General features: G+C 38.1%; 5 protein-coding genes across 7 annotated transcripts; 1 reads left to right on the forward strand and 4 right to left on the reverse strand.

Moving 5' to 3' along the window:
- Positions 1 to 16,063: 16,063 nt before the first annotated feature.
- LOC306849372 (ras-related C3 botulinum toxin substrate 2) lies at positions 16,064 to 29,786 on the reverse strand. 2 transcript variants are annotated; one of them, XM_079384333.1, is made up of 7 exons: positions 29,590 to 29,786; positions 22,972 to 23,043; positions 22,760 to 22,877; positions 22,132 to 22,194; positions 17,720 to 17,879; positions 16,745 to 16,884; positions 16,064 to 16,477 (listed from the first exon to the last, which is right to left on the reverse strand). In XM_079384333.1, exons 1-6 carry the CDS (start codon positions 29,622 to 29,624, stop codon positions 16,754 to 16,756), a joined length of 579 nt encoding a protein of 192 aa, XP_079240459.1. In that variant the 5' UTR covers positions 29,625 to 29,786; the 3' UTR covers positions 16,064 to 16,477; positions 16,745 to 16,753. The 2 variants fall into 2 exon arrangements, with proteins under 2 accessions (XP_079240459.1, XP_079240460.1); XM_079384334.1 differs by having other exon boundaries at positions 16,734 to 16,884.
- A 201-nt stretch (positions 29,787 to 29,987) lies between these two features.
- On the forward strand, positions 29,988 to 38,699 carry cyth4a (cytohesin 4a). Its single transcript, XM_079400179.1, has 14 exons — positions 29,988 to 30,410; positions 30,845 to 30,905; positions 31,464 to 31,537; positions 31,696 to 31,760; positions 32,560 to 32,626; positions 33,086 to 33,204; positions 33,291 to 33,371; positions 33,479 to 33,591; positions 33,867 to 34,015; positions 35,700 to 35,811; positions 36,067 to 36,143; positions 36,313 to 36,384; positions 36,712 to 36,866; positions 37,987 to 38,699. Exons 1-14 carry the CDS (start codon positions 30,405 to 30,407, stop codon positions 38,069 to 38,071), a joined length of 1,236 nt encoding a protein of 411 aa, XP_079256305.1. The 5' UTR covers positions 29,988 to 30,404; the 3' UTR covers positions 38,072 to 38,699.
- Positions 38,700 to 44,686: 5,987 nt separating this feature from the next.
- LOC306859289 (protein FAM83F-like) lies at positions 44,687 to 57,141 on the reverse strand. 2 transcript variants are annotated; one of them, XM_079400255.1, is made up of 5 exons: positions 56,583 to 57,141; positions 53,047 to 53,214; positions 47,351 to 47,472; positions 46,398 to 47,254; positions 44,687 to 45,815 (listed from the first exon to the last, which is right to left on the reverse strand). In XM_079400255.1, exons 1-5 carry the CDS (start codon positions 57,036 to 57,038, stop codon positions 45,766 to 45,768), a joined length of 1,653 nt encoding a protein of 550 aa, XP_079256381.1. In that variant the 5' UTR covers positions 57,039 to 57,141; the 3' UTR covers positions 44,687 to 45,765. The 2 variants fall into 2 exon arrangements, with proteins under 2 accessions (XP_079256381.1, XP_079256380.1); XM_079400254.1 differs by lacking the exon at positions 44,687 to 45,815 and having other exon boundaries at positions 46,245 to 47,254; positions 56,583 to 57,117.
- A 229-nt stretch (positions 57,142 to 57,370) lies between these two features.
- LOC306859302 (GRB2-related adaptor protein 2-like) lies at positions 57,371 to 71,378 on the reverse strand. Its single transcript, XM_079400275.1, has 9 exons — positions 71,240 to 71,378; positions 65,347 to 65,415; positions 64,862 to 64,981; positions 63,958 to 64,049; positions 63,414 to 63,533; positions 62,472 to 62,655; positions 62,040 to 62,144; positions 61,238 to 61,336; positions 57,371 to 60,401 (listed from the first exon to the last, which is right to left on the reverse strand). The coding sequence occupies exons 3-9, from the start codon at positions 64,937 to 64,939 to the stop codon at positions 60,225 to 60,227; spliced, it is 855 nt and encodes a 284-aa protein (XP_079256401.1). The 5' UTR covers positions 64,940 to 64,981; positions 65,347 to 65,415; positions 71,240 to 71,378; the 3' UTR covers positions 57,371 to 60,224.
- Positions 71,379 to 105,550: 34,172 nt separating this feature from the next.
- On the reverse strand, positions 105,551 to 240,478 carry LOC306852105 (voltage-dependent T-type calcium channel subunit alpha-1I-like; the record flags this gene model as incomplete). Its single annotated transcript, XM_079388748.1, has 36 exons — positions 105,551 to 106,493; positions 107,483 to 107,718; positions 108,575 to 108,743; positions 111,494 to 111,631; positions 112,697 to 112,843; positions 122,567 to 122,938; positions 125,989 to 126,110; positions 126,331 to 126,409; positions 132,098 to 132,168; positions 133,489 to 133,622; positions 134,624 to 134,733; positions 136,984 to 137,135; positions 138,506 to 138,698; positions 140,290 to 140,379; positions 140,663 to 140,788; positions 142,779 to 142,905; positions 142,989 to 143,167; positions 146,181 to 146,249; positions 146,462 to 146,585; positions 148,114 to 148,214; positions 149,273 to 149,749; positions 151,277 to 151,437; positions 152,685 to 152,772; positions 153,564 to 153,719; positions 154,909 to 155,026; positions 157,344 to 157,529; positions 161,465 to 161,616; positions 165,214 to 165,617; positions 166,351 to 166,684; positions 173,384 to 173,476; positions 174,301 to 174,643; positions 180,858 to 181,017; positions 182,966 to 183,063; positions 196,447 to 196,580; positions 201,007 to 201,127; positions 240,249 to 240,478. The coding sequence occupies 36 exons, from the start codon at positions 240,476 to 240,478 to the stop codon at positions 105,894 to 105,896; spliced, it is 6,594 nt and encodes a 2,197-aa protein (XP_079244874.1). The 3' UTR covers positions 105,551 to 105,893.
- Positions 240,479 to 288,358: the final 47,880 nt, after the last annotated feature.

Here is a 288,358-nt window from a genome sequence, read left to right on the forward strand (position 1 = left end):
AAAAACAGAACTGCTGAGAAACATCTGATGAATATTACTCAAGCTCGCCTATGAATATTTTATAAACATCTGCTATGTGTTGTCACATTTGCGTCCCTATGCAATGCATTCTGTTTTAAATATTCTTCTCCATGTCCATAGTGTCCCCATCAGCTAATCAGGTCATTGACCCTTGCTGCTCATATCAGCAGTAAATCTGCTCTCTGGTGAGGTTTGCCAGATTCAATCACATTTAGTTTTACACATCCATCTCATACATATCACATGAAACATCTCAAGATGTTTGATCCCCAAAACTGTAATTACACCCATGATTAAGATGATGATTTTACTTAAAAATGCACACTGTTTCTTTCTCTGTGTTGAGGTTAATGCATTGGAAATTAGTATTTTCATTCAATTTTGTTTGCATTTCTTAATAAAATATTTGCTTACTTTAAAGAAACCGTTCTCATGTCATTCAGACTGCTGATGATGTGTTAAAATAATCAGTGTCACTGGGTATTGGCATTGTTGTACTTGCACTGACAGATGCAAGTAAATCTACAATGTGTGTGTCACTGCCAGCCACAGGCATGAATACATTCATATTAAAGTAGATCACATAAAACTTGCTGAAGGTTTGCCACACATTTACTGTTAAAGCCTATATTTGTGCTGATGAGCAGCAAGGAGCTTCCATCTGGGAGCAATCCCGACATCCTTTGCAACTCTAACCAAACAGAAGGGCTTTAATTGCTCATGAATTCATGATCCAGAATGTCCTTAAGGATAGTTTACCCAAAGATAAAAAATTCTGTCATCATTTAATCATCTTCATGTAATTCCAAACCTTGATTTCTTTCTGGGACTGTTGAAAAGCTTTGAAAATTTTAAAATGAAAGTATTATAAAAGTAGAGTACCATATTGTGAATTAAGTATTCTAAAACAATATGAAATGTTTGTGTGACCAAACAGTCCAAACTTAAGGCTGTTATTCACTGATATTTATATTTTTGAATATTTAAAAAAAAAATTATAATATTGTAAAATATACAAAATAATAATATAAATATTAAAGATATTATAAAATAATATTTTAAATATTAAAAAATTATGAGCAAAAAAAAAAATCACCTGTTGTGTTTCACAGCATTTAGGTTTGGAACAACATGATTACAGAATTTACTTTTTTGTGCTATGTTGATTATAAGTGAAAATGCACGCCTCTCACACATTGTGGACATACATTTCTTCAACTTTTCCAGTCATTCAAAATACTGTATCTAGATATGGTTTTAAAAAATAGTTATATAGCTATCAATACACAGAGCAGTTTTTAGCAAATAAAATATTTTAGAGAAGAGCATAAATATGATAAAAATGATATTAACTACACAGGCATACACAGTACATACTGTATATGTATGTATAGTTAATATCATTTTTATCATATTTATGCTTTTACATAGACAGACAGATGACGACAGCTGAAAAGCAGAACTAATGTTTTACAGTCATAACAACCGTGACCTCATCAACCGCAAAAACAAAATAACTACTTGGACATATTAAATCATCCATTTTTTTGTGTGAGGTTGGTTTTCTGTCTTTCCCTACAAGAGTATGTCCTTTATCATTTTATTAAAGACATATATACATTTGTACATCTGCAGTGAATATAACTGTCTGATTAAGTAAAATGTCAGATATGATATGGAGATTATGATAATCTTGTAATATACTTTAAGCAGAGACTCAAAGTATATTGATAGCAGACAGACGACCGACCGACAGACAGACAGACAGACCGACTGACCGACAGACAGGCCGACAGACAGACAGACAGACAGACAGACCGACTGACCGACAGACAGGCCGACAGACAGACAGGCCGACAGACAGACAGACCGACAGACAGGCCGACAGACAGGCCGACCGACAGACCGACAGATAGACAACAGGCTGACAGACGAATAGATAGACAGACAGACAGACAGACAGACAGATGTGGTGTATGTTGCCAACAGTCCAGGTTTGTGCTCAAAGAATCTTGCTTTTGAACTTGAATGTTTTGAGTTCAACATTGGTTGGTTTTTGAGAAGCACTGTTATAATTATTTTTTTAAATTACTACCCCAAAGCTGTGGTAACCGATTGTTGCCAGCCCTGATAGAGATTATGTCACTCCCCGCAGGCTGGTTCAGAATCAGCGCTTGTGAAATGGGTTAGGTCTTATGAGCCACACATTTGTTGTTCATGCCTGTCAGACTACTTCTAAACTGAGGGGCCTCTGATCTCTCAAAGACTTGCAATCTCCACTCAGAGCTTAGTAGCAACCAACAAACAACACACTTATCACCCCTGAAATGCTGCAGACTTAAAACACTAAAAACTGCAGAAGTCACACAGCAGGAGACCTTCTCAAACAAAAATCCCTCTATATCACCAGATCAAATTAACCTGCTTACTTTACCACCCTAAGCTGATCTGCTTAGTTCCTCCCTTGATAACATCAAATATCTCAGACCTGTCTGAAACAATCCCAGCCTACATTCAAGCTTTGCCTTGAAGACACAGAGAGACATTCAATCACCTGGGCACAGTTACGCTCTTTCAACGTCAAAAGCTGACGTCTTTGCCATTATTTCTACCTCTCTGAGAATAAGCAAATCTTTAAATAGCAGCCCTGCATTTAATCAGCCTCTCACGATTCAAAAGGAATGATGAACTTTGCCTTCTGTCAGAAAATAGGAGATTGAGGTTACATATGAGTGAGCTAGAGAAAGAAAAAGAGAAAGAAGGACAGACAAAAAGAAAGAAAATTCATTATATTTGACAGCAGCTAGGCCTATTTGATCTGTGCATCACTACTGCATTGATCTGAATGTTCATCAAATATATATATGATTCATCAAATTTAAGAAATGATTCAGTAATAGTAATAGATATATAAAGATAGATGGATAGATTGTGTTAAATATAACTAAATATAATAGATATAAATATAATTTAAATATAATTGATTGACAGATCTGGGTAGTAACTGATTACATGTAATTTGGTAGTAGGCCTATTTGTAATTATATTAGATTAGGGTAAACGTACCTATTAAGCTCACCAAAATCTACATTGAGACATTTTAGTGCACAAGATATTGGTTTTAGTACAAAAAGTTATGTTAAAATAAAATTAATCTCTCACACAAACATATTTTTATTTTAAATGACAAAAGCCTTTCAATTAAGATATACATAATTAAATTCAAAAAGTCTGGCTACATTTTTGTACCCTTTAAGCAAACCCCTGTTCCCATTAAGCTCACATCATGTTTAATTAAAAAATCTTGTTTATTTTAAGGGAAAAATTAAGAATAATTAAATAAAAATATACATATTTTTGAAGGAACAAAGTCAATCACAAAAAAAACAGAACACTAAAATTAAGCAACAAGGCATTCAAGTCGATCAGTTATATATTCATAATGAAGTATCATTAAAGCACATTGCAAAATCTAGACTAGTCCACTTTCAGCTAAGTAACATTCGAAAATCAGATAAAAAAACAAACAAAAAAAAACAATAAAACATTTTCTTCATGGGGATGAACATAGAAACATGATTTTTGCCCCGATTTTCCACAGATTTACAGTCTGGAGAAGTTGATGCTAGTTGCCAAAGATCAGAGCCAGTCTGCAGATTTGAGTTGACAGAATCCACAGAAAATCGATTAACTAAACTCAAAGTGACAACCATCAGTTAATATTTAAAGTCTGTTTATGAAGTATTTACATAAACGTTCAATGTGGAAGAGCTTAAAGAGAGCATACTGAGCTTAATTTTTAATACATTTCATGTAATATTTATTAAAATGACAGGATTTTTGCTAAATAAATAGTCTACGTCATGTATTAAGTTCATACATATTGTAATATGAACAACTATTACTAACAATATCTATGAAATTATACTTTTTCTTATTGATGTCACACTGAAGCTGTGTGATTTTCATAGTAGTGCACCCTTTAAACTCACCTTAAAATAATATGAAATTTATCAAAGTTTTTTTCCTTCATGAACCCAAGTTTGGGAAACCTTGACATAATGTAATGTTTCATGCATTTCATGTTGCTAATAATGAATGAAATATATTTTCTTTCTCTTTGTACTTTTGTATCAATATGGTAGAAGATTATCCTATTTACATCAATGTGATAAACAAGTTACGTCAAAAGTAATCAAAAAGTAATCCGAAAGCAGTCTGATTATATTACCTAAAATGTGTAATGTAATGGATTACATTATTAACTACAATTGTTAAATGTAATTTGGAATCAGTAATGGATTACAATTTGTAAGTAATTTACTCTATTGATTGAACTAAATCATCATGTTAAATTGAAAGCCCTACTCTTCATATTTTGGAAACAACTTCTTAAAAAAAATGTCTGCCAGCAGAAAAATGAGTGGTAGATGTTTAATGTGTTGTCCTAACTTTCTATATGATAGACGGTAAAGTGTGTGCTGCATGTGGGTGGAACAGTTGGAGCAGTGTTGGAATGGAGAGAGGCATGTGATGAGACAATGCAGCCCCACTGTTACTCGCACAGTCACACTCTCTTGGAGAAAAGTCGAAAGGCTACTGACAGAGGCGCTGACATGTTCTGTGGGTAAAAATAAAACATAATAAACGAACACACTCGATGCACCCAGACATGTTTGTGGGAGTCTTGCAAACACAGCAGGTGTGACGTGTCAGATCACAATATGAATTACATCGCATGATCAGACCACTTTCAACATACAACAGTGCAAGAATGTGAAAATGTCCTGGTATTAATATGAAATATTATGCTCCACAGACTTGTGTTATGAACAGGTATATTCTGAGACCATTTAGGTTTGATTTGAAGAGACAGGTTGTCAGGACTGTCAGCTAAGGGGGAACAGGACTAGCGAAGAGCTGTTAATTAGACAGTGGAGGGGGGCAGATATTTATCACTCCTGCCCTCCCACTCTCATTCTGTCTCTCTCTCTACCCCTTTATTCCGATTTCAATCAGTCTCTCTCTGTTTAATTCATGGTAGAAGATTAGTAGAAGACTATGGATATATACCTGCTAGAACGGTCAGGCTAAACCCCAACTTTTATCCAAACTACTTAACATAGAAAGACTATACAAATGACACATAAGCAGCAACAAATAATTGCAATGCTAAGGGTTGGAATTATCGGTCTGTGAAAGATACTGGACAAGATGTTGTTAAATGGCTCCATAGCAGAGCCAGTTCACCAGTTACATTATGTAGCCTGTCAAAACTGACACATCTCTCTTGAGAGTTGAACAGGCCGGGTCTTCTGGCTCACTGTTTGCCTGCTTCTTGGCAGGCTGCTTCTTCTCTGTGGACAGCACAGGCTTTTCTCAAAGTCATGAGTTCAATTTTCTCCAAGAGCATGGTGCGATCTCTGCTCACACTCAGTGGGTTTTTGAGTTAGGGCTTCTGTTACTGTATTAGTATTTGTTTTGCAGTTCAATGCAAGTCTATAACCTCAGGATTGGTGGAACCAAATTTAAGAAATGTTGTTTATTTTCTGCAGCATCAAGTAAGGAAAGTAAATGAAATTATATTTCATTTAGATTTTTAATAGCAAATACAAGTTTCAGCAACTAATGTTGGCCCTAAACCAATTTGCATGACTGTTATTCTTTTTTTTTGCATTATTATATTAGACTGCATGATATATGAGTTTCAAACTTATTTTGTGCAATATTCTTGGAAAAGGTACAAATACATGTGTTTCTACTAACAACTAAATTGTATATCCAATGTATAAATCTGAATACGCAAAACTGCATTGAGAATTACCATGTTGTTCACAACAATGATAAACCAGCAAGTATATTTAAAAACAGTAGCCTAAGTATATTTACATTATAACCACCAAGACAGTTGCTACAATATGGATTGAAGACTTTACTAGGACGTTACCAAGTAACAATTACGCTCTAATAACACTAAGTAATAAGTGTAAATAGCACCTGCGCCTCACCTGTCTTGCTAATATCCCATTTACATGAGAAGCAACGGTGTTTACTGCAGTCACGCATGACTGAAATAGCCTGGAATCTGTCATCACACACAGCACTTACATACATGAGCATTATCCTAATATTTATTATTAGATCATATTTCGAACAGTTTAAACAGAATGAATATCCACAACTCTTTATACACTGACGGAAGACTATTAATAAACTACAAGGTTAACAATCTGCTGCCGAGAGAGACCCCCAAAAATTACGCTTTGCAAAGTTTCCTACCTTAAACCAATATTTGTCGGCCAACTTGCTCCTCACAACTGGGAATATGACTGTCCGTGGTGATATTTGTAACTTAATTCAGATGTTAAAGCGTTTTTCCTGGACGAGCGGTTGCTCGCGCTCTCCGGAGATGCTGCAGGAACAGCGCGTGGTGCTTTGACTCGGCGAGCGCGAGAGAAACTCTCATATCTGAGGAGTCCTGAAGATTACATTACTCAGTGCTCCATCACTCCCCTGTAACCAGGTAACGGTTCTTCAGCAAGGACAAGCCAAGGGAAGGTAGGCGTAATATAAATCTCTCCGGTAGCGTCTGCCTGTGTGCGCGCACGCGTGTGTTTTAGAGGTTTGTTGTTGATTATAAACTGTAGACTACTGGGCAGGTCTCTGACTGTTAATGATCCCAAATGAGAAGCGTCGTATTTTTCACTCCAACACTCTACTTGAGTTGATATCATACAGCTGATATTTTGTTTGATAGACCATGGTGAAACCCTTAAGTAAACGTTACAGCTTTTGAATTTGAGATTATGACATGCACAACATTTTCTATGTTTTGAACTGAATTGATTATTTCATCCATACATTCCAGTATTAGCCATAATTGTCATATTTTGATCATGCAAGCATCATATAAACGCATTAAAAAGATTGCTATAACCAGATGAAGGAACAAATGCCTTATTTGAACAATTTCATTTGTGCATTTCTAAACAAACTTAATTTTGAGTGATAGTATATTACATTAACTTAAGCAGAATATGGATCTTAATTGGAAAATGATGTGCAAAATGTGGTCAATGAAAAACCTCAGGGAACAGATTTGTATTGGTTTACATTTAAATATTGACGCAACATAAGAGGTGCTTCAGATGCACACTTTGGAAAGTTAAACAACTGACCGGACTTCTGATATATGTCTGTTCTATTAGTATTTGCACAAAATGTTCTCACTTTTTTCTACTTGTCTAAGAGGTTTAAGGGTATTTTTATAGTAAAAAATAAATAATAATAATATTAATATAGATATTCAGTTATTCTTGCATAAAACCATCACTTTAAAATAACCATATAAAATCCCTTATAACTTTGAATTTCTTCTTGAATACACCAGGTGTAATGCAGCGGTAATGTCTGATATGGATCCTAAATCAGCTATCTGGGATCAAAAAGGTCAAAAAAGATGAATCCGTGATACCTAGATCAGTCAGTCACATGAGTATAAGAGAGCCATCAGACATGAATGATCCGCTCAAGAGGTTAAAGATAAAAGGATTTTCACTGAAGAGTCATACCATATAAAGCATGCACAAGAAAACACTCTCACTGAGTGCATAGATGGTTGGAGACTTTAAAAGCACGTTACCAGGTAAGAACGGAAAGGTTGCTAGAGTTAACAGCTCTTTAAATAATTCTATCAATTTCACCTTCAGAATTTTGTTTTCATTACAAGAACCAATGGTAAGGTTATGTTTTAAATATATATAAAAAAAAAATTAAGTGTTGTGCTGAAAATTCTTAATTTTGTGTTCCCGGTCAAAAAGAGACGGGCCTTAAAAATTATGCTCTCATTATGCTATATTATGACCAAATCTTGGATCCAATCTCTTTTTTTTTTTTTTTTTAGATCTGATTGAGCATAGGTTTTGTTGATCTAAACTTGTGGACTTCTGTTTTTAAGTGAAAAAGAATAAATTGTGGATAATTTTGGCAGTAGTCACTCAAAAAATTGAGTATAAGCTCAATTATACTATATAAGATCAGTGAGGCCTATGATCAATCAGTTTTGTAATAATATAGCATGAGAAATTTATTAGCATTTTTTTGGTATGCCGGTCATTTTTGTAATAATCTTTCCAGGTCAAAATGGCCAGAACACAACATGAGGGTTAAAAATTTAGATGTGTTGTAACTTGTTTAGCAACTCTAGTGAATGCATGAGAAGATTGCTTCTTTTCTTTTTTTCGTAAGCGAGCTAAAACTGGTCCGAATCTGATGTTGTGCCATCAAGATTATGTCACAAGATGTGGGAAATCAATAGCTCATTACTTGCACTTGACTTAGAGATCCCTGCCTTGTTTATTCGCTGTATCTATGGCATTTCAAAACTGTTGAAGCCTTAACAGCAAAACCCAGAGGTGTTCTCTGAAAATCCATCAAACCCTGGGCCACCATAAACAACCGCTCAGACCTTAAACCATCCATGTCAATTTAGCTATGCCCTCTCTGCCATAAAAAATTAGCTCCACTAGTGGCTTGTCCGAGTGCTAGTTCAGAGGTAGACTGACCATCTTGTGTAGCTGACCGGCCAGGTTTGTGGGTCCCACTCCCACTCCCACAGTGTGCTAAAGGTCATTGCTAAGGTGCACTGGCTGTTTCTGTTCCTGCATCACTAAGCCAGCATGAGGCTTGTAAATGTCAACAAGTATAAACCCCCAAGCGCTCTGCTATGCTTCAGAGCATCATCATTTGTTTCAAACCTCTCCTACTGTCTTCACTGAGTGGGTCTGCTGGCCTGCAAACACTGAAGATTGGCTGATTTCCAGCTGAACCAGGACAGAATATTCATTTGTGTAACTCATTCTGTATTAAATTGATTGATAGGTCAAGGCGATCAAAAAACAGAAATCGTCTTTAGGTAACTGCTTGTTAGTGTAACATATGCCTCCGTTATATCAGATCCGTCAGCCTGCCTTCAGGCTATGTGATGATTTCTGATATATTCTAGCAGATATGACTGTTGAATGCCTCCTGTCTATGTCAGTTCACACACTTAATGGCCAGACTAGCATTTCCCACAAATGATTGTCATTGGGGTCACAGTCTAAACCGCCCACAGCAACAGTCTGATGTATACTGTGCAGAAAACTGGAAAGTACTTATTGCTTTTGGAGAGAAATAATCACTTTCAGCTATTTTTAATGGTGTTATAGAGGCTTCCAGCCAGCTAGCTACATATTACTGTTGGGGTCATGCCCATTATTGAGACATTCCTTGTGGTTTCAGCATCTATAATTTATTAACCCTGATTTAGATTCATTACGTCTTGCTCAGAATTCAGAATAAATCTTTAGAAACAAGCATGCCTAGAAATGTGATAAGAAAAAGTCATAATCTCACGTGAAACGTACATTTCCTTTCATGTTATGAATGTCTTTGGTGGCAGGCAATTTCTTTTTTCACACACATTACACACACAGAGAAAAGGAAGTGGTTATGAAACTGTGAAGGAGAAAAGTTAGGTTGATAAAAAATAACCAGATTTCAAGGAGGATTTTTTCTTCTTCACTTTAGTAGGTTTGGTCAGCCTATATAATTCACTGAGAAACAGAGTCTGAGAAAATGCAGTTCAAAGAACTTCCAAATCATTGCGTACATTTCAACTAGCGGTGCAAAAACATGCATCATTAACATTTTATGTGAAATCTGTTTTATATTAAATTTATAGGGAATGGTGATTGTTTTTGGCAACATGTAATACATGCTGGTAATGTTTGACATTGATGTAAGTAATTAAAATAGAAAACAAAAAAACATTAACATGAATAATCATAAGAAATTAAGTAATTTAAATTGAATTTAAATTAAATACACTATTTCATTGACAGTATGCTGTAAAATGTAAGCAATTTTAGTACAGACAAAAAAAAACATGAAATTATTTGACAAATGCAGTTTTCTCTCCTGTTTTTCTCTCCTGTTTTCTCTCCTTTTTCATGCTGTGAAAGCGCAAATAAGCCTTAGCTATGAAAGTAAGGACTTCATATTTTCTGTATCGTGTGTGTGTGTTAAAGTAATATTAAAATACAGCAACAGTTCCAGTTTGCCTGCAAACAATTGTATATGACAAAATATTGCTCCCTAAACACAAACGATATATACAATGCCCCATATCAATCAGTCAATATCTCTGAATGTTCACAATCTCATATATAGTTCATATATAGCTATATACACAAAAGCAATGGATTGATCTCACCAGTGATGTTTATGTCCAGAGTGAAGGAAATCCAATTGTAGAAGTAACAAAAATTCCCGCATAGACTCCTTTGATAATCCAAACTCCACACATGAGGATACTGTTGGATGCTTCAGGCGGAATGCGTTGAAGACAAGCTCACTGAGTATATTAACCTTTTGTTTGCATTGTAGTTTGGTTGTAAACTGAAAATGGTCACATGGCAGGAAGCCCCCTTGTCATGTGACAGGAAGTACTAGGACATATATAAACATACAAAATACACTTTGTTTCATTGGCAGCTTGCTTGTTGATTGCAGGTGGATTGACTTTCTCATTTTAGAGAGCACTTGATTGTGTAGTCAGTGTAACATTAATCATCAATATCTATATATCTATATGGACATTTTCAATACTACCTGCTAAAAGGTCATTTAGAATCAACACAAACACTTGACAAATAGGCCAAAAAACTAAAAACTTTTATTTCATGGGGTCTTCGCTGTGTCACTTGCAAGGCTTATGTATGATATTATATGTATATACTAGGGGTGGCACGGTACACAGATGTCACGGTTCGGTACGTACCTCGGTTCGGGGGTCACGGTTCGATACAATTTCGGTACAACAGGGGAAAAAAAAGACATCTACTTTGCTCAGTTTCTTTTATTTTTATGTGAAAATGCTAAATATTATTACATGTTATATATATAAAATCTGTTTTGTTTTCATTGTGAGTGTACACAAATAAAAGCAGACCTTTAACTACAAGCAACAGCACAAATAAAAATACAATAGAGTAAAGATACAAATAAAATAATCAGTGATTTTCAGGGGGTTTTTTAGGTACAGAAATTGAAGTACGATTAAAGTAATCAAAGGTAAAACAGCATTGCATATTTGACTGTATAAATTAAAGATTACTCTTTATTAAAGTTACAAAAGCGATTCAATCAAGAGCAGTGAGTGATTTCTTTGTTGTTGCTGTTTATTTAATATTAACTGTCACTTTAAGAGAAAGCACTGATACTGTACGCCCAGCCGGCTATGTCTGCTATAGGATACTTACCAAGACGGGCATTTTGACAGAATTTTGTGTGAATTTATCCATTAAAACACAATACTTCAGAGAGAGCTTCATATTTGCGCGCGTTCTGAGGCGCAGGTTTGTGCGCTTCTGATGAGCGCACGCACAAATCTTCTCACTGCGCGCGCGAGCTCGCTTCCTCTGGCTCTTAAATATTTGAGCTGGCAAAGCTTACATGACTTTAGTCTAAACACCGATATCAACGTGTGCTGTTCAGGTCTCACCTGTGCGCGCGCTATCAGCACCCGGGTGATGACGGAATAAATGCTCATATTCCAGCATACGCACTCGCATTGAACAAGAGTGAATGATTTGTCCACTTTTTTTTTTTTTTTTTCCTCTTTCTCATCGCTGTTGTTATAATGTACTGGGAAGCCAGAATGCGCATCCATTAACAGAAACATACATTAGCCGAACCCTATTTGTTTTACGTGTTATTTATAACAAACCACATGCGTTGTCAGAATTCAGTTGAACCGCGGTCCTAGCGCGTGCCGAACCGTGTGTGGAGAACCGTGCGGTTCGGGTTTTTTTCCGCGAACCGTGCCACCCCTAGTATATACACAAAGTTTGATCAATGTTTAATAAATAGTCCTTTTTATACAGTTTGGAGTTGCTAAGATTCTCTAAATGTATTTGAGGCTGTATTTATTTGATCAAAAATACAGTAAAAACTGAAATATTGTGAAATGTTATTACAATTTAAAATAACTGTTTTCAGTATTTAAAAAAAATGACAATTAGGTAAATTGCACATGAGCTGATTAAGACTGTGAAAATACAAACTGTCTTTTTGTACGTTGTATTGCATAGAATGTGTTGGTGTGGACCATGTTGATTAAAAATAAAAAAGAGAGAGCGGTGAGCACACAGAAGCATGAGCCACAGTCACTGGCACTTGTTTAACCCAATCTGATCTCAGTAACTCAACAGCAGGTTCTCCACACTCCACACTCTCCAACACACACATAATTTAGATTTTCATGATCAGCAAATGACCATGAACGACCACCTTGAAAGACCACCTATATGAATACATTCTTTCAAAGTCTCCTTTTAAATTAAATAGTAAAAATTACATTCATTACTTCATTCAAGCACTGACATGCAATTTGATGCTGATGGATTACCATTGTATCAAAACCGATTCTTTCATTCACTGCGGTGACAAATAAGAGTGAGAGCAAGAAATGAGAGATGAGTCACACCTCATCAGACTCTGTCGATTTATGTAGCCTATGTATCCTTCTAACTTTCTGCCTAGAAGCTTTCTCATTTGTTCCTTTCTGTGGAAGACAATCACACAGATTGATATTCTGGTGGCATCTTCGTGGTATTGCTCTCTCGTCTCATCACATCGCGAATGACCGGGAGGTTTCTGAAGATCAGGCGATACCTCACGAGATCTCGGAGCGCAGCTCGGCCTCTGAAGCCTGTTTACGTTCACACACGTCGGCACATAATTTAGAAGCCCTTGGATGGTTGATGAGAAGCTGAACTCTCTTGACTCCACTTGATTATGTTTGTGTTTCTCTCTCCCCCAGTTTTTTTTCTGATTCCATTCCTTAGTCATTGGACTGACCCCTTTGCTGCCTCTTAGAGTGCTTTATTTGTAAGTAACTGTGATATGTGAGTCATACCGATTTCTTTGCGAGTCACTGAAATAAATACCTTGCCGCATGGGAAAAAAAATATCTAAGTAAAATTTTCCATTTCATGGTGTCCTGGTTTATTTCTCTAATTACAAATGAACCGCAACCTTCTGTCATGGTCATTCGGAGTCACTGCTTAACTATCAGCTGGTTTATCAGGAGGCCAGGGCCCGTATTCACAAAACATCTTAAGGCTAAAAGTAGCTCCAAACTCACTGATTTAGGAGAAAATATAAAAAATCGCGTAAAATCGTCTAATTTTAGGACTGCTAAATTTTTGCTCTAAGAGTAATTCACAAAGCGCTTAGCACTAAAACTAGGTCCTAAATCTGTGAAACGTTAGGAGTAGTGAAGAGGACTCCTAAGTCACAGCTATCCTAAAATGGCTGTTGCCGGCAATCTGCTTCAGAATATAAACATATAGAAACATTTGACAATAATGAGCCTTTCAAATGGTATCACCTTTAAGGTTTAGAGGTTATCCCAATTCCAAATTTTCCTTTGATTATATCCTTTTCATTAACCAGTTGGGCAAGAAGTAACAGATGTTCTTGCGTCCAGTTTGGTTTTCTTTTAAGTTTGCATGTCTTACTATTAGTCATGATTATTCTACTCTGTGTTAATTAAAAGGCGGTTTATATGCATCCGCTACAAGAAGCATACATGTAAGAGACCTACAATTAGCTGAACATATATTTGTTTAATTAGTGACGCTTAGCCTGCATGTTAAAATCTTTATTTGAATGTGGCAATTGACATTATTTTTTAAACCTTTATTTGGATATGGCAACATAATATCGTGCTCTACAATATTTCTATGAATAAATCTCTGACAGAGACCCCTCCCCTCTCCTATCAGCCAATCACTGTGTGCAGTTAGTAAGCATGCTGACATGATCTATAGCAACGAGGTCAACCTCACCCTTACTCTTAGCTTAAGACTTCTCTCTATTCCTTAGTAAAAGTTTGTCTCAGCAGCTTTGTGAATAGGTTTTAAGAGAAAACTCTTAGCTAAAAACTTTTACTGCTATTTAGGAGAACTCTTAGCGGTAAGATAAAATGTTTTGTGAATACGGGCCCTGGTCGTTAACACAATTTGAAAACAACATAAGGTCAGTTTCAGTTTCACACTGCATATTTTGTGTTCACATTGGTGGTGTTTCTGCTCAGAGCTGTGGCTCTGGGCAGAAAATACAGTTATTTCTGGATCGCTACATTGAGTATATCTTTTAATAAGCCATACATGGCTACCAGAAGTGGGCCAATTGTCACTAACTTGAGAACTGGGAACTCTAACAGGGGACCATATTTACATTTAAATAAGCATCTACATGGAACCCCAAAATGCAGCTATAGGCCCTGTCCACACGAACATGGGCATTTTTAAAACCACAGATTTTTCTATGGGGTTTGGCCGTTCGTCCACACGTAAACGCAGTATCAGGTCACTGAAAATGAACCTTTTTGAAAACTCCTGCCAGGATGAAGATTTTCAGAAACTCCAGTTGCAGTGTCGTCATGTAGCCTGTGAAGCCGGAGATTTTGGCTTGTGATTTTGGCTTGTGATTTTGGCTTTTAGTCTGTGTTTTTTTCAGGGTTCTGATGGGCCCACATGGCTTTTTGGTTGGGGTTATATCACCACCTGTTGGTTTGGCATGCTCTTGCCAGAGCTTGATAGCGTGTTTTTGCATTTTAATGTGGTCAAGATTTTTTTTAAATGAAGGAGGAAAAACTTGTGATAATTAAAAAAAGGCCTGAAGTTACACCGTGAGATAAACAAATTGGGTACAATATAGGCACAACTGCGGAAATGCTTTTATTGCCAGAAAAAAGGGCAATGACGTCATAGTCATAATTGTAGATTATAAAGTCACCGAATAAAAAATGTTGCGAAAGAAAGAAATAATTATGGGAAACAATGTTAGAAACAATCTTATTTTTATGTAAGAGGAAGAATGGGCAATTTTAACTTGTACAAAGATTCTGTTATTCTTGTTTGCTTGAAGTTGCAAACTAGTAATTGTTAACATATTATTTGAATTTATTTTTGCAATCATAAAAACACTGGTGGTTTATAGCGTGAATAGTTTGCCATTTACTACACTTTATTTTTCTATTTATATACCTTTAGTGACTAATGAACCAGAAGTCTTGGTAATAGCTTACTTCTGCATTGAAATATGGTGAATAAAGTCACAATTTGAGATATGCATGCATCTGCTTTTTACGCTGAAGCAGAAATAGGCTTTCATAAGAACTTGTATCAAGCTTGAAAGGTGTTCCTTTTTTTCAAACAGTAGATTTAACCATTCACTCTATTATTTTATGTTGCTTCATAAAAGCCTATAGCAAAATACCATGTTGGTAAATAGTTTTATTGTGCATGCTCCACATATTTTGAGCCAAGTTTAGCATGCCACACATATCAAAAATAGTCTCAGCACCTAAACTCTGCGGTCTGAAACAGACCTGCTAAACCTATGACATGAAGAGGGTGCCACATCAAAACTTGTCGTAAATGGCAACACTTTAATGTGAGCTCATGACAGTCCCATTGAAGTCAATGTTTGGCGTGTTGTTTCCTCACAAAGTCCACACAGCTAATAGTAGAGGAGGGGCAGGTAAGGTGAGAGAGTGCCATCATAATAACAGCTCACATTTCTGCTGTTACAATTTCAGCAATTCAGGAAGCAATGAGAAGCTATTCAAGTCATAGTTCTGCTCTCAATGGGGAAAACACGCTGATCTGTATCATATCAGGAAAAATAATTGGCACCTTAGAGGACTTGAATCAAAGGGTTTTGTCAAAGTGTTATACAATACATTCACTGGAAGTGATGTGTTCACAATATACGTGTTATGCGTGTTATAATTCTTTAGACAAGTGCAGTGTAAAAAAATTAATTTTTAAAGATTACTGGAGTATGTTTTACAAAAATATACTGTCAGTCTTTCTACTTTAAAGTGTTACCTTTAATTCCATGTGTTACTGTTCTTAACAGTGAGATTTACTAGCAATTTCTACAACATTTTTCAGTGTGGCACAAAAGACAAAAAAGCACAACTGGAAACAGAGTTGTAGAGTTTATTTTTTGCCATTGTTGCCTAAAAAAAACTACATAAGTATTATGTGGATGTGACTCACAGGTCAAAAAAAATCCTCAAAGTTCAACTCTGTGTAACAAGTACTTGTGCTTTTTTTGGTCTAGAAATGATCATCTCTATTGTTCTGTCTTGAGAACGACTGCGTACCCAACAAAAACACTCCAACACAACCAGTCACAATATATCACAATACATCAGTTAAAATAGGATTAAATATTTTCTAAACAACAATATTATTTCATTGTCATCATGTGACATATTCAAGAGTTATATTCTGCTAAAAAGAGAAGAAAGGCTTTAGTAATGTAAATGTGTCCCTTGTTGGTTTGTGGGAGAAAACCAGTGGATTTCTCTGGTACCTGTTTTACAGTGATGAATCTGGAGACAGAAAGAACAAAAGGTCAGTGGATGTTCTACTTTTTGCATCTCCTCACATCCTCTTTTTAAAAAATAGTCTTTGACATGAATCAGAATTACTGTCTTTAACTTCCACCTGGAAGCGTGCTTGTAAGTCACGACTACTGCAAAACAGCAATAGAACAAAGTTGTTCGCTATAATTGAGATGGCATCTGAAATTTTATGCATGCATTTCTCCCTCTCTGACTTCTGTCTCAACAGAAAAAAACCACACACATAAAATGTACCGTGCATCCTTAGAGCAGCACACAGCCCTTCTTCTTGACCTTGGTGGGTTGTGGGCAGAGTACAGCACGAATGGCCTCATCAAACACTGTCTTCAGACCTCTCTGAGTGAGAGCAGAGCACTCCAGGTATTTTACTGCATCTGTTCGCACACACAAACACAGATCAGGTTTGTTAACAACACCTCTTTTGTCTCTCTATATATATATTATAAGCATAGTTTGTATGCATACTGAAGCATCTCTGATCCACTCTGAGTGGGATATTTAGCACCAGATGTCTAGGTGCATTAGGTGTGCACAAATCTGTCATATCTGAGCGTGTAGGAGGACTAGCCCATGTGTTCTCCCAAATGCTAGATCAAATCACGCTGAGAACAAACTGCATTTAGCATCTAAATCTGTAGCCTGATATGTAGCACTTTGTAATTTTATGTATTTAGAGACTATGTGGTAATTATATGTTACAAAGAAACCAGATAATGAACAGTGTTTGCATTTGTCTTGTATCTTAAGCCTTATTTTCTCTCTCTTTTTTCTATGAACAGATTTTCAATAGAACTTGTGGTTCAAAAAGTGGAAAACAAATCAATTTGTTGTTGTTGATGCCTTATTATAACTCAAATAGAGAACTATTCAATAGTTAAAGGTTAGTAGGAATTGTTGAATGTTTTTCAAAGTCTCTTATGCTCACAAAGGCTGTATTTATTTGATCGAAAATACTGTTAAATATAATTCCAATTTTAAATAACTGTTATCTGTTTTAACATATTTGGTCACACTTTATTTTACTGTCAGTTCTCACTATTAACAAACCATTAACTACGACTTTTGCCTCAGTAAACTACCAATTACTGCTGATTAATATTTAGTAAGGTAGGTGTTAAGTTTAGGTATTGGGTAGGATTAGGGATGAATCTTGACACCAAACTGTCATCCAGTGATGTGAAAACTACAAATCCATAGCTGCTGGCTTACCTATTTCTTTGGCCAATGCAAGACCCTGTGGGTAAGTGATTGGTGCCAGTTTTTTCTCCTTCAGCTTCTCGATGGTCTCCTTCTCATCTCTCAAATCGAGCTTGGTGCCGACCAGAATAATTGGAGTGGAAGGGCAGTGGTGCCTCACTTCTGGGTACCACTAGAGGGAGCAGAGGAGCAGATCAAAACAGTTAATTCACATCTGTTTATCAGTCCATCTTTAGACTCTGTGGTATTTTTCTTTGCCTGTCTGTTGTCAAATACACAGGCTACAAAGCTGTTCAGAGCTGTTTTCTTCATGCAGTTGAACTGTTACTGCTGGCTCCTTTCCACAACCAATCTCTATGCAAGTCTGTCATTCATTTCAAATGCACACTAATGGACAGGTTCAGTTTGTTCAACTTTACACCTGTTATTTCTAAATGTGCCAAGGCCTTTTTATTGAAAAGCACTGACTGAATCATTGGTTAAAGCTCAGCACAAAAGCAATGTCAGTGGTACCAATGCTCAGACAACATACAGAATTACCAAATTTTGCTATAAGTCAAACATATTAAGGTTCTGCAATATATAAATGTATTGTGGAAACTTAAATTCCTGTAGAGCTGCTTTGCAATGATTTGTATCGTAAAAAGCGCTATACAAATAAACTTGAATTGAATTGAATTGAATATCTCAGAAAGTGTGCAGACTATGTGAAAAATGCAGCAAAAACGGTTTCTAACTTCTCAAGGCCCGGCCTCTGAATGCCTTTGAATCACAAACACCATTGTTTTCTTGCACAAAGCAACCCATGCTGTCACTTTGAGCAGACCTTGAGTAGACAGTGGGCACAAGAGCATTGCTATAGTAAGCCAACAGTGTCCTTGCCATCCCAACAGATTCACAAGTTTTATATCTGCAAACACTGTCTAAAACAAACACACAGACATCCATTTATAAGTTAAAACTATCAATGATGTTTTGATCTCTGAAGAGCAATTTAGCATTACACTTATACTGTAGCTTTACAGATCTGCACAGAACCTGATTTTACCAAGTGCGACATGTTCCTAGATCAACATTTTTGTTGACCCTGGAACAACATTGTGATTAACCAATCGGATTTGAAGAACCACCAGTTTATAGTTTTTGTGAAGTTTAGGCTTACAATCAGTGTTTAGTGCTTGTACATCAGTGTCATTCATCTATCATTTCCTCTGATTTTAGGGATTACTCCTGGTTAAGGTTAGGTTTAGGTGTAGGGATATGGTCAAGACTACATTTTTGTATTAAAATGTTGTTTCAGGGTAAACTAAATATCTTGACCTTGAAACACATCTAACTCAAGCAAAATCAGGACGTGCAAAGATCTGCAGACAAACAAAACACAGACACTGCACTGTGAGCTACAATATCACTTAAAAGAAAGCAGTAAACAAACATATCCTTGATACTTCTATGACTCAGGGTTTAAATCTGGCACTAGCCTACATCATTTCCCTTTCAGTCCTGCATTTGATCTACAGAGGCTCATCCGTTAAGGCTTTTGCATGCAACTTAAATGTGTCTTTGTTTTTTTCTCTTTAAGCTTATTAATAAGAGACTTCAAAAGGGTTTAGAAAGACAAAACAGTGGCCTTCGTTAGAAATCAGCGCATCTGCAGTGGCATTTATGATTGGTGGGCGGGTGGGTCAGTCGCTACTCAGCTTCCTAAGCCTCGCTTTCTAATCTAGTCAAAGCAAAGCATTATTACAGCACACCATTTTCAGGTGCTATCAGCCCAGTAATGAGAAATGATCTCTTCGCACTTAACATCTCCATGGCAGGTGATTGCTACCGAATAGATGCGTAAGCACACAGGCCATGTGACGTCTTACAACCCCCAGTGCATGTATGGTCTTTTCTCCCCACTTTAAATAGATTTGAATTTGTCTCCTCAACCTCACACAATCTATCAAGACTACATTTGCATATAGCTAGTGTTACCATGGTTACTTCTCAGGAATATACTGTAGAAATAATAAAAGGAACGACCGGAATGGTAGAAAAAGCAAAGAGTGGAAGAAGCTTCTGAAGGTCTTTGATTGGGAGTGAAAGCAAAAAGCATTAAGGAACCGGCGAGATGAGATTGCCATTGTTTGAACTTAATAAGAATTCAAAGGGATGTTTGCGTACTTGTTTATGCAAGCGCTGGTTTTAAGCAATGTAAATTGGACCGGATTAAGCCTCGAGTGGTTCTGGAATTATTGATATCACAAACAATTTGCTTTCCGTTCCATCTCAGGCACCTTAAACATACTGCGGAGGTCTTGATAAGGTCTGGCATAATAACAACAACAACAACAACTCAGCAGAAAATAATCTCTCGTTCTCTTTGCTCGTTCATTTCATCTTTATTAATGAAAAGAAATCTAGGACGGTACAGTTTTACAAAGCTATCTTTCTGTTTGTGTTGGATCATTATGATTCCTTTTATCAACGTGAAACTCTTTTTGTTTTTTGCCAATTCTCTTTGTACGTTCGCGGCTGCAGTTAGGTTCTTGCACTCTCACTAATGCAACTTATATTACCAAGCTCAATTCAGCCAATATTCACAATACAACATTTTGCTATCACTCTGTACCGGTAATCCCTTTGCAAACTGGTTGTTAAAACTGTTGTAAAGACCAGTTAGTTTATGCAAAAGCAATGAACAACACTATTACATGTAAGTTTCTATATACTAATACATTTTTTATATTTAAGTTGTATAAATTAATATTAGTTAATCCATTGTGTATTATAAACAAACATACTTTAACAATGCACAGTAATGTATTTATAAATTAACATTAATATAAATTAAAAAATGCGGCAAAATTGTTTATATAAGGCATTAACTAATGTTAAATTGAATCTTATTGTAAAGTTTTATATTTTTAATAAGTATGCATTTAAATAAGTATGTAAATCTTTACAACTTTTTTCCCTGCAAGACACAAAATGACTTTTTTGAAGGCCGTTGGGGTCCAAACAACACAGGACCCCACTGACTTTCATTTTAGTGAAAAAATAAAAATACTTTTTTTTTTTTTTCAAAATATTATTTTATGTTCCACAGAAGAAAGTCATACGTGTTTGGAACGTCATGCTGGTGTGAAAATCATGACAGAATTTTCAGCTATGCCTTTAAGTTTGAGATAATTGCTGATTTTCTCCAGTCAAACTGCACTTTGATGTAAACACAGATCCTGGAATCAATAACCTTCTCCGACAGAGAAAGATGTCTATGTTTATCTCAACAATAGCCTATTGATTTGAATCGAGAGAACAGGATATTCTGAAAAAAAAAAAAAAACTTTTAGCTTTCTAAAGAGAACATGTCCCTCACAAAGCATTTGAATTTTAATGTCACGGACATTTTCTTTTCAAAAGAAAAAAAAAAAAAAGTACTTCTTCCAAAGACATGCTTCTTAACTAGCTAAACCAGGACTGCTGGTCTAAGCTGTCTGTTTCAGCAGGATACACTAGATTCCTTTGTTAGAATCCTAATGGCTTAAGGGAGCAAAGAGTAAGTACCGTTATAATACAAGATATTATCCCAGAATCACAATCCAGAGTCAAAGGTGACCTTACCAGCCTTCCTGAACCTAACTACATCACCTGAACCCTTGAGGACTGTATACGGCACTCTTTTTGCCCCTAGGACGCTGGATTATTTTCACTACACATTCAGCAGAGAGCAGAGAACCGTCATTTTCCCTTTTGGGATCACTCTTGAAAATGCTCTCTGTCAGGGTGAAATAGAGGCCGTTTAAACATGCTAACTGTAACAGGACACTAAATGGTGTGTATCTGTCAGGCATCTACAGTTGCATTACTGGAGAACACAGGTCAGCCGAGCTGCTAGCACTGTTATTATACTCTCTTAGGGGGGTTTGTGAGTGTGAGGTAGATAAATAACTTACTAAATAGAGTCTCTACTGAATTAACCTTTTGGCTGGCCGGAAAACATACAGGTAAAGATGATGTGTGATAAATGCTTCCTGAGCACAAACCACTTTGCTTTTCAAAACAGCTGAATACCACTGATGGAACTCAGCCTTCATTTGTGAATGTCTGAATTGAATTCTTTTTAACAGAGGCTGATGTTGACATCATGCCCAATTCATCTCAAAATGAATATGAACGTTTGTACTTAAGGTCAGCAAATGCATCATGGATTAATGCACAGTGGCATCTAGTGTCCAGTCCAATGCAAAGCAAGGGTTTAAGGGCATGCATGAAGGTATGTGTACATGTGGGAATGTTGTAAGCATTCATAGAATGGCAGCGGGTTATTGTGCATGTGAATGTTGTTGATTGCTACTGGATTTTGTCTGTAGGCTTATGCTGGTGTGACTGTGCTTGTAGTCTATTAAGACCAGTACAAAACACCCATAAGGACTCACCTTGGCTCTGACGTTTTCAAACGATGCTGGGCTCACCAGAGAGAAACAGATGAGAAACACATCCTGCAAAATACCATCAGAGGACATTGTCACGAATAAACTTAATCAATTTTACTGTTCAAAAGTTTGTGGTCAGTAAGATAACATGTGACAGTAAGAAATGTATAATGCTACAAAAACATACAGTATATTTCAATAAAAATATTAAGCAGCAAACTTGAAAATGCACAACCAGAAATGTTTCTTGACCACCAAACAGGCATACTGAAATGATTCCAGAAGGATGATGTGACACTGAGGACTGGAGTAATTGGTGCTGAAAATTCAGCTTTGCCATCACAGGAATAAATTACTTTTTAAACTATTCATATTAATATGGAATATACTATTTATATTAAAATAGAAAACAGTTATTTTAGATTATATTAATACTTTACAATATTTCTAGCCTATTTCACTTTATTTTTGATTAAAAAATCCAGCCTTGATGATTATAAGAGACTTCTTTTAAAAAATATTTCTAAAATTTACCAACTGCAAAGTTTAAAATCGGTCAAAAACACTGATTGATCACTGTTTTAAATTTTTAAGGGGACGTGTCCCACTAAATGTTTATGGTGGATTGTACCGTCTGAGGGTAGGACAGTGGTCGCAGTCTGTCGTAGTCTTCCTGTCCAGCTGTATCCCATAGGCCCAGGTTGACTGGTTTGCTATCCACCATAACATTTGCTGAGTAGTTATCAAACCTGAGTGAAAACACCCAACCCACACAATCTCTCAATATTTTGAGTAAATTTCTCATGTAAAAATATAAACATTTCAAATTGCTGTGGTACTCACACTGTGGGAATGTACTCCCCAGGGAAAGCATTGGTAGTGTAGCTGATGAGAAGACAGGTCTTTCCCACAGCTCTGAAAAATACAAACAACAAAGAAGAAAACAGACATTTAGTTATCCGTCAGACTGATGGAAAACAAACAACATAACGTACTTTCAAGTAAAACACATGCTGCTAAAATTACTTCAAAGAATTCTAGGTATCTGTAACCATTCCAATCTGAAGAACAGGTGTACTGTACTTCCACAGCGAATTCACACATTTGTTCTCAAACACAAAGAACGTTGTATGTGGTCAAATTTCAAGAACATTTAAATCCTAACCCCATACAGCAATACCATACATGAAAGGAGGGATTCTGTATTCACTTCGTCTGTACTATTGCTTTTCATTGCTCAAACCTAAACTACCGCAGGACCGGTTCACACAGAACGAGTTTTTATATGCCACTGTACAGCTTTTTAATTGTACACAATTAGATGAATGCTAGATGAAGTTCTTTACATATGTGCGGCATTCGCTTATCATAAGCACAGCGTTGTTGAAGAATTTCAGCTTTTGACACCAGCTCTGCTGTCAGCAGTGTTGGGCAGTCACTAGTGACTAGTTACAGTAATAATATTGCTTTTTGCAGTAACTAGTAGTGTAACTAATTACTAATAAGATTTCAGTAATAATATTACATTTACCATCCATAAAACAGCTAGTTACTTAGTTACTTTCGATGCCTCGACCCCTACTGATTTAATGTCCAACAATCCAATAATTCCTAGATTTATTTTCATAATTTTCACAACTTGCACAGGCACATGAAGTCACCAGTGCAGCAGGCATATGGAATACGAAAAAGCCTACATTCAGCAGATGGAAATATTGCCATTACATGGATTTTGTCAGGAGAAAAGATGATCTGAACATTGATGTGTAAAGTTGTGGCATCACATGGCTTGACCACCCAAATCTTTTTAGAGAATGAAACATTTTCTTATGAACTTATATGGTTTCTTTTGATAAGCTGTATCATGGAATATAATCATACATAGGTAAAACAGAGAATTTATAGCTACAATTAGCTTCAAGCTACACGTGACAGTTCAGATTATACAGTACAACACTTTTACTTAAAAGTTACTATTAATCACCACTGAGTGTTTGTAATAACTTCTGACTATGATCCAATGTGGACTGTGGTCAAATGATGTGGCAGAAATATATTGTTACATTTTAAAAGAATTGTATGGGGAAGATATGCAGCTTATGTGGGGCATGAAAGAAAAGGAATGTAACTAGTAGTGTAAATAATTACTGTTGCCAGAAGGTAATAAGTAAAGTAATAATACTATTTTTGAAAGGAGTAACAAGTAATGAGTAATATATTAAATTTTTTGAATAACTAGTCCAACACTGGCAGTCAGTTTTAAAACACTGGGACAATCAGAAAAAGGCGAGGGCTGGGCAAGCATCGGATCGCCTCATTGATAATTCAAACATAAACATGTGTACGGTCATCGATGTCATTCCGATTTTGAGATTTTGTCGCAATGCCTATTAAAATCAGGCCAAAAATCGTGTAGTGCAGGGGTGCAAAATTCACTTCCTAGAGGGCCACGGCCAGGCAGATCAGTTCCAACCCTGGTCCAACACACATACCATGTAGTTTTCAAATAAACCTGATGGACTTTATGAGCTGGATCAGGATTGTTTAAATTAAGTTCCAAACATACAGTCGGTTCAGGATGAGCCTAATCATTCAGTCCTGTCAATCAGCATTACGAGCCTAAGTAACAGTCATCACGCTGTTGCAGTGACAATACTTCTGGCATCCCACCACCTCCCCATCTCCTCCTCTATTTCTGTTATTCTTCCTCTCAGTCTTCGTTTATCATTAACTATTAAGACTGGATGAGCAGGAGAACTCATGAATTAGGGTTGAAGCTAAACTCTGCAGGGCTGTGGCCCTCCAAGACAACAACAACGTACTAAAAAAGCAAAAGATTTTTCTTTTTTTTTTTTTAGACAGATGACAATGTTGTCTAAACAATCTGTACTCACATGGTACCGCAAAAAGACTTAAAATGCTATATTAAGCATGCCAGGCCAGTAGTTGGTGATGTTACAGTTTTCACAAATTCACATTTTCATAGTTTACATAGGTATATTAACAGTATCGTTTTGAAAACTTGTGCTTTGAAACCTGTTTTCAAAAGTTTTCATTTTTAGGCACATGCATTGAATACACAAAAAAAAAAATGCAGAAAAAGTTTTTTGTTTTAATCGAAAATGGTGTCGTGCAAATTCCCCCTGAGTTGTGAACCCCTTTTTCAGTGTCTGGGTGCCATAACTGGTTAAATATCTAAAGCTGCGGTACAAGTGTGAAATATGTTTTAACTGGAACTGACATCTGCGACGACAGTCGCGATTGTTGTGAAAAGAACAGCAATCTGAAGACTTTAAAAGTTGTGTAGCATATTGGTGGCATTAGCTGTTACCAGGATGATAATTATTTAATTTATGCAGTTTTATCTTTTAGTAGCCTTCATTTCTGCTGCTTGGCTATTTCTGTTATTTCCATTTTTACGGAGCATCCTTCTTTTTTTTTTTTTTTGTGCATCCCCTTTTACGCGTCTTACTGTATAACTAACAACAGAAGATTTCCCTCTGGGGGAAAAAAAAATGCATATACTCAGAAATCCTTTCATTTAACTAGAAGTAAAAAAAAAAAAAAAACTGCTGTCACACTCAGATTCAGTGATAGTGACGCCACATGCAATGCGGCGACAGCAGACTGGGGAGCAACACAAAATACCTCAAAACAATTGTGCGTGCTTACATGAACTCAAAAAGAGAAGATGACATTCAGTATGAAAACAGGTCACCTGAAGCAGCAAATACTTGGGCTGAAAGAAGAGCGTACAAGTGTACAAATTCCAGTGGAGCGCATGTTGGTGCATGCAGGCAGCGAGAGTGAGGAATGCTGGGATTCAGGAGCCTGTGGCTGCATCTCCCTCACATCAAGAAACACTGGAGCTACTCAAGGGCAAGGCCAAAGCCACAGACATCAGGCTACACACGTTCATTCACATCAGAACTATTTGCTATCTTTATTGCACTCACTGCTTGATTTCTCTCTCTTGCTTTTGCATTCACATTCAAACAACACATACAAACACACATATGGTAATAACCACATGTCGTTTGAGTTATCCAGACTTGTGTGCACTTGACTGTAGGGCTGGGCTCTGATGTATTGTGCACTATAAGCCATGATTCAACAGCAAAAACAGAAAAAGTCCACATAAAATTTCTGTAATCCATTTTGACAAGTTGCAACAAAATAAAGTAATATTAACAGAACTGTGTCTGTGAGTGCAGCCACTGTGGAGATCAAACATGCTTTCACCACTGAGCATAGTTGAATACATTTTAATCTACAAAAATTTCTGTACACACTGGAGGCAGTGTGCTGAAAACATAATTAGAAAACAGTGGGAGATAACTGTTAAGAGGTGCTTTCTGAAGCTCTTTGAAGTTGTGAATCAGATATAGATAGATACAGGGAGAGAGATAGATTCAGAGAGAAAAAGAGCAAGAGAAAGCTCAGTATGGGGTCTGGCATTGTCGTGACAGGATGACAGAAAGTTGGGCGGTGTCAGCCAGGAAGAGAGACAGCGAGCCTCTTTTTGAAGTGTGTCTTTGAAAATGTGCCCTTAGTTGCTTCAACATCTTAATGCTCTTTCTCTCTCTTTGATTAAACATAAGCATTTTCTGTAACTCCTACAAATGTAAAACAATGTGATAGCTATGCGTGTGTAAATGTCTTGTTCTTGTGGGTTACAGGTCTTGAGCTGATCGTATAAAACGGCAGGGCCTCGTGTTTTCGCAGAGCTGGCTTCCGCAGAAAGCAAGAGAGAATTGATACAGAAACTGATACTTAGATGATAGTCAGATGTGACAGAAACAGAAGAAAATGTCCACCTGGAAGGCATGACAATTCAGAGAACTCACCATGTTATAGCATCAGGGTTAAAAACAAAACAAAAAAGGAGGGGAAGAAGAATCAAAGCATTACAGGGTTTGTGTGGACAAGTGCAAGAGTTAAAGGATGTACCTTCAATATGAAAAAATCAGTGAATTAGAAAAGAAATTGTTATTATTGCCCTGACATAATTTGATTTGTTTATCTTTGTTCACTCAGCTATCTGAAATTGATGTTTAGTTGTAAAGTTCTAAACACACCCAAGTGCATGATGATCTTGTGATGCATTTATATATATAATATGGCATCCTTCTTAAAGACATGCATTCAACATAATATCAAATACAAAATGTAAAAAAAAAAACATCTACTCCACTTTACTGCAACACTACAAACCTGCAGGTTTTACATTTAGGTATGGTAATTCATCTAAGAGGTCAAACCGTGACACCTCCATCTTCTATTAGTCTCACATCTTCACGTGACTCCAATTCACAGATCAGCGTTCACCACAATTTGGAATGCAGCAGTTGCATTTCCAATTGCATGCATATGAATGGAAGTCAGTGGAATAAAAAGTATAAGTGTGACCATTCATGATATACATAACCATTTAGTAAGTTTGAGTTCTAGAGGTTTTAATATTTAAGAGTAGTTGAGCATGACTAGTAAAGAAGTAGAACACACAAAATAATTTAAGAATCGTCACATAAATCTTTTCCATACAATAACAGCTCACAGTGACCATGAGTTGCCAGACTGGAGTTGTTATCTCTGCTGCAGATCTCAAATCAAATAGAAAATATAATATAGACATCAATAACATTGTTTCATTAGCTCTCCAGTGTCATAGCCAAACATAATGAGAGCAAACCTAGCGCACAATTAATGTGAACTAATTTATTGTGGTTTTAAATTATGCTTTTTTTTTTAGCCGTGTTGCAGCTGGATAGGATGTGGTCATGTTAAACTTTTACTGTATAAAATATCTATATGAAGGTTTTTTTAATTAATTAATAAGTGCATATTAATTACATTTTCATTTTTGGGGCATTTTTTTCTCTGTCAATGTGTAAAAGGAGGAATATTCACCCTGTTAATCTTTGAGCAATATAAGGAACTTCAGAAGCTGGGTCACGGCATCAAATACAAGAGGAAGTTAGCAGCTTCAAAATGGAGAACTGTGCACAGGGTTTAAACAGGATATCCTCAAAGCGAAAGCACCTCTCCCCTGCTGCCATTCGCCATGTTAAATAATGCACTTAACTTGGCCAAAATCCATAAACAGTGCATTTTGTCGTGTCAATGAATTACAATGTCCACACTTTAAACCGTCAGCCTATGTCCCTAATAATCGCTGCATCAGCATCCCGCTCTGCTTCCAGATCTGTAGTTCATCAGCATCACTTTTATTCTCCAGTCCCGGCTCACTGCGTTATATAAAGCAGACGAGATAAAGTGATGTCGCAAATCACCTCATATATGTCCCTATGCAAATTCTTCCTCCCCCTTTCGAAAAGCAGATTCAGACTCACATGTTTCAGAGCCATCTCATCCTCCATCTTGAATCATCACTGTCTGCAGGTCAGCATATGCTCTAGAAACACCTAACAAATTTGTCTGTTTATGGTTATGAATCTTAACAGAAAGCAATACACAGGCTTGACATATTTGGGTCTAAAGGAATAAAGGAGAATCTGCTTCTCTGTCATTGTCAGTCATATTAAAGCAACATTTAGACTGCTTAACTTGACTTTGTATGGCTGCACTCTCACAATGAAAGATACTCGTTGTATTCCTTGCACGGCTATGTTGCATAATTCATGGAAAAAATGCTTGGTTCACTAGTAACAGCCCAAATGTTTACACCCTGATGAAGTGCCCAATTGCATATGCCAATGTTTCCAAAGTTTTTGACCTTTTTAATTATGTCTTAAACAGGCTTTAGGATTTCATAACATTCACATCATGATCTTGTCACTCAGAATAAAACCTTATTAAGAATGTGACCCATGTGCGACTGCTGTTTCCTTTTTTTGATGAAAATCAGTTGACATGTATTGTGAGACATAACTTCCTGCACACTCTCAGAGGAAAGGCAAAAGCCAGAAGGTGCTCATCCTTCAGTGTATTAACTTGCCCCTGGATGTCAAGCCCTTAAATATCTCTGTGACCCCCAATCTGTCAGCCCAGTACTGCACATCTCTCTTAGCCAAACACAACTGTAGTAGAAGTTAAATCACGGAGTCTGTAGATGGCTTATTTTATGCCCTTACAACCAAAAGAGAAATCTCAGATATATTAAGTGTATTCAGGCGTGACCGTAAAGATTTAGCTACCAACCTTACCCTGAGGCTATATAAACTAAAATACAAAGTATCTCACGTGACAAATGAGGAAATTAAAACTTTTTTTTTTTTTTTGGAAATTAAAACTAGAGAACAGACTTTTAAGCGCTTTTAAGATATTTGAGTGCCCATGAAAACAGTATACTTGCTACCAACTCAAATTTCAAATGAATAAATACTAAAAAATACAAGGAAATATAAACCATTATGATGTTTACAAACAACTTACAAATATAAACGATGAAAAACAGATATTAATAAATAAATCAGTTTAAAACTTAAACATTTCACTCACCCATCTCCGACCACCACACACTTTATTGCTTGCATTTTCCGATACTTTTGACAAACCTTTGCCGGCTGCCGCTGTAAAACAACTGTAAGGAACTAAGTTGCAACACAGGAAACAGATTTGCTACTTCAGTGTGTCAGTCTCTCTCTCTCTCTCTCTCTCTCTCTCTCTCTAATCTGCGCACTCGCTCATGTGGTTGTGACAGTTTTGGACATCGAACTTTATGAGGAAGTATTTAACTTTTAAGTGGAAGACATGAACGCGCTTTATATCAGTGCGTTATATGCATAATAGTCCACAAGAGGGCAATGTCGAATCATCATTGAAAGTGCACTAGTAATGTTTAAGTTTCCAGTCTATAATTCATATCGTTTTTCATTTCTGCAATGGCATTAGTAACCGAAATCTTTGCTTTTGTGTGATTCTGTGTTCATTGGATGACTACTAAACGATGGATAAAAAAAGAAAAAAAGAAAGAAAGAACCTTTAGAGCAGTTCATTTACAATTTAGAATTAGTTCAAATTGAATATTTATTAGTTAGGACTATTTTATTGACTATTTTTAACAGTGGGGAGGAGGATTCTTATTTGTCAGTGGATTATCTGAATTGAAATGTGATAAAAATCTAATTGACATTTGTGAAAGAAAGAAAAAAAAAATTGTGAAACGCTGAGGAAACCAGAGCTCAGCTGTCATTCAAGGCCGTGACGTCACCGTGCCTCGCGCAAGAACTCGGCGCTTCTTCATCAATTAAAGCGCAGTTCAAGTTCACTTTCGTACTGTACGACGCCGAGCACCTGCTCGCTGAGTTACACTTATGAAGGTATGCGTTTTCACCACTTTACCTGGCTTTTGAAAAGAAAAAACAACTTTGCCTTGCCTGCATTTGTATCGTTACTTTATCATTTGTTTCATTAGTGTAAGAAAGAAGTTTTACATCCTTGTACATCTATAACCTCTCACCAGTCGTAGGAATCGCTTTTAGGAGGTTTATTATGTTACTTATATCTTATTTTGCGTCTGGTAGGTTGTTGCTGGGATTATTTTTTATCATTTTAAATTTGGTTTAAGAATATTATCCTATAGGCTCTATCTGTATGCTGAAAAACTGGCATCATCAAGACAGTATCATAAGGTTTTAGTCATTTTAATATGATCTAATATAGCCTAGTACTTCCAGATTTAACATTTGTCTTGGTATGCACTAATGTGTGTCAGTTCATTGACTCTGAGTCTGATCTTCCTGTTTTACTGCAGTCTCCCTGCAGCACAGCCAGTATGGGAACCCAAAGAAAGGACAGCTTCCTCTGGGGGAAAGGTATGTTCCTCCTTAATCATTTTCTTAAGGTCTGAGACTGCTGTATAAATCTCTGAGCTGAACTGTGAATAATGGACTTTTTAAAGGCAAAATATTCCATTGCATCTGGGACACCTGTGATATCACCTTCATCCAAACTTCCACATTGGACTTTTTGTAAAGGCCTACAATATATGTGTGATATTAAAGAAACAGAAATTAGTTTTAAAAATATAGTATTTAAAATGTGGATAGCTTTTAAACTGTAAATGCAAACAGAGAATTAATGACACTTTAAGATAAAATCATATGCTGCAAAGCATAGTCACTGTGGTAAAGATTTATTATAAATATTTTGAGTGACTGCATCCACAGAAATTTCAGTGTTGTGTAAATGCAACCGCTAATATGCCAAAATACATCCTATGTGGGGCAGTTCTACAAAACTGAAATAGCAGAGATATATTTAGCTGAGAAATTTGAGCTGTGTTTGCACTTTAGGTTGTTCTCCTTCCCTTTTTTGCAATTAATTTTCTGCATGAGTGTCTAACTGTTGATATATATAACTGTCATCTCCAGCACCTTCAGCTTTCAATTCAAATGACAAGAGGCAGACTGATGTCCATAAGCATGTGATTCTAGATGATATTCAGGTATATGACTTTATAGTGTCATTCGGCATATTGCATCATACATAAATACCAGAAAAATGCCTTGCAAAACTTTGTGAAGCAAATGATGCAGCATTTGTAAACTATATGTCATCAAATGCAGACAAAGCTTTGGCTAATCAGTTTCTCCACTCTTGCAGAAACTCAGGCTGGAGATCGAAAGCATGATGACAGAAATTCAAACGATGGAGGCCGATGATGAGAAGTGAGTATTCACCGCTATCACTCGGCTCCGAGTTACCATAGCAACTACAAAAAGAATCGATAAACCCAGCATTTGGACATTTCCTACAACATTATATTTTCGCTGTGTGTAGTTTCTTTCTGTGTTGCACTGTTCTTTATGACAGGGTTTAATCATTGTGGTCATTTTCATATCCACTTTCATTATGTTCACATATGTCACTTGGGTTTATAGCATTTGTTGTTTAGATTAAGGTTAGAACGTCTAATAAAATAACTTCTTTACTTATAGTAATCTCTATCCATGTCTCCCAAAACTGAACACACAAAATGTGAATTCCTAGAGCCAAACATGTAACAGTAGTTAAGGGTCTCAAACTTAATGTGCATTCTATAGTCACTGGTCAGGAAAAGGTGCTTTGAGTATTGTAGTATTTTACATAACAATGCATGCCTATGTGTACATGCTTGCATGTGCATTAGAAACTGCAGCATCTTCCTTGAATTGAATTCTGCCATGAATGCACAGTTAACATTTGCAGGTTCAGGTTTTTTGCACATCATGAAACACCATCGTTGAGCGTGGGCTTGTATCTATTTCCTGTTTCTTGGTATCAATTTTACGAGAAGAGCTTTAGCTCTAGATGTGACGTTGCTAATTGTATGCATGGGCATGCTAGAAAATGTTGAGATTAGTTTATTTGCACCAGCCACTGCACATTCACTTTATGATCGATCTGAATCAACACTATATTGTCATAACATGCTGGAAGTGTTTTCATTTTTGTCACAATAATGTCATTTTTTTAATTCTCCTCTAGTAAAAATGTTATGAAGAACAAGAGAATCCAGTGTGGAAAAAAGAAGTTTAACATGGACCCAGAAAAGGTATGAACAATGCATGCAGCACAAAACAACGTAATGCAACAGCTTCACAACTACGAGGAGATTTAGCTGAACTAGGTTAAAGGAAGAGGGGGTGGAAAGAGACAGTGAAAGAGAGATATAACCACATCCTGTGTTTCTGTAGAACAAGTGAGCTGAGGCTGCACTGCATTTTCCGAGTAGCTTGGTATACATGGTCAGTAAAAAACACTGCTTTACCCGTCCAGTTTTGATCATTTTTCACAAAAACACCCCCCCAGATAATATGAAACCTGCATATAAAAGAGAATGCGAGTGCATTTCACTGCCAAAAAAATGCAGTTGTTGTATTTATTAGACCAATAGCAAATCATACATCATGATCTTTATCTTATATCCTGTTTGTTAATGGATGTTTGTTAACAGTAGTGCCAATGGTCTTTGGTGATTTCATTGGGGTTAATTGTGTGTGTTTATTTCCAGGGTATCCAGTACCTAGTGGACAATGAACTTTTGGAGTGGAAACCAGAGGCTGTGGCAGAGTTCCTCTATAAAGAAGAAGGCCTCAATAAAACAGCTATTGGCAACTTTTTAGGAGAACGGTATGATGATGATGAGGATTTTTTGTGGCCCATACTCCTTGTGGCTTTGATATAGAAAAAGAGTTGATTCCTTTCTGTATCCACAGGGAGGAGATCCACCTTCAGATCCTGCAGGCCTTTGTTGACCTTCATGAGTTCTCAAATCTTAATCTGGTTCAGGCTTTGAGGTGAGTGGAGATCCTCATCTCACCCGTTTCATATGTCATTCTAACATATTCAGATACTTTTTTTTTCAATTTTGGGTGAATCTGTGATTGTTTGATTGTGGACATAGGCAGTTCTTGTGGAGTTTCCGTCTACCTGGTGAGGCTCAGAAGATTGACCGCATGATGGAGGCCTTTGCTCTGCGGTACTGCACCTGTAACGCTGGGGTTTTTCAGTCCACAGGTAGATTACCTTTGCATTTGGAGGATAGGTTTTGTGTTTGACTGCCAAAAGAAAGAAAACATCCAAATTCAACAGACAATTAGAAACCAAAATGCTTGTTTTTCCTTATCCAGCCTGTGTCTTGTTAATAATTGTTGGGGTTAAAATGTTGTATCTCAGTGTCTGACTTTAAAGGCATTAATATTTAGGTCCTGAAGTAAAAGTAGTCGAGAACCACTGCTATAAACTACTTACATGTAGACATTTGAAAACGTGTGTATTTGTGTGTGTTGCAGACACCTGCTACATCCTTTCCTTCGCTATCATCATGCTCAACACAAGTTTGCACAACCCCAATGTGAAAGACAAGACCACACTAGAACGTTTCATTAGCATGAACAGAGGAATAAACCATGGAGAAGATCTTCCCGATGAACTACTTGAGGTGAGAGAGGTCATAGGGTCACATTTCTCAAGTTTACCAAACCAAATACTCACATCTAGAGTATATGTGATAATATGAAATGGTTTTTTTTTTCATTCTGTATTAAAATGCTGTTGTTTTGGGTGTTCTATCATGGTTTACATACAAATTATTAAGCAGCACATCTGTTTTTGACATTGAACATAATAAGAAATGTTTCTTAACCCATTTAATCCCACCGGTCACAATAGTGACCGTAAAAAAGTTTTTCAATTATAAAGCTCTACAAACCGTACCGACTGATGTTTTAGTGCACTTCCTGCAAATATGGAACAAATAAAGGGTCTCAATCAAATATGTGCAGTTTCACATGATTAGTGCAAATTGTCACATGACCAGAGCAGTTTATTTACTGTTTGCACCTTGAGCAGAGGATGGATGCATCAAAGCTCCAAAACAAAAGGCTAGTAAAGTATGTTAACTTAAAGATATGACAAAGATTTTTGGTACACATTATCTTTAGGGTGTCTAGCATTAATATATGCATTTGCATATATTCAGTTTTGTTGAGTAGGGTCATAGAATGAGTAAACGTGTTGAGGGTCACAATAGTGACCGGTGGGATAATGGTGAATTTTTACAATATAATCCAATGGCAGTTGCTAGTGAAAATTACAATAAAATGTTACAATGACAAAATATTGCACTAAATTAAAAATTCAAATGTTAGAAAAATTTTACAATAATGATTTTGTAATACTCATTGAAATAAAAATTTGATGTTATATTTTAGAAAATTAACAATTTTGAAATGCAAATTTTTTTGTTTTTTTATCTTAGTGCGCCTATCAATTTTGCATAATGTTTTTTAATGCATATTAGTAACCCTAGAATGTGATCAAAGAGTTTAAAATAGCTGAGCTAAGGTGTATAACAATTTTTATGACTACAGAAATATGTGATTTCAGTACTCTTCAAATCCCGTGGCAGAACATAAAATACAATTTTTCACACACTTTTCCAAAAATAAATAAATAAATAATTATTGATTATTTCAAATGGTTACTAATGACACATCATTTGGATATTTTCATGTCTGGGAAAAAGTTGGGATTAAATTGGTTAAAGGGATAGTTCAAAACCTGTATGAATGTCTTTGTTCTGCTGAACACAAAGGAAGATATTTTGAAGAAAGTTTGTAACCAGGCTGTTTTGGGGCACCATTGACTTCCATAGTAGAAAAAAAATACTATGGAAGTAAATGGTGCCCCAGAACTGCTCTGTTTCCCACATTCTTCAGAATCCCTTCCTTTGTGTTCAGCAGAACAAAGACATTCATGCAGGTTTGGAACTACTTGAGGGTGAGTAAATGATGACAGAATGTTCATTTTTGGGTGAACTATCCCTTTAAGCATCAAATCAGCATATTAGATTGATTTCTGAAGGATCATATGACACTGAAGACTGGAGTAATGGCTGCTGAAAATTCAGCTTCAGCTTTGCCATCACACACACATTTTCATGGAAGACATAATATATTATTATTTTTAGCTATTGTTTTATAGCTATTTTTTACATTTGATTATTTTTTTATTCATTGAACGTTTGAATATTTGAAGGTTTGATAATCCATTGCTGGAGTCATGATTTTGTCTCATACAATGATCATCTGTTAATCATTTCTCTTTATTGACACATCCTGCAGAAACTTTATGAGAGCATTAAGAACGAACCCTTTAAGATCCCAGAAGATGATGGCAATGATCTCACTCACACCTTCTTTAATCCTGACCAAGAGGGCTGGCTTCTAAAAGAAGGTTTGTTACTCTTGTGCACTGTTAATACTCACTAAGTGTTGTGCATACTAATGATAACATAGGAACCAGTACACAACATTTTTCTAGTGTTCCTATTAAGTTACAAAATGTTCTCTGAACATTCAAAAGGTCCTTTTTTAAAAGTTTTAAAACATGGTTATGTGATTGCTAAGGAAACTTTTTTTTTTTTTTTTTAATCTTTTCTGTTATCTTTTATTAATCTAAATGTTACTAACAATTCTGGTTAATCCATAGGTGGCAGAATAAAGACCTGGAAGCGGAGGTGGTTCATTTTGACTGACGGCTGTCTCTACTATTTCCAATATACCACTGTTAGTACCCTACCTTTACAAAAATAAAGTTCACATTAAAATGAAAAAAAAAAATATATATATATATATATATAAAACAAGTGAGATCGTTACAAGTAAAAATGACAAGTCTTTATTACAAGGAATATTGAAAGTGAAATCATTCAAAGTCAATCTTTCCTCTCTCTAGGACCAAGAACCAAAAGGAATCATTCCGCTAGAGAACTTGAGTGTTAGAGAAGTGGAGGATGCACACAAACAGGTACTTTTCCCATGTTTTTTCCATTCCACTTCATTTATAATCACTGATCCAAATAGATAGTGTGTTTCTCTAGACTCTATGACACCTGCTTCTTTCTGGTTCTTTTAGTCAGCGCTGAGTGATAACAGTACCTCTGTCAGCACAGTCTAGATTTACTTTGATGAAACTCTGCTCAGATCCTGATTTCTGTTTTTTCTTTCTGAGTCAGCATCTCGTAATACAGAATGACATTTAAATGTGTGATATAATGTGGTATTGTAACTGTGGAATGTAACCTTTTGTAAATGACAGCATATGCATTTTCTCTTTTAAAATGTGCACGTTCAGTTCTGTTTGGAGTTGTTCAGCCCTCATCGTAAAGGAGAGACAATAAAGGCATGTAAAACAGAGACAGACGGCAGAGTTGTGATGGGCAAACATCACTCCTACAGACTCAGTGCTGCTTCTGGAGAGGAGTGTGCTGACTGGATCCAGGCCATCAGGTACCAGACAGCACAGTATAATGGATTCGTTCAGTTGAGCAATTAAAAATAAAGCCTTGATTTTGATATCATTTGCAATTTCTGAATGGCACACAACCCTAGTTTGAACGCCAGAAAACAAAACGTGACATCCAGTCAGTGTTTACAAATGAAATCCAAGGTTTGAAATCCAGATATTTTTGGAATCCATGATTTGAAGTGATGATTTTTCTTTGTCTTTTGGGACTTCACTCATTTCATACAAAGAGCACTTTCTGAAATAGTGTCTCTTTTTTTCCTCATATAACATACTGTGACATTCACTATGTAGTGAATAAGTGAACAAGTCATCTGTTTTAGACCTCACTAAAAAGAGGAGAGGAAAATTTTCCAGTTTCCTGCGCTGTTTTTCCATTATGCTAATGCTTACATTATTACAATAGCAATCGTATTATTAAAAGTTTATTTATATAGAACAATTCATACATAGTGGTAAATTAAAGTGCTTTACACACAAATGATTTAAACCTTCCTCTGTGCTTTACCTAATTTTGGTGTGAAAAATGACCGGCTTTTTAAAAATTGCTTGTATATCTCTCATTATGCTATATTATCACTGAAACTTGAATCCAATCTTTCTGAAAACTTATTTTCTTTCAGTTAGCACAGGTTATTTATGTCTTTTAGGAAGTGATACAGTAGTTTGCATGCCTCACTGATCTGAAAAAGTCTCTAAAAAAAATATTTGGGAAGTTGTTATATCCTGTGTGAGCAAAGTCAGTAAGTTTTAATCTAATTTCAATTTTTTTGTCTAATTTAGTCAAATATATCTTGCATTTTTTTTAGGACCAAGAATCCTCATTGGGTCAAAATGACCAGAACACAACATGAGGATTAAAAAAGAGAAATAAATAAAATATAAAATAATATAAAAAATTAAAGATATCGATGATAACTTTTCATGAGTTCAGCAATGTGTTTTTGTAGGTTATGGGAAAGAGGAAGTCAAGTATGTTTAGAAATGTGTACACACTTAGTCATACATTAACAATCAAATTAAAATATATATGTTAGCATTAACAGAGGAACTGAGAGAAAAAACACTGTATCGAAGTCTAACAATTTCCTCTCTTGTTCTTAGAGCTTGCATCACAAAAGACCCTTTCTATGACCTGGTATCTGTACGCAAGAAGAAGATCATCGGCCACAATGAACAACACGACTGAAGCTGACTGATGAACTGGGGGGATCTGATCCTTATAAGCAGTTGCACACAGACTGAAGTAGCCAAAAGGACATTAATGGTTACAGTGGACTGAACGAGCTGGAAATGATGAATGAGGTTCTCAGGGTGCTAATTCTCTCTCTCTCTCAGCACTCAGAGGCCACTGCTGGTGTGGTGTTGTGGTCTGGCTTTCTGTGAAAAAGTATTTTCCTATTTATTTAACGCTTACGAGAAATGCCTTGGCAAGATTTTATTTGTAAAATATTATGAAATATCCATATCTAAAACATTAAACAGTTGTATAGTGTTCCTGGTAACTGTAGGAGTTTTCTGCTCCTGTGTACGTGAGTTTTGGTTTATTTTCAATGAAAAACATTTAAATTAAGCTACATTTCAAAGCATTTAATAAGGTATTTGTGTTTTGATGCACAATTTGGATTTTTTTTTCTTTGTATCATTCCATTTGACTAACAAACATTTATCATTTTATAACTATAGGATTTAAAAAAAAATCAACTAAATATGTATGTCTTGTAAATATTCTGTTGCCAGTCAGCATTAACTTTTATCAGGTTGAAATTGTCCATATTCTGTACATAATAAATTACTTATTTAATGAATGTACCATTATTTGTTTATAAGCTTTTGTCATTTCAAATAATTCCTAAAACCTTTGAATACATTAAGAGCATGTTATTAAAATATAATGATTGTGCACTAGGATTCTCTAATTAGAGGTCTTCACCAAACAAGCCTCGTTCCCTTCCAGGAACTTCGAGCTGCGTCGAAAACGCATATGGGAACGCCCTCAGCGTGACCAGGCTCCGAATATGATGTGTAATCAGTCAAACAAGGGCGAGGCGTCACGGGCGGGGCGACGCCACGACCAGGAAGCACACAAGCACGCGCGGCGGAGCCGGCCCCAGCTTTTTGTCATTCAGCGAAGCGCTCTGTGTGTGTCAGTCTTATTTACTGTTGTTTGTCCTAGTTTTAAGTGGAAAGCATTCAGTATCATGCCAAAGCCAAGGGCAAGCTCAGGGGTGAAGCTTTCAGACCATGTTTTGAGTCGTGTGTGCATCCTTGCCCTCGCTATATCATGAGCGAGGACACACACGATTTGCGCGTGGTCTGCCTGGGTGCGGAGCACGCAAAATCGGTCTCCGCACCCGGAGGGCTCTCTTCGAGAAGGGAGCCTTCGCGAGCTCCCCACGCGGTGCCGGTCCCGCTGCTGCCGAGGCAGAGCGGCGGCTGCACTCGTGGGGCTCGCAGGCTGATCTGGCTGGCGAGTGTGAGACGGGCATGTCCCTATCTCCTCCCGTATCAGCCAGATCTGGCGCCCCGTCTCTCGGTGTGGAAGCTGTCTCTTCCCCGAGACGAGGGCTCAATGCTTCGTCTCTTCCTCTGAGGAGGTTGATGTGACAAGCGTTCACGAGGTTTCGCCGCCTCTGTCACCCCAATATGATATAACTATGAAAGCTTTGTACGCTGCAGTGTTTGCACAAGCATAAAATGAATAAAGCCGGTCCCGCTTCTGCCTTTAAATCAGAAAAAAAAGGCAGAGCGGCGGCTGCGCTCGCGGGGCTTGCGGAGAGAAAAAAAAAAAAAAGAGAGAAAAAGGCTGATCTGGCTGGCGAGAGTCAGACGGGCATGTCCCTATCTCCTCCCGCGCCTGATCTGGCGCCCCGTCTCTCGGTTCGGAAGCGGTCTCTTCCCCCGAGACGAGGGCTTGACGCTGCGTCCTCCGAGGAGGTTGATGTGACGAGCGTTGACGAGGTTTCGCCGCCTCTCTCGCCCCAGAGAGCTACTTCTACACAGGAGCCTTCCGTTTTCCCCGATCTCCTCACCGAGGTGTCGAGATCGCGGGTGAAATTTTTTCGTCCCGGCCAGTCGTTCCCGCGGGAACTGAATGAGCGCGGGTATGCGGCGATGATGCCGCGGGTTGAACAGACGCTTGCGAGCTATCTGTCTCCCTCCACGGCATCGCCTTTGAAGGCTCCTGCTCTGCTTACAACATCTTTGGTGGGCAGAGGGTATGCACGCTCTCTAAACTCCGCATACCAGCTCCTCGCGCAAAAGGTCCTGACGGGCGAGCCCCAGGACCGCGGAGGGCGACCCCTACTGGGGTGGAGTGGCTTGCACCGCCGCACTCGGTGACCACTTCACCTCGGTGCCCTCCAGGGACTTGTCTGCTGACCCTGCCACTGTTCCAGGGCACGGCCGGTCCCAGCGAGTATATTTCTCAGGTTTGTCCGCCCGGCAGCGCGGAGCCGAGAAACTCGCCTCAGCCGCCAGATTACGCGTCTCATTCCGGTGCGCCGCATCGAGACAGCGGTCTGGCCGCTTCTCTGAACCCAGAGGTCAGTCTCGAGAGACTGATTCCCTTAGAAGATCATTGGGCAGCGAGCTGCCGAATGTGTCTCTTTGGGTCCTGCCTTGCAGGGTCTGGTTCGTTCAGAGGTCCTGACGGGTGAGCCCCAGGACTACGGAGGACGACCCCTACCGGGGTGGAGCGGCTTACACCGCGGCACACGTTGACCGTCTCCCCTCGGTGCCCTCCAGGGACTTGTCTGCTGACCCTGCCGCTGTTCCAGGGCACAGCCGGTCCCAGCGAGTATATTTCTCAGGTTTGTCCGCCCGGCAGCGCGGAGCCGAGAAACTCGCCTCAGCCGCCAGATTACGCGTCTCCTGCCGGTGCGCCGCTTCAAGACAGCGGTCTGGCTGCACCAGAGGTCAGTCTCGAGAGACTGATTCCCTTAGTAGAGCATTTGACAGCCTGGCAGCGGCTGCCGAATGTGTCTCCTTGGGTCCTGCAGACCGTAGCGAAAGGCTATCGTATTCAGTTCGGCGGGCCACCCCCGCCGTTCTGCGGGGTTGTTATGACTGCGGTCCGCCCCTGGCAGGCTCTGGTTGTGGAACAGGAAGTTGGTACTCTGCTGAGGAAGGAAGCCATCGAGTTGGTTCCTCCTCACGAGACCCAGTCCGGTTTCTACAGCCGGTACTTCATTGTTCCAAAGAAGGATGGAGGGCTGAGGCCCATACTGGATCTGCGTCTACTGAACCGCTCAGTCAGAAAGCTGAAGTTCAGGATGCTTACTATCAAGCAGGTCGTGACTCAAATCAGGTCCGAGGACTGGTTTGTCACGATAGATCTCAAAGACGCATATTTCCATGTTTCCATCCTTCCTTCTCACAGGAAGTTCCTGAGGTTCCTAGTGCGCCGGGACGAGGTCAGTCTACTGTTAGTAGCACCGTTCTGGCCGGGCCGAGTATGGTTCTCGGACCTGATATCTCTCCTCGACGGCACTCCGTGGGAAGTGCCCGTCAGGAGGGACCTCCTCTCACAGGCCGGGGGCACCGAGGTGCACCCTCGCCCGGAGTGATGGAAGCTGTTGGTGTGACGCCCTGAGGGGGCACAGCTCATAGCTTCCGGTCTGTCAACCGAGGTTGTCGAGACCATCCTCCAATCCAGAGCTCCCTCTACGAGGAAACTGTACGCCTTGAAGTGGAGGCTCTTCACTTCTTGGTGCGGGGACCGCCAGCTCGACCCAGTCAACTGCCCCGTTGGTGCAGTACTGGAGTTCCTGCAGGCCCGTTTCTCCGCAGGGGTAACCCATTACACTGTTAAGGTGTACGTGGCAGCTATTTCGTCATACCACGCCCTTACCGGTGGCCAGTCAGTGGGTAGACACCCCCTGGTTACACGTTTCCTCCGCGGTGCGCTGAGGCTGAGGCCTCCGGTACGATCTCGTCCCTACGTGGGATCTGGCTGTGGTTCTGGAGGCTCTGTGCAATGCACCTTTCGAGCCCATTCAGGAGATAACTGAGAGACTCCTCACTATCAAGACCGTTTTCTTATTGGTTATCACCTCTCTGAGGAGGGTGAGTGACCTTCAGGCCCTGACTACGGCCTCTATTCACTTTGCGCCCGGTTCGGCGAAAGTATTCCTCTACCCCCGCGTGGGGTATGTTCCGAAGGTCCCATCGGTCGTTCCACAGCCGGTCGTACTGCAGGCCTTCTGTCCTCCTCCCTTCGGGGAGCCAGACCAGGAGAAGCACAACCGTATGTGTCCAGTGCGAGCACTAGACGCATACATCCACAGGTCCTCCCTGTGGAGAAAGCGGACCAGCTGCCCGTGTGCTATGGTCCGCCTAAGAGGGGTCTTCCTGCTACGAAGCCCTCCTCTTAGTAGGTGGATTGTGGGTGCCATGGCTTTGGCATACGAGGCCTCTGAGCTCCCCCCGCCGGTGGGAGTCAGAGCGCACTCAACCCGAGGTGTGGCGGCCTCCGAGGCCTTCTGGGCAGGTGTTCCATGCAGGACATCTGCAACGCAGCTGGGTGGTCCACGCCCCTGACTTTCGTTAGGTTCTATGACCTCGACATCCGAGCCACTCCCGGCTCCTCTGTCCTTTCGTCCTGACACCAGGCAGGGACTTCTCAGTCTGGCGGCGTTGGTATCTCGTTCCCATATGCGTTTTCGACGCAGCTCGAAGTTCCTGGAAGGGAACGTCTCAGGTTACGTATGTAACCATGGTTCCCTGAAGGGAACGAGACGCTGCGTCGCGTTGCCACACTTCCGGCATCCCTGCCAGCACTTGCTTCATGACTTGAAGCTGGGGCCGGCTCCGCCGTGCGTGCTTGTGTGCTTCCTGGTCGTGGCGTCGCCCCGCCCGTGACGCCTCGCCCTTGTTTGACTGATTACACATCATATTCGGAGCCTGGTCACGCTGAGGGCGTTCCCATATGCGTTTTCGACGCAGCGTCTCGTTCCCTTCAGGGAACCATGGTTACATACATAACCTGAGACGTTTTCACCAATTAATGCACACATTTGTCCAGCAGAGGGCACCGTTGGTCAAGCTTCATATTACCTGCAGTGTATGTAGCTTGTACATGTATAAGAGTACATACACTGGTGGGATTATGAAGGTGGACTATAATATTAATTACATACACTCAAATTAAAGGTGCTTTACGGTGCCATAGAATAACCTTTTTTGTTTCACAAAAGGTACTTTGTGGTGAAAGAAGGTTCTTCAGATTATAAAAAGGTAATAAAGAGATGGTTCTTTGTGGAACCAAAAATGGTTCTTCTATGGCATCGCTTTGAAGAACCTTTTATGCACCTTTATTTTTAAGAGTGTAAAATAAAATTAGGATATTTGGAATATTTTTTCCCAGTCATTTCAATGGCAGAAAGTATACCTGAATTAAGCTATATTTAAATGAGCTTTTCGAGCCTGGAACATGAGAAACATTTGAAATGACGCTCTAGTCTATTGAAAAAAGTTGCACATTTGCTTCCTTTGCTACATCTATACTGCACTTGTGGTCTACAAAAGCACACTCCCCTCTTCCGGTGTATCATTTCCTTCATCTCTGCCAATTCGCTCGCCATCTCTTCAACCATTTCTGTCATTTCCCTTGCAAGACTAAAAATACATTGGCTCAAGGTCATGTAGGTCACTGGTTTAAAGTACATGCTTTAGCAACACACATCATATTACTCTTAACAAACAAGGGAAGGCAAATGTCACACCCATGTTAGTCTAACAGATCTGTTGATGTATCTCTGATGTCAGCATGGTCAGGTACTATGGATGCCACCTTAAGCACAGCTTAGTTTTATGTTGTCTTAGCTACAATTAAATAAAATATTGCATTAACCATCAACTCAATACTGAGAGGTGTTCAGATAATGCAGCTGGTGTTTTCAGTGGTGAACTAAATAGAAAAAACAGCAGGGTGGATTTAGGTAACCTGGGCCACTTAAGCTAGAATTTAGGTTACTTGATTTAGGTTGGGCAACACTTAAGATGACTGTCAAAAGGTGGCCTATAATTACCATACATTTTTTTAAAACTAACAGTTCATCATTTTTCAAAGGACTTAAACCCAAAACCAATCATAAGGGTCAATTTTTCAAAATTGAGATTTATACATCATCTGAATAAATAAGCTTTCATTGATGTATGGTTTGTTAGGATCGGACAATATTTGGCCGAGATACAACTATTTGAAAATCTGGAATCTGAGGATGCAAAAAAAAGTGAGAAAATATTGAGAAAATCGCCTTTAAAGTTGTCCAAATGAAGTCCTTATACTAAAACTACAAAAATGAAGTTTTGTTATATTTACAGTAGGAAATTTACAAAATATCTTGAATATGATCTTTACTTAATATTCTAATGATTTTTGGTATAAAAGAAAAATCAATAATGTTGACCCATACAATGTATTGTTGGCTATTGCTACAAATATACCCCAACGACTTAAGACTGGTTTTGTGGTCCAGGGTCACAAATGTTCAGTACATTATCAAGCCCTTTAGTTTTTCTATATATTATCTTTTCCAAGTTGCTGCATTAATCAAAGAATTTGTTATGATACTAGTTTTTCTATAGTTTTCATTTTCTAAGCGTACCAAAACCCATAACGACATTTGACCGCTCACATCTATAGTAATAATAAACCTGATAAATAGCCACTTCACAATTCAACCTAACATTTGGCAAATTAGACTTTTTGTCTTTTCGTCAAGACAGTTTCATGCAGTGCAAGATCACATCATCTGGAGTTGAATGAAAAAATAAATAAATAAGAAGCAACAATATATTTAAGGCCACAGCCCTTTATTTATTGACAGTCTTGTTCTAAAAATCAGTTGCATAACATCTATTATTTCCAAGCGCCATTAGTTCACACAGAACACATTGCCTTCCACTGTGCTGTACTGTAATTGTTTTTTTATGTAAACATGCAAAACAGATGTCTGCTTTTTATTAAACCCCCCCTCAAGACGTTCATATACATTATACTGTTTTGTTATGCATCTTTAAATCAAGTTTTGTGGGAATTCTTAAAGAAACAGTACAGAAATTTATATTTAGAAAGTAATAAAAGTGTACAAATCATTCCATAAAGCCATTCATTTTACATTGCTGGACTGCATTTTTTTTTTTTTTTTACAAAATTATTTAAAAGTCACTTTCAAACCAATGCAGCGATTTCATGTGACCAAATTAAATCTACGTGGGGACACTTTTCAGCCTCAAGCTAAATTCTCAATATTACAGTTGCCTATTGAAATGATTGGATTTCGCCTGCAAAATTTTGCTGAGCAATGGTAAATGTGACCGCACCTTCAATGGTAACTGATCAGGCATGTTTTCATCTGTCATCTGTCAGCTTTGCTGGAGCTTTTCCCTCCTTCCTTTATGACTCTGAGGGAGCCACAGGCTTGAGAACTGATTAGGCCTGGATAAATATGCAGGGCAAAGATCTTCTGAACAGGAAATATGTGAAACATGCTACATCTTCACTCTTACATTCAAAGCTCTCTGCAGTCCACCTATGAGCTCTGTAGCTGGCTCACATGATCACAGAAAGCGCACTACAGTTGTCATTTTTTTTCTGACACCAGCTCCACGCAGTGTCAGCAGCATTTTAGAGGTTGTTCAAACAACCTCACTACCCTTTAAAAACACAGCACCAATACTTAGTTTTACAGCTGACGGCTGAATCAATATTATTGTAAGGAGAATCACTATCCACATCTTGTCCAAACTGAACATAATAAAGAAAAAAGTCCTCTTTTTACAGAATAAATTGTTAATATTCTCTTTTAAATATGTCCTAATATCCAAAATCCTAATCTATAAGCACACATTCTTGTTGATTCCTTTTGCAGATATACCTCAGGACTGAATACAGGCCTTCTTCTGGTTACGCCTCCGCCCTCTCAGGCCTGAAAAGAAACAAAAGATGTCAAACAAGTCTTTTTAAAAAATTAAAATAGGGCTGCACAATTAGTCTAAATAAAACTGTATGGCTTTGTGCTATGAAAAGGCTGAAATTTAAATAAATAGCTGCAATGTTTCAGAGTGAAGCGCAGCACTTTGTTCTTATATGTCTCAATGTCACTACACTTGAGCACTTTAACACACGTTTGGGAACACAACATGTGCCAACCATCTTCTCATACTTGCTGTAATGAGAAGTGCTTAAAATTAAGCTTAAATGGCTCCCTGTTGTTTTCCAAAGTAAAGGTTATATTGTTAAACATTGGAAAATAAAGAAATTAAGACAGCTATAAATATTATTATTGTAATTTCATAGTTTATTTATAGTAATGTAAAATAAAATAGCAATGGTGAAATGTTGATAATTTGGCCCAAATTGTGTAGCCATACAAACAAGCAAACCTAGAATTTCTTTATATCACATTTTAAATGGCATCACAATTTTTCTTTGAAAATTAAATTTTTCCCCCAAACTGTGCATGAAAACATTGCACTACTAAAAAAAAAAAAATAGTCAGCATACGTACCATCCTCACCATCTGTGGCAATATTCTGAAGAGAAACACTCCTTGGACCCATTTTGCTCTTCTTGAGTTTAAACTTCACCTGTGGTGGACTCTCTATCATCTCAAATGTGTCTTCATCTTCACCAGTGCTGTTAGTCTCTGAGATCTTGCGAGGAGCAGGAGTAATATGTTTGGATGCGTCTTCTTGCTCATTAATATGATTAGCCAACCAAGATGCTTCCTTGGAGTTGCTGGTAATCTTAGTGTCTTTGTGAGTGATCTGTTTCACATCTGTGTTTTGATGGGTTGTTTTAGAGAGAGTGTCTGGACTCTGGTTGTTTGCTCTGCCTTTCAAGAAATGCCGGAAAGAAGAGCGCTGCTTTTTAGAACCAAACAGCGAAGGCTTTTTCCCATCGCCCTTACCATCCTCTGTCCCATCCGGGGATGTAGGGGACTGTGGGCATACACTGTCCCCATTGGTATAGATTAATTTTTCCATGTTATTCACAGAGGCATGGTCAAGACAGTCTCTCAACTTAGAAAGATCCTGCAGGGAGCCAGTCACACCTAGACTGTTGCCAGTGACTAAAGAGTACTTAGGATTATGGTATTTATGTGCAGGCACCTTTAGGTCTCTGTCCCCTACAGAGATCTGGAAGCGTGACGTGGATACAGGAACTGTGAGTTTGTAGGGTTCCACTGGCGTTTTCAGCACAGGAACTGGAAGAGCCGGCTTACTGATGTGAAACTCAAGATACAGGTCCACTTTGTCAGACACAGCATACAGCTCTCTGAAGTCATTGTCGAAGAAGTCAATAATTTGTCCTGACATCACAGTGATTGTGTTGCGGTTCATCCTAGAGGAACTCCACGTAAAACTATAAAGATGGAAAGTGTACAGTAAATGTAATGATTAAAGATTGAACAAACATACCACAAAACTGCAAGACGTACTGTTTGGTCTGTATACGAACCTGTATGATCCAAACATAACTTTCTCTCCATCTACCAACATGTACTTGGAGCACAGCGATCCTGGCAGATGACCAAAGGACAGCGGCATCCCGGAGCCTCTGACAGTTCGCACACGCAGGTTCTGAAAGAGCAGAAAGACAGAAAACAATGTTTAAATCTGTGTACACTGCACCATTTTTTTGCTGTCCAGTGTTAATTTCGTCAATGAAGACAACGACAAAAAATATTAGTTAACAAACCTTTTTTCTGTGACTAAGACGAGGTGTTGACGAGCTAAAACTAATATCTGATGATAAAAACTATGATGAAATTTATGCCGCGTCTTCGTTAACAAGACAAGACGGGACTAGAATGTTATTTGAGGACTACCAGACATTCAAAATACATATTATAAGCTAAGTTAACTGTCTTGTCTTTCAAAATGTGCGTCCCTGCCATTGGATTACAATCGGATGAGGGGCGTTATAAGTCTCAGGTTTTGTCCAAATACCCACACTTGCGGTCTTGGCCAATTGAGAGCGTGTGCGCACGACAGGAAGTAAGTGGGTAACTTTGTCCCATGTCTTCAAAATGCCAAAGTGCAGTGCCCTTAATGGCAATCTCGAATACCGCTCCGCTAAGTGTATCCCATCATGCATCATGTTCTGGAAATAAATCGTGAGATTTTTGCCGAGATCTCGCTATAATAATTAAATATTACAAATAATTTGGTAGAAAAACTGTTTTTATGTTTTATTGGTGCAAAGATGAGTAGTGGTGATTTTGTACAACATTTGCAACTGCTTTTTATCATTTAATTAGAAGCACCACATATTAAAATTATGTCATGTTATAGGGACTACTGAACAGATATTTAGAAGTTGATTTTAAAATGCAAAGTATTTAAATTTTAAATTAAAATAAAGCGTAAACACTTGCATTTTCACAACACTATAAGTGTGTCCCATCAGGTAATGAAAAGTTCGACACACACTTGTGGTCTTCATCCTCACTTGAACACTTGGGCCAAACACAGGAAATACGTCATATAAGTTGTCAAGTGGTCTAGTGCAAAGACCGCAAGTGTGGGTATTTGGACAAAGCCTCAGTATGGCAGCCGCAGTGGACGGATAGGCTACCAAAATGCGAACTACCGAGCTGAAACAATGGCCTCAGCACCCGAAGGGTTAGTAGGGTGACCAGACATCCCCGTTTTCCTGGGAGTCACAGTTCGTTGTTAATTAACTTAAAAGTTAGTGAAGGCGCGATAGGCGGAATCGTGCTGATATAAGTGAAGTGCTCTCTCTCGCACACGCTCCACTTCGTCAGGTCTCATACAGCGCGTTATCAGTTCTCAGTGCTTAGTGATCAAATACTCACACAGTAGCCCAAATGTGTAGAGTATCTCACGTAAATACAGTCGTTTATGGCTTAAGTGAACGTGAACAGATGGGTGAAAACTGAGTGTGTGTCAGTATGCATGCCTTCCGTCTTAAACGGACAGAATTCCCAATTAAATACATATCTGTCATTACTGTTAAGCACAAAAAGATGTTACATAAATGTATACTTGTTAAAGCTGCAGTCCGTAAGTTTTGCCTCTTTGTCGCCATCTCTGTTGAAAACCTGGTATTGCAGCCATGTGCAGAATTATCTTTATTATGTGGGCTGAACTCTGGCACGGCTTCAGCGTGGATGAATCAAATGTTTTGAGGTGAATGTGTAGCTGTCACCACACCGGTGTGAATCAAACACTTAGTAATCACAGATTCTAGCCTATGTCTTGGAATATATGACCCAAATCAGAATTTTCACCATATATTGCCATCTGAACAAGTAAGTAACAAGCCTTCCAAGTTTGTTCTGCCCAACTGAGGAAAAAAGCATTAATGTACAATAAATCCCGCTACCAATGGTGATTAAATCTAATGATCGGTTAGCTCATATCACATCGAACCGTGCAAATTATTATTATTGTTATATTTTATTCTCAAATTATTAATGTTAACAATATCAGCATTGCGTGACAATGAGTAGCTATAGTGTGTATTAACGTGTAGATTTCAGTTTCCGTACAGTCTAATCTAATTGTCATGCCATTCGAATTTCATTAAGAAATTATTTTAACCCAAAAAGCAATCTATACTCCCTTCGAAATGGTTTTCTTTAGAATACAAATCTTGTGTAATCCCAGGCTATCTGTAATCAGAAGTATGTTTAAAACTGGAATATAATTTAATTTCATTCACATGTGTTTCATAAATTTATAATCATTTCTGGATTACAATCCACGATCAAAATTATACATTTAATTATTCTAGCTGCTGTGAGAAAAGGCTATAAATGATCCGCCACCTGCAGGATCCTCACATTCGATAGCCTACTAGCCGGGACAACTTCTTTATGTTTACAGAGGTGACGTAATGGCACAGTGCCATGCTCGAATTTACCCGTACCACTCAAATTAGAAAACATTATAAGATGACCGTTGTGAATCGGGATAAAGTAAGGTGATAGTTTTGAACACTGGCTGGTTTTGTATTTGTTCAAACATTGATTTTGGATAATTTTTAACCAAAAGAATTTACGGACTGCAGCTTTAAGTAATCCTACTGTATCTGAAAAATTAGTTTAATTTGTATCTCTACCAAAAAATTTAAATTTATTTCAGTTTTTCCAAATTCAATCCTTGATTTAAATTTCTCATAAGCTTAATTGATTTGGTCTAAAGAGAGAAGAATTAATGACTATTTTTGTCTGAAGACTACATATAAAATAGCTACCAAAATAAATGTTGGTAACTGCAGTTTGACTAAACGTAAAGACTAAAAGTTGACAAAAATGCAATGACTTTTCATCGACTAAACTATGAAAGACTCAAATGACTCAAAAGACTAAATAAAAAACACCTGCCAAGATTAACACTGTGTCCAAGACACATTTTTGGGAGTGTAAACTAATGCACACCTTGTAAAATACTGGTTTAGTCATTCTGAAATGCCTGAGCTTGTCATCAAAATGATTTTGTATAATGTCGGCATTGCGTTACGGGCGTCCTGAGTTCGAATCCGGCTTGAGGACCTTTCCCGATCCCACCGCCCTTTCTCTCTCTCTCACTTCGCTTCCCGTCACTTCTTTTCTGTCCTATACTAATAAAAAGTAAAAAAGAAAAACACCAAAAATAAATCTTAAAAAAATGATTTTGTTTAACTACTAATGAACGGTCTAACACAATTTCGTTCAATAAAATCAGGCATCCGAATGCAAGATAGCATTTCATGGTGCAAGCAATTTATCATGTAGAAATAGATTTTTAATCTATTATGCTTTGTAACAGTTTCACAGGAACTGAAAATTGTGGGTCCATCTAGTAAAATAATTACAGTATGAGGAAACAAGAGGTCAGCAACTGTTGACATTGGGGCATGTGAGAGAAAAAAATCTTATCATTAGCATTGCATTTAAGTGATGAACAAAATTACTACAGGTCTGCTCTGAAGAATAAAAAAAGATCTCTTTATCCAGACACAACTGTCTCCAGACTCCACTCCAGACAAGATTTTGTTAATGGAAAAAAATTGCCAACATTAGCCCAAGGGCTTGCTTTCCGCGGTATCATTTCAATAATGCGTGTAAATGTAAGAGCAAGAGCTGATAAAATGTAAAAACTGTAACTTGAATGCAATGTAAGTCGCTTTGGATAAAAGCGTCTGCTAAATGCATAAATGTAAATGAGGATGTTGAAACAGACACGGTCTGGTTAAACTACCCAGTCATTCGTGACCAAAGTCTTCGCTAAGATCTATAGCATACTGTCTGACATACAATAAAAGATGCACAGTCTGCTATAACTTTTAACAAGATCTGGCTTGTACCACAAAAAAGGTAATTAAAGTGCAGTTAAGGCCCATTTACATTAAAGATGACAATATCTTTAACTAAAGGTTTTAATAATTGTTCTAGTTCTATGAAAATAGTGTCCATAAGTCAAGTGAAAATAGTTTCCATAAAACTATAAGCTGTAACAATAATAACACACCAAACCGATTTAATTGGTATATATTTCAGAATGACTTTTTCCCATTAATGAACAATAAAACATTGACAGACAGTCCAAATGCAGTGAGCACATTAAAAGCAGCAGACAACAAAACTGCCATGCTGATAATAAATGTAATATTATCGTCTGTTGGTCTGGATGATATAGCTACTGTTATCTTTATAGTTATTGTTCTTGGCATGAACAGTATAAAGTGAGAAATCTGGATTTTACAAAAGGCATGAGGTGTCAGAGCAACACACCTGACATGGGCAAATTTCCAAGGTGAAGTCGGTAGTGAGAGGTTAATGAAAAAACTCCTTGCACACAGAGGTGTGGCGATTTCATTTGCACACTGAGGACTCAAAAGAAAGGAATACTGTAACGACAAAAAAGGACTTTGAGCACAAGGCTGGCATGGATGAGGAAAAAGCAGAAGCGTGAGAAATGAGAGCACTCTTTTTTTCGTAGTTCTGTTGAAATCTGCAGATCCTCTTTCAGGAAATAACAATGCTGAATTATCCAACTCTATTGCTCAGTGTAAAGTGTCAGATGAAAAGCCCTAGTGTCCTATATAAAACAATCCACATAGATAAGGCTCATTGGCAGTGTATCTTAGGGAGATCGGCAGTATTTGGGGCAGTCTTGCAGAAAGCGCTGGGTTTCATTCTACAGCGTGGCTGTGTGTGCGCACAGAGGACCAGGAAGTCAGTTGAACCCTATGGAAACAGCTCCAGAATCAGCCAGACTTTCAAGTTCACACAGATCCCTTAAACGTCAGCTGACAGTCTGTTAACATGTGCATTTGTGAGTGATATGGTAAGTCACGTGTTATTTTTGACTTCTTTTCCAGCAAAGCCTGATAAGGCCCGTCTGACTATTTCTAACATACACACATTATGATGTTTTGAAAACGTGTCTTCACTTTAACTTGCATTGTGTGATCACACACAGAGTTAAGAATAAAAGGGTAACGTGTTGGTTTACTAATGGTTAGTGTTAAGGAATAAAATTCGAATAGGGTGAAGAACACACAATGATTTGTGCTTCCCCAACATGGAAGTTAAAAGTTTACAGTGTTGTTAAGATTACAGTTGTTTGTCTTTAAACTCCATGGACTCAACAGTCACGTTTACCAAATTTCCTTGTACTTTTATAAGAAATAATAATAAAATTAATTGAACTATGTTAAATAAATAAAATAATATATAATATATACATTTTATATATACAATTTATTTGGTTGTTTTGTAATTTGGTGTAAAATATGACCCTGACATTATTGTCAGATTCAGTGATATATTATCATTAATTTAAATTTCAATTAATCAAATTAAAAATGAAGTCTGTTATCAAAATATTTTGCAATGTGATATTATTTAAGGGCAAATATTGATTTGCATTGTCACAATGCATCCTTACTATTCCCATTATTTTCATTGATGATTCTTTTTGCTAAGAACTAGACATTTAAGTATTTTTTGGTATTAAAATCATAAAATACATTTTATTACGGTAATGAGATTTATTTTTTTATCATGGTAATGAGAATATATATTTTTTGCATTATTTTAATAATAATTTGAGAGAAATGTCCTAAATTGTCCTAAAATTGGCTTCATTTTAGTTTTATGCAAAGCACAATTTCTTGTGTATCAACCAACGCTTTTTACTCACCCTCAGGTGCTGCGCAGAAATATGCAGCCTGTTGCTCATGTCCAGGAAGTTCTGCAAGCCGTGCTCCTCCAGCAGCAAGTACACAGCAACCCCTCTCTTACTCGCAGCATCTAACAGATCCTGCAGGATCAGCAGGTCCGTCAACAGGTCCATGACCACCGCAACCAACTGAAACCAAGTGAAACCAAACCATGGTTAAAGCTTAGCAAACTCACTTATCTTATCATTACATCTGCTTTGAGGTGAGAATGAGCCACATTGGGCATTTCTGGTGGCTCTTTTTTTTTTGCACTGCAACAGTGTAGTTTGTCTCAGTTTGAGTGAACGTGGGAAATCACATACAGAACACAGAGCAGATACACTCCAGCAGACACATTAGCAATGAAAAAGTCCAAACTCAACATGTCACAAGCTATTTATGAAACAAAACCATCAATCTGGGTTAAAGTACATGTATGTCTTATATATAAACCACACACCACAGCATTTTAACCAATAAAATGCAAACTAGGTCAGCATAAAACTCATGACGTGGAAAAACAAGTTTAAATTTATTGGGTCAATTCAAAGCTTTAGGTTAAGGTTAGGCCTCAATCCCTTCTTCATCCTCACTGACTCTCACGTCAAAGCTATGTAAATAAGGAAGCAATTTGCATTAAAGAAAAGACACAGATAACAGCTGAACAGAGTGTCACAGGTTGAATCACTTTTGATAACACAGATTCTGTTCTTTTGCTAAAGCTGAAAATATTTGAAAATGACATGCTTTAATTTAATTTAAGAACAGTACAGTACAGGGGAATGCTATTTTTGACATTTTCAGACATGCATATTTCTATCAGTTCCTCAAGAGAAGACACCATCTGTTTCAGATGCACACATGATATTAAAGACATGTATGAGTGTCAGGATCGACCTGAATAATATCTAAACGTCCTGTTGACATAGTCTAATGCTAACATTGACACCTGATTTCCTGAAACTAAAACGAAACTCTAGTCAGCAGCAATCTGCTCGGAACTTTTTAAGGCACATCTAAATATCATCCAACTAAAGACTACGGGACAGTAACTCAATAACTGTACCTAGAATTGAAGAGTATAAAATAACATTGCCATAAATGTGCATATAATGTCTGGTCTTCTAATACACTATAGCAAGAATATAAAAAAATGTGATTGGAGATGAATTGTAAAATCACAAATTAGCACAGTATATTAAGAAAAAAACTGTATAAAAGTAAATCGACAGCAGTGCAAAACAAGGGCAGCACCTGCCAGAACATCATAAACTCAGTTTCACCACAACTCACCAACAAATAAGTCTTACGGGTGTACTTACGGTGCAAAGAGATGTGACGACAGTGTGACGACCAGAACACAGAAGTATATAACCGTGTATTTACAATAAAATTAACCAGCTATAAATGATGCTGTATTAATTTTGCTGTTACAAGCAGAGATGGCCCATTAAAATCAGGTCCAAAGATTGCAATTATCTGATGACTATAATTATCTCATTGTGTTTGGGATGTATGACAGATTTACTAGGCATTTGTGAGAGGAAACATAACTCAATTAGAACAAAGTTACAATGAAATGCTAGTTCTTGAGTTAACATTTTTCATGAATATTACAGCTTTTGTATTAATTGAGGGTTGTAGATTAAAGGCAGCTGAAAGGCTTTGTACCTAAAGTGTGGCATTATAACTTACTGTACCGCTGTTAAGGAAGTCACATTGTGTGTATAAACCCGGGAACAAAGCGGTATGACTTGAGGCCTCTGGCAGTGTGATTGACAAGGCACTTACAGACAAAACCCAAGGCTACACGAGGGTGATTTCCTGACTGATTAGCGCTCTTTTTACTGAAACTCATTCACAATGACACACATCATATTGTTAATTAAGTTAATTATCCTTCTGCAGTATCTATTTAGTCTTTTCATTTAAAGTTCAAATGAATGTTTCTGTTTCATATCATTTTGTATGACTAAAGATCAATGTTTAGTCAGGGTGATTTCCAATTAAGAGCTCAGAGCTATATCACAAATACAGCACTCCACCAAAATACCCATAGCCCCAGGGACTAGGCCTCAGCAGTTTCTGAAGAAATATCTTCTTCAGCAAACGAAATCTGCTGAACTTAATTCTCAATATTTCTACTTTAACTTTATGAAATCGTTCCTTCATCCAAATTCCCACAACTTTATGGTAGCTTTTAAAACAGTCAGGTCAGAGTTGAATGTTAGAGATGATCTTATGCTCAGTGGAAAGTACACAACCACATGACTGACAATTAACTTCAAAATATGTCATAACGACAGCCCCATATATACTTATACAATAAAACTTGTTTAGGCCACATGCTTCATCATCACGTGAATCATACAAATGAAACCAATAAATCTATAAAACATCTGAAATATGATTTAGCGTATGTCAGGACACATTACTTATTTCCTTAAAACACACTATATGTTTCTGTTACTACTTTATTTGTTGGTACTTATCCAGTACGCCAATAGAGACAAGTATGGGTCTATTTTTAACTATACATTTGATTTCAAGTTGGGGATCTATGGTTCAAATATCAACAATTCACTTCCATCTAGCAACCCATGTATTCCAATTGTTCCTATTCCAATTTTACGATTAAGGTTTTTGAAGTTTCTAGTAACTATTCCAAAAGATACTAGTATTTATTTCAATACACATAGATATTTACTAGACACAAGTACTTATTTATGAGACACTCTTAGTATTTACCCCAGCAGTAACATTTCATGCCTCACCACACTTGGTGAGATATGAAATCATGGTTCTTTGGTTCATGGTTCTTTGTTGGCATCAATGGTTCTATAGAGAACCTTGAACATCTATTCAAATTCAGAAAAGGTTCTTTATTGTCAAAAAAAGTTATCAATAAAATGTTCTTCAAAATGGTTATTTTAGGAACTCTTCACTGAAAGGTTCTTTTGGGAACCAAAAATGGTTCTTCTATGGCATCACTGAGAAAACACCCTTTTGGAACCTTTATTTTAAAGAGTGTAGTTACCTTACCACTTACATTTTTAGTAGAAACAATGTATTGAGGATTCAATTACTAATAGGAACTAGATATTGAAAATCTCTTGGAAATAGAGAGTACTAATACCTCAAGAACAGTTACCAGTAAAACTTGAATAGCTACCAGCAACAAATGAAAATACACACACAAGTTAGAAATAGCCTACACTGCCAATAAGTAGGCTAACCAGTAATAATGGGATAGTTAGCCTACTTGTCAGGATACTATTGATGCTATTACTAGCATATAATGCATAGTTACTCATGACTAATTGAACAGATATAGATCACTAAGTAGCCTGGCTAACGACTAATGAACAGTTAGGAATTTTCATTAGTCACTAGTTATTACTATTCGTTAGTTATTACCCTATTATTGGAATACTTTTTTTAAACTAGTAATTAAAAAAAAAAAAGTAGGTCCTACTATTTCGTTTGGAATAAATGGTAGACGGCCATGGTCGCTTACCTTTGTGGATTCTTGAATAAGTCTGCGGACCACCTCTTTAATATGCGGACTGTTGGTTTTGGGTGGGTGGGAGTAAACCGACACCCGAGTTACCCCTTTATAATGTCCGTTGCTGGGCCAACCGATGTCCAGCGGAGGGATCTCCGTATCAGACATGGTCGGCCAGTAGGTTGAGTGCACACCTGAGTCTTCACTCGTATCATGGGGCGAGCAGCAGGAGTCCGAGTCGCTGTCGTATTCCTGGAAGGTTTCCCGCATCCATTTGATTTCCCTTGCGGAGAGAAAGTCTTTAACATTATCTTCTTTGAGACGCATCTTGAACGCGCCGTCCCCGTTCTTCAAGAGCTGCTCGAGCGCGGCCCGCTGCTCCTCGCTGTAATAAAACTCTGGTTTGGACTCCGGTATTTTCACGTTAACATGTTCATCGTCCATGCATACTATCTGAGACTCAGCCATGGCAGCTGTGCTCCCGGAAACAACTGTTCACCTGTGTGGCTCCAGGCAGAACGCTCAGCACACCTTTACCTGTTTGAGTGGTCGGTTGAGGTGTTTCTGATCTAGAATAAAGATAATGGATGGGCGGAGCTTCGGCAGAGTGGTGGACGGGGCTTCAGAAGGTTCTTGTGAACTGACATGACGACACTTGTTTAACTTAAAATAAACACGGATGAAACCGTCCCGGTAGTTTCCTTGACTGACGCCAACTTTTTGTTTTTCCCAAAAAAGTAAATCCAAGAACACAACTACCACCAAGAAAAAGCTTTAAACCCAAAAATAACAACAACAGGCTAATAAAATAAAAAACTAGTTTTTTATTTATTTACCCTTACGAAAATTAACCAAGGCTGTACAACAAATAAACCCCCCCAAAAAACATGGTTACTATAGTAAACCATGGCAACCACAAATTAACCATGGTTTTGCTTCACAATAGTTTAACCATGGTATTCGCAGTAAAACTGTGGTTATACAAATGTTAATCAATGCGACAGAAAATCATGATTACTACACTTTTATTCAGGGCTGCCAACTTTTGAGTTCATCTTAGAGTGAGATTGTGGGGGCGGGGCTTGGTTATGGGGGAGGGGCTTATGGAGGGGCGTGGCTTGGTGTGGAAAAAATACAAACACAAAATCATTGCAGTAGCAGAAGTGTATTAGGTATATATTGATTGTCAAAGTATTTGGTATCTGTACAGAATTTCTTGGGAGATTTACATTACATTTAATTTTCACAAACATTTTACAGAAATAGGATTAACATGTGATTAACATGTTCACAGATTAACATGTGCTCTATTGTAAGACTAGGCATATCCAGATATTTGTCATGTTTTTTTTATGATAAAGTTATATAAAATAACTGCTCAGTGCTGCAAAACAAACAAATCTGCTAATGCTAACTTAATTCTATATAAACTATAACAGCATATTAGCTACTAGCCTAAACTGGATGGAGAAACGGGGCGCCCTGTAACTCACTGACCTGCCTGTGTTCACAATTCACACGGTGCAGAAGATGGGAGGGAGAACGGCTGACTACACAGTTTATGGGAATAAACTCACTACACTGTCTGTCTGGGGGCTGTTCCATAAACCAAGATTAGAGTATAAGCCAGGCTTATTTCGGTTAGTCAGGCTTATTTTTGGTAGATTCGGTTTCATAAATCAAACTTAAAAAAGTTCAAACTCAGTTACCCCGGCAACTTATGCTGGCAAACTAACCTGGTCCGGATCAGGCTAACTGTCAGGCTAAGCTGAGCTCCTCTAACACTGACCAATAGGAACGCATCCATATTACCACGGACTCTCTCACATACAGTCAGTTTAATTTATTATCGGTCCAAAAATAATATACAGAAAATACACCTTAAATAATCAAATAAATAAAAAATAGGCTACAACCAACTGTATTTAATGTATTGTGCCCAAAATGTAGGCATTTTGAGTGACATTTTAACATTGTTGCTACTTGTGCATGCAGTTGATCAGAAGTTTCTAGCCATGCAGCCTTTCTCTCTGAATTTATGACAGCTGTACATTTTATGGTTATTAGAACATTAAAACATTACAATCTAAAATGGCTCTTTAAAGCATTAAAGCATAAAAACACAATCAAAAGTTAAAATCACTGAATTAAAAATGTAAATTTATAATAGAAATCAGAGTACATTTTAACTGATAAGAGGAACAGACATTTAACTCATTTGAGCTAGTGATTAACAGTTGCTGCTATCATAAAAATACACTTATATGTAGGAATTAAAAATTCTATGCGTCACATTTAATGTCCAACAACAAATATTTTAGCAGAATGTATATTTTATTCAGAATTCTTGCGCTAGTATTCTATTCTGCTCCGTCTGTGTAGCGCGCATGCGCGCCGCAGCGCTCGTTCTCTCGCATAAGCTCCGCCCACTCCTGACAGCTAAATGGATATATTTGCATGGCTTTCTGACATTTACAGATGTAAAAAATATACCTGTGACGTATCAGTTATGCACTGAGGAAAACACAATGTTTCAAATGCGTTAAACAGCACAAATATTCGCTGTTTGCTATGGTGGATCGATTTGATCCATGATCGACATTAAGGGCTGCTTCAGAATAAGCGTGTACGTCACATTATCCTGACTCACTGAACCTGGATAGCATTAGTCAGATTGCGTGAACTTGAATTGTCGCTTATGGAACCGCTTTAGTCCCGATTGATTTGTTAGGTTATTTCAAGTCAGGTTTTGGACTTTAATCCCCGGTTTTCTTAGCGTCTTTTATGGAACAGCCCCCAGGTCTCTCTGCGCGTTGCTTTGCGAGATCATGCGGCGCGATTTTTTTTTTCTCACTGCTGCACGAGTCTGCGTGAGAAAAGGGGGGTGTGGCGTGAGAGCGTGAGAATTGGGTCAATTGCGTGAGTCTCACGCTGAATGCGTGAGAGTTGGCAGCCTTGTTTATTACAATAAAACAATGGTTCATTTTCGTAATATTCTGTTATCGTTTACCTGTAACTTTCCTCCGTGGAACACGGAAAATAGAAATAAAGTCCTACAGGTTTGAAACAACATGCTGGTGATTAAATGATGACAGAACTAGGTTGAACTATCCCTTTGAAAATATTTGAAAGCAGAAAGATTTATTCAAATCCGCTGTTCATATTTAAATCATATAAGTCATCATATTTGCCATCCGTATTTTCCATCTTGTACAACAAAACAATAATCATACCTGTTCTGCCTGTGCCTATTTTGACAAATCACATTTGTTAAAAAGTCTCTTCTTAATACAAAAATTGGTACAGTAACAAAACCTTTGCTTACTGTAACACCGTATCTTGTGTTAGTGTGTCCTACTGAAGATCTTAAAATATAAACATGAACTGTAAGGGCTATGCACTCTATAATTCAGTAAGGGAAATGTCTAGTCATGGTATAGTTCTTTCTTCGTACCATACAAATTATGTATAAAAAAAGATTATATGAAAAAGAGAAGCAACAAAGAGCTCTCCTAAACAGTTCTGCAGCCAGTTTTATAAAAGTAATTTGAAAATACTCGACCAGTCCATATATTATTGACAGGCTTTTGGTAAGCGACTGATGGATTTGACTCTTAGTATAGTGATTCCACACCTCTGAGCAATCAGAAGACATCAGATCTGTTCTGTGTAATTGGCAGGGAAAAGACCAGTCCTGCCACGCAATCGACCTTTCCACCATGATGCATCAGAACGGTCCAGTACTTCAATGATTTCACCGAAACTGAAGCCCAGCTCATCATCTTCCTCTGCTGTGAAGTCATACATTGCTCTCACCTGTATGGTTGATCTCTAAAACACACACACCCAATGAAGCATCAGTAGAATAAAACGTACTTATATCCTTTTGAACTTTGTTCCTTAATGTTCCTAAATCATTTTTTAATACTGAGGATATGAAAGTAAAATCTCCATTTTACCAATGTATATGGATTAAACTACCAATAAATATTGGTAAATAAATAACCGTGTATAGCCATTTAAAGGTGCAGTGTGTAATTTCTGTGCATTATGAAAGAGAATTGCAAAACAAAAAAGAATTGCAAACAAGTTTCTCAAACACCTCTTGCATTAAATTGACTGGACGAACAGATAATCCAGCCCCCAAACTCATGCCATTGGTTGGTTCATTCAAATCCTCTTTGGACACTCATATTTATGAGCTAGTAAGTCTTATGATGTCAGGTGCATTCAAGTCACTTTGGTCGGGGAAAGATTTTTTAAACTCTACAACTACAAAATAATGAAAGATTGTGCATTAGTGTGTTTTTGCTTTTTTTTTTTTTTTTTTTTCTCAATTTATGAAGTTGCTGTAAACTGTGTTGTTATATCTATAATTTTTGACTGCATCTATTGCATGTTTTCTCACTGACACGCCCCCAAAACAGAAAGTTTTTAAAAAATTCAGAGTTTCTCATTCGTAATTACGACTTTGTGATAGTGCTCATGTGTGATCAACTTATAAATATGTTCTTGAACGCACAATAAGATAGGATAGTAAAGTATTTTACCATCGTAAAATATAACACACATCACCTTTAAAAAAAAAAAAAGAAGTTCACACAAGACTTCAATAAATTCTAGTGTGAAGACACTCTTTACAGCCCATGAGAATTTCTGTGTCATACCGGAGTAGGCAAAGTTTCAGAGGTTCGCCGAGGGGCTGGGCTGCTCCTCCCTTGGTGTCCCACAGTGTTAGCTTTCTCCTCAAGACTTCCTCTCTTACTCTGAGAAAAGAGCACAGTTTTATTTATCAATAAGTTCCTTTTTCTTGTTAAACAATATATATATATATATATATATATATATATATATATATATATATATATATATATATATATATATATATATATATATATATATATATATATATATACACATATAATTAAATGCAATACATATTTTATGTTTAAAATAGGGGAAGTCGTGGCCTAATGGTTAGAGAGTCGGACTCGTAATCCAAAGGTTGTGGGTTCGAGTCTCGGGCCGGCAGGGATTGCAGGTGGGGGTAGTGAATGTCCAGTGCTCTCTCCACCCTCAATACCACGACTGAGGTGCCCTTGAGCAAGGCACCGAACCCCCAACTGCTCCCCGGGCGCCGCAGCATAAATGGCACCCCCACTGCTCCGGGTGTGTTCACGGTGTGTGTGTGTTCACTGCTGTGTGTGTGCACGTTGGATGGGTTAAATGCAGAGCACGAATTCTGAGTATGGGTCCCCATACTTGGCAGTATGAAAAAAATAATAATAATTAGTTTTCATAATCAGTTTTTGCAAGACTGTTGGCACAGTTGGTTGGTTGATTGGAACAGCACTTGTACTTGTATATGTACTTCAATATGAATGAAAGCTTTTCAATAATTCAGCAAGGTTTTTCAGTTTTAAATGTGTGCACAGATGGGTTTCAATTTGACTGCTGACATGCTCGTACCTTCTGGTTGTGAGTTTGATCTGTCGCGTTGCGGTGCTGTGATGAGGTTGGGGGACCGCCATAACCACCACCTGGGGAAGGCCGAACTTCTGGTTGACTCCTTAACTGAAAATGAGGATGATTTATTGACTTTATTAATATCATTTATCTCCTGTACACACACTCTCAGCTTCATCATGTTTGACAGAATCGGCTCATAGTGCATTGCTAAAATCTTAAATGTGAAATTAAAATCTCCATCACAGTGTCTAACTTTTTGATTTTCTAACATCAACCGTGTCTCTTGAAAAACAAGAAAAATCAGGAGATAAATGAGTTCAAAGACAGTAAAAGGAAAGTTTAAGTGTGCTTTCATGGAGATTAAGTATAAACAGTAACCTAGAAGATTAACAGCAAACTGTATTTATTGATTTAAATCAAGAGATTATTTACAGGTGGAGGTGCTCGTGGCTCATTCCCACTTCCGTCCCTAAGGAAGATGTCCCTATGCTTGGATATGGAGGTGGTCTTGTAGAACTCCACAAGCTTGTTTAGAGAGGAAAACTTCTCCGTCCACAGGTAGTACTGGCACGATTTATCCTTCATAACTTTAAAATGTTGTACATCATACTCGTGTCTGTGAGCCGACATAAGAGATATAAATAAATGAATGGGAGATAAATTAAACCTAACTGTTCAAACTTATTTCAGTGTCATGACAGACTGGTATATAAAAATAATCTCACTTATAAAAAGCTATGCAGTTATTTAGCAGAAGCTTCTAACTTATTCAAGTTTGATTACCAGCCCTCGGGATGTTTTTAATGTCCAGCAATTTTTAATAAACTGGCATTAACAAAAGCTGCACAACCCACTTTCTGCACTAGAGGGAACCCTCGCTCACTCTCTGTGCATTCAGTTTGGACCTACTGTACAGGTGATTTATGAGAGGATAGCTGAAACAAATGGACTGTCTGACCGCTGTAATAAGATGGATGTTATTGATGCATTATTGATGGAGTGTTTCCATAGGCCAGATTCAGTGTGTGTGGGCCGAGATGGCTCAGGTGTGAGGCTCTAGTCTGAGGATCTTTCAGTCTCATGGCTTAAAAAAGACTGACATGACAATTTGTGGGATTACAGATGCACAGCATTTTAACGGTGACCTTCATGCGCTATCTGAAATACTAATACTAGGCTAACAGGACTGTGACCTTATCTGATTTTTTTGTTTTTATATTTTTTTCTTCTGCAGAACACAAAATGGTGGTGTATAAATAATGACAGAATTTTCAATTTTGTGCAAACTATGCCTTTAAGCAAACACACAGGCAAAATCAAAATCTGCAATTCTAATAAAAATCCACTAATCTATTCTCTCCTTATTTTTGTTACCTGACTGAGATGGAGAAGTCTCCAGGGGAACTCTGGCTGCCACGGATCAGGAAAGAACCCACCTCTCGGGACATGAGCATCTCCTCAGCCTCGCCACGACCGGCGTTCTCTTTAAACCAGCTGTAGAATATTTGGAATCCAAATACAGTTTAGCGTTAATTTAGGCCTTGTACTCTCTCTCTCTCTCTCTCTCGCCCTCTCTTTATCTATTTTATTATAACTCAAGATATTAACTACCACATTCTTAAAAATAAAGATTCCAAAAGGGTGTATTTTCAGTGTTGCCATTTTTTTGTTTTTTGGTTCCCAAAATAACTTTTCAGTGAACACTTCCTCCTAAAAGAACCATTTTGAAGGACATTTTAAAAATCTAAAGAACATTTTTTGACTATAAAGAACTTTTTCTGCATTTGAAATGGATGTTTATGGTTCTTCATAGAACCACTGATGCTAATAAAGAACCTTTGTTTTTAAGAGTGTACATGCTCACAGGTTTTTTGCATGTGGTAAATAGCAAACATTAATATCACAGGTATAATCTCACCTCAGCGTCTGCCTGTCAACATAGTTTTTAGGTATGAAGCCCTCATGACCATGTAGCTCTGCCTTGAACCACTCGTCTTGAGATCCCAGGATCTGTTTAGAGTAATATTTGTTCAAGTGAATATAAGCCCATTTCTTAAACCCTCAAAAATGGTAAATCAACATTATGAGATTAAAAGGTCACAATTGTAACATAAAAAATAAAATTATGACATAAAAACAATTTTGACAAAATGTCTAAATTATGATTAAAAAAAACATGACATAGAAGTTTAAATTATAAATTAAAATGATTAGAAAGTCAGTTATGACTTAAAAACTGAAATTATGAGATAAAAAGGCATAATTCAGACTTTTTATGTTGTAATTTTTACTTTTTAACTGATACATAGGATTTAGGACTTATCTTATAAATCCAATATTTTATTGTATGCAAGCATGATTTTATTAAGTTTTTTATTATCATTGAAAAAGTTTCAACCGTTTTATTTGTTTATTTTTTTTAAATGACTATCCATAGTATATATAGTACAACTTTCACCTGACTGGTTTGATAGGTCCAACTTTGCACCTACATTTGTGTTTAAAAACCTCTCAAACTTTATGAAGACATCATGAATGAAGACCTCATTTTCTTATCAGTCATGGAGCATCCCAAGAATTGTATAAACCCATGTTTAGCAAGTAATGTTTTTTCTTTCTGCGATGTTTCCAAGAAATATAGCTGGACTTGCTTTTACTGTTTGCTCCGTACATTGTTCCGTTTTTCTGCTAGCATCTGTAACGCTTTTCATGTGGTGGTCAATGGAAATCGTGCACTGAGTGGTCTTTGAAACCCTTTAGTTGAGGGCTTCACAACTCTCCAATCAAAGTTAGTTTGTGCATTAGAGTACTCCATCACGTACCTTTAGAATGTCTCCTTTCCGGAAGCTGAGCTCATCTTCCGCTTGGCCATTGAAGTCATACTTTCCTTTGGCCTCCATGGTGAAATACTGAGAGGTTGAACGAAGAGGAGAGTCTACAAGCTGCCATAAATGGGAGGAGATACAGAAAAATTACAGGTTGTAGTAACCAGGGTGATAAAATTAAGACAATGTAGAGTAAACGTGTTAACCTCAGGCTTGTGAAAGACCAAAGTGGTCAAACTCCTGCTGATGTTCTAGCTAAGCAGAAGTGTGCAGCTGTGGTTAGCTGGCCACTGGCAATTGTGTGCAATGCAAACGTGCACCTTTATTAAAGTGGAACAAGATGGTTCAAAAAAGGCCACTCACTACTTTTCATGTTTCAAGTTTTGACCACTCACAAAAATAAAGGTTTTAATGGAGGAAAAAAGTAAAGAAATAAATTATTGTATTAACCTATAATTGTGAATGAAGAGGTCACAACTTACTATAATACAATGCCTGTGATCTGAGGATGTTGAGACACTAGTTTAACTGGTTTCAAGAGGCCATCACACCTAAAGAAAAGACAGAGACAGGTGAAAATTAACAAACTAAAATGAATGAAACACCATAGATGTAGCCTACATGAATGTGATCTATTGTATATTCCAGGTCTTCTAAAGTCAGACCATACCTTTTGAGTAGAAAACAGACACACAAGCCATTATTTACAGATTCTTTAGGCTTTTTAAGCCTTTCTTTCAGAGAACTAACCCTTTAAGCCTTTCCATCATAAACACAAAACTCCCCCCTGTTATCTTTGCAATGGGTGCATGGGAGTTATTCTTTAAGACAATGTTTTTAAGCAAGTTGGTTGATGTTCATTTAACCAGATTGGTTGAGAAGTTTAAATGTCCTCTCTGTTCTCCTCTGAACTGGGCTTTTCAGAGTGAAGAGGAAAGGAAGGGATGCTGGTAATCAGGATAATTTCCAGCACGATCAGGAGGAAGGAGAGCTGCACAAACAGCAGAGGAGGAAATGCAGATTAAATTATATTTAATTACTAGAGTATGATGCATGTCCTTGCCCAGCCTCCATTCGAGATGGTGACCGTACAAGAGAACATGGGTAAACAAGAAATGTGGCTTTGGCTCCCTATAAGAGGGACTCTTTAACCCTTTAAAACGTTTAACCCTTAGTTGAACACAGGTTAATCAAGTCCTCTTTATAGGTCATACACTTACTTTGTGGGGCCAAAATTAAAGCCATTATTCTCTAATAATCATCTAGTCTGCTGTAGCTCTCTCACAAGTAATATGGACTATTGTTCTGGTACTTTTATGGACTCGTTTTTGAAACTCGACAGCCCTGGTCAATATTCATTTTCACTGAACGAAGAACAGTGTGTGAATAGTCTGACTTTTCTTTTAAATGGTTTACTAAACTGCTATTTTTGGTGACCTATCCCATTAAGTTTCACGAAATATACTGAAAAACGCTTCTTATTTAACAAAGGGGTCCACTTGCTAAGACCAGAGAAACACAATTATAAGGTACCAAAATATTAAAAGGACAAATTACATGGAGTAATAAAAATTAGTCTTACATAGAACCCAACCATAAGCAAGACTGTAAGACACAGACAACTATATACACCTTAAATCTTCTTATGGATCACATTATGAAGTTCTTAACATTTTTAAAAATCCTATGGTCTGTCGGACTCAAAACACATCACTACAATACACATTATTCCTACATGGACCTCTGTGAACAGCAGGGGACATTTCATCCAAAATTTCAAGGGGACATGTTTTTTTTTTACCCTCTGAAGTCTTGCAAGCAAAAATAAAATATGACTTTTTTGTTTAGTACCTTTTTCTTTTTTAGTACATTACTACCTTCTCAGAGTGTAGTAGTTCATTGCATTTTATTTTAAGATATAATTTTCCACTCCCCTCTTTGAAACGTCAAATTAAACAGTCTATTTTCTCTTCTGTGCATTTAAGAAACACCCATTTCACACATGAAATCAACAGGCGTTATTGGACTGATACGTTCATCTCTTTCTTAAACTGAAATTTTTGCTAAATGTTTTCATTCAGTACATCAGGCTCAGGCTCTTTATCACAAAAGACCATGAACAATTTGATTCTTCATAATATGTTTTTTTCCTTATAGACCTGCTAATGATAATGATCTGCTGCTAGCATTGTGGGGTCTCTGCCTTTTTCTTTCCTGTAAATACAGGCATTGAGAACTTTATTCTCTCAATAGCTTTAAATGATTTCAAAGTGTGCTGCATCATTGTTTGCAATATTGTCTCATTGTTGACAAAGATGTTTTGCCAACAATAAACCAGCTGATGTATGCTTTCTTCATTAAATACTGTCCATTCTTTCAAAGAAATGCATGTGCATCTAATCATGCCTCTTGGATTAGATTATTATGATTTATTTAAAAAAAAACTACTAATTTGTACTGTTTTTGCATGTTTTTTCAAGATATTTTGTTTTTGCAAGGATGGGAACATTCTAGAGGTTTCTGTAACATTCTGTAATATTCTAATACAGAATATACTTTTGACAGACTCGCTTTTGGTAACTGTTTATGTTCAACCGTTGTTAGCTAAAATATTATGCATGTTCCATGTAAATTTTATGCATAACAGATTAGCTTGTATAAGTTGTCAACATATATATATATATATTAGTTTTCATGAGCACTGTTAATGATATACAAAAAGTAATATGCCTTTCAAATTCCATAAAGAAACAATTCAAAATAAAAGCGAAAAATGTCATCTATTTCAATGTGTCACCTCTAGACTCTGAGACATGGATTTGAAGTCGTCTGATCCCACCCTCTCCCCTCTGGCCTTGTGAAAAACCATTTCTCAGATGAGCAGCGATTAGATGTGAGAGCTGATCTGTCAGTCATGTTAATGTACTCTGTCAGTTCCACAGTGCTCAGTTATTTTTGCCTAAACTGAGCTCCTGTCGTAGAGCAGACGGGGACAGAGGAGACCCAATAATGCATGTTCAAAAAGCAACAACTTTACAAGAAATGAAGAGCAAATTGAGCCAAACGTGATAATTGGAAATATAATGTATTCCCTGACTGTAAGTGTTACAGAAACACTGTCTGCTCTCTTTTCAATGATGCACAATTAGTGAAGTTTGTGAAGGGGACAGCTGTTCTGTTTTGATGTTGTGGATTAAACCGACTTAGACTATGAAAGAGAAAGAGAAAGAGAAAGAGAAAGAGAAAGAGAAAGAGAAAGAATATAATGAAAGAGACACAGAATACATTAGACCAAATTAGATCCTATCTTTGCGTATAGATGCTTTAAAGTGAGTTAATATTTCTGAAAACTGAAGTTCTACATTCCCTTGTGTTGTGTGTGTGTGTGTGTATGTATATACAGTCAAACCAAAAATTATTCAGACACCAGATACAATTTTTGATATATTTTTACTAGTGGGTGCAGGACGCTAGTTAATTTATGTTAAGTGAGGATAGCAAAATAAAGAGAACTGTGATATATTATACCCAAAACATCTTCCTACAGTGGACTACCAGTAAAATGTTATCAAATATACAAGTGCAAACATAATTAATCCCATATAGGATGATTACATGGATTTATAGTGCACATATACGAGATCTCATTCAACATTTCTCATCGCTGTATCGTGCCGGCGCCTTTACGACTCACTAATTTTCTGGAGAAGACGTTTGTCTTCAGTGTATCCAAGGTAAGAATTTAAATTTTTAAAACTGAAAAAGTAATTATATTGTTTACCAATCATAATGTTAACCGAAACATAGTTTGGATTTTTGTCTCGTTATATTTTAGACATCATACTCAGATCGTGCCATATTTTTCCTTTTATTTCTGGCGCCAATGCCTAAACTATAATGCTGTATGTCTTGAAGTTTCTTACGCCCTCTAAAAGTAAAAGACACTAAAAAAGCTCATACTTAAACTGCAAAGTTTGGCACCGGGCTGTGTGCTCACAATAGAGGAAGATTACAATGATGAGGTCAAATGGCTAAAATAACAGAGAAGCTAGTGTAAATAAGGTATGTTAGCCTGGGACAGAGCTCGATTTGAAGAGTAAACAATAAGTCTGTTGTACGTTTAACAATAAAGTTTGATTGTATCAATATATGTGTATATTCTATATCCCGTGATCCAACAGAGGATAAGAGGTACGGAGAATGGATCAGATTTTATAGGGAAAGACTGCCTGTTTGTTCTTCATAAATCAGTGGAATCAAATGAGTTTGATTGTATGCAAATAATTGTCCATACTTGGACAAACAATACCCCAAATTATGATAATATGGACCATGTGTACTGCTTATTTTAGTGATAAGTAACTGTTAATTTGTGGTGTAGCGATCACAAAACTCAGTTTATAATAATAAAATTCGAACTTTATTAAAGACAAGTACACTCTTAAAAAATGCTGGGTTAAATACATCCCAGTGATTGGGTTGTTCAGACCCAGCGGTTGGGTTACTGCTCAGAAGGTTGGGTTAAACAACCCAGCATGTGTTCTGCCCAATATTTACCCAGCACTTGGTTGTATTTAACCCAGCATTTTTTAGGGTACACTAATACAAGTGAAGTGATACTAAAATAAAAATAAATGAAGACATCAAATGCAAAAGCCGTCTGAAATTTTCTTCTAAAAACATTTTTATCAGGCTCTTATGTTTATGTTCAGTTATTTCACTGTAATCACAATGAAAATGACCTATATTTGCCTGATAAAAAATTATAATTGTTTAAAAGAATTTCAGATTGACAGATTTTTACATTTGTGATTTAAATGAGGCATTTCATTTTTGTGAATTATGCCTTTAAATGTTGCCCTGTGCCCTTGTTTACACAGAAATAATTTGTTTATGATAGAATATTATATCCGATACAATTATTGTATTTCCTGAAAAAAAATTAACAATGGAGCTGACTGCTTATTTATTGCAAGGGCTTAAATATGGAATTTAATCTAACAATGCTCTTTGTGTTTTACAGGAAGCTTGAAAAAAATCTCTCACAAAGCAAATTACCAGAAAAGAGGCAGAAAAGTCAGTGTCAAAGTGTCTAATCGATGATGGGAGGAAACTGTTCTGCTAAGTCATGTAGTGGAGAGCAAGATGGGTAAGTCTTAATATTTTCTTGATTTTTAAATGGAAATATAATCTTTAAAAAGACAAGAAACATCTGTCTTAACTGAAAAAGTGGCACAGTTGTTGATTATTTGTTGTCTTTTCAAAGGGCCGTTGTGAGAGCGAGGACTGAGGAGCTGCACTGTTGGTTTGTTTGTTTGTGAAATGCATTTTACAGTTTTCAGATATGAATATACAAACGATAGTTATGCCAAATAATATTTGTCAGGAGCTTTACTTTAACTTTAAGATACTTATGTTTTGTAAAGTTGTAAATATACAAGTTTTAATGGTCATCTTCAAATGATTCCAACGAAACCTTGCTTAAAGCATTAATTCCGAATAAGTTAGTTTTTCAGGAAGCTTAAAAATTACTTTTTTTTTTTATATATAGATACTTGTGTTTAATAAAGTTGTAAATGTACAAGTTATGATAGTCATGTTTAAATTATTCGCAATAAACTTTGCTTAAAAGCAGTGTTTAGGGGTTTACTGTAAAATCAGGTAACCCAAGCAGACAAATATGTTAGCCCATGTGAATACCTGTTATGGCCCATAACAGATATCGGCCCAATTGCAACCCTTATGGGCCCCACATGGATGTGTTGGCTGGGAATAGACCTATATTTTGGTGTGACTGTGTGTGTGTGTGTGTGTGTGTGTGTGTGTGTGTGTGTATACCCACTTCTTTAATTCTTTAATACTACTGTTTTCCACATAACTGAAGATAATATTACTGATAGAATAATAGCAAAACTATAAAACAACATAGGCTACTTTATGTTGATTTCGTAACTACCAAACACTTGTAAATTTAGTATTTTACATCATAGCTATATTTGAGCTATTTTTAAAAGGTATTGGACTTTCCAATACTTCCAGTGTTGGACATTGTCTGCTCTTAACTCGCTATCCTGACCAGCATTAATATTTAATGTTAATTTCATAGAGTAGCCTACGCACGCACAATTGTCTACGAAACTAATTTTACACGTTTAAACAGGTCTCTAAATCAACAGACTTGCACATGTCTTTAAATCAACAATTTAGTATCACGAGAAACACAAACGCATAAAGGTTTCAAGACCAGAAGCGAAAAGTTGAAACGAGCATCAGTGTGTCAGCGCTGTCGCAGTGGATGCAACTGTTAAACTTCACTCATCTATTTTGATCGTTTATACTTTTAAATAAAACTAGAGGCAAACCAAAATACTTTACCGTAGTCTCGCTGTTTCACGCTCTGGCAACGAAGAAAATATAAAGCACCTGCAGCAGAAGTAACCGGCTCAAATCACCCAGTAGGCTACTCAAGAGCTAGTCCGCTCCCTGCATGCTCTGCTTGGCACACTATGCGCTCAGAACGAGAACGAGAACGAGAGGAACATTGTCTCCGCCCCTTGAAAAAGGCAGAGTGATAACTCTGTATCTATCACTGTGTGAAATATTCAGTTACTTTCAATGGGGTTGATTTTTTAATAAAAATTAAAATTATTGTCATTTGGTAGCCTACCACCTTATAAGGTGGTCGTAAGCTATACCTAAATGACTAAAAAACATTGTTTTTTTTTAAATATATTTTTGATGTCTAAATATATGAACATCTTGTAGAATATGTCAATTTTGTGTTTACCATAATGCTTCGAAAACATTTTTAAAACATATAACTGAATGTAAATGGAATACCCCCAAAGCTATTATTCTGATAACATTTTAAAACATCTATAGGTAGCCTGATATGCAAGTTCCTATGTCATTTTTTTCTAGTAAAGTGTTAACCCAGCCTACATGCTTGTGTTTGTTTGAGTAATGTCTGCACTTAGAGAGCACTTCTGCTAGAGTGGCAAAGCATGCGACAGGAAACCCTGAGATCAGCTTGCTGGAAGTGTGTGGTTTCTCTCGCTCTCTTTCTCTCTCTAAAACACCATATAAGAATGCTAGTCTCTATTTAAGCATTTAGCAACACCCAAACAAAGTTTTGCATATTCTATATTTTGAGCAATTTGATAAAGGTTCCTGCTCAAGTTCATGGATGTTAAGGCTTTGATAATATGGTCCAGTTCAGGACGTAATGTGCTCAGAGTCAGAGCATATGTGCTTATGGCAGTTGGGTGGAGTTCCCCCTGTGCAAACCTTTTATGCACCTGCAGGAATCAGGCCAACACCTCAAGCCACATAATCATTGACATGACTAAAAAAAAATATACCATGTGTTTTTTTTGAACGTTTTAAGCAAGTTTAGTTTTTAACAAAATGGTAAAATTACAGAGAAGAAAGAAATATGAAAATAAAAAGAAAAATGTGACCCCTCTGAAAATACTGTTGGTTAATATCAAAGTGGATCTGAGCTGTGGTAAATCTGGGTTAGCTCCTTTTCTAACTCCCTTTCTAACAAATATCCTTCCTTGTCTGTCAATAATTACTGTAAGTTACGCATCCTGACAGAACACAGAACGTGACCTCAGACAGGTCAGAATGCAGAAGTAAATGGAATTCCGCTGCTGTATCCTGACCGCCTGTTATATAATTATTCTCCAGTACTGTCTATAAATGCATGCCATTATGTCTTGGTCACTCAGCTGGTCATGCTTGGCTTAATGTACAGCAAAGCTCCTAAAAGCATCAATTTAGCTAGTATGCACCATAGAAACACCAATTTTGAGAGTCAGATCAGATAGAAATATCTCCTAAAATATTCTTGCTTTTTACAGTGTGCATGTGCTGGAGAATTAAATACTAAAGATGCATATTATAGTACACTGAAAACTGAGTTTATCACTTTTATCAGCAAAAGATGTGCTTCTTGACTCTAAGATTGCTCTGATAAAACTAGTCAGAACCTGATTTTTTTTCTGCACAGTATCCGTTCTCACAACAGACCCTGTTTTGTCAGAAAGGGGATATTTATGTATCCTGAAATGAATGTTTTACTTTACAGTCAGCGGTGTATGAGAAAAGACTGAGAGGTAGCTTTGATACCTGATTGAGATGTTATCTCATTAACACCTTTGACTAATATATCTGGCAGAGGACATCTACAACAGCATCCTACTTCGGAACCACAAGCTCGCACCTGAAAAAGAACACACATCTGTATCAGTAATATTGGTTTAGGGCTAAGATTTTGTGCAAGATAGGGATATATAATGATTGCATGATTTTGTGCCTTTGGCCACATCAGACGTCTCCACAGTGTGCTTATACATGAGAATAATATCAGTTTTGCTCAAACTGTCTTTCTTGTTGGTTGTTTGATGTCATTTCAGAAGCCAGATCCAGATCAAAACTTCACAACTTTACTTTTCATTAGCCTAGATGTATAGAATAGATGTTTTTTGACTCTATGTACCATACGTATATTTATAACTACGTAATATAATTTAAATCACTATTTTATCGTAAATGAATCCTAATGAATTACATAATGTAACCTAATCAGAGTACATGTAGTGCATTTGCAATGCTGTTTACAAACCGTCATGCTCTAAGACACACAGAGGCAAGTTATCTGATCTGAATGTGCATCTAAAGGGTTTCCAAGCAACTGAATTGGTAAGATATAAAAATTGATTGATTTAATAAAAACAAGAATGATTTATTGTCCACTAGCCTATATGAACACTCTACATATATACACAACAATTTAAATGTTTGGGATCATTGTTTTTTTTTTTTTAAGAAAGTAATACTTTTAATTAGCAAGAAATGCATTGCATTTCATCAAAAGTAAAGAAATAAAAATGAAATGAAAGTACTGATAAAATAAGAATTGTTACTTGAGATTATGGGACACTCAAGACTGGAATAAAGACTGCTGATAATTCAGCTTTGCCATCATACAAATAAATATTTTACATTTCAATAATATTTCACAATACTACTATTTTTACTGTATTTTTAATCAAATAAATGCAGCCTTGGTGAGCACAAGAGATTTCTTTAAATAACATTTAAAATCTTACTGACACAATATCTTGGTATTGTGTCGATAATGTTCTCATACAGAAGGTTTTAGGTCATTTCCTAGTTATATATGCAATAAAGTTCTTGGTGTGCAACATTTTGTGGCAAAGTGAGAACAAAGTGAGTCAGACATGTCTTTTTCTCTGTTTCAAATCATGTCTCCTTTCTCCTGTTGGCATTTTTTGTTCTTGAGTCTCTGTCTAATGACATTTCCTCTTTTCCCTCTCAGCAAGGAAGAGCATATTCTCTGGAGTCACACTCCACGAAACTGTGTTAAATCCAGCTGAGGCTTCTCTCTTCTCTGTGATACGATCATTCACCTTATCTGTATGTGTGCGAGTTGTTCTAAAATGACTTTATTGCTGACGATGGTGTTTTGTTTCCATGGCAACTGCTCGGACCCGTTGCCTTTGCCACTGAGGAGATAAGGTGAGTACCCCGCATGCAGCAGATGGTCAGGAAGAGGAAACTGCTAAAGAGGCCAGAATACTGGCCAGAGAGGAAGAATGAGAGAGAGAGAGTGAGAGAGAGTAATTATCAATGGATAAAAATTATGTGCTCAAAATGAAAGTGTAACTAAAACTAAAAGATCTGTTTAAAGGAAAGGAAGTGACATGTGGCCAAGTATGGTGACCCATACTCAGAATTTGTGCTCTGCATTTAACGGATCCAAGTGTACACACACAGCAGTGAGTAGTGAAAAAACACGCGCACACACACACACACACACACTGTGAACACACACCCGGAGCAGTGGGCAGCCAATGCTGTGGCGCCCAGGGAGCAGTTGGGAGTTTCGGTGAGCTCACCTCAGTTGTGGTATTGAGGGTGGAGAGAGCACTGGATGTTCACTCCCCCACCTACAATCCCTGCCAGACCTGAGACTCAAACCTGTGACCTTTGGGTTACAAGTCCAACTATCTATCCATTAGGCCACGACACAATGCATACCTGACAGACGGGGCCAAACAATCTTAGACCACTGAAGCAGATATCTATTTATACAGGCTATCCTCCCTCGTAGAATTTTGCCACCCCTTCATTGTTGTGCACTTTTTTTCTGCATTGTGCCTGATTTGTCGATTGTACACACAAAACAATTGTATTTTCTTATTTTTTCCATTTCCTATGGCAGTCATTTTTGACAGCAAACAACATAAGTGTGACTATTTTTTTTTTTACGACCATTTAGCTTTTTCAAACTATTGCCACGATTCCCAGTTACAGAGTTACAGAGTCACAGAGTTTTGTACCATTCCGATGAAATAGAGATTTTAAAAAATTTCAAACTTTTTTTTTCAGTCTAAAATGACTGAACAACACCGGAGGGTTAATTCATATGTTTTCCGTCACCATTTCACATTTTACCCCTTAAACGCTGAGCTGTTTATACAATGCGTGGATATGAGGCATGTGTCTGTTGCTAAGGATTTAGCATTTAGTAACAGTCTTACACCGAAATGTTTCACAGTGTTTCGGGGCAGGGTTTCGTAATCAGGGTTTCAAATGCAGTGCTTACCCCGGTTCTAAATTAGCCTACAGTTGTGAAATGTTCCTTTTCTTTGAGTTAAACTAGGAGTTAGAACAATGACAACTCTGAGTTGCCTTTTTGTATCTGAATATGTTACATCCTTGCTGAAAGGAAATGCAGTGGGTAAGTTACAAGGCACTATTACCTCATCTCTTTGTTTAGAAAGAGAGGGAGTGCAATAGAGAGAAGAGCAAGATGGAGAGAAAACGTAATGGTTATAGCTACACTGGCTGAAAGCCACTTTATATCGTGTGTAATCAGTTCTGTGTCTTTGTGGCGACCTCACCAGCCCACACTCAGGCTGGCACAGAGCATGCTCAGTCAGAACGCATCACTCCAGGTGTAATTAATAGTCACTAGCCACCAGGTCAATGTACAGACTGTGTTTAAGGAAGCTCCCTGGGGCTTTCCTGCTCTGTATGGCTGGCTCTGGTCCAGCTAGGCCAAACACACACACACACACACACACACACAGACAGTCAACTGCTCAACTAAAAGAGCAGAACAGATAAATAACAGGCCCAGGATTTTCTGCCCTTTATCATCGCTTAAGGATCCACTAAAGGAATGTGGGATGGAATACATGGAACATGTAATGAAATTCAATGTAACTGCTTCATTACGCTACATGCACTGTAAAAAAATTCACTGTTAAATTACAGTAAACTACTGGCAGCTAGATTTACCAGTATAATGCTGTAATTTTACAGTGCACCTACTGTAATCTGCAATAACAGTTTATTACTGTAAAAATATTACAGTATAAAATATAAGCTTTACAGTATAATACTGTCATTACACTGTTATTTTAGTATTCCAACTGTAATTTCATAAGCTCTTTATTACTTAAAATATATTAAAGTACTGTAGAATGTGAACTTATTTTTAATTTACATTCTAAAATTAAAAACAACTTAAAATTACTTGAATACAAAATGCTCGGATAAGAGATGGCTCTAAAACATTAGGCTTTTATTAAAGCTTTATTAATTCCACTGTTTCCACTTCACCAGTGAGACTGGACTGAACACAACAAAATGCTATGACTTGGTTGCAGAATATGTGACTTCACCTTACTAAATACTGTCCCACTCAAAGTTCATACAGTTTTAATTAATCCTGGCCTTTGTTTCCCTCTCATGGTTCACACCAATGAAGAGCCTAAAATGTAATAATAGAGAAATATGGGATGTTAGGCGTGGCAAGTAAATATTAATTGGGGTCTTACTGTGTTTCAGAGAAATAAAGAAAGAGAGTAGTGGGGTGGAAGGTAAAAAGAAAGAACAACAATTTCTGAACAAAGTTGGGAAGAGGGGCAAAATATTTGAACAATATTTACCTTTGAACAAACTCCAGTGTCTTTGTAGCTTTCTCTTGGTTTTGTAAGTTGAAGACAGTAGCTGGCTTCAATATACTGATCATCCAACCTCCAATTGTGACTTTGTCACCAGCAAATGATGCAGACAACAACAATAGTTAATATTCAGAAACATTACAAAATATTTGTATCAGCCTACACACGTTAACAACAAAATACAGACAATCTTTAAGGTTCTCTCTGACAGAATAATAAAATGATTATGGTATAACTATAACTGTTAGCATAACTTTAGTGCACATTTCAATAAACCGCACAACAAATGGTAAAATAAAGCCCAATCTATCACATAGAGTTTACAAAAAAAATTCAATGGACGATCGCATATACCACGGACATTTGATTAGCTTGCAAAATAACAAAAGTTCAACTCAAATGAACGAGCTTGCTAACTTAGTTAGCTGATTTGTTTACCAGATATGAAAAAAAAGAACTGTTATTGGTAACTTCATTCAATAAAAAGAAATAACAGTGTGTAAATAATTTCACAGGCTATTGCAATTACCTTAGTTGGCGAATAGAAAAGCAAGCCGGTGCGCCGTCCATTTCGATGCTGGCAGCTCACAAAAATCATCTTTAGTTCTGCTTCTTATTCTTCTTTCTCTCGTTAATAAAATATTGTAGATCAGTCATTTAAAACCTGCACGAGTGCACGCCTCTTAACTGTTGATGGGAGCTGATTCGTCGTGGGTTTGCTCAGATGAGTTATGAGCGGGCTCAAGCAACAAGGTCACACATCTGACTAGACTAAAAAATACTGTATTATACCGTTAAGATTGAACAGTAGCTTGCTGTTAATATTTTTATCATCATTTACAGTATTTAACTGTATTTACATAGAACGGTACATTGCTGTAGAAAATGCCCTGTATTTTTACAGCTATTTTTTACAGTGTGCTCTATTCTTCTGTTCTCCAAGCTAAAATTTATTATTCTGATTTGCTGCTTAATAAACATTTCGGTAATACTTCAGAATAATGGTCCGTTGTTAACAAGTAACTATGCAGGAAGTAATAGGTAGCACTACATTAACACTTAATTAATGCTATTAACTAATAGAGAAGCAAGATTAACTAAGCAGTAAGTAGTAACAATTTTAGGATAAAGGTATAGTTCCTTATTAGATATGTGATAATTATTCAATAAAAAAATATCCTCATTGATAACTACTTGTGAACTATGATACCAATTAATAAAAAATAACCAATTAATTACTAATCACAACAGTAACATCTTAAAGGTGAACAATTGTTTTTGTTTTTGTGGAAACTAATTTAGAATATGATATCCCCCAAATAAGTCGACTACAGTTTGAAATTGTGACTACTACTCTTAACAAAGGATGGATGTTCTCTGTTTATTTCAAACAAAAACAGAGAATAATAATAAAAATTCATTTAAAAATTTTAATAATTAGGAAGTGATTAAATTAGTTAACAATTATGAGCTCTAGTTTGTGTCAGTTCAGTATGCCTCCGACTCCAAAAGACCTACCTTTAGTGACAGTAGGCTGGGGAGGACTTTTCTTGAATATAATGATGACACGACAGTGATTGGCCTCATCAGAGACAACGATGAGACTGCCTACAGGGAGGAGGTACAGCACCTGGCTGCATGGTGCGCTGACAATAGCCTGCTCCTCAACACCAGCAAGACAAAAGAACTTATTGTGGACTTCAGGAAGAAGAAAGGTGGCACGCATGACCCCATCCACATTAACGGGATGGTTGTTGACCGTGTCTCCAGCTTCAAGTTCCTGGGAACCCACATTTCGGAGGACCTGACCTTGACCACCAACACCTCCAGCCTAGTCAAGAAGTCTCACCAACGCCTCTTCTTCCTTAGGACACTGAAGAAGAACCACTTGTCTCCAGCCATCCTGGTGAACTTCCTGGTGTGATCGAAAGCTTCCTGACCAACTGTATCACAGTCTGGTATGGGAACTGCTCAGTTGCTGACCGCAAGGCACTGCAGAGGGTGGTGAAAACCGCCCAACGCATAACAGGGACACCACTTCCTGCCATTGAGGACGTCCAGAGAAAACGCTGTTTATGTCTAGCTCGCAGCTTTCTTAAGGACTCCTCTCACCCTGACCATAGACTGTTTAACTTACTGCCCTCTGGGAGGCGCTTCAGGAGCCTCTGAACAAAGACCAGCAGGCTCAGGAACAGCTTTTTCCCTACAGCTGTCTCCCTACTGAACTCTGCCCGATGATACCCCCTCACACACCACTACAAACTCTCCAACCCTCCCCATCACTAAATCGGTTTAAAAAAAAGAAGAAAAAATTAATCTACACACGGAGTACTATGTACTGGAAATTTGTATTTTCTATATGTCCATTGCACTAGTGTTTATATATCTTAATGTATCGCTTATTCATATCCATTTGTAATTATGTTCATAGTTTTTGCTCATGTACTGCATAATCCATCTGTATAGTATGTTCATATGTAGGCACTGTATATCCTGTACCTCTGCTTATTGCACTTCTGGTTAGATGCTAACTGCATTTCATTGCCTTGTACCTTACATGTCCAATGACAATAAGGTTGAATCTAATCTAATCTAATCTAAATATAAATAATGATGTTCTCTTGACAAAAACAATTCACATCCTTAATGAAGGTATCGACTGCATTTATATTGTGTTAAGCACAAAATTGCATATTCCAGATTACAGTGTCTGGTAAAATATCACTAGTGCCACACACACGCAAGATTGAAATATGTTAAATAACTTATTCAATTACTTAGTAATTACTGAGTGGTTAAGGTGTTTTTCACTGTAAAATAATGGTCCAGATCACTAATAGTTCCTGCAGGCTGACAAGGTAACGTTTGAGTAATTAGTGAGGGGTTCATGTATTTTTCACTTCAAAGCTAAAGTGCTACTAAGGAACTGCTAGTGATCTGGACCATTATTTTAAAGTGAAAAACACCTTAACCACTCAGTAATTACTCACACATAAATTAATGAGTTATTTAATGTTTTATATCTGACACATGATGTTCAGACATACATTTGTGTAATGCACTAGTGATATTTTACCAGTGGGATACATATTGAAATGACATAAAACAGAGTTCATAATTGTGAACTAATTCAATCATGAGCTTTCAGCATCACTTCCTAATTATTACAATTTTTAAGTGAATTATCGTTTTTTATTATTATTCTCTGTTTTTGTTTGAAATAAACAGAGAACATCCATCCTTTGTTAAGAGTAGTAGTTACAATTTTAAAATGTAGCCGACTTATTTGGGGGATATCATATTCATAAATTAGTTTTCACAAAGAACCCAATTGTTCACCTTTAAGACGTTACTGTTGTGATATGTAATTAATTGGTTATTCTTTATTCATTTCTCATAGTTCACAAGTAGTTCTCAATGAGGATATTTTTATTGAATAATTATCACATATCTAATAAGGACCTTTATCCTAAAATTGTTACTACTTTCTGCTTAATTAATACTATTAACTAATAGAAAAGCAAGATTAAGTTAAGTGTTAATGTAGTGCTACCTATTACTTCCTGCATAGTTACTTGTTAACAACGGACCATTATTCTGAAGTGTTACCAATATTTCTTATTATCATTTTTGTTTTGTTGCCCAATATTTTTATAAAAACTGTGATACCCATAATACCTTTTTTTAGTATTCTTTGATGAATAGACGGTAAGAACAGAATTTATTTGAAACAGAAATCTTTTTTAAAGAATATAAATGTGCTTTGCTGTCACTGTTGATAAGTTTAATTCAATCTTAATAAAAGTATTAATTTCTTTAAAGAACAAAACATCTTTCTGACTCCAAACATTTAGACGTATATAATAAAATAATAAATAGGTAAAATAAACAACTAAATGTGCAAATAAATTAATAAACCAAACTAAATAAATAACAACAAATAAATAAACCATAAATTAACCATGTAATGAATGTACGGTATATATAATGAAGGTAGATTTTAGCAAAAACATTGAAATCTGTTCTCAAAAAAAGGATATTTTTGTAGCTTTTTATAACTATTTACTGATAACAGTTTTATTTAGCCAAGACAATAGTTTGCCATTTTGTACATTAACTGTACATGACTTTTTTCATTTTGTTTCATAATTGTGTAACTGCTGTTCAGAAGCCTATAATAGGTTGCTTAATGGCAGGTTACATTGTGAAATCATACCCCAATAATTTTCAGTGGATTAAAGGTGTGACAATTTACTCAAGTCTCCATTGAAACCACCGTCGCTTAGAATAAAAATGCCTGTAAAATGCATAAATGTATGTGAATGTACATCACCTGAATAAGAGGCTGTCATGCGTAGATGAAGCTCCTCTTTTGCATTGTGCCAAATATAAATCTGTTTCTATGCTTCAATGCAAGGTGTAGGTGGGGGCAGTTCAGACTGACCACAACTGTCATGTGACACTGAGAAGACTTCACTCCACTCGGCTCATCTCCATCCTCCTCTCTGACCCCATGAGCACACGTCTGTCTCCATGGGGAGGTGAGGGCTCCGGCTGGAATGTTCAATCTTGCTCTGAAAGAATTGATTAATAGATCGACACCCTGCAAAAATAGAAACTGTCTTTATGTTGCTAGTTTAGACTCAGTAGAACCTCACATCTGGGGTGACACCAACATTTGCAGAACTTGAGAGACATTTATAAATAGCTCGATGGCAGAAGGTGATATTTATATTTGTAGGGTCTGATAAACGCAAGACATTTCCTGCCCCCACCCCATGCTAACTTCTCCTTTTTGGGCTTGATGTATTAAATGATTAGCACTAAAAAGCAGTTACTACTCACCACTTCTGCTATACTGTATGTAAGTATGCTAGCTCCAATTCACACTATTTCAATCTCCATCTCTGTTTAGCTTAACTGCTGGAGCATAATACTAGCAACACACAAGTAAAATTTTATTTGTGTTGCATGCCTGTTGACAGCATGTAAACAACAACAACAACAACCTCCTAATCGTCAACAGGGGGCAGTGTTTAGCTTTTATCAAAATTACAAAAACTAAAAGGCAAAAAAAGACTTCTTTCACTGTCTTTGTTTCTAGGTGTGCACGTATGAACAAGATCTTAAACAGAAGAATAGAACAGCAAATGGCCAATACAATTATTATTACTATTATTTTTAATACAGACAAACTCACAAGGATACTGAGTGACGCAGTTTGAGAAATGAGGGAAGTTACCCTGTTAAATGTTCCAAGACATGATTTTATTTTGATTTTGAAATAACCACATTTAACTGCAACCAAAGCTCAATCCATCTCTATTTCTCTCTCTCGTTGAGCAGATGGCCCATCCGTAGGGGTGTGGCCCTCATGCTGACATCTCTGTGTCCCCTCTCTGACTCCCACCATAGTCACTCTTCTCATATTGTTCTGCATTTATTCATATTTGTTGTTACTCGCTCCAGTATCTGCTTCCATTTTAATTCCTTTAAGCATTACACTGCTTTGTGCTGTGCTTGCATTCTTGGTTCTTGCATCTCTCTCTCTCTCTCTCTCTCTGGAAGTGGATGGAGATATGGATGCAGTCCAGACAGTGAGTGCACACCGCTCTGCATTTCTGGTTAAATCACTGGTAATGTGATTCACAATCTATTTGACTTCAGCAGAGCGAAGGCAAGCAGGTGAGCTAAACCAGAGGAGACGTGAAATTACTCACTCCCCTCTCCATGGCAACGCTTCAAACCTGACCTCCTATAATCTGCATTATAATAACCACTGGATAAAAAATAAATAAATAAAAACAGTCAAAGCACCATTGCACTCACTCACAGACAAAATAGGTGATTTGAAATCCCCTGAAATACTCCAGGCCATGATGTATTGTGACGAGACACCATGTTTGATCGTAGTGTAGAATTCTATGCAATGCTAACATTTCATATGCCACATCTGTTTTAAAAGACTGTTCGATACCTATTCTTTGTCTGGAACCATCACTGAACAAAATCAGCACATCTAAAAAATGTATAGTGCCATAGCAAAAGCACAATAACTAACATAATAAATAGTAACACTCTAATACAGAAATAAACTCTTAAAAATAAAAGCCACCCCCCCCCCCATCTTTGAACAGAACCATTTTTTTATTAGTGTGAAGAACATTTTAATCATGCAAAGAATCTTGTTCCACTCTAAAAACCTTTTGTGGAATGAAAAGGTTCCTTGACTATTGAAGACTTTTCATGGACCCATTGATGGCAATACAAAACCTTTATTTTTAAGCTATGGAAAAATAGCTGTCCTTCAACGACAACAAATTTGTATTATTTACGATTTATTTATTAACTTCATATACAGACAGACAGACAGACAGACAGATATTTTATGAACCTTTTTGGAATCATACATTTTTTTTCCTGCAAATAATGTGATTCACACTCATTGCTAAAAACATTGTGGTGGGGCCCCCTGCTGGCTCAAGGGCCCTAAGCTGATACTTATACCAAAAGGTATCCCTGTCTGGTAGAAGTCTAATTTTACTGTAGCATTAACAATATACTGTAGAACATATAACTGAATGTGCTTCACAATGAAATTTACATATAAAATATAAACATAATTGTATAAGTTTACTTGTGGAATGTTAATGTATATCACTTAGTGTTTGCACATGTCTCATTTACACTATTTGTGTTGACAGCTGAAGCAATAAACAAACATATTGTTACCAGGACAGGTGAGACAGATAGTTACTTCCTCTGCACATAATATTGATCCTAATGGATTCACAGAGCTTCTGGGGTCCATGTGCGTTTTAACCATTTAATTTCATATTTAGAAAGGAATAGCTAGAAAGGAAAATAAGGCCTTTTTTTTTTTGCTTAGTTTAACAAATTGATTCTTTCCTACTATGTTTCTTATAAAAGGAGGTTCTAGTATTGTCAAACTGATACTGGCTAAGATCCCAAAGTTGCCAAAGCTATTCAAACCTCTAGATCTATTCTGTGATCAATACCTAAATATGTAATCAAAATGATAATGTGATAAAAATGTACTATTGCCGTTTTTGCCAACTACGAAACACCAGTGGAACAAAAAACACGTTTGCATGGCTTTATGGAGAACACTAACCTAAGGGGACACATAGGGCACAGAATTTCACATTCATTTATCATTGGGCCACAGAAACTGAACCTATTTCAAAATGATAATTGATGTTATTAAAAAAAAAGAAAAAAAGCAATACTCAAAACACCATCGCAGCATAGCCTATGGCTTGTGATCTTTCACGTTATACATTAGAGATTGCACTTTGCAAGTCACAGCAACACTAATTATGTGCCCAGCAACATATTTCTGCTTCACAGCATGTGCATTTAACAGTAAGTAGTGGTTTGCAACAATATTTTATTAAAGTGTGAACAGATTGGAAGTGCTTTTATCTGACCAATCAGATGAAAGTGGACATTTTTAAGCCATAAACCAATGTACACAATAAAGAAAAACAGAGCAATCGAGCCCAAATATCATTTTCTTTTTGTTAGTGGGGCTGTTGTTTCTCTTGCCAAAAGTGGTATCAAACATTCAGTACACTTTAAAATAAAGGGTCTTTATTGGCATCAGTGTCTTCTTTAAGAACATTTAACATTTCCATTTTTCATAAAGGTTCTTTACAGTGGAAAAGGGTTTGTTAGATTTGAGGACTGACCAGTAGCGGTTAACAGAGTCATATATCATGTAAATTATGCTGTGTATGTACTTAAACCTTATATTTATTTTATTTTCACTTTCAGGTAATGAAAATCCGATGGCTGGTCAAAAGTGCAATGCTGTGCAGTTTCGTCCGACCAGAGCTACTCAGGAATATGTGCTTAAATTGCCTGCAGCCAGGAGAAAACAGACGGTTTATCATCTGACTCACTGCACACGCTCAACACATGCATTACTGAACATGCTAATTATTTTGATCATCATAATGATGATTGCGGGCCGCTCATCACTTGAAACACACATGCATACATATAAATCCAAGTCAGATGTTGGAGAGGAGACAAAGCAGAGAAGCACTTTCAAAGAACGGCGAGGGGGAAAGAATAGCAACAGGAAATAGGAAGAGAGGTGTAAATGATAATGTAGAATATGACTGAGGGAGATTCATGGGATTTTTGCACAGGCTTCTGCATGGAGCGACAGATTTTTCCTGCACCCACACAGTGCTATGACTGATGACTTTTACAGTAACACAGTCTGCTGTGTCACCATGGCTAGCCTTTAACAAGACCCCCTGGGTGGAGAGGATAAGATCTTTCACTCTGTGTAGATGTGTCTGCATTTGTGTGTCCACGAACACACACACACACCTGCTTTACCAGCATTAACTTTGCTATCTGGATCTCTGTGGAAACCAGAGGAAAAAGCCTCAATAAACCATCCTACATGACAATAGTTAGATAGATAGCAATATCCTACTAGGGCTAAAAGGCACATTTTTAAAGCTTCTCTGCATATCTCTTTATGGCATTTCATTTTCATGAGGCTTCTTTAGAGGAGAAATACGCCACAGGCTCCAGTTGTACAATAAAACCCAAAGACCAGCATGTGATGTATAACACATTCTGGCATGTTATTGTTTCGTCTAACAATATCCGCAGAGGGGCTGGAAATGACTGCATGCCGAAAAACAGCATGGCGCTCTGGAGCAGAGAAGTTTAGATAGACCTAATGCTTATGGTAATGTAGTATTGTTTCCTGAACTGAAACATATTAAAGGCAATATGTTTTCTTTTTGTGTCCACACACCTGCTGAAGCCCTTTCTACAGTTACCAGAGTGCGACACGCCTGCAGGCGACAAGCTGAGAACAGCACAGTCTCCATCCACACTAGAGAGAGGTTTATGTTTATTACTGACACATCTAGGTTTATTTTTCATCTTTAGTTTTCCCATTAGTGAATGGAATGAAAGAGTATATAAAAGCAACATGTGCATCTCCTCCACTGCTCTGAAGCTCTGTTCAACAAAACAAGAAAACTATAAAGATAAATGGCAAGTTTTGTCTTGAAACTCTAGATGGCACAGAGTCCTTAATGCAAACTGATGATAATCACAAAGGTAAACTACTTGGCACAAGTTGATTGGTTCATGTTGCATACAGCCAATGAGCTTGCTGCTTTATATTAAAATAGTTGGTTAGCATTCACTAGAGCAGTTCGCAATGTGCTTTTGGAGTTCCTCTGAAACCCTCCACCTCCCCAGCTCCACCTGTATAGATCGGGTTATTATATGCTGCTTGTGCAGCGGCAGTATATCTTAAATACTCACAGCACTGTATCGGCGTATGTATTGGCAGTAGCTAGTTCCTGTACTTGCAGCAGCAGCAATAATCTACAATATCTACAATAAGCACAATCTATTCCACCAAGATCAAATACATTAACATTGTTATATCCATTACCATAATAAAATCTTCTGAGAGTTTCCATGATAGAACTGCTTTTACATTCATACCACACGATAATGATAGCAAACACTGCAGCTTTGTCATCTGCTGCTTTAAATGCTCAAGCTCTTTGAAAGCAGGATCGATTCTGATTGGATGTTAATGTCTTATTATTCATTTGAAAGTGATTCCAAATATGTCTTGACCATTACAGTTGTGGTGTGGACTCTATTCTTTTACATTTAGAATTATTGTTAAAAACTATATATTTCTCACTATCATGATAGTTATCGTCTTTGGTGTGATTGGGTCTTACTTCCTTGGAAGTAGTTGTCAAACCTTTTACTTAAGTGAAATTAACTGGGCAAATTCATGAATTTATTGAAAGTTAATTTTTTGTACATTCAGAAGTGCTGCATGTTTTCACACCATATGAGTTAAGATGATCTATAACATTTATTGACAATACCATTGCTATTGTGAAGACGGTTCCTGTTTTATTATATTTTATACTTTTTTTGTATGTTTAATTTGACTTATTTTACAGCTTTTATGATAATACAAATGTGCAGTTTTGAAAAAAACAGCACACTAAACTAAAGCTAAGAGAGACAAACAGAGCAGCATCGGTATCATAATGGAGAGGAAGATTGTTTTGGACAAAAAGAGCAGTGGAGGAGGCGAGGGATGAAATAACAGTGAGAGAGGTGTAACAGAAAGATGGTGAAGTGTGAGGTGAGGTCGCAGCCCTCTGTCGTGTGATGGTGTGTATGTGTGCTGATTACGCTTCAGGCTGCTGTCTCAGGCCTGCAAGGTCACGCACAATAGGTTACTGGCAGGCGCGTGGATGTGTACATGCACTTGTGAGAGATAAATGCAGCCTGTGCAGCTGTAATAATGTAAATAAGATGCTCATCAGAACTGTAGATTAGGCGCAGACGCTGACAGGGAGGAGGTGAGAGCGACGAGACTCTAATATTCAGAGACTGAATCAACATCTTAAACTCAGCCATTAATTCTAATACTGACAGACACAGCGACCGAGAGAGAGAGAGATATGGAAAGCAAAAAAAAAAAAAGAAATAAGAGCTGATTATTTTGAAAATGCCACATTCAGCCATTGACAAAGCACATTTACTCTGCAACAGAATTTGACAGTTTTGTAGGAGGTGTCACCAAATGGGGAAATATGATCAGTTATGGTAGTTTGCTGTGTGAAAGTGTCACTGTCCTTCTGTCTGCTTGGTATATGACTACGTCACGGACTCATGCTGATCGATAAAACCACCCGTAAGAGGGTTAAAGGTCAGTCTGCAAAGGTAGACTCTAAATACATCACCTCTTGCTGTCAGAGGCGGTGCTGCAATGTAAAGAGCAAAGATGTAGCATGAAATAAAGGTATTATAGGCAATTCCTGCTCAAAGACAGTGCTGACTGCTACAAGTGGTCTAACATGTTTCCATGCACCTCAAATGAAAATCTTAATAGTAAACCTTAAATTAGTTCAAAGAGAAATCTGAAAATAGATATGGCAAATTTGTCTTGCATTGTTTGGGGGCAAGCACAGAGAAAATATCTCTTGTATTGTTTCTGGAATAATTGTACATTTTTAAAACAATAAGTAGTGTAAGTAAAGCATAAGTAGTGTAGCATGTAACTTGTAGATTATCATTTTTATGTTTGAAAACCTTGAAAAAATATACTTGAAAGGGTGTCAGGAAGATGTGCTATTGAAAGCAAGATGTATGTCTATGCTGTAGAAAGGCTTTTTTTAATCAATTCTACATGTCTAGATAAATCAAAAACTGCGACGCACTATACACTTGTACACTATGTACTCATTCATGTAGTGTATGAATTTTAGAAGGGTATTTTGTCATTAATAATCAGAGTCTGATAGCCCCTCCCCCTTCACAACGTAATTAAACTTGCGACAGTTGAGTGCATTAAGTGTTTAACATTTAAGTGCATCATCCGGATATTTAAAATGCACTTTTTCTTTTTGGAATTTTCTGTGTGAACACACTATTTATACTACAAAACATCATAGAACAGTGCATAAGTACAAGATTTGGGACGCACCTAAAGAAATGTTTTTTTTTTTTTTATGAAAAGGTAGGGAAACTTAAACACCCATAACGCACTGCGCTTGATCTGACTGTCTGTTAGCAGGGATTTAAAAATGTGGAGGTATGCTCTAGATAATAAACAGGGATATCTGGATGCAGGTAACATGGTTGTTCATTTAAATATACTACATTGTAACAACACAAAGCTAGTTGAAAATCAGAAGTATCGGGTTGACACGCTATGACTTTTCACAATGTCATGAAAAATTATTAAGATAAAAATTCAGCTTGCTTCAACCTGTCACATAAATACATGACTTACGGTATGTTTTGGTCCTCAGAGACCTCAGATATAAAACAGAAATAAATTGTGCTGGGCAGTGATTAATCACAATTAATCGCATCCAAAATAAATGTTTTTGTGTACATAATTTATGTGTGTGCACTGTATATATTTATTATGTATTTATAAATACACACACATGCATGTATATATTTAAGAAAAATATTTTATGTTTATATATTAAATATATTTATATAAATTACATGAGTATAAATATATACATGTAAATACATATACAGCGAATACACAAATACAATATTTTCCAAATATATACTGTATTAGTGTGTCTTTATATATACACATAATAAATATATACACAGTACACACATATTATTTAAACAAAAACCTTTAATTTGGATGCGATTAATCACAATTAATCATTGCCCAGCACTAAAATAAATGCCATGAATTTTCATATGCTGATACTCTCAGACTGGTTTTTACAATGTGTTTTGCTTGAATAGAAAATAAGAGGTTAATTTCAGAAAGATTGCTATTATTTTCTTTGGGAACCCAAACATAAACATAGTAAAGTCAGTCTCAACAGAACATAAGAGTTAAATTGTTATGCAAGATGCTTCTAAAATATACACATTCAAATCAATACGTGAGCAGCCTCTCAATCAAACTCAATTCTAACATGAACCTTCATGAGAGGGAAACAAAAGGTTTGGAAAAAAGGAAACAGAAGGGGAAGGAAGGTAATGAATGAACGCAAGCGAGGTGTGGGTGTGCAGTCCATCACAAGTTTCTGAGATCTGACCTAGGGTCAGCGCATTAACTGTCATGAAGGCAGGAGTCATCATTGTGACCTTTGAGGAGATGTGATAATTGAGATGCCAGGAAGACTAATGGACCCTGCTGCTTCCATCAGGTTCTCCCCTATTCTCTGTTAAAACTCACTCAATTCTCTATATGGAATAGAATCTCTTGGATTTTCACATAATATCACTACAGAACGACATGAATTGATTGCAGAGACAGTCCCTTGGAAAAAGTCTAGGGTTAAGTGTTAAGATGGTGAAGATTCATGTCTCCCTCCTTATGAGGGTTGAACCAGCAATCTTCTGGTTACCACATACACCATACACTGATGCAGGTTTTAAAAGCCTGAGACCACACTGAAAACCTGGGATGTTTTTTTCTGTTTAAACCTGGAAATAAATAAGATGCACATTTTATTTTTATTATTATTCGTTTATTTGACTTATTTTGCACTGCTTGAGCAGTACAAGTTTACAGTTTTAGTTGAGAAAATGAAGCACACTTTTGAAATTGCAAAAGGGGGATGTACCAACTAATTCATGCAAATTATTATATTCAACATTTTACTCAAATGCATGCAGGCAATAAAGTTTGTAATTGTCATGAATCTTGCACCACACTAACTGTTGCACGCCACCTCAGACTACAATTCCCATCATCCATTGCACTGACGACACACTGATCACACACCCTACATAAACCATGGACTTCCTCTTCCTCTCTGCCAAGTATTGTTCTGCGTATAGCACTCCCCTAGTGTTAGCTGCCTTACCGAGCCATTATGTGTTTTTCTGTTTAGTTCCAGTATTGTTCTGCATTTATAACTCTCCTAGTTTTAGCTGCGATACGGAACCCACCTTGTTGTCATAGTCTTGCCGTGTGTGTTTTTCTAGTGCTTTGATTCTTGCCCTTGTTTCCTGGATTTACCCTTTGCCTTGCCATTTGGACTCTGTTTGCACCTCTCTTGGAATACTGCTCGTATACCTGGATTATCTCTCTGCCTTGCCCTGTTGGATATTGTTAGCAGATCGTCGACTCTCGGAAGCCCTAGGATTGCCCTGTGTCTTGCCCGTACCATACCTGTTTGCCGTTGTTTGACCCTGCCTGTTTATTGACTGTGTTTATAAATAAAAGCTTGCACTTGGATCTGCACGTCTCACGTCTTGTTCGCCCCGTTACAATAATTAAACAACTAATATTTTATTGCATTAAATCAGAGAGTAAAAAGAAGAGCAAAACATAATTATTTTTTACCATGGTGCAAGATTTTAGGACCCCACTGTTTCTTATCATATGTAAGTATTTTATATCATGTGTCTTTATCAGAGTTGGGTATAATGTGTTACAAAGTAACTGAATGCGTGTTCCTGTAACACAGTAATGTGATGCATTACAATTTAAATGTAATTTGATTACAGTTACTGATGTGAAGTACATTATGTTACTGGTGTTATAAATGTATTGCGAAGAAAATAATATTAAATAAAATGGATTTTAATATCACGTTTTGCATGACTGCATCAGTTAATGAGCTTTGAGCAAGTGCTTTAATAAATCACTGGAGAGAAGGCGCACTAAAATGGACACAGAAGAGTATGGTTGTTTCTTCAAATGGAAAAGCAGACATTATTTGGATTTCATTGGGCATAACAAGAAAAAATACTACTGTTAAATACAAACTGTGCAAAATTAAATTGACCATTTCAACACACACACAAAAATGAATCGCTACGGAGTATTTTCATGCACAATATGCAGTATGCAGTGGAGGAAATGCTGCCTTTGTTGACATACTTTAAAGACACACTTGCAAATACAATATTCTCTATATTTAATTGCTATGAATTTAATTTTCACAAGACTGTGTTTTAGATAATCGGACTTTGCTATGAAAGCATATGCAATGTATAATTCTAATCCCTGACATGCAGACTGGTTCTCTGGGCCTATCGCCAGGCACCAGAGCACTTACAGAGCTTCTTCTCTCATTTTCAAGTATCCAGTCTGTGATACTTCACATCTTTCCTGGTTTCTTGGCGAGATCTGGCTGAACATTGTGCTGGTGAGGAGTAAGCTAGAGAGAGATAAGCCAATACATACGGATTATGTCCTGTGGAGTAAAACAGGAGGAAGAAACATAGTTGGACATCTAAACACGTAGGATAGAGAATGTGCACTTGTGTATATGCCTGGCTCTAAGCATACAGCTGTAATGATGCTCATCTGCACTTGGCAGATGAGTGTCGTCTCACTACGCTACACCAATCACATTTCAATTTACTGGAGATCCTCCAATCAACACACATTATACCTTAGGGGACAGACAATCCTGAAAAGCCAGAGTCAAGCAGATGATAAGGGCTGGGGGAGAAAACACAAGTCAGAAAACTAATGGTGCACAGTCAAGCATACAAGTGCAGATCTCAGATTTAAATAAAAAAGAATGAAGTTCCAGCAGAAAGAGGGATCAGATGTTCCTGTTTGGGGCAAAATGGAGCACTGCTGCGCTGACTCAAAGACTTCACACTGATCAGGGCGCATGGATTTAACACTGTGTCATTGCAATCACACACCTGCAGCCCAGACAATACTGATATCATAGACATAGTGTGCTAGAACGTGTATGCTTGCCATAATGAAGAAAGTCATTTTGCCCAGAAGTAATTATGTTCATTCCCATTCATTCCCAAATAATTAACCTTTCTCATCACTTTAAGCAAAGAATATTTGAACAAACTAAAGCAGTGGTTCTCAGCATTACTAAAGGAATTAATAAAATGCAACTAACCATGCACCCATGTAGGACAGAAAACTAAATAAGATTAACTAGATTATGCATCCAAACAAAAAATGTATGCAATTCTGGTGTAAATTTGTTTTTGACATAGAAATACAGCTAATCCTAATACAATATTTGGCTTAATGCTTATTTAAAGTGTTAGGATGATTAATCATACATCTGTGGTTGTTGATACGTTTACATAAGCGTCAATTCTCCTATTAAACCTGTTATGTTAATAAACTTACATACTGGCCAAATATAGTACATTTAATTTCATATTAAAATGTTCAAAACAGTAAATTATTTAAACTACAATATAATTATATAGCAATATCAATATTAACATTTTTAGTATTTATAATAACAACAAATATAAAATATATTTTTGAATATTAATATTTAAACTCATCAATCAATGAATATTTTAAATGTCAACATTCGATTTTAAGTGGATTTTGTTGATATTTTGTACAGTATGAGTAATCTATTTGGTAGCCACTCGAAGCAGAGCCAGATGAGAACTGGCCAGCCACAACAAAGGGAACAAAAACTGAAGAGAAAATAAACTATAAATAACTTATTTCTTCCTGGTGAGAGACACACAAGAGAGCTCCAGCTCCAACAAATACATTACATGTAAGAGGCGTGTCAGGGAACAAATCAAAGGGAAAACAACTACAATAGAAAGAAAGAGGAATTAAAGGACCTGGAAAATGCCAGCTACACAAGCCGGAAGCCCTCTCCTCAAACTAAATGCCCAATGGCTTTTTAAAGTCTTGTATCACACCAGTGCATGCAGCTGAAAGTAATTGGCAGTATCAATTACAAAGGCGCTCATATTGGAGAATGAGTCAGGGTGTGCTTCAGACAACTGTACTGTTATCAGTTCCTTAATTACCTCCATGATACACTCACAAATCTCCAACTACAAAATCAGCAAGATGATGACCCAAAAATAGTCGTCTTTTGGATGCACAGAACCTGCATGCTCGGTTTATTGACAATCCTTTCTTATAGTCTTGACATGTTGTCCACCACCACATGTACTCTGAAAAATATTCAGTTATGAAATCTCACGTGGCATGTAAAATATCCTTGTTGTCATCCTGCCGTTCCTCCTTGTGGCTGTATGGTGTACATTTACATAAAGCTCCATGAAATCTTTGAAGTATTCGCCCTCGGGGGACAATCATTAGCTGTTAAAACGAGGCAGATACGAAACATGACGTTGGTAGAGTATGCAAGTTATCATTTGTGTTTATTTGCTCTTCTGCTTCATTCTGGATGCTAAAATGTGTATATTACACGATTACATGATAGAGATGGCATTTGAAGCCTTGGTTACATAATTTCAGCTCCTGTGGATAAAGCAGATTTCATTTACATTTATTTATTTAGCAGATTCATTTATCCAAAGTGACTTGAAGTGCATTCAGGGAATAAACTTTAGCAGTATTTGTGTCCCCTGGGAGTTGAACGTTGACTTTGGTGTTGCTAGTGCCGCTGGTCATTTCATTGTGTATACTGATGCCGACTGATGTATTGGTGCAAAGCAATTGACTTTTATTTACTGTTTGCCTGGAAAAGTCCTGTGCTGCATTAGAGCATTAATACTGTGCACGTGTTTCTGCCTCTATACATCTGTGAAATGCAAAAGTTCATGCAAGTAAACATGCGGTTTTGTACAAAAAATTAAACATACCATATGCACATACTATAAAAAGTAAATCAGCTTCCCAATACCGAGCCTTAAAATGTTGTTGGTTGATAAAATATATTTTTGCCTAAAACCAGCACATTGATCCCTGACGAAACATTTATAAACACAAGCTCATATTTCTGATTAACATCCAATTCTTTTGTGTTTCACAGCCATTAAGCTCAAAATCAGGTTTCAAGCACAAGCAAAAAGCAATATCATCCTTGTTAACATTTAATTAAAGACAAATCAGTGTTATTTAGAAAGCAGAGGACTCTCTGTTGCTTTGACCCTTGAAATTTGACATCAGTCTGTCAATAACAGTCCTTTAATCTGTGTTATTAAAAAACGGTGGGAAGTCGAGCGTGTCTGAGAGGTTATTTTACTCCAGAGACTAAGACTCAATAGCTTGATGGGTAAAAGGGGCGTTCAACAATTTAGCTTTGGGCAAATATTGTAGGAGTAGATCTGGCATGCACACAAATCAACATCTGTGACAGAAAATGGATTCAGAATGATGCCATCACATCCTAAACACCCCCTACCCACCACAAAAAGGAGGAAGAAATCACCAAACACACAAACTGCTGCCTCTATTTCGCCTGAAAAAGCAAAACAGGGTCAATGTGCATTAAAAAGACCTTGAGATTCTATTAGAAAAAGGAAATTAGCTAATACATGTCAACGAGAGACCTAAAACACCATTATGAACTGAGAAACACCAAATTCAAATAGTAATACATAACCCAATGTTTTTCATAAAGTCTCAATATCTTAAATTTTATTTCATACAATACATTTTACAATGAAATCTTAAGCAGGACCGGTGGTGAATGTACAAAGGTGAGAGAGGACACCTCAGTCTCCGTTCTCAGTCAAATCTTTTTGGAAGTCACACCTCTTTATTGCCACCAGGCTGAATATATACACTAAATTACAAGGTACATTTTTTCCTCGTTCATTATTGCACAACTTTTTGTTTGGTTTTTATATGAACAGAATCAACAAAATAAAGCAATCAATCCATTTTGACAATATAGTACAAAGAAAGCAAAAATAAAGTGTTATGTATACATATATTAATATATATTTATATATTCATAAAGTCTTTCATATAAACAGCCTCTCAACTTGATAAATCAGTCAAAATGCAGCAGAAAGCCAGAGAAGTAGCGGTGAGTAATGCCACATTCCAATGATTTTGAGTGACAGCTCTGCTGATTGGGCTTGCTCATAGGAAGTACCTCCCACTCGTGAAAGCTTAATCATTTGTGAAGTTTAAGCACCCTTAGATATTGTAACACCCTTGTCCTCAAATGATCCTGCACAAATGTATGTCTTCCATTATATTCTGTGCTCTCAATCTTTAAACAATATACGCTTTACAAACACAAGACACCTTCTAGATTTTCTATTCCACAGACCCATAAGACATGGGACACATCACACAGCCATAATAAGCTTAAAATGTTTCATTTCCCCATTCCACCTATTCTTTCCTCTGAAGAGCTCTCATCATCTGAGGCATCTGTTTCTGTGATGCTCAAACCCATCTACTGTAGTCCTATTCCTCACTGTCATCCAGCTCACACCATCTGAGATCCATTCGATTTGCCACTCCATCAGCTGCCGTGTAAACACACAGTGAAGAATCTAGTGGTCTATATGTGCTACCAAGTCCAGACAGAGTATGATGGCCCCTCTTTCTCAAATCCCCCAGTGGATCTCTAATGACTCAATCGCTGCATCAGACTGCTGGGATAAAGGGCTTTGTACGTTAACAAATGTGGAAACATGACATAAGGCTGTGCTTCTTACAGTTCAAACAACCAATGATAAGAGCATTCATCTCTCTCTGTTGCTGCTCGAATAAACTAAATGGTCAAAAAAAAAAAAAACACCCATATTTACTTGTAATTACTAAATTATGGGCATTAAAGAAATAATTTTAATAATCCTAACCTGTATGAACACAAAAAGGAAAATTTAGATTCTGGTCTTTTTTCCCCATGCAATTGCAATAAATTATGACTAGAGCTTTCAAGCTTCAAAGCAAAAGTACCATAAAAGGCACCATAAAAGTGGTCCATATAGCTCATGTGCAATGCAATATGACTGATTTGGGTGAGAAACAGACTGAAATTTAGGTTGCCAAACTCAAGAACCATTGCCACTGAATCAGTGAGTGAATACATCATTTAGACTAGTTTTGTGGACCAGATAAGGAATAATAAAGAATCCACTGAAAACATATGACTGAGTATTTAAATCCATTGTTATTTAGAAGTGGGGAGTCACATACTTTTGGCCATGTGTACATCCCAGATGTTTAGTAATAATCAGATTTTTCACGATCATCATGGTGGACCATTACAGAAAACTTGCAACAGACATGTCCAAAAGAGCTGTTTCCCACTTCCACTTTCTATGCCATGATTAATTTCATAGATGATGCAACATAAAACCCATGCAAAGACAAATGTGTAAATCCCAAATGATCCATCTTCCACTCTCTTCCTTCAGCGTTGGCTTTCATCCCGCTCTCTCATCCCGTGCCATCTCTTTCTCCTTCCCCCTTCTTTCTGTCCATCTTTCCAAACATCAAAGTGTGGGAGACATCAGAGGACTGATGTGAGGAGATGCTAATGCATCTATCCATTCATTCATGCACGGCTGGGGCCATTCGATTGTGAATGTGGAGCAGGGGCCCAGAGTCTACCCATCCGCCCAGCCTTCTGGGTCTAAAACAAGTCCCACATCTCTTCTTATATAACATTCAGCAATTTGTAGCTGATTTGTAGCTGTATAGAGATTTCACAGGCAGGCGCTCTGGTTTCTCTCTTCATGAATGACTAAGAGAATCATAGTAATGTGCACTATAGTAACATCCGGTGCTGGGGGTCCTGGCTTCAGACCGGTTTCCTGGAGCTATACAACATGTCACCCAGACAAACAAGGGCTATTTTCAACCTTGGTTTGTAGATGTATGTGGGCTGGTGAGTATGTGCCTGCTGAACCCTTATCACAGCTTTTCAGACCACATCCTCCTTATTTTTCTCTCGGCGAGCTGCTATTTTCTATGAAAGCAAAGTGGTACAGTGAAAGGGAGTGGCAGAGCCCTTGTTGGGGCCGTATAGTGCCAAGATGGTGGCTGTAATGGAGAGTTTGAGCATCTCTCGTGTAGACACAAAAGCCACAGCCATTGATAATCGGCTTTAATAACGAGCGGCGAGCAGACTGCATCAATGCGCAGGGGCACTTTCGTTTTTTAATGGCCCTTAGCGCACAAGTCTCCTAATTGCCCTGATAAATATGTAATACAGTCCCAAGGGTCGTTGCCTAGTGTGAACTTGCAGTCACGCGCCATGCACAAGTCAAATCTTCTAGAGGCATGCCGAAGCACGTGCAGCTCAACGTTTACAAGGATGGAAGAAAGAGAGAAAGACAGATATGGAGAGCAAAGGGTGAGAGAGAGCATTTTGTTGTGACAGATCAGGAGCTGTGCACGGGGTTGATGAAAAACGGCAAATGCTATCTTTGCATCTCCTTTATTCTTCACACAATAGGCCAGCATCATAATTGCTATAGAGAACATGACACATCAGGAATAAATTGCTAGTGATTTTTTGTCTCTCAGCGCCTATCTGCAACACTGCTGCCGCTGTATTAATGTCAACCCGGGCAAAACAGTCTTTGAGTAATCTGTTTCCAATATTAGCACTTCACATTCTAATAGAAAAACGGACACGTTTTTTTATCGAGTTAATATACTGCGTGAATGCAAACAAACGGCCACTTAAATGAAGCAGAACGAAGATGAAGAGGGACAGTAGAGGCTTTACCTGCTGTGCAAGAACTATGCTTCATGTTAAACCGTGACATAACATTCAACTAGACAAATGAACAGCCTTTTAGTCCATTGCACTGAACTGAAAATCAAATCGAATCATGAATGCAGCCGTGCGTAATGATATTGATGTGCTTGCGTCATGACATTAGGATGCAATTAGCAGTGAACGCTTCCGTTTTGGGACTGTAGGCCTATAACCACCAGGGTTGAGGAGAAGCATCACTAAAAGCAGCGATGCAACTAATTTAATCACATTTTTTATTTTAGTAGTGCACAAAACAGCTGTTTCAAATTAGTTTGCTTTCCTACTTAAACTATCAAATGCTACTTCACTGTTTTTAATGTCTGCAATGGGAAATAAAGAAATGTACTCACATCCTGTCCTTTCTCACATAACATTACGGAGTCTGATTCATTCGAATGAATCGATTCTTTCGGATGTAAATAAACACATAAATGCTGATACGCTCTGTACTATATTTTCGATTCGCTTATCTGGGTGTATTTTATAGCATACATTTACCTGTTCAAGACTGATAATGCCACCCTGAGATACTAATTAAAAACTCATCAATGCCAGCAACAATATGGCGCAGATTATATAGTGCAGCCACCTTTTTTGACTACTTTAGTTCAACTACTTCCAATGATTAGCTTGCAGCTTGGCAAGCTATGAATTTTCATGGTCCTTAACACTGATAATAACCAATGGCCAAACAGAATCTGTGCTTTCTAAGACCTTGGCTTTAAAATAAGATCTTGTAACATTAAGTGGAAAATATTTTACCTTGTTCCAAGCAGAAAGCAGAAGTTAAGAATTCATGCCTCAGCAAATTCACTGAGAGCCCTGTACAGTATATATAATGTGTTGTTCCCTATAATGCTAAAGCATATTTGGATTTCCACACAGCACTTGGTGCAGTCATTTACTAAGAATGATATGGAGTGCAGTCTTTGAAAAAAATCTGAGCAACATGCTCAATCCGTTCCTGCAAAGTGAAATGAGGTTCTGGAAATGGAGCCTTGAGCTTATAGTTAGAATTCAACATGTTTTGCTTGATAAAAACAAGATCATGTTTGTTAAGACAAATAACAACATCCACGGCTAATGACGACTTTGAATGTATGAATTACATTGTACCTGTAAATAATCAAGTGCATGAAAAGATATGAAAATTAGCCAAATGTTCCTGGAGGATATAGACACTGCTCGGTTAATGTCAATGCAGCATAAATAAATAAACAGACATAACATGCTGGAAATAAACATTGTTAGTTCTCTGACCGAGCTTATGCAAAACACTCAGCAGACATCTGTGAACTAACAAAAACCTTAGAACTTATAAATAAATACTCATGCTGTGAAATATACTGTTTACATTGATCCGTTCAGTCTGGAGAAAAAAAAAATTCTGTAAATATGTTTACATAAAGTATCAAGCAACTACTGTATATCTTTTAAAACTTTTTTCTAATCTTACAGCATCATTATATCATGGAAATAATTTTTTTTTGTGCAAATATTTATATGGCAGCCATACAGAAAATAAAAGCTGACTTTTAATCAGGTCAGAATTAAAGATCCTGTTGTTCTTTTTCTTTTTGGCACCAAAACAGCAACATAAGCAGCGACTAAAGTCTAGTGAAATCTTCAGCGCACTGTTTGAAGGATTTTTTGATTTCAATTGTTGAAATGATCACTGAAACAATAAACTGCCCATTTTAGTGGTCCCCTAATTTAGATGCCTACAATTGGGTCATAATTCAGTCACAAGCAAGGTGAGCCTTGGCAAACTTAATAACAACGATTTGACACTTCATAAGCCTGTCGTAGCGCTCGCAGACAAGCCTAGACAGTAGCAGGCCTGCCGCACCCAAACAAGAAATTATGACGCCGTCACTGCAAATAAGAATCATCATCAGTCTCAGGCCCCCCAAAAAGATCTCTCTTGTTTCCAAGTAAGGTTCTGGGGCAAGGATTTCAACCCAAACACCTGCTGTCTCGATTCAGGATATGAAATTTATTTTACAATTCCTAAAGTTTGGACCGTTCTTTTTCTAACAGTTTGTATTTTTAAATAGAGGATCAAAAGGGGATTCATAATCACTGAGACAACGAATGAATTATCATTGCCATCAGCTGTCTATTAAACATACATAAACTTACACATAATAGGCAAAGTCAACCAGTGAATTCAATGAACTGAAGCTGAACCTACATTAGCAAAGCTCTCAGAAACATGAACATTAATGGACATTACTACTAATTTTTTAACATAAATGTATGATTCAGAACTAGGAAAGGACATGCAAGCAAACAAATTAATGTTATATGCAAAATCCTGCATAGTAATATAACCTCTACTGGGAAACAGATTCAGCTTCAGTTTGAACACTTCCTGTGCCTGATGGGAATAAAACAAAATAAAAAGCTCCAAATTCATCTGTTACTAATATAAACTGACCCAAAGCATGTCTGCACACACAGTCTGTCTTCTCTCACTTAACTTCTTAACACATGGTTATACAGAACAGTCTAATATTAAAAACTCCTTTAAATCAAAACGTAGTTTTGTGACTGTTAGTCCTCTTCTATTAGCTTTGTGGTCAATCTGTATGCCAGTGTGGTCCTAAACACTGAAAAACAAGCTTCAGAGTAAATGGGGTTTAGAAGATTAGACTGCAGCAGTGCTTCTCAGCTGGTTTTGTTTCAGGATTCAGATTTTACCTTGGAAATGCGGGGACCAAACATCAAAGTACTAAAATATTGTTTATCGTACAAAAGTAAAAGCGTTGTTAAAAATCATACTGAAACTCATTAATATTAAACTTATTACCATGACTGGCATTACGCACAACATTTAACATGGTATTTAATGCTCAAGGCTACCAACATCAGCTACCTTCTACCAAGATGCTGCAGGCCACTAGTTGAGAGGCACTGCTGTAGAGCGTACTGTAGGTATCAGCATTGCTTCTAATGGGGCAGATTGACAGGCGCATCAGATAACTCTCAGCCTTTGTTCCTGTTGTCACAGGATGCTTATAGTGTTTTTGTCTTTTATCCATTTTGCTCCTCATTTTTTCCCTTATCGGCACTAAATGTGGCGGAGCTTAAGTAATCGAATCCGAGCAGAATATCAAGAGCGATTTGCTTTGTGTCACCTTGATGAAACTGTTGTTTGGGTGTATGTTGTAGTAGGCTACCATATTTCAGGTGTGAAGTGCTGTGCTCTGTGATGATGGAGTACTAGTGCCTTGATTTAGTGATTGCCAAACAAACCAAATGAGAGAGGGAAGAGAGAGAGCGAGAGAGAGAATCAAACACACCTACTCAGAGCTAAACTTGAGATTTCACAACAAGCTGCAATTTAGTCCAAAATTACAACACCTAGAAGTAACTTTAACCATTTCATTTTTCTTTCTTTTCATTTCAGAAACAGAAAGGTACAGAAGACGACACATTCAAGGCCAATACACCACAAGGGTATCCATCTCATTGTCCTCTTAGAGGTGCCTTGGTCATTACGGAAGATCATTTTTTCTCATTAAGTGGGAGGATCACCTTTATTTTACCCGTATGACTTCTGCAGCGATTAGCACTTGCTTTATCCCAGTCAGACGGAGGAAAGTAATTACTCAACCTCTAGATAAAACACTGATGTCAGAGGTTCTTCATACATCTAACCGACACTCTCCGAAGCTGTAATGATTAGATAAGAGTGCATATGAGTCAAATATAAAGCATACAACCTCCAGAACTTCCCAGGCACCAATGTAAAAGACAAAAACTGCAGCTACAGAAACGCTACCCTTTCAGAAGGCAATTTACTGCTCAGCCAAAGATCACCCCTTCATTTCACATGATAAATTTAAATATTTTGACTTGATTTGTACAGTGGTGTGACAGCCCGCATCCTAAGATTCCCGAGGCGGGCGACACCATGGCCTTACGAGCGTGCGGTCAGGACATGGGACAGCAGAGCAGCTGACATTTAAAGGACAGATAGCTGGAGGGGAGAGATGGTTTAGGTGTGGAGAAACAACACTTCTCCCATGAGTTTCCGCTTCAGAGCTTTTTGAGCGACCACACAAGCATGCCAAAGCACTAGTAGCGTGTCTCCTGTCAGAACCTCTCTCGTCTTTTTCCACCCATCTTCATTTTCCCAAGGGTCATGCTACATGGAGTTTATTGCTTCTTTTAGAGGGGCAAACCAATGAATTTTACTTATGAATGTCCAAATTAAGCAATATCACATAAGCATGCTGCACTGAATATCAGCACAAGAAATAAAAGGTACAGTTGGCCAAAAAATTAGAAGTCTGTTATCATTCACAACACAAGATCATTTAAAACCCAATAGAGTGCAAAAGTGTTTGCCCACTCTTTTAGCAGCTTTGGTTCTGAAAGTAGGGATTTTTAAAACATCTCCAGTAAAGAGTTAAAAGCCAAGAACTAAACCAGAAAATCGGACAAGGTGTAACGACTTTAGAGAGGAAAAGAACTACAATCCCATAAAGCATTGTAAATGCCATGACTGAATGAAAAACAACAGGTAAACATAAAACTATTGACTTCAATATTGATTGTATATAGAAACAACTTATTTTATGAATACTGCAAAATGTGCATGTACTGTGTTCGCAGTACTTAATGTCTAAAATTTTCTCAAATTATGCTGTTAAACAGGAATATTAAACAAATCATTCGAAATACCATTTCAACAAAACCGTTGATCAAACTCGCAGATCACAGTAGGCTTGTCTGTTTTTAAAGATTTATAATTTATCATTAAAAATCAACTTTCCCTATGGAGATAATCAATGGGATTCAACATGAAACCCCATTGAGTTTCACTGTATGGACAATGAAAGAAATATTTTTCAAAACATCTTTTGTGTTTCACAAAAGAAAGCAAATCATACAGATTTAAAATGAGAAGTAATTTATGACAGAATTTTTTTTTTTTGGCTGAACTATCCCTTTAAAAATCAAGGGTTTGTTTTTTTTATAATATTGTTTTACAGTATAAAATCCAAATTACAGCTTCCAAAAAAGCCCAGTCATCATGCATTGTGTTGCCAACCAACGTACATACAGCAGAAGAGAGGATTCGAGCAGAATGGAGTGACCGCAAAAAGCACTGCAATCAAGCCAATTTTTTTTTCCAGCTTTTTTTAATTTCCCGCTCCCTGCTCACACAAAACAAAACAATCCCACTTCCACTCCATACCGCTCACACACACACACACGGACAATCTGAGTCATTCCAACAGTAAAAATGTAGTCCTAAAGGCGATATATCAGCACTCATTGAGTGCTGCACAGCCAATCAGATTCGAGGACCAGAACTGTCCATCTAAGCTAGCGGACAGTTCAAACCCAAATTGCACATGACCACAGCTGTCTCATGGGAAATGTAGTCTCATCAATAAACCAAACGGAAATTACGTTTACATAAATAGAGTTTCAGGAAGACCTCAGGGTGAGGGAAAAAATGATAAAACCTAAGCCTCAACCACTCTAAAATGCATCTTTGTCATTGGTTGTAGCACACATGCAATTTGATATATAAAAGGATATGTACATATGTTCAACCCAGTGACAAGACACATCGAGTTTTGTATAAAATCTCACCCATCACTCCAGACCATTTAACACCACACGTACATATGCGTAATATATGCATCCGTCCTTAAATGCATGGTCAGATTTTTCTTTAAGCTACATACACTTTCAAACTATACAGTGATGGCTATGAATTAGCTTTCAGTTTACCTGTTGCTTTAATACTTTAACTGGCCTACACTCATATCCTGCTATAATAGCGATGCACTGACGCAAGCTTATTAGAGCATTAAACGCAAAGTCAAATCAAATGAACATTAACATTTAACATACAGTCCTCCTTTTCCAGCCATCTGTCTCCCTGAGGAAACAGAGCATTCGGTAGTGGTATTTTCCAAGGCCCTGAGTTCGAAATGACTTCATTTGTTCATCTGAACCATTGGCAGTCCATCTAGTCTCAATGCTCAAACGGTTATGTAATGTGATCAGCCCTCACGTCGTGCAGGTTTTGTTACTTAGTAAACAAGGGTAAATAATCTACTTGAAAAGGAAAAAAAAGGACATTGACATCATTATGTATATTTGGGGCACACAAAGCTACTCTTTATTGCTGTAGTGTCAGACTAATCTTTGAAGTCTTGCGCACTATTAGCAAAAATTGTCTGGTGGTGAGATCCAAGAACACCTTGGAAACCAAGTAAGCCCTTTGTTATTGTGTTTTGCTGATTCAACTTTAATACTTCGGTGTTCCTCATTTCAAAACGGTGGCTCCATGAATGAAACGACAATCCTGCACTTAGGTCCTGACTAAACCACAACACAACTGACGTAATGTACAGAGACCCAGACGTCATGGATGGACAGTCACTACCAATCAAATGACAATGAAGTTCATCAACAGGTCAAGCCTACATAAAAGAAAAAAAAAAAAAAACAGGGTGCTAAACACTACAGCAGACTAAACTAAGATATTTGGAGTGTCATAGAGTTGCTCCATTTGCACATGAATACAGTGACCAAGACTAAGCTAAATGAAATAAAGAGCAAACGAGTGCATTTTTTTTTCAAAGAGGAGGAATAATAAATCAGAGGTGTCCTACTGCAGTCCAGTAACCATGCTAAAGAAAATTCATGTATAAATAATTGATTCAGTTGCAAATCCAATCAACCTAGTTTTGTCAAAATCAAAGCTGAATATCACCGTCTTGTGTTTTCCTCATCTGACATGTCATCCGAGGACCAAAATAAAGCAGAGGCTCCTGGGTTCTTGAAGAAGCATTTAAATCCCATGGCCTGTTCATCATCCTTTGTGTCTGGCTGTATTCAACATCCATGAGTTCATGTAGTCATTCAGTCTAAAATCCTTAGGATGTTTTTTTTTTTTTTGTTTGCTTGGTTCTTTTTACCCGAGCATACAAAAAAAGTCTCCTCCACCTAATCAAAATTATAAAAATGGAAGCCACTTGCAGGGAATAAAGTCACAGAGAAATGTTCTTGGGCTGTGGGGAGGAGAACGGTGACCACAACAATGCGCGTCACCTATTCCTTGATCCAGAGCATATCAATAAAAAAATATCTGAGTAAAAACCTCACTGCTTTCTTCCAGCATTGACATCTTCAGTAGCTGTTACACTGAACTTCTTTGTTAAGAGACTCATCGTCATGCAGAGGACTGTTCTTTGTCCTTGTGTCCATATTTTTTTCATCTCCTAATGCAAAAGGTAGGAGATTACATATTTCTACATTTGCCCTTTAATTAAATATATAAACAATAATTTAAATAAACCTGAATAAATAAATATATAAATAAATCTGAATAATAAATAGATAGATGTCTGACTTCCTCTCATTAATTTTAGTCACTCTCTAAAACAAATGCTTTGCTTCAGATTGAATGAGGAACATTGTTCTCTCTCCTCAATGTAAAACACAAGTACAAACAAACAAAATGAACAAAAAAACTAAACGAACAAAAAACCTGTAAAAATATATGTATATGGAGTTAAAATCCTAGAATCTTCATTGCAATGTAACTGCGTCAAATCATTGAACACAACATGCCCTCTTTTAGAGAATCAATCTCTTTTACTGTATTTTTTTTAACTATATCTCCTTATCTTTTCAGTTCCTCTATATATAATAGTAGGTTTTTCCTTTTTTTTTTTAACTAACTTTTGAGAAAACTCCCAGCATTCCGGCATACGGAAAGCTTTGCCTGTACTGTATGTCGTCTCCTGACCTGATTGTTCAGGTAGCTGTTTGAACAGTCCCCTTTGGTCTAGTCATGCTCTAAGGGGCCAAACTGCACTCAGGTCTCTCTATCCAGTTTCTCTACAGTCCTGTTGGACGTTTACAACAAGCAAATACAAAATGGTAACAGGTTACAAATGAAAACAGGGAGATAGAGAGAGAAATACTTTGAGATGGAATGCCACATGTCAAACTGATCCCTGAAAAAAACAGAGATCGAGTGGTGGGCTTTAGAAATAACTAACACTAGGTAAAGTTTCATCTATTTCTCCTGGAGCCCACAATTGTTATTTGGCTTGTACTTTCCCCATCTTTTCCTTGTGCTGCCTCCAATTGACTCTCTCTTCTTGCTTCTCTACTTTTTTTCCAGGGGCTGGTGATTTTACCCTGTGGCTCTTTTATGAACACATTTTCTTGGGTTGTGAGTGTCCCGTGGTCTAAGCTGCCCGTGCTGTTGCATTTTTTCACAGACGGGGGCGCTAGAGAGCTCGGCAGAAACAGCGACGTCAGCGACAGGCTGCTCGGTGTCTCTAAGAGCTGCTGGCTGTCACACGTCTGGTTAGAACCGTACCGTACCATCCCTACATCCTTATCGGATCCTTGCCGAGTTCTTCCTGCACTGATGTCCGTTTCACAGCTGCTCTTGCTGCGCTGGTGTCCCTTAGTAGTTTGGAGGTTCTGGGTGGCCGGAGGACTGGGTCTCAGGGTCTCCGTGGAGAGGGTGGCGCGATCGTTGACGAGTGTGTCCAGCAGCGGCTGGGTGGTGGATACGATGAAACTGAGCCCTTCTTCCATGGTGGTTGGTAGGCTGCTCTCTGAGCTCCCCGTAGCCAGAGAGGAGTCACTGTGAGATGGATACTGGGGGCAGAGAGGTCGAGTTTTTAGCAATGAACTGACAATCAGTATGTTTACATGGACAACAATATTCCAATATTAAAATGATTAAGAATCTACCATGTAAACAGAGATTTTTGATTACCTTAATCTGGCTAAAGTCATACTCGAAGTTAACACAAATCGAATTAAGACATGTGGAGTATTCCTGTTTTTGTCGCATTATTGAAGTGCAGCCCTGTTGAAAAAACAACATATGCTGGTTAGGTATGTTTTGAAGCATGGCTGCTGGTTTAAGCTGGTTCTTAGCTGGTCATGTGCTCGTTCTAAACTGGTCCTAAGCAACTAGCTCCATGCTCAGGACCAGTTTAAACCAGCTCAAACCAGCAACCATGCTTCAAAACATACCTAACCAGCATATGCTGGATTTTTCAACAGGGAATATAGACAAGTACACACCTTAATCACACTATTACCATCATGTAGGACTTTTTGTCGTATTTTGTGACAGGATACACACACTGCAGTGGTCAACCGTTTGACGGCAAACAAAAAATTTAATTAAAACAACTCTCTCCCACCAGTCTTAAATTTGTACTCTCATCCAATACCTTGTTTGTCACGGGGGCATGAATGAAATGTTGTCGAATGAAAGGGCAGAGGAGGACTGTTGCTGGATAATTTGTATCCGCCGTCGTCTGTTTGCAAGTAGCACGACAAAATTCAGCTTTCGTAAAATTAAAAATGAAACACCCAAAACTGTATTTGGTACCATAACGAAGACGAACTGTATGTTTGTCAAATTCTGGAGGGAATGTCGGATGGCCTCACGCGGGGACGTAAAATGTGTGATTAATCGATCTATGTACTATAACATGTAAAAAAGGAACATGAAAGGAATATTCAAAAAGCAACTCATGTAAACACCTTAATCGTAATATTGTCTTTTTCAGAATAAGGTAAACGTATTGAGACACGCAATGCACAAGTTGTACATGTGTGTAAGATCAAACCTGTGTGGTGAGCAGCCTGGTGTTTGCTCCAGGAGAGCGTAGAGACGCCCATGAGGCTGGGGAAGTTAGCCGAAGCCCTCTTGGTTTGTGTCCCCGCCAGCCACTCGGGGGTGCGGGGAGGGCCGCAGCAGCTGGGTAGAAGAATTCAGCAGGGAGACGGATGGCAGTGGTAGAGTGGCTCGAAGCTCCAGAAACCCCTGGGTGCTCCTGATTACTGCTGCTACAGGGAACTCCACCTGCACACAAATTCAGTTACTGAATTTGAATTGAATTTAAACTGAGGTAGCAAACAGGACACAGATTTGAGTTTGAATGTAAGGAAGTAGAATAACACACTAACAATGTTGGTAACAAAAGTATTAATATAAATTTTATAAATTAATATTTAGTACATATATTTAAAATTTAATAGAATTTAAAATCTGGCTTAATTTATGCTGATGTCACTGTTGCCACTGTTAATCAGCTGTCACATGGTTCAGAGTTCATATTTTCACCGAATTTAATTTGTTGATGTTTGTGAGATGTGTCTGTAAAATGTTTGCCTCTAGTTTTAAGAGGCAAATAATGCCTTTCAAAAATGAAAATTCTGTCATTACTTACTCACCCTCATGTCATTCAAACCCATAAGACATTTGTTCATCTGCGGAACACAAATTAAGGTATTTCTGATGAAATCCGAGAGCTCTCTGAACCTGCATAGACAACAATGCAACTGACGTGTTCAAGGCCCAAGGTTAGTAAGGACAACATTAAAATAGTCCATGTGATATCAGTGGTTCTTCTCAACTTTAGTTTTATGAAGCTTTTTTTTATTTGTGTTCCGAGGATGAATGAAGGGTTTGAAATGACATGAGGGTGAGTAATTAATGAAAGAATTTTAATTTTTGGGTGAACTATCCCTTTAATTGATCAAATTTAATGTAATAGGTTGCCTTTTTTAAATTAGGCCAACTGTTTTTCTAGTGTTCAATTCAAATTCAAAATCTTATTTGGAAAGGGAGACAATTTTTCTAATGTGCACAATTTCTAACTAATGTGCACAATGCTTTTCTTGCTTATTCCTGTAGTACTGTGGATGTGCCGCATTACCTATGCTGTGACGAGCAGGTGTGTTGTGATGTGGACTTTGAGAACCGCCTCCATTCACTTCCGCCCCGTCCTCTGTCCCAGAACTGTGAACCCGAGAGGGTCGCCGTAACCTGCTGTTACCTCTCCCTCCAGGTTCTTCAGTGTTCAGGCATTCATCACAACCCCTTTCCTGAGCAGAAATATTAGCATGAACTTTCAGGATCCTGGGGAGACTTCCAAGTCTCTTAAACGCTAAAATCTTATTTTCTCGGTAAACTAAACACTTTTAGGCTCCCTGCATTCAGGACTTCCCTCTATAACAGTAAAAGAGATGAAGGAACGATTAAGCTCTGCTTGATAATCTGAGCCATCTGCCTCACATACTGTCCTTTATGGGGTTTCTCTAACAAATAGCTAGAGATGTTTAAGTCTGCTGAAGAATTACACTGGTTGAGCAGCGAAGCTACATGCCCCATGAGACTGCAGGATTTAGGCTAGCAGCTTATAGTTATTTGATTTCTTCAGTCTAATTAGTGTGAGTCTGTGGTCGTTCTCACTGATTATATATAATTAAAGGATCATTGTTTTGGATATAAGGGATTACAGCAGTTTATACATCAGATAGAGGTAAATCATTTCCAGGGGGGCAGAGATTTCATCTGTTACTGATCATAATCCACTATTAAGGGCATGAAAAAAAATTACATAAAAACTATCAATTTAAAATGCTGTCTCTTAAAAACACCCAGATAATTCAACATTTATAATGTTACGAAAGATTTCTGTTTCATATAAATTGCATCCTTTGAACTTCTAAGAATCCTAAAAGTATTCAATTCAAGTTTATTTGTATAGCGCTTCTCACAATGCAAATCGTTGCAAAGCAGCTTCACAGAAAACTGAAGTTTCTACATTATATTTAGTAATAGCTTATCAGTGGTGTATGGAATGATATTCCGGACATTATTCAAACGGAATTGCAAATTGTATTTGCAATTGCGTTTTCAATTTGTCGACGCATAAAATGTGACATAATCCAAACGCAAATGCAAATCGCGCATTACCGTTTGCATTTTTGTTTAAGCGAACGCACAGTGACTGCCAAATTTAAAATGGAAATTCAAAGTCCGTTTGCATCTGTGTTTCCCATATCTTACGAGTATTGACCCAGTCATATTTAAATAGCAATTTCAATTACCACGTCTGCTTTTTCACTTTCTCAGCGTCGCGTATGTAGCCAGCCAAAACTCAAATGGAATCGCAATTCCCTTTGTATTTCCATTTCCGATGCCTTACACGGAAACCTGTCAATCAGTGTCAAGGCTGGGATTATGCTATGGGGCGTGTTCGTGTTGGGACGTGACGTCACTCACAGTCAACAGCATTTGGCGGACCATGCGTTCAATGGGTTTACGTAAAATGTGTTGATCAGAAGATCGAGCAGTTTTTTATATCTCGTAATGGAGAAGTCAATCTCTCAGGTTGTTTTATATTAAAGGTTCAGGTTTTATTTGTAAAATGCTTAAATACCAGAATGGGTTGAATTTCTAGTTAATTACAGAATAAAAAACAAAAAAATTTAATTAGGTTTTAACTAATGTATTGACATAAATAAATATATTTTGTATTTTTTAAGCTTCAAGGGTGCGCGAGTCTGTGTTGTTCGTATCATCGCAGGGGAAGGAGCACTCGATGGAGACACGTCTGATGTTGATTGTTCCAGAGCTGCAGCCGCCTCTCGCAGCAGCTGAGAGATTGACTTCTCCATTACGAGATTAAATGAAAATTGTACATAAAAAAACTGCCCGATCTTCTGATCAACACATTTTACGTAAACCCATTGAACGCATGGTCCGCCAAATGCGGTCGACTGTGAGTGACGTCACGTCCCAACACGAACACGCCCCATAGCATAATCCCACCCTTGACACTGATTGACAGGTTTCCGTGTAAGGCATCGGAAATGGAAATACAAAGGGAATTGCGATTCCATTTGAGTTTTGGCTGGCTACATACGCGACGCTGAGAAAGTGAAAAAGCAGACGTGGTAATTGAAATTGCTATTTAAATATGACTGGGTCAATACTCGTAAGATATGGGAAACACAGATGCAAACGGACTTTGCATTTCCATTTTAAATTCGGCAGTCACTGTGCGTTCGCTTAAACGAAAATGCAAACGGTAATGCGCGATTTGCATTTGCGTTTGGATTATGTCACATTTTATGCGTCTACAAATTGAAAATGCAATTGCAAATACAATTTGCAATTCCGTTTGAATAATGTCCGGAATATCATTCCATAGTGGTGACTATCTCAAGTTGATGTCCAGCAAGCAGGTAGTTAATGTCATGTAATCAACCAGACGGTGAACACTATTAACAGCAATGATTATATGTTGCGATCAAACTTATAGCAAAATTTGGTAGCTTTTGGTAGTTTTGTATGTTGTCTGAGGGTTGGCATCATCTCTGCTCAGGTGTTCAATCATCTCAGGTCTCAAGTATCATGTTTCCACAAAAATATTAAGCTGCAGTGTTTTCAACGCTTATAATAATAAGAATTCAGCTTTGCCATCACAGTAATACATTACATTTAAAAATATATTAAAATAGAAAACAGTTATTTTAAATTGTAAAACTATTTCACAAAAGTACTGTATGTTGCATAAAATAAATATAGCTTTGCTGAGTGAATTCTTTCAAAAACATTAAAAAAATCTTTCTGACTCCAGATGATTAGAGTCTAATATTTTAATATTAGCTATTATTGAAAGTAATTATCCACAATCATCAATAATAAATACAGATATTAGCAAGAATACTGATGAGTGCATACCTTTTAACAGATTTTCAAACATTTCAAAGTGTAGATACTAAGATAACTGTGTGGGGGTGAAGCATTCAAAATGACAAAATCATTTTTCAGAGAGAAAACTCACCTTGCCCTCTTTGGCAGCCATCTGGTACATGCTCTGCTCGTCCAGGCTGAGGTCATCAGGCAGCGCTGGTGAGGATGACTTATCTGAGAGCTGCTCCGACCTCAGAGACGCCTGTTCCAGTTCAGCCATGTGGATCTGCTGTGGGCAAGGGTTGTTAATCATGAAAATCCTTTCCGACTATTTGAATTTCTCCAGACTTTTACTGTATGCCAGTCTAACAGCTTTGTTTAAATTTGCAGAGTGCTGAGCTGAGTTTGAGTGATAAAACTGTCAACAGAGACTTTGGAATGTTATGGACAGCATGGTTTATGTCTGACAACGTGATGATAACTTTCCAAAGAAGAAATCTGGGTAATTCAAGAAGAGAGACGTTTAGAGTCAAACAGAGTGAGTGGGAGAGAAGAGCTTGCAAATCATAGATGTATGGAGAGCAGGCACAGGGGTGTGGAAACAGACTGATGGACTGACATTGTTGGCAGAATGGCGGGATGACAGGTGTGGAGGTTACGACTTGAATTACTTCTTTCCTGAACTACCCCTGTCCTGTCCGTCACTGTGATGGGACACAAGCATTGAGAGATTTTGTGTGTGTACATTAAATAATGTGCTATAGTACAATAACATCAGTCAATTGATCTAACAATCTATCTATCTATCTATCTGATTTGAAAAAAAAAAACAGTAACCTTATCAAATTTTATTCATTATTTATTAATTAACGTAATTAATGTTAATTTGTCATTTATTCCTGTGATGCAAAGATTTTCAGCAGCCATTACTTTAGTCTTCAGTGTCACATGATCCTTCAGAAATCATTCTAATATGCTGATTTGGTGATCAATAATTGTTTTACCCTCAGGATTCTTTGATTTCCAAAATATTTAAAACAGCATTTATTTGAAATAATCGTAATCATAAAATTATCTAAAAATATCATTGATACTTAAGGCCTTTAAATGTTCAAACTTCAATGCTTTTTAAACTGCTTTCAAGACAGCATTTTATTATTATTATTATTTTTTTTACATTTCAATTAATTTTAATTTTACATCTTTAAATTCAAATGGCATCATGTTTGCTAATTTAAAACTGAATTTAAAGGCATTCTCTATTAAATTGTGAAGATTTGCATGTAGGTTCGTTTTTAAGATTAGACTTAAACTCAAGAGTGCATTAGCAAACACAGACACAGCTCCAGTGTACCTCTTGCGGATGAGTCCTGTAGTCCTTGCAGACGGGTGGGGAGGAGTAATGATGGAAGACGGAGCCAGAGAGGTTGTCAATCATCAGCATCTCCCCCTCAAACGAATCTTTGATAAGCAGAGATACACTGTCCAGCCACAAGTTCTCCTGGGATACAAACAAAAGACCAGAGTTAATAACACACAGTTATTAACAATAACTCACTAAAGTAAGTGCAGGGCCATCGACTGGGATTTGGGAACACTTTTCCAAAATCTATGATGAGGGAGCACACTAAGTCTGAGTAGTTGGGAACTGTAATTCTATAACATTTGGATGAATTGAAGTATATCTTATAGGGATGCAACATTATAATTCAATATTAACAACAACAATGTAAATAAAATGTAATCCTTATTTTTATATAAATAAATCCTGTAATTTTGGCCAATATAAGCATTCTGGTGTAATATACTGTGCATCCATGATAGCACACTTTAAAATGGTCCTTGCACTAGAAAACAGAACATCCTACCCACCTGTGCACACACACACACACACACACACACACACACACATTAATGAGAGGCTAGGGTCAGAGAAAGGGTCTTCTTCACTGTCACAGGACTGGTCTTAATGACGGCGTTTGAGAGGAGCCTTACAGCAGCAGAGCTTCAAAGACCAGCTGTGCAGAGGGCTAAACCTGCACACGCACACGCACATGCACATGCACACACACACACACACACACACACTGTATCTGCTCAGCAAAATCCTTTGTGGAAGAAATTCAAAGTGATAAAAGTTCAAAAACACGTCTGAGGCACCTCAAAAGTTTTTTTAAATTTGCCTCAACTTGAGGGCTCTGAACACGTAAACAAAAACCTTTCGCCCGCATCAATCAACGTCTATTTTAGCTTCCCTCATAAATGCCACAACACTCAATGTTAATATCAAGATGAAGTAAATGTGGTGCAAGTACGATTCCAGAACAAAATACGTTTCTATGAGAAGGAATAAAGATCTGACCATTCAATATTCAGTTACCCAACAGAGCAATTTAGGAAGCAGTCGAGTGAAGAATCAGTCTAACACAATCAAAATGTAGCGTCGTCTAATAACAGTCATTTATTTCTCCAGGTAATTGTGCTCTTTGCGTCACTGCCAAACGCTTTTGATTTCCTACACCAATAAACAATTAAGTTGAAATGACTAATTTGAGTTAAATGAAAATTGATCAGGCTGGCCTGCCTGCTAATACGAAGTGCACTTGGTTATTAGCAAGCAACCTCTCATGTACAATAAACAGGACTAACAAAAGAGCTCTTGCAAACACCAGCAAACCTCAGCAATTCTAATGAGAGTTTGACGGCAGGACTTCATTGACTTAATGCCTGACACCAACTCACAAGCTGCTATTACCCCCTGAAGATTAGCACCTAGCAGTGGCCAGTGTTACAGGATCACATACACCTCTGTAGTCCAGAGGTTTAAGTAACCAATTTATGGTTCCAGCCATGACCCACAGAGATAATGGCCCGCTTGGGTCTGGTTGCGGCCAATGCACAGGGCGATGCGGTCACGGCCTGTAGTGCGAGAACAATCATTTTCAATATGGCTCTGAGCACGAGTGCCACATTTATGGGTGTTAGAGTCTCACCTGCGCCGGCGTGGGTCATAATTCGTATCGGCCGGATGGAACGGGGAAATGCAGTATAATTGGCAGGGATGTAGCTTTAATGACATTTCAACATATGGGAGTATCAGTGACTCAGCATATGGCTACCTCAGCACTCCTCAAATCGCAGGTCTCCATAAAACGAAGCGCGAGAGCGTGTACACCTCAAAACCATCTAATTTAATGAGCTTTCTGGCGGCTTCCCGGTGGCAAATCACTCAACACATGGTGCGGACAGGTGTGAATTCAAGGAAAAGCAGCATCTGCCGGTTTTGCACTTTTCTGAAGGTTATGTTTTACAGGTAGATGAATCAACCGGAGACTGTCGTGAAATCGATACAAGGCACAGTCTGACTCTAGTCTGCTTGACGCTTTCTCCTCTGCTGACTCTAACTGTGGTTTTGCACAATGCTGATCATGAGGAAAATGATGTGTTACTGGGGCCCTAATCAGTACATGCTGTTTCCTCCCAGACTGACACATTAACGTAGACTGAGTCCCATTCACTAGCTGTGCGTAGAAACTGTGTAGCACATTCTATCCATCTTCTGTTTTTGAAAGAGGTCTCTTATGCTCACTAAGGCTGTATTTATCTAATACTTAAAAACATACAGTAATATTGTGAAATATTATAACAATTCAAGATACCTGCTTTCTCCCTGAATGCACTTTAAAATGTAATTTATTCCTGTGATGTTTTTTTACAGGAAAAACAGCATTGAAATGAATAACAGCATTTCTTTCAACTATTTTTTTTTGCGACAATGCAAGCCTTTTTTATTTATCTATCGCCTAAACCCCTTCAACCTTAAAGGCTTTTAAAACTTTTTTAAGTCGAGTCAACATTCGAAGTGATTAAGAAACTTTTGCTTTTCTTCAGTTTGCGTTTCTTTGAAGTCAATTAATTTTAATTCTGTCTTTACATTCAAATTATCCTGTTTCCTCAAAAATAATAAGGCATAATGACACGAAAATGATTGCTTCCATTGTCCTCATTTGTAAGTCTTTGGATAAAAGCGTCTGCTAAATGACTAAATATAAATGTAAATGAAAACAAAACCCTATACAGACAAGCACAAGCTCTGTTACCCATTTTTCAAGGATACTATAAAAATCAAATATGCATACTCAACAGCATCATCTGACTCAGAAAAATCACCTCACTTTTCTTGGCCATGGCATACCGTGTGACCAAAAAAGCTGAAGTGCTTTAAGGACGAGAAGAGCTGTTCAGCAGAAATGCTGCAGTCAGTGTGTCAGTGCGCAAGGCACAATTCAGAAGAGATGCCTGGAGTGGGAGGTTACTTCCCACTGCATTTAAAATATATGTTATGTTATAAATACACACTGAACTGTGCTTGAACTCCGGACGTAAACCTCTCTTTCACAATCTGCTGATCATTTTTTGCAAGCCTTACCGGTGTAACAAACTGCCAAATCAGTTGCCAGAGCAGCTTATCTTTGGATAAATACTGTAAGAACTGTAAGGAACAGTGCAAAATAAATACAAATATATACATAAATTATTATAAAGTGTAATAAGAGCTATATTAAATAAAATATGATTACAAGAAGTTCAAGTTTAGTGAACATATTATGGCTTTTGTAGGCAGGTTCATGGATATATGCGTGTATGTATATATCCATCCTAACACCCAATATAAAAACAGCAGAATTCATTTGTGAAATCTCCTGCTGACCATCTGTGAATACAAAACTTAAGCAAAAATTAGGCTCATTAATGATACATTTGCATTCCTCGTGTCTCTAAACTTCTTCCGTTCAGCTCTCTCTCTGAGGAGATGAAATGCTTTCAGTCTGCTGACATGGCTTCTGCTTGAAGTCAAACTAGTTTTTCCAATTCCTGTTCTGCTGACTGTCATGCATACCTATTTCCTGTCTCTGTGTCTTTGTCTCCTCCTCTCCATCTCTCAGCCCCAAACCTGCAGGTGGTGATAAGGACTGAGCTCACTGCTTGGAAAGCCGCTGCTGTCTAGTCTGTGGTGTTTGTGTGCTCCTTTGTGCCTTTGTGTTTGTCACTATCGAGCCGAGACCCAGAACAGGTATGGGACATCTGTCTTTTTGGATCTTCAAATAAACTAATACCAGCACTGGGGCTAGTTTCAGCACATGCCCACACTGCGACAGCTGAAGACATGAGACATTAGGGTATCGAAAAGTCTTTTGAGAGTTTTGGAGACTTATTTGACTCCATTCACTAGACTAAACTTCTAAGGAGAATATGTGGAAGAATTTGCTTGAAAGATTACCAAAAGCTTCAAAGCTATCAAAGCTAACAGCTATCTGGACTGATATGGTACACCCATATGGTGTCCAATACCGTTATTCATCAAGCATCAAGCACCCAAACCCTCCTTTCTCTGAGAATATGTTGGACATGACAGCTAGTTTTATCTATCCTCTCTTGCTATTCAATTCATTTTTATACTTTTTTAAATTAACTATATGCCAAAAACATATATATTTAGCCATTTTCCACATTTTAAATGTAATATAATATCTGCTCGTTACAAAAAAAGTTACATTTCTTAAAACTGTCTAGAAATAAAATGTCAGTAAAATAAATAAATGAATAAAGTAAAATGGTGGTAAGACAAGTAAACAATTTAATTCCATTTTCTACGTTTTTATCGATTTTAGCTCCATTTACCAGCTCATCCTTTTAAACTGCAAACCAAATTTATTTACTTTTTTATAAATTAAATTAAAATAAAATTTTACTTTAATAATAATATTTAGCTAGCTAGTCTCTATATGAAAAATAAATATTTTTATATATTTCTATACAAAGTGATATGTCTGTCTGTATATTTCTTAATTTAATTTAATTTAATTTATTCTATTACATTAAAATTACTAACATGGCAAACCTCATAAAATTATTAGAAAATAAAACAGTTCATATGTGACCCTGGCCCACAAAACCAGTTATAAGTAGCATGGGCATATTTGTAGCAAAAGCCAACAGTAAATTATCGATTATTCTTTTATGTCAAAAATCATTAGGATATTAAGTAAAGATCATGTTCAATGAAATTTTCTACAGGAAATATGTCAAAACTTAATTTTTGATTAGTAATATGCATTGCTATGAATTTCATTTGGACAACTTTAAAGGCAATTTTCTCAATATTTAGATTGTTTTGCACCCTCAGATTCCAGATTTTTAAATAGTTGTATCACAGCAAAATATTGTACAATCCTAACAAATCAAGTCATGGTACATCAATGGAAAGCTGATTTTTTCAGCTTTCAGATGATGTATAAACCTTAATTTAAAAAAATTGACCCTTTTGACTGGTTTTCTGGTCCAGGGTCACATATATTAAGGTTTTCTGAAGGTTAAGCATTTTCCTTTCACTGACCATTTGTTAATAAAAATGATCCCGCACACTATCAGTCCATGCTAAATATAGAAATGTATTACAAAAAACAGCGACGTTTCAGTCCACTGACCTTCATCAAGCTTATGTATACTATTACAGACAAGACATTTAAAAACAGTCACCACCAATGAATGTAATCGACACCACATGTGGACCAATCACCAGTTCATACATCATGACTAACAAGGACTCAAATATCCAATAAAAAGTCATTTTCAATATTACCAATAAACCATTTTCCCTTTTTCTTATAAACAAATCTCATTATGTTTGTAAAGTCACATTGTCAGACAATAAATATCTAAAAGTTGCAATATCATCTCTTCATAATCAAGCAGACACTCAAATACAATATAATATAATAAAAACACCCTACAACATTACATTAAATAATGCTTCATCATTTAACCCAAAGGGTGATAAGATTTGCAAAGTCACAATCCAAAACAATTCACGTCTTAATAAAAGAGTTTCAATATCACCGCCACATGGTGGAACCGACACCTTTTCGATCCCCAAAAAACTTAGGGAGGACACATCATGATTCATCATGGCGACTAATGGAGATCTTATGTTCACTGATCCTCTGTTTTAATTGTCGAGATGTGTTTCCCACATAACACAAACCACATGGACATCGAATAAGATACACAACTTGGGTTGAAGCACATGTAACCCATTAACCCATTTTGTGGGATACCCTCTGTTCAAAAATGTATTTTTCATAATCTACGACTTTTCAATAAAATCAGAATCTGAATGGCAAATCCTTCTTAATCTGTAGAACTGACTCTTGAGTAAACCCCTTTTCAAAGAGGATGGATGGGAACTCGTAGATAATAAAAGCATGCTACGATCAGTTTCTTTGGTATAGAAAGTGGTTATCAGCTTTCCTTCGTGCTTAAGCACCCACATATCCAAAAAATGAACTTTTAGGGGGCTCACTTCAAGGGAAAATTCCAATTCCTCTACAAAAGTATTTAAAACAGTCACAAACTCATGAGCCTCCTCCAAGTCTCCCAAAATAATGCAAAAAATATCATCGATATATCTATACCATTTCATTATGCGAGAATAAAATGGATTGCATCACAATTATAAACATAGCGGTGCTCAAAATAACCCATGAATAAGTTTGCATAATTCGGGGCAAAAATCGAACCCATCGCCAAATTATGCCATTCACTTGAAGGAAAAAGTCCTTGTCAAAATAATTGTATTTTAGAACATAAGAGGCCATCTCGACTAAAAAGTCAGAAGGTGGAACAGAAGTCTCATCATGTTCCGCAAGACGGTACACATTCAGTCCATTTTCATGAGCAATGTTAGTATACAAACTAGATATATCCAAAGTTAATAACAACACCGTTATTTAATGTAATGTTGTAGGGTGTTTTTATTATATTGTATTTGAGGGTCTGCTTGATTATGAAGAGATGATATTGCAACTTTGTTTAGATATTTATTGTCTGACAATGTGACTTTACAAACATAATGAGATTTGTTTATAAGAAAAAGGGAACATGGTTTATTGGTAATATTGAAAATGACTTTTTATTGGATATTTGAGTCCTTGTTAGTCATGATGTATGAACTGGTGATTGGTCCACATGTGGTGTCGATTACATTCATTGGTGGTGACTGTTTTTAATGTCTTGTCTGTAATAGTATACATGAGCTTGATGAAGGTCAGTGGACTGAAACGTCGCTGTTTTTTGTAATAAATTTCTATATTTAGCATGGACTGATAGTGTGCGGGATCATTTTTATTGAATGGATTCCACATCGTTGTTGGATTGTTTTTCCTACACACCTATCTATTTCTCAGGTGTGCTGAGTTTGTGTTGACTGACCATTTGTTAAAAAAAAGAAGAAAAGAAAAACAATTTGTATAAAATAAAAATAATGCAACAACAGCCTGAACTCTTTTCTTCAGAGTGTGAAATGTTGCTATGTTATGACATGTAAAGGCAGTATACACCTGAATGCATGAGCATGCACAAACGCTGACAATTAGGTACATAAACAAACCCAGGTTCACTACTGAAACCGTGCGCTTAACACTGCAATGAATTCAACCCTTCAATTAACATTCCGTTCCTTTCTCTCTCTGTCCTCCTCCTCTCTTTTCCTCTTCTCTCGGCAGTTACATAATCTGCTGCAGAAGCTAAAAATGGACAGGTAAAGACAATTATAGCTCCACAATAGCTGCCTGACAGTGAGTCATCACAGCGTGCATGCGTGTGTGTGTGTGTGTCTGTGCGAGTGCACCACAACATTTGTCAGTATTCTGTTTTTAGCAATTCAGTCATGCATGTGTGGAACTTTTCTTTCCTGGTGGATCCGGTTCAGCAGTTAATCATTTGATCCTTTACTTAATTACAAAAGGTGATAAATTGTAGTTTAGCGTGTTTACATGTCTAAGAGAGCATTGCAGACTGACACAATGTGTTGCCATGGCGACAGGACCCAAGCTGGGGCCAGTCCCGAGGATCTATAATGAAAACGTCTCATTCTGTGGATTCTCCTTCCCCCTTATTATGCCTCTTTTGCCCTTTTTAGCAGACCCAAATCGTACTCTAACTTCATGAGCAAAGGGCACTTACATTTTTCCATGCATGAAGAAAATGATATGTACAAAACACTACAGACACTACACACACACACACACACACACACACACACACACACGAGTACAACATTTTCAGAAATCATCCATCCATATAGGGTTGTGAATGTGTTCGTTATATTCAGTTTGTGCATGTCAAAGAGAATTTTCTACATGGCAGGTGAAATTAATATTTTTTAAAGCAAGTTTATCAAAATGTTAGTCTCTTGTGCTCACCAAGGCTGTGTTTACTTGGTCCGTATACAGTAAAATACATTCAAAATAGTAAAACTGTGAAATCAAATTAGGTTACAAATTAGGTCTTATTAGGGGTGGGTGATATGGCAAAAATATCATATCACGATTTTTTTTTTTAAATATCACAATTTTATCACGATTCTTTGTCATGTTGGTTTTACTATTTTGTCTGAGGAGTGCAGCCAAAATAATTTCCATATTATAAAGACAAAGCCTTTCAAAGTTACAAAATATGAAAAGGAATGGTGGATATTTAGGCCAAAGTGGGCGAAGATAAAAATATTTGTCATTATTTTATCTTTGTTTTTAAAAATAAGAACAAGGACACACATTACAAATACACATAATATACAAGTAAAACAAACAGTGCTTTATTTTCAGGTACAATAGGCCTAGCAGGAGCATTCAAGAAATTGAATGAACAAATATAAAAATAAAACACTATATAGATTGATTCCTATTAAAGCAACTGTTTTATTTTTTTTCAGTCAAGACTAAGAGTAGCGAGTTATTTTTTCTCTTTGTGTTTTGTTGTTTTAACATTAATGAATACAAATTCTGTCATCTGTCTGTCGATTCTGTCGTAGTGTTTTATATTTATACAATCATTTACTCACTCAAAATTAGTTTCTTTCTTCTGCTGAATATAAAGGCTATTTTGAAGAACATGGAATACCAAATAGTTGCTGGTCCACAGTGACTTCCATAGTATTTTTTTTTTCCCACTATCAAAGTCAATGTGGACCAGCAACTGTTTGGTTACCCACGTTCTTCAAAATATCTTCTTTTGTGTTCAGCACAATTAATACAGGTTTGGGACAACATGTGAGTGAGTAAATAATGACAGAAATTAAATTTTAGGGTGAACTATCCCTTTAATGACAGTCGACAGCATGTTTAGTGTCCTGTCCCTTTAAGACCTGCACGCATCTAACAGGCACGCATCCATTTTTCTCTCAACTGTTTACTTTCATTTTAGACATACCCAACTGAGTCTATATGTAAACCTTGTGTGTTTTGACTGTATTAGTGCAAAAGATAACTTAGTTGAGTAATCAGGCGCTATTAGACATGCTTTTTAGTGTGCGCGCGCTTCAGGTGTACGGGCTCAGAAAAAGCACACTTCAGACCAGCGTGTGAATGAAACGTTTAACCGGCAAGGCTTTAAAACAAATAATATACTTTTGTGATTGCGAATAAGTGCAGTGTCCCGTGAGAGTTACTCTACTCTTGATACGGCGGCGCCATAACTGCAGCTGATATAATGTGCACTGTAGCCCGATATTACGATATTTCTTCAAAAGCAGATCTTGGAGACATTTTTTGCATTAAAAGCACCCCTATTAAATGTATATAAATAAAAAGTAGACCCCATTCATATTTTGGGATTGAATTTACAGCATAAATATAACCAAATTGTGATAATGGATATACCATTAATGTGACTCCTTGCTACAGCCATTCACACATGAATACATGCAACCAAATCACATATTCACCAATTCATTCCTCCATTAACAATCAGTCAATCTATCTATCTATCTATCTATCTATCCCATTATCACTCCAATCATCAATCACATCTACAGTATCCATCATTAATGTGGCCATCCATTCAGTCAAACCTTTTCTCAATCACTAAATTCCTCCATCTACAATCTATCCATGCATATCTACAATGTATCCATCATCCATTAGTCATCCATTTATCAACACAGTGACAATCTATCCTTTCTTACTTTAAACCAAATCATAAATTCATTAATCCAATGCTCAATAACCCAATCTCTTAACTACCATCTAACCGAATCATAATATTCATGAATGCATTTCTCCACCAATAATCTGTTTATCAGTCCATCCATCCATCCATCCATCCATCCATCCATCCATCCATCCATCCATCCATCCATCCCCTGCCATCACTGTGTGTGTCATACCTGGGCTGGTGAGTAGAGTTTCCTGGCGCTGTTGGGCTCGTGGACCCCTAGGAGTGTGTTTGGGGAGTGAGGTGGAACAGTAGAGCTGGGTCCACCCCCCTGATGCCCAGCACTGCTCCTCTCCACTACAGACCCCCCTCCGATGCAGCAGAGCGTTCCCTGGGCCAGCTCCAGTTCAATCTCCGCATCCATCTCTGCCTCCTCCTGGGCTTCTTTGTTGGAGTCGTCCAGGTGTTTCATCAGCACTGCCACGACCACATTGATGAGAACAAACTGGGCCGTGAGCACAAAGCTCACAAAGTACATCGGAGAGATGAATTGTAGGCTGGGATTACAGGTGTATTCGCCTGGCGGGCATTCTCGAAGAGTGTCCTACATGAGTGAAGAAAGAGTTACGATAAAGATATTTGAACTTCTACCATAGTTAGTTATGTTCAATTCATTTGACTGGACACATCAGGTATATAGAATTACAATACTTGATCACACTTCATTTAGATCTGTTTTCATTGATGGAGTATAATAGGTGGACTGCAGTGATCAGCATTTCTGTAATCAGATTTTTTGTGTTATTTTCAAGTAAAAATAGCTAAACATCCTTAAAATGCTATTTTACGATGATTTTAACAGAAACAATTTATTACATTATATACTGGAAAGCAAGAAAAAATACTGATTAAATCATTTTTGCATCATGTCTGATAGGTCAATAATATATATATATATATTTTTGGAAATGTTATTTAACAGCAATTTGGTTGTGTGCTGAAAACTTGGTATCCAATTATGAGACATTACACTTGATAAACTACACTGTAATAAGCTGGTTTCTTAACCGGCCTCTTTGTTGTTGTTTTTTTTTTTTCCCCAGAAGAAAAAAAACAACAACTTTAAAATAAGACACATTTACTTATAGTTATTTTTTCTTCTTTTTAAAATCATAAGCCTAACAAGTGGTTTTTAACTTAAAATGTTTATGCTCGAATGGAGTAAGAAAAACTTATTCAATTCAATTCACATATTCTCTTAAAACAAATATAATATACAATATAATACAATACAATAATCTATGTAAGCTTGGTTCCACCATGGGATAAAAAAGGTAATTTCTTGCAATTGCAAATTGATAAATCTTACAATTCTCATTTTTATATATATATAGATATAAAAAAATTGTGACAGTCGCAAGTCGCAATTACCTTTTTTATTTTTTAATACCATTTTAATTACATAATTACATTCTTACAGTGTCTCTCAAGTGTCAAACTCAAGAATTTACTTGTTTAAAAAACAGTTTTTTAACAGCAATGTGGTTGTGCACTGAAGGCTTGACACCCATTTCTGAAAATAATATGAATTACATCAATCAAACACTAGCCATTAAATGATAAAACCATTTTCCATGGCCTCGACTTCCTAGAGATCATCTGCAGTTTGATTAGCATGAACTATAGGAACAAATCCCAGAATGCCAATTTCATTCTGATTTATTTTGATATAACATAAACGCTCTCTTTTTTCCCCCTCCAAAGCTGCTGTGAGTGAGAAGCAGATGGGTGCAGGCTCTGGCAGTAATTCTTGGCCACTCATGCGTGCGGTTGGGGTTCAGGGAGGCGGTGGCTTCTCTGCAGGTATATAAGAACTCAGGTTGTAATTTACAGCTCTGATTATGGTGCTTTAGCTGCCAGGAAACTACTGCAAGCCTCCGTCAACCATAAAACTCATTGTGTGTGTGTGTGTGTGTGCCTAATGGGGAGAACATGTCACCCTCCATCAAACACACCTTCTGGTGTGAGCGGGGCGTTACGCATCGATATCGCACCAATGTGTTCTCATTTATTCAGCTGCGTTTTACTACTGCACTGAATATGCTGAGCTGGTAGTTTCTCTATCATATATACCTCTCATATAAACGGCAGGTTGGAGGGAGAGGAGATGAAACGCGGCAGGTTGTCTTTACACAGGCTGATAAGAACTTATTCCTCAAGGACAAGTGTATTAGAGATGAGAATGACACAAGAGGATGAGAGAAACAATGATGAAAGAGGCTATGATGAAATACCATATAAAGCAAAAGGAGGGATCAAGAAAAGTTCAGAAAAATGGTGAGAAAAGACTGTAACGTTGTAGATTTATAAGCCGCTACCTCAAAGGACTCCTCATGGCAACCTATCCTGGTCTCTTTACTGCGGTGAAACATCAGAAATCATAAGCATTTTGCTTGTGAATATTTCTCAAGTGTCTAGTTGTCAACTTCCTCTGTTGAATATGTGCTTAAATGGGTACCAATCACTTACGATGGGCACCTTACGATGGGCAAAAGCTGCAACCCGCAGCTTTTGCCAGGGCTGATTTTGTTCGCATCACTTTATGAAATAGCAGTGTTATATCTAATACAGAAAAAAGCAAGTTTTCACTTGTGCTATAATGACTGCAGATACAGTACATCATTGGAATATGTTATTTTTAATATTTTGCTGAGCAGTCGCTTCTGTTCTCTTCAGTGCCAGAAAGCGACAACAGCAATGTTCTCTTGTCTTTTTTTACGGTGGAATAATAAACTAAAATGCAAAGAAATGTATTCTGTTGCTGGTGCAGTATAAGTCTAATGCAATTATGGCTCTGTTTATTATGGTCTTGAACTCCTCATATTTGAATCTAAATCATATTTGGTTTGGAATTGCTGATCCATGCATTTATCCACTAATCTACAAAATCCCAGGAACAACAGTGGCAGATGTAGGGATGAAGATATCAAATTAAATATGTCAGCTCATTTGAGCTCTTGAAACGGCCAGCAAGAATGACTGTTCAGCTTATAAACATAAGAATAAGCATAAGCATATGATGGTCAAAAATTAATAATTAATATTCATTAGATAAGTATTCTCCATTTCTGTTCATCATTAAAAAGTTATGGCTTCAGTAAGATTTTGTTATTTATTTATTTAATGTAAATGTATACTTTTATTAAGCAACGACACATTAAAATGATTAAAAGTGACAGTAAAAACATTTATAATGTAACTTTTTAAAATTTCAAACAAAGGCTGTTTTTTTATTTACAATTCTTCAAAGAATTCTGAAAAATGTACCATGGTTTACACAAAAATATTAAGCAGCACAACTGTTTTCAACATTGATAAGAAATCAGTACAATCAGTATATCAGAATGATTTCTGAAGGATCATGTGACTCTGAAGACTGGAGTAATGATGTTGAAAAATCAGCTTTGCCATCATAGGAATAAATTACACTTTAAAATATATTAAAATAGAAAACAGTCATTTTAAATTGTAATAATATTTCAAATATTGCTGTTATTTCTGTCAAATTTAAAAACCTTCAGGTTACTAACTGTCCCCATGTCTTTTTATAACAAAGTCACGCTTGTAGTACTATGGATTTCTATTCTGTTTTACCTTCATTATGCCGTTCCAGTTGTCACCAGTGGAGACCTGGAAGAGGGTGAGGAACGCCATGCCGAAGTTCTCAAAGGTGGCGTGCCGACTCATGCCCTCACATGGGTAGTCCTCGTTGCACACTGCAGGGAACAGACAGAGCTTGTATTGTTGAATACTATGTTTTGTGAATGTTTGTTATCACCTAAAAGTTTTGTCTCAATGGTACCTATGCAGCCATGCCAAATTCAGCTTTGAATTCAGAAGAATTGAACAGATAGAAACCAGTGGGGTAGAGAGAGAAAAGGGCTTGGAATGAAAATAAGCATCAAAAGGAGTAAAAGATGAGTAGTATGCGTTTACCCAGCTCTCCAAACAATTCCACCCCCAGTGCAGCATAAATGAAGAACAGCAGCATGAAGAGGAGGCCAAGGTTCCCCACCTGAAAGACACCAATCAAGACTGAGACCAGCACACATGCACTCATCCTTGACACAAAATACAGGCAAGCATGCCGTGCTACATTTACACTGAATCTTTTAGCAGACGGTTTTATCCATACAAATAACAATTAAAAGCCAATAGCTGTACCACAATCTGGATTGAGTTAAAGCTAGTGGGAAAAATGTTTTGGACTAAATCTCTCAAATCTTAAATCTTTATATGGGGATGCCCTGTATTCAGTTCAAAATTCATTTTCTTTTCTTTTCTATAGTTTAAAGAAGATGGATCACAATTCCAAGTAAAACACCTTTACCCTCACATTAACCCCACAGTTCCTTAATAAAAAATATATTACCCCTCGTTTTATGTTTAAACCTTACAAAATTTTCTAACTAAAACTATATTTATGCTTCCAACAAGAAGAAAAAAAATCTCAATTTTATGCAGTTTTACTTCTGGCATACATATTTCATGTTATAACAATGTTTTTACATTTTTCTCTAAAAAAGAAAGGGGTAAAATGATTAAGAAAAAATATTTTTGCAGTGTTTCTAAGCTAAAACATTACCCTGAGCTTGAATACAGATGGAAGAAATGACTGGAACAGACGTAACAATAACAAAAAGCAATGTAATGTACATTTTAATGTCTCTGCCCCTGCAATTTGAGTCTCTCAGTAGACCCAGTCTGTACCTGTTCCCCTGCAGCTAAATGAAGCAGAACAAATTTATGATTTAACAAAAAGCTCATAAATGATGGATGGAACCAGAATAACCCTCTTAATGGAGCAAATGAACTGTGTCCTCATATGGCCAGAGCTAACGCTAGCACACTAGCCTGTCAACAACATGTTTTTGGGAGCTCAGGGTGTGTCTACTACAGCACAGGCATCTCAAAACAAAACAATGAGATGAGATAAAACCGAAGGTGACAAAGAATATGGCACAGGCGCTAACAGCTAGTCTAAAGTGCTGGTAATTAAGAAAACAGTGTGAGGGAGCTATAAACGTGCAAAATGGTGAATAAAACAATCAGCTTAGATAGCATTAATGTAATTTGTATAGTTACACAGATGCGGTTGGTTGTGTCATTTTATGCAGCGTGCCAGCGGGTATGATAAAACAACAGCTGAGCTTTATTACCATTTAATGCTAAGTAATGGCCTATCAAACCTACAAACCAATGCTACAAAATGACAAAGACATTCTGGTTTCAAGATGTTATGACTTAACAGAACCAGGCTGTGTATAAAAGCTGCAAAACTGCTTCATTCTTTTTGTTCCTAAAGTAAGCATCTCTGGCAAATCTAGAATGAGCCTATGATGGTCAAAAATGTAGTATTGGAAGTGTTTCACAAGCATATGATGCACAAAAAAATAGTTAGGCAGCTTACAGAGTACTATAGTACAGTGATGGTCTCCAGGTTTAATTTGCTGTTAAACTCCACATATGAATGTCTGCATGACATGTATAATTCTGTTTAGACAGTTTGCAAGAATTTCAGCGTCCGTGGTTTAAAAATGATCGTTGCAAGATGCTGACTAAGTAAACGAGTCTCTTTAGCCTCATTGAGAAAGTAGTGAGTGAGGACGCGGGCACAGCCTCCGTGTTGCCAGATCCAGCTATTATAAGCATTTTTGGACTTGTCTTTTCCACTTAATTTGACGCTTTAGAAAGTTAATAAAGTAGGAAGTTATAGTTTAGAGTAAGCGATATCTTATCTTATTTTATTTGCAAAGGTTTGAAATAATTTCGGTTTATTTTTCGTTTTTAATAGAAATATCTGACAACACTGCATCGCCAGCACTCAAACTGACAGTAATCAAAAAAGCCCATGGAGGACATGTTATTGCTGACAGGATACCACATTCGGTAAGGGAAATGCAAAAATATTATGATATTATCTGTCAGAAACATTATCAACGCTGTCACAAACAGTATTTAACACTAGTACACAGATCAAGTAGGTTACATAATGAAATGAAATACGCAAACACTAGCCATGAAGAAGTCTATGCTATAATGTCATTCAGTATAGTAGTTAAAATTTTCAGAAGCCATGTTATAAACATTCATAAGAGCACCAGACAAAGTTATCAGCTATATAGCAATGGTTATTAATAAAAACTCTAACAGTAATATATTGTTGCAGCATGAATAATAAACAACTGATAAAATTATCCATCCCTAACTATAGTACAGTATTAACAAATTTTGATGCAATAAATAGGGTATGATTTAAAAATGATCATCCCAAAACAGAGAAAACATCTTTCACAAATATCTACATGTCTGTCTCTTTTAAAGTGTTTATAGTGTATATAATGAGCTGTATTTGTATTTATTTGTTATTATAGTATATAATTTTTTAACACATATACCCCCCCCCCCCCCCACACACCTCACTAATTTTCAAAGTATCACACTGTTGATATATTGTGGTACTGAATGATTACTATTTTCATGTACCATAGGTCCTTCAAGGTGTTCCAAAGAATACACGGTACTATGTCTAAAAACTCTGTTATTGTCATTATCAATACATTATCAATACTATCCAGCAAGGAAACATTGAACTGATCAAAAATGACTTTTGTCAAATACGTTCAAAAATACTGTTCTTTTTAACTTTCTGTTCAAAGATTCCTGAAAAAAAAGGATCACAGATCAACTGTTTTCAATACTGATACTAATAAATGTTTCTTGAGCATCAAATCAGCATATTAGAATGATTTCTGAAAGATCACGTGACGCTGAAGACTAGAGTGATGATGCTGAAAATACAGCTTTGCATCAAAGGAATAAATTACATTAAAAATATATATTGAATTAGAAGAGTGTTATTTTAAATTATAATAATATTACACAATTTTTGAATTAAAAAATATACAGCCTCGTTGCTTCTTTAAAAAAAAAAAAATCTTACAGAGCCCAGACTTTTGAACAGTAGTGTACAGGTACATCTCTGGCTTAAGGTATGTCTACTGCAAAACATAATCTATTATTTATTTGTCATTTTTGCACACCATGTCAGCAGCAAGGCTATCTTCATGGCAAAAATAGAGTAAAATTGACAAAAAACTGTTGTATACGTTATTTGTAAATCGCTTTGGATTAAAGTGTCTGCTAAATGAATAGGCTATATGTAAACGTAATTAATAAAAACATTTAAGATTATCACAATACATTCAGGTGATCTTTTTTAAATAAACCAATTAAACATACGGTGCTGCTTGAAAGTTTGTGAACCCCTTGTGGAATCTGTGAAAATTGGAATAATTTTAACAAAATAAGAGCGATCATACAAAATGCATGTTATTTTTCATTTAGTACTGTCCTGAGTAAGATATTTTGGTAGCACTTTATTTTACAGTACGTGTACTTCCCTAGTACATATATGGTAAATATCTTGTACCTACAGGCAAATGAGTGGTACTTACCTGTGGTGTATATACATGGTAACAAATAAGAAACACGGCTGTACTTAACAGTCGCACATGCATGGTAATTAATTTGCACATACAGACAAGTGTGGGTAAGAACGGTCACTAACACTAACACCTAGTGCCCGTACATCTACACCTACACTGTGCACCTAGTGATCCTTTACTGTACTTACCAATGCATATACATGGTAAATATGTAGTACTTACAGACAAGTGGGTACAAACAGGCACTTCCCTTACTTCCTGTAAGTGACCATTCTTACCCACACTTGTCTGTCTGTACAAACTAATTACCATGCATGTGTGTATTTGTTACCATGTACATACACCACAGGTAAGTACTTTGTGTTACCACTCATTTGCCTGTACAAAATATTTACCATGTATGTACCAGGGAAGTACATGTACTGTAAAATAAAGTGCTACCGATATTTTACATAAAAGATGCTTACATGTAGTCCACAAGACAAAAAAAAAAACTTTTTGAATTTGAAGATCAAGGTAAATTGTACTTAATTTGTCTTCCGGGAAACATGCAAATATCTTCTGTTGCTTCCAAAGGGCAGTACTAAATGGAAAAAAATATATATATTTCTACAAAATGAGAAAAATTTGGACATCATCATCCTGTTCAAAAGTTTTCACCCCCCGGCTCTTAATGCATCGTGTTTCCTTCTGGAGCATCAGTGAATGTTTGAACCTTTTTTAATAGTTGTGTTTGAGTCCCTCAATTCTCCTCAGTGTGAAAAGATGGATCTCAAAATCATACAGTTACTGCTGGAAAGGGTTCAAATATGCAAAAGATGCTGGAAAACTGAAGATTCCGCAGGACGTGGAGGATTTTTTCTGAAGAACAGTGCTCAGTTTAACTGTTCAGAACAAACAAGGGACTCATGAACAACCATCACAAAACAAAAAACAGTCATGAATTATCCAGGTAACCACACACAGTATTAAGAACCACTTAACCACAAAACTTTTGAATGGGGTTATTTTAATAATTTCAGCTATTTTTTGGATCTCAAAATCATACAGGCACTGCTGGAAAGGGTTCAAATATGCAAAAGATGCTGGAAAACCAAGGGTTCCCAAACTTTTGAATGGGGACTAAATGTATACATCTTTTAAGGTAAAATATCTTACTCAGGACAGTACTAAATATAAAATAACATGCATTTTGTATGATCTCTCTTATTTTGTTAAAATTACATTTTCACAGATTATGCAAGGGGTTCCCAAACTTTAGAGCAGCACTGTAGCTCTGAGTAAAAATATTGTCTATTTGTATTAAAAACTGCAGTCCTGCAAAATATGTTTAAGCAAAATTAAATCTATACGAGGACCATAAAAAAGGTTAAATGATAAAGACTATAAACTATAAAAGCCAATCTGAAGCCTTTGGGGAATGAGCAGCATCTCTAAGAGAGTTGTAAAGGAAATTCACAGTAATTTCTGGAAGGATGTACTAAATAAGAACTGCATGGTGGGACAGAGTGCCTGAGTGGCTCTTTAATCAGCTGCAGCGTTAATTACCTCACAGATGCCATGGGGATAAGACATTGGGCCCAGCAGTAATGAACAAGGGATCAATACCCACAGAGGAGTGACGCTTTACTCCACCCGGAGATGTCTAGCTAGCAGCTCTCTCCTGAAGCAGTCACCACTCTGTGACCAGTTAGACAGCAACAACACTCTGTGTTTGATAATGAAAGTGTTTGGATTGCTTTATGAATGTGTGTGTGTGTGTGTGAACCGCTTTCATTTTACCTTACCTGTCATCTTTCTTCAAACTATTCCTTCAAACTTATATGGGCGATCAAAATTATGGATCTCGCTACACTAGAGTTTCAACTTCTTCTTTAGGAGAGCTTTTATTTGACTCTGATTTATTTTTCATGTCTTTTTTATTTGATTTTATCTTGTGCTTTAAAGCTACCTTTAAAGGTGTGATATAAAAATAAAGTTTAATGTATCCCAGTTGAAAAAGCAATGAACAAGATGAATGTGTGTGTGGGTGTGTGTATGTAAAAGCAGGTATTTATTCTTGCTTTGGGGTTATTATGTGCCCTGAGCGAGTTTGTGGTTCCTATGAATCACCAAATTTCATGGGCCAATAAGCAGCCTGTTCTTGTTGTCGACACTGCTTGGATGACTTCCTCTTCCTGAGCCAAAATATGACTAAAAGGGGGTGGGGTGACAATGCAATGATTCATCAGGGAGGTTTGTAGTGGTATTATCACCTGTGGCAGGGCTTGAACTACCGTATCCAGCAGCGCTCTCATTCCCGTGGCCATCTTTAACAGCTTTAGCACTGTCAGAGAGAGCGAGAAAGAGAGAGAGTTATAGAGAGTTCAACAAGACAGCTCAGTGTGTGTGCATGTCTACAAAGCGTTGATCATTTCAGAAGAAGAAAAACAAAGAGGCCGATAACAGACAAGGACCCCCCTCCCCCCCCCCTCCCCACCTTGGTTTAATTCCAGCCTAACCGGCTAATGAGGGGAGAAGGAAAAGGTCAGGGCTAAAATTAAACCCTCACACTGCCGCCTTCTCCCCGTACAGATGTAGAGTAATGGCACACTGACTCAGTGATGGCTGTGGACAACAGCAGGATTAAATACCAGATTAAACTCTAGACAAACAGATCAATCCTCAATAATACAGCACCACTGACCTGTGCAAAATACCATTTTGGTATGATGGAGTCGATATTTCTAAGGCTCGTATTGGGTAATGAGGCGAACGTAAGACTCATTGGCTATTAGGGACTTATCAACACACGGGCCACTAATCAGGTGTTAGTGGCAAATGGGGAGGAGAAAATAATTTGGGGAGAAAAATAGAATTTGGTGCTGGAGATGAGTATTAAAGCAACTTTTCGTAACAATATTCTGTACATGAAGGGAGCTCATTTGTATTTCAGGCTGGTAGGTTGATTAAAAGATTAAACAGCGAGCTGAGACATGAAATAAAGCCATTTGATCTGATCGGGAGGACACTGCAGACAAAATAAATAGATTTCTTGCTTCAAGAGCAAGAGGTTCAACTTGCTCCACTGATATTCGAATAAACCAATCATGCTTCATGTATTATATATTGCTAAAAGTATATCAGTTTTCACTGACTATAGTAAAGGACTACATATTTTTGAATGTAATGTGTGTATATATATATATAATTATAGTATGTAATATAATGTGTAATAATATATATATACATATATATATATATATATATATATATATATATATATATATATATAAAATTAAAAATATATAATATCTAAAAATAATATCTAAATAAAACATATATATTAAAAATACAGAAAGATACCATTATTTTTTATTTCATATTGTTATTTTTGGCCATGTGCATTAATTACCATAATAATATAGTAAATTCAATTAATTAATTAATCATGACCCATTCTTGCTGATGAGACAGAGTAAAAAAAATACCCTTAGGCATTCTTACTGAAGTCTCTGTTTTCAGCAAGCATGAGGAAAGAGTATATAATTACATATTTTAAGGGGTCTGACAGTTTAATTATGTATTTAGGGTCACTGAAACGTCCAGCAGCAGCTATGATGAGTGCTGTTAGCCAGTGGTCAGTGTCTGTGTTTGTATAACTAACCACGTGCGATGCGCAGGACCCTCATGATGCGTATGATGGTGGGGTTGATGGGCAGAGCGGCACTGATCTCGATCTCCTCCAATGTGATGCCCATGACTGACAGCAGCACTATAGCCAAATCCAGCTGGTTCCACCTGCACACATTCACAAGGGACAGGTTTGCTCAGTTATGCAAAATAATTCACCTTTTATGCACTCTGAATCCAACCTTCCCCTCTAGTTTCATTACACTCTGGTCATTTATTCCTCCAGAGAGGTAACTTAAAAGAAATTAACATTTGAAGCTCGGTCTGATCAAACAGGCAGCTTGGGACCTGAATTGTTGCTGGGGACCACTTAATAACACCCAATTAGGGAGAATTAAGGACCCACTCCAGCATAGGTGACCTCATTCGCTAAGGCAGGACAAGGGATGGCTCGTTTTTACACTCTAGCACAAATCATAGTCGCCCACATCTGTGGTGCGGGAACCAGCCGCGGCACACCTGTCTGCGCACACACCTCTACAATCCAGCTCGTAATTGTGACCTAGTTAAGAGGCACGGAGATCTAAGACAATAAATAATGGCTTGTTGAAAGCTTTCTGGTGTCAGACCCGAATATGCGTGAATAAAAAAGACAAAGTGCACTGCGGTCTGAACCTGTTTTTTTTTTACTCTTTAAAATGGGTCAATACCATATATTCTAATAAAGCTACAAAATGCCAGGATGTTTACACTCTGTGCTTGCTTAGTGAACCTTGAAACATGTCAGTAGTAGTTTATGACAAACTAGAGGAACCGCTCTTGCAGGCAGCCTAATCATAAGTAGGAATTCTATTAGGGAAACAAACACAGGAGAGAGATTTCATTAAACCCTTGAGACAAATAACCACGTTCACTCTCGCTCTTCACTGTAGTCTGCCGCACTTTGTTGCATTAACATCACGCAGGGTTAATTTCATTTCTATCTGCACCACGAATGCAACAGCATATGCAACGTTTTGCAATAACACACCCTCCAGTGACTCTAGAGAACAAACTAAGAGGATTCGGTCAGGTGGAATCGACATGTAATGAAGTCATTAAATCAATTAGCGATCGGAAGAGAGGAAACATGAGGAGATGAAAGGTGAGAAGGGGAATGAACTGTATACCTGTCTTTGAAGAAACGGCGGAAGCCAAACGCGATGAGCTTCAGGACAGCCTCCAGCACAAAGGTGCTGGTGAAGAAATAATTACAGTACTTGAGTGCGATCTCCAGAGACTGGGGGGGAAGGAAACACACAGACGGAGAGGAAGCCAGAGAGACAGAGGAAGAGAACAAGAGAGGTGTGAATGATTAAAAGACTTTCGCCTCAGGTTCATAAAGTCAGCCAAACCAGTCATTTTTACATTAGCAATATAACAATATCAAGTATTCTATGAACGTTCAGGTAAAGCTTAATATATTGAGACAAGCTACATGCATTCATCAGACTGTAAGTGGTTTTAGAACAGAGTTTCTCAAATTCATGGACCCCCCAGGGTAAATTTGCCAGATGGACTGTGGGAAATTTCTGAAATGTGAACCAATGATCGCTGTAAGAATAAATATCAAGATTTTATTAGCAAAAACAGATGCAGTTTCATTGAGATTAATTGGAATGCACAATGAAAAAACATGATTTTTGAGAATTGTTAAAAACGGAGTTATCCGTTTTTGCAAATTAAGTCTTCATATATACATGGAGTCATGTGAAAAAGAAAGGACACCCTATTGAATTCCATTGTTTTCCTTCTCAGGACATAATAAAAAAAAATAAAAATCTGCTCCTTGGCAGGTCTTCAAACAACACATGAGATATAACACCATGCTATTATTTATTTAACAAAATCTAGGCCAAAATGGAAAAGCCATGGGTGACAAACTAAGGACTCCATTACTGTTAACATAGGACTTAAGAGGCTAAATAATGGTCAGACACTGCTATTTAAATACCTTTGATTAACTGATCATCAGCAAGTGTGAGCACCAGTTTTGGCAGTTTGCTGGTCTGGAGCCTTCAGGAATGTTAACACAAAAGAGGAAAGACATCAATGATCTTAGAGAAGCAATGGTTGCTGCCTTCAATCTGAGAAGAGCAATATGGCAATTTGCAAAAAGATATTCAAGACCAGTCTTCCCAGGAGTGGATGTCCCAGAAAATTCCCCCCATGCTCAGATCGTACAAATCTGACAAATTGCAGACAACCCAAGAGCTACACCTCAGACTCTAAAGGCCTCAGTTAACATGTAAAATGATAAAGTTTGTGACACTACAATTAGAAAATGGCAAGGATGTATGGCATGTTTGGGGTTGCCAGAAGAAAGCCTCTTCTATCTAAAAAGAACATTGCAGGATAGCTTATTTTGGAAAGTTGCATCTGAACAAACCATAAGACTTCTAGAATAATGTCCAAAGTGGATATGTTTGACCATAACGCACAGCGCCACATTTGGTGAAAGCCAAAAGAGCTTATTGGCACAAACACCTCATACCAAAAGTCAAGCATGCTGGTGGAGGCTGCATAAACTGTGCATAAACAAATGCCCACAAATAAACTGAATTAACGTTGTAAAGAGGCGTGGGCCAAAATTCTTCCAGAACGATGTGAGAGACTGATAAAGTCATACTGAAATTGATTACTTCAAGTTATTGCTGCTAAAAGTGGATCTACAGGCAATTGAATCATAGGGCGTCCTTAGTTTGTCACCCATGGCTGTTCCTTATTGGCTTTATTTTTGCTAAATAAATAATAACACCATATGATATGTCATGCGTTGTTGTTCATCTGAGATTTTATTTTACAAATTTTAAGACCTGCTAAGGACCAGATGATTTTTTATTATGTTCTCATAAAGAAATCCATGGAATTCAATAGGGCGTCCTTTCTTTTTCACATGATATATATATATATATATATATATATATATATATATATATATATATAGACACACACACACACACACACTACTGTACAAAAGGTTGGGGTCAGTAAGACTAATTTTTTTTAAAGAAATTTATACTTTAAATTAATAAGGATGAATTAAATTGATCAAAAGTGACTGTAAAGATGTAAAATTTTGGATTCAATTTCAAATAAATATTGTTCTTTTGAACTATTCATTAAAGTTCACACACTGCTCCGGGTGTGTGTTCACGGTGTGTGTGTGTTCACTGCTGTGTGTGTGCACGTTGGATGGGTTAAATGCAGAGCATGAATTCCGAGTATGGGTCACCATACTTGGCCGTATGTCACGTCACTGTCACTTTCACTTTCAAAGAATCCTAAAAAAGTGTAACAATTTCCACAAAACAAAAACAAAAACAAAATTAAGCAGCACGGCTGTTTTCAGCACTGATAATATGAAATGTTTTTTTGATCACCATGTTTCTTACCGAACTGACTTATTGTTGAGAGTTGGAACCTTAGTTCAAAAAAAAAAAAAATTGAGAAACCCTGTTTTAGAGAATGAAGTTGCATTTTATCTTACACGAGGCTGGCTGTAGTGCTCCAGTGACATAGTCACAACGTTTACACAGATGATGAAGGTGATGAAGATGTCCAGGTAGTGACTGGTGCACAGGGTGTGGATCATCAGTCGCACGTGACTGTAACTGGCATAGTAGGGCAACTTCTGGGCCTCTGAGAGAAACAAACAGATCAGTTCAGAATGAGCACCTTTTGACAACAAATATATAAAGCTGACGTGTGTAAAGTCAACAAATAGAACTCAAACAGGTTTCACTTAATACTACAAAAACGTGGTACAAATCCCATGCACTCACCCCAAACACAAACGCACCGCACGTCCAGTTACATATTTTTCACTCTCATAAGCAGTTTTTTTTATTATACACGTTTTTTTTTTGTGAACGGGATTGTTTTTTTTTTTTCTTTCCCATTTTGAACTGTTTTGAAAAATACTGAAGTGCGCTTAAACTTGCCAGTGACTCGTGTGGGACTGAGTTTTCTCTGGCAAAATTGGTGAATGGTGCATTGTTTTTTTGTTTGTTTTTGTTTGTGGTGTATTGTAAATGACAAGGATTAATGTTATGTGTTTGGTGTCTGGTGGATAAAATTCATTGTCGAAGGAATTAAATGTACACTTTTGAACATGAACTATGGGTTCTTGGTCTGATGTGCTTCATTGTCTCCCTGACTGCATCTTTTGTAATTGGTGGTTTTTAATTCTAAGCTATCTGGAGGAAAAAAAATTAAAGTTTTATCCTTGTCTGGCGCCCGAATTTAAAAACTTAAATAAAAATGAATCTGGTAGAAAGCCAGGGGGGGCATCACCGTTACAACTCAAACACATAGTCGCTCCCACAAACTCATTCCTCTGGTTCAGCCAATGTTGCTACGCTGTGAGGCTCAAAGAAAAAGAGATATGTTTTGATAGTGCTACAGAGCCACACTCATTACACTTCTTTGAAAATTAACCTACTATTGGATTACTTACAATTATCCCTGCACATTAGATTGGGACTAGAGAATATTTTACCATCAAAATGATCTACAGTTTTTTATATGTGACGAAAAGGCTACTTTCTGGTCCATAAACTAGTTTTTTTTTCTGTGCGGTCTTTCCATCTGGCTAATGTTATTATGAGATGTCTGGAGAATTAAACCGGTTGTTTAGCATATCATGCACAAATCAAATAATCTCTTTTCATTTACACTCTTTTTCATTTCACTGCGCTCCATCCATCCCTCTCTTTTCCTTATGGATTTCTCCTCTCCGTGGAACTGGTATGGCCAGTAAGCCATTTTTGTTTCATTTCATTCTTTTTATGCTTTAAATGTATTTTTTTTTGCCCTGTTGACTCTGTCATCATAAATTGTTGCAGGTAAAATAAATATCTAAATTAATACAGCCTAATAAGAGGGTCTTTCCCAAACTAAAGACCATGTTAAATTGAAAAAGAGGTGGTGTTCTCCATTGTTATTACTCTTTTATTGGCAAGACCCATTTCGACGGCACGTGCTTTCTGCCTCTCATCTCTTTTTCTTACTCCGTCTCTTTTTCTCCATGCGTCTCAGTCGCTTCTCCTCCCTCCTCTTGGCCTCCTCCACCTCCTGGTGTTGTCGGCACTTGTGGAAGTTCTCCACCACCACTCCAACAAACATGTTCAGCACGAAGAAACTGACAATCAGGAGAAAGGAGATGAAGTACAGCAGCATCCAGGGGTTGTTATTGGTTATGGGCTGAAAAATGAAAAGACAGAAAGAACGGAGAATGAAAGAGTTAGGCACAAAAGATATACACTTGATTTTCTGAAGAAAATGTAAATGGTGGCTGTGTAAATAGATTATGCGCCTTATAAGCCACTGAAACTGATATTAAATGACCGTCTTTTTTCAGTGTGGACTTTCCCGTTGGTGGGCGAAGTTAGTGTAAATAGCCTCTGCCAACAAGGCGGGCTATTTACACTTAGTGTAAATAGACAGATAATTAACTTCCCTAGCACAAACCAGGCAGAAAGGGTTATTCCTCAAAATTTGACTAGGAACAATGGAAATGATAATGATGCTTTTCTTCACAAGTAATACAAAAAAAAACGACACAAGAAACTGGTCAGAACAGGGAGCTGCCTAAAATTTAATTCAACAAGATAATCAACACAGCCTTGTGTAATGCAGACACTCGTAAGCTTGAGGGAAATTGGTCAAATTATGGTAAAGTGAACTTGGGAGCAGCTTTTACTTGGTTGCTTAGCAGCAGTGTTGAGCGAAACAAAGACGCCAAAGTCTAAATTAGCTCATTGTAAAACATGGGATGAGAAAGCACATGGTACTCTGCACATTTCCATCTGCTTCCACACATAGATTATATCCTGCAGTGGACTCTGGTGTGACAGAGATGATGCAGTGGGGAAATTACACATGCCATTTAATCCATGAGTTTTTTTTTTTTCCACCCTGTGTGTCTTCCAGTGTGAGAGGGTCTAGCTGCAGGCCTACACTTAATCATTATGTGCAGGTCCCTAACTGATGCAAGCTCACTGCTTTCTGAATCGAGGACTCTTGAAAGTCATTGTTTTTAGCTTCAGAGCCAAAAGCCTGTTAGTATTCATGAAGCTGATTGTGTGTATTCAGGATTAAATATTCACTGTTGACTGCTTATTCCTTAAAGCTCTTTATTTTAGTTAAAAAAGAAACAGACTTTTGTTTGGCTCCGAGACCTTTTAACACTTAATAAGTATGAAAATAACTAATTCAGAAAATAAATTTAATTTTAATCAAAGTTGTTAAAGCTTACTTAGTATCTTCGTTACAGGATATAATTTTTATTTAAAAGTGCACTGTGCACCAGGCCACTGCGAAAAACTGAACTGGCTTTTATTTCTATATTTTCATTTACATTTGTTCTTTTAGTAGACACTTTTATCCAAAGCAACTTATAAATAATAAGTAATTTTATGTGCGTTTATATATAATTTTCATTATATATATTTTTATATTTAGCTTTAATTTTTATTAGATTTTTAGTAAATTGTTATATTCTTTAAAGCATTTTTCTTTTAGATTTTCATCTAATAATCTTTAAACCATAGACTTATGTATTTTATAAGATATATGTGATTATATGTGTAGCTATTTGTACTTCAAGTCGTATGTATAAATGTGCCTGCTTTGGGCTAACACTGAGAGGACTATATGAGAGGACTGACTGTGATGGTTCACTGTGATACCAATATGCAAATGTATTACAGCATCCATGTGACATTGAAAGAGCACAATTTATATTCACCAGGTTAGTACTATCAGGATGAACATGTTACATGAAGAGCATTACCTGCTGGTCCACTGCCACTGCATCCAAACCATGATACATGATGTTGACCCAGCCGTCCTTCGATGCCAGCACAAACAGGGACATCAGAGCCTGTAAAACATAAACACACGTTCATATGAGCACATGCAAGGACATGCAGAAGAATGGAGATGGGTGGAAAGACAAGCAGGAAAAAAAGATCGATGGTGGTTGAACAAACAAATAAGGTGCAAGGACAGATAGACAACCAGGTGATGTAAAGAAGAGGTCATTCTGGTATAGATGCACACAAATAAAGGTACATCGAACAAAGCAACAAATTGAGTTGCTCAGTTTTTGGTATTTTGTGAATCTGTCGTGTAATTTGATAAGCCCAATCAGAGAACAAACTAACCTGACCCAAGTTGTCAAAGTTGTACTTGTGATGGACCCACTTATAATTGGCCAAGAGGCAGTCGGACTTGTTGGTGATGTTTCTGACATCCAGACCCAAGCAGTAGTAGAACTTGCCTTTGAAAAGCTGTTGAGGCAAAAGAAATGGCACACACTTCATGTCACTCAACGCCACACTACTCAAGCATCTCTTTAATAAAACTGTCAAAGCAGAGGATATTTGAAAGAAAAAGGGTGTTATGAAAGAAGGCCAGGACTGAATAAGAAAACATTTTCTATGAAGAAAAGAACAAGATGCGGCACTAAAAAGGAATAAGAACTAATAATAAACACAAAATAAAAAGAAACTGAAAGCAATGGTGATGAAGAGAGAAAGGGTATGATAGTGAGATTAAGATAATAAAAATCTGGAAAATTGAAAATTCAAACGCAGCATCAGAAAGCGACATTAACTTACATCGTGTCTACAACGGACGCGAGCGGCGTGACGCAACAAAATACAATAGAACTTATCATAATCAGTGATGCTGTCAACACTGGATGCTGCGTAGCGCGGCACGACAAATCCCTGACAGTAAACTGCTGACTCATTCTATTTATGACATACTGACACAAAGTTCAAATGAACTTTGTCGCTGGTGGTTAGAACAAAAATGGAAAAGAAATAACATGGAAAATATACTTTTTATCACGTCGCGTCACGTCTGGTTACAGTTTGATCCCCCAAAAAATTTAAGTAATCTTTTTATGACCCCCCCCCCCCCCCCCCCATATTTATCCATTGACTATAGCCATTCAGCATTACAGTATAATTGAGAGCTATCAATTTGAACATTTATTAGACTTTTAAAAAATAACTTCTTATTGAAGTGAACGTAAAACAATTTTCTCATAAACCCATTATAATAAATGTCATATTTACCTGTGCCCTTCAGCAGAAATATACAGACATTGAAAGTTATCAAACACTAAATACTAAATTAAATATAGATGAATCCCTAAAGCTATAAAAGTATTTTTTTTCCTCTTGTTTTTCTTTATCATTTGATTAATAGACATCACAGCAGCTGGTTATTAGGGTATTTTGGCTGTTATTTCTTTAAGAGCTGCTGCTGCTGAATGTAACGCAGATCTGACACGCATCATATTTTCTCTCAACTCTTTTTACCATTTCTGACACACTTCAGGTCTTAAAGTCTCTAATAACAAGTTGAATCGGGTGTGTTAGATGAGGGAACGGTGCGGGCTGCTCCAGGACAGTTTTGAAAACCATTTCATAGACATGTTCTTAAATGTTACTCGTATAAAATATATTACATGCAAGCACAGTTTTAAGGCAGCTTTAATCACCTTTTTGATAACATGGCTTAACTGACCACAACATTGCATACACGTAGTTTATTTCGCGCTTTGATATGAAATGATACAGGCTACAGCATGCGCCTGCACCTTTGTGTGTGCAATTGAGCACGCACTGCGAGCACAGCACCGTTTCCTCGCTCGTTTGACTCACGCCTGGCGCAGGGGTGAAGTGGAGCATGTGTCTGAAACGTCTCCAGTTTGATCTGTTCATAAAGACGTTCTGCGACTGAATAAATGCACTTCTTGTCAAGAGAAAAAGTGACAGAAACAGCAGTTGTGAGTGGGGTGGCCAACCCTAGCTCCGCCCCTGCGTTTATTGCGTTAAATATTTTTAATTAATCTCCTGCGTTAACACACTAATTTTGACACCACTAAAATATATATATATATATATATATATATATATATATATATATATATAAGACGAGTGTGTATGCATATATATATATATGCATACACACTTATACATTTATATAGCGCTTTTGTCACTTTAAAAATAGCCTTTTTTAAATCTAAATTTAGACATACAATTGGTGACTTTCTTCCACAGGTTTTAGTGTTTGTATACTTTGCCAATAATAATAATAATAATAATAATAATAATAACTCACCTCAATTTTCAAAGATACAAATATTTATCAAAGATACAAAGATTCCTTTAAAAAGTTGCATACAAAATCCTTTTCTGAAGCATCAGAGGTAGCACATTGTCTCCTCAGTATGCATGGACAAAATGTTTCAGAGAGCACCTTTACCTGGACTCCCAGGATGCCAAAGATGATGAAAAAGGCACAGCAGATGAGAACTATGTTTCCTATAGGCTTCAGAGAGGTGATCAAAGTCTCCACAACCAGCTTGAGGCCAGGAGCTCGACTGATAACCCTGTCAGAAGGGAAAAAAGCATTCAGCAGAGTTATAAACCAAGCATATGTTGGGCAATGCCACATGAACACTTTTAGCTGTACCTGAGGGGGCGCAGTGTGCGCAGAAGCCTGAGAACCCTGAGCACCCCTAGGATCTTAGCCCCGCCCGCCATCGACACGACAATGTCAATCAAAGATACAAACACCAGGAAACCATCCAAAATGTTCCAACTGCTGCGCAAGTATGCCTGCTCTCCAATATACAAACCCATAGACACCACCTACAATAAACAAAGAAACGACATCTCAAATGGACAGCATAATAATGCATGGATTTTGTTCGGTTTTATGTAACACTGGGTTCTGGTCCTCTAATCTGATTTTGAATTTCATTCCGGTCCCTTCTAGTGTGATTTTGCTTACATATCTTTGCTGGAATTGATCGAAACTGGTCCATATGATTTATTGAAGATGAGAAAAAGACAGCAAAGTCAGAGTTTGTGATCTCCATGCAAGCCAAGCCAATTCTTCTAATTATAGCCCTAAAATACTGCTTCCTGTAGAGCTGATTTTACAACTCAATTGAGCTCTGCATAATTTACATCTAAAATCTACCATTTTGTCAGCGGTGAGATGCAGATGTACTTGAAGGAGCTGCTGAAGGCTGAGAGATATGACTTGGAGATTTAAAAAACGTTGCAACTTGTGGAAAAACAGCAAAAAATATGAAACTAAAATGCAGTAAAAGTGACGAAAATCCATTGAAGCTCCAAGGTGACCTGAGCCTTAGCCTCCCAGGCAGGTTCTTGTGACACTAACAAGACGAGTGACAGGAAAGAAACGGTATGCGCACACACACGATCTGTCGTCAGCTAAGGTCTAAAGAGTGAGAAGAGCAAAGAGAGCAAGAAAACAGAGGGAGACAGAGAGAATTATGTACTTTTAAGAAATGAAATGCCGTACTGCGACACATATCTGCTCTTTCTTGGGATCAATTTGGGCTGTATTAGTCTGACATTTTCTTTACAATGCTGCCAAAGAAAGCCAATAATAAATCAGTGATGTACACTGCCCTCCAAAAGTTTGGAAACACCCCTGGCAAAGTGTGGTTTTGGACGATATCAGCATAAATCCTTATCATTTTTGGTGCAAATACATTAAAGTAACTTGACATTATCATTGAAGACCAGCAATAAAACATAATAATGGCAATATATGCATGTCAAAGTCAGACATGCCCCTTTGCCAGCTGTGATGCCTGGTTACTGGTTTAAACTTGGCCCAGGTTTTTAAAAGATTTTTGGGTCAGCACAACTTAATAGCCTCAACAATTGATTGCCAATTCAAAGTCAATGTTTGAATAAACTGACAGCTCAGATGCCCAGATTATGCAGAGCTGTAATAGCTGCTAATGGTGGATATTTTGATGAATCGAAAATTTAAGTTTTTTCTATTTATAAACTGTTTATGTAATAAATGTTTTTGTAGTTTGTGTTGTCCCTTATCAGTGCAAAATTACCACAAATTAAAAAGGATTCATGCCAATATTGTCCAAAACCCCACTTTTCTAGGGCGTTTCCAAACATTTGGAGGCCAGTATATACCAGGCCAGTACAGCAATGTGACACTCATGCTAGCAATTTAAGGAGGTGCTTTTTGAGTGAGAGCAGATCTGCTTGCAGAACTCCTATTAGTTGTGTGTAGGTGGGCTGGGGACAGTAAAATCAGCCACTGCCCCCCAGGCTATGTTATACTGGTAAGTATTTTTGCTGTAGCTTGCAGAATCTGCCCTCCCCAAGGATGAACTGTAATTGTTGACTTTCTGGTCCTCGAGAGAAAGGTGGAATCATTGTTTGACTTGTGTCTTCCACTGCACCAATGCTTTTAAAAATGTCCATAGTAAAGGATATGCTCTGCATAATCTTATATTAACTGTTTATAGGCGGTTGACATGACATTTCAAACGGCAACAAATATATGAAATGCTATCTAAAACATCTAAAACATATATGTTCATGTAAAATTATTATACAGAGACAAAACAAAACAAAACAAAAATATTATTATAAAATATATGAAATAATTAAATTTAAAAAAGGGATAATATCCATGGCCCTACACAGGACAAGCAGTTTGGAAAATGGATGGATGGAAAATACTAAAATATAAAATAAATAAAAATAAAATAAAATACAAACAATAAAATAAAAATAAAATGAAAATCATACAAATTCACTTACACACAACGGTCTGGTATAGACCTACTATGTAATGTAGCGTTGCTTTTGACAGGTCTATTTCATGTTTGTTCCATTTCTCAATAATAATTGATTAAGTTACATAACTGATGACCTACAAGTGTCATGCGTTTACAGCTGAATAGATGGGCCAGTCTGTGAGATTGACTGCATCTGGAAAGGGAAACTGGCTCTAATTAATATCATTGCTTAATTGCTTGCCACAAGAGATCCAGCCAGCAACGTAATACCCCACTCTCAAAAGGTCCAGAGAAGAAAGTGTGTGTGAAAACGAGAGCGAAAGAGCGAAAGGAAGATGATGAAATGAGAGATGGATTAGAGATACACACACACACACTTTGTTTCATCTACTGGAAAATATTTAGCTAATTACCCATTCAAACGATCAGAGTCTTTAACAATGTCCCCAACGATTCTGAATGCGTGTAATTTTGTTCAATATCTATCAAAGTATAATATAATGATGCATTATGTAATATTCTTTCATACATAAAACTGAAAGATTTGGGATTTAAAAAAAAAAACTGTAACATTTCACACAAATATGCAAATATGCGATCAAATATGCAAATTTGACTCTGTACAGGCAGTATGTTGCTGTAGTTTCCAGTGAAGCACAAGAAGTACTTTGGAATATCTCAAATTATGCTGGAGAACAGGAGAACAAAAAACCTTTTGTGCAGCCATTGCTAAAGCAAAAGACATTATGAAATGTATATAGATTTTAAATGAAACTTTTCATGCTGATAATATAATTTGTAATGGAAAAATTGCATTGAAATAGAAAGATGCAAAATAGAACCATTTTCACTGGTGTTTTTTGTGCATTAAAGCATGCAAGAAAAAAGAAAATAAAAGTAGTAGGTATATTCACAGTATCTGCAATTGCTGTGAAAACAATTACCAAATTGATAATTTTCTCTTGATTCACCAACACAGATCAGAGGCATGTCAGCACATACAGGAAGGAAAAAAAGCTATACATGGGAGTCCTGAAATCAGCACAATATATCATGCTGTGCATGTAAATATTTACCTTGAGTGTCATCTCCCCCACAAATATGGCTGTGAAAATGTAATTGGACACGGTGAGGAAAAGCCTCTCCTGCAGAAAGAGGAGGAGGAGGGAGATAAAAAAAAGAGCAAAATTATGGAAAGAGTAGAAAGGGAAAAGCTGGAATTTATTTTGGATCATTTTAAGCTGGATAATTTTGTCAGTGCAGTGAGAATATCTGCTTGTTGACAACATGGAAATCATCAATAACTAAAACAATAGGTTAAAAAACTGAATCAAAGGTCCATTGGCCTCAGTCTTACCAGGCTACCCTGAAGGATCTTGGGTCTCTCCAGAGCCACAGTGATGCAGTTTGAGAAGATGAAGGCCAGCACCACATAGTCAAACAGCTTATGGGCTATAATGGACTGGCACAACAACCTGAACCTGAAGAGGAAGGAGGAGGTCAGGAACAGAGATACTGTATAGAGACCAACTAAAGTCCATCATGGAATCTCACAAGTGAGCGATTTAGAACATTCTATAGTACATAGGCATCAAGGGTGTGATCTGCAAGTGAGACTAGACTTGCAACTGTTTTTTTGATGTTTGAATGTTGCTAAGTTAACAGCACAGTACTAAGCAATAAGCACAAATGTAAAACACACACATTTTGGGTAAAATATTAACATTGTAATTTCCCTGAATGGATTTATCAATACATCTCAATACTAAATGTAAGACAGACATTGGTATACAAAGTACTTTTCAAACGTTTGGGGGCAGTAACAATTTTTATATTTTGCAAAGAAGGAAAAAAACTGACTGACAGGCAGAGGGTGGGAATAATCGGCTCCTATCTCGCTGACACAGATCAATATCCTAATCAAGCCACCCTCTAAAGAGCTGGCAGCCCATCAGTGCTATTGATCAGGCAGAGATAGCAGAATAACTCCTAGCCGAGTTACCGTCAGGAGAGAAGAAGAGGTGTGCAGGCATCTTTCCCTCTGTGTTATTCAGAGATCAAATCAGTGGCACTATAGGAAACAACTTGTGACACAAGCTTGCCTTTATCTGCTTAATTTCAACCTGTTCTAGGGTGTGGAGAAACTACTAATCTGTTTTGTGCTATAATGAGGTCAGACTTCCAGCTGCACTCTCAAATTTTGCTTAAACTGACAACATTTACCTAACAAAACCCATGAGCAATTTTTAAAGTGGTAAGTAACACGAAGGTGCACGATTGCCAGCAGGTTTAGTTTACGATGAGGCCGTGTGGGACACAGCAGCGCAAGTGCAAAAGCATTACTGTAGACCAGGTTTTCACAAACGTTTTGTCAGCCAAAGCCGTATGACCTATGTAATAATATGTAATATGTAATTACTTTAAGTACCCACTGAGATTTTAAGTCATTTCAATAATTTAACAACAATTAGCATGTTAACAGTTCTATGAAAAAAAAGTGCTATCATTGAGATACTAGTTTAGTTTTCATTTAGCTATAGTAATAATAACCCTTAAACATTTTTTTTTTCAAACATTTTTAAATGTTCTACTTTTGATTGTTTTTGGAAAAAGTATTTATTTACTTTAATAATAAGAACCCATTTTGGAAAGCCTGCTATAGGTGATTATTGTAGATATTGTACTCCCTGTTTCACGTGAGTGATAGCTAATACAACAAACAAGGCAAACAAAATATAACGGCAATTTACAAAATGGCATTTGTTTATTATTAGTGACGAGTTTTGCTGCAAAGTCTCTTTGACCACATAAAAGTTAAATGCCATTTGATTGGCTGTGAACATAATCACCCAAAAGGTCGATTTCTCATTGAAAATGAAGTGGGAACTCACAGTTAGCATATACCATGTATAACAAGCTATCTATATAAATTGTGTGTAAACAATCGATGAAACAACTTCCATCAGCTCTTATAAAGTATGTTCATGATGAGCGAGTGAAGGGACTAACTTGTTTTGGGGAGAGAAGAGGAAGACGGACCAGTCTTCCCTGGTCTCACACCAGTCTGGTCTGTACACCTCTATCATCTTCTGGATCCGGAAACATAGACTCTATCGACAGAAAAAGATGTATTTATTTGGCAAAAATGAGGATCAAGATTAATTCTGCAGTACTCAGGGTGGGAGAAGTTTCTTGGAAACGCGTTTGATAGTTGAAGCAGTTATGAAACGGAACTTTCCAATGTTTTGGGTCCCCTTGGAGCTGCCATGTTACTCTTAATTGCTTACAAAACAAGAAAGTCTGGCTGTAAATTAAAAACTGAAAGCCTACTGCCATCTGTTAGCGTTCCTGCTCAACAGATAATAATTGGGTGATTTTCATTGTGTAGTTGATTGTATGTGCAACTGGCTCTGCTTCAAGAAGATTTATAATGTGTGCAAACGCTGTTTTACAGGGTTTAAGATAATCCACACAAACTACCATTTAAAAGACAATTCACATTTTCATCAAAACCAATTTGGTTCCAACATTTGAATCTCTTTCTTCCATGGAACCCCAATTTCTAAAGCTCCATAAATGACAGAAGTCTTCTGAAGCCATACTCTACTGTTTAAAAGTTGTTTTGTTAATGTTTTTGAAAGAAGTCTCTTATGCTCACCAATGATAAATTTATTTGGTCAAAAACACACTGAAACACATTTATTGCATCCTGGCTGAATTGAACTATGACTCAAATATAATATTTAATCATGGTGTGAGATGCATTGTGCCAGGTTCATTGGCAATCACACCAAATGTCAATGGTTGTCATGCAGCAATTTAAGTGCAGTTTAAACGTGTAAATGAGATTTAAGAGCTATTGCGGAAGGGATGATCAGTGAATACAGACTTACATTTTGGTCTGTTACTCACCGAAAGCTATAGTATGGATTCAGAAGACTTGGAATAAGACTTGAACCCATATGAACTGCTTTTATGGTGCTTTTTTGTAATTTTTGCCGCTGTGCAACCTCTGTCCCAATCACTTTCATCGTATGGATAAGAGCACCCAGGACATTCATCTATATATCTACTTTTGTTTTCCACAGAAGAAAGTCAGTCATGAGTTAGAAAAACAATTACAGAATGAGTGAACTATCCCTTGAAAACATTATTAATGGACACTTACATAGTCCAGCTCATCGTCCAGATCCTCCCTGTCCTTACGTGTATTGACCTGAGGGTAGACTTCATTGATGATTTGTGGTTGGACTGACGGTGTCTTCCCATTACAGTCCTGGTGCTCTCCAACGCTTCCCAGACCCCCAGAGAAGCTGTTTTTGTGTTGCCGGGGATGCAGAGGAGGCAAGGCTGGTCCAGGCACCTGCAGCAGCTCAGGAAGCTCCAGAGAGAGAGCCCGCCGTTCTCTGCGTGGGACGAAGTGTCTGGAGAGCAAAGGTGGGTGCAGAGGAGGGGGCGGAGGAGACAGCAGGGACTCCTGCTCAGCGGGGCGAGAGTGAGGGCTACGGACCCTTAAACTGCCTCCGCCCCCCATCCCCAGGCATCTAGAGGATCGACCCAAGCTGTTCCAGCTCGATCTGCGACTCCATATTCCTGACCGTGCAGGCCGTCCCCAGTTGTGGTACAGAGAGGCTCGTCCTGGACACTGAAATGCATAGAATGCAAGCTGATAGTCAATATATGAACATGAATTTAAGCACACACCCCTATGTTTTATCCCAAAAACACACTGTAAGACTGAAACAAATTATTTGCTTTCTAAAAAACATATTCAACTCGGAGTGTATGCTCATTACAGAAACTTCTACTGTGCATGGTTGTGAGACAGGCTGACACTAGTTGTGAGTGCTGCAACAACAGTAATCAAACCATTTTGGAATCCGGCTGACCTGTCAACAGGTGTGCAGACTGTTCTGAAAGGGTGAGAAAATGAGCAAAAGAGCGCACTTTCGGATGTGTCATCCATCAAGCCATCAGTTCTTCCATCATGCTATTTAGAGAATTGCTATGTACTAAGCTTTTGTGAAATTCATTTTAGAATAGTAACTCCAGTCAGTGAGGACGATGAGCTAGCCTGCATTTTACAGTGTACACATACACACACAAGAACAAACTAAGGAAATTTGTACTGTGTGCTTTAGAAGGTGAAAAATGTGTTGAAATAGACGCAAAAAAAGCATAATTAAAAAGCCACTGTAATATCTTTTTAGAAACTATCATTAAAAATGATTACATATCCAAAAGTATTCTAAATATAATATAATAATAACTAAATTACAAAAATTTGCCTAGCATTATTAACATTGTGCATTTACCTCCCATGGGATATAAGCGCAAGTAAACACAATTTTCAGTTGAACACATTCTGTGTGATGGGTTCAGGTGATTGGATATTATTATATATCAGACAACAGTCTAAATTAATTTTATTTGTAAAATTACCATACATTTACATATTAATCAACACTCAGCATTATTTGGTTGGCATAATTAATGTTGTGCTTCTACTGTCCACAGGAAGCTGATGGTAAACACATTTAGTGGAACGAATACTGTATTTCAAAGAGATGGGTTCAGGTCCAGGTGTTTAGATTACAGTGGTGGGATGATGCTGTAAAGTTTCTCTCACTGCGTTAATCTGCTGCGACCTCCACAACCTAAAACCCAAAACCATCCCACACGATGCACTAAAGTTTTGGGTGTTACATGATTTATATAATTCCTGGTGAATCTGACTAAAACAACAGACAGCGCATACAAATAAACCACACTTTCTACTCATTTCTAGCGAATTCCACCCTCAATGTCTAGAACCCTCATAAAAAGCCAACCTCCTCACAAGGGCTGTTATTATTTAAACCATTGTAAAAATAATTATGTAGTTTATAAGTTGCTCTCAGCTCTTCAAGTGCCTGCTCAACGACCCTCTGTGTGTATGCTAATATAGTGCAAGCTAGACGAGTAGAGACGGCTCTCTAAGTGCTGAGTAAGTGTCTTATTAATGGTTCGCAAAATGCTAATACATGCAGAGCTGATGGATAATTATTGTGTTCTTTGTGCTTTTTGAGAGTGTTTGGATTGCTGGAGCGGTATGATATAGCTTCGGTGCCCTCTCGGTGAGTTAGACCCTGTAATGAATGGCAGGTTGACTGCAGCTTGCACAATAGCTCACCAGCGCTGTCTGCTCCAGGCTAGCCCTGCCCAGAGAGCTCACGCTGCTCTTGCGGGAACCCAGGGCAAAGCTCAGCCTTTCAGACGGGTACAGGCCCCTGGCGTTGGGTGCAGGTGCCAAATCCAGATGCCCATTAGGGGTCAAAGTGGAAATCTTGGGATCTGCACAAATACACATGCCAAGACTGATTAGATCACAAACACATCAGAAGGACTCAAGCCATGAGAAACACTAGCTGGCTTTTCGCAAGGCACAATAAGTCAAAAACAATTTGTTTTGTGTTTGTGGTGCGGAATTAAAAAGTACATTCCACCAAGCCTATTAAAGTTTCAAGCTTGCGTGATTTCTGGTATTTCTAAAGCCTCCTCTCATGCCAGGCGACACTGGTGGGAGCGTGCAAGTTTGTCTTCTGTCTGTGGAGAGCGTCAGTGTGTACATGCATTATTCATAACATCATGTCCTCAGATCTCACAGCACCATGATTTTTTTCTGTTTTTGACCAGATATTAATGAGACATTTCAATGCATTGCTTTCTCTTACTCATTTTTGAAACAGTTTAGGATATTCCACGATTTTAGCATTTTGTCACAATAACTAGTCTATCTATGGGGTCAGTAAGATTTTGAAAATGGTTTTTTTAAAGACGTCTCTTATGCTCACCAAGGCAACATTTTTTAAATAAAAAATGATTACAATTTAAAATATCTGTTTTGTATTGTAAAATGTCATTTATTCCTGCCATGACAAAGCTGAATTTTCAGCAGCCATTACTTCAGTCTTCAGTGTCACATGATCCTTCAGAAACACTACTAACATGCTGATTTGGTGCTCAATTAACATTTCTTATTAGCAATTTTGAAAACAGTTGTGCTGCTTATAATTTTGAGGAAATTGTGATTTAAAAAAAAATATATATATATGATTGTTTAATGAAAAATAACTGTATTTACTGTCATTTTTGATCAATGTAAGACCTTGATAAAATACAGCATTTATTTCTTAAAAAAAAAAAAAATCTTAATGACCCCAAAACCCCAAACTTGACACCAAATGATAAATGACTAGCTTTAACTAATTCCAATTATTGGCATAACACATCATTTAAATCTGGACTTATCTTTATCTTATCTCAAAATTATTTAATTATTTAAGTCAAAACACAGAAAGGCTTACTTTATGAATGTTAACATGTGGCTGACCATAGCACAGTGTAATGTCATTGTAAAAGACTGTTATTACCCTTTTTTCTTTTCGATAATCTGAAAAGGAGCTCAGAACATGAACACAGAGTTTCTGCTTAGAATGAACAAAAAAAAAAAAAAAGAACAGAACAGAAGGTTCAGAAGCAAACGGAAAAACACAGCTGTGCTTTAAGAACACTTCCTTAGTTAGTCCACAGTTCAGTACCTGAAAGCTGGAGTGAGTCCTTTTTCTCAGTTTCTTCTAAGTTAAAAGAGGATCTGTCATCATCAGAGTCGGAACGATTAGCATCACCCTGTCGCAGACAAAAAAAAACAAAAAACAGGGACTCAAGGTCAAAACGATACAAGACAGCTTGAGTTACATTCACATGGCACAGAGATTTCACTCTCAGAGTCAGTTTGGTTATAGACTGATTTCTTTCACTCGTTTATGACCGTAGTGTGTGAACATAGCCATACTTAACCATGGGGTAGACAATGTTATTCTAGCGCTGTGTGAGCCAGACAAATAACAGACGAAAGTGAGGGACAGAATTTCTTTTGTTAAATAACTAAACAGTCCTGAGCATTTTTTAATAGATATGTCAATCTCGCTGCCCTCCCTCTGAAAGTCAGTCGCATTTGCTCTAGTTCCCCACTCACCCTCACACATTGCCTCAGATCTAGACCATAACCTGGAGACCCACTTCTACATGCTCCCTGGAGAGATAACCTACTCCTGCAGGCTGCATACCTGCCCGTGAAGCCCTATTTATACAAGCATGCACATCGAAAATATATTCACCGGCAAGAACAACAAAAGCCTGTGGAAAAATGCCCCAGGACAGTGGGAAATTATTAGAGTCACACCATGTTCTCACTGTCATTTTGTTGCTAAACACCAGCACAAATTTGACCCCGTTATGAAAAGCGTCACAGCCAACAGATGCTTTTCACAATAACGTATTCAAATTAACTCATTCAATTGCATGAAATATTAATATTCAGCGGCTAAACCAAGTTATTGGCCCTGTTACGTCGGAGATTGTTTTGTGCATCAAACAAAACACTCGATTTCTCAGATGCCTTGCAGTGTGTACCTTACCTCAGCCTGAAATCCTTCCACTAAGATGGCCACAAGCAAATTGAACAGAACGTAGTTCCCAAAAGTCATGAGCGCGACGAAATACAGGGCAGCCAGAGGTGAGGTAGAGGCCATGCCGTTATACAAAACCATGTTCCAGTCCTCTTGAGTTAGGATCTGCACACAAACACAAACACACACAGACAAATAAACAAATCTAACTTCATATAAAATTTTTATGGGAGCAAGTTAGTTTGATAAATAAACAAATAAGTAAATAATCATTCAATTGTAGAATTTTTAGTTTTTTTTTTATATATTATTTCATTATATGTATTTTATTTAATATTTTGTTTAATATAAGAAAAATATAAATAAGCATTTATATCTAATGCTTTCCCTTTTTATTTATTGTAATAAAATGGCCAATAAAATAAATAAATAAATACATGCATACATAAATATTGATATGATTATATTATATTAATTCTATATTTTGTTTCTCACACATACACTTTTGTGCCCAAGTGGTACACAATAGCCTATAACAGATATGCTTTACAAATTCCATATTTTGTTATTTATATATATTTTCTGTTTTCTAAAAAAAAATCTCATATGTATTTTTCTATCTTTTTATTTTATATAATGAAATAAAAAAAATCTAAATAAGCATTTATGTCTAATGCTTTCCCTGTTTTTTTATTTATTTATTGTAATAAAAAGGCAAATAAAATAAATAAATAAATACCTACATGCATACATAAATATTGATATCATCTCATATTATATTATTTCTATGTTTTCTTTCTATATTTATTGTATATTATTAGAGGCAGTCGTGGCCTAATGGATAGAGAGTCGGACTTGTAACCTGAAGGTCGTGGGTTCGAGTTTCGGGTCCGGCAGGTATTGTAGGTGGGGGAGTGAATAACCAGCACTCTCTCCACTCTCAATACCACAACTGAGGTGAGACCTTTGAGCAAGGCACCAAACCCCCACTGCTCCGGGTGTATGTACACTTGGATGGGTTAAATGCAGAGCACAAATTCCGAGTATGGGTCACCATACTTGGCCACACACCACTTCCCTCCCCCTCTATAGACCATGCCAATAAATATAAATATTACTATATTAACAATATTAACTATAGTACATACAAAAAATAACAAATAAATACGAAGACATTTTTAGCCTATTTTATATAACAATTCCATGTAGTATAAACCTTTCATCTCCAAAGAGAATACCCAGGTGTGTGTGTGTGATTAAAATGTGTTTTCACCCAGTTCCCAGTTGCCCTGTGCTTCCCGTCACCTGCAGCAGTGCTGTCATAAGTGAGATGAGTTTTGAGAGCGCTACACACCTGAAACACTGTGACAATGGCCCAAAGCAGGGAGTCAAAGTTTTTCCTGTCAGGTACTGTGTCCCCAGCCTCTGTCTTCAGGCTGAACTTGCAGCCAAATATGTGCATTCCCAGAATACTGCAGAAACATACAAACATGAATGTTACTCTCATGTTTAGATATTCTGATACCGTATGATTCCGATCGACCTCAACAGGATGTGAGATGAATGAGACTGTCAGAGATGAGGAGCCTATAAAAATGATATCAGTGCTGTGTGAAGAGACATACTGTATGTCCTGGTTGGACAGCAGCCAGAGATGAGACCAGTCACGTTGGAGCGACGGATCACAGAATACAGAATGCAAAACACTCCAAGAGATAAATGAGACAGCTGTGATTTTACATAATCAGATCATAAACATGTTGTTACATTTAAACCAAAATATGTGAGTTACAACGAAACAACGCTTACTTGTGGTGCAAAAGCTTTGTTGTATGTGAGTATAATGGGTATTGTAGTTCTAGACAGTGTGTATCATGCTTAGCAGTGACATACAAAGCATTACAATGATTTCTTACAGCCTACTGCCAGATTTACTACTTAAAAACTGCAAAACAATGCTTGAATCTGGGGACTGCATCAGAGCTGTGGTGTATTTGCTCTGTCCTGAAACTCGCAGATATGGTCAAAATAAACTTTGCTGATGTTTTGACAATGGTTGTGCACAGTATATAAAATATATAGTGCTTGTATAAAATATGCCTATATAACATCTATAGAAATGTTTACATCGGAAGCCTGATAGTCTTGTGACATGTTTATACTTTTCGAAAAAAAAAAAAAAAAAATCACTGGGAAGTACGGTGATCTCCACCAGGGATAATATATATATATTTTTTTTATTAAAATAATAAATTCATACATAAAGTAAAATGCAATGTTGTACTGCACTACTTTTAACAGCAACATCCCACAAAAATCCATACAAACCACCCAGTGACAAACGTGTTTCTTTCCTCATTTGTGTTCAGCAGTTCTCTCTGCAGCAGAGCAATGATGAAGCCGATTAATAATTGGCACAAATATAGCTTCCAGTCTGTAATGCTGATTCATTCTCTCCATTCGCCCCATCCATACGTTATCCCAGGCATCTGCTAACAGTTACGAAAGCCTGTTGACTGTACCCGCAGACTGGGGACGACTCTATCCATTTAAGAGACATAAATCAGGGCATTGTTTTCAGATGAGGGGTTATAAATTGAGTTGGTTGGTGAGGGGGGAAGGGGATACGCTGAAAGCTGAACGTGAGCGGGAAAGACGGATTGGTGGGATTGGTTTATGCACTCAATCCTGCAGAAGCCTCCATCGGTCTCGGTGCACTCTGCTGGAATTGCAGCGCTGCAGGGGGAAGGCGGGAAAGTCAGTGGGCACCAGGGGCCTGAGTGTTATTGTTCTGCCCTCCATCAATCTCACTCTGATCCTTACGGGCCTGTCACTCGCAGCTGAAGCTAAGGTGTACACTGTGCAGCTGAGACGCTCAGCCATGCAGAGCCCGGCGTGATCTAGCTGCTGTCAGGTGTGAGATTTTATAAACCCTCGCTGCTTTGTGTGATAAAGTGTGTGGTGTTTATTACAAACAAGTGTGCGTACGGGTGCGGACAGACACTATGAGTAAGCACACGGATGTGAGTGAGTTTCATTCAACTACAATTGCAAATGAGAACAATTTGAATGCAATAATGAAGAATAAATAGAATAAATGAATTAATGTAGAAATAAAATATAATAACAATAAATACATTTTAAAAAGTTATATATTTACACTCCTAATTTGCTAATAGTTAGTAAGGTAGTTGTTAAGTTTGGGTATTGGGTAGGATTAGGGAAGTAGAATATGGTCATGCAGAATATGGGCTTTATAAATAGGTACTGATAAACAGCCAATATATTAATAATAGGCATGCTAATAAGCAACTGGTTAATAGTAAGAATTGATCCCTATTCTAAATGGTTACCATATATTCTTTTTCAATTTTTCTAAGAAAACATATGAATGAATAAATTAATCAATACATTTTTTATTTTTGATAAACTTTTGATTTTGTATGATAAAACAGGCCAAGAGATCATCAGTAATCTACTTATATGTACACATGCACTTTTGTGCCCAAGTGGTACACAGCAGCATATATCAGAAGCTTTACTATAAATAAACAAACAAAATAAATAAATAATTAATTATACATTCAATATTTTATTTGTATATTTTTTCTTTTTTATTATCTAAAAATGTGTGTTTAATAACAAACTGTGTCTTTTATTACAAACAAGTGTGCGCTCAGATGCAGACAGAGACTATGAGTAGGCACACAGAAATGAAACACATTAATTTTCATTCACCAATAATTGCACAAGAGACCCACAGGAATGCAATAATGAAGCTCAACCCACCTGAATATGAAGATAAAGAGCATTAGTAACATGCAGAAAGTGGCCACATTGTCCATGGTCTTCATCAGGACCACCAGCTGTCTGCGCAGAGCTGGCATGAAACGCACCAGCTTTATGACCCTCAACAGTCTGAACGTCCTCAGGACGGACAGACCCCCGTCAGACTGCCCAATGATCTCACATACACTGTACACAAACACATAAAAAAGTGTTGATTATAATGTGGAAAAAAAAATATTTGTGTGTGAATATATATATATATATATATATATATATATATATATATATATATATATATACATACAGTGGGGGAAAAAATATTTGATCCCCTGTTAATTTTGTATGTTTGCCCACTGACAAATAAATTAACAGTCTATATTTTTAATGGTAGGTTTATTTGAACAGTGAGAGACAGAATAACAACAAAAAAATCCAGAAAAACACATTTCAAAAAAAGTCATAAATTGATTTGCATTTTAATGAGTCAAATAAGTATTTGATCCCCTATCAACCAGCAAGATTTCTGGCTCCCAGGTGTCTTTTATACAGGTAAGGAGCTGAGATTAGAAGCACTCTATTAAAGGGAGTGCTCCTAATCTCAGTTTGTTACCTGTATAAAAGACAACCTGTCCACAGAAGCAATCAATCAGATTCCAAACTCTCCACCATGGCCAAGACCAAAGAGCTGTCCGAGGATGTCAGGGATAAGATTGTAGACCTACACAAGGCTGGAATGGGATACAAGACCATTGCCAAGCACCTTGGTAAGAAGGTGACAACAGTTGGTGCGATTATTTGCAAATGGAAGAAACACAACATAACTGTCAATCTCCCTCGGTCAGGGACTCCATGCAAAATCTCACCTCTTGGAGTTTCAATGATCATGAGAACGGTGAGGAATCAGCCCAGAACTTCACAGGAGGATCTTGTCAATGATCTCAAGGCAGCTGGGACCATAGTCACCAAGAAAACAATTGGTAACACACTACGCTGTGAAGGACTGAAGTCCTGCAGCGCCCGCAAGGTCCCCCTGCTCAGGAAAGCACATGTACAGGCCCGTCTGAAGTTTGCCAATGATTCAGAGGAGAACTGGGTGAAAGTTCTGTGGTCAGATGAGACCAAAATGCAGCTCTTTGGCATCAACTCAACTCGCCGTGTTTGGAGGAGGAGGAATCCTGTCTATGACCCCAAGAACACCATCCCCACCGTCAAACATGGAGGTGGATACATTATGCTTTGGGGGTGTTTTTCCGCTAAGGGGACAGGACAACTGCACCGCATCAAAGGGAGGATGGACGGGGCCATGTACCGTCAGAGCCAGGGCACTGAAGCCAGGGCATTTAAAATGGGTCGTGGATGGGTATTCCAGCATGACAATGACCCAAAACACACGGCCAAGGCAACAAAGGAGTGGCTCAAGAAGAAGCAAATTAAGGTCCTGGAGTGGCCTAGCCAGTCTCCAGACCTTAATCCCATAGAAAATCTGTGGAGGGAGCTGAAGGTTTGAGTTGCCAAACGTCAGCCTTGAAAGCTTAATGACTTGGAGATCTGCAAAGAGGAGTGGGACAAAATCCCTCCTGAGATCTGTGCAAACCTGGTGGCCAACTACAAGAAACGTCTGACCTCTGTGATTGCCAACAAGGGGTTTGCCACTAAGTACTAAGTCTTGTTTTGCGAAGGGGTCAAATACTTATTTGACTCTTTAAAATACAAAACAATTTATAACTTTTTTGAAATGCGTTTTTCTGGATTTTTTTGTTGTTATTCTGTCTCTCACTGTTCAAATAAACCAACCATTAAAATTATAGACTGATAATTTCTTTGTCAGTGGGCAAACGTACAAAATCAGCAGGGGATCAAATACATTTTTCCCCCACTGTATATATAAATCATGTTTAAAAGTTTCATCATGTCTTAAACTTTTGTTTCCAAGGGTACACAATAGCCTATAATAGAATAACCTTTACTTGAATACGGCATTAAAACTGGCATTTTATCTTGCCTTCATCTTTAATGTTTGCTACTCCAATGCCTTTTACATATATTTTTAATGGCTTTAAGGTGTGGTCACATTAGTGACATTTCATAAAATTTTTATAGGCAAAAACCATACAGTTTAAAGGTCACATGTACTCTTGTCCCAGACCTAGAACTTCTGAGTCATAGTCAGAGAGGCTTTATCATTTCAGCTCTATACAGCTTGTACACAGCGAAACAAAACTGAGTTTCTCCAGGACCATGGTGCTACACAAGACAACATTGGAGTACACACTGTACTGTACAAAAAGACTATACATAATTAAATTATCTTAAATAATTTAACACAATAATAAAACTGGAAAGAAGACGAAAGTAAAAGTTGAACTTAAAACAAAGTACCAACTACATAAAGTGTGTGTGTGCATACCTGAATTATTATTATTTTTTTTTACATAGAACAGGTCACAGTATTAATAGACAAGGCACAATAGTGAGGTTGATTATGCAATTACGCGTTACTGCAATTAAATTACTTATTCACTGAAAAAGTAAAGTAAGGGATTACTGTTCATTTTTAGGTAATTTAATTACAGTTACTTATAAAGTACTTGCGTTACATACAGTAAATAATTTCAACAGTTCTAAAATCAATAGTGAATTTGAAATGTAAATTTACCGTCTAAAGATAAAATTGAATGCAGTGGCTTTAACCTTCCACACGCCAGCTCGATCACTTTCAGATTTTCCTGATTCACAGAGAAACCTTAAATACTCAGATACATAAGACTAAAATCAATTGAATCTAAAAAGGTTGAATTTTACTTTTAAATGAACGAATTCAAATCAAAAACTAATATTACTGATTATGTAATCCGTATGAAACTAAAGCGAGACCAGCCTTTCCCGTATCTGAAAGCTTGAAGTGTCTAGCCTACTTTTAAATGAACAAATTCAAATCGAAAACAAATATTCATGATTTTGTAATCCGTATGAACCTAAAGCGAGGTACAGTCTTTCCCGTATCTGAAAGCCTGAAGTGTCTACTTTTAAATGAACGAATTCAAATCGAAAACAAATATTATCTGATTATGTAGGCCTAATCCATATGAAACTGAGGTAGGCTACAGTCTTTCCCTGCGTGCACTTGGATACAAAAAAAATCAATAAATAAAATAAATTCTAGATTCATCTAATTTTCATCATTTTCAAAAGAAGACCTACTATGATGAATTTACCTCATAAGAACAGCGCAATCTGACATGGCTTTATTCAGCAGAGAAGATCATTTCTGTAATTTACTCTTACCTACATTAACATGTTATTTTTACATAAACCTGTATGGATTTTACTAGCTGGGTGTTTCCTTAACATCTTGCCAAACTGAAATGTATTGTTTAACTTTTAAGTGTATTTCTATTTGTTAACCAAAGAAGGTTACATTTTTATAAAAAAGTTTAAGTATTACAGTTGTTTTAAAGCTAAAAGGCTAAACTATTCTATGTTTAACTCAAATTGAAAGAATAAAGAGTTTAATTTCTATTAAGGTTTATAGGGATTTTATGATTTAGACTTAGTAATTAGCTATTTGAATAATTAAGTTACTTATTGAGTAACCAAGTTACTTTTCAGACAGAGTAATTAGTAAAGTAATTTAAATACAATATTGATGAAGTAATTAGTAACTGTAATTAATTACTTTTTGAAAGTAACTTACCCAACACTGATAGTGGGGTGTATATGTGTGAATGTAGTTGTCCAGACAGTTCACATGGAGTTGTGGAGTCTGATGACTTGGGGGTAAGAAACTTAAATCTTAAGCTACAATTATTTTTTTTTACAATTATTTTTTTTTTTCATAAATTGACTGTGTGTTGTGGTGTCACATTTGTAGTTTCTCTATACAAAAAAATGTTTCTCCTAAAAAAGGTTTTTGCTAAAGTGTACTTGGTTACAATGAGACAATGTGTAAAAAGCATTCTTGAGATGAGATGTGGAAAAAAAAAATACAAGGTAAACATCACTATTTTTGTTGAGTTATTTCCAGTCAAGCTCTTATTTTGTCAAAATATTATGCAAAATAATAATCCCCCCCCCCCCCCCCCCCCAGACATTCTACAAATTATGAAAGTGAATGCACTTACCTGATGATCACAATAATGCCATCAAAGATGTTGTAGGGGTTTCTCAGATATTCAAAGAAGCCAAAGGCAGTCAGCTTGAGGATCATCTCCAGGGTGAACATACTGGTGAACACTATGTTACAAATCTCCAGGACATTAGTCAGTTCATCAGGCTGTAGACAGAGAGAGAGAGAGACATTGAGGACAAGAGAAAGGTTGGGAAGAATAAAAGAAGAGGTAAATGTGGAGAGGTCATTTCAGATCACTGCATTGCTGTTCAAGAGCTTGTGTGCATTGTTGCTTGGACAAGATCAGCTTTTGACAGCAGGCATGAGTTCCTCAGTGAGGCTGTGACCTCCTCATATGATATAAAGGTCAGAGAAAACTGAGTTTAAACCTGAACAATTCCTTGTGGAACGTCAGTTAGAAAAAGATCAGGAGTGATGGGAGTACACTGATACTATATGTGAATTGTAAGTGCTGCATGTCTGCAGCTTATTCTGGCCAAGAACTGCCCACTTAGACAGGAAGAAACAAAGAAATAAAAAACAAAAAACAAAGTTGATACTGCTTGTGAATATCTTCAGTTATCTACAATAGTTAACTATGTAGTTATTTTACCTGAATCAAAATGCTGATGCCCACTGCACATTTACGTAATATGCAAATATGAAATGTAAAATATATATACACACTACAAATTAAAATGCTGGGGTCAGTTTGATTTTTTAATGTTTTTGAAATAAGTCTCTTATGCTTACCAAGGTTGCTTTTATTGGATCAAAAATACAGTAATAAACAGTAATATTGTGAACTATTATAACTATTGAAGAAAATTGTTTTCTATTTTAATATATATTTAAATGTAATTATGCTATGGTAAAGATGAACTTTCTGCAGCTTTTCTCCAAAATCAAATCATTCTAATATGTGACCCTGGACCACAAAACCAGTCTTAAGGGTAAATTTTTCGAAATTGACATTTCTTATTGTGCTGCTTAACATTTGTGAAAACCAAGATACTTTTTTTCTGGATTCTTAATATAAAGATCAAAATAACAGCATTTATTTGAAATATTTTGCAACGTTATTAAAGACAAAAAAGAGAAAATTCTAACTGACCTCAAACTTTTGATTGGTAGTGTAGTATTACTACTACAGTATAAATACAGTAGGTTATCTTAACCCAACCTGGTACCACAGCTTTGTTTTTCTAGGCAGACTAATAACAACCTATGTGGTCATGTACATTGTAGAAATCCAGCTATTTGGATTGTAGCTGGTGATTTAAGCCATTTTTGTGCGCACTAAGCATCAGACAGTCGGTGAACAGACAGTGGGTGGTCCATCGAAGGCTGAGACTAGTGTAAAATCTACTGCGCTTAGAAAGGGATCAACAGAGCACCCTGATCTGCTTCAGTCCACGCTGTGTAATCTGACATCACATAAATCCATTACACCTTATCTCATCCGATAACACTATGTACTGTATGTTCATGTGCACAAGTGAGAGGGGTGGCCGAATTCCAGGGGAGCAAAAGCAAAATCTGATTTGAGAACACTTCCTTCATTGTCCATTTTGTTCCCTCTTTCTCCATCCCTTTATTGATCGATATCTCTCCATTGACGAGTTAAAGCCAAGAAAACCCAACTGAAGGACGAATGAAAACCAAACCACAGGCAGCTCCTGGGAGATGCCATTTAGAAAAATTGAATATTGACACAGCAATCAGCAGTAATAATGGCAAAACAATACGGTAAGAAAACACCAATAGCTTCTCCTCCCTCTTTCCATTTTAATCACTCCTTTTTTTCTTTGTCCTCCCACAGGCTGTACTGTAAACTGCTCTTAAATCAATCCATCAGCAGATCATCTAATTATCAAACCTATTTGTACAATACTTCAACAATGCTGTAAGTGATTTTTGGTAAATAAATTGTCACTACAACCTGACAGGTCACTGAAATATGACTTGAAAAATCTCAGCATGACTCTCTTTTTCAGCCAATCTAAAGACTTTTAGGCATTTGCTGCCTGTCAGTCATTCTGAGTGTTCATCGACATGGAAGGCAGGATTTTGGAGACGGGGGCCAGTTTAATGTTTAACACTATCTCTGCATTCAAATTTGGCAACTTCCCTACTCCATAGTGTGCGAAAGTGGACCAACTGAGTGCTGAGCAACCGAAAACTCAACACTCCTGAAAAGGTAGGTGACAAATACTAGGCCCAAAATACCAGTCCTTGTAACCAAGTTAAAAATCAAGCATGTTTTAAAGTGATAGTTCACCCAATTTACTCGCCCTCATGTTGTTCCAACTTACTTTCTTCTGTGGAAAATAAAAGCAGATATTTTAAGAAATGTTCCAGTGATTTTTTTGCCCATACAATGAAGGTCAAAAGTTACCAACACTTTTCAAAATATCATCTTTTGTGTTCCACAGAAGAAAGAAAGTGATACATGGTACAGTAAGGAGGCCTACATGGTAACATGGCAATTTTCCCTGTACACAAATGACTGGAACACAGGAATAGCTTCTTCCCACAGGCCATCTCCCTCTTGAAGAGCTTATGCACCTAAAGGCCTTCCTTAGTGTAATACTCCACTTTCAGTGGCATACTTTACAAATTAACTCCTATTTATTAATATTAATCACACAAATGTGCATGTCTTTATACTTGTTCAATTATTATTGTCTTGTATTTATATGCGAGCAAAATCCATGTATGTGCAAGCACATTTGACAAAAAAGCTGATTCTGATTAATCCATTTTGTAACATTTTACAGACTAAATCTGCATTCTTCAGCATTCAGTTGCATAAGTATGAGTATTTTGCAACTTTTGCCGCATCCTCAGACAATCCCACAATCCCTGCATGATCCTGGCACATGATCCTGAATTAAAATGGTTGCTTTTCAGTGTTTTCAGTTGATACAATTCCTGGGAATTAAACCCATGACCCTGCCGCTGCTAGTGCCACGCTCTACTCTTAGAGCAACAGGAACCTTTAAATGCATTCGTGTGTGCAGACCGAGCGCATTGACACTTATTCGATCGACTGTTGTGTGCGAGCACAATCACACACACACACTGCCCACACACATGTATATTAATGTGTAAATAAATATATTGATCACATGTAAATATTGTGATCTTTACCAGGCTGGTTGAGAGTCGGGTTAAAACATACTGAGTCACATCAGATGATCCGTTTAACCATATAAGGCCGAATGGAACACAAACTCTCATGAGGAAAGTCCTGTTTATATGCGAGCACGTACACAGGGTCTCCTCTGTTTGCCTGCGTAGGCTGCATTTACATGATGTCTCACATGTTAAAAATGCTGCGTAATAGAAGCCAGCAGTGACTCTCTCTTTTTGTCTCTCTCTCTGCTTGTTGATATTTTTAGAGCCCAGAGAGATGAGAAAACAGGCCCCACTGCAGGCGAGGCAGTGAAGACATGAGGGGGCGGAGGGGGAGAGACATACAGAAAGAGAAAGATAGAGAGTGTGCATGAGTAGTAGTAGCTTTCTACATCTTCCAAAGATAATTAACTGCACTTTCATGGCAAGAAAAAATCCAACAAGACTCCAAAGGCCGTTCCACATGCTCTCAATGCTCTCATTACTTTGAATGCAGGCCCTGTGAAGACTCTATCAGCACCGCAGAAAGAGCTGGCTATTACAGTAATATGTGACATGATGAGGTTGAACACTTCTTCAGAGTGGGTTCATTATGTGAACCGACTGCACTGTGGATGAAATTACCTGGTTATGGTGCTCGATGCCCATGCTGATTGTATTGATAAGGATGGCGATCATAATCCCTCTGTTGAAGTACTTGCTTTCAACTATACCCCAAAGCTTCACTCTTATTTCATCCCAAACATCTTTACATTTCCCAAAGCAAGTGCGTTTCCTCTTCGGCGAGTCCCCTGAGTCATCGTCCCCCTTCTCGTCCAAGCGGTTCTCATCCCTGTCGGTCTCCTCCAGCGCACCCTCCTCTTCATCCCCATTGGCTGAGTGCCCCGTCGATCCCGCCCCCTCCTTGAGTGACAGGGCGGCAGCACACTGTGGACACTCCTCAGGGTTTGGTGTGACGGAGAGAGAGATTGCATTCTCCAGAGGTTGGGAGCTGTGTTCCAACTTGGTATCGTGAATGCAATGAGGCGCTGTGAGACAGATGAAAAATTCAACATTTGTTTGACATTTTCATACAATACAATAAAATTTTTGCTTGTCAGTTTCTTGGACAACTGCCACGCTGCTGCTTGGGATTGAAATGTCATTGGGCCATAAAAGCAAGCACATGGATGGATTTGTTCTTGTTCTTATTGCAACTTGCTCTTTGCTTTTATAACTTGCTATTTGCTTTAGAGTGGCGGGGAACCTACTTTGAAACTTGGCCAGGCTACAAGCTATTTTTTATGACACAAAAGAAGCTAAATACACTGAAGCAACTTAAAAGGGCAATACGGTTTAAAATAACTTTCTGATGATATAATTCCTAATTTTAGCACCATATCCTTTTGTGGTTTGAATGAATGAACAGTGACATCACCAGACTTTTACAAATAAATTGATACTAAATCAAAGGAAAAAAATAGAATAGAATATATCCTGAATAAAACTGAAAGTCGCTGAATATATCCTAAATAAAACTTATACGCTTATATCATTTACATTGTTAAATAAACTTCACTTTCACTTTATATATATATATATATGACAAGAAAGGGCAATTTAGTATGAGAGCTTGCTGCTATTTTGAACACAGCTGAGCTAATGTCAAGCTAAAATAAACTTTTCTTTGGTTAATTTTAGATATTTTCTCTCAACACTGTTAGACACAGCTTTTCTATGACCCAGTGCCATTCCTCTGTCTCTAACTCTCTCCTTACTCACTCTGATTAGAATGGCAGTGGTGTCTTTCGCTGCCATTGACATTAGCTCCTCCCCCTCCCCTGCCACGCCCCCTCCCTCCTCCAGGGGGAGGGGCTTTGCCACGGAGCATGTAGTAAAGGGCGGCTGAGCGGCGGCGGGCCTTGCGCAGGATGTGGCAGACCAGCTGGAAGAGCTCCTCGTAACAGTCTCCGGGCTCAGCGAGTGAAGCCAGCGTGCTGGAGGACAGGTAGCGAGCGCGTTGCTCTTGCATCAGCTGGTGCTCTCGCTGTTTGGTCTCCGAAAACTGAGTGGCAATGACCACCAGGCACAGATTAATCATGAAGAAAGACCCAATCTGGAACAGGAAAAAGAAAAGAAAGAGTTGAAAATCATAATTTACCCATCCTTATGTTGCTCTAAACTCCTATGACTGATTTCTTCTCTGGATACAAAATACTGGAGAAATATTGGAGTGTTTTCTGGAACTGCTTGTTTTTCTTTTTGAAGCCATTTCAGAGAAATAGACACAAATTTAAGTAATTGTACATTGACAACCTCCTCTTTAAATCTGATGCATTCATATTTATTGTTTGACCTAGATTTAACCAATTTGACAAAAATTAATTCCCACAGATTCATTTACGGACATCAGACATTAGTGCTTCTTTCATAAAAATTGGCTGCTGGGTTGAGCTGGTTGAAGCTGGTCATGTGCTGGTCCTGAGCAGGAGCTAGTTGCTTAGGACCAGCACATGACCAGCTGTACTGTACCAACTGAAACCAGCAGCCATGCTTCAAAACATACCTAACCAGCATATGCTGGATTTTTTTCAACAGGCTACACCTTCAAAAACATATATTTGAGTTCATTTATTTGAGCATTTTGCTGTCATTACTTTCTTATACACTAAAGATACATTTTTGGCTCAATTCTGTTCCCATAACTCTTGCACCATGTGTGAAGTCTCAGCTGCTTTAAATACCCAGATCTACATGACACCTAAACCCCTCTAAGCTCTCTAACGCAGCCTGTGCTGCAGTGTTTGGCATAAGCAGCGGCCATAGCCGTCTAGATGAGCTGCTATAAACGGACCCTATGTTTGAAAAAGTCAGCAGACGCCCAAACAAGAGACCGTTTTGTTGTGTGTGCGCCTGTATTGCTCTGGCTTTGATATGCTATAATTATCAGGCTCTTTCATAGGAGCAAAGCCTCTAAATATCTCCTAGTCCTCACAGAGAAGGGCTAGATCCCTCTGCCAATGTGAAAAGGATTAGAATCGTGAGCCAATCATTTTAAAGACCGAGAGTGAACCAGTTCCAGACTCAAAAGAACAGAAAGCCTGCTCTTATCATTCGCATTCATATCACTGGCAATTGTCAACACGCGAATGCACACAGAGCTCGCTCTTAGGTCTTAATGAAAGTACAGCCTGGTTCCTGCATATGTGAGGTAGGGATCAGAGAGGACGGAAGAGTCGTGAGAAGGACAGAGGAGGTGGAGAAATGCACAGAAGTGTGTGTGTGTGTGTATGTGGGGTAGCTGTGCAGGTGTGTCCTGCCTCCACATCTGCTGCCCTGATTTGGGAGTCTGATGTGTGACTGGACTGCTCCTAATCAACAGTCGGACCTCTGTTTTATGCAGATAGACAACTTCTCACCTTTCCTCTCATCAGTTCCTCTGCATGCTTTAACACACACACACAGACATCCAGACACACACACAGACACACACACACACACACACACACACACACTCAATATCCTTTATACTTATTTGATTTTTAAAGTGATAGTTCACCCAAAAATGACAATTCTGGTATCATTTACTCACACTCATGCCTATACAGTATGACTGACTTTTTTCTGTGGAACACAAATGTGAAGAAAATTCAGGGGATTCTTTAATATTATGAAAGAGGACCTCAAAATGAAAAAATAAGCATGAAAAATTTGAAGAATATTCTTTTTGTGAAGAATATATTATAATTTACATCATTATTCACTGAAAATCTAGACATTGACTCTAGTTCTCCTATAAAATAAAATAAAACTGTTGACACTGAGAGCCTTGTGGGCAGCACACCAACATATAGCACTGTTGTGCTTCGGGCATCCCAAGTCCCGGCTTATCTCCCACTTCACTGTCATCACACTACCCTATCACAAAGGCAAAACTGCCAAAATGAATCTTTAATAAATAAATAAATTAAATTAAACAAAACATTGGCACTTTGTGAGATATCACGATGTAAGTAACCATGTCTAATTTATCATTTTAAATAAAAAAAGTCAAATCTTTAAATTTTTTCATTTTCAGGAATAAGTCGGTCTAAATGATTCATTCACATATAAATTTAATCTGGTTATTAATGTGGTTAATCAATCTTGATTACTCAATGACTGATACTAAATAGCTCATAAAATGAGAAGATTAGCCATGAAGAACTTATTTCAATGCATGTACTACTTTAAATCCAAAATGGTGCCTCTACTACAGTTAAGACATGTCAGCACCATTTTGCTATATTATTTAAAAAAAAATCTTATTAAAACAGAAAGAAAGAAAGACATACAGATGGAACAAGGCAGGAGAAGAAAGGGAGAGGTCAAAGGGGTGCTGGTTAGTGAGTATACTTCAGTTCTGTTACAGCTGGATGAAAGATGACAGGTGATGATTTATACTCTCATTTAATACTGCTCTTACAATCGAAGGGTCTGGCTGCAGGCAGGGTGACCTTAAGACTGCCTGTCCAAAAAAAGAACAGCAGGCAGAACACACATTTCATTATTGTGCCATCAATGTGCAAACGCAGGGAGAACTTTGCCAACATAGTATAGATAGTAAAATAAAATAAAATTCTTCCCATGCCATCAGCTCAAAATTCATATCCATGAGTAAATCCCATAAGCAAGCCAAAAATATAACAAGATTTGTTAATATTTTGTTGCCTGTAATCAGAGACAATGTTTTTAATCTAATTATTTGAGATCTCTCTGTCCATTCGTACTGATCCATCAGAGAACAGCTGAAGAGGAAAAACTGGGCACAGAGAAGGCGAGCCTGAATTAATTGCTCCAATGTTCAATAGAAGTGAAAGGAAGTGAATAGAAGTGAATTGGCGGGGTGTGGGCTGTGTCGGCACACTATGGCCATCTCTCTACAGGTAGCGACGGCTGGCTGTGTGGTTGCCAGGTTACAGACAGAGCAGGGCGTCAAAGAAGTAAATAAAAGTGCAGAGGGACACACTCGCATAAACCTGGACACACACATACAGTGAAAAGACACATCTTACTCCCCTCAAACACTGCAGAACACGCAGGGATTTGAAATTTTGAGACAAAACTATTTCAAGTTTAAAGGTGCCATAGAATGAAAAACTGTCTTTACCCTGGCATATTTAAATAATAACAGTTCTGTACATGGAAATGACATACAGTGAGCCTCAAACACCATAGTTTCCTCCTTCATATGTAAATCTCGTGATTAAAAAAGACCACTGAAAAACAGGCGAATCAGAACATAACACCGACTGTGACGCAACAGTCGGGATCACTACGCCCCCAACATTTGCATAAACCCGCCCTTGTTCTAAGCCGGCCGAACCATCAGAAGCTCTGCAGGTATTGTAAATAAACAAGCGCGGACAACAGCGAAAATAACAAAATTAATTTTATGTTCCAGGCCGTGCAGGGGGTGTGAAGTGCAGGGATGGGTTGGTGTCTGTATTCAGAAAGGCACAGAAAGCAAATAACGCGAGCCACTAAAGGGACATGGTTAGCTCCTTGCTAGCGGTAGCCTGTTACGGTACATACGATTTCACTCTCAGTAAGGAGAGATGAGGATGATGGCGAATGACTTACAGATCCTGAGCACCACTGACAAGCATCTGATCTTGTGAAATGTGTGGTAAGTACTGTTGCTCCATAATGTAAACATAGTTTGTGTGATCGCGTCTCTTGAAAGTGAAACTATAACGCGATCGATGGATCGCTCAAAAGCAGTTTCAGTGCCTCGCATATTAATAACGGCTCCCTGATGCCCGCGTTTTATATACTGTATAATTACCCGACGATATAACTGTGAGAGAAAGTATTTAAATATATATTTTCCTCCCTGTGCTTCCTTCTTGCTGATGAGCCGTACTGTGAAACAGCCAATCAGAGCAGAGCTCATTATTATTCATGACCCTGCCAAATAAGCCAATAACAGACCGTTTCATTCTAGGGAGAAATCCTAGGGTTGTAAATGGACATGTAAAATCGTTTCTGGAGATTTTTTGCCCTTACCTAAGCCACATACCTTCTGTGTAGATATCAGAGAACAATTTAAAATACTGTATCAATGCATTCTATGGCACCTTTAAAGTTTAACCCTATGACACACTTCCTATTTTCTGCCTGCTGTTACATCTTCCACACAGTGATTCTGTTTTGTTTAGTTTTTTTCCTATTGGACTCACCAGTTAGTGCAAATATTTAATGACACACAGTGATGACAAGCACAGACAAAAATGGGGCTACATAAAGATGCAAACCTGCATATTTTGACTTAATTCTGACCTAATCAGAATCTCTTTATACTTCACTCAGTGCCACATTCCACCAGTCTGCGTTCTGCTGGTGCATGCTGGGAAGGATCACATGACAGCTTCGCAGGGTGCATGTGTCAGGGTAGCAGGGTCTCTGTCAGGAAGTGTGAGACTGCAGAGATGGCGGCAGGGGTCCGCTAGTCTGATGGGCTCTAATTAACTGCTAATGCTTTCACTCCGCTGACCTACACAGGATTAGGCCCTGTCATTAGCTACAGACACACACCCACATCTCCCTATACTTGCTATTTGTTGGGCTAAAATGGATTTCGGCGTCTCCAGCAGAGCCATCAGTTGTCTAACACACGTTTGAACGCAGGAAACAGGAAAGGTAAAGAAAAGCACAAATAGCTACAACAAATATCAGCAGGCCTCTCTACTATCTGACCTGCACATCTCATTCCTAAATCCATTCCCTTCCTCTTTTATTCCTTTAGTCTCCTGCTGTCTTTCAGTCTCAGATCCTTTTCCTCCTTATCCTCAGGGCATTTCTTTCCGCTCACTCTCTTCTTTAATCTTGGGAGGAGACATTATCTGAAGCACATCTCACTGCAGGGCTGTCTCATTCGCTGCCGTTCCTACCATTCAACGGAGAGGGCCGGTGCGGTGCGAGAACTGGCTCCATCACGGCATTGTTAAACATGCAGCTGAAGCAAAGATAAATTCATTTTATTGTGTCCGGCTATTGATTCTTCACTATGTTGTTCATTGCCTAATTGATCTTTGCGGCTCTGTCGACTACTAAATGTGCTGTTTAGGTAATATCTGCATCTTTGAAACCTTCAGGCCATCAACGGGAGTCCTGCAGATTCAGTTCAGTTCAGTCTGTCAATAAAAGCTGGATCCAGACACATCTCTAAGGAATAATAGTAGTGATTTTTTCAAGACTTTAAACTTCACTTGCAATGCACCATATGGCAGGACTAATCAAACTGATAAACTTCTATTAGATGTTACATGGCCTTGCATTAAAAATACTGTATTAAGTTTGAGCTTACAGATGGCACTCTAAACGCTAAATAAGACTCTCAATTTTTTACAAGATGATTGTTTTAGAAGAAACAGTAAACAATTAGAAGTAGCAATGCACATTATACCAGTACCACACTGGTTATCATTTGATATTAGTAGTGATTTTTTGTGATTTCTTTAACCTCGAAATGAATGTCAGTTTTTCATACTGTTCATTATAATGTTGTGATGCCTAATTTTACTCTAAATTTACATTTAAATGATTGATTTTATTTCTAAAATGTATTTGTAAAATTAGGACAAAATAGTACAGAATTTTAATATCAGCTGTTTATCAGCTAACAGCCATAACATGAAAATAATTATTGTCTTATCGGAATCGACCGGGATGTTCAAGGGGTCATGAACTGCCTTTATTTTTAATTTTGTACTGTTCTCTGAGGACCACTTATAAAGTTATCAAGATTTTTACATCAAAAAAACATTATAATTTAGAAGTAAGAGACTATTTTCTGTCCCGTTTTAACCCCCCGCATCAGAACGCTCAGTTTGAATAGGTGTGACAGATTGTAAACTCGGAAGTATGTGCCCACTGCTATGATTGGCTAACAGCTGTGTATGTTTGACAGGCTACAGCCTTTATAGATGGATGCAGTTGTGATTTTGATTGAAAGATTGCAGACTGAAAACACATAAATACTCAGTACATATTAAAAGATCTGTAATAACAGACAAAGCAATAGTAATCACCTAATAAAAACAGTTACTCAAACTTGTGTGTTGCAGCATTACTATCGGATTACTGTCCGACAAGCCATGGCACTCTCACACTACAGAACACGACAGAGCAGGTTACTTCTGGTATGAAACAAGGAATCTTTCAGATTTGGTAATTTTTTAAGAAATTCAAATAAGAAATACTGGTTTGTGTCTCTTTAATGTGTTGTGAGAGATCGCTGTAGCGCCTCAGTTCAAGCGGCATGTGAACCAATCTTATATTTATTTAAAGCACAAAATAAACATGAATGAACATCAGAATATATTTTGTTTCAACCACAGAAAGACACAAATAAACACAATTTTTTAAGTTTAAGCCCACTGAAGTCAATCGAATCTCCTGTCTGATTTGTTTGTCGGACAATTGTTATGATTAGTCAGATCGCCTGTCAAGCTCTTTGCGAAGGGTCATTTTTGATTTCTCAGTTCATGACCCCTTTAATATGAATGCATCCCTAATTAGAAGGCTTTGTGCTAAAAGTTTCATTGTTGTGATGGGTTAAGCTGTGTTTTTGTGTCCAGGGGAAAGACATGACCTTTTGGTTCTTACCAGTGAGACCAAACATCTAGTTCACCCTCTGGTCCTGTTAAAGGTCACCAAACTTCAGGTCCTCCCAGGTTATACATGCCATATAAAACCACAGACTACACGTTCTCAATAATTAGGACACATGCTTTATCTCTGAACACATGCATGGCAAGGTATAAAAACTTACAATGATGAGGAATATGAAGTAAATGAAGTTGTAGAAGGAATGAGCGTCCATGACGTAGTACATGATCTCCACCCAGCCCTCCAGCGTGATCACCTGCACAAACCAGATCAGACCACAATCAAGTTCTTTGTGCACCTGGAAAAGATCTGTCTCAGATGATCCATCACAAGTCGTCAGTTGAGACAAATGCTGTTTACGATGAAGTAACATGCGCCTGCTATTTGTAATCGGATTTCGAGGGGAGAGTATTTAATTCTGTGACTATATATAAAATGTATAATTTTATAAGATTTAGAAGCATTAAGAGAACAACAACATCACTCATTAAAACCTCATTGTTGATGAATTCTTCAGCAATTCTGATGAAATGTATACACACATACATATCTACACAAGCACAATAAAAGGAATATATATAAACTTCTCTATTGTTCTTTTTTGGATTTCACTTCTTCTGTAGCTTTTGTAGCTACTTATCTAGCTTATATTAAAACTGCAAACGATGTCAAGTTGCTTTGGGTAAACACTTTGCTAAATAAGTAAATGTAAATGCTTAAAACTATTTGCCAATGGGTAAAAAACAATCTAATTAATTCAAAGTGAAAACAAGCAGATTTTTTCTCACATCATTTGCAAATAATTTCTTTAAACCTTTGTTTTACCACAGTGGATGATTGACAGATGTGTAGGCAGCCCTTCACTGTTGTCCAGATGCATCAGGATGGATTAGCATTTGCAACACACTGCACATGCAATTCTGTCACATGCATTTTCAACTTTCCCTGAATGTGGTTTGAGTGATTGGATCACAAAATGCTTTGAATCGCTTTTACACCAATAGTAAGCGCTGTTGATTTATGATAGGATCAGAACCAGATGTGTAATTTCAACAAATGCCACTTGACTCAATCTCTCACCTGAAATATGACAATCCATGCATAACCTATGTTGTCAAAATTGATCGCTCCTTTATGTGGGTTGGAGTGTCCTGTGTGACAGCGGGTGTAGTACTGGTTCCAGTTCACACAGAGTCCCATGGCAGAGGCACTGCCGTTCACTAGTGGCTCCGCGCTCAGGCCCAGGGCCTGACGGTGCAGCGCATCCTCTTTATCTAGACAGCACTCCCGTCCGCCTTCTCTCCGAGCGGGCACGTCACTGCAGGACATGATGCCGTTATCCTGAGCCAGCGAGCAGATGAAGGGCCGCTCGTCATCCTCCTCAGGCTGATAATATGGGGCGGGGAGGGTGATGCCAGATGTGCTAAGGACAAGACGGAAGGAGAAGTCAAGGTTTTTGAAAATTCAGTGTTAAAATAGTAACTAAAATAATGTGCATTGAAACTACATTTATTTATCTATCTATCTATCTATCTACAGTTGTGGTTAAAATATTCTGCAAAATGTAAACTATTTTATCAAAATAAGAGGGATCATACAAAATGCATGTTATTGTTTATTTATTACTGACCTGAATATTTTACATAAAAGACATTTACATATAGTCCACAAGAGAAAATAATGTTTTGTTTTGTGATAGTTAAACTAGTCTTGAACAGTTAAACTGCCCGCTCTTCTTCAGAAAAATCATTTTCTGTTAGTTTGCCAGCATCTTTTGCATATTTGATGCCTTTCCAGCAGTGACTGTATGATTTTGAGACCCATCGTTTCACACTGAGGACAATTGAGAGACTCATACACAACTGCTACAAAAAGTTCAAAAGCTCACCGATGTTCCAGAAGGAAACACAATGCATTAAGAGAACAGAATGAAGATGTGTACAATTTTCTTATTTTGCCTAAACATCATATTTTCCCTCACACTCCCGAAGTAAAGTAGTTAATATGAAAAATTAAGATTTTTCATATTAACAAAATGTTGTGAGGCCTGTGCTTATAAGAAAAAACTATACAAAAATATAATTTAAAAAATAATAATTAAATCATTTTGCATCTATTAAAGTGTGTTCTTACAGTATAGCTGAAACATCTCTAGGGAGACCTGAAGAGATCTGAGCAGTAACCAGTGTGGATTCATTCTATAACAGACCAACTGAGCGCGTGTAGTGTGTGCGTACAAGTGTGTGAAGCCCATTTCTCTGGGAGTGACCCATTGAGGGCAGCCTGCCCCTTAATCACAGTGTTTCACTGCCCAGAAATAGCTGTTTCCATCAGCCACTCACCCTCTCATACACATAACAGGGTCACAATGACTATTTACACTCCCTTTCTCCCCTCTCTTGCTCCTTTTTTCTCTCTTTCCCCGTTTTTCTCCCACATCCATGTATACGTGAATAAGCACCAACATGCAATGCCATTTGTTCAGCTAGCACAAACAAGCATAGCACATGCAAGCCACACTGACCAATCAATGCCTCTATTGCTTTGTGGCCTAGACAGTTAATCTAAATTCGCACACGCACAAAGCTCCCATGACAGTCATGTTGGAGGTATTGGGCGCCAAGAAAGGATTGGTTCATCATCCCCAGGGTGTAATTCTCCCCATTTGGACATAGGACTCCTCCGCAGCTCAATAAAGGCCAAGAATGTTTCTGCTGTCGCGGACGACGTTTTTCCTTTGCCCTTCAACAACCCGGCAGCCAAAAGATCTGAACCATTCGATAACAGTAATGAGCATTGGTATATCAGGCTACACCAGAAAAAAGCAATTTGTCTAGGCAGACCACCGTGGTGACACTCGCGTGAGGATATGCGTGTGCACATTTCCAACGCACAAAACTAATCAATGCCAGTGATATGGCAAATTGAGCCAATGCATCAAACCTTCGCAGATTCCCCCGTGGGCTTTGTGCGGCACACACTGAGATCTCTCCTAAAAGTCAGTCTGCATTTTCAACACGAGTCAAGCTGGACCGCGTGGCACCGCTTTTCTTTAAGAGCTCAGCAGTATGGCGACAACTGGGGGGGTTGGGAGAGAAAGACAGAGCGGCAGAGAATCAGTAAGTCTGTCAGGGCTCTGCAAGGAGTGCTGGAGTGTGAATGATGTTTGTGCCAGTGCCAGGGTTCGGGCACAGCATGGCAGCACACTGAGAAGCACAGCCCAGCGTGGCACACCGCTAACACCCCACTGTGGCACAAAATGCCATTCCACTGCCAATAAGACTGCTCTCGCACATGGAGATAATTGACCAATGACTGACAAGCTGTTTGTGGGTCGTCGCAGGTGGGCGGATGCTAAGGAATGCAGCATAAATCCAGCCCCGATGAGAAGTGTGACTTTGAGGGTTGACTTTTTAAAGGAATTTCTTCCATTTGCTCAAGTCAAACCTCAGCAGATGCCATGAAAATTACTCAATCTAAGGGTGCTTTCTCACCTGCCTCATTTAGTTCGGCTGAATCGCACTAGAGTTCGTTTTCCCTCTTGGTGCGGTTCGTTTGGGCAGGTGAGAAAGCAGCAATTGCACTCAGGTGCGCACCAAAAGCGGACCAAACAAGCGTACCGAGACCTCCTTGAAGAGGTGGTCTCGGTACGCTTTCAAACGAACCCTGGAGCGGTTCGTTTGTGGTGAGAAAGCGATCCAACCTTAAACAGACCCAACCGCAAAAAGAATTGCGCATTTTTGGACTAAACCAGCTGCCGTAGTCAGCTGCGCTGTGCATTATAGGATGAGGAAGTGTTTGTTGACAGTTTGCAGTTTAGCATGGCAGGTCGCGGACAAACTTGGGGTTGTGAGGAGGTGCGGAGCCTCAAAATATCAGTGTGCTGTCTGCTGCATTTTACTCCTGTCTTTGTTTACTTCCGGGAGCACCGTTGGAATTTTCCTGCACGATCTTTCTGACCAATCGAAAATCAGTTTAGGGAATGCGTTCAAAGACACATCTAGCCAACAAGTGAAGCAGATGTTGTCACGTGACTGCATTTTGGTTCGTTTCAGCTGGTTCGGACCAGAGCAAACAGTTTGGTGTGAAAAGGAACCAAAACGGCTAAGAAATAGCTACAATGTATAATTTTTTGCCTTTGGTCCGGACCTAATGAACCGAACTACAGATGTGAAAGCACCCTAAATTGTCTTTTCAGTGCCTATAGCGTAGTTAACGTCAACAGTCTTACCTTTCACTTTTAAATAGTTTTTTGACCTTATATCATAAGATCTTCCAGTGAAATCAACACCTGCTTCTGGTGATGTATGCCAGATTTTTGCAATAATTTAGTTTGCTTATTCTCCACCCATCCAATCGACTGCAAACTCTAATTCATTTTTGAGTGCAACTTTCACATCCGAAAATTAACAACCAATGAAATAGAACCAAGTCCTGCATAAATCTTCTCTTCTTGATTAAAGGGATAGTTTTCCCAAAAATTTGTATTCTGTCATTACTCACCCTCATGGCGTTCGAAACCCGTAAGACCTTCGTTCATCTTAGGAACACAAATTAAGATATTTTTGATGAAATCCAAAAGCTTTCTGACCTTGCATTGACAGCAATGCAACTGATGAGTTCAAGGCCCAGAAACGTAGTAAGCATCTCCATTGTAGTAAAGTGAAATTCAGTAGTAAAGTGTTTCTATTGTAGTTTATATGTGTCTTTTTACTGAATGAATAACACATCCACCTCAAGCGAGCATATACATGTAGATTCACAAATTGGAGTTTCAATCAATGTAATATTCAATCAGAAACCGAACAGAAACTGAATCATTTAGCATGTTTGCGTTTTCTTAAAATGGCTAAAGTTAACAAAATGGCCAAAGTTAGCTAAATTGCTTATAGCAGCATTACAGATGTTTCTTTGATACACTTGTATGTAAAACCAATACATTTTGACAATATTAAAGTTTCGATGTTTGAAGAGTGTTTGAGCAGCTAACTGGTTACATTGTTTTGGTTACGTAACCTTTGAAGCCAATAAAAACACGCGTTCCGACTAACTTATGATCTAACATTCACAGTTGCTTATATGTCTGCAAAAGCTAAAGAAATTTCTCATATAAAGAGACCCCCTTCTACTCTAAACTAAACCAAAACTGTGTAGCATTTGTTCTTTCAAACCAAAACATTTTAAGTAATTCATCCCCACCAAAAGGGAAGGAGAGTGTACATTTTAACAAGACTGTAAGAGAATGTACAAAGCAGAGGAAAACCAGGTGCTCTCTCGGGAGACTCTGACAGACTTTCCTTTCAAAACACTTCATCATCCTTTGACTACAGTGCCAGCCTGTAAATATACTCGCTGCAAGACAATAAACGACAATCAGGCCTCGGCTGACGTTTAAACTCAGACACGCGCTTCTTTATCCCACACACACGCGTACAAACAAACGCACACTGCCATACACCGTGAGTCCTTTCAAATCCAATCACACAGCAGAGAGGCAGGCAGACCATGGTTGGCACGGTAACCTCAGGCAGACACCCACTCATGAATATGGACGGCAATCTGAGTTTTAATCAACTGGAGCCATTGACTGGGTGGAAGCACATTTGCATTTTTAGTGGCAGGTAGACAGTAAAAACAATAAGATGAGAAGAGAGATTAAACAGAAGGATACATGTGAGAAGATGAGTGAAAGTAACACCAGTTTACATCTTAAAAACTACAATTTTGACAATGTACGACAAGGATAACATTTTGCCGATATTCTTCACATAATTTTGCCGATAGCTGATGCCGATACCGATATATTTCCTTTTGATTTGAAACAATGCCAAATGTCTCCTGTGCAGAAATTATTAAAAATATATTTAATTTGTTATATACATATATATACATATATATGTATAAGATTAACTAATGACAAGGACCGGAACAACGGGCAAAACGGAACTAAACAGAAACCAACATGTGACATATACACTCACCTAAAGGATTATTAGGAACACCATACTAATACTGTGTTTGACCCCCTTTCGCCTTCAGAACTGCCTTAACTCTAAGGTGCTGAAAGCATTCTTTAGAAATGTTGGCCCATATTGATAGGATAGCATCTTGCAGTTGATGGAGATTTGTGGGATGCACATCCAGGGCACGAAGCTCCCGTTCCACCACATCCCAAAGATGCTCTATTGGGTTGAGATCTGGTGACTGTGGGGGCCATTTTAGTACAGTGAACTCAATGTCATGTTCAAGAAACCAATTTGAAATGATTCGAGCTTTGTGACATGGCGCATTATCCTGCTGGAAGTAGCCATCAGAGAATGGGTACATGGTGGTCATAAAGGGATGAACATGGTCAGAAACAATGCTCAGGTAGGCCGTGGCATTTAAACGATGCCCAATTGGCACTAAGGGGCCTAAAGTGTGCCAAGAAAACATCCCCCACACCATTACACCACCACCACCAGCCTGCACAGTGGTAACAAGGCATGATGGATCCATGTTCTCATTCTGTTTATGCCAAATTCTGACTCTAACATCTGAATGTCTCAACAGAAATCGAGACACATCAGACCAGGCAACATTTTTCCAGTCTTCAACCGTCCAATTTTGGTGAGCTCGTGCAAATTGTAGCCTCTTTTTCCTATTTGTAGTGGAGATGAGTGGTACCCGGTGGGGTCTTCTGCTGTTGTAGCCCATCCGCCTCAAGGTTGTGCTTCAAAAATGCTTTGCTGCATACCTCGGTTGTAACGAGTGGTTATTTCAGTCAAAGTTGCTCTTCTATCAGCTTGAATCAGTCGGCTCAATCTCCTCTGACCTCTAGCATCAACAAGGCATTTTCACCCACAGGACTGCCGCATACTGGATGTTTTTCCCTTTTCACACCATTCTTTGTAAACCCTAGAAATGGTTGTGCGTGAAAATCCCAGTAACTGAGCAGATTGTGAAATAATCAGACCGGCCCGTCTGGCACCAACAACCATGCCACGCTCAAAATTGCTTAAATCACCTTTCTTTCCCATTCTGACATTCAGTTTGGAGTTCAGGAGATTGTCTTGACCAGGACCACACCCCTAAATGCATTGAAGCAACTGCCATGTGATTGGTTGATTAGATAATTGCATTAATGAGAAATTGAACAGGTGTTCCTAATAATCCTTTAGGTGAGTGTATATATATATATATATATATATATATATATATATATATTGGCATGATCAGCTGATGCCGAGGTTTACATTTTAAAACTTCAGCTAATTCCGATAACGTTCTGATAACATTGTACATCCCTAAATGGAAGTGAATGACTGATTTGTTTATTGCTCCCCAAGATCCATTTGATCCCAAAATATCCATTGATCTCATCAAGTATCCCTTCTTCGAGAGAAGGGACATTTGAAATACAAGTCCAATCCAATGATGGACTGATCAGGTACTCCGAAATGCATCTTCCAGAAGATCCGGCCTCCTAAATTCAATCTCTTTATCCTTGGTAAACCTAAACTGTCATCCAAATAAACCCACAGTTTGGATCCAGAGCTTTTTTCCTCAATTAAATCACAGTTGAAACATTCAGTACATTCAGTCTTTTCTCTCTCTCACTCCCTTAAGCCCACCAGCCCTCCTCTTTTGGTACTCACAGGGTGAAGTTCTCCTCTGGGTAACAGCGATTTCTTAATAGTCCAGCCCACAGCTGCACGCCAATGATGCCAAAAATGAAGAAGACAAAGAAACAGAGCAGAAGCACATTTCCCAGCATGGGCAGAGTGTCCAGTAGCAGGTTCACCAGGATACGCATACCTACACAAACACAAGAACACAGAAAAATGATTATCATGCGAAAGAATAATGTGCACTGGGATATTCATTATAAAAAAAAAGGTATAATCAGAAAATGTGATAACTTTTTTCTACCTCTGACACAAATTACTACTATTATTAAGCAAATCTCAATGCATAAAATCAATGTAATTCTCACTGATTAGTCATAAATTGCCATGTTATGTAAGTTAGACATTGCCAATCTTAGGTTATTTTTTAAGTCATCCAGTCATTTATTTATTTCATTTATTTGTAGATAACAATTTGTGTCACTGTGACCGTCTAGCAACTCTTGAAAACTTGTCTTCATAAAACTTAATTTATGTGTTTACTTCCACACCAGTGGGATCTTTTGTGAGTGAGAGTGTGTTCATGTGTGTGTTAGTGAAGCACTGCTGGGATTGAATGAAGGGTGTGTGTCCGTTCTGATTGGAGAACAGCAGCATGTGATTACTGCAGTGTTTGTGGTTTGGGGAAACACAACGGGGAACTAACACAACACTGATGGAACACATTAACACATTGAGTCGTGTGTGGTAACACACAAATGTTACAAACGTCATGTGGACAGGTGAAGCGAGTGGTGCTATGCATATCTGGACCTTTGAAATGAAAGCAGAATTGTGTCTTAGGCCACTTACAGAGAAATGAAGGAAATCACAAAAAACAAAAACAAAATAAAATAAAGAGAGAAGAGGATGATTTAAAATGTGTGATGCAAAGGTCATATGAGAGCTTAGCTTCCAAGTGGGATGTTATTTTTTTTTTTTAGGTATCACAACATAATTTTCCATGTCTTTATAAAGACAGAAACCTCTCTTTCTTTCTCTCTCTGTTTGTTTTTTCTCAATGTTACAATGTTCCCCAAATGTGAAAATTCTGCCATAGTTAAAATAATAATTTGAAATAGGATCAAATCAGAAATAGAAAATTCTGAAATTTTCTTAACACTGAATTTTTACAATTCCTTAAAATTTCCAGGTTTTTGATAACCATGGGAACCACGCAAAATGTCCACACTGCTCTTTTCCAACAAAAGCAGATGGTGATTTTGCAAATGTTCAGCTAAATATCCCTTTACCTATTCCACAGAAGGAGAAAAAAGAGGTCTGGAATGGCATGAGAATTAGTAAATGATGACTGCATGTTTATTTTTAGTGAACTATCCCTTTAATAAAATCTTGCATAAAGCCTTGCTACAATTTGGCACGCTACATGCAGAGTTAAATGGATGTTAATTTAATTCTGTATGCCTGCATGCAGGAGGGAGAGTGTGTAACAGTGCGTATGCATTGGGTTTGTGTGAGTCTTAAAATCAGTTTTTCCCCCCATATGCACACGAGTTAACACACAAAGACCTACATTCTACAAACACTTCCTGAAACCCTCCCCTCGAAAACTCACCATCTCTTCATCAAGACTTTGAGCAGTGAAATCAAATGCGAGCTAATTCAGTTAGCATTCTTATTTCATGCGCTACACCACTGCTGCTGGGCACTGAAATACTGATAAATCCTGGGCTTCATAGAAGCTCAAAGAAAGGCCACAATGTTTGGGAGGGGTGTGAACGTGAGACAGAGGAATATGAATTATGGCATTTGTTCAAGGACAACTGTTTTTCTACCCAATTACAGGAGGGATTAATCTGGTTCTGCTAATGGTGGTGGCAGAAAAGTAATGGCTCTGAAATCCTCTTTGATTCATTCCAGCTTTGCTGTTCTGGAAGACCTGCATGCCAAAAACAAAGCTACACATGCACGCTACCGTGGGTTTGATAGGGCAGGGGTTGGAGCTGACACATGTGGGTGCTTTTGAGGCTTGGCATTAACAAAACCAGAAAAATCCGACACACAATGAATCAGAGCATGTGTAACAGAGGTTTGCAGAACACAGATTTTTGGGGGAAAGTGTGTGTGTGTTTACTCACTGGGTACTCTGTTGATGGCTTTGAGAGGTCTGAGTACACGCACTGTTCTGATGGCGGAGAAGTTGATGTTCTGGAGATCAAGGGAGTATTCAACTATCCTGAGAAGAAGAAACAAACTGAGAAAATTAGTGTCACAGTCGCTGGGTATAGACAAACTCTGAGTGTTGTTTCTGTAGTTCAGACCAGCTCATTAAAGTCTAGACAGAGACCAGAAGAGGGTCGAGTTCGAGTCAAGACAGAGTCCACATGTTCTCCATTCCATATGACCAACACCATTAAAATATAGTCTTTGACTCAGACTCGACTCAAAAGTGACCCTCTTCTCAACTTGGTCTTGACATCTGCCTTAAATGAGCACATTTCAACGACAACACTGGTTTCTTCCACTCATTTCATTACTTACAAGAGGTCATAGGCTATACTTCTGTAGTATTCTATTTTTGTGTTAGGCATTTGTTACACCAAAACATTTTAATCTTGACCATTTATAATCTCTCTTCAACTACCCTGTTTAAAAAAAAAGCTTAAATCAGTCAAAGGTGATTTGTCGGTCTCTTCCTTCCCACCATGTTTGTGCATTTAGGCCAGAGAAGAACTTGTCCCCCAACCGAGCCTGGTTTCTGAATCGAATTTGTTCTTAATTCATGAATTTAGCAAAATCGACACAGTTACTGAACTGAAAGATCACTGAACTGACTGGAGCTGAATAATGACACTATTGTCTTCTTATAGCAGCTTCATAGCAGAATTTGGATTTGCTTCATTTTTTTAAGTTTGAATCATTGATTGTTAATTTTCTTTTCATTACTGTGAAGCTTGTTTGAAACAATATCTATTGTATAAAGCACTATAAAAATAAAGCTGACTTGACAAATTTTTCTTCTCATATATTTTATTAATTAAAATTTAATCACATTTTTAAAATCCAAAACTGTTTATATAATTGTGTTTTGAAACAAATACTTTCATTCAGCAAGGATGCAATAAATACATTAAAAGTAACAGTGACATTTGTAACATTCATAATGTCATTTGTATTTCAAATAAATGCTGCTTTTTAACTAACTATTCAAAGAATATTGAAAAAATGTATCATTGTTGCCACAAAAGATATTAAGTACCCAACTGAACTTGTTTTTTTTTTTTACATTAATAAGAAATGTTTTTTTAAGAAATCATCATACCCTAATGATTTCTGAAGGATCGTGTGACACTTAAGACTGGAGTAATGATGCTGAAAATTCAACTTTGCCCTCAGAAATAAATTACATTGTAAAATATATTCAAACAGTTTTAACAGTAAACATCATAACAATAATATTGTAATAATACTTCACAATTAAATTTTTTCCTGCATTTAATTAAATAAATGCTACCTTGGTGAGCATAAGAGACTTGTTTAAAAAAGCACCGTGAAAAAAACTAATATATGTCATTGTCAACTCATCCCATCTGTTTTGTCTTGACTCATTAACAGTCTAAAGGAGTTTAATCTTGCTTCCATCCTCAGCACCAGGTAATATCCATTGTAGGTGAGCAGCAGTTTAAAACAGACTAGCCCTACACACCACAAACAGAGACCTTCATTCATCACTCTGACACACACAAAAGGAGAACAGGCCATTCTAATGCAACACAACCCAAAGCACAACGCTGTTCATCTTGATCTGACCATGTGTACTATGTCAGGAACTGAAGCAGTGGGGGTTCATCTCTCTCGTCTGTGTGAGAGCAGCTCTGTTTGGGATAGTTACCGACTGCTCTCTGCATCAAACGGCCCGGTGGGACCGTGTGTTTGAAAATAGAAAATTATCCCAGACAGAAGCAGACATTATCTGCTGTTGATCTCCCCTTTAATCTGCATGGTTCATCACAGGGAACAAATCTAGATGCTGTTGTACTACCAAAAGCAGACACACAAAGCCACGTTATCTTTCCCACCTGAGCGAGGGCCATCTTAAGACAGACACACACACCTCCCGTGATGTCACCAATCTCGTCAGCCTCCCTTTAACATCAGTCTCCATGAGATGTTTTTCAATGGGAGGCATCTGCAGTGAGAGCTGAGTCACAGAATGGGACAAATGAGTCACAACAGCCACTGAGAATATACTGACAGCATCTCATAGCAGCAGCAGCAGCACGGGGAGTCACACATTCAACATGTCTACATAACCGCACAGTGAGAAATACTCCACAGCTCTCCAGAGCCAGTCCACTGCCAAAACCCTGCCCACATACACGCAATTAAATCGTTTAGTAGCGTTTACTTTAACGAGAATGATCGGCGGGACCATATGGAATCTGTAAACGCTGTTTCTGCGCTAATTTTGCAATACAGATTTAAGCAGGTGGTTGTGTAATTGAACCATTCAAACTGTGATGTTTTTGTTTGATTGGACAGGTGAAATACTAATGTCATTAATTACTAAATTATTGCTATTTGTTAACAAAGAGTTTTTATTTCATCAAAAATAATAGAAATACTGCTGACAAAAAGAATAAAAATAACACGCCTGACATTAACAATGAAATAATGTTTTTGAAGAAAAAAATCTAGAAAGAATATGATTGTTTAAAATAAACTAATTATGTCACGAATTTGTGGATTGATTTTGTTGAGCTTCACAAGTTGAAGCTGAACATTGAATGAACACTGGTAAACTGAACCCCATTAATAGTGGGTTAATTAACTCACCCAAATCATATCAGATATATACAGAACATAAATATAATTTTACAACTTAAACCGGCACAAAATGATTCAAATGCACAAGTGATGCACTGGCCAGAATGCACACGTCACATTATGAGTATGCTACGGTGGCCCAGTAGTGCACGACACAATAAAACTGCCACAACACAATGCACAGGACTATTTTTATTGTGTTGCGACTTGTTTCCGTTGTTACGTCCTGTTGTGTTGCGATATATATATATATATATATATATATATATATAATTTATTTATATTTTTTTCAAATAAAGCCAAGATAACACTCATTTTACAGTGAAAATGATATGAGCATGACAGTGGGCAAATAAAGCAAAGCATAATTTAAAATCACAAGTTTAAAGTTTGTCCATAGCGCGTGTTCAGTGAAGCTGAACTCTCCTCCTGAAAGCATTCAATTCACATGGACCGACCGTCACGCACAGAACACGCGACATTGCAGGATACAAATGTACACTTCACAAGGGTTGTGAAATGAATCGTTCATTAATCATTCAAAGATTTGTTTAAATGATATAAATGCGTATTTGATGAATGCTGACGGCAAACGATAAAGTATTATAATGTTTGCCTTTCTATTACTAATAATATAAAAGCAATCGTTATAATAATTTTGTATACATTTTAATTCATTTGTTTAACTGTTCTATCTGATTATTTGACAGACTCCTATCCGTATTAGACAGAACTGTTAACGATGACAGTAAACATCACTGTCAAAATAAAAGTGGGTCGCGCCGTCAAAATAAAAGTCCCGCTTCGAACGCATCGGCCATACAGGAAAACTTATACGATGTATCGGCTGATACATCGGCCTTGGCGATATATCGGTCGACCACTAGTTGCGACTCGCTTCCGTTGTGTTGCGATCGTTTCTGTTGTGTTGATAATTTTGTTGTGTTGCGGCTTCTTTCTGATGTGTTGTGCACTACTGGGCCACCATAGTATGCTCTACGTGGAAAATAAATTACTATAGCATAAAGATTAACAGGACGCAATAACACTGTATGCAATATAATTGATAATAATCAATATAATTGATATACAATTGATGAATAATTTTAGGAGCTCAGGTTTATAGATGTTTTTTAAAAAAAAAATCCCGAAAATCTGGATATTTGTTTTACATTTACATTTTACATTTACATTTAGTCATTTGGCAGACGCTTTTATCCAAAGCGACTTACAATTGGGGAATACAAAAAGCGATTCATCTTGAAGAGGCAGTCAGACAGAGGAAGTGCTCGTAACACCAAGTCTCAGTCGTTGTTCAAATAAGTACAAACTAGTAGGTGGAGAGAAAGATAGAGGGAAAGTTTTTTTTTTTTTTTTTTTTTTTTTTTTTTAAGTTTAGGATGAAGTCAAGTACTGCCGAAAGAGATGAGTTTTCAGTTGTTGCTTGAAGGTTGCCAGAGATCCGGCGTTCCGGATAGGGGTGGGAAGATTATTCCACCAGCCAGGAATGGTGAACGAGAATGTTCTGGAGAGTGATTTTGAGCCTCTCTGTGATGGTACCACAAGGCGTCTCTCACTAGCAGATCTCAAACTTCTGGAGGGGATGTAGGTTCGTAATAGTGAGTGGAAGTAGGAGGGTGCAGAGCCTGTGGTAGATCTGTACGCAAGCATCAGTGACTTGAACTGGATGCGAGCTGCCACTGGTAGCCAGTGCAAGGAGATGAAGAGTGGTGTAACATGCGCTCTTTTGGGCTCGTTGAAGATCAGTCGTGCCGCTGCATTCTGAATCATTTGTAGAGGTTTGATTGCGTTTGATGGCAGACCAGCCAGAAGAGCATTGCAGTAGTCCAGTCTAGAAACAACCAGGGCCTGGACAAGAAGTTGCGCAGCATGCTCTGTCAGAAAGGGCCTGATCTTTCTGATGTTGTGTAGTGCAAACCTGCAGGAACGAGCAGTCTTTGCAATGTGCTCTTTGAAGGTCAGCTGGTCATCAAAGATTACACCAAGATTTCTGACCGAAGTTGATGGGGTAATCATTGATGAGCCGAACTGAATCGTGAAGTCATGCCGTAGAGTCGGAGTGGCAGGGAAGACCAGAAGTTCCGTCTTTGCCAGGTTGAGCTGTAGGTGATGTTCTTTCATCCATGCCGAGATGTCCGCCAGGCAGCCTGAGATCCGTGCAGCATACCGTTGGGTCATCTTTTAATTTTGTACTTTAACAATACATTTTTTTATGTGTTAAAATTAGACGTAATTTTAGTCCAAGTAAAGCAGCCTAAAATTACTCAAAATGACATAACAAAATATTGACTGTATTTAAAGGACTAAAACCAAAAACAATCGTAATAATTAACACTGCAGTGAAATTCAGACTTTTTTTTTTGTATCCAACCCACCAGCGAGTAGAAACAAAGAGCTAATTAAAATATTCAGTAGAGACTAAACATCTGGTTGCAAGCGCTGCATTTCGACAGGCAGGTGTGGACATGCTGTGCCTTGATTAGAAAAATAACCAATCATTATGACTGTACCAATGAGACTGCATGTTAATAAAAGTTGTACAAAGGGCTTATGGGATATTCGTCACCCCCAGCGGCATGAATTTATCTAAATAAACTTGGCTTAAGGGAAAAAAAGAGTAATTCTGAGCTGGAAATGGGCCAGAAACAAGAGAGCGAGTGCAAGGGGATGAGGACACGGACTGTGTTCCTTCGTAGTACTAACACAGAAGAACGATCGACTGCAGTGGTGTTGTAGAGCTTGACAATCCCATTATGTCAATTACTGTCTGACTGACAGCGGTGTCAGCACTCGAAAAGTAGTGGGACGCTGCCACACGCACCACTGCGGCTGCTTGTGTGGCTCACACGTGTGTGGCTCAGGCAGTGAAAGACACACTCCCTAACAATTCCAGGGCATAATGTTTCATAATACCCATGCAAATCCTCATAAAAACAGGCAGAAGTTTTCTCTTAACAAATATAACATATACACCATGTCATAGCAATGCACGATGTGACAAGATTCCAGTGACAAGCAATTTTTTTTTGTCCACAGAGAAACTAAAAATGCTTCGTGATGCAAGAAAATCACAACCAATCAGCATCAATTGGATTTTATGTGCATTCCCAATACAATACAGCTGTAGAATGCATACCTTGTATTTTCATGACTTCGATGATGCTTCAGCTGATGGGATGCTTTTTATGAATTTTCTTGTGGAACGTAGGAATTTATAATTTAATGTCTGATGTCTGAAAACTTCCACAATAATAAATAAAAAAAAAGTATGATGGAGGGCGATGTTATGAACATTGTACCAGTGTCCAAATTGCTGGAACGGTTTATGATTTCTGTCCAAACACTTTTTAATTTCACATTCAGTGATGTGGTAAAATTGTGTGACACATCTATAGCCTTGACCTGAAACATTGTTCTGTTTTTATCCACTACATGCAAAGAGTGTACAATACTTAAATTATTATCAGCTTACATTTTTATATGTAATGTCCAATAGTACAGTTACTATAGTATCAGCAAGCCTGGAAAAACTTGACTTTAAGTGCCTTGCTCTGGGCTACCCTGCAAATCGCCCCACAAACTTGAGATTTTAGGTTAGGTCATCAGTCCTTAACTACTATTCTGCCCATCACCAATCCCCTTCAGAAACATGTTAACAAGAAGAAACCCTCACAATAACAATCAACAAGTATGAACTGTTCAAAACTGAAGGCAAGTGCCTTACTGCCCAGTCAGACCATGACTAAACAGACAGAACTAGCATGAAGACCTTGTAAGACAGCATAACGTCACGTCTAAGGATCACCTGAAAAACAAATATGAGTGAGCTTTAGCGATAACCAAGTGAATATTTAAAGATTGCAATGGTCATTTCACCTTAAAACAGAATTCTGATTGGAAATTTACGCATTTATGAACTACTGCTTTTAACCATTATATCAGATGCTGTGCTGTCCTGTGCTGTTTTTCCCTTCTATAAACCACTGGACATCATGCACAGGATTCTGGGATATCATAGGCAGCAAAAAATAGATAAATGCTGCCTTCATCTCAGTAGATGTGGATGTTATGCAAACATTGGATTCAGAGGGGCCTTGATGCCTTCCTACCTCCATGTACCGCTTGAAATGCATTTTCGGACACAGCCTATGTCTATGTTAAGATACACACAGCTCACACTGCTTTTTCTTCCTCCATCCCGCTCTTTCTCTCTCACTAGATTTCTCTGCCTTCCTGCATGTGCATCATGAATTATTGAAAAGCTTCAGACCAGCATGGCTTCAAGAAAACTCCCAAGTTTGATGTGCACTCGTCACTTACTCGTTCTCCCTCTTTCCTTTTACTCAACCTCTTTCATTTTCTTTTTTCCCTCTAGTATCTCCCTTTCTCACAACGTATTCTCTCTCCATCACTGTCAAAAGTTTTAAGACACCTCCATAATATCTTACAGTATGATACCAGTTAAATCAGTGCTTCTCAGTTGATGGGTATAGATTTTATAGATTGGTTATTTACCGAAGATATTATTATATAACTTATTTTATTTTTTAATTTTAATTTTTTTATTTTAGTTCAATAATTTTATGTGATGTTGTCGTTTTTTTTATTAGTTAGTTTTACTATTTTTTCAATTATTTTATTCAATTATTTCAATTAGCTGCAAAGGAATCATTTCTAATTTACACTGAAGTTTAAGGTTTTCATTTAATGTTTTATTTTATTTCAATCACCAAGAATGAAAAGTTAATAGTTTTAGTTAGCAATAACAACAATGATCAAGACCCAAAAGATGTATCATATAGATTTAGAACACCTGGAATATAATGTATGGAATGCATGTATAGTATAATGTATGTATGGAATATAAGTCGTGTGGACAACTTTTATGATGTTTATGCCTTTTAGGCCTTTCAATATGTGAGAAAGTGTAGCCAGGATTGACACTGAATGGAATAAAAGTCATTAAATGTCACAGGTTTGCTTCCCAGAGAACACACAATTGATAAAATATGTATACTTTGAATGCACTATAAGTCCCTTTGGATAAAAGCATCTACCAAATGCATAAATGTAAATATATAAGTAGTTCTTCTTTGAGAAACGAGTCTCGAGATCCCTGTGTTCTGTTTCACTCTATTGCGCTTCATCTAGCATCCTGTGCAAGCAGCCTCTTGTTCTAAACTCAAATAATACATGGCGATGTTAAGCACGAGCCGTGAGCGCTGCTCCACAAACAAGTTCAGGTGGAGTACCTCAAGCTACGTGGGAATATCTACTACCGTACATGCCACATTAAACACAGCACCACCATTAAAAAATGTTTCAATGGCATTATTTTGAGTTATACTGCTGTAACAGCGATGTCCCTGACTGCATCAACTCATTCTGAACATCTCATTCAATTTCAATCTAGTAGAAAAATATTTCTTCTCCTCTTTCATTTTGAATTTCCACAATATTTTTACTTATTCACGCCCGGGCCTGCTGAGGGAGGCAGAGCCTGCAGCGCTCCATCCGTCACTCAATAAACACCTGCTAATCACATACAGCAGCTGGCCCTCTCATTAGCATACATACATTATTCATTCATGCAAAGAGAGCTGATTAGAATAGAGGATCAGAGAGGGGATTGGACAGCTAAGTGAAGAACACTACATGTTGAGTTATTTGGTTTCCGAGTGAAGCCAATGAGACTGGTGTATAATCGGACAAAATTGTAGCACTTTAAGTAGTGTTCCTCACAGTGTTCCTGATTACGAACAAAATAAACGCTCCATTTAGATGCATAAATGCAGGCTTTGGGTGAATACACACACATGCTCAGAGGGCACAAGTACACACTTGCACTCAAGGCAAACATTCTGGTAGACGTCAGACTGGCCAGGTTGGATGATCCAAAAATATCAGCTGAGCTGTTTTCCTTTTTTTTGTAGAATCAGTTGAAATGTCAGACTGGCGATTGAAATGTCATATAGAGTGAGAATACCTAAGAGAGCAGGATCTCTCCCCTCTACAAACACACTGACATTAACACAATTTACACAAACACGCTTTAATGGCAAAAGGGTCTGACCCTCAAAGGCATCATGATGCATACAGGATGTCTTTAACAGAGGAACACGAGAGGGCATGCAGAACTGAACTAGCCATATTTAGACAAATCGACCACCACAGACACACATGCAAATTCACACACATACATAAACCACAGAGAGATGAGCTCATCAATTTCCTTTCCACCTGGAAGGATTAAACCTGCAGGAGGTCTTTCTGCATCAAATATTCTTACAGAAGCAGTCCTTCCTGGACAGAGAGACACATACCTGAAGACAAATTTGCTCATCTTTTGTATAGGTTGCATTACATGAAACCCATAGCAGGGTATAAAACCAATAAATGCTAACTGAAAATTAGAGATGACACAGAGAGACAGAATGACAGAACAGACAAAACCGTAGATAGATAGTACGATACAGTACACAATAGGGGTGGACGATATGATAGATGGAGAGAGGATTCATTACTTTACTTTTGTAATGAATATAGTCATTACTATATCTCAGACCCCCCAGGTGAATCTAGTATAACTTCAACAGAATAATTGAATTACAAATCAACCAAGATATGCCAAGCTGCGAGGGAACATGCCAATGTGATAAAGGAAGGGAAATAGAAAAAGCCAAAAATAAAAGAGAAAAAGAAAAAAACACAGCATATGTGAGGTATTGTGGGGAGAGACATAAATAAACAGAGGCAAATCCTGAACAGAGGCTCAGATGGAAGATGTGAGAGAGAGAGAGAGAGAGAGAGAGAGAGATCTCATCAATCGGAGTGTGTCTGTGAGAGTAATTAGCTACCTGCCGACGGGCAGCCTCTCTCTAATTGTTCACTGCTTTGCTGCAGCCTCTTTCTCCAGCTCTTTCTTCATCTCCCTCACTTTCATGTACCGTCAGTCTTCTAGAGTGTTAATGTGTGGGGTGTGTATGTGTGCTGTTGTGTGCATCTTGTGAAATGAGACTACAAAAATGAAGACTCTTCTGTGGGTGTGGAGACGGAAGAGAGAAAAAGACACAGAGATAGCGACTAAAAAAGGCAGTGAGGCAATCTAAGCTTGTGAGAATAGAAACATTGAGGCTGGGTGTGGGTGTGTGGGGGGGCAGGAACATGGGGAGAAAGAGGCATGTAAGCTGGGTGTGTATTTAGTGATAGCCTCACTGACTTTACCCACAACACAACAGAAGGATTAGCCAACAGTCGTCTAGAAAACATCACACAAACATCCCACCACACAGAAAAAACGCACAAGAGATGACTTGACGTAACAGGGCTCCTAATCCAGTGTTCACCAACCAGGTGTGCGTGTACCCAAGGGGGTACTTAGAAACATTCCGATTTGACTTTGTTTAACATGTCTTCGTTGCCTGGAAGTCGCAGGTTCTCATTAAACTGTGCACTAATGGTGGTGTAGTCGCTCATGGGTGATATTTCATACTTGTTGAGCTCCGGCGGTTTTTAAATTCCACCATTCAAAGAGTGCAAATGACTTTACATTTGTTAAACATCCCATCTGGATTTAATTTTTAAATTATTTTGCCGTTAGGTCTTACTCTGAGAATATTTCTGTATGATTGCCCCCAGAAGTGTCACAACTGTGAAAGACAAACAAGCACAGGTGTCTTATTAAAGAGTGAGGAAGTAGCTTAGTCAGTCGGCTTTTCTTGACTGTTATAAGTTTAAAAATCATTAGTCGACTAATTTAATACTGTAAGTGATATTTGTACAAGTTAAAAAGCAATACAATTCTGGCTACATAACACAAAAAGTTTTTTTTTCTTTATTCTGTTAATGTTCCACAGCTGGAATATTCCCAAAAACCTAATGCACAACAGTCTTTTCCAGCTATTCTCTTGTGAAAATACTGAACTTGCTTTCCATTTATTACAATCGATTTCTAATGCAGTAATTTAATCCAATCAATAGCTCTCACTTATGTCCTTGATAACAGCACACTAGAGTAATGAATTACAAAATAAAAGTTTTTGTTTGAAATAAATTACTTTTATTCAGCAAGGATACATTAAATTGATCAGAAGTGGCAGTAAAGATGTTTACTCTGTTACAAAATATTTCAAATTAATGCTATTTTTTAACTTTGATTAACTAATCCTTGCAGTTTTCAGAACCAAATCAGCATATTAGAATGGTTTCTGAACGATTATGTGACAGACATCTCAGCTTTGCTACCACAGAAACAGTTACTGTTGTACTGTGTTTTTGATCAAATAAATGCAGCCTTGATGAACATAAAAGCATTTATTCTGATACAGAGAAACCAAAATATTAGTTTAATCAGGTTATGATTTTATCAGGTTGGCATGTTTACATGATGACTGCTTGATTAGAATATTAACAAACTGTGATATTCCTATGTTCAAGTAAACATGGTCAAGGGATATTCAACTTAAGTACAATGATTCCTTTATGTATCCTAGATTTCAAACATTTTTCTTACTGCTGCTGTCTCTAAATCTCTTCAATCTGTCTGTGGTACAGTGTGCTCCCCTCTCCTGACCTTCCTTCCTTATAGACTTGAGCTCTGTACGCTAGAAACTGAACACAGCACAACGTAGCAAAACTAAAATGCCCCAAGATGTGTCTGAGCAGATCAAGGGAACCGTTTACATCATCTGCAAGGTCTAAAGCACAGAAATAATTCTATTTTTAAATTCCATTTTACATCCACCTAAGACATAAGCCAATTTTCATATGCAACAGGTGGTCAAAACTGATCTGTGCCGTACTATAAGAAACAGTTCCGCTCTGTGCCAAAAGGTCACATGAATTTTCATCAGCACTGCACAGTTGAGTTTCATCCCTCTTTTGAAGTGTTTGGCTTCCTCGTAACTAAATAAAGTTTGGAACAACTTGAAGGGAAGTAAATGATAACAGAATTGTAATTTTTATGTGAACTATTCCTTTAGACGTTCCTCATGCAGACTACTTTACTGCATTAGTTATAAGCTGTACGAGAAGCCGAACACTCTGAAAGTGGGATGAAACGGCACTACTCAACTGAACCGCATAGTGTGACGCAACCTACTGGAGAGTTTGGAAAAGTTTTTTTTGACCATGTAGTGCAGACCGATTCACTGGGTCGTGGAAGTAACACACACTTTACACTTTCCAATGGGTCACATATGACATTTTTTTAGTTGCTGTTTGCTCTCAAATCATGACAAACACTTAAGAAAATGAGAATTGTTTGATAAATTAAACATGTCCATATTGTCAGCAGTTTTTTAATGGTTTTCTTGCACAGTAACATTTCATTTGTGAATTGTAATAAATTCAGTGTTTCTCTCAGTGCTTTCCTCCATCAATACCTGCCCTCGAGCGTGAGATGTACTTATTTATCTGAGTAAATACCAGCTAATTTAATCTAATTTGAAGCAATTTTGTAATTAGCTGTTTGCCTTCAGTTCAGAAGGTAAATAGTAGGAAGCAGGGAAAACTAGGTGTCCTGAACCACACTGAATTTTTTTTTTTTTTGACAGGTTAGCAAGTTAAAGGGATCCCTTTAAAGCTGGTCTTCCAGCTAAGGCTGGTGTTCAGCTGGTTTAACTGGTCAGCCATCTGGTCTGCCAACATGACCAACTAAAAACCCACAACATCCCTCTAAAACCCTCAGAATAGATTGGCAGATAACCTTAAACTGCTTTGACAAGATCCATAAGTCCAAACTGTCAAAAATAGTGGGAATTTATCACAGATCTGTGTGTGTGCATGACAAAAAAAGTGTTTTATGCCAGAAGGACCAGCATGGGAGAGACTAATGTCTGTCATTACACAAGGCCACCTTCAAGCCCATCATGTTATAATGAGTGTAATCTTTCACTCAGCAAATCCTGCCAGACCTGAGAAGAGCCTGGGACGGGGCTGCTCACTTTTACAAAACTTGAACTATCCTACAGTACTTGAACAGACATTTGTATGTCTAATTAAATTAGCATGCAAAAGTAGAAAGGAAAGACTAAAATGTTCTATGAAGAGAATTAAAAATTGTTACGGGACGCTTTGCTCATAGCCAATTAAGGTAGCATATAATAAAAAATTACATTATGGCTGTGTTCCAGTTTTCTCAGCCTCTTAACTTATGAGTGTTTGTTTTCTGTGATCTAGAGAGGAAAGTCTGACAGAGACAGAGACTATGTGTATGTATTACAAATGAAAACAAGTTTATCTCGCTCCAGCAGGTCTGTCCTGTTGATCCAATATTTCTCCTTTCTGTTCTGATGTCCTCCTCAAAGAACTGTCCAGAAAAGTTTGGTAAATTAATACTCTCATAGCAGTTCTAGCAGTTTTCACTTCTCTTCTTAGCACTGAAAACTGGGAGATGTTGAAAACAGCATCAAAACAACATGTGGGATGCTTGTACTCGACATAAGTGAGATCTGAAGGACTGTAGTTGAAATGTTTGGTCTGGACATACAACAGAATACATGAAAAGCCCATCAAGGGCATTCTGGAGCTAAACATGAAGCACACATCCTTCAGAGATCAGATCACATTGTAAACCTTTAGTCATATTCTACACAAGCCAGTTTCCCAGAACAACTGAAATGAAATGTCCATTAATACAGGTCACAGAATGCTGACGTCTCTACTGAGATAAAAGGTAAACCCACTCAGGGTTACTATAGCCCCCGATTCACCTGGAGCTAGAATGAATGGTGTGTCAAGAAAGGTTGAAAGAAAACAGAAGTGCCCTTACCCTGCCATGACGATGAAAAAGTCCAGTCTGTTCCAAGTATCGCCAAGATAACAGCGACGGCCAAAGATCCCCAGAGCCACCATCTTCACTACCATCTCCAGTGCAAAGAAAATATAGATAAATGCATCGAATGCCTAAAAGACAGAGAGAAGGAGAGATGACAAGTGTAGTTGTAGTTGTGTACACTTGTAGTCTTTATACAAAATAAGTCTTTATACAAAGACACTTGTATAACAGTGTGTTTTAACAGACCCTATAAAATCTGAATTTAGAGTGACATTAATTCCATATTTTGCTTTGAGACTATCACTATAATGTGCTCCCAAAAGCTTACAAAGAGCACAGATTTGTCCAATCTGATGTACTCAAGAATGAGAATGTCCCTCCCCATATATCACAGATTGTCAAGTTTAAATTGTTCCTGTGTAAATAAATTGTTAATAATAATGATAAAAAATATTAATTAATAATTTGAATAAAAATAAGAAATAAAAACATACTTTTTGGAAAACAGACCCAACATAAGATTAGATTAGGTCTTTCCCTTAAAGGCTGATTGCAAAGCGAACCAGAGCTAGTGGAAAGAAAATGGTAGCTACGCATTGGGCCATCATCAAAACTTTTAAAGCATGTTTTTTCCTTTAGCTGTTCGTTAGACAACAAGACACATATTGTTTCCGTCAATTGTTATTTCTATGTAAATCAGTGGGGGGCTGGTGCTTTTCAGGAAGAAGGATGCTCAAAAACTGTTTGACAGATCGAATGATAGATAGAGCGACAGAACAACAGACATATAGCTTGATACCTAGATAGATAATTAAAGAACAGACACGCCGTTATATTTTTAATTCATAAGAAATGATTAGCAGTCCGGACGGAATCAGTTCTCCAGATCTGGTTCACGATCCATTAATTGCTCTGCTCAACTGTATGCTCTGCAAATATAACCTCTGAGCATTCAAATTTGCTCTGGGAAGGACACAAAATACTTAGCAATGTGTTGCACGGCATCGTTTTTTTAATACACTGCCAATGAGAGCTAATGAGATCCTGAGAGAAGTCAAAAGCTGAATGAGCTTGAAACGAAAGGGCTTTTAAGAACCCTTGTATAAGTGAACGATTGATTATGAAGTCCAGTCAGCAGCCAGCCTGTTCACCCTTACTTCACGGCCCACCCTGGATCTCATTTCCCTGAGATGACTGACGATCAGAGCAGACGATCCAGTTGACAGAAAGCATTTCTTTCATAAACAATTGAGTCGTGCGAGTACATAGACTTTAAGAGGGCTGTTAATTAGCTCCTTACAAACACTCCGACGTGTGATTGTTGCTGTCAAAGCCCTGCTGCGCTCTCATTACGACGCCACAGATAGCTGGGATTTCGAGCGACTGATTACACAGACTAGTCAAGCCGCGAACGCCCTCATCAATGGCTTTGTTTCTGCTCTCATGTTGGTCACTCGTTCAGTTTTTAAGATCAATCCTGCAGGGATAATTATAACGATGTGAGAAGTGTAATTTTCTTGCACACGCGTGCAGAAAATAGAACGTCTGTTACATTGTGCCCCTTAGTCTTAGTCACATTGCATGTCCCCAATTGCCAAGTAGAACTGATACAGGTTTTGTGTTTATGTGTGATACAGGGAGGAGGCCATTGGGCAGCGATGCCAATTTGGATGGCTGCCCGCACGAGAAACGAAGAGTTTGAAGCCGGCTGGTGCGGGCGAGCGAAACAGCACTGGTTTAAGGTCCCCTGTGGGACCAGAGGACCCAAACATCCTGGCGCCAAGAGAACGCTTCCTCTAAAGCTACCTTCTTCCACATGCCATACCTGACATATGGCTCTCTATACGAGTCGGTACACACACAGCAAGCAGGAGAGAGACAGACTTTTGTTCCTGCCCACACAGTTTTCATTTCAACCCCATCTTTTTGTTTTGCAGTCAATCCAAAAAGCTAATGTGAGAAATATCGCATTGCAGACCTTAATTTGCATTTCTCCTTTCAAAACTCTTTTTACACAATGAAAGTACAGCTCTGAACAGCGAGATCTCACTGAGGGAATACTGTCAGCCATCTTGACTGGTAAAACATTGAGTCATGACTCTCGCTCCATTTCAGCTACACCTATGAGAAGGTAAAGCTGACGTCTGATGCCTCCGGCCTGCCGCAACGCAAGTCACTTTCACAGGTAAGCCTGAGATATGAGGTAAGTGTTATTTCTTAATTGGGCTATGCACTGTGGAAAGTGATTGGGAATTGCAATAAAATTCAATTCCATTTGGCAGAAAGCCTAGTCATTAGTGGAAGATCTCGATAACTTATCATCTCTTGGACTAAAAGCCTATAAGATGACTTACAGCGCTTCGTCTATGTTTCATCCTTGTAAAACTTAAAGGGATAATTCACCTAAAACTGTATGATTTACTTTCATCTGTAGATCATCTGTGTAAGTGTGTTTTACAATGGAAGTCAATGGGGTACAGTGTTGCTTGGACCCCATAGACTTTGATTGTATGTGCAAAAAAACAAGATGTTACATATATTCTACAGAAGAAAGAAAGTCATAAAGGCTTAAAAAGACATGAAAGTGTGTAAATGATGACAGAACTTTCATTTTTGGGTGAATTAGGCCATTAAGCAGCAAGTTTTTCCATCAGATTAAATTGATCTGCGCCTTGATTACTGTGAACACAGGGTTTTTGAATCTAGACGGTGTAGCAAAATAACTCATGGTGTTGCATATACTGAGGACATTCACAACTGCAGACAGAAGTCAAACTCACCAACCTACAACCATCCCTGATGACACTGTACAACAAGAGGAGTGTATAAATTCATCTCATATTGATGTGTTGTGGGGACGAGCGGGCCCGCAAGAGCCCTGATTTATTTATAAGATACAGTGAGTTTATATTACATCGATGAATGCTATGAAAAAAGTAGGGCAAAAATACTGCCACTATTTTATTATCGGAATATGAAAGTCAAGACATTTATTCAGTTTCATGTTGCTTCAAACACATATGAATGACTTTCTTCCACGGGACACAAAATAAATTCTTCAGAATTTTAGTTCTTGTTGGCCTTTCCCCTAAATTACAATGAATGGATTTAAAAAGCAGAAAAACATTTTAAGTGGTTCTTACAAGTCCCCTGAAGCCAGATCTGAATGACAAACACACCTAAATTAAAGCAGTCACTTATTGAAAATGTCTCCTGTAAGCTATTAACTGCTACTACTGAATCATTGAGAATATAAGAACCAAATCCGATCAAAGAGACATTTAGTTCAATTCATTGAACAAATCTGACTTGAATAAATCATGAATATTTTCACAAATCTGGCATTGCTCCCATGAACACACAAATGTAAGTTAAGGTGGATGTCAAGATCTTAGTGAATAACTTAAATTTAGATCTGTTCATCACTTAAACCTATAAGAAGACTTTAGCAGAAGACTAGGAAAAAAGTGTGTTGTTGTATTGACCCCCTTTTTTCAAACATTTATGGTGTTTTGTGTTCTTTTACAGCAAGAAAGGCTTAGTCTGTATTCATTGTAACTACATGGAAAAGAATGATCCTCACCAACTGCATCATTCAGAATATCTCATTTTGTTCTCCATAGAAGCAAGAAAGTCGCACAGGTGGAACACCATGAGTGAGTAAATGAGGACACAGTTTTTAGGTGAGCTAATCCCGTAATGGAGTGTGTTCATGTTTAAGCTGTACCATGAAAGCTGAACTGGAGCAGTGCCATAGGCGATGATTTTTCTAACACACAACGATCATGTACGTTTTTATGTGAGGTCTCTGAACAGACTCCCTGGACCCAGCCGTCACATCCAGGCAAGCTAATGAACACAGCAGGGCTCCTGGGACAGTGGATGCATGGAGAGTGTAGAGGACACATAAAAACGTCCCTAAAGCTCCCAAAAGATGACATAAGCAATTAAAGGCCATACTCTGTCAACACAAACCCCCCGAGTTCTGTCTGCTTCGTCAACCTCTCAGAGTGAGAGAGAGAGCCTCATTAACCACAGAGAGTCGAAAGGGATGATGATAATAAATGGGAGGAAAGAAAGGAGGAAGACTGTATCTTGATACAAGATGGGCTGGAAATAGGTGTGTGGTCCTTCTTTAACTGACATACTGTAAAAAATTGCATTAGTTTGACAAGACCCATTAACAACATTCAGGGCTGGTCTGTTGCATCAGGTTGATTTTATATGTTTGGAAAGAAAGTAATACAGATTCTGTGTTTCAAAACCTACGGAGCTTCCCATGAAGGCAGCATTTTAAGGCATCTTAGGTTTGTTTCTGCTGTCAAAGCTATTCAAAAAGGTAAATTAATTTAAATTATGCTTTAAATATTTCAGTTTTGTCAAAAAAAAACAAAAAGAACAATTTACCTATTGAGCCCTACAAGGTAACAAATAAAATAAATAAATAAAGATCAGCAGACCATTTGTTCCATGACATTTAGAATGCTGACTTAGTAGGTTGCTCACTATGTTTTGGAACAGAGCTAGTTAGTGTATATATGTGTCCACACTGACCTGTAGAACCTGACAGCGCTTTGAGGTGCAGTCGATGTTCTCGCAGGGCTGGTACATCCCCAGAGTGACGCAGTTCAACAGGATCACCATGATACTGATGCGCTCGAACCACGTGAGGAAGCTTATGTTAAGGCTAATATTTATCAGCAGACAAGTAAATACAATAATACACAAAATTAGACATTTACACATTTTGATTTAGGTGCTTACCTGTGGGAAAATTGCTATCATGTTGCTAGGACATACAGTACACTAGTTTGAGGTTTAGTAAGGTTCTTGTTTTGAAAGAAATTGCTCAGCTGTTTACTCCGCAGGAGCAAAAAAATTATTTGTTATTGCTACAAAATATTTCTATTTCAAAAGCAACACTGCTGAACTGTTTTCAACATTGATAGTTACAAGAAATGTTTCTTGAGCACCAAATCAGCATATTAGAATAATTTCTGAAGGATCATGTGACATTGAAGACTGGAGCAATGATGCTGAATTTAACATATAATTATATTTTATATAAAATAGAAAACATTCACAAGCTTTTACTGTTTATCTCATCAAATAAATGCAGCCTTAGTGAACATAAGAGACTTCTTTCAAAAACATTCAAAAAATCCCCAGACTTTTGAATGCTTGTCTAGTTAAGCAGTTTGCTACATAATTGCTAGCAGAATAAGTTCCATGCTGCCGTCTAATACTTAGGGTTTTGGGTTTATTTATGTCACTGGTGAGTATTTATTGCTTCCTAACCAAATTCAGAAACAAGATTTATTTTCTATTATTAGCTGTGTTTGGGGTTGATTTATGATACCACTAATAACGATAAATCTTAAAAACAAATCTTGCTCCTGCATTTGCTTCATTAAATATTAAATATTCAAAAAACATCATACCATATAACATCTTGTTTAGCGTGTATGTGTGTGTGTGTGTGTATACTTTACATCGAAGGTGTAATTTATTATTTCACACCAATGTAATCTCATCACATTAACAAACACCGTACTGTATGAATAGAACCAATCCAAAGAAAACTCCACCCAATGAATCGAGTTTCACAGTGAACCTTCACAGTGAAAGCACATCACAAAGAAACACAAAATACACTGAAAAGGCATTTGTCACTCCCTCCTCCCTCAGGCCTGTTAGCTGGAGTGAAATCTTCAGGCCTCTCTACTAAATCTCTACAAGCCTCATCTCTTCACCTTTATGGACCATTTCTTTTTCAATTTACTCTACTCTAGTCTTTTCCTCCGGCTTGGTCAACCTTTTAGCGAGCTATTTTTTCTGTTTGCACATACCATCTGCCCCTCCTCGTTTAACTCGTTCACTCCATGATTCTCTTTCTCTCTCCCTCCTGCCTCTCATCTCCAACACTTGTCTTTTATTTCCTGTTTTCATGAAACATTTTCTAGTGTTTGAACTGCATTAGCCACAGGGCAAAAGGGCTGCTGATTTCCCTTTTTGTGCTGGATCTAACAGCGCTATACATTCCTCAATTAATTAGGAACTACCAAAAACGCACTGCACCGGAAAGAGGCTTCTGGCAGTCAGTAAAATGTGAGGCAATTATGGGCAATTTTTCACTTTTTTTTCTTCAGCCTCATTCAACTTTCAATGAAGAAAAATGCACATTTCAATATGCATGTTCTATATTAGACTAAGGGATTTGCTACAGTGCTGGCCACACTCTGAACTTGCGTATGTAATATTGTAAAAAGCCTCGCAGGCTTGTGTTCCTGCTTTAATCATTAGAATGGAGACTGCAACCCCCATAGGGCTAAAGCAAGCACCTACATCATGCTGCAAAGTGTTCACTATGGTTACTGCAGGAAATTGCTCCTTTCGTTTTTATTTTATTGTTGATACCTCATCAGGTTCTAAGGCGAGCTTTTGGCAGAGGGAAAAAAGCGCCCACAGAAACACTTAAATGACATTAAAGGGACAGGAGCACTGAATCAATCTCACAGTACACATCACAGAGAGAGAGAGAGAGAGAGAGAGAGAGAGAGAGAGAGAGAGAGAGAGAGAGAGAGAGGGAGCGAGAGAGAGAAAGAGAGAGACAGAGAGAAAGGGGTGGGAGACAAAAAAGGAAGAGAGTGAGTCAAGGCCGATAGGTTGACAGAAACATTGCCTGTTTATTTAAAGAAAGATGGAAGGAAGGCTGAAGGAGTGTGAAATGAGACAATCACATGCACACAGGGAAAACATTTCACTCAAAGAAGTTATTGGGGAAAAAAGGTAGATGGTCACAGTAGGATCAGTGAGGATGAGGATTTGCAGCCGATTTTGCTTCAGGACCTGATCTCACTTTGGATATCAAGTGGCAACCAAACACAGTTCCAGCACTGTTTATCATATAAAAGTGAATAAAAATGTCCTTAAAAATCAAATGCTGAAATTTATTAAAGGGGTCATGAAATATTTACACATATGAGAGATTGCTCTACAATAAAAACATGCTGCGAGTTTCAAAACTCAAAACTAAGTCTGCAGTTTAAAATGTTTAAAAGTCTTTTCTACCTTTCTGAAATGCCCAGATTTGAAATTGTGACGATTTCTCCTCGGCACGCCCCTTACTTCAAGATCAGTCAATGATTTGATTTCACCAAAACTCCTATTCTAATCAATAACACGATTTGTACTGCTGAATGAGACTCTTATTTACATCATATTTTCACTGTGTTAGTTATGGTAGTTATGATAAGTATTTGTGAGATTGCAGAAATCGCATTGCAATAAGATGATCATGACATGGCTGTGTTCAGCTACAGTGAATGGCAGCAACTTTTTTATAATGCTATAATCAACACTTTTTGCAATTAATTAATCTTGGTGGCTGTTATTTTAAAAACACAGTGAAAGTTTCACATTTAATACTGATTTCATATGTAAAGATGTTAGCCAATCACATCAGTGAGCATTTACATTGAACTCTCACTGCAGACGCACCCCTTCAAATCAGAGAGCTAAATTCAGGGCAGAAAATTATCATTTAAATCCAAATGACTGTTTTGGATTAAAAAAAACATTATAGGTGCACCTCAGGACACATTATGAAATAATTTTAAAGAAATGCATTTAATTAGCCCTTTAATATTACCATGAACTGCATAGGCAGTTAATATAATAAATAAATAAATAAATATAAAAAAAATAATAAAGAAAAGAAACAAAAAAGAAAACAATCAACAGTACTAAAATGAAACAAAACAAAATACTCTAAATTTAAAACAATAACTTTGCTGATTTTCAAATATGCTTTGTATTGTTAAAATGTGGGAAGAATATGAAATTAACTGTGTGGACTCTCTCTCTCCATGTTACCTGAACACACATAAACACATTTATTTGTCTGTAAAAGTCACCCGAGTCATCATGTAAAACACATCATCTGGCTGTCAAATAAATGAGATATCTGGGTGCAGGTTTATTCCTCATGATTAAAAAAGGATATGACACTAGTAACATAGAAAGCATAAAAATGTATGTTGACATATCAACACTGTAACAATACAAAGCTGGTTATAAGTCAGTTAAGTTTAAGTTGCATATTTAAATAATAAATTAAATATGCAAAATATTAAACAAAGGTACAGTTTTATGTTATTCTTCTTTATGTAGAGAGGACATAAATATTTGTTTTATAAAAATTCAAAAATGTTTATAGAGAGCAGGTTCGAAATGATTAGTCGATATTAACGACAACGTATGCCAATAAATATTTTTGTTGTCAAATGGTTGATTGATCTCATATGACCTAATGTAAGAGCCTGCAATAATACAATTTGACCAGTGTGGTGCTGCAACACAAGACTAAAGGCTGGAATACGCTACATAACATTTAAAATATGAACAGATTTTAAAACACTCGGGCATCATACACTTACCGACTTTGTAAAAGTCACAGAGGAAAAACTGTCCATCATACACTACCAGACTTTAAATTCCTTCCAGCAGCCATATCACCCTGCAGCCCAAGACTAGTTGCCCACTGAAGCTAAGCAGGGTTGAGCCTGGTCAGTATCTGGATGGGAGACATTCTGGGAAAACTAGGGTGCTGCTGGAAGAGGTGTTAATGAGGCCAGCAGGGGGTGCTCGGTCTGTGTCGGTCCTAACACCCCAGTATAGTGATGGGGACACTATACTGTAAAAAGCACCGTCCTTTGGATGAGACGTTAAACCAAGGTCCTGACTCTGTGGTCATTAAAAATCCGAGGATGTCCTTCGAAAAAGAGTAGGGGTGTTACCCTGGCATCCTGGCCAAATTTGCCCATTGGCCTCTGACCGTCATGGCCTTCTAATCATCCCCATACACTGATTGGCTTCATCACTCTGTCTCCTCTCCACCAGTAAGCTGGTGTGTGGTGTGCACTATGGCTGCCGTCGCATCATCCAGGTGGATGCTGCAAACTGGCGGAGGATGAGGAGATTCCCCCTTGTATGTAAAGCGCTTTGAGTGCCTTGAAAAGTGCTATATAAAGGTAACAAATTAATTATTATTCCAATAACAACAAACTCACGCAGAAACGTGAGCATAATAGGAGACACGTGACAAATGAAAACAATGTCAGCTGAATGTATCAAAATGGGCTGAAAATATCAAACATGCTTGATCTCCCCCGACTGGATGGAATCAGAGTCTGAAGCTAAAAAATCTGTGCGTCTGTGACCATCATGCACTACGCAATTTTCTATAAAATCTGTCAACTCAAACCTGCAGACTGGCTCTGACTTTCAGCAACTAGCGTCAACTTCTCCAGACTGTAACTTGGGGGAAAAAATCATGTAGTGTATTCCAGCCTTAATCGTTCTAAAAAACTATAGATTATTTATTTATCAAAATAATAATTTGTTGAAGCCCTAACGGACAGTAAATATTCCCAATTCACTCACAATTGGCCATTATGACAATGGTTTCGCATACCTTTGACACGTATGCAAAATGGCTCAATGATAAGATCATGCATGATGTATGAGAAAGCACTTATCAGGGAAAGAGGAGGGTCAGAGTATCAACAGCCAATCACAGACACTTACAATCAGGCCTCCTGAGACCCATCAGATAAACGACACAGCACCAGTGCCAATACATATGCCATCAGAGCCACAGTGATTAAGCGTAGCACTGACAGAGAGAGAAAGATGAACGAGAGAGAGGAGGAGGAGGAGGAGCAGATGGATGATAAGCGTGATTAGTGACGAAACAAGTTCATTTTGAGAGCAGCTCCATCAGTCACAAGTGCTAGCTGATTAAGACAGCCACGGCTTATGTTTAAGCCAACATACTACTGCGACAACTGAGGAGGAGAAGGATAAAGATGGGACTGTAATTGGCACCCAGAAGTGAAAGAAACCAAAGCACAGTATTGTTGAATTTGCCAGTAAGATGGACAGGACACTTATAGATAGAGAGGTCAGACACAATGAAGCAGAATTAGAAGGGAGGTTATATATATATATATATATATATATATATATATATATATATATATATATATATATATATATATATATATATATACACACACACACACACACACACACACAGTGTATATAGTCTCATTTCTTCTCATTTTGGATGGGGGCTAAAGTCAACCCAAGAGTTGGAGATGTTGAGCGAAGGGAATGAGAAGCAGTTGATGAGGAGGAAGAGACCTATTTTAGGATATTCCACTACCCCGGAGACTTTAATAATGAGACCAGGACTCTAGATCCCACAGAGGACACAATATTTGTCTCACATTGCAGAACAAACTTTGATTTTAATGCACCACTGGTGCTGCGCAGAAGCATACTAAACAGATTTGACGGACAAGCTAGCATGGTGTGAGTCGACGGTTAAAGCACATGCTGTAAATGTTTCCTCACACACAGACAGGCTACAGGTGTGACATCTGGCCTCGTGCATGAGCTAATTCATCAACAATAACAGCGCTATCCATCCCACTTTCTCTGTTTCTCTAAAATTTCTGTTGCCCTACAGAAGCAGAATTTTAAGGCATTGTGCAGCTGATGTGAAGGCTGTTAAAAACATAGGTAATTTAATTACTATGCCTCCAAAGTTCTCATCAAAGTCTCAATTTAGACAAATTTAAAGACAGCATCACATGTAATCTTTGTGAAAGAAGGCAATTCCAAAATGCACTGCGACTGAAAAAAAAAAAAAAGTATCCATGATGGGAGGCAAAAATTATTGGTTTTAAATATGCTTTAATTGCATTCACTCCGAAAATAAATTCAGTAATTAAAAATGAATTATTTTACCAATATTTGCGTATGCTATTTCCATGCTTTTTAGTGTATTGCAGCATTAGCTTAGCAACATGCAAAGTACATCTCCTTGTGAAATGGTAATACCAAAATGCATTGCATTGTGACAGGCTTGAAATAAAAACCAGACAGAAATATTTTGAATTAACTTGTATTTCATTAATACCAAAATATATTACTAAAAATAGTTTAACATTAAAAAATGAACCATTTTACACAATATTTACACATGATATATAATTTGATGTTCAGAGTATTATGGCATTAGTATGCTAACAGCAAACACTATTAAAATCAACTGCCTACATAAAACAAACGGTTATTTATGAGGCTTGGTTAGGAGCCTGAAGAAGAAGAAGAAGAAAAAATCTTAAGCTGGTTTTTTGGTCTTTGTTGATTTATAGGCAGATCTAGCTGGTTTCCCATCCTGCAGCTGATTTAGTCAAGTTTGTCTCTCCAGCTTGAAATGTGTCCAAAACCTCTCTGAAACCAGCAAACAGTACAGAATGGGAAATGAGCAAAGACCAGCAAACCAGTTTAAGCTGGATCAAGTTTTCAGCAGACAGTTCACAGAGCTTCTTAAGCTTCTGCAGCCTTTAGGAGAAAAGCATCATATCTCTCAAAATTGAATCACTGATTCATTGAATCACTTTGAATCAGCAAATCAAAAGGAAAAAAAGGGGACTATATTACAGATTCTTTCTCAAATCATATGTATTCTTTCTGTCGTTCTCTCTCTGATGGAGACTTCTGAGGCGAGTTTGGTCGTCACCCAACAAACGCTCGCGCTATACAGAACCTCTATCGCCTCAGACGACCTACAGCCACGCAGAGCTTTGCAAATAACCAAAGCCATTCCTCAGCTGACTGCCTCTGTGCTCGTTTAGCCGTTCCGCTTTAACCACGCAACTCTCAGTGGAAAAGGGAACAAATTCGAGAAGCACTCCCACCACCCTCCGTGCATTAGCATTAAGCGTGCGTATGTAAAGAGCTTGCAGGCAGTGTGTGTTTTGAAGGGAGAGTGTGCGACACTTGCTCTGGTTATTGGTGTTAAGAGATGTTAAGAGGAGGATTAATAACAGCAGTTAACTAAATCCTTTCACCATTATCTCACTATAAAAGCGAGTATGCACATCGCTTGAGTACACCACAGCTCTGTGAAGAGAAACAGTGTGGATCTCCCTTGTGTACAATCGACAGAGCACCTCTGAACTCTACCTGCATTATTGTCCTTAATTGTGTTGGTTTGTATGGGCAGTTTGAACTTTGCCTGCTTTACTGGTATATTCTGTGTGTGTGAGAAAGTGATTGCGTGCTGCACTCTCGTTAGATGACCGTGTGGTGTGAAGTGTGAGTGTCCATGTGAAACTCGACGAAGGCCATGGTGACTCATGGCTGCCTGTGGGAGCAGACTCATCTTCCAGTAAATTCAAAACTCACTCCGTCTCTCAGATCCAAGATCACCTCTCCAAACCTAGCTAAATAATATTAACCACAATCGGCAAAACAGCAGAAATGGATAGCTAACCAGTGGAGTCTTGTTTTTAATGTTTACTTGTGGATTATTGAGATGTTTTTATCAGCTGTTTGGACTCTCATTCTGATGGCACCCATTTACTGCAGAGAATGTAAAGCTAACTTTTCCAAATTTGTTGAGATGAAGAAACAAACTCATCTAGATGTTGGATCCCTAGTGAAAAATAAATACACTAAATTAATTTGAATTATATTTATTTCATGCTACAAATACATTTACATATTTATGTACTTAATAAAAATACCCTGCAATTGTACTTTTGGTATGCTAAACTGGTAAACTTAAAATGTGCTGAATTGGAACAACTAGTTTTGCACTTAATCCACTTCAATTGCATGGAAGTAGTGCTGAAGTCCAACTAAAGATATAATGAAGTATATTTGATTGTGCTAAAGTGGAACTATTGCAAGTTTACTCCAGGCACACTTTAAATATCTTACATTTAAAGACTGATATTATTCAAAGATCATACAATCCTCATCAGTAGTGGCTTATTATTAAGAAATTAATTGTGCATTGTGCACAAGAAGTACTCCAAATAAAGTTTAATTATCATTTTTATATCAGCAAGTCTTGAGTGATATGTCAGTAAATATGTTAGTAGATTTGAACTACATGAAATAAATGTACTTTAAATATATTACTTTTTTACTTGGGATAGCCTGAGGGTGAGTACATTTTTAGCAAATTTTCATTTTATTGTGCTCCAGCTATACATTCACTCGAAAGTAAAAACTGTGAGTCCACTGAATTCAAATACAGTCTTCATTTTCACAGTCCATTTTATAATTTTTGTTAATTCCATCATTTCTCTCTCCTTATTTTTCCTCAGCTCTTTATCTGCTGAATTTGTTAGCTATCTGCAGCACACATACTGCTCAAGAGCACAGCGTGTTGAGCCACCAGATAAAGCAGGCAGACGCTGGCTGGATGTCACTACTCAGAGTGAGACAGGTGTACATAGAGTACACACTTCACTAAAAAACATTGACCTTCTCAACAACCTCATCGCATTAAGAAAGACTCTCGTCAAGAAACTCTTGTCATCATCCAGTGAATCTCAGCTGAACACACACACTTTCAGCAGCTGACACATGAACCCCAGGCGGAATGAGTACAAATCTTAGACACCTCCAAAACGTAAAAACTGAATCAGAGCGGATAAACCGATAAGAAACAGTAGGCTAACCCTCACTCAGAAAGCACATATTAACCCTAACCCTAATCCAAACAGTTGATGGCTATTAACTTAAATAGTTTTTTTCCATGCTATGGAAGTCAATGCCTACCATCAACAGTTGGGTTACCAGCATTCTTCAAAATATCGTTTTTTTTTTGCTCAACAGAAGAAAGAATCTCATACAGGTTTGAAGCGACTTGAAGAAGAGTAAATGATTTGGATCCCTTTAAGGACATACAACTCATTTCTATATCCGATCCTATCCTTGCATATCACAACTAACAGTTCGGTTACTGAAAATGAATGTACAGTACATCACAAAATATACTGTAGCCATTACACTTGGGTCATAAATTAACTACCAATGATTCAACAGTCCTAAGCTAACTTTTCTTCTAAAACATTTACCACATTCACACATTTTAAATAATAAACTGAACAAAAAGTTATCTTAAAATACACCAGAGCACTTTTAAATTTTACCACCCTTTCAGACACGCCTCCTTTCATTATGGTCACCTGGCCACCTTAATCTGATATCAAGTAACATCAAGTAGCCTATTCAACAGTGCCATGAATTAATGACAAAAAAAATTAATTTGCACTTTTAATATTTCAAAATTATAAATATGAACATAATCGTGTGAGACTTTCCTTCATTATGATACCTTTAACACAAACTAACACAACCTACAGGCCTACAGCACTGTTCTGCAAATCCATGAGCATCGCATTCAAGACCAAATGTGTTTGGCGGCAGTTGTTTTGTTCCATCTACATTTTAAATAAGAAACTTCATTGTAATTTTATGAGCAGCCTAGAGCAATAATAAACGGCTTCTTCTCAGGCAAACAAAGCAAAGTGTGTTTAAGCTGTATTCATTTAACACTTTAATGCTTGAAGTCTAGACAAAGAGGGGACATCGTGCAGCACAGTGCACTTACAGACTGCAGTGGAACTTCCAATCAACCAAAAACAATCATCTTTAAACATATAGCATAATGCATAATTTTATGTTTTATTCTTCAAAACACTACAATTTTAATAGTGGGGCAGTCGTGGCCTAATGGATAGAGAGTCGGACTTGTAACCTGAAGGTCGTGGGTTCGAGTCTCAGGTCCGGCAGGGATTGTAGGTGGGGGAGTGAATGTCCAGCGCTCTCAATACCATGACTGAGGTGAACCTTGAGAAAGGCACTGCTCCCCTCATTGGCTGCCCACTGCTCTGGGTGTGTGTTCACTTGGATGGGTTAAATGCAGAGCACGAATTCTGAGTATGGGTCACCATACTTGGCCACACGTCACTTCACTAAAATGATGGGTTACATTAGAATTTAGCTTGGAACAACAGACTGCTAAAATCATTTTCTAAATTCATATTTTTGTTGTTTTCGTAAAACCTAAACATCCTTAAAACAAGACTAATTCACTTGAGAAGCAAATTGCCTAAGATATTAAGACTTGTTTTCAGAAATAATATCTTAAGTTTATTTTCTTACCCCACTGGCAAATTATTATTATTTTTTTTTTTACCTCACTAAATAAGATTTGTTTAAATCAACAAAAACATGAGCCAAAGGGGTAAGAATTTTTTTTAATTCAAGATATATCCTCGGAAAAGAAACGCAAAATGCGTTCTTGCATTCAAAATCATTTAGACAGCGCAACAATCATTAATGTCACAGCAGTGACATAGTAACACAGATGATCACAAACACACAATTGTCTTAAGGGTGTAAGGGTGGGCGAGAATAAAGCGAGGGAGAGGAAGGGAGTGTGTCTGTCTCCCAGATGTTAAGCTGCACTGGACCCTGACAGTAGCCCGAGACAAGCCGGGCCCTGTTGCCACAGCAACAGGATCAGATGAGGTGCCTCCTCAGATACTGAGCTAAACACAGTGTCTCTCCTGTGAGGGGAAACAAAATGAGAGATGCAAAGAGCGCACGAGCGCTTTGATTATACGCCGCAGATCGGAGAGACGGACCAAGCTCGAATGAACCCCATTTCCATAGCAATGACATGACAAAGAGAATGATAATGAGGTGATGTCATAAATACCAGGATGTAATGCATTCTAAAAAAAGACATTCGGGATGCTCACTTTCTGCTTTCATCACACGTTAACACACACACCCTCTCACCAGCTGGGTGCTAATTGATCCTCCAGTGTCCCAGAAGGCTTTGATCTATTGATCATTGCAGTGTTTTATCTGTGTGTATCAGAACGCTTATCAGGGTTTGATCTTGGTCTGTTTTATGTTGGGAGAGTGTGCATTTATGTGTGCGACCTCAAACAGCTGCTTTTCTGTACTTAAGTGGGTCGTACAGGCCACCAAAAGTTTTCTAGCACCTCAAAAGACGTGATTTAGACACCAGCGGAAAAATTTACAGCGGAATTCTGCATCTGTCTCACCTCCCCCAAGTCCACTGAGTTTTAACAGACCCCTAAAGCGTGCGCTGGGTTTGGTGGGGGCTAATTGAGAATGAATGGGCAAAAGTCATGTGAGAGGAGGCAATGCCTCCATCATGATATGACTGGATATGACTGGTTATGTTCGCCGTGATTGGCTCATGCAATAAATGATCTATGCTAAGCTAAGCTAAAAGTGCTACCACCAGACTCGGAGATCGGCTGAATGGATTCAAAAACGGTAAAACTCAACTGTTTAACTCTATGGGAGTTGTAAAATGAGCCTATTTCCAAAAAAAGTGGAGTTCCTTTAACAGTTAACCAATTAATGGGTTTTTACTGCTGCAGTTTTAGTCTTTTACCATTAAAATCACTGTCATTTTTTTTTACAGGAAAGGTCAATTGGGGTACTTTTTGCCAACAGTATTCCCAAAATTAGCTCACCGGTGTGGAAGTTTTTTGGATTTCATTAAAATAAATAAAAATACTCCATTTTAAAATTTCATGATAGATATTATCAAAATTTTATGTTTTATTTAAAACATTTTTTGGCTATAATAATTGTGTAAACATTATCTTGACAGCTCTAATTTAGACCAAGGAGGTCTATAATGCCTGGTAAATGCTATTCCCATGTATTCCTGTCACTTGAGCTGTAAAAATGGTATCAAAAGATTTGATACAAAAAAACAAAACAAAACAGATACTAGATATAGACAGACAGATAGACAGACAGACAGAAAGACAGATAGACAGACAGACAGACAGATAGATCCTTTAGGGGTATACATTTTATATACTACATGAAATGTATACCCCTAAAGGGTCATTAATTCCTACATACATATCATCTGAATAATTTGATCTCTCCCATTCATATAATGTATGAGAGGACTGTCTATACGGTCTCTTGGACATCTACATGTATTTATCTGACAATGTTTCAATGCATGACACACATTGTAAAAATAAGTTGTTTGGCAGGGGATAGTCAGAAAGTATCAGAGATGATGAGTACAAAAGGGTGACCGATGAGGATGGAAAAGTGATTGAGAGCAAGTGACAGGTGGAAAGAGAGTAAAAACAACCATAGAAAGAGAGTAAAAGTGACAATGGAAACTGACTTCTGCATAATGACACGCAGAACTCCACGACGACACCAGCCTTCCTCCGGCCATCTGTCGCTCTCTCCCTCCTTCTCCGTTTCTCCGTGTCTTCAAATATTTCCCTATGTTTCCCTCATCACTTCACTTTTGACCTTTCCTTTCACAATGTTTGCTCCTGGCACTGAGAGCGGAAGAGAACAAAGCGATGAAGGGAAGCCATCCGAACACAAAGAAAGATCTTCCCTCAGCAAGCTTCCTGCTCACTGTATATTGGAATTAATAAAATAGAGTAATATTTTCCAGCAAGTTTATCACACTTTTGAGGTGGAATGTGGCACCAAATGGAACTGTAGCAATTACGGTTCCTCTTCAGGAACTCAAGCTGTGTCCTAAGACGCTTTGGGGAACGCCTTCAGCGTAACCAGCTCTGAATACAAGGGAAATCTGTCCAATGGATAGGCGAGACGTCACGGGCAAGGTGGCATAATGACCAGCTGGTACAAAAGCACGTGCAGTGAAACCGGCGTCAGCTTTCTGTCATTCAGCTAGCGCTCTGTGTCTCTGTGAGTCATATTTGGTGTTGTCTGTCTAATCATGTCTAAAAGCCAGTATAAGGCTAAGCACGAGGGCGAGAGCAAACAGTACAAGCAGTGTGTCCCTCCCTGGAAACATTTTATGTGTGCAGGTGATACACAGAGCTTGTGTGTGGTTTGTTTGGGAGCGAGTCATGCGGAGGCGGCTCTCGAGGGGGCTGACTGCCCGCACTGCGAGAGCCTCCCTCTGCATACGCTTGGCTCCCGAAAGTCCCTCTTCTCAGACGAGAGTGTTTTCGTCAGCTGGCCCTGCTTCCGCTGAGGCGGCGGCGGAGCTCATGGGGTTCGCAGCGCGATCTGATGGAGGGATCGGAGACGAGCGAGTCTCTATCTCTGTCCTCACTCGTCAGATCCGATGACCACTCCCCGAGATCGGAAGCCCTCAGTGCGGATTCTTCCCCTCGGGCAGCGGCCTCTGCGTTTCTCTTGTCTTCCTCCGAGGAGGTTTGGTGTAATGTAATGGGGACGAGCGAGTGCGGTTACAGAGCGATGCTGCGTGTGGAACAGCCGCTTGCGAGCAATCTGTCCCCCGATGTGGCATCGTCTCTGAAGGCTCCGACCATGCCCACCAAGCCACGGCGCTCTTCGTCGACGCTTGTGGGCAAGGGGTACGCGGCAGCAGGTCAGGCTGGCTCGTGTCTGCACACCATGGTGGTGTTGCAGGCGTACCAGTCTGACCTGCTCAAGGAGTTAAATGAGGGCGAGGGATTTATTGCGGAGGATATTACCGAACTCCGCAAAACCGCTGATTTGTCACTCCGCACCACCAAGGAGACACCACCTCTGACCCTGTCTGACATCAAGGACCGCGACGGGGTCTTCCTCCTGGACGCACCGCTGTCGCCTTCTGGCCTTTTCGGTGATGCTGTTGACTCCGTCGTCGACAGGCACCAGTGGTTTCTCCTTCGCCGCTCTTAGGCACCAGGAGGCCAGGAGGCAGGCGGCGGCGTTCCAGCGGTTTCTCCCTCGCCGCTCTCTATCTCAGGGGGCTGCTAAGCGAAAGCAGCCCCTGCCGCATACTGAATCCTCATATAGGGAGGCTCAGAAAGAGCGCGTCGCTGCCCGCAAATCCCCACGTAAGAATTGGGGCCGGGGCGGTAAGAAGGGCAAGGACCTCGCAGCCTAAGCCGGATCTGCAGACCGTTCTTCAGGCGAAGAGGTCTTCGGCGAAGAAGCCCTGAGGCTGGTGGCCCAGGGCTTATGAGGGTAGCCCCCGCTGGGGAAGAGCGGCGATCACCGCAGCACATGGTGCCCATCTTGCCCCAGTGCACTCAGAAGGTCGATCTACTAACCCTGCCACGTATGGTGTTCCAGGGCGCAGCGATCTCCAGCGAGCATACGTCTCAGTTTCTTCCGCCCAGAAGCGTAGCGGAGCTAAGATGCTCGTCACCCCTTCGGGGGTCTCTGGAGCAGCTAATTCGGCCGTTCCCTGCCGGTGTCCCGTTCCAGATTACACCAGAGGCCAGTCTCGAGAGACTGGTTCCCTTAGTAGACTATTTTGCAGCGTGGAAACTACTGCCGAATGTGTCACAGTGGGTCCTGCATACTGTAGAGAGAGGCTACAGAATCCAGTTCAGTTCTCTTCCACCTCGATTAAGCAGGGTGAATTCCACTCTGGTGGGCCCCGAGCAGGCTCTGGTAATGGAACAAGAAGTAGATACTCTCTTAGGGAAGGAGGCCATCGAGGTGGTTCCCCCTCATGAAAGAGGGTCCGGGTTCTACAGCCGGTACTTCATAGTTCGAAAGAAGGATGGAGGTTTGCGTCCCAGTACCAGGGGTACCATACCAGTATCGGGTTCTTCCCTTTGGCCTAGCACTCTCACCCCGCACTTTTACGAAGTGTGTGGATGCCGCGTTAGCTCCGTTGCGGCTACGAGGCATCCACATACTCAATTACATCGATGATTGGTTGATTCTCGCTCAATCAGAGTGGATGGCGGCTCAACATCGAGATGTTGTTCTTGCCTACATGAAAGTGTTGGGGTTAAGACCGAATGCCAAGAAGAGTGTGCTTTCTCCATCACAGAGAACCACTTATCTTGGTGTGGTGTGGGATTCGACCATGATGGATCGAGTCGATCCTCACGGAAGTCAGGAGAGTGAAAGAAGGCCAGTCACTCACTGTCAAGCAGTTTTAGAGACTGCTGGGTCTGATAACAGCTGCGTCCAACGTGATACCTCTTGGCCTGCTGTACATGGGACCCTTACATTGGTGGCTCAAATCCCGCTTTGCATGATCGAGGTCACGCGGAGGTGCCTACGTGCCCTAGACATGTGGAGACAAACTTGGTTCTTGTCTCAAGGCCCAGTGCTGGCAGCTCCTTGTAACGCTAGCGACGGATGCGTCCCTCACCGGTTGGGGAGCGGTCATGAGTGGCCACCCTGCCCATGGTCTGTGGAGTCGTCATCATCTCACTTGGCACATCAACCAGCTGGAGATGCTGGCTGTGTTTCAAGCTCTGAAACACTTTCTCCCAGACCTAAGAGATCACCATGTGTTGGTGCGCACCGACAACACAGCTGTGGTCTCTTATATCAACAACCAAGGAGGTCTGCGGTCGCGACCCCTGAACAGGCTGGCGCACCAGATCCTTGTGTGGTCCCAGGGCAAACTCCTCTCACTGAAAGCAGTCTACATCCCTGGGCATCTTAATGTGGGAGCAGACATTCTGTCGAAACAGGGGCCGTGGCCCGGGGAATGGATGCTTCACACCGAGGTGATGAAGTAGATTTGAAGAGTGTTTGGCCAGGCACAGGTGGACCTCTTCGCTACTTAGGAGACAGCGCAATGTCCCCTCTGGTACGCTCTAGTTCATCCAGCTCCATTGGGGCTGGATGCCATGGTGCAGACGTGGCCGAGGCTTCATCTGTATGCCTTTCCCCTGATTGCTCTGCTCCCCGGAGTTCTGGAGAGAGTGCACCAGGACGGAGTTCGGCTGCTGCTAGTAGCCCCGTTCTGACCGGGCCAGGTATGGTTCTCGGACCTGATTTCTTATCACAGAGCTGCCCTGTGGAGAAGGGCAGACCAACTGCTGATTTGCTATGGTCCCCCTAAGAGAGGTCTTCCTGCTTCCAAGCAGACCCTCAGTCGGTGGATTGTGGATGCCATCAACATTGCCTACGAGTCCTCTGACCTCCCCTCGCCGATGGGAGTCAGGGCTCATTCCACTAGGAGTGTGGCAGCCTCCAAGGTCTTCCTCACAGGTGTCCCAATACAGGACATCTGCAACGCTGCGGGATGGTCTACGCCCCTGACTTTTGTCAGGTTCTAAGGCTTGGACATGCGGGCCACTCCAGGCTCTTCCGTTCTCTCGCCCTAGATGTGCTCCGCAGGGATACACACTGGGCAGGGACTTGGAAGTCTGGCAGCGTGGATATCTCGTTCCCCAAAGCGTCTTCGGACACAGCGTCTCGTTCCCTCGAGGAACTGGGGTTACATACGGAAGCTAAGTTTTCAAACAGGATTTTCAAAGATTTAATAGCACTAATCTGACTGACATCACTGGTTGAGCCAGAAGGTGACATGCCAGACCATTTAAACAAACCAAACAATGCCTTATCTTACTATAATGTATATTATTGCACAACAGCTAATCCACAAGCTTAAGTATGGCTGCTACACTCACACACTCTAGACTAACTTATCAACACTGTAACATAATTTGGAAGTAATTCCTGTTTCTCCAACAATTTCTTTTTCAAAACTGCCTAATTTGAGAATGTGATATACTTTGGGGTAATTATAGCTCACTTTTCTGTCTCTGCTGGACAACAGCAGAGACTGAATTTACAGTGAAAAAACGAGAAATGGTGTGGATAATAGTTTTCATGCGAGGTGGTAGAGGACATGGCAGTTAAGTGATTCAGAGAGCCCTGGAGCTCAAGACCTTCATTCATATTTCACATGAATCTAATGCAGAGACATGATCCATTTTACATAGAGTGTCCAAAGGAGCCAGATCAGATGACCTGAGTGCAGCAAAGCATAACAAGCCTGGGACTGAAGACTGTCTCTCGCTTTCTCCTGCTCTCACTTGGCATGTCAGATCATTATCCGTCACTTTGATGGACTGAGATAAGCTTTCCATCATGATCTATTTATATCTAGTGTTGTTTTTCTTTTCCAAAATATTATATATATACACATACATCTTTACATTCACTTATGTAGTTTTACTTTTGATATACTTAATGTTAATATAAGTAAATTCAAAAATTCTATTCAAATTAATGATGCACCCATGTTAAAATTCAGTCCAATACCTAAAGCCTGATTATTTTCATATTAAGACTTATAACTGATAAATGGCTGAAATTAAAATTCTACACTATTTTGTCTAAATAAATTAAAATCAAAACAGTAACACTTTAGAATAGGCAACACATATTCACTATTAACTAAGAGTTTTCCCTTTAATCATTAATTTAATCTTTAATCACGGCAAATGTAATTAAAATGTAGAGCTTATAAATCACACTAAACAAAGTTTTTTTTTTCCATCTAAAAATGAAGTTAGGGTTAGGGGATAGAAAATACGGTGTGTACGGTGTAAAAACCATTACATCCCCATAAAATATGGAAAGCAGTTTGTGTGTTATGTGTGTGTGGGTGTGTGGGTATGTGATTTGAACATAAAAACACAAGGTTTGGTCTGGTCAATCATTTTTCAATCAATTCTTCAAATGACAGACAATTTTCTGTTAACAGAACTCTGCTCTTGCTCTCTCAGGATATGGAAAATAAATCTTGGTGATATCAGGTAAAGAAGACAAAGGACAGAAAAAGGGTGGAAGATGGAGACTGGACAACAAAGAGAAAGATTTATAAAGTGCAAAGAAGAGGAAGGACCATATGAGGAAAAGGCAAGAATAGAGAAGACGCTGTTCTCATCTTGACGTAGCTTGGCTCATTTGCTCATCATTATGTTTAATGAATGCCACTACAAGTAGGGTATAAATAACGCCTCTAACATGCCTATCCATCACTGATAATCAGACCCCGCGCCACTGCATTCATGAAATGAAACTCAATCAAAACTCAATTCAAGCTCCAAATTTATTGACTATTCTTCTGATTTTCAGCATCACCAAAAAATACCGGCTATTTTCAACATCCACAGCGGTATGTTCAGAGAGTTGCGAGTCAGTCCACATAAAGTGCAAGAGCGACTAGTGCAGGTGTCACAGGAGAAGAAACAAACATGCCGAAGGCCTCAAAGGCCACACAATAGAGAAATGGCAGGAGAAAGGGAGCTAATTGCATTATTAATAGGTAGAGTCTGGGGCATTTTGTGATGGTAATTTGCAGTGCGGAAGGCGGGGGACTGTCACTCTTTGGGTGAATACCGGCGGTGGATGTGAAGAGCTGAATAGCTGCCGCTAATGAGCTGGCTACGCAGAAGACGTAGCTCTGGCGTGACGGCCCATCAGTGGTGCCGTGATCTGTTGGTCTATATTTCATATGCCAGGATGAAAGAGCATGATTAACAGGCCACCGTCCCAATGAAACAATAATGAGATTAGTCTTAATGGCAATTTACACGCAATGCAATAGGTAGCGAATTTTACACTTGCATCTAGGACTTGGTATACATACAGATCAGAGATAGTCTTATTATTGGGGAAAACCAAGGTCCACGGCTCTACTAATGAAGAAAGCTTCATGTCTGCTTTGATAACCACTCACACCCTTGACGTCATTGACTGTCGCACAACTCTGACAGAAAATTCAAAGAAAGTTTGTGTATACCATAGAAGTGCCGGAAACCGAATTCTACCTGTCACAAAATTGCCTGTGACTTCTCTTATAAAACAGCATTTTTTGTGTGAATTCCACAAATGAATCAATACAATATGAATGTTTATTGGCATTAGTAGATGTTGAAGATTAGCCAATAGGATGTTGATTCATTAAATGATAATCTGTTTTCCCACAAAAGCAGTTTATCCAGCAAAGTGAGGCTTCTTTTCCATTGACAACCATTCAAAAAAAAGCCCTCCGGTCTTCTTCTCTGTGAACCGCAGCGTTGGCTCTTTTGGTTAACCTTGGAGGCTTGTCTTAAAGCGACTTTGATACAGATCTCACTGATGCAGGAAACCCAATAATGCATGCTGCAACATTTCATTAATGAAGATCTGTGTAGGTCAGTGCTTCTTAACCTTTTTGACTCCAAGGCCCCCATTATGCACAACAATATGACACTTTGATTTTCTATAAATTAAATTGCGTATTAATATCAAGTTTCAAGAGCTGAATGTTCTGAATGTACTTTTCCAGATGTTCATGTTTTACTTGATAAAGATCAAGTATAATGTGTTTTTATTCACAATTTCTACCAATAATAGACTTTAGACCTTGGCATAACTACAAAATGTATATTCCTTACGAAAATGCCCATGGAGTTTAAAGATTTAAATGTCTTCATTTAAATTTAAAATTCGGCTACCTCATACCTGTATCTAGGCTTTTAAAGACTGTGGATGAATAATGAAAAAAGTCATCAAGGGATGAATTAAAATAAGAGATATCTATTTATTTGTAGTTGTTTTAGCTGATTTTTTTTCTCTTTGAACTTGTTATTGGACAAAGAAAGAGGTAAGGCAGATGTAGATGACAAACACCTGGAACAGGAAGAGAGTAAGAGGGATTAGAAGTTGGGCTGGGAGTTGATTTGTGGTAGCTAAGGTATTTTCTTTTTGGGTAATGTTATACGATTGAGAGGGTATTTTGCATGGTTGCTGGGTGGTTTCTTACTGGTTCAAGCCAAAAGATCTCACCACTATGTCTCTGTGATATCCTTTTCTCTCGATATGGCCATCTAGTAGTCCTTTTTTCAATGGATTTCGCCAGTTTTATGGCTTACCAGGTCCAATTGCTCAGAAAAGAAATACAACACCTCTCCTCAAAAAGACACACAATTTGAGATATCATTCCATGTCTATAACAAATGATGCAGGGCAGATTACATGCTGAAGATCAGTATTCTTGGCACATTAAACTGGAAGTATTTTAACATTGAAAAAATACACACTTCACCTTTAGATTTCCCTTAAGATTAATTAGATTCTCGTTTGACATGTTCTACTAAGGATGTCACGCCCATGAGAGACAACACTACTGTATCCTGTTTTCCATGAGATTGATGTGAGCATGGCTCATCTGAGAGCGGCCTCTATAAACCAGATTAAAGGAATAAGATGGAGACAGCTCGTTGAGATTTGGCCCAACAATAAGTGTTTACTGAGGCAGCTGCATTATTCCAGTTTTATACAGAAAGAGAGGTCAGAATGCCAGAACATCAAAGCTCAGGAAAGTACGTAGAAACACTACTGTGCCACAGCTGAGAGAATGCTAATTGGTAATGCTAGTGTTTGGCTGCCTCAGTAAAGCTACAAAAGCCACTGGTGACCACATACTTAAATTTTAATATGTCCACCGCATAAAAGATGGAAGGAGGGCATAAACCCTTATTCGGATGGGATTAGTATGATAAATTATGTAATTCCAACCAGAGCTTCCCTGTAATTTAATGCTGTCCAAATCTGCCATGTCAGTGATTTTCCAGACCACACAATCTTCCCTCAGTGTTCCAAGTCCAGCTTAATGTCCCTTTAACTACCATTGTTTCTCAAGTTTTAAAGTTTTAAGGTGGACATCAGGAAATCACAAGACATGCTGTACTCATCAACTTATTCAGAGAGATAAGACTTGCTAATGGATTTTGGAACATAATTCTCTCTTTCTCAAAAAAAAAAACGAGACTAAAGAGCAAGACTAAAAACTTTGCCAAGTATTCATTTCATTCATTCTGTGATAGCAATGTATAAATGTCATCAGTTCAATGTTGTTTTTTTTACATTTTGTTTGCTTGCTGTGGTTCTTGCTTTGAATTTCATCCTTTAAATTCAGTCATTCTAGTAAATTTTACTTTTAAAATAAAGTAAAATTTACTAGAATGTAAATGTAAATACCATTTAACACAATGATAATACTATTTTAGATGATTCTGAAAAAAATAATAAAAACTAGTTTAACTGTAATAAACCTTCAGGAACTTCTTCCAATTTTTTCACAAAACTTTTGGTAAAAAAAAAAGAAAACAAAGTTCATATTTCAAAATGTATAAAACTGTATATACGCAAACTAACAAATCAGACATAAATCCTTTATTAACAAACACAATATTTGTTGTGAAAACCTGAGATGCCTAAAGCATAAGCAACTTTAAAAAATGAAATCTATCCTATACAGTCTATTTTGGAGTTCTGCTTCGCTGGCTCAAACACAAACTCAAAGTCAATCCAGAAACGTACATCTCGCTTTCTCTTGACCTTTCTCATCTTTCCTACACCAATCCATTGTTTTCCTCTCTCTAGGAATGAATCCATCCCTCCTATCCACTATCATCTCACATTTCCACCACATTACCCTCCTTACGATAAATATTTGTCACGTTCGTGTTCCTCCTGGAATGAGTTACTTTAATCCCCGTCTCCTATTTTGTCTCCATCTCTGTTGCTAATTTAGTGGCTGTAAGGAGAGCAGGGAGGCAGAGAGCTTACTTCACTAATGGCAGCATTCTACCAGTCACGTCAAGCCCAGCTGGAGATCCAATGTTCCTGTCTTTTTTAATTACCATCCAACTGACTTTCAACAGTGTGATCCCTCAGTCCTTCTCTCCCTCCCTCCCTTTCTTTTGTCTCTCACACACACAATGAACTCATCCGCTATGCATTCAACCTCCTGTGAACTTCTCTGAGGACAATCTACATATCTGTCATCTGCAAAATGGGAAGGAACACTTATAATTAAAAAACTTACTAGCATGCTCATTAATATTAATCATGTTCTGTCATGTCATTAATATTCAATAAGCCCTGTAGTCTTACCTGATTTGCTTGTTGTAAATGGGTGCTAGGTGCTTAAAGCAATAAGCCTAGAGAGGCCATGCGTTACAGTGATTTTACCATGCTTAGGGGGAATTCTTAGGCATGACACCAAGCGGAGTGATGAAATGTGATGAAAAGCATCACATGTCTCAGTCTCCTTCCATTATTTGGTATTACAGAAGGGTGTGGCAGGAGATAGGTGGTCCACCATTCTGTCATAAGAGGGTAAAATAATGTTACAGTGGGAGCAGTAAATAACCATGTGCAGTAAGACATAGTGCAGTGATAGAGAACTATTGACTCTTAACTGGATGTGTAGTCTCAGAATGTTGGTCTCACTCCTTTTAACATTACATGCCCATTCAGCTCTCAGCAATCACCCCTTTCATTACCATCATAAGAGCAGCCCAGCAGTTATAGTCTTAATTTAATGTGCTCGTTAATACCTCTAATGCATTTAATTCCTACACCAGCGTCAGTCACACAGTTAGAAAGAAGAAAATATTTTGTTTTAAAAGTGAAAAAAAATGGCAGTGCTTTTCTATAGAAAATGCTCTTCATGAAACCACTGAACATTTTTTGTACATTTTAATAATTTTGTCATTTCAATCATGTATTTTGTTTTTAGGGTGACTGTTACATTCTGTCCAGGGACTACAGATTAGGTACCGAGTAAATACTTTTTGGGCACCAACCGAATTGCCTTAATACCATTGTGTATCGAAAAATGTCTTGTCTTTGGTCCCAAATTTCGATGCCTAAGGAATAATCTCATCAACATCAGTATGCCAACAAGCATGCAGCATACTTGATGTGCCTAAATCAAGTGCTGGTTATTGGCTCTGGTGAGGCATCAAGGAAAAACACTAGTCTACGTTGTTATACCCAGAGATGTGGCTCACACGTGTCCAACCCCCATAGATGTAAAGCTGTGTTTACAACAGTGTGTTTTAGTTTTAAAAATGGTGTTTTAAAATGAAAACGATCCTCGTCCATACTTGCGTTTCAGGAAAGATCTCCGTCCACATTACATGACCAAAAACGCATGTTACGGGACTATTCATGCACACTGTAGTATCATGCTAAGTAAGACAATTTACAAGATTTATACTACGCTTTTACTCAAAACTCACTGTAAACCAGTGTTTCTAATAACTTCCGATTGTGATCTAATGTATGTTTTGGCCATCTAATGTTGCTGAAATATGTTATTTTGTAGCCTTTTATATCAAGCTAATCACTATACTTAGCAAAAATCAAGCTAATCACAATACTTAGCTTTTCTCATGTAAACACCCTGTATTGTTATGAAAATAAGCAGAATCTCAAATCATACACAAATCCTATACTGTCGGAATCGTGCGTTTATTAGCTTCACGTATCATCAGTAGAAATTTTTTTATGTAAAGAATTGAACACGGAAGTGTAATGGATGTTTGTCATCGGACATTTTAAATTGAAAATTTCAGCATTACGTAATCACGTTGGAAAAGTCACAAGTGGTTGGTTCTTCATCTCTTCGATTAAAAAAAGTAGGGTAGGGCAATAAACTCCAAAATTCTCATTTTCTCCTCCAACTTTAAAATCGTCCAACAACGGGCGTTTGTCTTTCTTTGCACGTTTGCTTTGTAAACACTGGGTCGGTACTTTGGCCTATGTCATGTGTGACTTTTCCAACGTGATTACGTAACGCGTGAAATCAAGCTAGTGCAACACGTGCATTTGTGGTTAGAGAGTATATACATGTTTATTTTATTTTTTTTTTAATGACTGATCGTTTAGCTAGATAAGACCCATTGATCCCCATTGAAGTCCACTATATGGAGAAAAGTCCAGGAATATTTTCCTCAAAAACCTTAATTTCTTTTCAATTCAAGAATGAAAGACATGAACATCTTGGATGACATGAGGGTGAGTAAATTATCAGGAATTTTTAATTCTGAAAGTTAACTACTCCTTTAACAACTTTATAACATAAAATGTATATTAAAAAATGTATGGCGATGACTTGTTCTTTCCCTCGGTTGCTGATTGGATGGAGGCAGATCTGAATGAAAGATTGCAGTCACTTATAAAAAAGGGAAGGGTTTAAGCAAACAGTATGATCAGATCAGAGAAGTCCAGCATACGTCACCAGAGAGAAGTGTCTGTCATATCACCAAAATATGTAAGTTATGATATTTTGATTTATAAAAAAAAATAAAATAAAACATATTTAAGGAGAAATCCTTTGCAAATAAGAGCAATAACATGCATTTAGAAAAAAAAGATTAATTTTCCTTTTCAAATCAATTATAGATCACATGTTGAAATGCTATGCTATGTATGAGTTGCTGCCTATGCAGAACTTTCCAAATCAGTCACTTATGAGAATCTAGGACAGTAAAGTTACTGTCTTAAAAGGCAGTTTGTAGGCGTTGATATAGCACACTAGGTCTTGGAACAGAGCTACTGTATGATGTTGAAACAGGTCTGTCATTATTGCTAATCGCTAATTGTTGCTTAGACTACATGCTCATCTAGACAAAAGCATTGAGTAAATGTTGACTTCATTACAATGAAGCCAGCAAACGCTTGACAAAGAGCTTGACAATAACAACTTCTTTACTCTGTCCCCTCCCTCCATCTGTTCTTGTGTACAATCTGAAATCTCAAACACGATTCTCTCTCTCCACCTCCCGCTGTTCCAGCCTCCTCTCTATTGGCTGAACTTGTTTGCAGGGCCGCAACATTGAGAGCAGATCCAGGTCCTGTGTCAGAATGGATGACAGCGGACAAGATGAAGTCTGAGCCTGGGGGACAGCAGCAGTCTGGAGGCAAAGGTGTGACATTTTGACAAGACGCTTTTGTCACACTAAGTCAGTTTGTGACTCAGACAAGGCCATCTCCTCAAGGACCCATCTCTTCACACAACGCTATCCGGGAAGAGTTCAGCCCCATCATCCCATTAGAGCACCTGCTGTCTGATTCACCAGAGGTTTGATCTATCTAAAAGTGTTGCTTTTGCATTCAATTTTTTGCTATCACTAGACACCCTGTTTTCTTTCGGGCCTTTTTTGTAGCTGTTTAAAACATCACTGTCACATGTGGTTACACAATCTGACAGCTCACCAGATAGTACAGCTCTGGAACAAGAAATCCTAAGCGAGAGAACAAACACACACAGTTGTTTGTCTATCACAGTAGAGACTTTCAGTTGACTTCTATTGTTTTCTATTGTATTGTTTTTGATATTATTATAATTTAAAATAATTGTTTTCGATGTTAATATATTTGAACTTTTTGTTAAAATATATTAAAATTAATTTGTGCATCTTTAAAATTAATTCCTGTGATGGTGATGTTGAATTTCTCCAGTCTACAGTATCACATGATCCTTCAGAAATCATTCTAATTACTCTGATTTGCTGCTCAAGAAACATTTCCGATTATTATCAATGTTAAAAACAGTTGTGCTGCCAAGGATTTTTCAGAAACTGTGATAAATTTTTTAAGGCTTCGTGAATTTATTTGAAATAGAAACCTCTCTTTAGATCAATTTAATGCATCCTTATGGAATAAAAGCATTAATTAAGAGAGAAGACAAATAAAAAAAAAACTTACTGACCCAAACTTCTGAACAATAATGAATATATACAAAAATATATTAGAAAAATATACATATTAAATATAAAAATAATAAAATATACAATAGCAATAAAAAATAAAAATAATATATATTAAATAGTGCTGTCAAATGATTAATCGCAGTTAATCGCATCCCAAATAAAAGTTTTTGTTTACATGTGTGTATGCTGTGGATATTTATTATGTATATATAAATACAAACACATGCATGTATATATTTAAGAAAAATATGTTGTTTATATATTAAATGTATTTATATATAATATAAATTATAATAATATGAATATATAAATGTATAAACATGTAAATATTTTCAAAATATATACTGTATGTGTGTGTATTTATATAAACATCATAAATATACACAGTACACATACATATACTATGTAAACAAAAACTTTTATTTTGGATGCGATTAGTCACAATTAATCTGGTCTGGTCTGGCCAGGTCTGCGTGTGAGTGGCCGTTCTAAGCCTACCTCCCAGGGGCTCACCTATGTTTCCCCTTCATCCTGGTTTGCACACATTAGCATGGCGCTGCTAAAGCTCGCTGGCGGCGCATTACTTCAGCTCTAGGCACCCAGTGGGCTGCCCACACTGACGCTGATGGGTATTGGCAGCCCCTGGCCACTGAGAGAGGTGCTGTAGTCCAACCGCCAACAGGGGGTGGTGTGTAGAACGCGCAATCAGATGTACAAACACACCTGGGTCTGCCAGATGCTCAGCTTAACCCTCTGCCATTATTCAATTTGCTACAGACCTCTATTGGCTGAGCTTTGAGGGCCGTAATGCCAGAGGGGAGAGAGACATGCTGAAATTAGCCTCTCTGAAAACATATAATCCATTCCCACTGAAAAAAGTAACACTTAGGTCAAGCTACAATAACAACATTTGTGATAAATAGCACAACAGCTTACAGCAGCCATTGGTTGGTTGGTTTGTGACGGGTCTCTTGAATTAAGACATTTGGAACAATCCCTACATCTGGTTCACATGCTAACCATTCTAAATAGTATGCCAGATTAAAATGAGCATGTCACAAATCACAGTACTCTGAAAATGCACCAGACAAAGTATTTTATTTGGGCTCCCTTGGCATGCTATTTTCAAAGCGTGCATCCAAGATAATCCAGCCATGGCTAATATTGCTCATAACCACTTCCACAATGGAAGAGGGGGAGATTGTGATGGTTCTCTTTTGGCTATTTGAGCAGTGTTGAGGAATGCAGGGCTTAAACTTCCACCAGTCTTGGGAAATGCATTAATTTACTTTGTGTCACTGTCAGCTGACTGAGACTGTCTCCTACAGAGTGAAAGCTCTTTGCCAGGCTTGTAGGCATTTTTTTTTTTAACAATGGAAGTGCTAGTTTTTTGGTTTGTTTGTTTGTTTTGCTGTGAAGAAGTGTTCCATCTGCACAAAGTATATGTGTTTAGTATATGTTACTATAGTAAGGAAACAATGGGTCTGTTTTAATAACTAGTCTTGTGGACACTGACAATGAGCCAACAGACATGACAGAGCAGGTTACTTTTGGTATCAAACAGTCTCAGCTTTCCAATTTTGTCATTTAATAAATTCAAACAATAAATACTGTTTTGTGGTTCTTTAATGTGTTGTGACAGATTGCTGTAGCACCTCCATTCAAGCAGCACATGAACCAATCGTCTCTTCCTCTTTATTAGTTATAGCACAAAATAAACATGAATGAACATAAGACAGCATCTTGTTTCAACTGCGGAAAGATGTCAATGCTCACCATTTTTAAAGTTTAAGTTCACCAACGTTAATCTACTCTCCTGCCTTGTTTGTTTCTCAGACAAATGGCAGATTCGGCTTTATGATTGGTCAGGTCGCCTGTCAATCAAACTCCCTGCAAAGGGTCAATTACATGTAGGTGGCGATATGTAGACTATAACTCAGCATTAAACAAAAAAGGAAAAAAGCTTTCACAGCCAGGTTATGTAGCTTTCACATCAAGAATTAACTGATCATGATATAAAATGGCAGAATGTTCAACCAACAGAAAACTAAATTTGATAACAAAATTGGCCAACAGACCAACACAAAATGGTTGCATCTGTGAGTTTCAGGCCAGAGCAAATCCTGATCATATTACACACTAACATATTACTAACATATCACACCAGATTGACTGACACACTACACATGAACTTAAAAGTAAAGTAATATATATATATATATATTTTTTTTATTAAGTATTCAAATACATCTGTATCAACCTGCTAACAGTATTGGTTGTAACAATGAAATCCATCCGCAACCAAAAGCAAAGGAAAATCTGCCACTGAGCCGCTGGAGCTGCACATCTGCAGTCTATCACTTAGACATGACAGACTCAAATAAGCCAGTCATGAGCGCACCACCCCCACATCTGTCCTCCACAGCCCCACAGATGGCTAAATTACAGCCTACAAAACAAACGTGGCCCAAAAAATTTGAAAAATCAATTATATTGGAGCATATAGGCTTCTAAGAAATAAGCAACCCACGAGGGCCCATCTATTTGTCTGATCTGTGAGACTATAAGACTTATTGGATAACTTCTGAGTAATAGCATTCAATTTTCTCCATTATGTTACCTAATAATCAGAAGGGTGTTAACATCATTTCCCTCAGTGCTTATGGCTACTGGCTGTTTAGGTAATATCTTTAAGAGTGCCTTATTGAAATTGGTTGAAATAGATCAGTTCCACACTAGCCATTAACAGAGACAGACATAGCCCACAGCAGCCCTGCTGAGAGTTAGACAGACTTAGACGCATTAACGGAACAAAAGGACATCATTTAGTCTGACCGCTAGCCCAGCACGAGATAATTGTACACTGCGAAAGAGAGGTCCTGGAGGGTCTGTTCTCAGAGGCTACTGATACATGTTTTGTACAATAAGCCAATACAGTGTTAAATTAGCCCAATCCTGCTACTTCCTCGCTTCTAATATCACCCAGAGGACTCTTCTGCCAAGTTCAGTGCCAATACTGCTGAACTCAGCCACCACGAGAGCAGATACTCCTGAAAGAAACCGATACCACAAATACAAACGTGCCAAATGATGTATGAGTTAATAAGCAAAATCTGCACTGAAACATATCTACTGCAACAAACTACAGAAAAGAAAACTAGGGAAATTTAATTGGTATTAATTATGATTACAATATAAAATTAAAAAGCATAAATAATAACTAATAAGTGGCTGGGAATGATTTCAGTGATAGGAAAGCAGGTGTGTGTGTGTGTGTGTATGGGTGTGGGTGTATTTATGGGCAGGGTTGTGGGGTTGTGATTCTGATGTCAGGTAAAGCTGAGTGTGAGGACAGCCAGCAATGAGTCACACTCACAGCAGGGTCAAAAACAGACAACCACGTGCATACGTGTAAATATGTACGCGCGTGTGTGTGGCAGAGAAAGTGGGATTTTTTTAATGCACCTGACTGAATATTGATAACTTAAATTCTGTCACAGGTTCATCAGGAAACAAATATAAATAAACCATTTCTGATGTTACTGCCACTGTGCTGCACATAGAAAACAAGTAAAAAAAAAAAAACCTAGAGAGAAAACTAATTCTGCACAATTTTATAAAAACAAAATAATCATACATTGTTATAGAAAATTAATTTATACACACCTTTAAATAAATAATAATTATATATTTTTAACAGACAGTTTATTGATGTGACTTGGATTTATAAATAAATAGAGTTAATGTAAATTCTAATGTAAATATTACAGTACTGGCTGCTTTTTGTTAGTGTATGATAATTGGTCTTTCATATCTAACCAAACTCATGTAAACATGAATTGAACTATAAAAAATCCCTTACATTTAGAGAGGGGACTTTGACTCCTCATTTCACAGGTCCAGCACACCCCACTAATCTATGTACCGAGGCAAATTGAATGAATGTCTGGTGTTTGTTTAAAAAAGGTGAAATGGTTTGAGGTCTGTGTGAGGCTGTTGTTGTGGGCCGTGAAAACATCGTCTAAACTGTGCTCGGATCTCTGTGGACTTCTATCTGCTTCCTTAATGTATCTGGGAAATTGGCCAAAAGGAATCATCCTGATGAACTGGAGCTCTGTGGCACTTCATGCTTTAAAAGTAAATTGAAGCGAATTGCACTGTCAATTCACATTTGGAGAAAAAGCAAGAACAGTATCTAGTCAAAAACAGGTTTATATTTGAGTATGGTCAATGCTTAGAGGAGTTTTATAATTATGTGAATCACGTACCTACAGTATTTTTGTTCCTATAGTCAAAGTAACGGCAAGGGAGTAACAACAGATGCCTGAGAATATCACTATGACATCTCAGCCATGTGTTCGAGCGTGTAAGTGTGAAGTGCCTGGATAGCGTGCATGTACTGTATGTACAACAACCACTGATGAATTTTCTGTTCAGAGGATTGAATCATCATCTATAACCCACTGCACAAGACATCTGAAATGACTGACCACGGTCAAATCTGAGGAGAAACATATCACCAGAAAATTACTTCCAGAAATCTATCTTCAAGGAATGGTTCACACAAATATGAACATTGTGTCATAATTTATTCAGCATTTACTTAAAAAGCTGTATAATTTTATTTGTTCTATGGAATAAAGAATTTTAGAGACATTATAAAGTATTTTCCATGTTCTTTTCCATACAATAAATGGAAAAGCTTCAAAAATGGTGAAAATGCATTATAAAATTTCTTGAAAGTTTATTTCTGGAATGTTCAAGAGATAATATTAGAAAGAGGAGCATAACTGTTGAATGAAATATAACAATGTTCACAATTGTTAGAACTATTCCTTCATATATTGCGCTTCAACTACCCTGGTTTTCCAAAAAGCTGAATCCAAAGATCAACTATAAATAACCTCACCTGACCGAATTCGGCAAAATATCTGCCCACTGTAATTTACATCATTATAATGAACACCATTATACTGTAATGAACTGACAGCTTGAATGAACCCTTTTGGAACTGTTTGGACAAGTGCGACATAATTGCAATAACAAATCTTCATTTACTTGTCATTCAGCAGACGCTTGTTATTTAAAGTACACTACAGGACATTGATTGCAGGTACAATCCCTTTGGAGGAACCTGAGGTTAAATGACCTGCTCAAGAGCTACAGTACATGGGGAAAAAGCAGGAGTAAACAGCCACTGTCCAAAGAACTGTACTTTCATTCAAACAACAACCCAGGTGGAAACAAATGAGATTATATTGAAACAAGACAAAGATCATGACCTGCATTAGCATGTTTATGTGCCTTGAGCAGAACATCAAACACATTTCTCTCTCTTCGCTTCAAGCTGACAGCTCTGAGACATTAATCTGGATACTGTATAAATGTCTGAGGATTTTCTCCCTCTGATTAATCCTCTGACACCCAGAGAACTGGATGTCACTGGGAACAGTAGGTGGACTGATCCAGGGTCAGTGGGAATGAATATCTTGACTACTGTTCTAAAACGACAGACGCAACTATGAAAAGCTGTGGATTAGGAGCCCATCATTTTTTTTCTCTGCTTGCTGCTTTCCAAGAAAAAGCCAGGACCCTTGATGTCCGTCTAACAAGCCCTGCATAACCTGCCTGCAATTTCGTGCAGACACTCACAGATGCCCTACTATATGCCAACACTGCACATATGTGAATCTCACAAAACCTGTCAAAAACACATCCAGAAAACGTGATACAGTACCTCCAAAATCAAGAGGAAAAAACTGTTTTGCAGAGAGAAAAAGAGATTTCTATTTCAAATAAAAGATTGATCTTTTGATCAAAGAATCCTAAAAAGGACCACATTATCCACAAAAATATTAAATAGCACAACTGTTTTCAACATTGATAATATGTGTTTCTTAGCAGCAAATCAGCATATTAGAATGAATCAAAAACTAAATTAGAAATTAAAAGTAAAAATCTAGATGCATTAAGTTAGAAAAATTGAGGAAGAAATATTTATGAATGTCACAATCATTTAAAAAAATAATATTAATAATAACAACACTTTTTGTACAATTTTGTAAATGACAGTGAGTGCATGCAGTTATTTATGCATGCACATATATCACATGCAGTGGTATGATGCATAACTGCATATGTATCTGCACATACTGTATATGCGCCTGTTGTGCCGTCTGCACCATTACTGTAGCGCAGGAGGAGGTCTGGCCTAGTGGCTTTGACAGTGACAAAGCACTGCCATTTCAGCCAACTCCCATGGTTCACTGATTGTTCTCTATCTTCTATCTGTGTGTGATGAGCAGATTGGTGGCTTGGCTCCACTAGAGGTGAAAGGTCAGTGAGTAGGGCAAACACAGACATTGTTCATCTCTCTTCATGCTTTTCCTCTGGGAGTAAATACTGTATTCTAACCCCTTCTCTTCACACAGCCTCTTCCCTTCCATTTGCCTTTGTCTGTTGTTCATTCTCGTTCCTCTATCTGTCACGGCTTCATGCTGTTCTGGGCACAGCCTATAACAGCCCCTGCCAACAGCACAGTTAGAGACTCAGCAGTCCACCTACCTACTTATTGACAGAGTCTTAACAGACAGCAGTCATAACCTCCTTTAGACACACACACACAAACACAGCAAAGCAGACTGCATGCACTCTCTTTTTTCCACACACATATTATCTGATTTAGAGGCAGGCCACAGTAAGTTTAATGGAAATGTTATTTGTTTTTGAGAAAAAACATGAATGAGGTCAAGCTAAATGCCAGCTGACCCGATACACTCCAATGTGAAACTAGAAAATAACATTAACCGCAAGAAACCCTATCTTTTCAGAGAACAGCACCATAATTCCTTTTAAAGCTTTACACAGTGTCCTAACCAGACACAACACAATGCCATGACACGAAAGGTATCTTTTCTGTCTTAATTAGAGTTTGTGTCCTAACTAGCCACAATGGCGTACACAAGGAGCAACAGGGGATTCAATTTTAGATACGGTTTCCATTTCTGCAATGTCACAGCTGGAACAAGAACATACAAACTATGGCAATGATAATCTTAGGTACTGATTATGTGCTTTATTTAATGTTAAAAGGGTTTAATGTGAGTTTGAATATTATTTTGTGAGACCTTGATAGCCATACTGAAAGCGACACTAAATAATTTATCTCAGACCTTGTCAATTAAAGTGAATAAGAACACTCAAACTCTTATGTGAACAAACCAGTATATTTCATGGCAAAGATTGCATCGGTCACTCAGTGTATTTTTAATTTTGTTAAAATGGCTTAGTGTCGAGTAAAACTGTCAAGTATTGTATAGTCAAGTATCCAAAAAGCATACTTGTTGACACTAATTACTATAATGCCTAACGAATTCAAAGCAATTTTCCATCGAAATACCAAACCAGCAAAATCAACTAATCATCAGTGCCATCTTATATTCACTTTTTGTACGTGCACGAGTTCAAGTTCAAGTATTCAAATCAGACATTTGCTTACCCTCACAAATTCTGTGCCAAGAAAAAATGTGGACAATCGGTTTCTGGAAAAAAAAAAAAAAAAAATTAAATTTTCATAAAAGCTAGCTAGAGTACCCTGCTTAAAAAATAGCTTAGACCTGCAGGAATTTCTGTGCTGGTTCAGGATGGTTCTATGGCTTTTACAAAGACAGATTGGCTAGTGCTGGTCAACCAAGGAAGTCTAGTTGATAACTGTTACCTGATGGAAACACCAGCAACAAATGCTGGTGAAAAGGCCATGCTAAAACTAAACTTGTTTATTTCTCTCAGTGTCCTAATGTAAAAACATTATGTTTTCAATAGAAATAAGCACTCATAGCCAAAGGTCTTTTAAAAGTCTAGCAAGACGATACATTGGTATCATATCTTTTTTAGCCAAAATTTGAGATTTTTTAATTGATTGACATTGGATATTTGTGCATACACATTTCCCCTTTTTAGATCACATTTTTTTAACATATTTCAAGATAAATTAATCTTTAAAAACTAATACTAGTTCCATAACACCGCTTTCAAATCTTTAGCAAAACTCAAAATGAATATCCATTTTCATACAGTACATATATTGTGGTGCCTAAATTCACTTGAGCATTAAAATCATATTGTAGTCAACATTTTTAATGGTGGCCATTCGTCAGTTGTTGTTATAACATGAAAAATCAGCTTATCAACCAGAATTGTAATATTGGTGGCCTACAGAAAACACAGACATGGTATGATAAGACATGCCTACTAAACGCGAGATATCCATTCACACTCAGGCCTGATGGGATCACTAATACCCACCCAACATGACAAATAAACGCACACCTCAGGCTGTGAATTCAATAATATCAGTTTTGCTACGAGCTGAGACAATGACACAGAGCCGTATCATGCCAGTATGGTCAAGAAAGAGGTGCTGTGAAACTTCTGATGCCAATAATCCACAAAAGCCATGAAGATACTCTGACATGACAGAAGTGCGAGTGTGTCTGAGAAAGTGTGCGCAGGCATTTAGAGGCGCTGTTTGAGGGAAAAACAATCTGTTCAAAAGGCTGCTCAACACAGTGCCCTGAGACCACAGACTCGAAAGCTTTTAAAGCAGTCACAGGAAACTAATCTACTACTATTGTGTGTGTGTCGATTTGTGTTGAAGACAAATCTGGGTCAATGTCAACAGCACAAAAGACATTTGTTAGCACAAACACCATTTATAATCTCCAATTTGAGCTCAGAGAAGGCTGAGAGTAGATTACACATCCCATCATCACAAGAAACAAGCGCCTAAACACTTTCTAGCTTCGCCAGCAAAAACGAACACATGGAAAACAGAATTTCACTTCAAACGGTCCGAGAAATGTCTGTGAAATTAAAAACATACACCTAAATCATAGCCTTTGTTGCTGTGTTTCATGTACATCACCCACACGGCTGTTACTCCAACATACCTCAGTTGTTTGACACCTTTACTGTATCAAATACAATTTTACAACACCATCTGTTTCTTAGACAGGAGACGAATGCGAGCAACAGCATTTTAGTGACATCGATGAAGATAAAGCACTCGTTTTTTGAACTCCAATCCAGAACTTGAGATGAGATTTAGCATATTTGCTTCAAAGCGGTATCATTTATATAAAAAATAAATAAAAAAAGCAGCTCACTTTAAAAGGTCAAAGCTCCTCTGTGTTAAATGGATATTTCACACAAAAATGAAGATTCTGTCATCATGTACTCACCTTCGTATCATTCCAAACCTGAATGACTTACTTTCTTCTGTGAAACACAAAAGAAGACATTTAAAAGAAGCTTCTTGCTTCACTTTTCCATGTAATTACAAAGAATGGGGTCTGAGGCATCATACAAATATCCTTACCGTGATCTTTAAAGTTCAGTCCATTCCATGCACAATACTATCAAATTACTTTGAGAGACTCACAAGATGTAAGGCCCTTTTTAAAGCTTGAAAGCTTTTCCCATTCATTGCAACTATACTAAAAATCTATCTTTTGGATTCACCAGAGGAAAGAAAGTCATACAAGTGTGGAACAACATTCATTTTTGGTTCAACAATTCCTCTGAGATAACAGGTTAATGGTTCTGTTGGATCTCTGCACTCAGGTCATACCACTCAAAGTTCTCCTGATCTGAAATTAGAGTGTGATACTCTCACTCAACATATACTGACTCTAATGCTCCATTATTGCAGAACTCTGGACTGATCTGCAGTCGGCCTGGATTTACTGCACAGTGTCATATTCACACACGCAAATGGCGTTGAAGCAGAGGAAGGGGAGGAGAGTGATAGACAGCGAGAGATGGTAGTCCTCAGTAATTACTTTAACATGCTGTGACATAAATCACACACCAGAGAGTTCTTATTGACTGCCTAGTGAGGAAAGAAACAGAGGTGATGGAGGGAAGGAAAAGGAGAGAAAGAAAGAGGCTGAATGGTCTTAAAGGGACAGTTCACCCAAAAATTAACATTCTGAAAATGATATATTCACATTCATATCATTCCAGAGCTGTAGAACTTTATTTATTATGCAGGACACAAAAGTAGATTTTTTTTTTAAATTTACACTTTTTGAAAGTTTGAGGTCAGTTAAATGTTTTATTTTTGACATTTATTTTCCTTAAACTTGCTATTCATTAAAGAATCCTGAATGAATATATATGTAAATCACAGTTTTTACAAAAATGCTAAGCAGCACAACTGTTTTCTACATTTATAGTAATTAGAAATGTTACCTGAGCATCAAATAAGCATATTACAACAATTTCTGAGGGATCATGTGACACTGAAGACTGGAGTAACGATGCTGAAATTCAGCTTTGCCATAACAGGAATAAATGATTAATTTTAAACAATATTAAATTAGAAAGCAGTTATTTTAAAATTCACAATAGTATGTGTTTTACTATGTTTTTGATCAAAAAAATGCATCTTTGTGAGCACAAGAGACTACTTTTAAAAACTTCTTATCCCAACCTCAAACTTTTTAACAGTAGCATATAAGTGAATAATGACCTCAATTATAATCTCTCACTCTCGAGAAATCTATGATATGATCTCAAAAAACTTGAAACATAGTGCACAAGTCATAATGAGCAATTTTAGTCTTATTTTTGGACACAGCCTATGGTCATGCTGAACAACTCTTGTATAGCAAAGATTTCTATTTCTGAACACGTTAGAAACATCAAAAGGCTAAATAAAGACAGAATGTTAATTATTGGCATGTGCTATCCCTTTAAGATCCTTCAGCCTTTGAAAAAGCCTATGGGGAGAGAGAAAGAGTTAAAAGAGGATTCAGAAACACGAGAGATGCAGGCAGAGGCAGGTTGAGAAGGTGAGCGAGCATCAGTCTTGCCTGTGTGATGAGCTGTCATAGCAACACAGACCGGTCAGGACTGGAGATTAGTATTAACCTCGTGTTCCCGAACCCTCTTCAGGACACACGGGAGCTGAATTAGACAGTCTGGCACAGACAAAGTGATGTGTGAGGAGGGATCGAGGTCTATTAGCTGCACCTTTATTACAGAGAGCGAGAGAAATCAAGGCTCTTGGCAATCCAGAGAGCGACATCCTGCAGCAATCAAGCCACTGTTCAAATACTACATATTGAAACTAAGAATGGCAATTATTTCATCACCCTATCATACCATCTACAGCCAAGAGCTTTTGTATAAAGAACAAAGATGAAAACATAGAGGCATTTGAATCAGAGATTTTATCGACAAAGTTCTCCAAATGAGGAAGATTGAAAGAAGGAACGAGGATATAGATTGAAAACCGATACTAAATGGGTTTGGAAGTGTTGACGGATTCTAATTTTCCTTCTCGTATTGGGAGTCAAAGGTTTGGGATATCATTATTCCATTAGGGCACTGTGATGACGGGCGTTGTCATACTTGGTGTGCTGCGATAGGGGACTGATGTCTAGGGGGCATTGCAATGAGCCAATTGAAGGTGACTGAATGTTTTGTTCCAGATTCATGGGTATCTCCAGACAGAATCGACAGAATTCTTAGTCTAAGACTGACAAATGTTATTTTGTAAATGCATACACAGACACACACTGGTGACCATTTGCAAAATGAACAGTTTCAAGCCAAGGGATGATACATTTTTGGATCTTTTCCACTGAAATTCTGCTGAATTATTTTATTATATCATTATTTTATTTTCTGTGAAAGACAAAAGGAGACATTTTTCCATGCAACTCTTTTTAAGCCGTTTAAAAAAAAATAAAATAAATAATACTGTTGTTCATAATGGATGCATTAAACTGATATACTTCAAATATTAAAATATAAAAGTTATTTTAAATTGTAAACTGCTATACAGTATTACTGTTTTTGCTGTATTCCTAATGCATTCTTAATGAGCATAAGAGACTTCTTTCAAAAACATTTCAAAATCTAACCAACCCCAAACTTTTGAACAGTAGCGAACCTCCCTCATAAATTCTCATTTTGTGTTCCACAGAAAAAAAACAGATTTAAAATGAAATCAGGGTAAGTAAAAGAAAGCAAGCAAAGAATGAAAAACATTTTGTTTTACAGTAAATTCTTTTAAATCCAAACCTTCATATTGCTAGTTCATAGTTAAAGTACTAGCAAATGAATCAGCATCAAAATGGACCAAAACTTCTAATGTTAAAGAGTTCAATCCTTCTATACATTTCACTAGGCACACCGAATGTAAAACAATACGTAGCTGACTGTAAGAAGCCCTGCAGTTACACTGTACCTCAAATGCAAACAAAGTGACAGCAAACACTCTGGGACTTCATATCTAAAACACTAAATCACCAATTAAAGTGTTTTGACAAGGGCAACAATGTGCAAAAACTATTAAAAAGATAATGATTCATTTTGCCAACATATTAAATATGCAGGAAAAGGAGGGGGAGATCATTTCCTCTCTTTCCTCCCTGATCTAATCTCTCTTATTACTAAATAATTAGCTAATTGCCCCTTGGGCTTGATAAAGAGTACTCCACTTTAATTTCAATATTTCTGAAATGTAAACCATACGATATCAATAAGCCCCTAGTTTCCCAAAAATGTGAAATGCGTTTCTGCCTCTACAACATTGCATATTCACGCCTCGAATGTCCTCTGTTCTTTAAAGCATGCAAAATTAATCTCAGCACACTTCTGACCATTAATAAAGTCATCAAAGGATCACTTCATCCCTCTCTCTCCCCCTCCCTCGCTACCTACATGTAATAAAATCATAACAAGTTACGGAGACATCCCATTAAGGCACTGAAATAAATTTGGCATGCTGTGTAGAGATGTGTGAGTGCTAATGTCTTCTCAGAAAGTGCCTCTGTTTGCAGATTTTACTAGCCGACTAGCAGCTGGAGACAACAGTGTCATTCAATTCATTCAAACAGTGCTCGAGTGCACCCGTCTTTGCAATAACAGTGAGCGGTGCTGATTAGCGCCCTGTGGCTGTTCAAGCAATGGGAGACCTCTGTGGGCCTCTGTGGGGCGAAGAAGACCTGTGCCCATCGTGTATAAAAGTCTTTCACTGAGCCCAGCCAAATGAGAGTGTCAGCCAAACCAACGCAGAGACGTGAAATTCGATTTAAGACACTTTCCAAAGGAGTCTGAGTCCCCAAGGCAGCCACGGCTAGCTGGTAGAAATGCACAAAAAGGGAAGAAAAATCAACTTGCGAACTTCAAACGACAAGTGCGCCAAGGAGGCATTATCGATGCACTTTAAACCCTTACCTATGTAATTCAAGTGGTTCATAAATATTTTAACGTGATAATTCATTATTTAACTGCACAAATTCATACTATGTGTCTCGACATTCCAGCTGCATTTTCACATGTTGACATTGTAATTCAATGTCACTATCACTGGCGACAACTCGCGAAAGTCTCGTCGTTGTCAACGACATGCGCAACGCCAAGCTGTCACTCGCAGTGTGTTTAGATCAGCCTGTCACAGCAATCTCACAGCATTTAATCACTGCCTTGCTGACTACACAGCAGTAAGAAGCTGGTTTAAGTCAACTGGCTATTGTGTCAATTAGATACCACCTTTCCTCCAAGTCAAGCCATAGTCATTGTTAGAAGTCACACTCTACTCACGACCCTTGAGCATAAGCTATTAAAGGATATGGGCTTGACACCATGCGAATGCACCAGTTGCGCGGGCAGGTGGTCTGCTTGAGGCAGAAGAAAACCACTGGCGCCAACTCAGGAAATGGCACGACTAAAGTGCTGAGGTCACTGCCCGCATCATCGCACGGCCCCACCTCCTCGATGATGTCATCCCCTTGAGAGGGGCCAAAGTCCTCGCACAGCCCCGCCCCCACCTGGCTCACGCCAAGTGGCACGGGACACTCCTCGGTCATCATGGCGACGGAGCGGCAGCCTGAGGAAAAAGAAGAAAAAGAGGCATTAGTATTCTAAAGTTTATACAGATATAAAAAAGACTCATTATTAGTAAATCATATTTTCATTAAACAATGGATATAAAAAATTAATAACAGCAGCTGATAGCTCTGAAATGCATCACAGCAACAGGTATTGTGAGAATTGTTTTTTTACATATTGAACAGCACTGCTGAAGTCACACAAGAATTGCTAGCATTATTAGCAATAAAAACAATAACCTTGTTGTGTTGTTGTGCAAGTAGTGACATTCAATATATATTTTTTCTTCATATTTTACTTCTGGAACAAAGTTAGTAATTCTTAAAGCAAGTAGACCTATTTAACTTTTTCAGCATATTTCTTGTGGGTAGGGCTGTGTGTTAAAACGGTATTGATCGGGGAAAAAAATAACTCCACAATATTGATAATACAGTAAATTCACAGTAAATAGTACACACTTTTTCATTATCCACAGCGCTGTTGCATCTGCAGAGGTCACAAATTCTGTGATATGAAAATGGCTTGGATTTCAAAAACTGAATACAGACCAGAGAATAATGTTTATTGTAGAATGTGTAGGCGACGTGTAAAGGAAGATGGGAAACAAAACAAACCTTTTCTAGCACTTGAGCAGATATCATCCTATTGTGTATACAGATAACCAAAGTCCAAGACTGCTAGATCTAGCATTCAAACTCATAAACAAGCCTCTAGTAGTCTGACAGGGAATCCCATTTAGCGCATATCTGACTTTTCAATGCCTTAAAAAGAGGCAAGGATGTAAGGAGCGCAACTTCATAATAGTTTTTTTTTTTTAATATAATAAAAACTACCGTATGGCAGTATTCCTGTGATCCCAATAGATGTAATGTGTTCCCTAGTAAAAAATAAATAAATAAATAAATAAATAAAAATAAATAACAAAAATCCTCCTATGCCATAATTTAAAAACATTTATTTAATTCTAAGTATACTTCAAATCTATTAACATATTTTTTGACATATCACAGATTATAATTATAATTAAACTTTGCTTGAAGCATTTCTTAATATTATGCCAAAAATTTGTCTTAATATCATTATTAATAAAGACTGTACAAAGTCTCAAGCGATATGTCGGTTAATAGATTAGAACTATACTTAGTATGAAATAAATGTATTTTAAATATATTACTTTTTTCTATGGAAGAGACTTGATTAAAAAATAAAACCATTCAGAAACAGATGAATTCTATTGTAATATATGTAGTATTAAAAACAGTATCATGTATCACGTAAACAAAAAAAAAAAACATTAAAACTTGAACTTCATATTAAAATGTAGCTTACCCTGTGGAGTTTACATGAAGGTCTGACAGACGTGGAAAACATTTGAAAATAGTATGAAATGAATACTGAGACAAATATTAATATTGAACAACATGAAACAAATTGGATAAATTCCAACATTAAGTTCCAAAAGTTACACTATTAAACACATTTTATTCTAAATGATGGTAAAAATGTTCCTGGCTTCTGCAGAAGCAAACTAGGCTATTGCTTAAATCTCAAAGCATATTAAATGTCTGTCTTGAAGGATTCATACATTATTGCTAAAAACCTGTCTTTCTATGGAGAAAATTGGGATTTTTTACTTCTGGAACCCTACTGATGTTCTCTATAAGCCTAGATATCCTGAAATACCAGTAACACGCAAACAGATAACTTTTGATTTGCTCATATTGTGCTGGTGCCATGTTCATGTGCCAGCGCTGAGCCGCTCTATCATCTGCTCCGCTTTCATGAGGACTGGAATAAAAACAACTCAAATCCGTAATGAATGCAGCAGCATATTGCGCTACATCGCCGTTCATTCACTCACTGCACACAGTGACTCATAAAGCAGGAGACAGAAGCGTGGATGACTTTCTGCAGCATCAGTCGCATCCCTCACCTGACTGCGATTCTCAGTGAAGTCCTGCAGTACTCCATGAGGTTCCATTAGCCCTGCTCACTTCAATTAAATCTAACAAGCCACTTTCCTTTTGTCCTGGAACACCACATCTACCTACTGTCATTGTTGCTGTGGTGATGAGCCGAATCTAATTCGCCCATTTTTCCCCTCTCCCTGAGTAGATGCCGAGGTGCCAACATTTAAAAAGTCTTTATTTGCAGCCATTATGACTGTAAATACAGCTAATCAGAAGAAATTCAACTGCAGCCAATCAGAGAAAGGAGAAGGGAGAAGGGATATGAGCAGATAACAACAGGACTGCAGTGTACTATTTTTGCTGTTTCAAAACTGTTCGTCTATCTCGCATTAATTCTTACTGTCAAATCTCACGCTGCTAATTTGCTTCATTTTGTGTGTCTCGTCATCTCCTCAAAAGTTTCATAGTGTCTTAATCTCTTTCCTCTCCTGCTCTTGCCTCCCTCTCGTCTCACTCTTGCAGGGAGAGCTCTGTGGTAAGCCTCTCTCTTGTGTGTTAACGCTAAAACACATTAGCACTCCTAATGGGAGAACAGACACACTTTCACATTCAACGTTAAGAGCTGCAGGAAGCCCCAGAGAGCTCATGCTGACGCTTCTGTTTAAATCAGCTGCACGCTAAAACACCTTTAACCTAAGCACACATTTACCTTCCAGTTAAACATTTACAAACGGTCAAGAGGGAATCAAATATTACTCAAAACAAAAATAGAATAGTTCTCCAAAATAGAGACTCTGACTCTCATACTAATAATTACAATAATTGTTTTCACGTTAAGGTCTATAAATATTATATCACTGTACCTGTACCTAATATCTGTTCTATTTTTTCTATTAAAGGGCACATACTGCGCAAAAAAAACTATTTTACACTATGTGTAAACATAAATGTGTGTTGGCAGTGTGTACACAACCACCTTTCAAATTCACCCGTTCCTTTTTTTTTATCCCTATAAATCATAAGCAGTGTCTCAGAACAAGCTGTGCGCAGAATCTGTACAATGTGACGTCACAATTTACAAGCCCCGCCCACGACTGTTGATGGACACTACCATATTAGCAGAGACCCCGTGCTAGAGCCACACACAATCCACCATGTATATTATCACGCTAGAGCATTTAAAAGCAGCATTTAAATCTATAGAAGTTACCATGCATGCCCATGCCATGACACCACCTCCACCATGCTTTACAGATGAGGCTGTATGCTTGGGGTAATTTGCAGTTCCCTTTTTTCTCTACATTTTTGCTTTCCCATCACTTAGATAAAGGTTCATCTTTGCCTCATCGGTCCATTAACACAGTTCCAAAACTCTTCTGGCTCACCTTTGTGCTTTTTGCAAACTCTAATCTTGCCTTTCTATTTTTGGTGCTGGTCAGAGGTTTGCATCTTGCTGTGTAGCATCTGTAATTCTGTGTCAGAGTCTCCTGAGGACAGCAGATTGTCAGAGCATCACCCCAGCTTTCTGGAAGTTGTTGGTGATTTTACAGACACGTCTTTTAGGGCTCATTTTCACAGCTTTTATGATTTGTCTGTCATCAACTACTGTTGTTTTCTCAGCCGATCAGGTAGTTGTTGGTTGCTGGTGGTTTCCAATCTCTTGATTTCTCCATGCCTTTTATTTTTGCTATAGCTCTAATTGACTTCCTCTTTTCTTTTGGCTTTTAAATTTTAAATTGCTTGCTTTTCTCTCAAAGTCAGCTCCCTCATCTTCATCCTGGTTTGTGTGTGTCATCATCGAATGCAAGATTCAAAATACAGAAGTAATGTATATAACTGATGCAACACATTCCCTGCTTTTAATATCTGAAGAATTAATGCAACAGGACACATCTGATCACTTAGAAAGACCTGTGAGGCAACTGTTCCAATACTTATGCTCACATCAGATAGAGGGATGAAACTCTAAAAGTGCTGAACTTCTTAGCTGGTAAAACATGGATGTGTTAAAACGGCTAATAATAAAATGTGACATTTTGTCTCATATTCATCTTTTAATCATATTTGTAATGTCTTGACTCCACAGCCAACAGAGCAATTTTGTCTTTACTGTTCCAATACTTATGGAGGGCACTGTATATGTATATTGTAATATGTGTGTGTGTGTGTGTGTGTGTGTGTGTGTATATATTATATATATATATATATATATATATATATATATATATATACACATACATACACATATATATACAGTATATGTGTGTGTGTGTGTGTGTGTGTGTGTATATATATATATATATATATATATATATATATATATATATATATATATATATATATATATATATATATATATATATATATATATTCACTGCATGTTTTATTACATTTTTGATTTTGTAAAATGAGCAATATCACACGACGTGACGTGATGTATAGACATGAGATACGTGAGATATAGTAGACGTGAGATATGGCTTTGTTCTTGACTGAATTGCCCAGCAGCTTTATCCTATGATTAATTTAATATTAACTTATAAACATTTTATACATTTATGTTTAATTATAAATTCAAGGTATGTATATATTAAAAATAGAATTTATACATTCTATACAGTTTATAATATTTTATCAGCTACTTGTAAATTGTATATAATCAAAGTATTCTAATCTTTCACTGACAAGTAGGCTACTGCTATGGCCTATATATTGCTTCTCTGCTGAACAGTGGTCTATGTCAGAAACTCTGTGCAATATATAGATATATATATAGATATATAGAATGTGCAATATATAGATGTGTTTGTATGCTGTACCAATTCACATCATAAAATGTTTGACCTTGTTCAGTGCCCCAAGTTAAGCAGGCAAGGGTGAGAAAGAAAGATTGCAAAAGAGAGAATGGGGTGAGAGAGGGTCTGAGCATGAGAGAAAAAGTAAAAGCTGTAGCTTGAGCGAAATGGCCAAACACATTAAAGCCTTTTGATATTTTCACCAGACGAACACACACATACTAAAAGCTCTTTAAATCCCTTCAGACCAGGGTGCATGTGCTTTTTTATCACTGTTCTCCCTGCATAGCACTTACATAGCAAAAGCTACAACAAGGCCGCAGCTTTCATTTCTTTATTTGCCTCTCATATCTGAATTTCTCTCCTCTATAACAGCGATTCATTCTATCAACAAATTAACTGTCCTTGAGTTCAAGAAATGATTTTGTAAAGCTATTAAACAATGTTTTGTTCTTTCAGATATTTCTACATATGCACAACAAGTAAGAGGCAGAAAAAAACCTGAAACACAGCTGAAAGCAGATTTAAATAATGTGCATACAGATTCACAACAGGTGTGTGGGATTCAGTTATTAGTGAGAGAGAAAGAAAGAGATTAGGAGTCTGTATGTCTCTCGACAGTGTTCGGCAGCAGCGTCTCTACTAATAGCGAAATGTAAAGTTTATCTGCTTTAATAACATCAACATTACCACCTCCATACTGAGCAATGCAATTTAAATTTTCAGTTGCAAACTATATTACCTTAAAAGTCAGTCATTGGGCAGAGATGACAACAAGATCCTATGCATGTCTGACAGTGTTGGCGGTGATATCGGTGTTAAGCCGCAACACTGGTTACGTCACTTGCCCCCCCACGGCACCGTCCCTCACCATCATTTAGATTTTTTTAATAGTAATAAAAATCATTTAGTTCAGTTAGAGAACAGACACTACAATTAGAACTGAACGCGGCTGCTCAATGAAGCACACCGAACGAACAACAGTCGTGCATCACAGATCAGATTTCATTTATCACGTGAGGAGAGTGAGTCGAGCTGACTGGAAAGAAGAGTGAGGTGAGACAGACAAGACAATGGCAGAAGAGTTCTAAAACGGCATGTAAAAGTGCCTGTTTTAAAAATATTTTGGATTTTGAAAAGCCTGTTGACTTGCCATTTATCTAAGGTGATATTGGAAGTTTTTTTTTTTTTTTTTAAACATTCGTTTCTCATTTATTTGGTTCCACAGTATTTTCTGATTTTTTTTTCTTTCTGATTTTTTATTTATTTTATTTTATTCTGATTTTTATTGATTTTAATTTATTTATTTATAATATATTTTTTCCCATTATTTTACATCAAGGTCTATGCAGTCCGTGCCTCCAAACTTTCTTAATCGCTAATAAACATTCTATGTTTTATAATTATTTGTTCCTCAGTCTTTACTGATTTTCAGTTTTGTATACCCGTTTAAAAGTTATTTAGTTTGTAAGTTATTTGTTATTTTATATTAGGCATATAGCATTTTGTATTTTTATTCATTTCGTTAATAAAAGATAGCTATATGTTCTATGTTGTATTTTGTTGTTGCTTGAATTGAATTCAAGCAATTGATGCCGAATTGCTGCTAATTTAAAAATTAAAGTAAAATGCGCACGGTGCAATGCGCAAGCTATTTAAGCAAAGAAACGTAAAGGAAAGTGGGAAAACTCAAACAAACTAAAAACAAACAACTGCTTGACACCGAATTGCCGCAAATTTAAAAGTGAAAGTAAAATGCACACAGTGCTTTTACAAGTTATTTAAAAGCGGAAGGAAAGAGGGAAAAGTCAAGCAAACTAAAAACAAACAACTACTTGAGGCCGAAATACCGCTAATTTGAAAGTGAAAGTAAAACGCGCACAGAGCTAACAAGCTATTTAAAACCGAAGGAAAACTCAAACAACCCGCCACAGTGATACCGGTATTACCGGTGTTGTCACACGTCGATTAACCGGTGGGAAACCAACCCTAGTCTGAATTAACAATATAATTGTGTTAATGGGAAGACTAATAAAAAAGTAAACAACTCACACTTATATATCAATTCAAAATCAAACTTCAAATGGCCTAAAAAAAACATGATCTGTTTCAGTGAGCAATTAGCTCGTTGAAATTAAAGGCACATCTCCGTGTCTGTGACCCATGATTACCGAGCTCTGATTACTGATGATTCAAAAATAATTTTTTTTTAATTATTTTTTTAAAAAGAACTGCTGAACATCAGTTCATAAATATAATATATACAGTAATTGCTAAAATAAAATATATTGTTTAAATTGTTACTGCCTTGAGTTATTATTTTGGAACAAATATAAAAAGCTTAAAAACACTAAACTGATTAGATTTATACTTGGTTTTAATAAATAGAACACTGTTAATGTAAAAATACAAATAGATTTTTATTCTGTAGTGTAAGTAATGCTTATTTAACCACAAAAATGTGACTGGGACATGAACTTGCATTAAATAAAAAAACACACTTAAAAAATGTGAGGATTTGCCACCTCATTTCAAAACACCACTGCAAGCCACTGATATACACAAACATACACACACACACACACTCTGTCTGTATTAACAGTATGTATAAATGCAGCTGTGAGTCCTGAGAATTTGTTTGAGAGTTCGGTTATAGAATGTGGATGTCAATCCCGTACATATCTGAAATGAACGCAATTGCATTAATGACTCAAATACAGAACTGACAACCCTATTCTGCTGCTGTGTGAACATAGCCTGTATTATAAATGACACAATATTCAGAAAAATATATCATTAAATATTATATATATATATTAAATATTTTCAGTCAGATCTATAATGTATCATGCAATTTGTATAATTTAATGTAACATCATTTATATAACATACATACAAATAAATAAAAACACACATACAAACAAATACATCAGAAATTCTGCATGAAAATGGTCTTACATATGGGTGTGCATGGTAATGAGACTCAATGTCAGCAATCATTAAAGCTAACTGTCTGATTGTTATTACGTGGATATCACACATAGGCCTGCTTTGCATTTCTGGTCATCCTGTCCTTAACAAAGGAACACAAGCACGTATGTGAAACTGTACAATTAATTACAATAAAACGGTAAAATAATATGTACTCTCTGGAAAGTAATGGCTGCTTTATTATGATTAAGAGTTTAGTCAGTCACCTGACTGTGCTGACAGCTATGTTTGGCCAGTCTTGGGTTTTCACATGCTCAAAACTGCCATTGTGAGGTTGTTGGCTGCCTTACAATTCAATTTGGAGCTTCAAAAGTTGCATCGCAATAAGACTTGCTCTGTCATTTTGTCTCTGGCCGTGTGCTAAGCAGATTAAATTGGCCGGCATCACATGTTAACTGTCATTTTCAGCATTTTTTAAGGATAACAGCTACTTTTATACACTGCAAAGCAGTTTTGCCACAATACTTGATAATGCCATTGAGAGACAGAGAGAATAAAATAAGATCAAATCTACATTGACATTGCTGGTTAATGTTACATTAGTTTTTGGACCCAAATAACTCAAAATGATGAATAAATAATAATGGTGAAATGGGAATGCAGTGCTGACTGCTGAAGCATGAACAAGTTTTGGCTCTGGTCGTCCTGTCATTGTGCTTTAGATTAACGCCACACTCTCTGCTAGTGTGTTTGAAAAAGTAACCAGCATCCTCTATAATTGAGCATTAAACATTGCACACTTTTGATTATCAATGCATGAATGCAGCAGTGATGCTTGTGCCTTCACAGGGTGCCAGAAAATTCCTAGTAGAATTACAGTGTGACATCAATTTATGTTTATATTCTCCATCTGCAGTTAGAGCCCAGTAGGGAGCCGAGCCCTGAGCTCAAACACAGGCTTGCTAAGCTTTCTTCAACCCTGATAATTACAACGTCAGTCATATTTCAACCAAACCCAATGCATGCGACAGCAGTCACAGGCCACCATCATCAGAAAATGTTGGCTTATTAGACCATATTTCACGAAACAAATATGCCAGGGGCATCTTTACAAATATCAAAGATGCCTGTGGTTCTCAAGAATCTTGAGTCTGCTCTCGAGTGTAATTGTTCTACACATCTAATCCTGTCCTTTCTCACACCATGCCCTGATCGCACTAGACCCCTCTCGAGTAGTCTCTGTCCTCTCCCTCCCTGTATCCTCAGAGATGGCCCCTGTAATGAGCTAAGTCACATCAGGGCTCCGGAGAGTGGATGCCAGTGGATTAGCGATTTGTTACCGCAATCTGTTTCCCAACATTAGCCATATCAGTTGCATTGCTATGCCAGGCTTGCAAAATATTGTTTAGGGGCATTAGCATCAGAGAGCTCGCCATTCAGAGATTCTGAGTTGAAACTAAGTCCAGGAGTGTTAATGTGAATTTATTATATAATACCGAAAGAGACAGGCTCATTTAAATGGGGCCCAGTGGAGGCACGGCTCATTCAATTCAGTGGGCTGCCATGAAATGACTGCAGCTTAAATAACAGGCCTCATTTAAACACACGTCAAAAAGAAACAAAACATCTCAGTAATGTTTTCAGCCTGATTTAAACCTTTGCTCAAAGCAGCTCTGCTGGCAGCCTGTTCACAAGCTTTAGAATAGTTAATAATACTGCTTATATATTTATATATTAAATTCACTAATGTAATAAAATAATACATACACAATGTTTTATGGCTTCGTATATGGTCTAAGGTGACATACTGTATATAATCAGATTTATATATCCACACATTTTCTGGAATAACTGATTCCAATCGATTCTGTGGTCAAATATATTTGTATAATGACCTTTAGGCAGCATTTTTGACTGTTGCAGCTAATTTTCTACATTGTTATAGTTAGTATTCTGCAGTCACTTTATGACATTAGAAAATATCTTTAAAGGTCCCATATTGTCAAAACTGAAATTTCCTGGCTTTTTTATGATAACAGAGATCTAGGGGCTATGTAACTACCATATAAGTTTCAAAACAGTCAGTCCACCGTAAAGTGCACACAGCCTGCATAAAGTTGCTGTGTTTTTTCAAGAGCCGCTGTGATTTCCGTAAAAATGTGACGTCCGAACAACTCCGTCACCGCCTTCAGTCACCATCCCGAGCACCGCCCACCGTCCTTTTGCCAAACCCCCAGACAGTAACGCATCCATGAGCAGCAACAACAACACAGAAACATGTCGAAAAGGTTCACTTTAACAGCCGAAACCAGATCGGCCGACCTGTAACGTTACGTTACACTCTCACTCAAAGGATGGATGATCTGACAGGATTGTTACTATGAGGTGGATCACATCTAACATGTATAGTAAAGACAAACTCACTGTGTCTATCTAGTCATGACAAAGATGTAAATACATTTAGATTTCAGCAGGCAACTATTTTTAGTGCTACAACATTATTCCAGCCACAATTAATCAGTGTATACAATTACAAATGATTATATATAAATCGTCAGTTTGCTGTTTCACACACATGCACACAGACATAACTTCATACACGACAGTCGTGAGATGCAAGAAATCTTCAGACGCGCCCATAACAAAAGACAATTCTTTATTGAACCTTTTCTGATAAGTGTGCGCTGCATACGCGAACATTTTTGACGATCGTTTCTGTCCAGTCCGCTCGTTTTATTGAGTTTAACCACAGCTGTCGTCGGTTTTTGTCTGGCAGTGGCAGCAGGTGTGCGATCAAATTTCTAATTTGAGGCTGTATTACATCGATTCTGGCACCCAACATCGCAACAAGATGATATTAGCTCCTTATGTAGCCGAATCTGCGTTGGTTTGAATGAGCCACCTCCAGGGCAATTTTTCCTTTGTTTTGTTTACAGTTTAGCACGGTGACATAATTGTGACGTTGGTCCTACGTGACCCTAGTTACCTATGGTTGGCCAAGCAGTGCGTCACTCAGAAAACAACAGGCCAATCAGAAGATAGGCTCATGAATATTAATTATACAGGCCAAATCGACCTGTTTTTATCAGAGCACATGAGAAAGGAGCTGTAAAAATATATTGAGATGGTTTTTGGTACTTATACCGCAAATATATATTCTTAAGGACATCAAAACCTAAAATTAAACTCCAGAAAGGTGAACAATATGGGACCTTTAAACTCAAATCAGTTATTAATTGCATGTCTAACCTTCAAACTTTCTGGGGAGGCTTTCTCAAACCAACATCAAAGTTTGTCTTGATGAACTTTTTAACGTATTTATTTTCTTATTTTGTAAGCAGCCATGGAATAAGCGGAATAACAATACCGTTCTATTTTAGTCAGTATTCTTAAGCCTATATTATTTGGCCATTATTGCAAAATAAGTCCCTTTCAGAATGGTATTTGTCCCCTTTTCTAGAAGTTAGGGTCCTGGTTACACTGTCAGGTTTATTTTAAGGTAATAAAAATCAAGATTATATTTTACTGAATCCATAACCCATGTGTAGGGCGAGAGACTTAATGTTGACAAAAACAGAAGTTTGGTTTGTGTATTTTTTTATCCAATGAACTTAACTTACTTTAATTCAAAGGCCAAAATACACTTTTTCTAGACTGAAACTAATGTATCAAAAGTGAGTAATGAAGACATTATGCCTCCAGAGTACAGTCACATCTTTACAAGTTACATCTATATTGGGCGCAGCTCAGAATCCTCTTCAAATGTCCTAATATGAGTCATTCATTGACACTAGATTTATTCAATAGAAGCTATTTTAAATTCCCAGCTCGGTTTGTTGCTTACAGGCCCTGCAGTGATATAAGAGAGAGTGGTATGTGTGAGTGTATTCAAATGCCTGTAATGCTGATTCTGGTACTATGAAGGTTACAATTGACACACCTGGCTGTCAGGATAACAGCTTTTTTATACCTGTCAGTATATGTACACTAATCCTGCCCCCAAGAGGCCTGTCGGCATGGCGCTTGGTGTGATTGACAAGGGGCTGGCACTGAGGCTGGCTCAGGCAGTATTAGCCAGCAGAGCGGTTTCAGAAGAAGAATCTATCCACCTCCGTAATGTACAGCAGATAATACTAAGATACCGAAAAGAGACAACATGGCAATCACTTCCATTTGATTCAAGACTCAAGATTCAAGAGTTTTATTTGTCACATACACAATTATACAGGGTATAACCAGCAGTGAAATGTAGGTCAGGTCCGCTCCAAGGACAGTGCAATTATATAGAATACAAATATTAAGAAGGAGAAGTACAAAACATAAAATAAAATAAAAGAATAAAATAAGATAAAAAATATAATATAAATGTGCAGGTCAGTATGTTGTTGACTTAAATAGTAACAAGAGGAATGTGCAAAAAGTTGTACAGGGTATTTGAATAGCAGCAATATGAGGTAGAGAAAAATTATGAATAGCTTATTGATATGGTGATATTTACATGGAGTCAAGTGATGTTATGACACAGAGTTAGAGTTTAGGAGCCTGATGGCCTGGGGGAAGAAGCTCCTCCTAAGTCTCTCAGTTTTTGCCATCAGGCTACGGAAGCGCTTACCAGATGGAAGCAAAGTGAATAGTCGGTTACCAGGGTGATTTGAGTCCTTGAAGATTTTAACAGCTCTACTTTTGCAGCGTTTGAGGTAGATGTCCTGCAGAGAGGGGAGAGCAGACCCTGAGATGCGCTCAGCTAAGCGCACAACTCTCTGTAGTGCTTTGCAGTCCTGATTGGAGCTGTTTCCATACCACACTGAGATGCACTGAGTCAGTAAACTTTCTATGGTCCCTGAATAGAAAGTTTTCAGGATTGCTGGTGAGACCCTGAATTTCCTCAGCTGTCGCAGATGGTACAGTCTTTGCCTGGCTTTCTTAACCTGTGATTGGATGTGTGTAGTCCAAGTCAGGTTCTCAGAGATGTTTACACCGAGGTACTTGAAGCTACTCACCCTCTCCACAGGGGTCCCACTGATCCTGAGAGGAGAGTAGGGCTGCTGCTGTCTCTTCCTAAAGTCCATGATCAGCTCTTTAGTTTTGCTCACATTCAGAGAGAATTTGCAGATTAAAATAAAACTACATGTGAGAAGCTTTTATTGCATGTCCTTACATTGCACTTTAACAATGAAAGTGTGTCATTTTCTAACATCCCAGAACAAAACTGCAAAAGTTATTTTTTTTTTTTTTTTTAAACATATCTACCACGAAACAGTTCTACCCTAAAACTCGCACGATTGAATGAGCCAGTTTTGCTATGTCAGGGTGGTTGGGGTGCAAAATTGTGATAGAGCCACAAAATTTACACATTTCAAAGAAATCAATATACACATGGCTTATTAATATTTGGTATTAACATTAACATCTGGTAGTCTATGGGAGAAAGTATTTTAAAGGGGACATCAGATGAAACTTTTTCAGATTTTTTGCATTTAGTTAGGTTTCTGGCGTGTCTCCAGCTCAGAAAACCTGAAAAGAAAACACGCAGCCCATTTGTTACGGGCTGTCTGAGTCCGAAACTGTGTCATTTAGCGAGCTGTTTCAGTTTGCAGCTGGTATCTATGTGGATAGCCAGCTATTTGAATAAGACCACCCCACGGAATAGAGGAGACATTTAAAGAGCCATGCACCGAAACAGGTTCCTGTGAACAGAACTGTTTTTGACAAGGTAAAAAGGGTGTTGTTTTACATGATCATTGAGGAATTTTAACCATAGTATGTTACAGACATGAAGACCCTAAACCATTATACCAACTTGTGGAAAATGCACATCTGATGTCCCATTTACATAAATTACACCTGTTGCCATTACAGCCACAATGTAATGAAAGCGACAGATTTTTTCCTCCATATTATGATATACATCCAAATGAAGGCAAAAAAGTAGGGCAGGACTTGGTTCAATTCATCAGTTGTTTGCCGATCTGAATGCAAACTTGTATTGGATTATAACAACGTCCACAGGAAAAAAAAATTAAATATATGTCAGTTTGCTTTGAATTAGAAAGCAGGTATAAAGAATTAACCAAAGAAACTTTCAGCAGCTGTTACGCAAAACTCAATGTGACATTCAAGACATCCGGAACAGTGTGACATTAAAGACAATAATGAGAGTGTTGAACATGAGCCTGGCATCTGTCATGACAAAGACTGCATGTGTGTCGGCAATCTGCTACAAAGAAAGCCTGATGCAAAATGCATAGACAATGCATGTTTAGTGTGTTATATGTCCAGACAGCCAGAGAGTACGCTTTTATGCCTCCATGCTAGCATATGTGCGTCAGTTCTTACAAGTGAAAAAAGAAGGAGAGAGAAGACAACGGTGCAAATGAGAAGGAAAGAATCAGAGGATGGGAAAATGAGCTTTCAATTGACTCATTTCAATGGACCGTCTAGGCTTTTGAGAGAGATAGAACGAGGAACATAAGGAAGGAAGGCAAAAGTGAGAGGGCGAACGATGATATAAAGGAGTTTTTGAAGCTCTTTTAACTGTGGAGAACACAATGTGCCAGAGTTCTCCCTCAGTACAAAAACCCAAACAGTCCACATCACAAAGCAGCTTAACGTCAGGAGTCAGGAACTGCCAAAGGAACTGGATGACAGACTCACACAATCTAAAATAGACGGGAATTCAGTGTGTACATTTGTGTTTAGTTTGTGAACTAATTTTTTCAAATGAGTATTTTAAGAGAGAACAAGTCGTTTTCACTGACTTACAATCATACTTAACTCTTTTGGATTCGGAATATCATGAACAAATCCCCCATCGCCACCTACTGGCTCTAAAATGGAACCAACTGTATGAATCAGTGTTTGAATCTGAATGAAACATTTAAGTGAACAAATTCAAAAGATTCATGTCACTAGAATGAATCAAAACCTGATTTAGAGCGTGATTAGTACAGTGGCGTTCACACTGCTCAAACTTCTTACACCAGTTAAAAAAAAGAGGAGGAAATGATTTCCTTCCCTCATCTTCCATCTGCCCCTACCCCAGAAGAACATGCTGCATCTTCTTAATGACCTGATTTACATAAACATGCATATAATTGGCAGCGAGAGAAGAGGATGTGTGTGTATTTAACAGAAAGGGGAGTGACTGAGGCAGAAACACTCGCACGTACTGCTCGGTTGCAGGAGAGAAGCTTCTGACTGCTTGTGAGATTCAGTTGTGGAACTTCACATTTTCCCTCCCTTCTTCCCACCTCTAACTGCTCTTTTCCTTTCCCCTTGCCTTTTCCTTTCTCAATTAACCATCCTGCCACATTTAGAGCAAAATCAATCCATTCTGGCTTCCCTGTCTGTTCTCCCCCAACCTGTTCAGCATCTTTCTACCACAGTAAGCGGTGCGGACAGAGGGGAGCTGCAATATTTTGCCTGGAGCAAAGAGTGTTTATTTTTTTAGTCTGTGTTTTCTCTCACTTTAATTGCTCCAATATGCTCTATCACGAGCATAGCACCTGCTAAATGCCCATAATGCAACTGCAAAACAAAAAGAAAGCTGAACACAATGTTGACAGAGATGAATAGTCTAACAAATGTACTGCGCAACATTTAGTTAGTCAAGTGTTACCAAAAGCTTTGTGAAAATTCATTGTGAAAAATCAACATCAAATGTGGTGTTGAGAAAAACATGCTATATTTCTCCATGTATTGAAATAGCAAAAAAACAAATTCACTTTAACGGACAGATCACTCAAAAATTATTCTAATCTTTGACTTTGTGAATAACATTTTTTCGGAGGAAAGTTTGGAACAACATGAAGGTGAGTAAATGATGAAAGGATTTACATGTTAGAATGAACTATTATGTAAAAATTATGTTAAAATATAAATTTGACATGAACCAGATTGGGGCTTTTTCACCTGTGAGCGTGGAGCAAGTGAGACGCAGGAAATGGAAACCCCGGATGAGATCTAGAGCGGAGTGATTGCTGATTTCTCTGTGCAAGGAGGGGAAATTGCTGTCGCTCCACTCACATACTCTGTTTCCCACCTCTAATATCTTATATTAATATTTACACCCACGTCATTATCTTCATCTCTTCAACCTGACTCTGCACAATCTCCCTAACCATACTTTCCTTTCCTTCCTTCTTTACTTCCTGTTGTCCCTCTATCGCTGTGCTGCGTCAGTGGTTTGCTCCTCTCCTCCAGTGCTGTGAAATTGGCTTTGAATAAGGATTTAGAATTGAAGCATTCTCTTGTGAAAAGGACAGAACTGAAAGATGAAGGATGGTGCCATGCAGAAGAGACAAGCACACATGCAGAGGGGGAGAGGAAAGGAAGGTCCAGAGAAGGAAAACAAGATTTCCTCTCTTCCCTCTCTGGTCGGTAAATGAAATGCTGACGACTGGCTGTGTTTATAGGTCGTTCTTCAACTAGTGGAACTTTTATGTCCCAGGGGTTTTAATATAAATTAACATATTTAAACTTTATGTTTCAAGGTTTCAAGGCAGGAGGAACTCTGAAGCTGCCAACACCGACATCTTTATTTGTGGCATTTACAAACAGAAAAAAAAAAAAAAATTGGTGAATGGAGGATGCTGTGATCGGAGCTGTTTTTGTTGCGTGTCGTGGGTTTCGTGATAACGGAGATGGAATGTAAATGCACAATTTGCATGATTGAAAGAGGGTGAAAAACTGACTAAATCTCAACTTGATTAAATGACAACTTACAGTGTTACATATCATCGAGGCTGAGAAAAGAACATACCAGACAACAGGTAACTAAATACCATTATCAATGTTTTTTTGTTTGTTGAATAACAACAAACGTTAGCTGAAGGCATGCGCTGATTTGTGACTGCGTGTTTTGAGTTTGAGCTCCATCAAGCTGATTCTTTATCATCTATTTTCTATCTTAAAAACAATTTTATACACTATCATTTTTGTTTCTATAACGTGTGAATACACTCACCTAAAGGATTATTAGGAACACCATACTAATACTGTGTTTGACCCCCTTTCGCCTTCAGAACTGCCTTAATTCTACGTGGCATTGATTCAACAAGGTGCTGAAAGCATTCTTTAGAAATGTTGGCCCATATTGATAGGATAGCATCTTGCAGTTGATGGAGATTTGTGGGATGCACATCCAGGTCACGAAGCTCCCGTTCCACCACATCCCAAAGATGCTCTATTGGGTTGAGATCTGGTGACTGTGGGGGCCATTTCAGTACAGTGAACTCATTGTCATGTTCAAGAAACCAATTTGAAATGATTCGAGCTTTGTGACATGGTGCATTATCCTGCTGGAAGTAGCCATCAGAGGATGGGTACATGGTGGTCATAAAGGGATGGACATGGTCAGAAACAATGCTCAGGTAGGCCGTGGCATTTAAACAATGCCCAATTGGCACTAAGGGGCCTAAAGTGTGCCAAGAAAAGATTACACCACCATTACACCACCACCAGCAGCCTGCACAGTGGTAACAAGGCATGATGGATCCATGTTCTCATTCTGTTTACGCCAAATTCTGTCTCTACCATCTGAATGTCTCAACAGAAATCGAGACTCATCAGACCAGGCAACATTTTTCCAGTCTTCAACCGTCCAATTTTGGTGAGCTTGTGCAAATTGTAGCCTCTTTTTCCTATTTGTAGTGGAGAAGAGTGGTACCCGGTGGGGTCTTCTGCTGTTGTAGCCCATCCGCCTCAAGGTTGTGCGTGTTGTGAATTCACAAATGCTTTGCTGCATACCTCGGTTGTAACGAGTGGTTATTTCAGTCAAAGTTGCTCTTCTATCAGCTTGAATCAGTCGGCCCATTCTCCTCTGACCTCTAGCATCAACAAGGCATTTTCGCCCACAGGACTGCCGCATACTGGATGTTTTTCCCTTTTCACACCATTCTTTGTAAACCCTAGAAATGGTTGTGCGTGAAAATCCCAGTAACTGAGCAGATTGTGAAATACTCAGACCGGCCCGTCCGGCACCAACAACCATGCCACGCTCAAAATTGCTTAAATCACATTTCTTTCCCATTCTGACATTCAGTTTGGAGTTCAGGAGATTGTCTTGACCAGGACCACACCCCTAAATGCATTGAAGCAACTGCCATGTGATTGGTTGATTAGATAATTGCATTAATGAGAAATTGAACAGGTGTTCCTAATAATCCTTTAGGTGAGTGTATATCCCCTATAGCATTCTAAAACTAAACCAATCAGAGCGCCTTGTTATCACTAGTTTTATTTTGTTTTCTCGAGTCTGCTACTGGCTTATAGCCCATTAGCATCGGCATCAGGTGTCTACCTTTGAGTGCAGGTGAGGACACATTCGAGCTGCATTCGGTGCAGCTGGAGCTGGAGGCCGTGGAGAAGCAGATCCGCAACCTGGTGGAGAAGCAGGCCCAGCTGAGAGAGCAGAGAGCCGCGCTTGAAACATCCCGGGCTGATGCTCACAAGTCCGGGGTAAGTATACAGCACGCTGCTAACACTCCCACCACCTCTACTCCGTGTGTTTATCTGCACAGACCCTGTGCAACCAGGACGCGATCTTCCCAGATGTCCTTCACTCCGGTGCCGGGACGCCACGGACCCTGGGTGCACCAGCAGCGGAAGACGTGAGCCAGGCCCCGGGCAACGACCTCTCCCCCTCCGGTCTTCGAGATCTCCACCCGGAACCGCTTCGCTCCCCTCCGCGAGACGGAACGCGACGCTGTGATCGTCGGAGACTCCATCGTCCGGCACGTCCATGCTACGTTAGCTGATGGTAAAGTGCACACTCACTGTTTCCCCGGTGCTCGTGTTCTTGATGTTTCTGCGCAGATACCCGCAATCCTGAAGGGCGACAAGAGCATCGGTGCTGTCGTGCTGCAAGCAGGGGTTAACAAAACCAAGCTGCGGCAGACGGAGACACTGAAGAGGGACTTCAGGATCCTGATCGAGACGGTACGCAGCACATCGCCCGCGACGACGATCATCGTGTCAGGACCGCTTCCCACATATCGACGAGGACATGAAAGGTTCAGTTGACTTTTTGCTTTAAATGAATGGTTATTGTCATGGTGTAAAGAACAGAAACTGCTCTTTGTTAATAATTGGAATCTTTTCTGGGAGCGTCCTAGGCTTTTCCGTGCTGATGGCCTGCACCCCAGCAGAGTCGGAGCGGAACTCCTGTCGGACAACATCTCCAGGACGCTAACGCTCTATATGACTAGTAAGCCAATTCTCAAATAACTACTATGATGACTTTTGTTCTACCCACTTAAAAGATAGAAGTACTTGCGTTGTCCAGTCTATACAGACTGTGTCTGTTCCCCGAATAGCGAGGTCAAAATATAAATTTAATGCAGGATCTAGAAAAAATCTGATCGTGATTAAACCAGAAAAACGCAAAATAAATGAATAAAAACTATTTTTAAAGCTTGGGCTCCTAAACATTAGATCACTCGCACCCAATGCAGTTATAGTAAATGAAATGATCACAGATAATAATTTTGATGTACTCTGCCTGACTGAAACCTGGCTTAAACCAAATTAATATTTTGGTCTAAATGAGTCTACTCCACCAAGCTACTGTTATAAACATGAGCCCCGTCAGACTGGTCGTGGCGGCGGTGTGGCAACAATATATAGTGATATTCTCAATGTTACTCAGAAAAAAGGATACAGGAGGTTTAACTCATTCGAAATACTTATGCTTAATGTTACACTGTTAGATATGCAAAAGAAATCTCTCCTGTTTCTTGCTCTGGCTACTGTGTATAGACCGCCAGGGCCATATACAGATTTCCTAAAAGAATTTGCAGATTTCCTCTCAGATCTATTGGTTAATGTTGATAAAGTGCTAATTGTCGGAGATTTTAACATTCACGTTGATAATACAAATGATGCGTTAGGACTTGCGTTTACTGACCTAATAAACTCTTTTGGAGTCAAGCAAAACATCACCGGGCCCACTCATCGTTTTAATCATACGCTAGATTTAATTATAATCGCATGGAATTGATCTTACCGATATAGATATCGTACCTCAAAGTGATGATGTTACTGATTATTTCCTTGTATCGTGCATGCTGCATATTACTGATATTAGTTATATGGCTCCACGTTATCGTCCGGGCAGAACTATTGTTCCAGCCACCAAAAACAGATTCACAAATAACCTGCCTGATTTATCTCAACTGCTCTGTGTACCCATAAATACACATGAACTAGACGAAATGACTAGCAACATGGGCACTATCTTCTCTAATACATTAGAAGCTGCTGCCCCCCTCAAATTGAAAAACGTACTGCGCCATGGTACAACAGTTATACCCATTCTCTCAAGAAAGAAACTCGTAATCTTGAGCGCAAATGGAGAAAAAGTAACTTAGAAGTTTTTAGAATTGCGTGGAAAAACAGTATGTCCAGCTATAGACAGGCTCTAAAAGCTGCCAGGGCAGAGCATATCCGCAAACTCATAGATAATAACCAAAACAACCCAAGGTATGAATTTCTTTACTGATAAAATAGATAACATCAGAAATACAATATCAAATGTAGATTCTACTGCGTCTAGTATTTCAGCTTCATTCATCGCACCCAAAGAAAAACTGCAGTGCTTTACAACTATAGGACAGGAAGAGCTAAATAAACTTATCAGTGCATCTAAACCAACAACGTGTTTATTAGATCCTGTACCCACTAAACTACTGAAAGAGTTGTTACCTGTAGCAGAAGAACCGCTTCTCAATATTATTAACTCATCGTTATCTTTAGGTCACATCCCAAAACCATTCAAGCTGGCGGTTATTAAGCCTCTTATTAAGAAACCACAACTAGATTCTAATGAACTGGCAAATTACAGACCCATTTCAAATCTTCCGTTTATGTCTAAAATTTTAGAAAATGTTGTGTCTGCTCAATTGTGTTCCTACTTGCAAAAAAATGATCTCTATGAAGAATTTCAGTCAGGTTTCAGGCCTCACCATAGCACAGAAACTGCACTTGTTAAAATTACAAATGACTTGCTTCTTGCTTTAGACCAAGGCTGCATCTCATTGCTAGTATTACTTAATCTTAGTGCTGCGTTCGACACTATAGACCATGACACACTCATAGATCGATTACAAAACTATACTGGTAAAGTCTTCTACCACGCTACAATCCAACCTGCTCCCTAAGGTCGCAAAACTCTGGACTTTTGGTAGTACCTAGGATAGCAAAGTCCACTAAAGGAGGTAGAGCTTTATCACATTTGGCTCCCAAACTCTGGAATAGCCTTCCTGATAACGTTCGGGGTTCATTGCCAAGACCAAAGAGTTGTCCAAGGTTGTCAGGGACAAGATTGTAGACCTACACAAGGCTGGAATGGGCTACAAGACCATTGCCAAGCACCTTGGTGAGAAGGTGACAACAGTTGGTGCGATTATTCGCAAATGGAAGAAACACAAAATAACTGTCAATCTCCCTCAGCCTGGGGCTTCATGCAAGATCTCACCTCGTGGAGTTTCAATGATAGGGCTGTGCGATAAGACGATATTTGATCGTGGACGATCAAAATTACTGCACGATCCACTTTTTCAGAAAAATCGTTGTATCGCCATATATAGTGCACAACACGTTATATCCTTAGCAGTTCGATAGATGGCGCCTGGTTAACAATCTCGTATATGTTGCTCGTAAATTCAGTGAGATTAAGTGACGGAGTCAGTGACAATGGAGGGAAACACGGAGGAGTTGGTTCCTAAAAAAAATGCAACTTCTGTAATATGGAAATGGTTCGGATTTTTGCTAACAGACACAGCGCAAACAACAGTTATTTGCAAATGTTGCAATGATAAGATTCGCACGACGGATAGCAACACAACGAACCTTTTTAACCACCTCAAGAGAAAGCACCCGAAAGAATATGCAGAGAGTCAAATTTTAAAAGGACCCCACGCGAGTACATCACCAGGTACAACCAAGCAGCCAGAAACGACAAGGCTTAAACAAACAACTCTAATGAAAGAAACGTATCAGAAAGGAACTCCGTATGAGAGAACGAGCAAGCGCTGGAAAGACGTAACTGATGCCGTGACATTTTACCTGACCAAAGACATGATTCCTATAAAGACTGTGGAAAATGAGGGCTTTAAAAGACTGTTCAAAGTCGTAGATCCACGTTACGAAATACCCAGTCGCAAATATTTTTCCTCCACTGCCATTCCACAGCTTTATTCAGAGTGCCGCAGCAAGATTCAAAATAAAATTCAAAACGTAAAGTTTTTTGCTACAACGGCTGATTTATGGTCTAGCCATACGTCAGAGCCGTATTTAAGTCTGACGATTCACTTTATTCATGAGTGGAAGTTGTGCAGTGCGTGTCTAGAAACAACATATTTTCCACAAGACCACACAGGCGAGCTCATAGCGCAAGGTCTTAGGGACGCGCTTGAATGTTGGGGACTGAAAGAAGCAAACATGACCTGTATGACGACAGATAGTGGGGCCAATATGGTGAAGGCATTGGAGCTCAACAGCTGGACTCGTCTGCAGTGTTTTGGGCACAGACTCCACCTAGCCATCGGTAAGTGCAACTAAAAATAATAATGGTCTCCGATATTCAGCTATTATATTCAGCTATTATAATAAATCATTGCAAATTACATTAGGAACTTTGAAAATCATGAGATTAGTTTGCTATAATAATTGCACTGGTATGAGTAAATGTTTCGTAAATGAAATGTTATATATACATTTAAACATTTTATATACATTTTTACATTGTGTTGTGCATTAGGTTAAATCTAATTGATACATTGTTCTTTTTTTTCTTTTTCTTTTTTTTTTAGAAAAAAGTGCCAAAGACCCTCGTGTTGAACGTGCAACATCTGTCTGCAAGAAAGTTGTCAGCACATTCTCCTTCAGCTGGAAGAAAAAGAGGGAACTAAGTGATGCTCAAGCTGAGCTAAAGCTACCTCAACAGAAGCTCATCACTGAGTCCCCAACACGATGGGGTTCGAGGCTCAGCATGATTGAGCGAGTGCTTGACCAGGAAAAGGCGATTTCTCAGGTCCTGAAGGCAGACAAGAAGACAAGGCATTTGGTCCCATCATGGCAAGATGTTGACGTGATGGAGTCTATGAAAAAGGCACTGAGTCCACTGAGAGACTTTACTGATGCACTCTCAGGTGAGGACTATGTGAGTGTATCTTATGTCAAGCCAGTGCTTCACATGTTGAAAGTCAACATTTTGAGCCTGAATGATGAAGACACTGAACTAACAAAAACAATGAAGACAACCATTCTCAATTACCTCACTGACAAATATCAGGACCCCACCACTGATGACCTGCTGGATATGGCTTCGCTTTTCGATCCCAGATTCAAAACACAATTCATTGCCAAAGACAAGGTAGAGGGAATACAAACCAGAGCTGTGGCTGAGCTGGAGTCTTTGATGACCATACACATACAGTATCCAAAATCAGATCAGCAGCCTACATCTAGTACCTCAGCCTCCACATCACAAATCCTTGATGAGGATCAGACACCACCCAAGAAAGCAAAGAAATCACTTTCCAGCTTTTTAAAAGCCTTAGGTGTTGCAAGTGCATCTGCAACCACATCAGTTTCCTCATCTGTGAAAGAGGCAATAGAAGGAGAATTGAAGGGATACTTGTCCACGCCAAATGCAGAAAGTGAGGTGGATCCGCTGGAATGGTGGAAAGTCCATGAGGCAAACTTTCCAAGAATTAGCCAGCTTGCTAGAAAGTATCTCTGCATTCCAGCCACAAGTGCTCCCTCGGAAAGGGCTTTCAGCACTGGTGGCAATATCGTCACCTGCCAAAGGGCATCTCTTAAGCCTGAGAAAGTGAATCAGCTGGTCTTCCTTTCTAAGAATTTGTGATTGTGATTTGTCATACTTTGTAATCTTTAGAAATGTATATGTTCCAAAGCTGCTAAGTTTACAAGACTCAGGAATGAGGTCAGGAAATATTTTTGTATCTTTATTTTATTTTTTTGGTTCTGAAACATGTTGCACAAAAATCTATGGTACTTAGAGTACAAAAGGTAGTTTACAGTTTGTATGTTTATTTTTCTTTTCTAAGCCAATGTTTATTTTGGGAGTTATGCTAAAGTCTGTGCACTTGCATTGACAGTTAATATTTTTATTTAAACTTTATTTAACTTTGTAAAAAAAATTAAAATAAGCCATTTACATTTTTGAAGGTGTTGCTGAGGATCTATGTCTAATAAGCTATCTGATTTGTTAGACTTGTTAAACTAAGATGTGTTAGATTTGTTAAACAAATGTTAATTTTGATGGTACAGTAATTGTAATGCAAGTCTTGTTGAATGTTCTTTCTTTGCAGAATAGCACTTGCATTAAATCTTCACTTGATTAAAATATTCTTAAACATACATGGTAAGAGTATATTTTTATATGGGGACATTAGTTTGGTTGTATTGTACCTTTGTAATTAGCAAAATAGTCTTAAAAAACCAACTTGAAAAAGAATCGGGATAAAAATCGTGAATCGTGATTTCCCCAGAAAAAATCGTGATATAATATTTTTTCCATATCGCCCACCCCTATTCAATGATCACGATAACAGTGAGGAATCAGCCCAGAACTTCACGGGAGGATCTTGTCAATGATCTCAAGGCAGCTGGGACCACAGTCCCAGCGCCCGCAAGGTCCCCTTGCTCAAGAAAACACATGTACAGGCCCATCTGAAGTTTGCCAATGATTCAGAGGAGAACTGGGTGAAAGTTCTGTGGTCAGATGAGACCAAAATCCAGCTCTTTGGCATCAACTCAATACGCCATGTTTGGAGGAGGAGGAATACTACCTATGACAGCAAGAACACCATCCCCACTGTCAAACATGGAGGTGGAAACATTATGATTTGGGGATGTTTTTCTGCTAAGGGGACAGGACAACTGCACCGCATCAAATGGAGGATGGACGGGGCATATACCATAAGGGCCAGGGCATTGAAAATGGGTTGTGGATGGGTATTCCAGCATGATAATGACCCAAAAAACACGGCCAAGGCAACAAAGGAGTGGCTCAAGAAGAAGTAAGGTCCTGGAGTGGCCTAGCTGGTCTCCAGACCTTAATCCCATAGAAAATCTGTGGAGGGAGCTGAAGGTTCGAGTTGCCAAACGTCAGCCTCGAAACCTTATTGGCTTGGAGAGGATCTGCAAAGAGGAGTGGGACAAAATCCCTCCTGAGATCTGTGCAAACCTGGTGGCCAACTACAAGAAACGTCTGACCTCTGTGATTGCCAACAAGGGGTTTGCCACTAAGTACTAAGTCTTGTTTTGTGAAGGGGTCAAACACTTATTTGACTCATTAAAATGCAAATCAATGTATAACTTTTTTGAAATCAGTTTTTCTGGGTTTTTTGTTGTTATTCTGTCTCTCACTGTTCAAATAAACCTATCATTAAAATTATAGACTGATCATTTCTTTGTCAGTGGGCAAATGTACAAAATCAGCAGGGAATCAAATAATTTTTTCTCCAGTGTATTATGTCACTGGTAGTTCCTAGAACAGATTTCATCATAAATAAAAAATAAAATCTAAGACAGAAATAAACCATTTCCAAGATGTAAAGATGATCTGAAATGTGAAAAGGATTTGAAATATAACTAAATAAAACAAAATAACATTTTTGACACTAATAAAGTTATCAAACATTAGTACACTTGGTTGCCAAGTACACAACAGTGTCAGTGAACAACATGCCTGACATGAAATGAGGCGTGACGAAGTACCTAATGAAAAAATTCACCACCTGAGAACAGAATACACCAACTGAGCCATTTTCAATCAAGCAATTTTTAATCTCAAATTCTGTGAAAATATTACCGAACTGTAAGCTTTGAAATCTGCTTTATCAAGACAAAGAAAAAAAAGCCTTTTTCTTCCAAGAAATGTTATGGTGATGCAAGATTTATTCACCACAGTTCAGGCCAGGCGGGGAAAAAACTTTGATAGAACTCCATTTGATAGCAAACAAATGAAATAAACTAGTTTGAAAAGTATGCTTTAAGGGAATTTCTAAAACTCCACCAGCCCAAAAGTGCCCTTAGTTGAAGAAACACTTCTAAAGAAAATAAAATGTCAAGTTTTGGTCATACACTCCTAAAATAAACATCTTGAGTGGATATGTACACCAAGTTCTGCTTAAACAGACGTATGCGGTGGCAGACTCTCAGGTGAAAAGCTAAATGAAATAATAAAAGAGTGAACAAGCTCAGCGCTTGTGACTCCTGACACCGCTGCTCGAGAGCACAATGGCCTCTGCAGAGGAAAAAAGAGAGGCTGCTAAAGACAGAAAGAGAAGGAAGGAGGGGGTGAAGGCGAGAGGGTGGGAAAGGGACACAAAGACCTTCTTTGTTCCCTGCTCATGCTCTCTTTTGTGGATGCAAAGAATGGCTGCATTCCACTGGGTGCTGTCAGTCCCTTAAGCTCTCCGGATAAAGAGAGAGAGAGACAGCAAGGAAGCCATTCCTTCACATATCACCTAATAAACACATCCAATGACACTTAAATATGAACACACACACAGCATTGCACTGATTGGTAAATCACTCCTGACTTTTAAAAAAGCTGATTCCTCAAAGGTAATAAAAAAGACAGAAGTACTGCAACAACAATCACACTGTGTCCAGTCCAGTCAGCCAATTAGGAGGGTGTTGCCATGGCAACCAGGTGTTGGTACGGCCCGTGGGAGGAAACCTTCTGGTGATTGGAGTGGACAAGATCGTAAGACCAGCAAACTCACAGCGGGAAATTACACAGTTATGTATTGTCAGGATTACAGGTTCGGCGGTTGGTTTAATATGGACAGTCAATATCGGCAGGACATGATTTAATGAAATGGCTCATAGCGAAAAAAGGGACATTGTTGGTGTGGTCTGAAATTTAGCTTGGATTTATTTTGGTCTGGTGGGTATATCGGTGTAGCCATTTCAGGAGGAAAGTGCAAGATTTGGTTAAGACGATTTTGCAGGAAATCATTCGATGAATAAAGGAAACAGAATTGCATTTTGTTTTGATGAATGTACTGAAATGTGTTTCGTGCAGACAAGAAGATGCATTGCATCAGTTTGGTGGGGAAGACAAAATCATAGCGGTACGCTGTAGCTCTAAGTAGCTCCAATTAGCTCCAATGTAAGAATGCAGGAAAAGGGGCAATAAACAGTTCCGCTGACAGGTACATTCCTGGATGTAGCGGTGAGCGAATAGACCACAGGCAGCACTTTCCAGTCACGCAATTGTATAACAAAATCACTCATAATGCGAGTGTTTCCTGGCTTGCACACAGTAAATCAGACTTTCTCACACATCTTATTTTATATACCGAAAGCATAGAGCTCTATGGCAAGAACAGACATAATGTGTTTCGGGAACCCTATAACCTTGATTTCTGTTCCTCTACGAATGACTGATTCAGTAGGTCAGACAGATCAAATTTATAAGCTCATTTTATTACAAAGTCATCCCAAAACCACTTCATATTAATTATATTTGAATTAGTATGACAGCGCTATGCATTCGTACGCCTTTCCTCATTCCTTAAAGGTGAAGTGTGTAATAAACCATTAGCGGCACTGAATGAAATTGCAAAAATAATGACGGTTTTCAAACTGCTTTTCCAAACACTTTTCCTGTCTGCCACTATTCAGTCAAAACAGCTCCAAACGTATGTATAGGATTCAAAATTAACTTTGTGCCACATTTATAACTGACAATAAACAGGCTACTTTATATCAGCCATTTACACTTGCTACTCATAGCTGGTGCTTGGTGTGTGCTCATTTTGGCCTCTGCTTACACTATACACTATAGACTTCTGACCACTCAAACATGATTTAACTGCTGGAGGTTGCTGAGTCTCTGTACTGTTGGTAAGAATGCACAACATATCGTCCTTATGTAGCTCCACCCCTTTTCAGTCTTCTGTTTGAATTTCCACAGCATGAAATTAGTTGTACAAATTAATGAATGAACCGATCGCTTTAAAATCTACTGACTTTTATGAAATCTGCTTCAAACATTACAATGCTCATGATACATTTCTTTAACTCTACAATAATGTGGAGCAGTCGTGGCCTAATGGCTAGAGAATCGGACTCGTAATCCAAAGGCTGTGAGTTCGAGTCTCAGGTACGGCAGGAATTGTAGGTGGGGGGAGTGAATGTCCGACTGAGCAAGGCACCAAACCCTCAACTGCTCCCCAGGCGCCGTAGCATAAAATGGCCTCCCACTGCTCCGGGTGTGTGTTCACGGTGTGTGTGTGTGTGTGTTCACTGCTGTGTGTGTGCACTTTGGATGGGTAAATGCAGAGTGGGTCACCATACTTGGTCGTATGTCACAGAGAAATCTCTTCATATAAACAAACTAAGGCTTTGCCTGTGCTCTTTCCATTAAAATTAGAGGCAACCACTGCATTTTAATAACAATTCAAAAAGAGATGCTGCGTACATGTATCTGACCAGTAAGAGGAACAAACATATTTTGATATTTGATTTTGCTTTCATTCATCATACATCTCTTAGCAACAAGGCACATGTTTAAAAAAAACTGGTAGTGTGTGTGATCCTCAGTTGTTTAGTGTATGACGCCCAGCATTTATAAAATCTGTTTGGATTTTAAAAGTCTTGTAGATTCAGTCCATTCTTCATTTGTCGCCATCTAATACTCACCTAAATGTTCAGCTTAACAACACACACACACACCCAAGTTTTATTTGATTTTTTTCAAAAAAATCTCAAAATCTATTTTCACACTTGATATTTTAATCTTGTAATTCCTAACTTCACTTGTAGCATTGAAAATTGATTTTTAATTTATCTAGACAAAAGAGTATACAGACTACCAACACTGACTATCTATCTGTTCTTGGCCATAACATTAATTAATTGAATCCATGCATCCCTAGCTCTGCTCAACTTTTTCGCCTGACTCTCACTGAAAATGAATGATATCCAGTCGCTTTGTCGCTGTAAATCGCTGTCAGTGTGAACACCCCATTACTTACAGCTGCCTCTGCAAATTAAGCTGGGAAAGGAGAAAGTATTTTAACACTGATAAAAATCACAGAGAATTAATAGTCTCTCTCTCGTCTCAGCAGTAAGCTAGAACCTCAGCATTGCAGCGCAGGCCCGGGATGAGGAGGAGAGTCATGTTTGGCGCTGCAGTAAGCCTTTCAGCTGTCCCAACAATTAGGCTACAAACAGCGAGCAAATTAATGAAGGAACATTGCAGGACAGCTTTGGCTGATAGCCGCCTCTCCCTGAAACTTGTCTGAGTCAGGGGCCTGGAGATGGGAGTCTAGCTGAGATGCCAGGCGAAAGCTGTATTTGTCAGCATTTACATCCCTGCCCGAGGATCTGACTAATCTCTCTTTCTTCTCTCCAGCCACTTCCTCTGTCTTACAGAAGCCAACAGCTAAACTGTTGCCTAAATGGGCATTATTCAGCAGTTCACACTGATCTATAGACCCCACAATAGTCTTTTGTTTAAATGTTCTACCTCGCTTGCTCTCAAATCTATTTTCTCTCGCTCAACGCTATCTTAACCAATCCTTTAGGAGTTTAAATGGCATAATACTTCTCATTTGAAGGTCATACGGAAGTGGGATGCCACTGTCTAGATCCCGGAAACGTTCTACATTTACATTTATTCATTTAGATTTTATCCAAAGCGACTTACAATTGCTATATCTGTCAGAGGTCGCACGCCTCTGGAGCAACTAGGGGTTAAGTGTCTTGCTCAGGGACACATTGGTGTCTCACAGTGGATTCGAACCCGGGTCTCTCACACCAAAGGCATGTGTCTTATCCACTGCGCCATCACCACCCAATCAAAATGTTCTGTCATCAAAGCCATGGGTTTCCGTCAAATGTTCTTCCAGTCTTCTCAGAAAGCTCTACGACAAATGCCCACACACACACACACACACACATTGATTCATGCAAGCACCCTATACCCACACTAAGAGAGAGAATGATGCTGGATCTAAAAAAACTGCTTGTGGCAAATACGCATCGACTCGCATTTAAGTATTTTACGATACAGCAAAACCTCGAAGTCCTTTGGGACTCTGCAAAGTGTGGTGGTTCAGATCCTCAATGACATTATCCAACATGTTTATCTGCCTTTGAGGCATTGTAGCGCGTGCGCACACACCACAACAGGTGATTCAGCAGGGAAATGAGGAGGTGTTTTAATCTGAAGGACTCGATCTGAACTAGCAAATCACATGCAGTCTGTGAGGTTGCTGTAGTTCAGCAGTCTGCTTGTGAACGGTGGCTGTTTATTCAGTGATACAGCAATATCTCACACCGCTCTTGGCAGGACTGTGCACTGGCCTTCTGCCTACTATGCAAATCTCAGATATTGATTTGTGTCAACCAGGAGTATTCCGATACAGGACATCATCTGTGAGTTTTATACGTGGATTAAATTCATGTACTGAAATTTGTCTGCACCATGCTACATAGCACAAAACACTCTGTGTAAGAAAATTAAAGGTTTAAGGAACAGCACTGTCAATAATCATCACGTTGTTTGAAAACTGTATGACTTTATTTCTATCCATGAAATACAAAAGGAGAAATTTAGAAGATTGACAGGTGCTCTTTTCCATACAGTGTAACAGAATGTGGACAAAAAAGTTGAAAAGTCACATATGAGAGTACTATCAGATATGTGAGGAACAGATTTTTTTTTTCTTCACACTACTGAAAAATTTAAGGTTTCTTAATAGCACCCTGTGTGTGTGTGTGTGTGTGTGTGTTTTTGTGACAAATGAGGACATAAATTTGTATAATGACACAGGCATGACATAGGTATTACAAGGTGAAGGTGACTTTTCTGTACATTGACCCATGTCCCCACTTTTCAAAATGCTTATAAATCATACAGAGTGAGGGTTTTTTTTTTTCGGGGGGGGGGGGGGGGGGGGGGGGGCTAAGACTGTGGACTTAGCCCTCCACAGTCTCCTGTGAGGGCTAAGTTCAGGTGTAGGGTAGGCGTAGGGCAATAGCACATACAGTTTGTACAGTATAAAAACCATTACGCCTATGGGATGTCCCCATTTTTCACAAAAACAAACGTGTGTGTGTTGATTCAAGAGAGTGACCATACATCTGAATTGGATATTCTTTGTTTATTCATTTATAACAATTTAATCATAATTTCATTACTCAGTTTAATCATATTTTACTTGTTTTCCTTGCTCTTGCAATGCTTGTTTAATCCTACGATTTTGAAGTTTCAAGGGATATTTGTCTTCACAAGTCAACGCTAGAGAATGTTTTCATTTCAAGGTTTTTAGCATTACAGGACAATGTTGTGAAACATTCGTTTTCATTGCTTTTGGTTTAGTATAATAACACTTTAATTTGTACTGATCAGATTATGTCTGAGCATAGAAACACAACTATGAATATTCAAACCCTGCTCATCTTTTTCTTTGTTTTTTAATAATCACTTTGTCTACTGCTTTCTGCTCAATCCTGGTTTCTTCTTTTAACCTCTTAAGTTGACAAAATATGTTTAGTTAATACAGTTTTGTTAACTGATTTTGTATATGAGACAAGACTGTTTTGGTTCTGGGTATCAGACAAAACTCTGCTGGCAGTTTTGGATACTGGACAAAACAGATCTGGTAAAGAGACTGGATTCAATATTATTGTCATGGAGATGCCGTAGAGAACACTTTTTAATATACAGTACATTCAAATATAGTGCATAAACGTGCAATCAACTAAATCAACTAAAGCACCTTTAAATGTCCTTTAAACAAGCACACACTTGCACACCAACACAAAGCTGAATTTACACCCATTCACAGAGACAAACACACAGACACAGACTACCAGTCATGTCATCGCGGGCTTTCACATGAGAACATGAGAAATGCCAGAGCCTAGGGGGTTTAGCAACACGTAATGACTAACATGAAACAAATGACTCCATGTCTGGGCATAAATCACAGGCTAAACAATAATGTGCATATTAAACTGAAAAACTGTCAGGGAAAATGGCATCATTAAAATTTAGCAGCAATATTGAACATGTTTGCCTCCAAGAATGAAATCTTTCCGCCTCATGATTACAGGGGGACTTCAATGCTTGAACATTTAAAGACACTATTCTATTGGCAGTGCTGCTTCACCATCACCTAAAATGCATTTGCCTCAACCTCTTCCACTTGCCTTTGTCCTGCCCTATGTTCTTTCCTCACTTGCAGTCTTTTCTCCACCCATATCTATTTCACTCCACTCATCGTCTTTCCCCGTTTCTCCATCCTCTTTGTCCTGGAATCCTCCCTGCTGTTTCTTCAAGAGACTTGTGCCCTTACAGGCACAATGAAATATCACAAAGCTCTCTCCCTCCCTTGTGCACATGCACCCAAGAGCGCTGCATCCGGAACAGATCCGCATAGACATGACCATGGGGTATGACCTGAGGTTCCAGCAATAGATCATCATTACAGGGCCTTTAGCTAAAGCCTAGAGTCACAGACAGCTCTCTGTCTACAGACAGAAAGATATAAGAGGCGTGAGCTGAATTAAAAGGAGCAGCTACATGTATCAAAGGCAGAAGCCCACCTGCTCATCTTCAAAGGCTTTCTCTTTTACCCCACCCCTCTCTCGCTCGGTTACATCCTAAACAGTTTCCATAGTTTCCTTATACACCTCATGTCTCCCTCATGTTCTCTCAACCTCTAACTGTTTTTTTTTTTCCCCTTTGTTTTCTGCCTGTCTGCTTCACCTGGGTGACATTTTAAAGTAGGGATGCCACAATACCATACGCCATATCAGTAGCTGATAGCAATACCAGCAAAACTTTCACAATTCTCTATAGCATTTCTGCTAAAAAAACAACAACAACTTATATATATATATATATATACATGTGTGTGTATGTGTGTGTACGTATGTATGTATATATATAGTAATTGTTAAATTGATTCAATTAAATACATGTAATAATATAAAATAAAAATATAAAATAATATTATAATTTATTATATGAACATTACATTTAAAAATGTAAAATTGTATTGAAACAAAAATATCAAATGTACAATATATAAAAAATAAACAACAAAAAAATGTAAAATATTAAATTAGATTAATATCCCAACTTTTTCCAAAGTAATTACGCAAGTAAACAATCAGTTTATTATCAATTTAGTGCATTCCCATGTAAATGCATAAAACTAATACAGCTATATATGCCTTCCAACGAAGAAAAGCATACAGAAACAAGTAACTCTGAGAGCTGAGACACCACCTCCCAGTCTCCTGACTATGACATGACTCATGCTCTTCTTTCTCGCTCCATAAAAATCTGATTTCCCATTTCTAGTAAGGAAAAGACTGCAGGCCTCACAAAACAACAATCAGATAAGAATTGGTGTAAAAATAGACTTGCTCATTGGAGTGCGTTCATTATTCTATAGTGCATGTACCCTTTAATTTTCTCATTCAGCGCTGACAAGTGACACCATCAGCAGCACGAGTCACTGAATGTCTAATCTAAGGGCTTAGAGATGCTGCCAACCTATTGTGATGAATGAGAACGCTAAGAAAAAGCAAGCTGTTGAATACTTCATTCGAATTGGTCAGTTGTGATGTCTCCTGTCAAATATTTTTTATAATAGCTGCTGCATTTTTGTTTTTTTTGTACAGTTGTCCCTGGCAACTGATTTCTTCCATAGCTGTGCTACAGTTTTGAGTTTTTGCACTCTTTTTGTCCTCACATATTAAAATAATTCCAACTTAAATCAATATTTAATGTCCACGTCCCTACATACAGTAAATGTTGTCCCATCATTGCACAAAGCCCACACAAGCAGATTATCTGAAGCTCTGGTCCTGTATGGTCTCAGGGAATATTAATCTGTGATTTGTCCAAGGTGTTTTCACTAGCAGGCAAACTCTCAAATTCTCTAAAGATCTGTTTATCAGCCTGCAAGACAATAAAGTTCTGGAAAAATAAGCTCTGTATGGGAACAATTTCAGAGTGTGAGAAACAGGATGTCGCCTTAGATTTAACAAAAAGATTAACTGCATCTGTTTACCTTTGATGACACAGATGCAACTGAACAATGAAGATTTACAAATGTAACATTCATGTTAGGCTTAATATTTAGCTTTATCAAAATTAATACGAAGATAAACAAAAAGTTTGTCATTTACTCAATTCTCAGGTTTTTATGATTTTTTATGTTTTTATGGTGCATTTTACAGCTTGTCAGATCCTGGTCCCATCCATGTTCACTGCATCAAAAAGAGAAGCATAAACATTCTTCAGAACGTTTCTTTTCATGTTGCATGGAAGAAAAAAAGGTTTTTACATTTTGTAAGACATGAGGATGGGTAAATGATGACAGAATTTATCTGTGGGTGCACTATCCCTTTAATAAGAGTTTTATAATGTTAATTAAGCTTACAAATGAAATGAAAGTTCTGCTTGTTTGTTAGCTATCAAATGTTTAAATGAGACTGAAATGCGTCATGCTTATTGAAGTGAGGTGATTCATTCATCTTCATGCAGCATTTCTCTCATGATGCGGTTCAGATGAACAGGTGCTGTGTTGTCTCTGATGAATCGATTTAGATTGAGCTTTGAAGATGGATTGATCTAACCCTCTGATCTCTTGCATCAGGCCTCTTGTGTACAAACAGCCTTAAACACTAAAGAAACGCATGGTTATATCTGTCAGCACAAAATCCAAGAGGCCTTTTGGGAAAGAGGAGTATGTGGAAGAGAAAGAGACAGAACAGAAGTTGTGGGTGCCTGCATCTCGGCTCAAAACCAACTTTAGGATGAAGTGGGCGTATCACGTTAACAAAGCAGAGGTACATCCACCTCTTCAAGGTGATCTCATTGTTTTACGCTGGCCTCTTAGTCTGCACTGATGCTTTAACATCCCACTGAGTTTTACAGACACCCCTCTCCCAACGCATTTGGTACGGCCAAGACACCCACACAGCGCTGAGCCTCTCCAGTGGGACTGGGCTGTTGTTGAGCGATGCGGTGGGTGAAGTCTGAGGGGTGGGGGGGTCTAGTTTTCTGCTGAGTAAATATTGACGCTGAAGCCTGATGTGGAAGCAGAACTGTGTGAAAGGAGGGAATGACAGAGGAGAACGCTGGGGATTTCACTCACCGATGTTACGACAGTTTTATGCTGCATTACGTCACAATACAACAGCGTTAAGCTACACTACATCACGAGGAGGCGTTCATACAGGACATGGTGTTACGTTAAAAACAGCACAATGAAACAGAACACAATAGATTATTCAGTTAACCGAATGAAGATTTCGATTACAGTTGTTATTCACGAAAAGTGCAGATTACTGCTTTTCACATATTCCTTTATCTCAAATTTTTCCTGTTAAAGGGATAGTTCACCCAAAAAAATGAAAATTCCGTCATTAATTACTCACCCTCATGTCGTTCCAAACCCGCAAGACCTTTGTTCATCTTTGGAACACAAATTACAAAATACTGTAACAAATGCATCACCCATAATTATTAATGTTAGTTACTGTATTAATGGGACAAATGGGACTTCATGGTAAAGTGTTACCTTTTTTACAGTTTAACATGTTGCAATATACATGTTGTGAATGCAATGGTAATGATTTCAGTGAAACACCCATTATACTGTATGCTGCAAATGTGCTATGCAACAAAGCTAGAATACTCCCATTATAATACTGATGTATTAAACAATATAAGTGTAATGAGATGTATAAAATTAAATTATAAACTAATCGAGAAACTATTCTCATCTTATTCTGGATCTGTAACAAATAATATTGCATGCACTTGTCTCGCACAAAATATTAACTAAATGTTAGGTAAACACAGTACAGTAATACATATTTAAATATATTTATAAAATTTATTTATCACTGCTCAGAAATCGCTTAACATGAATAATAATGACTAAAATAGCATAATAAATAATTAAAGCTTATGATTTGTGAGAATCATGCAACCCTACCGTCTAGCACATTTACATCAACAAACAAATAAGAAACAGCACAGAGGGATGCAAGAACACGTCCTGTGTAAACAGTCCCTATTACTGCGTGACCAAGGGAACTAGAGAGAGAGTAACTGAGACAAAGAAATGAGGTGGAAAGAGGCAGGGTGAATGTTTCCCTTGTATTCATGGGTGCCTTATCCCTAAGGGGACTGTAAAAATAGCAATACTTAACATGGTCTATTTAACCATGAAAGCCCTGAGATGAAGGCATATTAGACAGTTTCCCTAATCACTTGTGGCGATTCACATGACTAACTGTGCCTTGTGGGTGTCTCGTCCCTCACAAAAATGACAGGAGGTGGGTGAACTCTGCATTGTTTCTTCAAAAGACCCCTCTGGATCTCGCCGGGGATGCTGTTAGATGCTGATGTTAGTCCAAGACGAAAACCTGCTTTCGTGTCGACTCTGAGAGCCACTGGCATCTCATTAGAGTAAATCTTGGAAGAAAGGGTTATGATAAAGTTGCCATTACTAAGACTTAACAGAATGTTCTTCTTAATATGAAAAAGTTATCTGGATAACCACGGTTGGAGGACTGTACAGCCACCGTTTTTGCTAAGTTACATCTGGCACAACATCAAGAGGACAAATTAGGAACATCAGAGAACACAAAGGCCTCTTCATATGATACAAAGTCTCACAGAAATTGCAAGACACTGGACCAACATTAGAAAAAGAGTGAAAAAGAATGAAAAGAATTTGTTATAAAAAAATCCTACCGCTCTCTCTTTATCACACACATGCATTGTTGCATTTTCCCTCTCTCTCACTCTCAGGACAGCTGAGCTGGATGCTCCCCAGCTGAGTGGGGACAGATGGTAAGTGTTGGCAGGGAGAGTTAGACACTGAGAAACTGAAGCAGTCGAGGCAGAATGGGGTAAACAGTAGCCCTCAATGATAAACCTTCAACATGCACACATTTCATAGCCTAATCCCTTGGAGAGATAGATGACCTAATCATTTCAGAGCTGTCACAATGTTTTCAAATATAATGTTGGCTAACAGCGTGAACAGATTTGTTTTTTCACCAAACAAGACAAGCATATACAAAAGTGGGATGTCTAACTGAAATCGCCAAGGATGAAAAAGGAAAAATAGCAGAACCAAATAACACTTTTAATCCGGATATCACATCACGTGAAAAGAACACTGCCATAAATTAATCCAACAGTTTCCTGCACTATTACCACTACTGAATCTACATCTTAAAACATACAGCACAACCAGTGTGGTTGATTTAGATAAGCTTCTACAGGTCACATGTCAGCAGTGTGGACTCACTCCATCATTACCAAAAATGATCAAATATTGAGAAGCGGCTCTTTTCTGAAAAACTTTACAATGGTAAAAAAAAAAGATTCAAACTTTTCATATCATGTTTATGATCTTTAACTGCAACAACTGCTGAATGCAACTCCTCGAAGTACTCAAATATTTCATTAGGCACAGTCATGCATAATAAAACGTGATTAGCCAGAAGTATGTTTCTATATATTGTATGTGCACAAGTGTGTTTAGGTTCAAAACTACTATTTTTCAGTCATATGCTTTTCATTGATTCAGTACGTTTAGCAAAAACAATTTTTTCCCATAATGTTAAAAAGCAATGGATTTCAAACCACAAGACATAGCTCAACATGATCGATAAGCATTTTTCAGACAGGGTATATGGTTTAGAAACACCAATATCTCTGATGTTTATAATGTTAAAGTTTTTACAACAGATAGGTTTAAAAAAGACAGAGATAAAAGCAAAAGCAGAACTTTGATTTTAGATCATTTTGTAAGTGATCCAATATGACCCCCATCTCTCGGTCGGCTACACTAATGCCTGCATGCATTAAGAGGCTATGCCTTATCGACCAGCACACATGGGACATAACTGAATTAAAGAGAGAGAGGAGTAAACAAAAGAGGGTGAAAGAGTAAGATAGAGGTCATGTGCAGAGAGAAGTCTTGAACAGATACTGAATACTTTTGTTTCACTTCATAAAGGTCACATGCATTCCTGAAGTCTCTCGCTCTCAAACACATTGGAATGACACATAGGAGAAAGATTCCCCAAGGGGAATGTCTGTGAGACTACAGAGGACAATAAAACGTAAGTTCTTAAATTTATCACACCAGTCGAAGCCGCAGGGGAAACGCAGAACTCCTTACCATGTATCATAAGAAACCGAAGCCACCAAAACAAACAGCCATGGAAAACAAACAAATGCCCTCCTAATCCCTCCCACACATACACATATGGGTACACACGCTCAGAGCCCCTCTACGCACCACCATCTCCACACATGTCTCTAATTGAATCTGGATTACAATAGCTGAGATTGATTTGGAAAACAGAGCATGAAGACGCCAGCCACAATTAAATTACCAATGCATAGAGTAAGGTCGCTGCGCCGACCACAATCAACATGAGCAGACCTGTTGGGCTCATAAAGCAGGTGAGCAGGAGGCCGGGCGTTTTCTCCCCCTCAGAGGCCCATTAACAGGGTGAAATTAAAGAGGGGGGGGATCTAATTAACCCCAGCCAGGAGGGAATACAGCTGCCGGTCAGCAAGTTCAGCAGAGTGGATCACTCAGAGTACTTCACATTTCTGCACTCTTCCTCTGTCAGTGTTGCTGGATGTTTAGCTCTGCCTTCCTATAAAGCTGAGATTTTCTCTGCACAGACACAGCAATAAGAGTTTATAGCACTAAGGGCCAGACGAGGAGAAAAAAGATGAGAGATTGACAACAGCCAGTGGCGTCACGTTGTTATAAAAAAAATGGTCAGGGACATAAAATGGTAACAGCGCACTTAGGGCTGTCACAATATCAGATTTTCACCACATGATTATTGTGGCCAAAAGAATTCACAATAATGATACAGTATTATTGCTATCTTTATAGAAATGTGAAGTGAAGTGACATACTGCCAAGTATGGTGACCCATACTCGGAATTCGTGCTCTGCATTTAACCCATACAAAGTGCACACAAACAGCAGTGAACACACACACCGTGAACACACACCCGGAGCAGTGGGCAGCCATTTTATGCTGCGGCGCCCGGGGAGCAGTTGGGGGTTCGGTGCCTTGCTCAAGGGCACCTCAGTCGTGGTATTGAGGGTGGAGAGAGCGCTGGACATTCACTTCCCCCACCTATAATCCCTGCCGGCCCAAGACTCGAACCCACAACCTTTGGATTACGAGTCCGACTCTCTAACCAGTAGGCCACGACTTCCCCTGTGTAATGTAATAATGTAAAATGTAATAATAAATGAATAATGCTATATCAGTCAAATGTATCTTTACTTTTCTGTTTATTTCATCCATACTGTATTACTCATGGATGCAGTTGGTGCAAAATGCAGCAGCCGAAAAGGAAATGCTCCAGTATCTCCCTGTTGAAAAAAACAAAACAAAAAACAGCATACTGGTTAGGTATGTTTTAAGCATGGCAGCTGGTTTGAACTGGTTTAAGCTGGTACTTTGTTGGTCATGAGCTGGTTTAAGCATCTACCGTGCTTCAAAACATATCTAACCAGCATGTGTGGTTTTTTCAACAGGGCTCTCTGGTACTGGCTTCTCTGCACTGTCTTCCTGTTGATTTTAGAGTGCAACATGTTTTGTTAATGGTTTATAAAGGTTTACATGGACTTGCTCCAGAATATATATCTAGCATGTCACAGCATCATTACGCTGCTAGACCTTTAAGATTGTCTCAGAGTTGCCTCTTAAATGTGCCAAAATCACAGTTGAAAACTAATGTAGATGTGCCTTCCTGCAGACTGGGGTGTCTAACACCCCATCTTTTTTTTTTTTTTTTTACAGAATCCAAAGAAACTTACACACTGGCAAGCAAACTTTTTTGACTGTGAGTAGAGTGTCTCTTTTTGTCTGTCATCTCAGATTTTTTTCAACAGCAGTAGACACTGCGTCACTGTCGTCTTCTTTGTGTTTATGATGGGTGACAACCAGAGTTAAGGTACAATACTGCCACCCACTAAAGGGGGTCAGACAATGGACTAAAACCGCAGTGCAGTGCCTTTAAAATTGGAACACATTGTTTTCACTGGTAGGTCCCAGCTACGATTCAGGACATTTTCCATTAAATCACATTATATTTGTCTTAAATTACTGTTAAGGTACATCACGACTTCACCTTAGGCTGGAATATTGTGCATTGTGCATTTTTCAGCAAAAGCTATAATAATATATGGCACTTTCTCTTTCCATTTGCTCTGATTTTTCAAACACTGATCGTCAAACTTATCAAATCCCCTTTGTTCACTGATGTGAACTTTTGCCTGTTAGGTGACTGGATATTTCTGGACTGCTATCTTGAACTGAACATGACATGTCCAGTTTGTAACTTCGCTGCACTTCTCATCCGGTGTGCGACACCACTACGTGTACTTATTACATACCGTTTTTCTCTCTCTCTCAATTATGTGTTTGGGACTTATGTAAATTTGAATCTCTGCATCTTCCACTGTTGGTCACAGGATTGGGGTTTTTGCATGAAAGGCATTAAAGTTGAGCATGTTTCTGATAGAATATATATTTTCCATGCCACAATGATAACCAATAATTTGGACCACTGCTCCTTATTATTACACACACTAACAAAATAAGGTCCAGTGTAACAAATTGGGGATTCTTCCTCTATTACATGCATTCCTGCCGCAAGCTATTTCATAAAGTGATAAAGACACAATCATCCATGGCAAAAAGCAGTGGAGAAATAAAACAGTAAATATCACTTGTGACTGTAGTTCATATAAACTTAAGTAAATATATAATTTTCTAATTTCATTTTTTTAAATCAATGAGCTTTCAACGGACTGCTAAAAATTAACATTCTGCAAAGGAAAGATTTTGTATTTAAACTACAACAGTGAACAGAACATTTCATAAGAATGATGAACGATTATCAGTGTATGAACACAAGTCATTTAGAATGCTGTCAACTCAGACCATTTTCCACACAACTCTAAAAAAATATTGTGCAGAGATAAATCATATAGAACAGTGAAATCACTCACAGTAACATTAACGTCTCCTCTATCTTGCCTACACTCACTACACTATGTCACAGGAGACAGATCATGCATGATCCACTGTCTGCACTCCTATTGGTAGTCTCAACATCACATCACTGCTCATTTGCATAACTTTGCCACATAGCGAACTCCACCAATTAACTCTTCCTCATTCAACTACAAATCATCAACTCTAATTAAAAATAACTTCTGTTCACTTTTTGTTAGCAATTTTCAGCAATTAAATCTGACCTTTTTGAGACCTCAATAACCATAGCTTTCTCACAAATCGCCAGTTATGTGGCGCTGCAATGCCCGATTTAGGTTAACCCAAAATAATTAGAAAGGAAAAATAAAAGCAGACTGGTACAATTGATTGGCGAGAGGGCAGCTAGGGATCTTGTGCCCTCCACAGCTGGAAGAAGGCAGATGATGTCAGTGTTCTCACTAAGGTCCTCTAGCAGCACCTGCAGCTGCTCTGTATGCAGTGTGCAGTCTACTTTCCAGAGTAAACAGCTGGTGGCCATGAGGAATATTTCACATTTGCTGCCTCCTAATTCGATCAATTAGGAGCAGTTAAGAAAGAGAAGGGTGTGATTTGGTTCACAGATTTTGCAGCTAAACACAGCACTAATCCCCTACCATCACAGCAGAGAGATAAGAAGAGAGGCAGACTGCTTTCTAGACTGTGCTATTCAAAACTCAGATTACAAATCTCATTATTTCATATGGAAAGTTAACTGCAGAAAGATAAATGTGGCAATTGTTAGAAGTACAATAAATAATTACAAAAAAATATGGCCAGTGTGAAAGACGCTCAGGACAGTTGAGGGATTTGTTGCTGCATCGTCAAGGAAGTTTATCATTTGCAGGTGTTTTCAAGCCTAGCCAATCTAAACATTCAAGTGATTTTAAAGCACTCAAACACATGAAGATGTGTTCAGTACCATTCAGTACTCGAGCACTGTGTTCTGTGTGCACAGTGTGCTTACATAGAGCCGCATCTTAGACAACACACGAACAAAGGAATCGAGTTCTCTTTTGGATCTTTTTGCACTTAAACGGACAAATATACCTTGCCAATTTGAACATTTAAACAATTTTAAAGCATTAAAGTGCAAGAAGACACAAATAATTACTCAATTCAGTGTGTTCTTTGAGCACAGCAAGCACACAGAGAGCTACATCTCTAGCAACGTGCAAGCCCCTTCTTTATGGACTAATACAGACAAAAGCATGTCAAAATACCTGTCTTGCCACATATCCTCGAAAAAAAAAATTGGTTATGTCTGAAGTGAATGTTTTTTTTTTTTTTTACAATTTTACGTTTATTTACCATTTGATTATTCAATTTCTGTACCTGAACACATAAAAACCTAAAGCATTGTTTAATCTTTGTTCTATTTATTTATTAGTGCTATTGCTTATAATTTGTTAATTTGTTCTTCTTTACTGACAATTCACTTGGCTTTAATTACGTTTGAACTTTTTTTCCTATTATATTAGATTTGTGGTTTTTGCTGTGGTACTGAAATTGGGAACTGAATTGAGATTTCAATTTTTGAATTGATGATCAAATTTAACTTGAATCAAAAAATTTGGAGCCATATAGGCTTACTTGTTGATATAACATGGTTCAAAAACAATGATAACAGCAATTTTTGTGGCAGGGCCAGTGAAAATGTTGGCAGGGCAAAAAAAAAAACCGAAACACTGCCCCAAACAGGCCAGTATAAATATCCTTAGTGTTGAGCCCTGAATCATTTAAAAAGTATATTTTTTCGGTTTTTAGGGAGGTTTGATCACCCAACCATGAAAAATCTGATTACATACATTAAATAATCCATATTAAAATAATATGGATTCATTTTGCTCTTCTCGTTTTCTCTCATGTTAAAAAAAATATATATATATATTCTTCATAATGCCATGCTAACCCTGCAACAATAATGCAAATTACAGATTCTTTTTCCATTGCCTTTGAAATGCTCAAAGCACAAACAAACAAAATAAATCTGTCTGGACTTGGTTTCAGTTTCCATAATGCAGCTCACTCACCCAGAGGCAGTGCTGAATTTCCAGCATGTGTGAGCAAAGACAGACAGCAGCACTGATAGTGTGGCCACGCTGGAGGACACACATACACACAGGGGGCAGTCGTGGCCTAATGGATAGAGAGTTGGACTTGTAACCCGAGGGTCGTGGGTTCGAGTCTCAGGTCCGGCGTACCACGACTGAGGTGAGACCCTTGAGCAAGGCACCGAACCCCTCAACTGCTCCCCGGGCGCCGCATTGATGGCTGCCCGCTGCTCCAGGTGTACCTGGATGGGTTAAATGCAGAGAACGTCCCTTTCCCCCTTCCCCTTGGGAAGTCGTGGCCTAATGGTTAGAGAGTCGGACTCGTAATCGAAAGGTTGCGAGTTCCCGGCCGGCAGGAATTGTAGGTGGGGGGAGGGAATGTCCAGCGCTCTCTCCACCCTCAATACCACGACTGCCCACTGCCACTGCCCACTGCTCCGGGTGTGTGTTCACGGTGTGTGTGTGTGTGTGTGGATTTGTTCACTACTCACTGCTGTGTGTGTGCACTTGGATGGGTTAAAGGCAGAGCACCAATTTCGAGTATGGGTCACCATACTTGACAATACGTCACGACGACTAAATCACATCAACAACGAACACAACCAGCCTTACCAGACCAGCCTTTCTAGCCATGAACAGCTAATGAGTTCTAAAGGTTGCACTTTATTTTACAGTATGTGTACTTACATGTACTTACAGTGTACTTAAAGTGTACCTACCTAAAAAGCACTGGTAATATAAGGCAACTACATGGGGTAGGTTTAGGTTTAGGGGTAGGTAAGTACCTAGTTTTTACCTATTGTAAATACTAAAATAAGAACATAGTATGTACATGAGTAACAAGACTGTAAAATAAAGTGCTACCGTTCAAAAGATCCTTGGGAATTTCACTCAGTTATTAAAACCCTCAGCAACAACCCAACATGGAGCAGGAGCGGCCCTGAAACAGTGCTTTTATGAATTTACTGTCGCTGGGGAATTCATATTTCAATGTGCCAGGCGTGGCAGCCCACTGACCAGAAATGTGGTATTAATCCATCTTAAACACTAGACACTCTTCCAGGTAATACTGCACAACAACTACATGAGGGAATTCTGCAGTGTTGTTTGGTTTGGGTAGGTCATCAGGGGTGGCTGGACTCTGGAGTAGTGACTTGTCCGGAGTCACTTTCTCTGAGAGAGCTGAAGAGCACCTGACTGAAATAAAAGACCCTGCAGTGAGTGTATATTTGTGTGCAGCGAGGGCAGACTTTACAAAGTGAAGAGCACTCAAGCAGGTCCTCCTCATTCCCTCCCTCTCGTCTTGCCTCTGCCAGTCCTTATTGGCTGTTAGATTATCACAGACTCTTTTGTTCTCTCTTATATATTGGGAGCCTGCTCTGCAAACTCTAAGCCGCCCTACATGCTCAACAACACATTTCAACATCCGTTTCTGGCACAGTCTCCCTCGGTCTTCCTCATTGTCTCCCATGATCCATGCATGCATAAATCCTATAACCCATTAGATGGCATATATTTAATATATTATCAGCACTGAGTAAAATGTAATTCCAGGACTGGTGTAGATGCAGCATTTTTAATGAGTAATCTGGTTGTATGTGCATAACCAAATCTGTTTTCATTCATAAGTCTTTGCTAAAGAGCGATGGGACCCCAAGCATAGCCGGATCAGCTTAAACGTTCTTTGTTGTAGTCTTGATGTCCACTGATGAACTATTCCTGCAATATTAATTTATGGAAATGAGATCATGTTCCTATGTTATCTGTTCCTATCTGATCATATTAAGCTACTAACAGTTTTTCAAAAATAGTAACCCATTCAGAGCCATCAACCCTGTGACAGCCACAATTCAATATATGACAGCCACTATGAAACAACAAATTGTTGAATTTACCGGAAATAAACTGGAAGCTGTTGCTGACAGAACTTGATAGACAATGGCAAAAGCACTACAGGAGCCATTTTGGTGATTGTATAATTAATATGCTTACTGTATGTATATAATTAAATATAATGAATAATGAAAATGCCAACCTATTTGTTTGTTACTGTAAAAAAATACCGGTAGTGTAACTGAAGGATCACATGACTTGCTCATAAAACCTGTCTCTCCAGAAACTGTGTAACAATCCTTAAATAATGTTAAAAAAGCAAAACAAAAAAGGCTAAATAAAACAGGCCATCATATATAATTGTTATCAAAAAGTGGAAAGTAACTTTTTTATTGTGGGAATGCCCTTTTAATAAGGCAACTGATTTCCTAAACAATACTATAACAATATTTGAATGCAAATACTGCCATGTTAAAAGAAAATGCAAAATGCTTCAAAATCATATATTTGGTTAACTGCAAGTTATCTTACATTGTATTTTTTACTGTTAAAAACTACTGTTAAAAGTAAAAGAGTATGAATTACTTTACCTAATTATAGGTGAATAAGGGGATTTATGGGGAAACTATAAGAAAACGTTTACAGTACAGCATTTGTGTGTGACAACGCAGTTGTGTCACAACAGTTGAGATGTCAATATCCCTAGACATGATGCAGCTTGATAAATGTTTTGTCTTTAAGCAGATCAGATTTGCTGTAATGGTCCTGTCTGTTAACATAACACAACAAGCAGATTCGGTGGCCTATAGGTCAGTGATGGGCACGATCCGAGCCAAAGCACTGTCGCTCACAAACACGGTTGCAAAAATATCGTTTTTTATAGGTGTTACAAAAGCTAGAAAAATATTGAGAACATTCCTGCTGTCACACCTGCGTCAACAATATAAACCGGTGTCTCCGCAGTCTCGCCACAAAGCAAATCTAACTTGTGAAATTAGCACAGCGTGCGACCCCCCCATTCTAACTGTTGCGCTGAAATGTGACTGTCCGTCTTATAACGCACCTCACAGATAATTAAACGCCAGAATCTCGCTGTTTTGTTACTTTTCTTTATCTTACAAGTTTCTGTAAGACCATAGAAAGGCATGACTGCAACCATACAAGTGTCCTCGCATCGCATTCTTAACTTTAATTGATCCAAAATGCGTCTTGCGTGTTTATTTCATCAGTTAAACGAGACAGATTCTCAGATATTCTCATTAGAAGCAAAAGCGCTCAGCGTTACTTCTGCAACGGCACGAGACAAAATATGCCTCAAAGATTCACAACGAACAGTAGCCTATTTCACCGGGGGGAAAAAACTACCGTCGGGGTGTACTTGAGCAGTGCAAGAGATAGGCTATTAAATATGAGCAAAAGACCGTGTATATATAATAAAGGGATGGAGACATGAAACATTAACTGCAATAAGGAGTTGTCTTACCTCCTCTGACATCAAAATTGCGTGCCGCAGAGCACTAAAGAAAGAGCGACGCTGATTTCCAAAAAAGATCCTATACGGAAAAAACGCGTCTAATTAAATTGAAGCAAAATTCCAGCTTGCAGCTCTGTGACAAGAAAATGTCATTCTCAGTTCTTGCATTACATAACCTCTGCTTAACCGTCCACAAAATGACTTGTCTTCAACCAATTACATTACGAGCCAAAACTCAGTGATAACTCTGAGTCTTTTACGTATTTTGAAAATCGATTTGTTCATTTAGACCAAGCAATTAAATCTGTATTCCCACATGGTGAAAATCCAAGTCATCGCCGTTATCCGTTGGTGTTCTTTCCATTTTTTCCGATGGTGTCTACTCCTCAAGTTTGACACGAGAACGCAATCGTTTTGTCTGGAAGGGAAATAGGATTCAGTATTCTGACCGTATGAATTACCTCCGTCTGCTATTTTAACTTACTGGTCCTTTCTATTACTTATCAAAATTGGATTTCCCTTCCCAAAGGTGCAGAAATCTTCCCAAATCCTTTTCCACACTGCGCATATATTCCCAAAGAAAAAAAACCCGGTTTTGTCGCGAGGTCTGGTGGATGGGAGCGAGTTGCATCGCTTTCCTTCAGTGTTCTTGCTTCAATTGCTCAGGGATGTTTCTCATTTATCTGCACGCTCAATAGTCCACATAAAACGCCGAGTGTCCTTAATTCCAAACATTATGGGTCGAAACTCGTATTTTATTATTCAACTATCAACTTCGGTAGCCCCGCAGCGTGGTCACAGTGCTCCAGCAGGTGAACTCGCATTGCCTCACGCTCGCTGAACTGCGGAGAAGAACTCCAACTGAGCGACGCGGATGTAAACGCGCACTGACGCGCCTGACGCTGGCGAGTTCAGAGTCCCTTTCACCTGCGTCTCACGAGATGTTCGGTGCTCACACATGAATGATTTGCTCTCGAGCAGTGTGTACCGGCAACTCCCCTTTTATCCTGTGCCACTGGCATGTCTAAAACAATCTACGGGAAAAAATGTGCGGAAAAAACACTATTACCACAGAACAGTGTGACGGCGTGCGGGGGATACGCGTTTGACGAATCTTAAAACACGCAGTGAAGTGTTGTGGCACGCCGTTGTGACATTATTGCGCGCGAGAACGTCCATATACTCGTGCGAAACGAACGTGGAGTGTTGAGCGCAGGTATCTCATAAAATGGGTTGTTGTCCATTTTTATTATTTATGTAACGCGCATGCATGAGTCTTTGGAATGAAGAAACTGTGTGCCGTTCGTTATGTGCAATGTACGCTCTTGCGTTTAGGACGACAGAATTGCGCAAGTCGACTGGCTCAAAATCAATGCGAGGAAACGGTCAGTAGTAATATATAACAGACGTTTTGAGGAACATAATTTGGCCATTATGGTGTAAAACAGACTGCTATCTTATGCAGTGCACAAACACGTGGATTTATTTTACTAGATTGTGAAGGCGTCTTTACACAGCAATGCCATGCAAATGCTGTATCTGCTTACATTTCAAGAAAAAGAGCACTTACAAAGACAGTTTAATGCTGTATAAAGCATTTACACAGCAGAAGTAAGGGTTATGAAATTAATGTTTTAAATACGAAATGAGCAAAGAAACCTTAAAATAAAAAAGGCTTAAGGCTATTATGCTGCATGTTCAAGACTAGTTTAGATAAATGACTAAATTGTCATTTTATACTTCTCTCCATTAGTTT

The sequence above is a fragment of the Barbus barbus genome, assembly GCF_936440315.1.
Source record: "Barbus barbus genome assembly, chromosome: 3".
Lineage (NCBI taxonomy): Eukaryota > Metazoa > Chordata > Actinopteri > Cypriniformes > Cyprinidae > Barbus > Barbus barbus.

Bases quoted from the DNA above. Each gene is read 5' to 3' on its own strand.
- LOC306849372 (XM_079384333.1), bottom strand. From the start codon at position 29,624: ATGCAAGCAATAAAGTGTGTGGTGGTCGGAGATGG. The intron at 23,044-29,589 runs GTGAGTGAAATG...TGTATTTTTCAG, and splicing joins TGTGTGGTGGTCGGAGATGG to AGCTGTGGGAAAGACCTGTC. The intron at 22,195-22,759 runs GTACAATCCACC...GGTATTTTGCAG, and splicing joins CACTGTCCTACCCTCAGACG to GATGTGTTTCTCATCTGTTT.
- cyth4a (XM_079400179.1), top strand. The intron at 34,016-35,699 runs GTGAGAGAGGTC...CACATCCTGCAG, and splicing joins TTCCCGATGAACTACTTGAG to AAACTTTATGAGAGCATTAA. The intron at 35,812-36,066 runs GTTTGTTACTCT...GTTAATCCATAG, and splicing joins GGGCTGGCTTCTAAAAGAAG to GTGGCAGAATAAAGACCTGG.
- LOC306859289 (XM_079400254.1), bottom strand. From the start codon at position 57,038: ATGGCTGAGTCTCAGATAGTATGCATGGACGATGAACATGTTAACGTG. The intron at 53,215-56,582 runs GTAAGCGACCAT...ACTTGGTTTCAG, and splicing joins TTATTCAAGAATCCACAAAG to TTGGTTGCGGTGGTCATGGA. The intron at 47,473-53,046 runs GTGAGTAAAAAG...CTGCTCTTTCAG, and splicing joins TTTCTGCGCAGCACCTGAGG to AACCTGCGTGTGCGAACTGT.
- LOC306859302 (XM_079400275.1), bottom strand. From the start codon at position 64,939: ATGGAGGCCAAAGGAAAGTATGACTTCAATGGCCAAGCGGAAGATGAG. The intron at 62,656-63,413 runs GTAACAAAAATA...GTCGGCTCACAG, and splicing joins GACTTCTCCATCTCAGTCAG to ACACGAGTATGATGTACAAC. The intron at 62,145-62,471 runs GTAAATAATCTC...CCTCATTTTCAG, and splicing joins AGCCACGAGCACCTCCACCT to TTAAGGAGTCAACCAGAAGT.